At 38.0% G+C, this 280,000-nt stretch overlaps 2 protein-coding genes across 3 annotated transcripts; both read right to left on the minus strand.

The window, feature by feature from the left end:
* Nucleotides 1-3,248: 3,248 nt before the first annotated feature.
* lrrc38b (leucine rich repeat containing 38b) lies at nucleotides 3,249-21,283 on the minus strand (the record flags this gene model as incomplete). The annotated part of the gene is made up of 2 exons (XM_079242490.1): nucleotides 3,249-3,668; nucleotides 20,656-21,283. The coding sequence occupies 2 exons, from the start codon at nucleotides 21,281-21,283 to the stop codon at nucleotides 3,421-3,423; spliced, it is 876 nt and encodes a 291-aa protein (XP_079098616.1). The 3' UTR covers nucleotides 3,249-3,420.
* A 49,566-nt stretch (nucleotides 21,284-70,849) lies between these two features.
* ephb2b (eph receptor B2b) lies at nucleotides 70,850-185,772 on the minus strand (the record flags this gene model as incomplete). Of its 2 annotated transcripts, none has more annotated exons than XM_079242221.1 (16): nucleotides 70,850-70,958; nucleotides 72,013-72,168; nucleotides 73,004-73,197; nucleotides 75,542-75,691; nucleotides 76,115-76,330; nucleotides 79,437-79,684; nucleotides 79,830-79,952; nucleotides 81,595-81,662; nucleotides 82,539-82,647; nucleotides 83,931-84,093; nucleotides 85,242-85,366; nucleotides 100,204-100,539; nucleotides 103,377-103,532; nucleotides 128,662-129,346; nucleotides 137,236-137,300; nucleotides 185,721-185,772. In XM_079242221.1, 16 exons carry the CDS (start codon nucleotides 185,770-185,772, stop codon nucleotides 70,850-70,852), a joined length of 2,955 nt encoding a protein of 984 aa, XP_079098347.1. The 2 variants fall into 2 exon arrangements, with proteins under 2 accessions (XP_079098347.1, XP_079098346.1); XM_079242220.1 differs by having other exon boundaries at nucleotides 81,595-81,659; nucleotides 137,221-137,300.
* Between the last annotated feature and the right edge of the window lie 94,228 nt (nucleotides 185,773-280,000).

The following is a 280,000-nucleotide window of genomic DNA, read 5'->3' on the forward strand; positions in this document are numbered from 1 at the left end:
GGACCACATAGAATGATCTGAGTACTGACTCTTTCAGTAAAGCCCACCCTATTTTAGTCCGTGTTGTGGTTTTCATTCTGGTTTTGATCCTCTTAAACTGATATTTCAGTACTAGCCGATGGTTGTGCAACATATGTTTAGAGAAGCAGCAGCACTTGTGTACGGAGCTAATCGATCTTAATATCGCAGTAATATATCTAGATTTAAACTGTTGACTTCACATGTTGGATCCTTTCTGTAGAAAAGGACAAAGGTCAACAAAGATCAACAAAAAAAAGGACAGGAACTTAGACTGACTTCCAAATGGAAGGTCTGTGGTTTCCCCCACAGCTCATCAAGGTGGGAGGCAGAGAAACAGAGGGCTGCGTGTGCATGTGTGACTTTTAGAATAAGAAAAGGGAAACCTACAAAAAGAATAGATCCCTGTCTAGAATAGAAAAGATCAAGAACCTCCCTATGAAATATATTACTTTAAGCACAATGCTGTGTGAGGAAAAGAAAGAGCTTCATTTCTCACCATCTTGCAAATTACATAAGATGCGTTTTTTTTTGTGTATGTTACAGATTTATTACGAAACATACCTGTTTTATTTTAGCTGGTGTTGTGTAATGTCGTGTGAAACTGAGCTGCAAAAGTTTTTAAAACGTTTTCCGTAAAGATGGGATTGTTTCAAGAAAAGGGCATCCACACAAAATCACAAAAAATGCATATGTGAGGCCAGATAGTGGCACTGATATGCTGCCACAGAAATACACAGCAAAAAAAAACACATGCAGCATGCGTTTCACCTTGTGCTATGTAAACTAAAGAATGTGAATTCATCTGGCATATGCCGTTATCCATGTTCATATGTTGCTAACGTTGGTAGTAGCAGAGGCTTTTGGTGTGTAAGCTGCATCATGCTCAGTCACTTCTGCAGCAAGAACGTGACTGTAATCCATCGTTGTTGTAGCTGCTGAGGGGGATTAATGCATGTGGGTTAAGGGAGAGCTGGAGCTATGGCATTTATCTTTGCGTTCTAAACATGCAAAAGAGCTGGTAGTACTTTCAGAATTACTTCATCTGGGGACTTAGTTTAAAAAAATGTGCATTTTGGAACTCTCAACTTGCTGCTTCCAAGTGAACGAAAGTCCAAGCACCTAAACTCGTCTCTGTGTAGTCATGGCCTTGATCTACGAGACCCTTTGCTCCTAAAGAGAGGGTGTGATGGTTTTTTTTAACAGGGTTTGAACATGTAATACAACAAAATAATGAGGTCATGTTTGTAATTTTAGTTATTCATTACACAGTTATGCATGATTTGAGTGTGTTATAAGATGACACCACCTTCTAAACTAAAAATGTTGCAATGCCTGAAACCACGCTGGACAGTTTAAGAGAAGGGATTAGTGAAAGGTCAGCTTAAATACAATTTCCAGTGGGCACATGAGCACATCCTAGCAAATACACAACATCCATACATTTAACATGTTACACTGTTTCTATGGATGTGTCATTTTCAACACGTGACATCACACACAGATGAAAACATCCTCTGATAACACAAGCTGATAACAACACACAGTATGATGCGACACATCCTTTTAACAAGTGCACCAAGATCATTTCAGTTTCTCAGAAATTCGTTGTGCTTTAATTGGCACCTATACAAATCTGGGGGAGAACTAAACAAGAATGAATAAGGCCACATTTAGTCTGTTATTTCTGCAAAATGCGCTTCAGAATGCTGCACATTTAGGGGTCGTAACTCTTAAAGGAATAAAAGAATGTTGTGTCCATTTTTATTAAGAGGTACTGACCACAGAGAATAGATGACTCTCTTTGCTAATGGCTCATTTTAAATACACTGCCTTGTTTGCATTTAGAGGCTTGACATTCTTTCTGCTACATCTCAGTATTGTTGAATTTTTCATGCCTTACAAAAATGTGAAAAACAAAACAATACATTTCAGCTTTGGTGCATTTCAAATTCCAAGACCAAAATGCAAATAAAATAAGATATTTACTGCAAATAAATATCTTGTTCTGTTGTATTTTACTGCCACTCTTAATGAATGCAGAAGGTGTTGACATAGCTTTAAAAGGAGAATTCTCCAGTGTATCATATCAGCAGCTTAGTCTTTTATAAAAGGACAAACAGCTGACAGATATCGTAAAGACAACAGCAGACACTGATGCATTTGTTAAGAAACCAAGCTATTTCCTTCCACTGACTATAATCATTTCAGAACAATGTGTTTAAACAAAGTGCAGTTTGTTTCTAGTTTAGAGCTGCCCCCTATATCACTAAGTAGCACATCATCCACAAAACAGCCTCTTATTCAGTCCATCCTCTATCTTAAACCTAATCTTTGGCAAATGAAGACAATATCTGTGTACACGATGTAATTAGGGCCTTGCCAAAATTAGGTTCACCATTTAAAGTGCATTATTCAACACAGTAAACCTACATAGATTCTAATTTCGTACCATATTTGTATATATTTGTATATATTGTAAAATTTTCTTTCTACACAGTTCACAGTTATCAATCTAAGGAACATATAGTGTATTCTCTTTATTTCTATGTTTGACTATATGTTTTCCTTTGTACATAAATTTGTGGTTATATAATGGAAACACTGCTAAAAGTGTGAGTAGATCCACTTCGATGCATTCACGCCTGTAAAACCCTTATTGCTCGTGTTCCTGCCAATGTTTCATTCTGAACCATATTCACCTTGGACAGAGCTTGTGAACAACTTTTAATGTTAGTGAGTGAGGCTATCCAAAGGGGACACAGTAAGTGGGAGGATATGCCAGCATATCACATTACAGGCAGATAAATACTGAGGTTATTGGTCAGTATGACATCTTTTTTGTATGGGATCAATTGTGTCGCTTTCCCTACTCACACCAAGGCCCAAGGGAGTCATGAAGAATGTCACACTAACTTTGATGTCACTTTACAGGATTTGACAACTTAGAGCTGAATCTCCAGCATGAGTAAATATTAAGTTTTTGGTTTTTCTAAGACTATCATTACAGCACTCCAGCAACGCCTTTCTTATTTAATCTACTTCTTTTATGTCAGAAAGGCCTTTGCCTCAGAATATGCATGTATTCTTTTCAACATTGAGCCAGGACCTAGCTGATTTAAATGAGGACCAGAGGCTTTCACAGACAAAAATATGATCTCTATAATAGTGTTTTCCTTGTGGAGCAGCCCAGTCTCTGAAGTTTGATGCAATCATTCCTTGGAAATGTCTTTTATAACCACATTTCACATGTCTGTGTGCAAACGGCAACCATTCCTGGGCCCCAAGGCTGCCGTCCTGGATGTTCATCCAGTGAGAATCAACATGAGAAACACACCAGCTTCAGTGTCCTCAAATGTAGAACTTGGATGAATCAGACCCTTAAAAAAAACCAAATCCTTTTCATTCTTCGCTCTCCTCCTCATCCCCCTTGGTTCCTTTACTCCAGCGTTGGAAGCAATGAACAGTTGAAGCCAGGAAGAAGCTGGTCATGATGGCCACCACAGACACAGAGATGCCAGAAAAAATGATGATGAGCAGGTCTGTTAGAGTCAGCGTGGCCTGGCATTCACGAAAGCTGTCCTTCGAGAGCTGGGTCAGGGAAACACGCCTGTCGTCCATAGGGAGCGAGCACTCCATGCCTTCCACTCCTGGACAGGAACAGAAAATAGAATTAGACAAGCTGACTACATACATTACACTGTGGTGAATAAACCATCGTTTATGCCTTTCTATGTTGATTCACAAAGCAGTCTTTCAGAAATAATATCATATATGATATCAAGCATGTATATTTTCCAGTGAGCTCCATATCTTGAGCAATCCACATTTGCACACAGTACCAGAGATCATAAGAAAAAGACATATCTGTGATGTTTGAACAGAGCCCTTTAATTCTTACAGTTAAGTCTTATAAAATATCTCAACCCTACAGGGTGAGGCAGTTTCTTTATAAGACCAGGAGCTGATTTAATAACTAAGGTCGTTCAAAAGCTCTCACTTATGAGTTAAAGTTGCAGTGTGTATACAGCACATCCACCCACAGCTTGGCTGTGGGAACGCTCTTCGATTACAGTAGAAATACTGTGTAGGGAAAGATATAGATCTATGAATAAGCTTTATTCGTGTGGTAATGTGTTTGAAATGCAGCGTAAGTATCCTTGAATTTCAGAGTCTCTCATATCAAGACCAATGATAGTGCATTGCTTGTAAATTGTTTGGATATTAAATTAAACTGAACTCAAATTGAATCTATGCTGCTCGTACCACAATGGAGTCCGTAGGAATCCAAATGTGATTAAACACGGCGTAACCACTGGTAGATCCCAAGGGGCACCTTCACAAAACTCATCTCAAGATGAAGGCATGACAAATCAGTGCGTGTTGGTCTCTCTGTTGCAGTCACTTTCACATAGCTTGTTGTTCAGACATTATTTAATCAAAGGCTATTGGATTTCAAGGGTACAAGTCCTCCGCTGAGTCTTCTTTTCCAACCAATGATATATGAGATCACTGGATCTGTGGTTCAGTTTCATCACAGATTTGTTTACTGCCATCAGCGTGTGTGTTTTGTTTCACATGCTGATATGCTAAACAGACATTTACAAAAAGTGCTCCAAACCCTCATACTGTGTCTCATAATTGTCTTTCCAAAACACTGTTAGCACAATATTCTGCAGCACATAAACTGCTGTATTTTGGCCTTGTATCGGGCTGTTTGAAACACTAGACATATGTGGGTAGAGATGGAGCTTTGAGATGTGGGTGGCTAGCTCAGCAGTCAGCACAATTTGGAGCATGTTTGTTCTGATATAAGTGCAAGAGCTTCTGTAATGATTGCCTCCAGTTAAATTTATCCAACAAACTGCCAGGGTCTTAGCGTCAGATAACATGATAAGAGAAATGTTAGAAATTTGTCATGACATGGAATTGGCCTCGATGTTCCTCTGACTGATTTGCAACAGTATCAATTAGGTTCAGAAATGAACTCTCTAAAGAGCTTCTCACATCCCGTCCAAGATTTGCTTTGGAGCAAACACAAGCTAATACTCACCAAGAATTACAGGACAGAAGAAACAAGCTCATTGAAGCTTTTAATCACGCTTAAGATTTGATGCAAAACTCTACCAACATGTCGGATTTATTGTTCTGCTGAATGTCTGCGGTGGGAACCTTTGAAAAGATATTTCTGTGATGAGTGTGTAGGTCTTTATTTTTATCACCTATGTTGCATCCCCCTTTTTTAACATGTGGATGTAAAACCTTAAAAAGGTGTTTTGTTCCATTCAGTTTAGTCATAAAATGACACAGGTGACATTGAAAATTTGCCCTTTTTAGTTGTGCTTATAAAAACAGGTCAAATATAATAAAAAATATTTATTTCAAGTATTGTAAAGAAGGGGCAAATTGTTTATGTGTCTGTTGTTAATATAAACATTTATTAAGCATTCTTTTCTTAAATGATGGGAGCCAATGGAACAAAGTCTAGCAGTGATAAAAAAAATTATTGTTTTTCTCCTATTAAATTATATGTGGACAATATAGAATATAAAAGATATTAGCAGGGTTAAACTTTGAAATTTTATTGTTTCAACATTAAATTTATTGTATAAGCTCCCTGATGGCCATTTTTATTCATAGTCATAAAAGTGAACAACCTAAACGGTTGAGCATTGCAGTTATAAAGACCTTGAACTGGCTCCTGACAACCAACAAAGTATATTAAACATCCTCATCAGAAAGCCTAAGCAGCCTTGGATCCGTGAAGAAGCAGGCCCAACGTAGGGAACAGCATCTTTTTTTTTTTAATGTACAGTATATATTGCCCTGGAGTGACACACAATGAGAACACATTGAGAGAACCAGAAACGTTGCTTGATGTTTATGGATGTAAATATGGATGTGGGTGTATTTATTTGGAAGTACTTGCACACTCAGAACTGATAATATTATGCCCAGCTGATGAATGAAATAAGTGGACTGTGATAAAGGAGAGCATGAATCTTAACATTAGCCTTTTATGCAGAAGTGGCTGCTGCCGTATAGAGGTATGTGTACAGACATTGCAGCCAGATTTTTCTTAGAGGTTCTGTTCACACTGCAGCTTAGTTCTAATTTTTTTGCCTATTTTTGATTCGTGCTGGATTTTATCTGTAGATCAATGATCCAATTTTTTTAAAATCCACCCATACCACTTTTTTATGTGGTCCTCAATCAAATACATATCCAATCTGTGGTGAAGCGACCTCTGTCTGAACGGTCATTTTGCATTTTATCCAACTTTGATATCACAGAAGTGAGACAAGCGTTATAATTCTGCACCAGTGGAAGTGGAACTTGACAACTTGCAAATGGAAAAAAGTTTTGGACTTAATATTTGGGGTGACAATTCTGTCCAAACCCAACTTGAAGATTCCCACCCTATCAGGGCTTTGTTCAAGGGTATTTCAAAACAAGCCGAGTGAGAACACACTGTAAAAGGAGAATCCTGCTGCAAGTAAGTGAGCACTTCACTTAACCTGCCATTGTCACATTCATTTCTCCTGGAATATGATGGCATTGCCAAACGTGAAACTGAAGCTTTAAATGACAGTGAAAATCCAAAATATTGTCCTTTCCATTTGTGCAAGAGATGAATGAATGATTTTCATCTCACAATTACAGCATCTACATTACTATTACCACAGGGATTTTGGTGATTGGTAAATTTAAAACATTCTTGTCAAATTTAGCTTTTTCAAGATGATTATAACATCTGAGACTAAAATCATCCCGTTAGACACAGCAGGAGTTACAGCAGGGTCACATTCATTATTTATCAAAATAGTCAGGACACAGCACACATCCTATTTAAGGATACAACACCAATAATAATTTAAAAAAAAAAAAAAAGAAAAAAAGAAAAAAAAATGAACACATTTTTACTTTTCTATACTTTACAAATCTCCATGACACCTTGCAGTATCATGGAAATTCACAGGATTATTAAAGTCAGCATAATAGTGTAACAGGGGAGAAACACCTGATTTTCCATGTCTTTTGTACCCAAAGCACCTTGTAAAATTTGAAATATTAGAAAGTCATTACATTTAGGAAAACGTCATGGTTGCTCCAGATTACCCCAATCCCAATGTTTGTCACAAATCTACCCTGTCTGCTTTGCAGGGGGATCTGTCCCATCAGCAAAACACATAAAATGCTGCAGATTGTCAGCTCAAAAATAATGGTTTTTCTTTGATATAGATAAAAGTCTTCACACTTCTTCTTTCTTTTGTTTAAGAAAAAATTTAAAAATTTGTGGATACAACTTGAACCTCAAATACACAACATGTAAGTTTGTTGTAACTGTACAAAATAAAATATGCAGGATTTTTAAGGATATTTAGAAGCTCTCCAGAAGCTAAAACTACTGTTACACAATACATGACTCAGATTGGCATTGCTTGAAAGAGGGAATTACTGAACAGCTGTAGTATTTGATAAAAAAATTAAATTAAATTAAAAAAAAGGTCCCTGCTGGCGCAAACGCTAGAAATGACAGTTGTAAGCTGTTCATGGCAAAGGATGTCCAGTGTTTTAGTAAATGTAACTTCAGATTAGAGATGCAGGAAATTGAAACTTTAACTATTACAGAAAATGACAGACTGTGAGCCGCTCACTGGGTGAAACATCAGCATCTGGACAGGTGAAATCCCTGTTTATTTTTAGGAAGTTATGGATGAAGGTGCAGGTTTGTGTTAAATGTTATCTTGTCTCGGCTGTCAGAAGCAATCCCTGCTGTGAGAAGAGTTTATGCTCTTCACATCAGAACACTGTCAAATGGATTAAAAGCTTCTTTTTCCAGATGCTGCTAAACACATGAATGCCTTCATCAGGAACACCGTTTTCAGACTTTTTTTCACCACACTACATTTTAAATATGGTCTGTTTCTTACTTGACCAAATTAGATTATTTTCTACATTTAAATATTTAAGCAAAATAGACTCAAGCTTAGCTTGTTTACAAACTTAAATTTGCAAAGCTTAAAATGCATTAAACTCCATTTCTATTCATCTTATATATCTACAGTGCTAATGCTGCTCCTTCCATCTCACTAATACATGCAGCACTGCAATGGTGAAAATTTGCTACACTCAAAACCATTGTACGTTAATTAGTGTTCTGTAAGTTTTCTGTCCCACCTTTATGATTGGTATGTCATGATGGTAACACAACATGCATTTTGTATCTTCGTATTACATCACTGAGATGTGACAAAACAAAAACTGTCTCTGGTAGTGACTATAGAAAACAATAGATTGACAAGAACACAACTTTTTTCTTTGTTTTGCCAGTATTAGTTTTACTTAGATCCAGTGATTTTTGTATGTCTGTATGTGTCGTCCTACATTATCAGCTGACAACTAGTATTATTGTGTGGATTTCTCATGATGGCATCTGAAAAAGGAAATGCTGTTGCTTTGCCATGTAATCTACCACAATCTGTGGTAGATTACATGGCATATTAGATTAATGCTGGACTTTAACATTTTCTAAGTGCTTCAAAATGTATTTATTATCAAACTATTTTTTTTTTTCCTTTTCAGTCATTTAGAGATTTACTTTAAATTTTATGATAAGCACCCTGATGATTAAATAGCCTAATGAAGCCACTGGTCGTTGCACTATAACTTAAGAAAGAAGGAGACCTAAAAACCAAAAGAAAACTTAACTGTGACAATAAATATTTCTTCTTTTTCACAAGATAATCATGGTTGTCATACCGTTGGCTAGCCTACTACAACATACAGAGAAGCTTAGATTATAACACACACTCGAGAAGAAAGATTCTTCTCTCAGTGGTGAGAACACTTTGATTCTAATATACTTTTATTCTAATATACCCTCACATTCTGTATGTAGTGCTACATTAGAATTCAAAATATGTTGTATTCACTCTTTCAGTTTTAAGAACTTATTAAGAGTCTCTGAAATTTTTGCAGGAAAACATTCACAGACTTTTTTTTTCTTTTTGCACTTACACATCCTCTTTATGTCCCTTCATTATGGCCTTGATGTAGTTAACTTATCCATGTTTTTGTCATATGCAGCTCAGTGTAACACAGTGGGTATGGTTACATAATGTTTTTTAATTCGAAAATAATACAAAATTAAATCAATTAACAGTATTCTCCTACAAGTTTACATGGTAATAATAATTCCAAATGGAGGTTCACATGAAACATGTCCTTAGTTAATACCGCTTTAGAAGGGTTCTGATTGGACAGAGGGCACTTGTTACGTATTGACGTCTACCAGAAATAAACAGAGTTGACTCCGTGCTTCTTGTCTTTACGGTCGTAACTTGGGAAATACAAAATAAGTACCCATTTTGCAGCAATTTTGATAATAATTTTGAGAAAGAAAATAGACAACCGAAGACGGGAGGCCAAAGAACACGCAGAATTGGGACGAGACAATGTAACGAGAATGAGCAGAACGCCCCGAATTAATTTAGAGAGGAATTAAGGTTTACATGACAGAGGAATTAAACAGTTTGAAATTAATAACCAGCCGCTTACTTCAGAATTAAGTTTAATCCTGAACAGACTTTTGCATTAGGAATCAGGTGTTTACATGGTCATTTTTTGTCAGTTTAAAGCTAAATTAACTTTTATTTGGAATTAAAGACGAATTTAAACTCCCAAGTATCTTTGTTTCTGCTTTATTTTAATCCATCTATCCATTCATTTTCTTAACATCTTAGTCCAATTAAGGGTAGCTGAGAAGTGGGAGCCTATCCCAGGAATCACTGAGAGGCAGGGTACACCCATCGCAGGGAATGGCCTTGTCATCACTCTTAAAAATCACTCTTAATTATTACCTTATAGTCAGGTCCATATACATTTAGACACTGACAGAAGTTTTGTTATTTTAGCTGTTTGCCAAAAAATATTTAAGATACAGTTCTATAATCAACATGGCAAGATGTTCAGACTTTTAGCTTTAATTTAAAGGTATTCAGACCCAAACAGAAGGAAAGATTGGGGAATTATAACTCTTTGATACGTAGCAACTTTTTTAAGGAACCAAAGGTAATCAGACAGTTAACCTACACACTACCAGTCAAAGGTTTGGACACACTTTTCCATTAAATCCAACGGAAAAGTGTGTCCAAACTTTTGCCCAGTAGTGTATTTTATAGGCTTCATAGACAATTCCCTCATGCATCCATCAGCAGTCAAGCAAGTAAAAGGCATGGAGTCATTAAGAAGATGTGGTCTTTCTGTTTGTAATCTGATGCAGTGAACATACAACATGCAGTCAAAGGAGCTGTCAATGGATGTGGAAATGATCATCCTTTGTCTGAAAAAAAAAAGCAGAAATGCTAGGAGAGACTAAATGACCAATATGGTACATTACATTCTGGCAGAAAGTGAATGCACTGGTAAGCTTGGGAACCCAAAAAAGGTCTGGATGTTGTCAGCAGAGTCCAGAGGGGAATTCTCTTCAAGATCCTTTCAATAGTTGTGAAAAAAGTTTGACAGTTTGACCCAAGCCAAGAACTTTCCAAAAAGTAGGTGTATAAGTTTCTAATTTTACCATAAAGACAAGAGGACATGAGGACAAATACAATGGATTCACAAAAAAGTCTGAATAATTAATCTATCTCAACAATAAAAAGTCCAGGTTTGATTTTACAAAAAAAAAAAAAAAAAAGAACATCTAAAGAAGCCAGTTCTGTTGTGAAACAGCTTCCTTTGGGCAGACACACAAAAATCAACATGGAACTGAATTATAGGAAGGTGGTATGGAGAACAGCTTTTTTTCCAAATTCACCCTATCTTCTGTAAAAAAGCAGAGGCAGTTAGATGCCATAGACATGCATTGCCTCCAACGGTTCTGGGTCACTGGTGATTTTTGACGATGTGACAGCAAACAGAAGCAGGTGGATGAAATCTGAAGTTTAAGGGGTTTACTTTCTGCTCAGGTTGAGCAAAGGTGATTGGATGTCATGTCGCAGTACCGATGAACAATGACCCAAAACATACTGCGAAGATCAGATCTCAACCCGACTGATCATGAATTTCAGAGAGGGGGTACACGGAAAGACCCACACACAGGCAACAACTAAAGATGGCAGCAGTAAAGGTTGAGCAAAAGATCATGGAGGAGGAAATCCGGTGTTAAGTGACGTTCATGGGTTTCAGACTTCAAATGATTCTTAACAAAGTATTAAAAATAAACATTTGTTTAAAGTAATGTTGACTGGAATAAGGACATTGCATAAAATTAGTTGCAATTCCTAATTGTAAGATATTTTTGTTTGACCCCTGGAATTAAACCTGAAAGTCTGCACATCAACTTAATTTTAGTTTAGTTTATTTCAAATCCAAAAAATGTGGTGGCACACAGAACCAAATGTCAAAACCATGAAAATTGTGTTCCTGTCCAAATATTTCTGGGTCTTTTATTTTTTACTAACAAGTAAAGCGATTGTTTTCACTTGCATAAACTGCTTAGCAGCAGAAACTGTTTGATATTCATTACTAGCTATAAAAGGTCAAACTTTTAATGGGCATCACATATTTTATTGTTTACTTATCCAAATACTGTTTTATAGTTAAGGCCCACTATATATTAAATCAAGATAGAAGAATTGTGACCTTTAAATTAACAATATACATCTTTCAGGTGATTACAGTCAGACTTCTATTTTTATCTTAACAGATATTTTTGTTTAATGGAATCGGCCTTAACACCAAACCCTTCTCGGGAGCAGGCAATGGTCTGCCAGGCCAGGTTCCAGGGCAATGAGTTGCCTTTTTACTTTTCAAGAAAGCAGAAATATGCCCAATCTGTGTGATACGCACATATTTTACAAGCATGCAGCCAGTGTCTGAATGCTTTATTTCCTGGCTTAATGATTTACATTTAACATCAAACCAACAAGGAAAAGATAACAGCAGCAGAAGTGACCATAGCATGAAAATGTGACACAATTTACAAAAAAAAAAGGAAAAAAAAAAGTCAGTCTGATTGATTACTACACACTCTTTCAGATAAGGCCATGTATGCATGACTTTTTTCAGGATTAGACCTTTGTGTATTATACAAAATGTGTTTGTGCATATGCACAAAAGAATTAAAACAGAAGATTTGTACATTTGTCTACTTTATTGTCATTTTTCCCTCTTTCTATTTAATTCATTTAATTTTTTTAATTTGTTTTCTAGGCTTCCTGCACCGCAAGTTTTTTTTTGTTTGTTTTTGTTTTTTAAAGATGTTTTAGTGAAAGCAATTTAAAGTGTCATGTAAAAATAATTTTGCCTTGCCTATAGGGTGTTAAAAATGAACATATTTATCAAACACCGACATAATCATCTAGACTAAAATTCACAAGTAGCACTGACCAAGGACCAATCAGCCATATCGAAAATTAAAAGATCAAATGAGTTAAAAGAAAGTAATCAGAATGTTTTGGGAGCATCTCTTAGTATAAGGCACGAGTTAGATGCCGTCTAAACCGTTTGGCTTTTCCTGACATTCTACTTTACAGGAGAAGTATAATCTCAGCAGAGCAAACTTATGTAAAATAGTGATTAAAGCACTAAAGCTTCTACTTGTTGACTTATAAGATTTGCAAGCACGCAGTTTGACTTCAGATCTAATGTTTTTCTTTACTTTCTCCTTAGTCTGTGTAACATTACCACTTGTCACTTGAAAGAACAAAGCTAGCATCATCTTACATACCTCAAGAGAGCCACTAGATAATAAACTAACTAAACTGATAATACTATTTTTATAACAGATAAAAGCACACACTGTTTGAATTTTGGTAGGGCATTTACTTACATCTTTTAGCCTAGTTGTTGTTATTAGTGAAACCTGATGACAACACTATGAGTACCAGGAGTTCTGATCAGGTCTTGAGTGTGAAATGTTTGTTATGTAGGTGGAAGACATATGAACAGGATGCGCAAGATTTTTTTTTTCCTGTTAATAGTTTGGTTCATATTATACAGGTGTGCGCCACCACTTCCAACCAAGAAGGATATGAATGAGTGCACAAATCAGCACTTATCAGTTCTTTTATGTATGATCCACCAGAGCCTAGAGTACAGACAATGGGAAGGTGTCTTGGAAAATGAAAAGGACAGACAATACAAACTCCTTGTGCTTTTTCCGGCTTGCTTTTAGTAAGAGATGTATCATCTGAACAGAGTCCCCTTTCTAAAACAGAGGTTGATTAGGCCTTGAGTAAAGTTCAAAGCTTGTTCTTGTTGATCCTGTAAGTGTCTAAGTGAGCTTATTATTGCTTTGTGTTATGTTTCATGTTTGGTTTTTAACTGCCTGCAAGGCTACTTGACACTGCTGAGTTGCAGCTAGGAACACATTGAGGAACACATTCATCTAATATAACCCAAAACGACAATTATCAGACCTAGCTGTGTCTTCAAGATTGTACAGCTATACTGATAAACCTTTGTCTTATGCATTCAAACACAGCATGTCATTCTACCATTTTTGTCTACAGCACGATTGTTGTCACAAACACCTCTTGTAAGCAGTCCTATGGTTATATTTGGTTAATTAGTACACCTTATTTCATGACCATTATAGAACGGCATAATGGTGTTGTGTGTATTGGTTATAGTGAAGCCAGAAAATTAAAAGATGTCATGCTTGCTCAAGAACCTCCTATTTTCACCTTAGGTATGTTGGATGATCTCAATAGAACCAGATTATTATCAACTCACCACTTAGTGGTGTGCAATATTGAAAGATTTCATATTGATCCAATACTAAGTAAATAAATGGCTAGTCTTGGCAATACTAACATGATACCAATAATAAGGATGTCAAAATTATTGGATTATTGCAAAGCATTAAAGCTGAAAATGCAACGAATAAACAATGAAGTTATTACACATGTCTTAAAAGTTAGAATTTGGCACCCTCCCTGAGAGAGAAGCTGATGGCATGGGCAGGTTAGTAGTGACTAAGGTTAACCAAACCCATCACAAATCACTTTATCATCCTTATTTATGACATTTGGGAAAAGAGTTCTGAAATTAGATGTCCAGAAACAACATTATTACTTGAACCATTTTTAAAAATAAAACTCCAGCATTGTGATTGGAGAGCAGCTGATTATTGGCATTTAAAAAAAAAAGGAAAGGTATCACAACAGTGGAGCTAATCCATAAAAAACACTTTATCCACCTTATCATCACTATCATTCTGATAGTTTTCAAGAATTACAATAATATATCAATGTTATGATTGATCAATATCAACACCAATATTGGTATCAATATTTGGATCAATCCACCCACCACTACCTGTTATTTAATGATTTTAGAGTGCACAGAGAAAATACCAATCACAATACTTCAAAAAAAAAAAAAAAAAAAATTCATCTATCTGATGTCTTCGGCAAAGAGTCATAAAAAGATTAAATTTAACTTTTAACTTTAAATCCAAAGTTAGTCTATGTCACTTTTGAGCCCTGAGACTCTGTATTCCTGGCTTGTTGTGATACTATAGTGGCATAAATTATGTACATTTCCGAAGCCATTGCTGCCCAGAAGCATGCTGAGGATACAGGGAATGCATCACTGAGAAAATCTAAATACATTTTTAAATGAATATAAACATGTCAGTTTAAATAAGAAAAAAAAAACAAAAAAACACTCAGATAATGGGATTGCTGTTGAGTCTAATTACTCTTGCATGCATACCATGTACACATTGCAAAGGCTGTCCTAATCACAACAGAAAAGATGGAACTTATTTGTAAACAGTTGGTACCAATTGAGTACTGGCTAAATTATTCAATTTTGTTGTTTGATTGACATAACAGGTCAAATGGAAAAAAGTACATTTCCAAATAAATAAAGCATATTCTCATGTCACAATACCCGTTCCACATTGCAACCATGGCTCAGCAAAGCTACAATTTAGTCGAGTCATACCTGCACATTTACTGTTTGTAAAAAACACTTATTTGTTGCAATTTTTGCTGTTCATAAACTACTTTAAATACCTTTGCAATCACAAAAACTTGGGTTTTAGTGCAGTTTAAGGTCCAGAAATGCAACACGTCTTCACACTATCAGGTATGTCTGCCCACACAGATGTTACAGATGTAACTGGACAGACAGCTCAGATGGGTGATGGATTACATTTAGGATTACAGCTAGTCAACAGGATAGGCTGTCTCCTGTCTTAGCTGTGATTGATCTACCTTACAGTGGCAGGCTGATATCGGAGGCATGTTTCTCCTTCCTCCCTCAACACCACAGTGTTGGTCTAGATTGATCTCTGCACCACTCGCTTCCCCATCTGCAAACCCATGCAGGAATTGGAATTCATTTGGTCTTGAAACTCTGGTGTCCTGGCACTTTTGCGCATTACTACTTTAACTGTAATGATGATTTTCATTATTGTTCTATTCCTACATTATTAAACTATAAGTACATGCCACTCTAGTCCTATACACAATAGATATTAAATATAATAATGTAATCATTTGAATGTGTGAGAATGATTAACCAAAGTCTGAAAGAAAAATGGTGAGATCCATCCATGAGAAAGTGCGGTGATGAGAACAAATTTTGTGAAATGAATTAACAAAATAACAAGCATTGATGGGATACAGATGGTGAATGACTCAAAAGGAAATTCCGTTTTTGAAACAATCCACTAGCGTTGTATGAAACAGTATTTTCACTGCAAAGACTTAATTGTCAAACAATCTTGTTCGCAGATAAAAGAAATTATGGGTAACAAGCAGTAACTGGTTGACTGTTTATTTGTTTTCAGCTTGTGTTGTACCATTTATCATGCTACTGCAACCTAATAGACAGGTTTTTGTTATCGGTGTTTCAAATAAACCCAAAGAAGTATCTGTCAGGGATGATGCTGCACACTATCAGTATAATCATGCATTTGGCTTTTTGCCTTTTATTTCTGACACTGGCAGATTATCCCTCCCTGCTTGTGTATGTTGAGAAGCTGATGCTATCACTTTCTGTAATTCTGTCCACCTTTTCCCACTCCTCTCTCCCTTGCCAGTGCTATCTCTCTCACATCCCAACTTTAAATAAACGTCAAATTAGGCCAAGATAAAACAAGCTGTCAGCCTGTGTTAATGGAACAGATATTTTTTTCATCACATACCCATGTGTGGTAAAGATAGCAAGAGCAGTCATATGGAACAGTGTAGCATAGTATGCTTGCTAGGGAGGAGCCGGTCTGTGGAGTCATTTTTTTGGGGATGTTTTTGCAGTGTAATAACAGGTCACCAAGAAGCAACTCGATAGGCTGTGAAGGAAAATTCAGCCTTTGGCCAAGCTATCACATTAACTGCTACTATGTAGGAAAACTGTTCAGGTCATGACTAGTGTTGATACCAAAGCTACAGTGCGCCTCCCATCTCCCATGAGAAACTGGCCTGGCCTGCCCTGTAGGCAGCTCTAGCTCCAATTACCCTGGCCAATGTGCCGTAGAACTGTGTCAGTCTGAATTAAACATGGCCTTTGTTCATCCTTAACCCAAGAGCACTGGAGACAGCAGTGGATCATGTTTACAATCATCCTTGCATTGAAACATTTATGAACCTGATTGGTGACAACAAAAATGCCAAGAAATGGATATTAGTTTTCTGATGACTATATTTAAATGAAGAAAATCTCATTTGTAAAGTTTCCAAGCTGTACCTTAGACATTACTTCATTTGTCTACTATAAATGAAAAAACAGCCATCTCACCGCCTGGGACACACCACCATACCCCACACAACACACACAACTTAAAAATGTTGAATATCAAGTATCTTCCTATCACTTATCATTCTGACCTGCAGTAATCAAAGTAATGCAAACAGAAAAGTCTGCTCCACCATGAACTAAAAATCATGGGGGAAATCAAGACGTGAAAAATGAAAAGGGAATTGGATTTACAGCCTGGGCTTTGCAGCTGCTACATTATGCAGGCATCGAGAGAGGAGGCCATAAATATCTTGAGAAATCTTAAAACACCAGACTTATTTGTTTTACTTTAGTTCCTTTTTTTAAAACCAGTTTAAGATTCTTTGCCATTTTTACACTTGCATGTAATTTATATAATTTATTTCTTTTGTCTTTAAGGTACGACAGCTGAATAATTGTACGAGAATGCTTATAGAATAATTCTGCTTAGTCTTGATGAAAGTTTTGAAGGTGAATCCCAACATTTGAAGGAACAAGCATGTTTGTCATACTGTGTTCCAGTTCTTTTCTTCAAATTAGAGCCCTAAACATTTATGTAGTAATGAGGAGGGTTTAAATCTTTGTAATAGTTAGTGCTTCAGCTTTACAGCAGTCTCACAAATAGCAAGTTGTTGTCTTTCAATCTGCAGTTTCCCCCTCCCAATGTTTTAGTCTATCTATCAAAGTATCATTGGGTATTATATTAAACATTTCCACCAAAATGTTCCAAGCATGTGTTCAATGTGAAGGTAACCCCTTTTTCAGATTAGATAAAGTAAATCATGTTGACCTTTCCTGGAAATGTTTCTTTGCCCTACAGATTAACATAAAAATTCCACGTTAGATGCTTCTTCATACTAAACCAAATGTTATTTTGTTTAGTTTGAACAGGATATTGAAGATCTATGTTTGTCCTTATTTTGCCAGAGCACACTCATGAATGGTTATTAAATGTTAAATCTACATAGCTGGATTTAACCTAGTCAGATTAAGACATAGGAAAATGCATGCTTACACTCGGGAAAGTACAGATTGATACTTTTTTATATTTATTGGTCGTAAATTTTATCAAATGACAGTACTCAACACAAAACCAAAGCATGGAATTATGTTGCTGTCTCAGTTTTCTCCACATAGTTTCACAGCTCTTCAGCTGCAAACATTTACCATCAGTTCACTGTGCAGTCATTAGTTCAATCAAACTGGTTGCAAAATGCAACTTCATGTGCTTTCAGGAGCATTTGAGTTTTGACTTTAACATATTGCTATTTACAATACATAATGTGGAATTGTTAAATAGAAAACATATTTTAATTTCTATTGTGGTCTTGGCTCTAAGAAATGGATTTTTACCAGACTGAACCAAAATTTTATTGGATTTGTAGTTTGACCAAAGGAAATCAGAATGCAACACCCACACAGCTTTGTTAATTGATTTTTTTTATGAAGAGATTTTGCTAAAACACCCACACTGATGATGGTGGTTAGGGTTGATACATATTGGAAAGCTGATAAAGTCAAGCTCATTCACTAATGAGTGTCCATCTGTTATTGTGTAACCACTTCAAATACAGTATGCCAGAGAATAGGTCATAGCATTTTTGAGAGCAATTGAGAGCTCTGTCATTACATTAATTAGGTCTGGCAGAAAGATGGCTGCACGTGTGAACCAGCCCTGTTTGCAAATCCAACTCAGCATAAGCTGCTCTGCTCTTTTACCTTTCCCATTCTGTTACTGTGAAATATTTTTAAGTAACATTCATATTGGTCACATTTATATTTTGTAATCAGATTTAGGACTTGGCATGAACGTCTGCTGATACGGATAGATTCTCCTTAAAAGAATAAATCATGAACTGGGGATATATACAGTAGGCTAGTGACCCTTTGTAAATGTGCAGTGACAGAAAATCTAATTCTGCTCTGTAACGTTTATGCAGAGGGACAAATTGCATTAATCTTAGTTTTTAACTGTGTTCCCAATTTTCAGTGTCATTTGCACTGGAAGGCAGTTTCAAGGAAACCTTGTGCCCAAATAAAAAATAAAATAAGTGATAGACATGTGTTTAAAGTTTTACAAAATGTTAAACAATCTGTTCATCCTTTTTTTAATGAGCATGGCTCTGTACATGTTGATCCAAGCTGGCAGACGTGTGTAAGAGGCCATAAAGACAGCACACACTGATGGGGTAGTAAGAGACACATATGAGGTGAGATGGGCATTACTAACACAATTTGTTAGTGCATATACTCTGGGGCCTCTTAGCAGGCATGCCAGCAGCTTGGCCAGGCGTTTGCCTTCCCTTTTTGTTGTTGATGTCTGCCTTGCCAGAGCTGCTAATGCAATTCATTATCATTTGGAATGGACAACACTTCGAAGTTGTGATTAATGCATTTCCAACATCTAGCAGGAGGAAGTGAAAATTCCAGCCACTTTATTAGCGTTGCTTCTGCAAAGACCCAAACTTGTCTGCCTTGGGTTGGATGACAAAAGATGTGAGAGGAAAGCGAGGGCAGAATCGATGGTAGAGAACACTGTGGCCTGATTGTATAGAGAGTTTGCTCTTATGAGTTGTCAGCAGTTTGCAACAGTAAGTGTCCAGCCAGTTTTCAGTAGTAGCTGATTGATAGCTTCTGTAAGACAGACCCAATCAGGATTTTTTTTTTTTTTTTTTTTTTTTTTTATATTGTGTAAAATTGAAGCATTTGATACTCCAAAAATCCAACGGAATGGTATCAATGGTAGCAATTCTTCACTCAGAAAAAAGATGGCAAATTGAAATCAATTTTTTGGCAAGAATAAAATTTATAGTACATCTAAAATGTATATACTGATTTAAACATTATGAAAGCACGTGTTAAGAGTCATGTGTGACTGAACTGTCAGATCTATTTAGTTTTGCTTCTCTGCTCCAGTGTCCTAGTTTGCACTCATGAGACAACTGCTGTCTGTGTCCATTGCAAGGACACAAATAGTCTTTGACATATAGTTTACCTTAAGTTAAATGTTTGTGTAGACTATCCTACTAAACAAAACACAGTCATAAACTAGAGTTATCTAGAAATAAATTACTCCTAATGTGATAAAAGTGAAATAAACAATCATCTGAGTGATTTGAATGTGCTGATGTTTGGCAGGAAATCTCTTGCACCCTATTTTAAAATCCAACTAATTTTAACCGCGGTGTAATTAATGCAGCTGATGGAACATAGTGACTCTTCTTTGTCTTATTTTGTTCCACAAATAAGCATGCACGCAAATTGCTTTGTAGAACCACCAAAATATCCATCCTGTTATATAACACAACCCTCCTAGCTAGATCACAGTGGTAGATGGAGTGTGTGAGAATAAAAACCCACATGGATAAAGCAAGAAAACACACAAAACTGACAAAATGGTTATATTCTCATTGGTGCTAGAAGGATTTTGAAAGAAAGAAAAAAACAAAGGTCATTGCGTTGTCATGTTGCTGCTTCAATGCACCCAAAAAATGCTAAGTTTTAGATCAATATAATCCCCAAATTGATCAGTCTTGCCAATGTTCCACATAGAGATAAACGAGTTGCTTAATGTCTTTTTAGGTAATGAATGCTGTTGAATTTAGACTTAGTATCATATGAAAGTGATTTAATTTATTAATAAAGCATGCCTGTCACTTTCAAACAAGTGGTATTGTCTCAGATTACACACTCAGTCTCACACATTATGGGCTGTGGGGGTGGAGAAAGACACAGACCAAATTAGAACAAGGGAGAGGGAGGGGGTTTCCTCTCCAACAGGGAAAACACAAATAGACAAGAGAAATATTAAAGCAATGGATTTACCATGTTACTGCTGAATGTCGTAGTCAGATTTATTTGGGTCAAACACATAGAACAAATGGCTCAGCTGTCATTACTTACCATTTGGAAGCTTGTGACTGTTTTCCATAAGCCATTCAAACAGGCTGGCAAAGTTGCAATTGCATACCCAAGGGTTACCCTCCAGTCTCACCACCCGCAGTGAGGGCAACTGACTAAGTGCCCCCACCTTTAGGGTAGATAGTGCATTACGTTCCAGTTCAAGTTCTCGCAGAGAGGTGAGGCCCAGGAAAGCATCCTCACTCACCATGCTCAGGTAGGGGTTGTTTCCCAGTCGTAACTTGATCAAGCTCCTGGACTCCCCAAAAGTGCCCTTTGGGATTTCAGTTAGATTGTTGCTACCCAGGTCCAGAAAGACCAGCCTGGAGGAAGTGCTAAGGGTACCGGGTTCTATGTGGGACAGGGAGTTGTTCCGGAGATCCAAATAGACCAAGTCACTATACAGAACCAGAAAATCCGAGGGGATGCGGGGTATCCAGTTGTCAGCCAGCAAAAGCCTGCGGACATCCAGGGGAATTTCATCGGGTAGACGGGTCAACCCACGGCCACTGCAGTCCACAGTGTGAGGATCTGGGCACAGGCAGGTTGCTGGGCAGTTTTCCCCCCGGGTCCATAAGACAAAGGACAGCAAGATGAGGATAGGTTGAAGCCAGCAGACACATGGCAACATGGTCAAGAGGGTGAAAAGATGAAAGGGAGAAAAGGCTTAGGTTTAGGACAAAAGAGGGTAAGGTGGGGAGGGGATAACAAGAGGGTGAGGGTCAGAGGGCAGGAGATCGGGACAAGGGAGGGGAAGGGATGAGTGATGGGGGTGGAAAGGATCAATCCCCCTGAATGAACATCCTGACGTTATGGAGATGGATTTCTAGAAGAGCTCAGAAATTGTGAGATGACAGAGCAGCAGCGAAAACAGTTTTCCGAGAGATCATGTAGCAAGCTAATAAGGTAGAACAGCAGCGTGCCTGCTTTGAATGAGCAGAAAGAGGGAGATAGTAAGCAGGGAGAAACACCAAGTCGAACACAGAGGGGAGGGTGGATTATGAGAGGTAAATAGAAACGAGCGAGCTTGGAGTGAAGAGAATTGGGGGAAACAGAGAAGGGAGAGGGGGATTGTGGAAGAAGCTGTGTCCACCACACAACCCCACAGATGGTCTGGCGGCAGTGACAGACAAAGACAAAGAAGACTCTGAGACAAAATGATATATGAAGCTGTGATTCAAGCATGACAAGCAAAGAGTAACATCGTTACATTCCTCCATTAGTCCGAGGTCTCTGTGCAGAAAAGCCTGTCGGTCTGAAGAGAAAGAGTGTGATGCTCTCAGAGCATCGCTCAAGTGTGTAGTGATGTTGCCTCCCACCCCCTTAATTTCCCCTCACTATCTTCCAATGCCCTGCAACATGCTGTAAAAGCACAGCACGGCTCAGTGTTCCTCTGTCCAGCTCTGTTTCAAGGCTGCGTGACAGAAAATCCAAATGTCCAGGCAGGAGCCTCGTGGATGTAGGTTGCAGTGCTGAACTGCACACAGCCATGCCAATCCAATGTCTGCCTCTGAATCTACCACGGTTTATCTCATGCCCTCTCCCCTCTCCTTATTTTCAGGGAGGCGTGCCTGAACCACACTGTCAACATGTGATGTCACTTCCTACACAGAAAAAAAATTATTGGTTCTGCTTAAAGTTCTGCTTTAAAAAAAAAAAAAAAAAAAAAAAAAAAAAAAATAGTAGATTTATATTATGTATATGTGTATGTGTATTCATTGATTTTAAATTATTAAAACTTATGATTAAGTTTTATATTCTTTGAAAAAATAAAAATAAGTGATACCTTCCAGTTCTTTGGATTTATGTGTCAGAATACAAATCATGTGGTATAAACAAAGTGTTAAGGTAAATTTATTTTAATTAAAAACAATAGTGTGTAATGCACTTGCTTATTATTTATTTACAAAAACTAAGTTTAAAAAAAAGAGCAAAAGCAGGGAATAAAAATATTGAAGATATTCCATTATTTTAGATTAGAGATACCTTTTGTAGCCTTAACTTGAAGCGATAAATTTAAATAAATGCTAAATCATGGCATCAGTTTCTCAAATAATTTTTTATCCATTGTGTCACATTATTCTTCTTCAGTACATTGGGTTTGAAGGCATATTTTTAACTTTCTTCCCACTGCATTTATTTGACTTTCATATAGGGTGGGGGATATTTTCCTGGAGCATTTTCACCTATACCCCTCCCTGAGCTGTCATTTTATTGTGGTGGAGGGGTTTGTGTGTCCTGAAGATCCTAGCAGCTATTTTGTCTGGGGCTTTATGCCCTGGTAGGGTCACCCATGGCAAACAGGTGTTTAGGGGAGGGACCAGACCAAGCACGGCTCATCGACCCCTATGATGACCACAAACCTGGGCAGAAATGTTCCCTTGCCCGGATGCAGGTTACCGGGACCCCCCTCTGGAGCCAGGCCTGGGGGTGGGGTACGAGGTGGCCGGGCCTTTGCCTATGGGGCCCGGTCGGGCTCAGCCCGAAAGGGTTACATGGGCCCCACCTCCCGTGGGCTCACCATCTGCAGCAGGAGCCGTAGGGGTTGGGTGCAGTGTGAGTTGGGCAGCAGCAAGGAGCGGGGACCCTGGCGGTCCGATCCCCGGCTGCAGAAGCTGGCTCTAGGGACGTGGAACGTCACCTAACTGGTGGGGAAGGAGCCTGAGCTTGTGCGCGAGGTTGAACTAGATATAGTTGGACTCACCTTGACGCATAGCTTGGGCTCTGGAACCAGTACCCTCGAGAGGGGCTGGACTTTCTTCCACTCTGGAGTTGCTCATGGTGAGAGGCACTGAGCAGGTGTGCGCATTCTCATCAGCCCCCAGCTTGGTGGCTGCACGTTGGGGTTTACCCCGGTGGATGAAAGGGTAATTTCCCTCCGCCTTTGGGTGGGGGGACGGGTCCTGACTGTTGTCTGTGCTTATGCACCGAACAGCAGTTCAGAATACCCACTCTTTCTGGAGTCCTTGAAGAGAGTGCTGGAGGGTGCTCCTTCTGGGGACTCCATTGTTCTTCAATGCTCACACAGTTCAATGATCAATTTTGTAGTCATATCGTCGGACCTGCGGCCACATGCGTTGGACACTCGGATGACGGGGGGTTAGAGCTGTCAACTGATCACCACCTGGTGGTGAGTTGGCTCAGATGGTGGGGAAGGAAGCTGGTCAGAACTGGCAAGCCCAAATGTGTTGTGAGGGTCTGCTGGGACGTCTGGCAGAGTCCCCCATCAGAGCGAGCTTCAACTCCCACCCTCAGCAGAGCTTCAACCATGACCCGAGTGAGGCGGGGGACATTGAGTCAGAATGGGCTGTGTTCTGTGCCTCTATTGCTGTGGCTGTAAGGTCATCGGTGCCTGTCGTGGCGGTAATCCCAGGACTCGTTGGTGGACACCAGCAGTAAGGGATGCTGTCAAGCTGAAGAAGGAGTCCTATCGGGCCTTCTCTGGCGGACTCTGGAGGCAGCTCTGGGTACCGACAGGCTAAGCGGCATGCAGCTTCGGCTGTCGCCTAGGCAAAAACTGGTCATGGGAGGAGTTCGGCAAGGCCATGGAGAAAGACTTCCCGACGGCTTTGAGGCGATACTGGTCCACCATCCAATGGCTCAGGAGAGACCTCAACTCGGGAAAGTTGTAGGTCGGTGGAGGGAATACTTCGAAGACCTCCTCAATCCTACCAACACGTCTTCTGATGAGGAAGCAGAGCTGGGGGACTCGGGTGGACTCTCCTATCTCTGGGGTTGAAGTCAATGAGGTGGTCAAAAAGCTCCTTGGCGGTAAGGCCCCGGGGGTGGATGAGATCTGCCCAGAGTTCCTTAAGGCTCTGGATCCTGTGGGGCTGTCCTGGCTGACACGCCTATGCAGCATCGCATGGACATCGGGGAAAGTGCCGCAGGATTGGCAGACTGGGGTGGTGGTCCCGGAGGGTGTGTTCCAATTACAGGGGAATCACACTCCTCAGCTTCCTTGATAAGATCTATTCAGGGGTCCTGAAGAGGAGGGTCCGCCGGATAGTCGAATCTCAGATTGAGGAGGAGCAGTGTGGTTTTCATCCTGGTTGTGGAACAGTGGACCAGCTCTATACCCTCTTTGGGGTCCTGGAGGGGGCATGGAGTTTGCACAACCAGTCTACATGTGCTTTGTGGACCTGGAGAAGGCATTCGACCGTGTCCCCTGGGGGCTCCTGTGGGGGGTACTCCGGGAGTATGGGGTACTGGACCCCGTTGTACGAGCTGTCCGGTCCTGTACGACAGGTGTCAGAGCTTGGTTTGCATTGCTGGTAGTAAGTCGGATTCGTTTCTGGTGAGGGCTGGACTCCGCCAAGGCTGCCCTTTATCACCGATTCTGTTCATAACTTATAAGGACAGAATTTCTAGGCGCAGCTGAGATGTCGAGGGGATCTGGCTTGGTAGCCTCAGGATTGGGTCCCTGCTTTTTGTAGATGATGTGGTCCTGTTGGCTTCATCTGGTCATGGTCTCCAGCTCTCACTTGAGCAATCCACGGCCGAGTGTGAAGCGGCTGGGATGAGAATCAGCACCTCCAAATCTGAGACCATGGTCCTCAGCCGGAATAGGGTGGATTGCCCTCTCCGGGTCAGGAGTGAGGTCCTGCCTCAAGTGGAGGAGTTTAAATTTCTCGGGGTCTTGTTCACGAGTGAAGGAAAGATCGAGCACGAGATTGACAGGCGGATCGGTGCAGCATCTGCGGTAATGCGGAATCTGCGCCGGTCTGGCTTGGTGAAGAAGGTTTAGATCGATTTACCAGTTGATCTACGTTCCTACCCTCACCTATGGTCATGAGCTGTGGGTTGTGACCGAAAGAACGAGATCTTGTATACAGGCAGCTGAAATGAGTTTCCTCCGCAGGGTGGCCGGGCTCTCCCTTAGAGATAGGGTGAGGAGCTCGGTCATCCGGGAGGGGCTCATAGTAGAGCCGCTGCTCCTCTGCATTGAGAGGAACCAGTTGAGGTGGCTCAGGCATCTAGTCAGGCCTCCTTGATGCCTCCCTAGTGAGGTGTTCCAGGCACATCCCTCTGGGAGGACACCCTGGGGAATACCCAGGACACGCTGGAGGGATTATATCTCTCGGCTTGCCTGGGAACGCCTCGGGATCCCCCCCGCAGAGTTGGCAAATGTGGCTGGGGAGAGGGAAGTCTGGGCTTCCCTGCTTAGGCTGCTGCCCCCGCAACCCGACCCCAGATAAGTGGCATGAAGATGAAGATGAAGATTAAGATTTTCACCTATATTATTTAAAACCTTCTTCCCATGCAAATTGCAGTCAATTAATTAAAACTGACACAAAAAATAAAAGTAGGCTATTTAGTCACCTGTGGAAGGGGCAGGAATGACAAAACTCAACGGCCTTTTGTCCTTCCCCCTTCAACCCCTCAGCAACAAGCATTGTATGTTTTTGTGCTTTGGGGGTATGTCTTCGGGGGGGGTCTAGATATAGGGAAGATATGGGGGTCTGAAGAAAGGGGTTTGGAATTTTGAATAGTATATTTTCAAAATGTAGCTTCCTCGAGTCATTTTCCTATGATCTCTTACCTGACATGTTACCTAAAGTGTTGCAAGCCTGCCGGAGTCTGCTTGAAAGACAATCTGTTGCTAATGTGCAGTTGTAGTCAAAGTGCATTAAGACAAAGTCTCAAGTTACTAAAAGTTAGACATTTTTAAAGGAATTGGTTTTGAGTTTGGCTTTGAACTGAGGCAAAAAAAACAACAGCCCAGCAATGACCCAAGATGTTTTACAACCGGCTTGAAGTAGGGAGCTGTAGGATCTAGATTGGGTGGCTCACTGGAGACATTAAAAAAAAAAGAATAATTTTGTTTTATATTTTTTTAGGTGGAGGACATTTTGAGAGACCCAGGGTTTTATTTTCTTTAAACAACTTTGGAACTTAAACTTAGTGGAAAACAGAGTGACTGGCAGAGATATATTTGCAAGTCATCTGCATACAGATGAAAAGTTTACGGTGTCCAATGATTGGCCCTAAAACAGGGGTTTCAAACACCATTCCTTGAGGGCCAGTATCTGGCAGGTTTTTGTTGTTTCCCTTTACCAACACGGCTGATTCAAATCAAATGGATCCAGCAGTTTCTTGTCAACCTGTGTATTACAGTATTTCGGTCAGGGGTGTTAGAGCATGGACATAACAATAACCTGCAAGATACCGGCCCTCAAGGACTGGAGTTTGACACCTGTGTCCAAAAAATAATACAACTAACCTTTAAAATAACCTTTAGGGAATTTATAGTTCATCTTGACAGAATTCAGTGGAGGTGTTGACCAAGGTACAAGCTCAAGATAAAGGCAGATTGCAGGAATAATGGTTTTAATGACAAAACACTAAGTCACATAAAGGAAAATAAGAGTATGAACAGAAACGTGACCCGACAGATGGCCTGATGCTGAGTAATGAAACCAAGGATTATTTATACAAAGGAAAAGTAACAATGTGCAGGTGCAGTGAATGAATAAAGAAAACCAGGTGAGCTCATGAATAGAAAAAAACAGAATATAAAAACACAAGGGATATGAACTTCATATTAAAACAGGAAAGGGAAACCAAACTTACATGACTCAAATAAGACCAACCCTAACCCACAGACCATGACGTCATTAGTTTCAAACAAACTTTACAGTAGTTTGTGTAGTAGCACAAACTGCAATACAGTGTGTTACTACATGTTTAATGATAAACTAAATGATAGTTTATCATTCCTCAGGGGAAAAGGTAGAAGTGTTTTTCAGTCAGTTATTAACCAGGTAATCTGTCCAACTGGAATGATTGCATCCCTCCAACCTTTTCTGAGATGACCTGATGGTGTACTTTGCTCGGCACATGTGCTGTGAAGCCCAGGTTTAGATCATGTGCAAACAGATACAGACAACAGTGGGGAAAAGAAACAGAATGAAAACAGAAAATATTAAAGATGTGCACTGAAAGCTAAATGTCCTCAATTTCAGCATTAAACACATGGCTATAAATAATCACACAGTGAGGGTTGAGATCATATAAAAACACTTTGCATAGAAATGGGTGATTAATTATTTGGACTTGGACAGCAGCCTGCAGTCTGGTCCCATGAGCACATTAGGAGGCAGATCCTTATGGTGTAGTGGTGGAAAGAGGGAAACATACACTGTAAGATAGATTTTCATTTCACAAGTCTACTCTACCTTCTGTAGTTTGTAAATCAAATGACAGCATCATTTTAGGTTTGCAGTGCATCAATGGAGTGAGAGGTGCATCTGATGAAATTAAACTTCTAGGTGAGACGGTCAGACGGCAAGTATAACTTTAATTTCCTTAGAAACAATATAATAATTAAAGGACACAATTGAAATAAATTTGAATTTTTAAAAACTAAATTTGGTGGGTGCATCAGGAAGTCACATGTAATTTGGATATTTATGACATCACGTCTTGACTGTGATTTGTTCTTTAAAGCTGGGGTAGGTAATGTTGGGGAGCTAGCAAGTTTGAAAATGATGCCCTGTCTTGGCTCCTCCCCCTCTGGTTTTGTTCTGTGCATGATCCAAGGCTTTTTTATAAGAAATAAACAACTCCATTACAGTCCGAACATTTGGATTGGTCAGAGTTTTTACAGATTTACAGTAAACTGGGGGATCGAACTATATTTCTTGTTGTTCACGATTAAAAACTGTATAGACAACTATCAGGACAAGAAACCATTTTAACCAGAGTAAAAAGAATGTCTTTGAGCAAGATTACCTACTATAGCTTTAAACAAACTGTAATGAAGACATGTTTTGTGACGTGTAACTTTAGATCCAGTCTGGGAGAGAGAACAAGATGCGTTGGGTCCTTGCGCCCGCTCTTGTAACTACTTAAAACATGTAACATCTCTGTTACCATAGTCATTGTCTATAGTATTATTAGTATTATCAGTTTTATTAGTTGTAATTATTCTTTTAGCAAGTATGTTATTTTTTTGTTAGTTATGGTTATGTTTTTTTTATTGTCACTGCACATAACCAAAAAATCTTTACCTTTTATGGGCATTTTTTGGGTGTTAGTTGACCCATCTAAAATAGGGCCCGCTGGTCCATCCTTATAACTTACAACCGACTGACATTCACCAGTCTAAAAGAAAATCATAAATCTGAAAGAGGGTTTTGGTAGTAATAATAAAAAAAAAAAACACAGCACAACCTAAAAAGAAATTTAAGAAGATTTGTAAGAAGATATTGGTGAAAGAGACCCATTGTCTCGTTGCGTGACCCAGTTTTAACCAGGAGGGTAACGCTCACCCAGGTTTGGTGAGCCTGTGTGAATTGTAGTCACAATTTCCAGTTCTTTGTTCTAGTTCATCTGCTTCAAGTTACAACATGCTCTGTGTACAGAGATGGTAATCAGCATATCTTAGGTACCAGTGGTTTTCTGAGTTACTACAAGAGAGAGAGATTTCTATATTCTATATCGAGGTTATCTAGCACTAACAGCCATGCTACACAAGCATTCAAACCTCAAATGTTGTGTTTAGTTGCCACCATTTGTGTCTCCACATGCAGTTCTGACATCTTGTGAAATTAACACGTATTCATTGTGCCCACATGAAGTTTGATGTTTAACTTGCTAACAAACATCTGGAGAGTCTGATTTTGTTTTTTTGATTTTTTTTACTTTTTTTCAACATACTCTGGGGGGAAATTCATGGGACATCATCTCCTGAAAGCAAAAGTGATCTGTAAAATTGATCGATGTCAGTATAACATCTGTATTGTTGGGTGGTAAATTGTAAGAACCATGTGTCCACATGAAAACAAAGTTTATTCTAAAAACAGTTTATTTAGAAAGCGTATGAATTTCTAAAGTAGGGTATTCTTTAACCGGTAAGTACAATTAACTTAATGCCTTTTTGTTTTTGTTTTTTTATTTTGTTTTGCAGCAACACAGTGAAATAAACAATTAAGCAGGACATTTCCATTAAAGTATTATTGTCATGCTTAGTAATTATATGTTTACAGATAAGTAATGTATTCATATGAAAAGCTTCCTTATAGATTCACAAGCAAACACTCACGGGCAAAACTGAACCTGTACCTCATAGCAATCAGGCATCTGGCAAGAACAGCCGGCTCACTTCATCACAGCTAATCCAATTATACTAGTCAATGCTTAAGGTATTTCCTGAAGTCAGAAAAAATCGTTAGTATAACGATGTCCTTTCATCAGGAAATTTTATTTTGACAGGGGATAGTACATCAGTCATGGAAGACATTTTCAGATCTTTTAAAGCTACAAATTCAAGTTTGTCTTTGGTATCTAATAAAAAAATTTTTTTTCTTTATTGTTTTCTAATTATCAAGTACATATAATATCCTTCTATCATCCTATCACAAAATATGTATAATTTTCCTAAAATAATGCATTCACTTGTGCTAACATGAGGCCATACATCTACATGGAATATGTCATTTAATTTTTGTTTAAAATCAGTTTACAAAACATTTTTTTGTCAAGATGAAGAATTGTGTGTAGATTATCGAGGAAAACAATTAAATGGATCCTTTCATAGAACAGTCTGATACTTAAAACACTCCAAACTTTAACAGGTCTAAAAACTGTGAGCTGAAAATGACAAACACTAAAAGTTAAGTTGGCTGTTCATTTTACACATTTTACTTTTACACCTCTTTACATCTTTTTACATTTTCTTTTATGTGATTATTGTGTTGTGTATCCTGCCTATCAGCTGTAATTACAGTACTCTGTCTTAATTTCATATTCTCAACAGAAATAGATCCAAAACTGATACACATGTGCCGTCAACCTAATAGCACACTTGAATAATGCTCATTGTTTGTTGCTGTGCTCTGCTGCTTTGTTGACCTGTTGACACCTAGTCTATTTTTCCACTTCTGGTTATTAAAGTCATGTTTCAAAGAACTACTAATTCTCATTGAGTCTCTAACTGCAAATTACTAAAGCAAAACCAAAACCATTAAATGCCTTTATATAACAGTGTGGATAACTTTTTCATATTACTCCACTCGTGATGTCACATCATGCATACAGTTTCTGTCATCTGGTCCATTATATTGTTAGATTCATTTATTCATTTCTATTTGCCATTGTTGCTTCTGCAAGGTGAGTAATGCTTGTGCCTGCATTAGTCATTCACTTGTAGTAGCTATGTAGTAGACCTTTTGTCTTCACCATTGTAATATTACATCATAGTTACAAGGACACAAACACAGAGAAAAGATTTTCTTCCAAAATGGTACATTTTAAAACAGTGTAATAAACACAAACTAACTTCTTTATTTCAGTTTATTTTACTGTTGCTTTTTGTACACCTTTGAATGTATCTCATGAAGCTGAAGCTGAAAACAGAACATGATGAGTTGACAATTCTGTTTGATGTCAAGTAATATTTGCTTAGCTGAACAGGTCAAATCAGTGTAGACACATTTAGAATTCCACTACCTCGCACTGAATGTGACAAAAGCCCTGTCACTGATTGATACAATGGCTATTCGGTTGCAGAGGGTAGTCATGCAGATGCCAAATCTGCATGAGTGATCCCCAGAGTCACTCGAACAATTTGTCAGGACGGGAAGTGTTTGCTGAGTGAAAAAGACCTTACATTCTCCTTGCTGTCATCCTGTCACATTAGTGCTGCATTTAGAATTAGATCAGCTTCAGTTCATCTCCTATAATCTGCTATCATGCCGCTTCTTTGAATTAAGAACTAACTTTTCTGCATAAAAAAGTAGTAATTATTATGTAAAATGTGCAACGATGGATAGAGATCATTATTAATTCTTTCATTGCTTACAGATTTTTCTCAACTCTCATTATTGTGGAATCAGTTGATTAAGTTCTTTTTTCTTTCATAGTAATTTTTTTGCTTGTATTTCTTTTTCCAGTTAATATGTTTCCCATGCACTTCTTATATTCTAATAAATGTTAATGGTATGTTAAACAGCTTAAATAAAAATAATAATAATAATAATAATAATAATAATAATAATAATAATAATAATAATAATAATAAAATAAAGTGCTGTGAGCTTAGATTTTCCTTGGAATGTTTGAATGTTATGAATACATATTAAGAAAATGTGTATGTTTCCAAATGAAAAATGAAAAAATCCTTTGGCTCGAATTTGCAGCAGATGTTTAAGCAATAGAAAAAAATGGCAACATATCTGATGTGAACTTATGTAACAGTATTACATCAAAATAATGCCTGAAATGTATCAACAGATGTTCTCTCTGATCCTTTTGGAGGTCTTTATATCTTATACTATTTGTTTACAGAGTGACCAAATGTAGATTTCAAATGCAGCCATGATCCAACCATCAGGATGAAGACTGGACACAAAGATGATGGACAACTACACAAACAATAAATGCAGAAGAGGAACAGAAGATTTTCCTGTGAAAGTCATACCACGCTCAGTAGCTCCTGCAGCACAAATGCAATCCTGTAGCTGTTGATGCAGCTGTTGTCGGGGTGTGTGCATGAGTTAAGAGAAATAGGGCGATGGCTGCATTGGTTCAGGAAAGATGTGTAGCCTGTGGGTTTTAAACACAGAAATGACAGAGTGTTGTATTGGGATTTGTTTGCCTTTGAATAAGGCTGGTGTTATAAAAGATTGTGTTCCTGTGCAGATGCATATGTGGGCATGACCTTAAACTGAAAAAAATATATTTATGGATATCATACAAGATTTAGTGACATTAATTGAAACTCTTTCTAATACCTTTTATTGTCTTGTGGTTTTATACTGCTGTGAGCACTTTCTTTTTATTTATTTTATTTATTTATTTTTTTTAAGCTTTAAATGTTGGCAAGAATTTTCCAAACTTCTACAGTTACAGATAGTTTAAAGTGACTACCACTTCATTTTAAATGAAAATCTTTTTTCTTTTTTTCAACAAACCTTTCAGTGGATCACGGTATTCAAAAGCAATATGTATTAAACATTTTTTTTCTAATAAAACCAGGAAAGAATAAGACTGTGACATCCATTTCAGGACAGAAATGACATACTATGTCATAAGTCATCCAATATCACTTTATTGGTATTTATCAATCCATGTCCCATAAGCAATATGTAGCTCTCCAGCTCTCCATATGTTGACTCTGGAATTGCTGCAAACCCCTTGACATCTTTCCACCATGCACTCCTCCTCCTACCTTCAAAGCCTGAAGGGAACAATTTGATACCGGGTGTCCACATGAGGAATGTGCAGAGTGCTGCTTTTTCTACAGCTGCTTACACAAATTGATTTTCCATTCTTTCAAGCAAGGACTTACAAGGAAGGTGTTAAAAGTATGTACATGCAACATGAGGATGGAATAAGCCAGTGCTCAAAGGTTAAGTGACCTTACTAGTGGTGCAACATCAAGGTTTGTCTTCCTCACATGTCCTCAGGCTGTGATTGTGGTTTCCATCAGGATGTGGGATCTACAGCATTTTTTTTTTTTTTTTAAATTGGGAAAGTAGTCAACAGAAAAAGATCAATTGAGGGAAAAATGTGTTTAATTTGCAACCCTATGTTTAACGAAATATAGTTGGAAGATTTGTTTTTCTTTCAATTACATCCTCCCCTCAACTCTTGTCTCGATTTCTGACTGTTTAAGATGTTTAGTACGTATACCTGTTTTTTTTAACACGTTCGGGGAATTATGGCCAAATATTTCATATACGTCTTAATCCTATCAGAAGAGTTGCGTTCCTGTTGTGCAAGTTTAAGATTTACACCCTTGTGCAAATTAATCTGATCAAGAGAAAAAACAAAGAAAATCAGGAATTAATTAAAATTTACCTTTATTAGCTGAATTTCAAGTCCAGTTTCATATTACAATAGGAGGTATGTCCACCCTTGTTCTTTGACAGCTTTCCTGAAATTCTGGGTTTCGATACCAAACGTGAATTATGGCCTCAATTAGTTTTGTTTTTGTAAGGCAGTCTATTTTTTATTATAGCTGGGCCGCCTTCAATTGCTAAAGTTAGCATTTCTTGTGCAAATGAATTTCTTTCATTTTGGACAAATCACTGAAACACTCAACAAATGGTATTGCATTGTCATAGTGAAAAGCTTTGTGCATTCATTTTTGCATATTCAAATTAATAACAAAACAAAAAACAAACCGAATGTATTCTAAGAGGAGTCTGAAACACTTGAAAAAGTGGAAAAACTTTAAAAAGCCTGAAAACTCTTTGCCATTTCTACAAAAATGTAATATTCCTCCTACAGTCTCTATTTAATTTCAACTATGGATTTATCCAATAAAGACAGAAATTCCCTTAGACTGATGATCCAAACAAATGAAAAATCTGACTTCTATCACCAGATTTAATGTGCAGTTGGTTGTATAAAGCCCACAGTTTTTCCTTTTAGCTTTATGTATCTAGGTCAAATTTCACAGAGAGTTCAGTTCTCATTTGCAGGAACACACTGAGCCCACTCACAGTAACACATCCAGCATTCACACCTGGAAACTGCCTTCTACAAAACACAATTTGATCTGTTGCACAGTGAGCAGCTACCCTGCAATAGCTGTTGCTTGCTACTAAAATTAACCAACAGACAACTGCAGCTGCATATGAAGCCAAATTAATCCCATGTCAGTACAGATTACAATGAGATTGTCCTGTGTGACTGCCTGCAAATGAAAGAAAGAGTACTGTGGTGGAAGGATAAAGCACCTCAAGGATTAGTTTAGGTTTCCAAGGCAGGGTTCAGAAAACTAATCTTCTAAAGGCCTTGTGAAAAGTTCATTACAATTGCATAACATGCAAATACAGCTAAACAATGACTACCCGAACAAATTAAGCAATGCTATCAGTACCCAGTTTACAGTACCTAGGATTTTCCCAAATAGGCATCTCAGTAGTTAGATAGGCTTTACACATCTGTATATCCAGGTCAGAGCATTTCAGTTTCTCACATGCTACCCAAAGCTCCCTTTGACTTTTCTACCGTGGTTAATTATGTCATTTCTGCCCCCATACCCTCAAATGGTTTCAGCTCTGAGCAAGAATGGAAGAACTATAAACAGAGTGAAATGCTAGAAATTTTGAAGAAAATGAAAAGAAAAACAACCCTGTAGGTTATTTTTGTGGTTGCGTGTCACAACCATTATAAGTCAACAGTCATGCTCGCAGTGTGTGTGCCATCAGTTGGAGGGCCTTCCCTGTGGATTAGCCAGTGTGAGAGTAGAAAAGCTAAGCTCTATCCTGCTGCAATTAAAGAACGGTCCATCAATAAATGATGAATGTCAAACACAGCATGATGTTTGGCCTGGTAAGAAGACTAGTATCCTACAGAATGTTGATTCATGGTCACAGCAGGACAGGAAACAAGCAGTGGTTTGGTGGAACCAGAGGTAGGAGATGAGAGGATGCTAAGAAGGCCAAGCTGCAAATGTCACTTTGTCCATTTCAGCACTTCTCTGAATGTGGCAGTGGACATTGAAGAAGGAGCAGCAGCTGTCCATTTTTAAGCCATCCAGTGGCATTTGGGATTCTTGGCAGCTTACTTACTGCCATCACAGGAAGTAGGATGGGGACGGCGCGGCGGTGTTTTCTGTCATCTGACAGCTCAGTGGAAAAGGTGGCTCAGGACAATCAGTGGTCATCACTGCACCCCCAGGGTGTATTACTGTAATCTAATACAGTGCAACTTAATACGCCATCCTGTTCTTAAAACAGTTGCAGGAAAGAGCAGCTTAGCACAGTGATACCTGGCATTTCATGTCCTCAACGACATGGTTCCAGAGGTCACCAGCACAACTGTGTTTGTTTACAACTGTATCCAAAGTGTAAACCCAAGATAGTATGTAACTCAAAATACTGGCATTCTCATCGCAGTGGGAAGGGCTCCTTTTTTTGCCAATTTTATCACTGGAGGTGAGAGAGATGACTCAGACCTATTATTGTTTCAGCTCCTCTCAGCATGTAGTAAAAGTGCTCGGCGGTTAATACTCACTGGGTTAAGATTTTTCCTGCTCAATCCAGTTATAAAAATACTCTGTCCACTTAGAGCTCACAGTCACAGCAAAACGATGCTGCACATATAGTATCTGCTTATCTGGCAACCCAGGGGTTGCATCTAACTTTCTCATGTACTATTTCTGAATTAAACGACACTGAATTAAATTAAACTTTCCTGACAACCAAGGAGAAAATATACTACTGTAGAATAAATTATTGTGGAAAAATGACAAAGTGGATAACTAAAAACAAAAATCTGTTGGAAACTTAGAAATAAAAGAAAAGGTGTGGTAGTTTGGCAACAGTTTAACTAATATCTCATGCGGCACAAGCAAATAACACAGTTGAACTCTTTTAATAGAAAAAAATTAAATGTTACTTGGTACCAACAGCTCATTGGCATGGGAACAGAGGAGCTCCTTCTCAGTAACAAGTCCAGCATAAGAGCAACTACTGTAAACAAGCAGCGCAGTTCTGTCTCCTTCACTCTTAGCACACACCACATTCTGAAAAATGGTGTGGTATTCATTTGAACTTTTTAAAATTCAGTGTGATTCATGACTGGCAAACTGAATTTGTCCTTGAAAATCAGAGAAAACATCAGCAAACTACTTAAGACACATTGAAAATAAACAATTAATTTGTTAACCTTTTTTCTTTGAACAGAGGAATAACAATGTGCAAAAATACAGACTTCCACTATAAGATAGAATAAACTTCTCCCAAGCTGCTGCTTAATTGTATTCTGCAATGTCTCTGTGAACGGTATTCACACTATATCTGCTTTTCCCTCATCATCCCTTCAAGCTTTTCCATTTTTTTTACTTCCAAATCTCATTTTGTTCTACCCTAGATCTGTAACATCTTCTCTTCAAATCCTGTGTAAAGGTGTTATTCCAGGCATCGCTTTAGCTTTGGGAAGCACCATCAGCTACTCCTACTTGTAAACCATTTCCCTGTTGCCATGGTTACTCGGCATATAAAACTGATGTTAAATAGTGGCAAAAGTGCTAGAGAAATTATTCCAGATGCATAGCATCCAAATCAGAGTAGCTGTCTTTCGTACACATAAACAAATAAGCAAACAAACAAAAAACAATCAGCTTATTGCTTATTGCTAGAAGAATGTCATGAAACAAACATGTTGATTCCACTTGTCAGTCGCTGGTTGTTACACATTATTATTTATTATGTAATAGTCTGGTCACATCACATTCCATTTTATCCCAAAGTGGATCAACTCCCATATAAGAACTGCTCCAATGCAATGTGTTGCCTCTGATCAGTAAAAAAAAATCATAAAATCATAAAATCTAGAGTTACTAGTCATGCATAAAACATCACATTTTGTGTCACAACATGCTAGTATAGAATATTATGGAAATGCAGAGGGTTGTGCTAGGAAGAATATCTGGCGTAAAGCATGTACCAAAGTACAACCAGGTAAATAGGGCTCTTGTAGTTGGAAAACAAGGATTCACTGTGGTGACCCCTTCAGGGAAAAAGCTGAAAGGGAGACAACAACAAATATAGAATGTTATAACTATGAAATGTTTATTCTGTGTCTTACAAGGTCCCAGAATTAGATTTGATTATGAGAGAAATCTCTCCAAATTCATTTCCTGCAATTTCACCATTAAGCATTTGGTGGCTTTGTGTCATGAAGTTAAGCAATGTCATCAAGAAAGAAGAAAACCGATCAAAATGTGTAAGGTATATGTTTAAATAGTAGCTTTGCAGATTAAATATTACTCCAGGGAGCTGTGACTATCTAGCCGTGCCATGAGTAAATTACAAAGAATATCAACTGGTTTCTGCTGGCACTCGACAATGACTTCTGGTGAACTCTACATCAGAGCCAGTCATTTCAGTTCTGGCCTTTGGGTCTGTTCACAGGGATGTTATGGAAGGGCACAGGGAGATTTGTACTGTCACTGGGCATAGATTCTTTGTTCACTGTTCCATGCCAGATGTCTGTGGCGTCTGTGCATCACGAGAAACAAGAGCAGGGCTGAAGCCTCCGAAACTGAATGGCAAACTCACTGTATTTAAAAATAGCTGCAAATGTCCTGGAGCAACAAAAATTGGAATTTAACTTGCGTGCATGTGCTATATGCAGACTTACCTTGATTCATATCAGTAAGGTGTGGTGATTTGGATTCACATTTAAAATCTCCCAATCAATAGCATTTTATATCATAAATACCTGGTGTGAAATGTCAAAGCATTAAGAATGACATCATAAATGAAAACATGGGATCTAGCCCCGAAGGCACATGTGAAACCTCATTTCTTTCCATCAACACAGCAAAAATATCTTGATTCCTCACATTTGGCTGGGTAGCTATTTTATGGTAATGCTAACACTGCAAAAATCAAAATAGTGTGAGGAACACTGTAGCAACATCTTTTAGCCCCAAGGATGAGCTGTGATTAACCACGCTCTTCTAACTGTGTCACATCACAGCAGGATAAAAAGCAGGTGAGAAAATGAAAAAACAAGGCAGAAAGAAAGAGCCGGAGACAGAGAGAATACAAATCAGAAGAGCAGGTGTAGAATTATAGAGGAGAGAGAAGGAAAATGAAAGATAGAAGCCTAAATTCAGCTATAGCCCTGAAGACCGAAGAATACAACCAGAGATGCACAATTTTGTGACAGCTTCCGTTGCCTCCACTCACGTTGTTCGCCACTGGACTAGAAGTGTGCTCTGTCAAGCCACGACTCTGGCCTGACTTGTCAACCGCCATCACACACCTCCATAGCCTTGCCAACTGCCAGGGCAAATGAGATGGTTGGTTGATCTTGCAGAGGGTTTGAATTACCCTCCAGCAAATGAGAAGGTCCTTTCTCCGCTGTGCTATTCAGGGAAGTGTTTATGTCTCGATCAAGGTTTAACTGTGTCCTTTAGATACCAACATGTGTATAGTATACGGTTCCAGCCACTGGATTTAGCATTCATCTGTGGTGTCATTCAACCCAGTCTCATTCCCAGGGTGTCAAAACTTACAGCTTTGTCAGACACTCAAGTCTGTTAGATGTGCACAAGGTGCTTCATGCACCAGCCATGGTATCATTAAGTGCCAACAGTAGATTTAGTAGCCTATACGTCATTTACCAGTGTTAATTTAGGACAAGCAACAAAATCCCAGTGAGACTACTGCAGAAGACATGAAGGAACCTCACAAAATGCATAAACATTAGAAAAGTTCAAGATAATGACGCTGTAAAAGTACTTGGAAGTAATCCAAAAATTATATTGCAAAAAATCACCATTTTAAAGTATAATTTGCCATTTAAAAATTATGTTAAATTGATTAAATGTGACAGTATATACATATATAGTGACAGTATGCAACACATTTGAAACAGTGGTGATCTTTAACATTTATTTTACACATTTTCATAATTTAGTGTTGCTTTAGATGATGGGATTTTCCATTACAAAAAGATTAAGCATTCTATGTAACGGGACTAGGCTTTACATCAGAAAACGGGGTGAATGAAAGTTGCCACCATAGTTTAACCCATTGGTTTAACAATGTTTTTGAAGCCACAATGTTTTTTTGTTTTTTTTGTTTTTTTTTCTTCTTTTTCTTTTTCTCTGGTCCTTGCCAATACAAGTTCTTTTGGAGTCACTGCATTTGGACAAAAAGCTAAAAATGTTTACATTTTTGTTTGATTACCAGAAAAGTATTTTCTGAAGCATCACCGGCACAGTAGTCTGATGGAGAAGATTCATACAAGAGGAAACAAATGACCTGCAAACATAAACCTTGTTACATTATATGTACATGTTCATTCATCATTATTTCCCACATACTCTCCTCATGATTCCTTTATGTTAGTATAACTGTTAGGTAATACAGAGAGCAGTGTAGAGTTTAGCGTTCACTTTCGAGTCTGATGTCAGTTTTAGTCATGTGCAAGCATGGAGATCATGATAATGTTCTCAAAAAGAGCCATAAAAAGAAGCAGCTCAGCAGATAACAGGGCTCTTTGTAGCCATGAAATATGTTATGGCTTATTCTTTGTCTTTGTTCTTTTTGCTTCTCAAAAGCCATTTATTCTCTGAAATACTGTCCCCGCAGTCTCAAATTACAATTACATTCTATCCACATGAGGATGCGATGTATGAAAGGCTTAATATCTGTCTTAGTGTGTAGAGCATATATAGGCCTTTAATCATGAAAATGTCAAACACTGATTGTTGACAGAACCAAAGATATATTCACACCAGCTTGTCTTACTGGAGCCCTAGTTCATTTGCTTGGAATTTTAGTTTCATATAGACATGGATAAATATGTAACCCTAATCCATGCATCAAAGAACTCAACTTTAGTATGCCAACAAGAGTATGTCTAGATTCAGGTTATCTGATTCAGAAGCAGGAAGTGGATTGTAACTTATGGAACAGAAATGGAAGTTGTTCTGCACTGACACATTTTCTTGTTTGATGTTTGTCTGCAATTGTAATCTTCTTCAGCAATTTTTGATACAGCACCACCTCAGGTGAGGAAGGAAACATTCATTCATTCATTCATTCATTTTCCGAACCGCTTATTCCAATTCAGGGTCGCGGGGAAGCTGGAGCCTATCCCAGCTGGCTTTGGGCGACAGGCAGGGTACACCCTGGACAGCTCGCCAGTCCATCGCAGGAAGGAAACATGTTATTTAAAAATTTTGAGCCTTTCATTTAGTGTTTTGTAAAAGGAAACTTGCACCAACTGAGTATTGCAATCCCCATTAACGGGAGTCCCTATACTGAGGGACTGAGGGAGATCCTATACTATACCTCGTACGAGTCTAACTAACTATTAGATGTGAAAATTTTAGAACTTTTCCAAAGTATAACTTAATGTTAGAATTTGTGTTTATTTAGAGTTTGAGATGTTAGAAGTAACTTTTACATGTGTAAATGAGTCAAAAAAGCAAAAGTCTGTTTTATGCACAGAGATAAAGAAGTGCAACAATGTAATGAACATTTCATCAACTGTTCCAAACCATAGCGAGGGACTCCTTGAAGAACGACCTTAGTTCAAGGACCAAGTTCGTTAAGTTAAGCAAAAAGGTCTGCACTAAACTTGTTATACTAAACTTTAATGCTACTAAAAGTAGCATTAAACTTGTATAATCAATTGAGAACTCTAAAGAATAACATCTAAAATTAAATGTGTTGATGTCTATTTAAAACTGGTCAGTAAAGACCTAATAGTTCTGTGTAAAGAGAAAATAATTGTTCATTGATCTTTTAGCAGAAGATATTTAAACACATGCCACCTTTCTATACAGCCAAGGTCACACTGTAACACATTTGAGAGCGGAGAGAGTAAACAACAAATACTTTTACTACAATTTGACCTTTTTCTTTTACAAAGCTGCTAAAAAGATACCTGATATGAATCTTTATAACACTGCATATTACATCTGTGACAATCTGCATTTGGTAACCTTCTGCACACACACACACACACACACACACACGCATGGACACACAAGCTTCCCAGACTCACCTCATCTCTCGCTCTCCCTTCACTAATTTATTGCTGGTGCAAACTTTTGAGAGAACGATAAGAGGTCAAGTGTGACATCATCTGTAACATAATCAGTCATTCATCTCTGTCTACACACAATCTCATAGAAATACAAACACAAAAGATCTGCATACAAGCACAACCCAAGGTTAGCTTTTAACGTCCCACAGTCTTCAGGCTCGGCAGAACTGTGTGTGAGTGAACAGGGCAATGTGAACAGGGCAATGTGAACAGGGCAATGTGAACAGGGCAATGTGACTGGGTTTTGAAAGGAAGTCTCCATCTTTACCCTTGGTCTGGCTTCTGAGAGCGGGTTAGAGACTGTTCATGACTGCTGATCATGACAGCAGACAATACGGCAGGAAGCACAGCTGGACTGACCCGTGAGGCTAAGATTAACAGAACATCTGTTTGTCATGTAATGCTCAAGCTAGAGACAAAACAACTACTGCTTCATTATGACCTTACGTAAACAGTTTACAAGATTACTGTGATTTAGTAAGCACTTTATATATATCATATGTTACATGAAATTTTTATATATTTATACATTACATCAACTCAACAATCTCATAAGAAATGCATATAAGTTCTGAATGAAGTATTTTAGTCAAATGTCCCCTTCAGGAATTCCACTCACTGAACCAGTTCACAATAAGATGATACTTACAGTCACTGTCATACATCTACCCATGTTTACAGTCATGATGGTGTGCAAACATTGTGGACGTTATACATGTGACATAAACGTAAAGCATAAACTATAGGTTTTTTTCACTGCAATACTGACAGACGTTTCAAAGATAAACCACTAGTTTAAAGCCTAACACGTGTGTATGAGTCACAATCTTGCAGCATTTACATGGGTACATGGGTGTGGTTTAGCACAAGGTCCATCTCTTTTATCCCAGCTGAGGATCTGCTGAAAAAGTGGGTCTAAAATTCTCCATGGATTGGCCACAACACACTGCAGAGAGCCCATTGTGAAGATGTCACACATTCAGTGAGCTCAGTGACGGCAGTTGTCCCCAAGGTTCAGGCACATGCAAAAATAGATCTGCTTTGACGGACGGGCCAAAAACCAGCGGGGATTCTCATTGAGAGCTTTTACACATTCAAGTAAGAGGTTGTCCTGTAATGGGTGTGAATTTGAAGTCTCCAATTAAGTAAACTAAGCACAAATATTATATTTATATCAGTTAACAGGACATCTGATAGTGTCAAGTGTGGTTTCCACAGTTTATGAGGACATTTTAACCTGACTAATGAATTGTAATGTGCTGATGCATGTATGTGAAGGTCATGCAAAGCCTGACGACCTTGTCATTTGCCAGAGGGATGGGTTGATTGACAGGTTTTTTTTCTCCAACAGCTTTTACAGACTCCAGCAGCTGAAGCAAGATAATAGTGCTTCTGAAATGGAACAAGGCATGTTCCTGGCATATTTCATCATGAGGGCATCATAAGGAAGATTCTCGTGGATCAGTTGCCAGTCACCTCACAAAAAAAACGCCATCCTTTGTGTTTTGACAGGCCAAGTATATTACAGCTGTTATGTCAGCCAGAGGTCAGTCCCTCTTAATCAGACTGACTACATCTGAGGCCAGGGTTTCAGCGATGCTTTACCCCAACTCCACATCAGTTGTGTTTTGATGTCTGTTACTGGCAGCAAATCTTTCTGGTTAGAAAATCTTAGTCGTTTAACGTTTTTGTTTGTGTTGCAGGCCTGTCTGGGCAAATGAGTTCCCATCATACCAAATGTATTTTTAGACCAGATCAAATGTAAAGTATGATAGCTTCTCAGAAGACAATTTGCAGCACCTAAGCATTATGAAGAACCTCAACGTCAAGTTGTTTTGTTATGATCACCATAACGCACATACAAAATTTATAATGTGTCCACGGCACAAGCAGAGGGGGGTGAAGAGATGTAGTGGAAAAATGGCTTAAAATGGTTACATCATTAACTCAGTGCCAGTAGGCAACCTGATGGCTGGCAGAGGGCATTTGGGGTAGCACCGCATGGTAGAAAGACAAAAATAACAAGAATGTCCTCTTGTCAGTTGGGAACATATATGGTCTACATCAAGCACTTTACTACCACGTAGAGTCTGGCAGCGATCTCACCCTGAAATCCAAGGTTAACAGTGTGTGTGTTGGCAGCTGCATGAAATTTATGTTTCTGTTTCAAGTCTGTCCAGTAGAAGATGAAATTAGACAGGGCACCCTGCGTAGGGACACTCAGACAGAATACGTAATAACATTCAAAGACACGTTAACTTTGAGAAAGCTAATGAAAGAGATGGAAAGAGAAACAGAGGTTATTTTAATTGGTTTGAAACAGGGTGGAGATAGTTGCCACGGAGATAAGTCCTGCGAGTGTGAGGTGTGACACTTGTGCGTCACTGTGTTTTTTAATCTACAATTCCTCCCTCCTCTCATGATTATGTCAGTCCTTCCTTCCTGTGACCTCAGACATCATGTTCCAGCACCCACCATCACCAAGGAGACATGAAAAGGGGGTGGGGGTGGGGGGCTTTGCCTGTTTATCCTGTTTCCAAGATCACCGTCAAAGTCATGCTTCAACATGTGATGAGTGGAGGAAAATATTTCTGTCACATCTCCCGTTCCTTTTCACAACAAGTCAGCAAGTGTGAGGATGTTCTGTCAGCACATGCCAATCTAAATGCACGTAAACACACATACAACCACACATGCAAACACACTGGAGGAGAGAGATGACATTTGAGCCGGCCGCGGCATTTCACTATTCCTCTAAATCAGCAAAGCGGGCCACGTTTGGTGGTGATGAATAGATTCGGGGTGGCATTTAGAGGCGCTACCTCAGTTGATAAAGCATTACATGATTGCATACACACTAAGTTGTACTAAGCATACAAACACACAGAATGGCATGGATAAATAAATATAAGCATGTCATCCCCCACTGCTCTGTTCTGCCAGGTTATATAAGGCAGGACTTAAGCTTATTTGATTGTAGTTCTCATTAGAAACACAGTTACTAAAAGGTCAGTTACATTTACAGCAGATTTGCTTTCAAATCATGAAACCAAATCTTTCTAGGTCATAATCAAAACAGTTACAGTCCAGTTCTTTGTCAGATCTTATATTTACTATTGCTCTTGGAAAGTTTGTCGGATGCATCCACTTTTTTTGTTTAGAGTTTGGTGCTAGTCCCTTAACCCATTTCATCATTTGCACACACTCAGTCAGGGGTTCTGTACTGCAGCCATATATGGCTGTGGTGTGGACCCCAGCCTGTCCCGGCCTGGGCGTTACCTGTGGCAGCGTCTCTGTTGGTGACTCCTGGGGCAGCTCCTGACATGGACAGATTCACCAGATGTTTTTTTCCTCACAGCAGTGTCAAGCCAGATACAGATTACAAGGGTTGGGTTGTGTGTGTGTGTGTGTGTGTGTGTGTGTGTGTGTATTGGTAATGTGTGTGTGTGTGTGTTTTTTTTTTAAATGTGAAACTGTTTTAAATTTTTTAATGTTAAGCACTTTGATATGCTTTTGAATGAAAAGTATACAAATAAAGTTTGATTTGATTTGATTCTTCTCATCTTAGTGCCTTCCACCTGAGATATGAGCAGAGGGGGCAAAGGCATAGACACACCAGAAAATAAGAGGGAAGAGGAGCCAACACACTTGCTTCAGAACTGTCAGTTTGAATGGACGTCAGTGAAATGACATGACACAGCAGCATCATCTAGACACTGTGCTGTTGCAGCATACTCTTTAGCAGTGATGGCACGTCCTCCACCAAGTTTTCAGAGCATGTGTCATATAATACAGAAAGTATTTCCCCGAAGTACGTATCAGAGCTTGTATCATTTGATGATGTCCGAAGTCTTGCTGCTCAGGGAGGACGGCCATCTGCCTGGATGGGTTGGGGCAGGGTGGACAGGAAAGAGAGACGAATGGACACTGCAACTTTTTACCCAATAAGACCTACTGGGAGAGGAGAAATACATTAAGGGTAACAATTCTGTCATGTGTTTATACATGGAAGATGAAGAAGAGAGAGATGAAAAGGAAGTGCTCAGTGCATCATGGACGTCCCTCTACAGTGTAAGCCTATGACAGTATAGCTAAGAGATGGTGAGACAACCCCTAAATATGAAATTTATCAACAAGGAGGGTTTTAGGCCTGATATTAAAGGTCAAGAGGGTGTCTGCCTACCAAACCCAAAGTGGGACCTGGTTCCATAAGAGAGGGGCCTGATAGAAAAAGGCTCTTCCTGCCATGATACTCTTCAAGACCCTGACAAGTAAACCTCCAGTCTGAGAGCAAAGTGGTCAGATTTGAATATATGGAATGATGAGATCTTTGATATACAGTGGAGTTTGGTCATAGAGAGCTTTATATGAGAGGAGAAGAATTTTAAATTCCATTTAAGATTTAACAGGAAGCCAGCTGAAGAAATATGATCTCTCCTGCTCTTGGATCAGCTGGAGACTTTTTAGGGCATATTTGGGGCAGCCCATACATCCAGCGTAAAACATGCGCCAGTTTACCTGTGCAATGATTTCCTGTGGTGACCAATTCAGAGGGACCAGCCAAAAGGGAGAAGACAATATTTGGGACAGCCCAAATATAAGGAAATGCAGAAATCTAATCTTGAATTTCCAAAAGCGTGGACGAGTTCTTCTGCATCACTCTAAGACAGGATGTCTCTAGTTTTTGAAATATTGCATAGGTGGAAGAAAGCAGTTCTAGAAACCTGATTTAAATGTGAGCCAAAGGACAAATCCTGGTCAAAAATAACTCCATGGTCCCCACTGTAATAATAGAAGCTGAATAATTCTATCTAGATTAATTACATAGCTAGAAAATTTGGTTCTAAGTTTTTCAGGTTCAAAGACAACAACCTCAGTCTTGTCTGAATTCAAAGGAGAAAATTCACAGTAATTTGGGTTTTTATGTCTTTAAGACATCTTTGTAATCTAATATACTGTTTGGTTTCAACTGGCTTAATGGATAAGTAAATCTGAGTATCATCCACATAGCAATGAAAGTTTATACCATGTTTTTTAAAGATATTCCCCAAGGAAAGCATGTATACTCTGAAACACACTGGGTCCAAATAGAGGACCTTGAGGAATTCCATGACTTACTCTAGTATGTGAGGAAGACTTATCATGACCATGACATAATAATGATATCAGGTAATTATGATTTATATTTTCCTAATGTTGTCCCATTAATCCCAATTGCAAGTTCAAGCCTCTGTAACACAATGTTGTCGTCAGTGGTGTCAAAAGCAGCACTGAGCTGAATACACAATAAGCATAGACAGGAGTCATTTATCTGAGGGGAAAATAATTAATAACTTTCACAAGTGCTGTCTGTGTTATGATGAGCACTAAATACTGAAATTCTTCAGGTTGTTTCTGTTCAACTGGGCAAATAGCTGAGTTAAAACTCTTTTCTCAAGTATTTTAGACACAAAGGGGAGGTTGAATTTCCATCTATCATTAGCTAACACTCCTGGAATAGGAGTCGGTTTCAGTAAGGGTTTGATAACAGCAGTCTTAAAAGATTGAGGTACCCATCTTGTCAATAGAGATATAGTGATCAGACATTAAGTGCAACTCAGAGAGCTGTACAGGACAGAAAGTGTCTGAAGATAAATTGGGTTGGAAAGGATAGCAGAGATTTACTCTCTAATACAAACCATTTTGTTTTCGAAGAAAGTCAAGAAATTATCACAGCTTTGAGTTAAAGCTCCTTAGTCAAAGATAATGTATTTTTGAATAATCTACCACAGCTCTTTAGCTACAGTGCTGAAGAGAATCCTAGGTTTGTTTTTGTTTTCCACTATCAATGATGAATAATAATCTTTTTTTAGCCTCATGCAGGGCTTTCTTATATGATATAAAACTTTCTTTCCAGAGTAACTGAGACTTTTTTTTTCCCAGATGAACGCTATTTCCTTTGTAATAGCCTTTATGTCTGTTTTTAAGCTCAAAGCTGTGAATTAAACCAAGCAGTCAATTTTTTCTCACTTCCTCTGAATAAAATATCCCCTGAACTATAGATCATCGTACTGGTTTAAAGGAACATGTTCATCATCATCTGCCTTATAAAACCAATCCTTTTTTTTTCCAGAAATCATCCAGAACACGGTTAATCCTCATTCTCTTATCATATTGTATGAGACTATAAGGTCATACAATCTTTTCCAAATGATTGGTTTGCAGACATAAGATACTTAAAAGAAATCTCTGTTCATTATCTGTAAAATACATAAAAATATCCACCACTGTACATTGTATAGCTGAGATGATTGGAACATTGACTAGCAAGATGTGAGGTAGTGGATTCAAGTCCCGATGCTTTTTTTTTTTTTTTTTTTTCAAATTTCACATTGATTTTGGCATAAGTTTATCTCATGTTTATGATCCAATATTATTATGATATATGTTTACAAAATACAGCATACTGATGGTCACATTTTTTGTCAGATAGCCTTCACTGACACAATAATTAATCAAAATAACATTTATCATATAACATAATCAAAAATCACAATAATATCATAGACTACATGAACATGTACTGGTTTATACACACACACACACACACACACACACACACACACACACACACACACACACACACATATATATATATATATATATATATATATATATATACACATATACAATTTAACTTTTTTTTGTTAATGAGCCTCATGTCGCTACACTCTTTCTTTCACCACATGCATTTTAGGATCCGAGTCACTGTCACAATATTTTGCTGTAAAAAAAAAAAAAACGAGGTCACAAGCAGGAAGGCAGAAGAGAGAAGGAATCTTAAGTCAGTGCCCTGCCTCATCTTTTTTTGTCTCTAGATTGCAACATCACCACCTTTTCCCATTCATCCAACTGCATTCACTCACTTCATTACTCCTAGCACTACTTATTATCCTCTCCTTTGCATTTACATTATTACCAGCCAGTTCCTTGTCACTTTTCAGCTCTGTTTAACTTGTCCTGTTTTGGGGTATGTACTGTATTATTCCCTGTCTGAATCCCACAAACATCTACAACAAATGTCTTCATCACATTTTTAAACACTCAATTCTGGCAGATTGTTGAACAGAGGCTATGCTAAACAAATGATAAGTAATAATTTGTATGGTTTTGCATTTGTCTTCTTAAATTGCAGTGTCCCTAAATCACAAAGAAATACTCATTTGGATTGACCCAATAAACATAAATATAAAATAGTGAGCTGGATAGGCTTTCATGGAAACACTTTGGGGAAGTAAAATTGTTATTCTTTTACTTTATTGCTGTGCTAAGCAGGTTGGATTTAGATATGTCTGATATTATCCGCATGGCAATACTATTGGCCAATATAAAAAAAAAATGCAATATCTGAAATGATCGGTATTGGTTTTACACTATTTTAATGGCATGACTTTCACACAACATATACATCTTATATATCTAACTCTTTAATTAAGTCTCCCCTAACTCCAAATCAAAAATATAAGAGATGTCAGTTATATATTTCTAGATTTTTTGTTTGACAAAACACACTCCAAAAATATCTATATTAGTGTGGGAAATTAAGAGTTGGAAAAGTTAATAGTTTTTTCCAGCATACTTATTTTGCCACAGAAATCCCAAAACACCTCTGCTAATCGAATCCTTCGATTTAAATTGACATTTTAAACCCAACAGACTTATTTGTTCACTTGTAATTGTATCCATTTGATCACACAACAGTGCATTTGTGGCAGCGTAGATTTCCAGGAGACGTAATTGCCATCTCTCCACGGTTATTGTGAAAAGTGGACTTTCCCATCTGAGATTCATATCCTACAATAAACCTACTTTTTTTTTATCATTAATAATGCAGTCATACAAGGTGTGACAAAAAATGTCAGGGCAGTTTACAGCAACAACACTAGAAACAAAGGACACAAAAGAGGAAGGGACACAGTAGAGAGCCTCATTAAGAGATAAGTCACACAGCGGCTGAGACAGTGTAATATAACAGGACAAGAACTGTCTACCCCCTGCTGCTCCCTCTTCCAAAACTCCCTGTGATTTGAACTCCAATGAAGAAAAAAAACTCAGTTGTGAGAAAGAGAGACAAATGTCCCCATCAATTCTGTTCCAATCTAATGGATGTCTCACAGGGAGACACAACATGCAGTTTAGTAATCACTCATGCCTCTCTCCCTTATCATTCACAACACTCTCCTGCCTGGCAAATGTCAGTGTGTCATAGAGTACCCCAACTCTGCAGCACATGTGTGTGAAATGTGTGAGTGAGCAAGGGGCATGGAGATATCTGTGTGTGAGATGGATTGAAGCATTGATGCAGAGGCAGCAGGATAACAAAGTTGGAGCGGACAGGTTCCGTAAAACATCTCCCTTTGTCTGCATTAGTCAAAGCAGTTCAATCTATCATCCTTCTCTTCTCTCCTCACCCCTTCAGCTCAACTGTCATTCTCCCCCAAAGAGTGTGATGGATGGACTCTTATGGAAACACTTTGGAAAAGTAAAACAGTTGTTTGTTTTAACCTTTCTGCAGTGCCTGACAGGCAGAAAAATGTCCTTATGAAGCGACCACTTCTTTATATTTATATACAAAATAATGTAAAGATGGTCTAAACTAATATTCATATATTAAGGTTAAATACTGAATAAGCATAAGTCCAAATAGTGGTTTTCTGTCCCATCTTTTTAACTCCTGTTAGTGTCAAAATGAACTTTTCAAGTCTTGCAACATATTCATTGTGTTAAAGCAAAATGGGAAAATATTTTGCTCACAACAGTACATATGGAAATTAATTTTAAATAAATAATATCACTTCAAATATCCTCCAAGGTCAAAGTACCTTAAAATAATAAATCACAGTGTAGTCTTATTCTATTTCCTCATGCACACAGTTATTCATCTGTCTTAACTCATGCCACAATCACACCAGTACAAATTTAAGTACACGATATCCTGAAGCCTTCCGGGCATCCAGTAAATAATATCCTGCACATCATCACATGGTGTTATTCATCTGTAGTCACGAACAGATGGGATGGTGTGACTGCCATGCTAATAATGTCCTCCAATCAGTCATTTGTGGAACTGTAATGATAACTGCTCATATAATGGCACATGGGATGAGATTAAAGGTGAGCTATGACCTTCCCTGGATTACACGTTGAAAAAGCTGTTGAAACTGGGGGACACACTCTGCTGCATCTTAAGATATTCTGTCACTGTCTCCGCCTAACCAGGGAGACAGGGGAGGAGGTATTACCTCACTGCTGCTGACATTTATCACCACACTTTGACGATGTTCCCCTTTTTTTTTTGTTTCTCCTTGAAGAACAATTTCAGTGCCATTAAGCTTGCTGACAAATTTCATCAGCTTGGACAAAACAACATCGCAAATTTGTGTGCTTAAAGCATTCAAATGAAATGTTTGTATGCTCTCTGCTTGTTCTGACAAAACAGAATAAAACTGCAAGTCGTCTAGACAGACCAAGACCTTGATCCGTGGTTGTGGTGGGTTTCGCTCCAACGGGTTGCAAAAATTGTCAGTTGTCAAACACTGCCCTCATGTGGTAAAATATGGTAACAGCTCAGCTACCCATTGTTCCTTTCATCATACTTTTTTTAAATAGTTGTTTTGGTTTTTTTTAATAATGTTTTTTTCTTTTTTTTATTATTATTATTATCATTATTATTAGTAGTAGTAGTAGTCTGGTAGATAAAATATTTCAACCTAACATTGCTTATGAATGGATTTATCAAGTGGGAAAATTCTGGATGTTTCCTTGATCACTACACAATGAATCAAAATGCTGTTTAACATTTTTGACCAATTTTTAACTTTTTGACACCCACAGCAATTTTTTGGATTCACATTTTTGGGATGTGTGGCTGAGTAGCATTAATTTAAAAGAAGTGACAAACTTCTAAACCACAGCTTGTTTTGGATTTCAAGACCAACCATTTTTACTAATGTCAGGATGAATGTAAAAGAGCGGAGTTGATGCGATCTGCACATTTAACCAACAATATTAATAACCCTTTCCAGCCTGCTAGGAACCATGTGTTTGTTGTAAAAACTGTTGCAGTTGCAGCGGGTTGGCTTGTCTGAAAACAAGCTACATGGTCAGCCACAAGAGGGACTGACTCTCTCATGGTTTCTGCAAGGAATGTGAACAATGTCAGAAGTTGTTATGCAGAAGGCTACAATGCAGTTGAGAATCGTAAGCAAAAAGGAAAATAAAAAATGTCTTTTTTTTTCTTTCTTTCTCTTTTATTTGAATGAAGATGAGACAAAAAGTTATTGGGAACACAACCAGGCTGGTGGACTTCTATAAAGAAGTGTGTTAATTTAGTGAGGGGAATCCCCAGGACAGCTGGGAATTGTCATTCCAAACTCTGTCTATTAACTGGAAAATCACATTTGGCACTATTTAACTGCTTCCAGCCAAGAATGCAGCATCCTCTATTCTGAACACTTGATTAAACATACAAGGGGTCTTTTTTTGTTTGTTTGTTTTATTTTATTATTTATATTTAAAATAAGTATAAACGTAACTATTTGTTTCATTATTTGCTCAGTAGGCCTGCATGGTATGTCTAAGAACTGTTTTAATGAGTAGCTTCTTTTAGCAAAATATTCACCTTTTGTGAGTTTGTTCTTGTCTTTATGACGATATGAATCAATGGATTTTTACAAAACCAATTTGTTTGCAGTGTCTATTTTTCCACATCAGATGCAATACTTACAATCTAATAACAGTATCTTGGTCCAAACAACTGAGCTTTTCTTGCAGTTAGGCCCAGAAATATTTGTACAGTAAGACAATGCCATTGTGTCTGCATGTCACTACATTGGGTTTGAAAGGAAACCACTAAGATGTTGCAATGGAGACTGTAAGGTTTAATTCAAGTGGCTGAAAAAAAATCCAATAAAAGCATTTAAGGATTGCAACCATTATTATTACCAACCATTATGTGAAATCTCTTCAATACTTTGTTGGAAATTCTTTCTGATTCTGTGCTAGAACATTGCCAGAGCCCTGTTATTGCCTGTTTGTGGGTCTTTGTGCCTTAACTTTTGTTTTTTGTTTTTTTTTTTGCAAGTGAAATTAATGGTGGGCTGCACGGTGTCACAGTGGTTAGCACTGTGGCCTCACAGCAAGAAGGTCACTGGTTCAATCCTTGGTTTGGTCAGTGGCATTTCTGTGTGGAGTTTGCATGTTCTCCCCGTGTATGCGTGGGTTCTCTCCGGGTACTCCGGCTTCCTCCCACCATCCAAACACATGCATGATAGGTTAATTGGTCACTCTAAATTGCCCCTAGGAATGAGTGTGAGCGTGAGTGGTTGTTCGTCTCTCTGTGTGGCCCTGCGATGGACTGGCGAACTGTCCAGGGTGTACCCTGCCTGTCGCCCAAAGCCAGCTGGGATAGGCTCCAGCTTCCCCGCGACCCTGAATTGGATTAAGCGGTTTGGAAATGAATGAAATTAATGGTCAATCCTGTCGAGATGTTATGATTGACTCAGCCATTGCAGTGAGGCAGTTAGTGAGCTTCTTCAGATGGTTCTTGGTAATTAGGACTATTCTCTATTCTCAAGGCTGATTTTCATCATGTTGTCCCTGTATTTGTAATCAAGAAGTCTTTTTAGATACATATACACACCACTTTTCCAGCCAAGATTGGCTGGGGGTGTGTCTGTCAGTGCCAGAGAGGGCTAAGACCCTTTTCCCATACAAGGGGCTGGCACTTTGCAGGCAGTCATTCGAAACGCTGAGGCTCACCTCTACCCTTCTGCAAATAAAAAAGTAGGGTAGACTGGTGTGACCAGAAAACTAGGGCTTGGCATGTAACCTAAAGTTCCTTTTTCTTTATAGCATTTATTTCACATCTCACTATGGAAAAGTACTGACTTGTGTGTTGCAGAAGGCTATGAGTACCTGCTGTCATACAAAATCTGCATTCTTCCAGTGTAACTGGTTCCAGGTTGAGCATCAAATAGGAGAGTTGTGGCATCACAATATCAATCTTGTAAAACTGAGTAACAGTGTGAGGAAAGGTCCAACTTGCTGCTGCACAAATCTCCTGAATTGATACTCACCTAAACAGGGACCAAGTTGTAGTGAGGCTCCTTGCAGTGTGGGTACACAGGCCATTGGAGGGCCCTTTGAAGTTGTGGGGCATGGAGATGGAGTTACTCCAGTGAGACAGTAGCAGTTTAGACATGGGTTTCCTCAAATGACCTTTTACCAAAGATACAAAAAGTTGGTTAAAAAGGCAGGCAGACTGCTTTAGTCTTCTCATCTTCTTTGTCTAATGACATACATTACTGGGAAGCTGAAGTGCTCCCAAACAAGAAATTTTAATAATGGAAGAGGGACTTCAAGCTTTGGTTTATTCTTGAAACTGTGGCTAGCCATATCATACTCTAGCTTTCAGTTTTGTATTGCAACTGTTCATGCTGCAGAGACCTGCAAACTTTATGCATGGGCTCAGGCTCTTAGAGGGTATTCAGCATTAGATTGCCCTCATGTACAGGTGTCCCCAACAGAACCACCACTTCTGACACCATCACACCTTACAACCTCCGGCAGAGTCTGGATGAGACCACGTTTTCCCTGCAAAACAGTGCTAAGCAGTTGGGCAGAGTTACTTTGGCCTGAACTGAATCCAGACACAGATCTATGAAGGAAATGTTCTGAGATGGAAAGAACACTCTTCTGAAGTCTAGATCTACTGCAAATTAAGCAGTCATCTATGTACATGGCCACTCAGACACTCCCTGTCCTGAGAGGCATCATTGTGGCTTCCTTTTGTTTCACAAACACCCCTTAAAATTAAAGACGGGATGAATGGGAGCAAAAGATGTTTGTAGCATCTCACTTCAAATGCAAAGCTGAGGTATTTCTAGTACAGCGGATATATTGTGATATAAAAGTTATGTGTCCTTTAGGCTGATTGATCAATCATCTGAGCAAAAGAAATGCAAGAGCATCAGCATCCTGAAGTTATACTTCCTCAGATTCTTGTTTAGAGCCCGCATGGCTCCAATCGCCCCCATTCTGTGACTGCCTTTCTTTGCCAGAAGAAAATATCTTGAGTAGAAACCACTCTGACTATGCATGTTGGGGATTACATGTATTGCTCCATTCTCTAAAGGTGAGGAAATTGTCCTCCTGTAACAATCAAGCAACTTGCTCCTCAGTCTGTGATTGAATCACTCCTTGAAAATGTTGAGTGGATTCTTATTGTGCTCAGAGTCAACCATGAATCTGTGCAGTGTTTCTACGTCACTACTCTTAGTGCCAGCTGACAGGCCAGATTGTGATTTGTGGGGTCAGATTGTCCTCTTTTGGCAATGTATCACAAAACATATCCTTCTGTACAGTGCATGTGTGCCTTTGGTCCTTCACAGCACTGTGTGTGTAGAGAAGAGGTCTCATTCCCTTAGGAATATGAGAGACCGAATTCCCTTGTTCTGGCGATTTTGTTATATTTTGTAAAATTTTCCCTCATTACAATGCCTGGATGTGACAGTTCACAAATTATTAATATATTTTGTTGAACAAAAATGATTGTGTGACATGGTTAAGGGCCACTAAACGATTGCCTCCTTTAAGACCAATCTCTGGTTCTTTTCATGGCATACCATGCCAGCTCGAACATTCTGTTGTGCCGAACTTGGCTGACTCCATCTGGGAACTGAGCCATTGGGGAGAGCAGACCCAGAATGTGCCCTCCATCCAGACTGGCTTTCAGGCCAACCGTCTCCTCCTCCACACAGTCTGAGTGCAGTTTGGCAGGGCCTGATCAGGGCACATGCTTCCAGGCTTCCTCTGCCACTGGCTTTTGGCAATGTGGTGTTGTTGTGGTGCATGGGCAGCCAGCTGTATCTTTGTTAGCCTGGGAATCTTAAAAATTGAGGGCAAACACGTTACAATTGGGACAAAGGTTTGGCAAGGGGCGCCACCTGTTGATGCACAACTAAAGTGCTTTATTGTCTTATTTCTTAATGGGAGGATGGAGGAAGTCCTTTTTCTCTTTGGTCGAGAGCCTGGTGAGGTTAAGCAGCCATGCTCTCTCCTGCCGGACCATCAGCCCCACAGTTGTGCTCAATATTTGGATTGCCACCTTATGGAAATGAAGGCAGCTAGCGGTTGGTAATATTACACATTTCCTCCTACAACACAGCATTGGGAAGAGGCATTGAGTGTGCAAACTGTCAGCGCAGCTGCCTTGTGGAATTTCTCTGTCCAGCTGGATTGAAAGGAGTTCATGCTGGAGGATAGAATGAACCCCCAAATGACATTTAAGTCTTTGGGTAAAGGTACATTGTCATTGCAGGCTCAACTAGACTAATTTGATGGAGGTTGCATTTTTTTGTTACCTCACAGTCAAGCTCCCACTCACTGGGGGATTTTCACTATAGGGCTTTGCCAACTGAATTCAGTGGCAGTAGATCCACATTGTTAAATATTTTGCACAATTTGTTCCAGGTTCTGCATCAGGGGCCATTGTTATTGCGTGGTTCACTGGTTCTTGGCTACCAGCAGCAGAAACTATTATTGTGGCACCGCTGGACATGTGCAGCTGATGAGAGAACTGACAAAAGCTGCTATTTCAGACCAAGTAACTTCACACACAGCATGTAAGAATTCCTGCTTAGATTTTTTTTTCCACAGAAGCAGGTTTGCATATGTGGTTGTTCCTCTGATTCAACGGTTACATTGGTGGTATCCATTCTCTTAGTAGGACAGATTAGCTGTGGAGCTATGGTACGGCTAAACAGGCATATAAAGCCCAATGGCCAAACCCAGCCCACAAGAGGGTCCACGCTGGCCCAGGGGGATTTTGGTAAATGAGGAAATGACATGGAAGAAATGAGCTGCATGTTTTTTGAAAATGAAACCTATTGCATTTTTTTAAAGTTAAAATCCAAAACACGTTCAAGGCAGGGCATGACTTATGTCTGTTTGATTTGTTTTACTCAAGATTTGACCTCAGTTTGTATGAAATAACTCAGCTCGGATGGTCAGGACTATTCCACAGATGTGGAAATGAAGAAGTATGTACATTTAAAATAACTTGTACATCTTTACCCTTATCATAATGTGAACATCTATATTTATCCAATTTCACATCGGTTGTGATGTGTAGGCTAGATTTCAAATCAACGTTGTCTTTTGGGGAGCATTTTCATTTTCTAGTTATGATTATTCTTTAACATGAAATAGGATATGTAAAAGCCCTGATAAGGGAAGAATTTGTTATCAAATACACGGACACCAGCTTTCCTTGGCTCCTGCATGTATTTAACTGAAGCTCGGACATCACATAAGCTGCATACAACATTGGGGACAGGTAACACTAAATGTACAGCTTTGTTACCAACATTTGCAGATCAAATATTATACAGGAAAGAAAATTGAAATACTGCAGATGAGTTTGTTGCCAGAATTTTAAGGATTCTCTAACTTATTTGTTATTCCACAATCAACATCACTCCTGACAGTACATGAATTAAACACAAAACACTGAAAATTACAGAACAGCAAATTCCATGGTTCTTATCGTTACTCCAAGCTGATGTCCAGTGAACCAGTTAGCATAGGACACGACGGGCTTTAAGCTAATTATTTCAACTCGGCATATGGCTAACAGTTGCCACAGAACTTACTTTATTACATTTAAATGTTCAATTTCACAAAACAACAAGACCATATTTAACAATTGCTTAACCCACTTGGGAACTCAGGTTGCAATTAAAAAGGTACTCTTACTCAGGTAAGGGAAGAATTTGTTATAAAATACACGGACAACAGCTTTCCTTGGCTCCTGCATGTATTTAACTGAAGCTAGGAAGCGGTGTCTCGCTTTACAGCTCAACAGGCTCAAACTCCCCCTGCTGGCGTCCCCTGGTAACTGTTTTAATTTCCTTCTGTATTAATTCAGAACAAACAACACTTGGAAAAATCTTGAAAATAAAACTTCTGATAAACAGTTGAACTTAAAATGTGGCCTGATAAAGTAATTCAATGTCCAACTGATATGTTAAAAAATACAGTCCTTCACAGATAAACTGGATGACAAAATGAACAGACTTCTGGCCCAACAGAGAATTGGATTGGAATGTTATTTGGAGGACAAGTCACTCAAATGAATTATGGGATGGAAATTAAAGGTAACCTACACCTCCAGACTCTAGGCATTTGAGATACTTCTTTTTCAGACCTTGACATGACAATATGGGCTTTTGTACTGCAAAGAATTAGGTCTGATGCCATTTTTATGTTCAAATACTGACAGGTGAGCGATGTAATTGAAATTTTTTGAGAACATTTTCCCTGTGATAGACTGGCAAGCCTGTACTCTGCCTCTCATCCTGTGATCTGCGACCCAGAACTAGACTATGCGATTAAGAAAGAGGATGGGTTTTCTTGTGTTTTCTAAGTGAGAAGTCATCAAGCATTCCGATAAACTGAAAATTAAGCTGGAAAACGCATCCCACTTCCTTTCATCCAAACTTGATTAAATCAAACCTGTGCCTGAGCCTCTTTGTTGATTACACTTTTTCATTTTCTAAATCTCAGTACTCCGACCAATGTCAACACCTGGTCCCTCTTTCTAGAAGCTGATTTTGCATGCTCGTTTTCAGCCACAAATTAATGTGCAATCAGAGAAATCAGTGGTTTAGAGGACTGGATGGAACAAATGGTGATTAATTTCATTACCAATTTCTACATTTTGCAGTTAATTTACATCTTTCCTTCGTTCTCTGCATGTTTACAATATCTTTGGTGAAGTGCTTGATTGAACATTTTTCTAACACAAAAATAGCATTTTTAACATTTTTTATATTTTTTAGCTAAAGAAAAATAACCAGACTACATTAAAGCAATTTTAGTGCCATGTTGTTTTAATACTTGCATGGGGAGGTTTGGCATTGTCTTACTGAAGAAAATCATTGGCATTGTGTATTTATTACAGACATGGATACATATAAACCCTTTCTAAGCCAAAACATCCCTTTGTCTCTCTTATTACATCACATCACAATGATCAGTGATGGACTGAAGTGATGGACCTGAATTTTAACAGTCATATTGAGACTCTTGTGAAGTCTGTTCTTTATCACTTAAAGAACATATAGAAGATTAAAGGACTGATATCTCAGCAGGATTTAAAAAAAACTTGTCCATGACTAGACAACTGTAACACTGTCAGTACAGGTCTCCCTAAAAAGTCCATCTGACAGCTGGAGTTAGTCCAGAATCCTACTGCTTGAGTCCTCATTAAGTCCATGAAAGTGGATCCTATAACTCCAGTCCTCCGATCTTCACACTGGCTTCCTGTCTGTCAAAGAATTGACTTCATAATCCTGCTGTTATTTAATAAAACGCTGAATGGTTTCAGACCAAAATACATTCAGGATTTCCTGGTTTGTTATGATCCAAACAGATCCCTCAGGTCATTAGGTCAACTTTCTGTTCCCAGAGTAAAAAACAAACACAGAGAGGCAGCATTCAGTTTTTATGCTCCTCACTTGTGAAACAAACTCCCAGAAAACTTCAGGTCTGCTAAAACTCTCAGCCATTCTAAATCAACATTAAAACTTTTTTATTTGCTGCCTTTTATCAAAGTAACTGTTAATTCCTCCCACTGTCATTTTTATTTAATCACTTTGGGTTTTACACACTTCACTTGTTTGTTTGTTTGTTTTTAATGCACTCTGCATGTTGCTAAAATACTTTATTGTTTTTAATATTACTTTGAATATTCTTGTACTTGAAATGTGCTATACAAATAAACCTGCCTTGCCTAATATTATCCAAGCCTCCGTTTTACCACCTGTACAAATACTTGTTTGTATGGAACGCACTTGCAGAGGATAAATCATGCACTTATACGTGAGTAGTTGAGAGTAGGGGGAATGTTTGTCTAAATCCATGTATTTATCATTCAGAATCAGTAGTGCTAACACAGATGTGCAAGTGGACCACAGCATGTGCACTAAAGCTCTCATACTATCACAGATGCTGACATTTGAACTGTGCACTCATTAACACTGGTTGATCTGTCTCTTTTCTAGCCTTAAAGAGAAAGGACATGGGATTTCTGAAAGCATTCATTTTTCACAGCATACTAATAGATTGCACAGTATTAAACATATCCTATATTTAACGGAATATTATATTCGTACATTTTCGTTAGGGTTAAAAATAAGCTTAAAACCGCTCATTTTTTTTCAATGATTCTGAAAGCGATGGTAGAATGTGGTTCTGCATCTCTGTCACTAGATGGCGATCAAGCTCTATTTTAAAAGAAATGGAAAAAAACCGCAAGTTGAAATAAAATCGGGTCAAGTACTTTATTCATTATTGGGAAAGAAATTATTAAAAAAAATCTTTTAATATTTTATAATATATCTGAGTTCATGATTAAAACATAATATAATTATACATTATAAATATACTATGCATTATAAATATAGTAGTAACAGCTTCTGGGACTGCTCTTAGAATTTCACAAAATTGTTCAAAAAAACCTTTTAAATTAAATTATTTCAGAATTTTTAAGCATTATTATAATACTGCTACAATAAGAAAAAAGACAACATAAACAAAAATAATAAACAACATACTCCTCCCCCAGAAGTATGTTGTTTAGCTGTATTTCCAGAAAGGACAATCCACCACCTCATTCTGAGTCGTCCTCTTACCGAGTCATGGCTCCATATTTTACACCCTGCCAGTTCTCTGGCAGACATGAAGCTCAGCCCAGTGAGCTTTTTTTTGCAAGAGGGGAAAGATCTCCTTTTTGGGTCTTGCCGGTGATGTGATTCCTGCAAGTTGTGTAACTCTAGTGGAAGTGAATTAGCAAGAGAAGAAGTTGAGGGAGTCTAAAAGCAGTCACAAAGAGCGCACATGTCTCTCTGTGCTGCAACAGAAATATTACATCTCTACTTTGACATCGATGCTCTGCAGCCAAAGATGTGTCATTGTGTCATGACATATTTTATTCATTTACCTTCTCTTTGCACACAATCATTAGTCAACTTGCTTCACATTTAAAAAATCGGTTTCCTTGTTTGCTCTGTAGGCCTTTAAACATTTCTCAAATGCAGCGAGGGAACCACAAAATATTTTTTCTGACACTTGTGACATTAGAAAGTTTACTACTTCATATCAAATAAGGCTGTGACTGAAAGCTTCTGCTTAATTGTTGTTTCAGCGTCCCTGCCAAGCTAGAGCCATGTCCAATCTGATTCAAACAAAGCTTTATTTACAACCATTAGTCTTTAAAAGTCCCACAATAACTTCTAAATCATATTTAACGTACCTGCTGGGCTGTATTAATCAGATCCAGAGTCCAGTTTGAGCTGGACGTATTTCTCTGCAGCCCAAACCCAGATGTTCACATTTCTTCGACACGATTATTCATCACTTCAGTCAAAAGCTCTTTTAGCAGTATGTGATGCATTAGCCACTGTCTCGTAACTCTCCTTAAATCTGGTTCCTGGGCTCAGATATTTTGAGCTTCACTTACCAATTAATGGCAGTTGTGTGGTAAACAGATCCATGCCCCCTGTGCCTGCAGGAACCACTATGTCTTATTTCATTCTGATTCCACCCTCCATCATGTGTTGGGAGTGCGACATGATGGAAACGACCCATGACAGTTCTGACCCATTTGAAGGTCTTCCCACATAACATGACTTTGTGAACTCTTCCTCACTCATGTTGGCCTGAATGTCCTTGTTGGGCACATACAGTTTTCATCTCACCACCACTATTACAGAAAATTTGCCACAACCCCCACCCCTCCCATCTCTGAAACTGTCGAGGTGATGGGGACATTTGCTGCATTACTGACAGTTTAGTCTGCGCTACTGTGAATATCTGGAAAATCCGTAAAACAGTCCTACATTTTATAAAAACTATTTAGTTTTTATAACATCTATCATCTTAATTTTAAAGTCTTTGTATAGATTATGTTTTAAGTTGTGTGCGTGTCTTAGCTTTAAATGCCTCTTGGTGTCTGACTGAATATTTAGATTTATTTTTTTGCTTGTTTGCTTCTTAAGAGGTTATAGCAGTAAATAACAATTTATCTGATTTCACTAATGTCACATGAGCTGCATAATCTAATTCAGTTGGATCTTCACCTGAAGGTCCACACCCCTTAAAGGGGGTTGCAAAATCATTTCTCAAGGTTGCTAGATTGATGTGTTGGAAAATAAGATGTCTGTATCATCAACTCTGGCAGCAAAGTTCTACATGTAAATAACACATTTGATCAAATATGGGATAGGTTACTTCAAGTTACTTCATCTGAACTGAAAATACTATCTACATTTCAATAATTTCTGTTTGTTCATATTTATTTTACCATCAAAATGCTTTGGTATGCATTAGTGTGTCATATCAAGGGCACTTTAGTAAATAGTTTATTTTTTAATTTGTATCACATTGTTTAAGAACTACCACTGCATCTGAAGCATCAGTTGTTAGCTTTGTGTGTACATTAAACAGTTAATACAAGTCATTCAGTTCTTTGAATTGTGACAGAAAAAATATCCAAATGAACATTTCAGACAGCAAAATCAGGTCACTGCTGAAAGTAACACTGCTGCACCGCAGAATACATTTATGAAAAGACTTTTTTTTAAAATGACTATCAGAATGAGTTTCTTTTGATTATGTTGCCAAATAAACATTAGCCTTTACAGCCTGTGCTTTGAAAAATGCCAAAAAAAAAAAAAGAAAAAAAAAAACATCCATAGCGTGTTTTACATGCTGACGCTTTTTATAGCCTGCCAAAGAAAGTGAACCACTGATCTGCTTTTGATGTGCAATAGAATACGATCACACGTTTTGAGGCACTTCTGATTGAACTGCGGCGATGACAGCCATGGCCAACGGCATCTTTTTTTCTGATTATCTATCCATCCATCTGTCCCATATCATAGAGGCGCCGTGAGAGAATTTCCTCAGCTCTGGCGCCAAATGCACGCTTAGAAATAAATTAATTAGATTTCCAGGGTCAAAGGTTAAGGTTGTTGTAGGCAAACAATACATTGCTATGGCCGTAACTTACGAATTCAGACAACCGTTAAGACGGGATTGAACAGATGTTGAATTAAATAAGGAACTGATGGCAAATAATATGCATAAGGTCAAAGGTCAACATCATCATAGTATTCTGAAAAATGAATGAATAACTTTTTTCATCCATATTTAAACCGATGTCTGCTCATGTAGCCGTTGCTTTAGAATCTGTAAAAAAAAAAAATGGTTTAATCTGGCAATATCTCTCATCTGTGGACAGAACAAAAAGCACTTGTTTAATCAAGTAATGCCTGATCAGTTTTATTGTCTTATCCATTGACCTTCCAACCAGATGCAGATAAGAAACAATCCTGACAAATGTGCAAAATGAAAATATGGATGCAAACTTAGTCTTAACTGAATGGTGGCCGTAAACATGGATATTTTGCATGTAATTCTTTATAACTTACTAGAAGCAAAAGGTAAGACTGAATGAGTTGCTCACAGGGGCGTAGCAACAAATTATAAGCCCCATGAAAAGTAGAAGGCTGCAGGCACCTCCACAAATTTTCCATATCCCCCTCAATCATCATTAACTTCACAGAAAACATGGTCAGTTTTCTGCCTACCACTCAAACACCCATTTCACTGTCCTAAATTGAGGAATGAGTTGTGTTCTGTCTGCTAGCTGCATATACACACCACCGCCAGTCGCATAACACTCTGTAATCTCCCTCTCACCCGTTTTTGCTACCCCAGATAGACATTCTTATCCTCTAAGCTTAGATTAAAAACCTCTCGGTTTGAACAATTGTCTGCTGTTCTGGGGCGGAGTCATCCAGGTGTAGGATTTATGGGTGATAGAAAGGTAGCGGGAGGCAGGGTTTGGGGTAGTATCGGGGTCCCCTGTTCACTGAACTCCTGAACCCCCTCGTCTCCTGCTTATAGAGTAAACCTCTTAACACGCGCCATTCTCCGCCAGGTCAGACCGAGGTCTCTAGCCTTTCACGCGTTGGCCGCTAATGAGGTTTCAAAATCTCCAAGCAGGGTAAAGAGAGTCTGACCTACACTGAGCCACAGAGAGATGGCAGCTCTCTTGGCCAAATCACTTCTGACATAAACCCACAGAACAATGTGCAGTAGGCCAGCTCGAGGACAACACTGAGAGAAGTGACGGTAACTCCAGCGTTTAATTTGACCTCAAAAATTATATCCGGATTTTCTGCCTTTCGATAAGTCCCGTGCAACATTACATTTGCGTACTAATAATCATTTTCTAACTTTGCACCCATGTATTTATACCTGATTGGTATAGATAAGAGTCCAGATTTAACTGCAGGACAGGAGTTTGGATGGAAGGTGACATTTTTACAATCCTGCATATGAGCTAAATGAATTACACTGCATGACATAGTTGTAACGCTGGAAACCAATCACTTTTAATCACATAGGCTTGAGGACGAATATTTAAAATCACTGAAATGAACTAGCTTATAAAATCTTGCTGTTTAGAGGTAACATTACTGTTAAGTACAAAAAGTGTCACATTAGTTAATGTTAGCCAATAGCCATTTAGGGCAACGCTTGCATATTTAAAAAAAAACATTACCGTATGTCTTAAAATATGCAGCTAGCTTGTTGTTCTAGCTAGCTGCTCTAGCTTGTCGGTAAAAAAAAATTGGTAAAAAAAAAAGGGTATTATTCTAAACATAATAAAATTTTGTTTAGAATTTTGTTTAGGTTCTCCATTCAGCAAGACACCAAATATTTCACGTGTTTGAAGTTCAAAAATCTGTTGGGATGCTGCGACAAATTCAGAATTCTGTTGCTAGACACCGCTTTGATTATAATGTCCCTCCACATCTAAGCTGCGATCGTCTGCTTATGTTTGACTCCCCACTGCCTTACATCCTCTCCGGCTTACGTCCCCGCACAGGCCCCTCACATGATCCAGATCTTGCACTGCTGGCTTTCTGCTCATAGTGAAAAACTGGAAGTCCAGTTTAATCAATTATGGAAGAGACTGCAAATTGTTGTAGTTATAAAATGTCTTAACATAAGTTTTGGTTCATCTTTTTTCATTCAGCACCTTCTGTTAAAGTTTTTTTAAAAACAAATTTGGATATTGTTTGTTAATTTTTATATTTTTCTATTTTCATGTAGGAGTAAAAGTGTCACTTTTGTAACAGTTTATTTTATATTGTAACTCTTGCCTTTGTTCTGTAATTTTCTGGTGCATTTTCATTCAATTTGTATTAGTTTCTTTATTTTTATTCTATTAACATACATACACATATGTGTATAAACACACACACACACACACATATATATATATATATATATATATATATATATATATATATAATTATATGTATATATATATATATATATATATATATATATATATATATATATATATATATATATACAGTCACAGAGGTCATAGTAGAAATAATTTAACTGTTTATTAACAGATTTCGAAAAGAACAAAAAGTTTGCTTCGTTATATGGCACATATATTTTACAAGTTCCAGGAACAAAAAAAAAAGAAACTACAATTTTAGGTTAAAAAAAAAGACCAGATTTGTGTATTAAGGGTCAATGTTTTATCATCATACAGAATGATAAAAGACATAAGTTTTGGTTCATCTTTTTTCATTCAGCACCTTCTGTTAAAGTTTTTCTTAAAACAAATTTGGATATTGTTTGTTAATTTTTTTATTTTTATATTTTCATGTAGGAGTAAAAGTGTCACTTTTGTAACAGTTTATTTTATATTGTAACTCTTGCCTTTGTTCTGTAATTTTCTGGTGCATTTTCATTCAATTTGTATTAGTTTCTTTATTTTTATTCTATTAACATACATACACATATGTGTATAAACACACACACACACACACACACACACACATATATATATATATATATATATATATATATATATATATATATATATATATATATATATATAATTATATGTATATATATATATGTATATATATATATATATATATATATATATATATATATATATATATATATATATATATATATATATATATATATATATATATATATATATATATATATATATATATATATACAGTCACAGAGGTCATAGTAGAAATAATTTAACTGTTTATTAACAGATTTCGAAAAGAACAAAAAGTTTGCTTCATTATATGGCACATATATTTTACAAGTTCCAGGAACAAAAAAAAAAAGAAACTACAATTTTAGGTTAAAAAAAAAGACCAGATTTGTGTATTAAGGGTCAATGTTTTATCATCATACAGAATGATAAAAGATAAAAGTGAAGTTCATCAAAAATTATACAAATTTCTTTAAATTTCAGCTTTATGTATGCATTCATCCTCTGCAGGCTGATGCCTCTCTGTTCGCTGTAGTGATTTTTAATCCTTGTTTACCAGGTCAGAGAACGATCAGCTCCAGCTTTCAGCTCTCGTTTGCTTTATTGCAAAAATGAATTTTGTTCGTGAGAATTTATTTTTAAATTTTAAAAGCAATTTTTTTTCAATCTAAAAATATTCCACAGCCCTTTATAAATATCAGCTGTAATATAGAAATGTTTTGGGTAATTTACATTCCTCATATAAGCACAAGTTGTTTGTTTTGGATAAAGATAACCCTTTTTTACTAGTTTAATATCTCACAATTATTTCCACCAAAATTCATACTTTGATTAAAAAAAACAAAACAAAAAAAAACCAAACAAACACCATTTTAAATTAGTAAAGGAACTATTCATCACTTCTTTGTTTTTATAACAGATCTTATTTTTTATTGAGGAGAGTCAAGTTGGGCTTTCCATTTTAGAAAATAAACCAATGACAATATTACAAATAATGAAATTGTTACATCATTCACAGGGTTACAGTCAATATACATTTATACAGAAATACAGGGTCTCCCACATCAGTCACAGTGGTCTGAACCGGCACTGGTCTATCATGTGGGCTTTAACAGACCAGGGGAACACACACACCCCAGAGCCAGAGCCAGAGTGGTACTGGTGGAGTGGGTGGGTGTGTGGGAGTGGGTATAGAAGCGGGGGGGGGGGGCAACAGAATGGAACATAGGGTTGTACTGGAGAACAGAAGTGCCAGGATGCTGTCGCAGTATGAATGCTTTTTTTTTTTCCAACAGAGGGAAAAACCAAGGCCTGTTCTGAGCAGCAGCCGGTGTTTGTCCATCAGCAGCATGCTGAACAACCCAAAACACTGGACACTTGCCTGCTGCAGCCTTTACACACTCACAGACAGCATTCCTAAGCAAAAACCTCGCTCCAACAAGCTACATGTGAACATCACATCAGAAGAGGGAGCTCCTGTGCTTCAAGCTGCACGCTGTTCAATAGGAGCCATTTTCTTTTCGCCACAATAGGAGGCAGACTTCTTGCTCTGACCCTGATGTAGTTAAGTGGTGTTCAGATGAAGCCCAGTGGGTACAGCGTGGCAAAGCTCATGTTTATGCACACTATCATGTAACCTTAACTCTGACACATAAGGGTTTTCCTCCGTCCTTCAAAAAAATTGGCACACGGTGAGGGGGAGGGCTGGTTTTATTCTGCATCTCAGATGTAAAAAAGGGGAAAAAAAATAACACATTGTTTTTGCTGAAAAAATACAGCTGGCAAATGTTTAAAAGCAGAACTAGTGTGGCAAATGCACTGCATCAGAGAAAAACTGTAAAATCCTTTTTAACAAGAGAAGGTGAAGCCTGTTCATGAAGTTTTCTTTTATAATTTTACTAAAGAAACATCTTGTAAGTTAAATAATACAGTGTCTGTGGATAGTCAGCATACTGCCGCTTTGAGGGGATACTGAATCAAACAACGTGAACGAGTAACTCTCTTAATATACAAACCATCAACTTTCTTAGTGATCAAATCAGCTTTTTAAATGCACCTGAATGTCTAGTCCAATAACAATGAAAAATCCTGAATAAAATATTTAGTCTATTTTCAGATGAAATAATAGAAATTACAGTGAGTAAAAATTATCTTTAAAAAATTGTCTACCATGAAAAAGTGTAGCATTTTTCAGCACTAAATGCTGAATACTTTAAAGTTAAACACGAGAATCCAAGTCTCATTGCTCAGCCTGAACTGCAGCAAAACACCTTTCTAATGTGTGGTGAGAATCAGAAGATAAATACGCCCTACGATGTTTGCAAATTTAAATAAAATTTTTAAAAAAAGCCTGGACAAAAAAAGTACCCTTTGCAACAAGAAAATACAAACAGTACACAACATAAAATCCATTTTAGCACTGCTCTGCCTTTGCAATGTCTGCCCACATTGCTTTTTAAAGCAGTTCCTTGAAGCAAATGTCAAGGATAATCGCTTGATTAATAACTCAGAGTCTTAGCAGCGTTCATGGACAAGCATCTGAATGAGCTACAATGGGGCTGGAGCAAAAAAAAAAAAAAAAAAAAAAAAAAAATCCTCACCAGCCTCCTGCATACTTCAGAGTAATTTCTTGCGCATTAAGTGCTTTTCCTGACAACGGACTGTTTGCCGTACCGTGAGAAGACATCCTGCCTCACTCAAACTGATGAGCTGTTAAGTACTGAGAAATGGAAAAAGAAGAGAAGTTAAAGGTCAGTAAAAACAAAAAAACATTGGTGGCATTTAGGTCACAGCATCGCCTCTCACTTGTTCCTCGGCTATGAATTAACAGCTCATGATTCTCCTCCTCCGGTTTCATACAGTATGTTATGAAAAGCTTCCAGGGAAATATTTGCCCTGATGTGTCATACTGCAGATGAAAATAACCAAGCAGCGGATTGTGGAACAGAAAAAGAATGAAAAAAAAAATCAATCCCTCCACTCTTGGCCTTAAATTCTCTGGACAGCTGGTGATAATGAAAGGTAGGATTATAGTAGTCCAGTAACTGAGGTTTCTCACTTTATTTTACCTTGGCTTTGGTGCTAAAGCTGTCTATATAGTGGCAACCATGAAACTCAGGTCAGCAATCTGAGGATTTGGTACGAGCACGCATGGAAGCGTTGTCCAGTCTGGAGGAATCTCAGCGGTATGCAGCATCGGGACGAGACACGACACGACCGCCCCGCTGTCGAGCGTCCATACGTCTGCTGCTGTTGGTGCTTTTAAACACGCCGAGACAAAAACAGACAACTGGCGAAAGCCGACCACGACAAGATCAGAGGAAGCTGCAGACAGGTGGCCGACGGGCATGTGTGTGATCAGGAGGACAGAGACGGAATCGGTTCCTGGACAGAATGGCTGTGATCGGGGTGCAGCCGCCCCGCTGTGACCAGACACATCTGAACGATGGCTCACAGCTGGACATCCATGTCTGGCTGTCAGGTCTCAGAACGGAGACCAATGGGGGGGCTGTGCACTGCTGATATCTCTTATTGGCTGCCTGATTCACCATCTCGGGAGGGGTGGATCTTCATATTGCCACAAACTCCTTGTATCCCGTCACAACTCCTAAAACAGGTTATGTGCAAGAAGACAGACATTGATTGACAGCATTTGCACCCATGAGACAGCATTGCTCGCAAGAAACCAGACAACAAATGCAAACACATCGTCTATGAAATGAAACTAAAACCTGTTACAAAGTAATGCTGTTGGTCTACATGGTTTTGTGCACCAGCATGATTTATCTTTCAAACATAAATGCAAAGCATTGATGGAAGATCTGGAGTGTTTGCTGGAGTCAGACAATAGACTCAGCGTAAAAAAAAAATAAATAAATAAAAAAAAAAATATATATATATATATATATATTATATATATATATATATATATATATATATATATATATATATATATATATATATATATATATATTTTAAAAAATAATAACAATTCAACAACACCCATACAGAAATTGCAATTATATAACACACAATTTAATTTTTTTTTTTCAACAGATGTCTGACTGTAAGTTCTACTCGTGAGTCTGTGTGGAAGGGATAAAACAACTCTGTGTGGTATCAAAACACTTTTAACCATAAAATATCTTTTCAAAAGGAAAAACTGGAAGAATACTTAATGTAACGCAAGTATGTCACATCCAAGCTATTACCAAATAGAGTTCTAAGAATTGCAGCAAATCAAAGCGCTGGGAAATTAAGCACTCACTCAGCATGCTATCAAACACAAAATCGGACACTTCGGGAGCAACTGCTTGTTTCTGCAAGTGAAGTGTGTGTGTGTGTGTGTGTGTGTGTGCAACCAGTGCATATGTGCACAGACGGCGCTGGAGATTAACAACATGGAGGAGGATGCTGTATGTATGACGGCTCTGATGAAAAGAGCAGACTGTTCTGAGAATCTCTGTTGGAAGTAAGTTTGCTGTTTGTTTTAACATAAGCTTTTTTTTTTTTTTTTTTTTTCTCTTTTCTTCATTTCAAAAAGCAGCTAATGGTGACAACAACTCAAATCCTCCCTGTATTCAGTTCTTCTGCCATGAACTGAACAACTTGAAAACGTTCTCTGAGTCATCATGTTAACGGCAGGTCAAGTGCATCTGATATGTACAGTACAGGATCAAGACGACAGTGTGAAAGGGAAGAGTTTTATTTGGCAGGCTGTGAATATTTCATAGTGAAAGAAAAAAAAATAGTCTTTTGTGAGGGGAAGCATAGTGAGAGGGACTCTTTGTCACAAAATGTCCCACAATATAGAAAATCCTTTGCAGTGAGAATTTTTTTTTTTTTTTTTTTTTTTTTTAACTTTTCTTTAAGGTTGATTTCACTGCATGAATTTTCAGTCTGATTGAACGTGGTTTTGACATCAGTCTTTGCCACAAGTTGTCCATTTCATGGATTTTTGTTTCCTTATGTTACTGGTGGAATCAGTTGGACGTGTGTGTCGGGTTCCCCTCGGTTTCTTCCACGGTTTGCCTTGCAGGAGGCCACAGAGAGCTCCGTTTCCACATGATGTCCCAAGTCAAAAAGCAAAGACAGTGTCCACACCTTGTTGAGGGCGTTCTCCCCAACTCTTCCTTCTTTCCTTTTTTTCTTTTTGCCCTTTTAAAGGGTAGCTTTCCTACTCAGTTCATCTAGTGTACAACCTTATATCATCTATAAATTTAGATAAACTCCATTTGCTTACCAGTTTTTTCTTTTTTTTTTTCCTTTAAAAAAAATCTTTACAAAATTATCAGAACAAACAAACCGAAAAAAAAAAAAAAAAAAAAAAAGTAAATGTTCAACATCAAATGAAAATTGGTGGAAGATTGACAAAATTAGTTGCTGGTCACTTCTAGCCTCCCATGTTTCTGGCTCAAAAGGTGGGCTTGGGTGTGGGCTGCCTGGATCTTCATCATGTGGACTTCTGTTGTCAGAGCTCCCTACAGCAGATCCCAAGCTTGGAGGGAGAGTCAGGTTAAAGGGAGAAGAGGAAGAAAGGGGGAAGTGGAGATGGGAATGGGAGCTTGATGGTAGCCTGGCGAGAAGACCAGACACAATGTCACGCAAAAAAATAAAAAATAAATGAGAGAGAGAGAGAGAGAGAGAGAGGAGGAAAAATCCGTTCCTTCCTCCGTGCCCGCAACCCAGCACCCCAAACTGCCTTTAATTCATCTCTGCTCCACTCAGAAGGGGTCAAACCTCCACCGACTGGATCTGGTTCATCTGCGCCCGCATCATCTGGACACTGTTGAGGATCTTCTTCTGATGTCCTGCTAATGTCACACCAACCCTCAGGATGTCACTGTGAAGCACAGAAACAGATGTCAGTCTAAAGTTACCACAATAAACAGGCTTTCATAAGTCATCTGGACGTGTGCATTCCCATCTGATTGTGTGTATTTGTATAAAAGCCAGCCTGGTGAGTCTCAAACAGGAACGGCAGGTAATAAAACACTTCAGTCAAACTGTGATATGATGACATTAGACATGACTGTGTGACAGAGAAAAGACATTTTAAAAAAGTGGGAGCATGGTAACACAGCAATCCAATTCGTTCAGACAACTTGTGTGTTCATGCATTTTTGAGGCCAGGATGTTTTCATAATTCAAACACACATAAAAAACTTTGAAAGTCAGTTGTTCTGCGTCTGAAACTTCTTGGCCCGATGTGGTTAACCCCACCCATCCTACGCAAATTAAGCAAAAATACACAAAGCGAAAGCTTGCAACATCTCTTGAGCTAAAGACATAGACACAACGTTTGTCGCAGAGGTGACATGTTGGTAGTATAAACAGTTCAACACTGTGTCAAGGCGTGTGGCAACAGCAGAAAGTATTTACTCTCTGCTAAGCCGTTACTTATCCATGACACGAAGAATTTCCTTTCCCCTCATGCTGAATCTCAGCAGTAATCACATTTGTTTAAATTATACATCTGCTTTGTTCAGAGAACTAAAGCTAAACATCTCTGTAGGATCATTGCTGGCTTGTAGGGTTGTTATCCACCGAAAGGAAGTGATTTTTATCCGTTTCTCTATGAGCAAGACAATTTTTCACCAACTTTTTCCACTTGGCAATCCCTTTTACTGGTGTTTCCGCTCAATCTTTGAACTGAGGTTAAAGAGAGGCCTGCTAAACACATGGCAGAGAATAAAGGGCATTGCTGCGCTTCTAGCTATTGTGCCCACTGTTCAGGCTTGCAACTACAATATTACGATCTGATAATTACATCCAGAGCTTGCATCATTTACAACAGACCACAGGCAGAGCTTGGCTCCCTGCTCTGGTTTTATACTCAGACTCTGAAAACCCACTTAGAATTATCACAGCAAGTACAAGGAATCACCAGCACTTACTCCATAGTCATCTGAGACACCACATCAAATGTAGAAAAGTCAGAATTGGCAAAGTTGTCTTTGTACTGGCCCATCTTGATGGCATCCAGCCACTCATCCACAGTGCTGAAGGTGGAGAAGTCTGGGATGCTGCGGTCCAAGAGCGGGAGATGAACACTGAGAAGGATGAGGAGGGGACACACAAGCAGGAGCCATTAGGAATAATGACGATACAAACTAGTGGGTCTAAAGTCATAGTCCAGACCACCTGTGTGTAATTCAAACATGAATAATAAGGTTACAGTTTCTAAATACTACATGGAAGTTAGAGAATCCCACAGGGATAATCCATGAAACAATATTTTCCAAACTGCTTCCTCTTAAAGGGTATTTTCCAAATGAAGTGACAGGCTTCAGGGAGCCAATGTATCCACTTGGTGTCTGTGGAAAATCTGGCCCGTCGTTCTGCCTTCCACCACAAATTAAAGCAGAGACTCAGATGAGGGAAATCAGCAAACCCTGGCTCTTAGAGGGAAACTAACACCCAAAGCACAAATGCTTGAAAATGTTTTGTTTTGAAAACTGCACAACTCCTACAACCCGGGATTCGCCTAAAGCATTCGTGGGAAGGATCGGATCTATCAAACCAAAAGGCTTTAATTTACATAACCGCTCGGCGCCAGGAGAAACAAGAGACACTGTGTTTGGTAAATGTGAAATGTGCCATGGATGACAGTGAAGTAAGAGCCTGAATTTCCTGTTCGGAACGAAAGCTTTCATATTGATGGAATTTCAGATGTGCCGTATGGTTTGAGATTCTATTCATATCAGTGTGAAATGATGCTACAACAAAAGGCCTGTCTTGTGGGATGCCTATGGAAAGGAGATAAAACACATATGCAAATACCACACGAAGACTGAAGACGGCAGGACAGAAAAAAAACCAAATAAAAAAACCACAGAACAACATGGGAAGCAGCAGTAAATCACATGATACAAATATATCACTCACCCTGAAGATAGCGGGGTCATGGCCTTCAAGGTGTTGGGATTGCGGATCATCTTATCAAGATTGTTAACAATCTGGCTGAACTTGGGCCGGTTGTTGCGGTCCTTCTGCCAGCAGTCCAACATAAGCTGGTGCAGCGCGCTGGGACAGTCCATGGGTGGGGGCAGTCGATAGTCCTGTTCTATAGCATTGATGACCTGCGGGGGAAGACACAGATGTCTAAGGGTCGCTATGAGGCTCTACAAAGAGGAGATCAATTGATGGAGAGGAGAGAATGTAAAATCCAGTTTTGGAGGAAGTTCTGACATCTTTTCCTTCAGCCAAATATCAAAGTGTACAATACTAAGTTAAAGTAATTACAAGCCCTGCATAGAACATTTTTCAAAACGGATGCTTTAGTTTATTTGAAGTGAAGTTGTGTGAGACGCTTATGTGTCTTACATGCAGCAGATGGCTGTCAGTGTGCTCTGTTTGTAAAATCAGGAAGGATTTATAGGGCTGAAGCTTAACTAATAGCAAAGTTCTGAGGTCACTGATATTTACTTTTAAGCATTTCCAATTCTCTTTTATTTACTTATTTATTTTTTTCTTTAACCTCTCATTAAGTTTAGAGCAGCACCGCTGAACTTTGGCAGAAATTCCCACTTTCTATCCCCCTAGCGGCAGCTATTTCAGCATCCATATTGCATCCCGTCTTTTCTCTGAGTTCTCTCCAGCAAGTCTGAAGTTAGTGTGATGGTGACTCTTTCCTTATTTCTTGCTCCGTCACTTTCTCTCTTTGTTTTCCTTGTTTCCTCTGATAGTGTAATTTTTGTGTGTCTTTGCTGAATCAGCCATGGTGCACGTTCAAAGCAGCCAGAGTGTTGATACACAGTTGCTGGCTACTAGGACTGTGACGATTTTCTTTTGTCCCGATTCAATTTACATTGTGATTCTCACAATTCTTCGATATTGATGATTTTTGTAGATTAAAAACCAAAAAAAAAAAAAAAAAAAAAATGTAGAAACTTTTCTTTCCTCGTCGTTTTGCTTTAATTTAATTAGGAAAAGACAACACAGTAGCTAGACCATCATTCTGCTGCTATAATGCCCAAGAAGACAAGTTAAAAGATTAATGAAAATAATAAAAATGACAAAAATTTTATAATGGATTATTTTTATTTATACGAAAAAAATCTATTTTTTTCTTTAACAAAAAAATCTATTTTAAAATTGTGAAGCAAAAAAAATCCCATTTTTCAATTTTTTTAATTGGATGTTCCCACCCCTACTGGCTACTGACTTTACGCCACTGCAACACAGCCGTTACATAATGCCATAAAATGGAAGAATAAGTTGGAAAATGCATTTCTGAATCCTTGCGATGCTGCAAGGCAATAAAGGCTCCAGGAATGCAAATAACGAATGTCAGGGTGTGAAGATGAATCAGTGGCCCAGAGTTTTATAGTTGAAAATGTATCCAGTAATGGTGGTCATGGTGGGTTTTCTATAATTCAGGGAGTGCCAATGACAATTTACTCTGTTTTAATTTTTTAAAATCCTCTCAAGAATTCATATTCTTTATTTAATTATTATTTTTAAGATAAAAATAAATGGCCCTGCGATGGACTGGACTACTCCGCCTCTCGCCCAAAGACTGCTGGGATAGGCTCCAGCTTCCCTGCAACCCTTAATCAGACTAAGCAGTTATGATAATTGATGAAGTTAAATTTAAATAATTATTGGAAATAGTCATGTCTGCTCTGAAAAACTCTAGACAAGAGTATTAGCTAATCTTTTTACGTAAATAAAATAACACCCATTTTCTCTTTTCTGCATGTCATTTCTGTTCATTATATCTTAATACATAATAATGACTAAATATATTTATTTGTATTGAAATCGTCATATTAGTTATCACAATAATCCTTGTAAGAAGCTGTAAAACATCATTCATTTTGAACTCTGCCAGAAGTGACTTTATCTCTGGCCACTTGTGAGCAGAATGCGCAACCTCCTGCTTATTATCAGGGTCATTAAAGAAGCTCCATTCAGACCCAGATTAATCTCATTCACAAGACCACCAAACGGGTACCCCGATGGAGCAGAAACACTATCAGGAGCTGCTAATATGATAACCGTTGAGGTCCTCTCTCCCTCTCAACACATTAGTGTTCTCACTTTCAATTTGAAACTATTTTCATTATCTCTCTTCCCATAATTTGCTCTCTCCTCCACTACCCAGAGGGAGATAGAAAATGGAGGCTCCAGTCAAGAGCAGAAATTGTCCACTGAGCACTGCTGTGCATTTCAAATGATCTGATTATGTCTCTGTGGTGAGTGTGGGGGAATTTTCATAAGAAACCCATGTGTTTAGCTAAAGGAAAGCAGATACCAATGACAAAATGCTTCTCAGAGGAATTTGAGGCTGTAATGAAACTCAGAAAGCCAAAAGTGTATTCGTGAGGTGAAGCCGTGCATAAAAAAGGTTTGAGGGGGCATTCAGCCTTGAAAGTTAGCAGCACATAAAAGAAAATGACAATAAGCATGTTAAATACATACATCTTGATTGGTCATGTCCCAGTAAGGCCGTTCTCCATAGGACATGACCTCCCACATGACAATCCCGTAGCTCCACACATCACTAGCAGAGGTGAACTTCCTGTACTGGATAGCTTCGGGCGCAGTCCATCGGATAGGAATCTTCCCTCCCTGTGAACACAAAGGCCACAACCTAAGCATGAGAGGCGAGACCGAAATCTGACCGTCACAGTGTCCTGGCTCTGGAGACAGACACTGTTCACAGTAACAATACTGATGGTAATCCAAACTGGGAAGTGGATATAACAAAACCCCTGGGAGGAAAGTGTGGCACATGAAGTACTGCGGAAGAAGGAAGCAGAAAACAGGTGAGGGATGATGTTAGTCTTGATAGGGGGAGCTGAGTGAGCGTGAGTCTGCTGTGTGTACATTAAGCTTCAGTTTAACCCTTAAAATTCCTCCCAAAGTTCAAATAAACTGGATTCTCTGAGTGGCAAGTATGTTTTCGCTGTCACAATCAAAATGATCTAAAAAGATTAACTGTTTCAACTTCAGCAAAAGTGTGTCTGAAGGTAAGATTTAAATATTACATACCAGAGCACTAGTGTAAGTGGGGTCTGATGTATCATCTTCCAGGAAGCGAGAGAGGCCAAAGTCTGACACTTTGCACACAAGGTTACTGTTGACCAGGATGTTTCGGGCAGCAAGGTCGCGGTGCACATAATTCATGTCTGCAAGGTACTTCATGCCTGAAGCAATGCCACGTAGCATACCAACAAGCTGGATCACGGTGAACTGGCCATCGTTTTGCTGTGAAACAGAGACATAGCAACATTATATGGCATGCTTTGGTTCAAAACTACAGAAACCATTTTTTTGGGCATTATTTTGTTTCCTATAAGATAATGAAGTTAACATATGTATTATCTTCTGCTTTAAAAAGGAAATAATCCATAAAAAAATAGTCTCTACAATAGCTTAGATGTAACTCTACACATTTGCTTTATTTAACATGTGCAGCTCAACGTGTTAATTAGACTTACTTCTATCCCCACTGTTTGCTTGACCCCCATCTGCACACATTACAGTTCACTACAACATTAAAAAGCTATAAATGTTTTGCTAAAATTTAATGAAGCAGCTCTAACAAGTCGGACAGAGCTAGCTGAAGGGATTAGCTCTTTGGGTTAGTGATGTATAAAGCTCTGCCTGTTTGAATCAGACTTTGTGAGACTGTGATTGGTACATTACTGTTCTGAAGAAGAAATGTCCAGTCATGGTATTGAGGGCTTATTCTACTGAGAATATGCATTGTAGCATATAAAAAAAACACCATATGGATATGTTAACCAGGCCAAAGGCTTGATTTTCACCCAAGGCAGTCTTTAGCTAGCTAATTACCTGCCATATGTCAAGTTTATTTTAAATTATTAGATTTTTTTTTTCCTTCTTGCTTTGGAAAATTATCACTATTCCTTGACCAACAACCTTGACTGAGATTCAAAAAGTATTAGTTTCCATGAAGCAACCCTGCAAAATGTAATGGTTTGGTAATAGCTGAGCCGACCTCTGCAAGGCTAGGCAAGCCTAAGCTGGGTCTGGCTGTCTGTCTACAGCTGTTACCCTCCCTGGTTTGGTGACGGCTTTACCCCATGCATGGGGAGTGTCTGGAGTAGTAGTGCAGCTGTGCCTCCAACTGTGCACACCTGCACTCTCCCCACCACCCACCACGACTCCGGGCAAACACATGATTCCAGAGAATGGCTCACAGGAGCATGAGGCTAAGTGCGTACAGACAGAAAGGCTAAGAGAGGAAAGCAGGAGAACAGGCGAGGAAAACCCTGAGTACAGCCAAATTCCTTTAACCTATTTCTCTTTCAAACGCTTTGCTGCTCATTAACCGAGTGGATGCCTCTCCTCACGTCAAGCTGCTCCTCCTTGTGCAACACAGTAATTAACCAGAATGTATTATTCATGAAACCTTTCTCACAAATACACATTGCCATCTAATCTGACTGCTATGTTTGTATATATTGTAATTGGAAAGATTCCTCCAAGTCTTTCCGGTCAGGTTAGCTGGGAGGTATAAGCATTAACAGTGGAAGTAAAAATCTAATGCAAATTATATGAATATTTTTGACAATTAAGTGTAATTTTCAACCCTGTTGCTCTCTGAGCTTCAAGTTAGCTTCAAGTACCATAGCCAAATAGATCAGTATCAACTACGGTGACCGTTATAAGCTACCAACCACCGATCCCCCCCCTAAAGACACAAACCATAATAAAAGGCTTTGACACTGTCAGCATCCGTTGTCAAACTGTCACCGATAGGTGCTACAAAAATTCCCTGCTGTTTTCAACACAATGGGCTGTCAAATCATTTTAGCAAACAACTTTATATGCACAAACAGCTTTCACCACAAGATCAAATTCTTAAAAGAGCTGATGCTTTGCATCTCAGAGGTCTGAGGCAGTATGCAAATAACAGCTCTGGAGAAAGCCTGAGCAGTGTGATGACAGGAGCGTGTATGTCAGCTTCCTGAGGATGTTTTTGATGTAGTCTTGGAGGAGGGAGCTGACACTGAAAGCCAAGGAGAGTAGTGAATAGTAGGGAATTAATTAAAGGGAGAGGCTGTTTTCTGGCACCTGAAATGTGATATTCCATAATTTTTTAGATAAGGAGTTGATCAAATTAAATCCTTTCACATAGTTGTTTATTGTGCATCCAAAAATTCCTCATGCGACCACAAGGTACAAAGAATACTTTTTTGTTAACCCACTAAGTGACATAGCTGTGGTACAAAAGTTTGTATGCGAGTTACTGCTGGAGAGTCTGTGTCATGACCTGTTACTCTCTCAAACTGGTTTAGTCAAAGTTTTCTCTTTGATTTTGTTTTCAAGGTGAGCCGCAGAGCAGACAAGACGCGCATCACATCCAGCTACATGGTAAATCTCTTCTGAGTAATCCTGATCAGAACAGCAGGTTTCACTGCCTTAGTGGGGAAGCCTCTAAATTGGAGGAGACTGCTGCTGTCTCTCACACCTGCTCAACATGCTCAAAGGTTGCTGATTAAAATAAATCATCTTGGAAAACTATCCTCTCTGCTTTAAAACCTGTCTTACTTTTTCTGCTCATAAGTGTAACCTGTGACTATTATTTGTTGATCATAGTTTGTTTTGTCCTTTTACAGAGTCAGCAGTGAGTGGATAAAGATATTTTCTTTTAAAAAAAAGAGAAAATATGTTTAGCCAGATTTGGTCTAGTCATACCGGGAGAAGACATAATATATGTCCATTTATTTGGATTGTGCCATATTTCTGAAAAAATATATATACCAAAAGATGTGTTTTTGTGTCAGTGTCACATTGTGATGACTTGTCTGGCATGTCTTCCCATAGCAAGTCTCATTTTTAGACGTTTGGCATCCCATTTTCAGTCTCGCAAGGTATCTGAATTATTTATACGGGTCATAAATGAGAGAGTATGGACAGTCATCTGCAATATCCTTTGCTGGCAAAATTATGAAAATTAAACATCCAGCCATCTTGTGAGCACTGCATTATTTCTTGTCAGACAGTGGAGAAGTGCCGCATCGCAGAACTGATGACCTCTGGCTATTCTGTGGCAAATTGTTAGCTTGTAGCTCAGCGATCGTCTGGTGAAGCAGACACCGTTAGAGAGAGTCATCACGAACTCTTTATACCAAAATCTTCAGAACAATTTTAGGCGCTGAATAGATATCTTCACATTTCAAAGAAAGTTCTCTGCCAGTCTGTGAAGCTAACTTTATTGTTTCTACAAAGAAATACAGGATTAAGTTTGCAGCTAATTCCTTTGACAACAAACCGTACTGGCATGTCACATCTGAGAGTTAGTTAAACTATTAAAAAAAAAAAAAAAAAAAAAAAAACTCACTCTGAGGAAGGTGTCAAGAGACCCATTCTCCATGAACTCAGTGATGATCATGACAGGACTGCTCTTAGTGACCACACCTTCCAGATGAATGACGTTAGGATGGTCAAACTGACCCATGATGCTCGCTTCGCTCAGGAAGTCCCGCCTTTGTTTCTCTGTGTAGCCTGACTTGAGGGTCTTTATGGCCACAAACATTTCCCTTTTACCTGGGAGCTTGAGGTTGCCACTGCACACTTCCCCAAACTCTCCTGCAGAAAAAAAATCAATTAACCTCAGTGTAGTATGTACAACTGAAAGTAAGCAGCTTTCCTTTGTCTAATTCTATTTAGGAGTCAGCTTTAAACATTTCAAAATTCAACCATGTTTCAAAGTGTTTTTTTTTTTTTAACCTACCTGCACCAATGACCTGTTCAATCTTCACACAGGATATATCAATCTCCTTGGCAAACTCCCTCACAGCCTCATTGGGGTCCTCATATGTGAATGGATCAATGTAGATCTTCATTCCTGGAGTCACTTGTAAGACATGAAAGAGTCACTACAATATTCGCTCCTTGTGGTGAAGCATTACATTCATATTGGCTAGAAGATCAAATGCAGCCAGGCACGGGAACAATCCATTCACCTTGCATTCTCACGTTCTTGTGCCATTATGAGATATTTTCTTCTGACATTTAGTTAATGAAGGTTGGAAGATGAAAGAGGTGGTGTGATTAGAAGCGTCTGTTACAACCAGCAACCTCATGGCTGCTATGTATGTTCAGTCAGGAAGGACACATCATTTCTAAACCTCCCAGCTGTGTCATGGTGCGCAAAGTTACACATACATTTATATGTATATGTATATCATCTCCAGTCAGCCATAGTTCCATTAACACTCAGGAGAGAAACCTGGGTCCTACATCAGCATCGCTCAGCTCCACTCCTGGAAATAAATTGCCTGCCCTAAGCCCTGTTGCCAGGTAAATTGGCTTAAGGTGGCCTTTAAGTGTTCGGGGACTTAAGTGTCCTGAGTTTTAAATCCGATTATTCTGCTCATACCTCTACATCAGACCTGAGGCTATTTGAATGGATACTGAACTCACGCCCAGACTGCAGCAGTGTTAGTGGAGCATGCACACTGCCTCAAAACCTGGCACACTATGCTGCGAAAACATGCTGCAGAGAAGAACAGATGGAAAGGATCTTACTAGGCAACCCCCCAAACCTCCCCCCGTTACTAAACCTTACAATCTCCTCTCAAGCTCAAGCACTGTTGAACAGACCACCTTCCTGTAATGGCAAGGACCACCAAAAACAGGGGCAGAAGCCTGAACTGTGACTGGTGTGAGGACAGGATGCACACAAGACACATTGGCTCCTGAAAATAGCTGTGAAATGCCAAAAGCGCTTTCCTGGCACTCTTTACTGATGCACAAACTGGACGTGTATGCACAATGGAACTGGATTCTATTAAGAAAGATGTTACCTTTTGAGTGGATACTTTTTTAAGATGAAAAGAAGTGATAACTACACAATAAAAATAAATAAATAAATATGGGGCCACAAACTTAGGAAGGTAATAGAACCATGCTTTTCTAAACCAGGGAGGAGGACAGATTAGTTTTAATATCTTACACGGAGTCACACTGGAATAACTTCTCAGCTATTTCTCACAGATTAATCTCTGGTATTATTGCCATTTCAACTCTCTGCTGCTGCACTGCATGAGGACAGAAAATCATTGAGTAATCCCATTCATTCACCAATTCTTTAGAAAATTTTGACAATGGAAAATGACTTGAGCATTAGCATTCTAATGGCCTCAACGCAACTGAAGACTGACCTATTTCTACTACAATGGCTTTAGTTAACTATGAAATGTGATGCATGGAACACACACTTGAATGCTGGTTTTGACGCGGTTAAATCCAGGCTCTGAGTGAGCGCCATCAAACAATGGGGTGCAGGGAAAGGGAAACGGTGCTGTATTGGGCTGTAGCCAAGGACAACAGAAAGCAAGGTGGTAGCCATGGAGACAGGTGTGTAAGGCAGCAGAGTACTGAATGATTGCCATGGGGATGACTATGTGACATTGTAGTCATGGAGACAGATGTTTCTAGTACTGCGGGAGAAGCCGAGGGTGAATGTGAGGAGAGACGAGCGCTGGTCTACTCACTGTGGCCGCTGGTGTAGTGCTGCAGTTTGTCTGTGTATTCTGAATCGCCCCTGTCAAAGCCACGCCTGCTGGGAAAAGACAAAGAACTCAAGCTCTGGCTCAAAGAGAAGGGAAAGGGGAGGGGAGACGTGTATCAAACACCCCCAGGTCTGCCTAAACTGAACATACATCAGCTAAGACACGACTTAGAAGGCTGGGAAGTGTTTAGTTTTTAGGCTGCGCTGAAAAAGGCATGTTGGTATGCATGTCCCACCAGCTTTGTAATTGTTTAATATTGATGGTTTATCTAATAAATTGTGCATTTCAAGACAAAGTCTACATGGTTATTCAGAATATCTTTATTACAGACTGAAAATGAACAAACTTCGAATATAAGAAGCCAGAGTACATAGGTGGATCTAACTTTGTTGGCTTATTTACCATAGCAGTACAAGTACTTCTATTATTCCTTAATTTGTTTATCTATTTACTGCAGTGGCTTAGTTTAATTTCTCAAGTAATTTTACCAAATCTTTGCCAAAATATTACATTTTCTATCTGGCTAACAATGCAGTACACAATCTGCTGTGTGTCACAATGGCAGAATAACCCAGGACTAAGGTGTAGTGTAAACAAAAAGGCCTGGGGGGAAATCCCCTGAAATAATGGCGGTATGCTCAGAAATTCATCTTCAATATCCTCCTTCGAGTTGAAATACAGCACCGTGCAGACCTACATCTTTAATATTTAGTGGCCTTAGTGGAATGTGAAATATTAACCTTGGGTTATACACTTTTGCAACTTGTTAACCTGTAGTGTCTAGCGAGTTTTCATTTTTAAAGATGGTAACTATAGAAACTGAGGTCAAGTTTACTTCCACCAGATATTTCTGATCTTATTCAAGAGAAAAAAAAAAACAAAAACTGAGAAATGTAAGAAAAAAAACTGTAACAAGAGTGACTCACCGGTTGCAGACGATAATGATGACAACCACAGCAATGAGGAAGACCAACCCTGCAGCTGCTGATCCAATAATGAGAGGCAGTTTCTCCTGGATGCTCGTGTTGTATTCCTCTGCAAACACAAAATGCACATAGATAAATATAATGCTATGCACATTCACAAATGCACACACAGTCATGCAGAGGCACGGGCTGAAACATATGGGGAAGCATCTGAGCCCCTGCATATGGAGGGTGCAATGGGTGACAGACAAGCATACGGCTGGGTGAACCAATAAGCAACTTGGCATCTTGACTGTCTGCATGGACCATTTTACAAACCGTGCTGAATGTGATCAGATGCCACAGATATGGACAAATAATCTGGCAGAAAGCGTGTGAGGAGAGGAGTGAAAGCATGTCTGGGTGAGACTCAAACGGATCAGACAGCCAAGAATGAGAAACCAGCTACTGAATGGGCATAGAGACAGAGTGACAGAGAGGGTGCCCAGTACTTCTTTTTTTTTTTTGGAACACAAAAAATAAGACACAACTGGGTACTTTTGGTAAGACACACTAGTGAATTTTGTCCACTAAGCATAAATACTGAGTTCAATACAGCAGATGGCACTGAGTACATAGTTTATAATGCATTTCTTTTGGAGCTGTAACCACATATTTAGAATGTAAATGATTTAGAAAGAATTTTATCTTGTATTACTGGAACAATGAATGAACGATTTAGTCAGTTTTCATGGCCTTTTGATTTTATTTACTATTTGCACCGTTTCATTTTTGTCCTTGTTTATCCTTTTACTTTTAAATCTCTGCAGCATTTACATTATTGTGCTGGGATCTGTGTGTGTGGCAGCATCAAGGATGTTCATATCAGAGTTCAGGTTAATGATGGCCCTGGGCACGGCAGGATGAAGGAAATGAGATGTTTATAGGGAAAAACCCAGGCAAAGCTCTAAAATTAACCTGTTTGACTTTTGTTTACTGCATATTCTCTCTTTTCCCCAGTTGGGTTATAATATACATGATCATTTTAAATTGGTCCTTGACTTCAAGGCTAGCAGCGTAAAATCATGGAATCTTCATTATAGAAATGCTTTGCATGAAATTTTTCTTTAAGGACTTTTTATGAAACACCTAAAAGAAACAAAAAATGAAAGCTGTATTTGAATAATTTAACATTTAACATTGAAAGTGCAACAATAACAGAAAAAAAAAACCCAGGCAGTGAGCCATATTTGTCTGGTTTTCAAGTACTTAAACTGTTTACTACATTACATGCCTCCGTGTCATGCCTGCAGCTGTCTGAGTCCATACTGCACAATGTGGTGTGTTGAAAAGCCATGCATGAAAGATGATAAGAAGCCTGCGTGCTCTGGTGAGCACTGGCTGAGTTCTCACCCTCCGTCATGGTCTGGAAGTACAGCTTGCCACTGTAGCGTCCAAACCCGGCCACAGTGCGGGCCCGGACCTGGAACACGTAAATGTTTCCTGGCTTGAGTCCACGGATGACCACTGTGTTGGTCTGGCTCCTGATGGTGGAGGAGTTATACTCTGATTGGTCCTGGGAACAGAAAGACAGCACATTGAGTTTGGGTAGCTCCGTAATTGGAGTGCAATTGCAAAGTGGAACAACTACGAAATGCCACATAAATAGCATTTTATGCCAGATCTGCACTCAGGAGGCAATATCATATTACATAATGTAAAAATACTTGAAATAACTTGAGCTGAAATATTACATAAAAGGAGCTGTGAGGTGCAAGAGACATCTCTATATTTAGTTAGGTTTTTTTTTTTCCAAGATAACCTGAGATGAACTGATGTGAAAATCGTTTGATGAAGTAGACTGGAAAAGGCAAACATTCAGCAGCTGCTTTAAAGACAGCAGAGGTGGTGGCAGTTTCAGGTCAGGCAGCTCCTCTGAGTCATGCTCCTTGACGATCACAGCTCTATTTCACTGCCATACTTTCCTCCTTTCCAAAACCCTGACAGGTTTGAAAACAGAGTGGGGCTTTTTTTTTTTTTTTTTTTTTTAGCTGTTTCCTTCAAATAAATTTCTTATCACACACTTCTGGCCATAGACGGGATCAGAGCACTAGTTTTTACAGCTTTTCTCTAACACTATCAGAAAAGGGAATTATATGAAAACCAAATGTAAATGCTCAGCACATAGACAGAAACTCGAGAAATGCTGTATATTTATGCCTCCGCACAGGGGAACAAACACATGCATATGTTGTTACATCTGTAAATGTATGCATGCATTTAATCAATTTGCTTGACTCTACTCACATTTGTGACAGTAAGTGTTCTTGTGAGAAAATATTCTGATTTGGAGAAGCAAAGACTATTTTTACATCAGTCAGCTTACAATTGTTTCAACCACAAGTCTCAGTGCATCAATCCCCAGTGGTCCGACTGCAGGGCTGAATGTGGTTTCCTTTCCCAGTGACTGACCATGATTGTAATTGGAGGAGAATGAGCAGAGGTTCTAAGTGATGTACAGAAGCTACGTGCCTCCAAGGATCTGCTGCTATGCAAGCAACTGTGAGGAGAATCTGAATTTAAATGCACAGCTGTAGAAAGGACTTAGATCTTATCATGAGAGTTTGCGTTACCATTATGGGAAGAAAAGGAACTAAACGTGTGTGTGTGAGTAATGAGAATATTGAATAAATAATGTGATAAAAAAATGTGTATATATTATACCTTTTCATAATACTGTAGTTCATAGTCCAGGATGATGCCATTTGGCTGGTCTGGCTGAGACCAGGAGAGGGTGATGCTGTCCACGGTACGACTGACCTGATGCATTATTGATACAGTAGATGGAGCTGTGAAGAGACAAAATCAGCAATGTTAAGGATAAAGCAGATCCATCATCATCTACTTTGCAGTCATGCTCTAAGAGTTTTACAGAATCTTTCATCTTACAGTCTTTCACCAGCTTCTGCAAAAGTGTAAAGCTGTAAAATCTACAGAATATACTCTTCTGTAGTCTCCTGTTTGGAACATTATGGCTAGACATGCAGGGCAAATTGGCAAGTCGCAACACTCACTAAATCACATAAGCAGCCTCATGGGACTTCCCAACATCAACTGTGACTTTGATGAGATTAATTTACACTTGTCATGCTTGTGATAACAGACCACCTTCTGCAAATAAATCATTTTAAAATCACAAGACCACCATGTAAAACATGCATAACAGTACACCTTGTCACCCATATAAGCCAAACGGCTTAAATCACAAGAGATTCCACACAAAACACTGTTTGTACTGTTTTTTTAATCCACTGTGTCTTATATTTACCCTCAGTAGATAAAAATATTCTTCTAAATTATCTTTACTGAAAATCAATTCAGCTTTTATAATGTGTTTAATGATCGTGAAAAATATGCTTTGATTAAAAGTTAATATGAAAAGCACAGTGTTACTAAATATTAGGACTGTGACGATATGCTTTTGTCCCGGTTCGATTCTATTCAGATTTTATTTGGGTGCCAATTTGATTTAGAATGTGATTCTCATGATTTTTTTTAATATTTCTGATTTTTGCAGATGAAAAAAAAAAAAAAAAAAAAAAAAAAGTGTACAAGGAAGTCATTTTCCTTGATTTCAATTAGAAACAGAACAACATAGTAGCCAGACATTTTGCTGCTATAATGCCCGAGAATAAGGAGTAAAAAAATTAATAAAAAAAATAAAAATGACAAAAAATTTTATAATGGATGGTTGTTAGTTATTAAAAAAAAAAAAAAAAAATCAATTTTAAAATGGTGAAGCAAAAATTCCCTATTTTTTTATTTGATTTCCCACCCCTGATAAATATATACTATCTGAAAAAGCTGCTTAACCACTTTATCATCATTAAAAATAGCAGGCGATGACTTTTGATTGTTTTTAACTGTTGCAGCTTTGAATTTGCTGAAATGGTAAGGTGAAAAACTCTTGATTCATTCCTTGTTGTTATACACAGCGGAGAAAACAGGAAATAATTGCAGATTTTTTGAACCATGGAATCATAAACAGAACGGAGAAATGTTAAACAAAAACAAAGTCTGTACAACAGTAACAGCTCTGATGTCAGTGTAGTAAAATCATTCTTTACCACAGCCTAAATCCTCTAAGATGAACTAGAAGTAGTTTTTATGAATATTTTGGGGTTTTTTTCCAAGGACATTCCAAAGCTTTTATTTTGATATTAGCTAGTTTTTATTACGTTCTCGGTCACAATGTTCTCACACCACTTGAGTAACAGAGAGATCTGAACCCTGAGGAGGATTCATTACTCCATAAGACAACAAAAAACCTTTCAGAAAACTGAGTGTAAGTGGAAAATGTTTTTATAGCTGATAAATAATATAAACAATAACTGTTATATTTTATGTATCATTTTCTTTCTGGAAAAAAGTAAATAAAACTTCTGTCAAATTTATTCAAACTTTTTTAAAACACAAGACTCGGTGGTAATCTCAATAACTTGTTACGTCATGGGTGGTCTACTTTAGTCCTTCCTAGCCAAGTGACCTTAAATGTTGTCAGGTCAAAGTGGGGTGTGTGATCACCTCAAGTCGTCCAGCAACCATTATGATTAGTTCAGGGTGCTGTGGGTCAGCGTAAAGCTAAGAGAAGCTGAGGATAAAAAGCTCTGTCTGGGAAACTTGGCAAGGCCTGCAGGCCTCAATGTCTGAGCCTCTGTGTGTGAAAGGGTAGGGTGGGTTGAGGTGTCAGAGAAGGAGGGGTGCTGGGCAAGATTTATGTACACCATGCCCCACGCTCATCCGTTTTAGCCCCATGCTGCACACACACACACACACACACACACACACACACACACACACACACACACACACACACACACACACACACACAGCTCTCAGCCAGCAACACAGTGGCTCCCCTGAGTCCCAGCTATAAAGTCAGAAGTCTCTCCCTCGGCACGCGTTCTCTGTGGAAAATCCATTGACTGGAAAACTACAACTGCCACGCCTCTATGATCTAAGTCTAACGTTGCAAGCATGTGTTTTTTTTACATGTTATATATAAATTATTTATCTCCTGTCCATATAACAAACTGGTTATATTCAGGTATCAGGTAGACACAGTTCTGCAAGCAGTAAAGAAAATACAGTGATGTAGGTGAACAATGAACACAGTTACTCAGAGACAATGGTACAGTTTAAACTCTAACTAGCAAAGCCTTTCTGTCTTTTCTTGCCAAAGGGAAAAAAAAAAAGAAAAAAAAAGACATCCGTCTGAAGCAAATTATGATGTCTCACATAAAACGTGGCAGTCAAAGTACTGAGTTTGTCATTATGTGCTGCTGTCGGAAGATAATAAATTGAACTTCTGCATTTCATCTCCAAGCAAAGCCCTGTCACTGTGATGCCCTGTGACTTTTCACTGTATGCACATCAGGCTGCTGTCCTGAAGCCAGAGGTACAATCATGTGTACAATATCCAGCCAGGACACCGGCCTCAGGAATCTCCTCCATCCCAAAGTACTCCTTAGTTTGTTTGGAGTCATAAGACGACAGCCTAATAAGGCAAACAGTTATAAGGGGAACTCACGAGTATCTCATTACGGATGTACATATATTCAAGACTGCCACATGGCCTTTTCCTGCATAGCATTTCCATTAAACGCATGGAGCAGCCATGCCTGGAAACCAGATACAGGGCTGGAGAAACAAAGGCGGCTCATGTATTCATGTACAGAGGATGGACACATGCCAACATTAAAAGCAGTTGGAGGAGCACACGGTGGTTTCCTTTTGTTAAAGGACAACTTCCAGACAGCCAGAGTGGCAGTCGCCACGGCTAGCCTCAAGAAATCGATAAGGGGTGGTTTAACTGAAAACAAACTGAGATTAAATTAGTCCGAGACATAACTGTTTGGGAAAAATACTACATAAAAATATGAAGTGTTGAAACATTATGCTGGTAGAAAAAAAATATAGAGATGGTTTGAATGTAGATCCAGCTGTGCAGAGTATTTTAAGTCATTCCACTACATGCATTTCTAACTAAAATGACGTTTCACCAATTTACTGTGGAATGTGGTGGTATGCCAAGTCAGTGTTTCAATGCAATAATCCCTACAGCACCGATCCACATATGAAAACCATTTGAAACATCTAATTTATGCACTCCAAATCCAAAAGTCTCCACTTCACTTCAAATCTTCCAGTCTACCTAGATTTTTTTTTCCACAACTTAATCTATAATTTAAAGGGTTGAGTAAATACTTGGTTTTCATTGTGTCAACATAAGCCATTGAGTTATGCCACTAAATACATGCTTCAGTTGTTTTAAGCCGTTTTCTTTGTTGTTACAATAATTATGTCTAAATCCTGTGGATTGTACACCATTTAAGACAATTAGAAATTAAAAACAAGGACATGAGAAAACGTCTCTGTTATTTACACAAAGCGAGCGAGTTTTATGTCAAACATGAGCAAGTTCTTCAAAGTGGGAGAAGCCCATCTTCTCTGGATGGTGAACTCACAGTTCTTTTTTTTTTTTTTTTTCAATGAATGCTGTATTTATGCTCTCGAAACTATTGGAACCAGTAGACTGACAAGGTCAGCAATTGTAAAGCAATTTTATTAAATTAGATGGTTGAATTGGGGAAAAAAAACTGGTGGGCTATTTCATGAGTTGTACCAAGAAATGAGAAAGAAGCACTAGTGTTTTATTTTTTTCTTCCAATTAATAATTGAGTGACAAGAATGTATCTTTTATCCAAACAAGTCTGGATACTTGAAAAGTATCAGTGTTATGAACAGTAACTGCTTGGAGTACATTTTACTCAATTCTAGCCGTGAACAGATTGTGTTTACCTCACATATACCAAAACTTCTACAAAGCTTAGAGATAATCAGTGACAGTAAAATCAAATAATGAATACAGTGAGGCATGAGGGGGGTATCATGTTGCTTAATTGAGAGGGGGACAGGCAGCCCCAGCTGTTGTCAGAGAATTAGGTTTCAAACCCCACATTATTAGTCCGCCTTGGATCTGATAGAAAAGACTTTGGAGTTTATTCTTGCATGACGTCCTGGAGTTGGACCAACAAAGGAGAACACATAGGCTCTGTTTTGTTCAGCATCTCTAATACATTTTATATGGCTATGTCTGAACACCTAATGACTTCCCTAATCAATTATAAATTAAGTTTACAAGGATATTTTCACTCATTAAAATTCAAGACAATTTCATGGGACGTCACTACACTAACACACACACACAGTAAAGCTTTTATCCATCCAATTAATGTATGCCCCTGTAATCTTAAATTACACTTTTGGTAAGTTTTTCCACTCTCTGTTTGAAGATCTCCAAGACTTCAACTGTTTGGCCTGTAATAAGCACTACCATGAACATGATGGGCGTCTTCATTAGGCAAAGTTGATGAAGTGAGACTACTATGGAGGGTGACTGGCAGAAAAGAAAGCTCTGACAAAAGCTTTCAAGATTAAAAAAAAAAAAAGGGGGGGGGGCAAAAAAACCCTCACTCTGGACATAGTTCTAGGAAGGGACTAGGTTGAAGGTGTTCCAGTATATGAGTTTAGTTTTACAGAGTCTTATTAGATAAGGCATTGGAGGCATGGGAGTAAAAATCACTATATTCAAAATAATGGCCACAGCTGACCCTGATGAGTTAACACTTTAAAAACAAAACAGGATAGGAAAGATGGTTGAAAATCTCCTCCATTAGCTAGCGCATGAATCATCTGTTTCTCAGAAGCATATTTAAAGCCTTTTATCTGCATCTTTCTTACAACCCACTATGTCTGCAACCATGTGGCTCTGATTTGATTAGACGTTCTGGTACAGAGAGCATAGCTATGATTTGGGGAAGATGGGGGAGGTAGTGAGAACAGGTCAGGGCTCGTAAATCCCTTTTCCTTTTCATTGTAAAAAATCGGTTTCCCCGCAGAGCAGTCTCTCCCGGAGGGTTCAAACCAGCTGGCCCTCTACCAGGCAGTCTCCCAAACTGGCTGCCACAGCTCCACTCTGTCCAACTGCCGTCCATTTATGAGCTGCAGATCGAAATGTCTTAAAGGGAGAGGCCCATATTTGCATGTACTTTTAGCATGCTGGCAGAGTGCCCTGTTTCCCCAGCTGCAAAGGATTGTGGGTTTTACATCTATAAAGATTTTCCAATGCAGTAAAGCTACAAAAGTGAGATTTCAGTTCATCAAGCTTTAAACCAGCTGCATTGGATGTGGCCAAAGACTATAATACACATATATACACATCATAAGCTAATTTTAAAATAGGCACTTTAAGAGTTTGAAGAGTTTTTAGCTTCCAGGACAAATAATTTATATCAAACTTGCAAATCAGCAGATAGGGAAAATTTGTATGAATAGGAGGAGAGTATGTAACAAGCAGTTTTTGGGTAGTTACTCAAAGTTATCAGTTATTCATTACTTATGCAATTGTAATGTCATTACTTTACCAATTATTGCTCTTGTTAATACCAGTTATTATTCTTGTGTATTGGCAAGAATGTGGCAATTTGGAATGTATGACAACACAAGGGCAACAATATGATGTGTTGTAATATATTGCAATACTATAAGCACAACAATATACAAATAGGACTTAATAGTAAAAAAAGCTATCACAGTATAGTAAGCACTTCAGGCTTTCACATGCTTTTTGTATTTTTGTATTCTTTAGCTAGCATATTTTTCTGATGATAATTTATATTCTACTGAGTCTGTCTGGTCACATTAACAGACAAAGAAAAACTGTGGCCATGAGTTACTAATGCATCAACAACTTGCCTTTGTTTTAATTCAAACTGTGCTTCTTTAACTACAGATTTAAGTGTCTTTTACTGATGTGTTCCGTTGTAATAAATCATGTTTTCATCTTTGATAAATCACAACTAATTACAGGATGTCATATACCTTTTAGGTTTATATTTGGGGTGTGTATTGGCAAGAATATGATAATATGATATATGTATTACAATATAAGGGCGATGATACAATATATTGCAATACTATAAGCAAGATGATATATTGCAATTTTTCTTTACTAGAACTGACTGGTAAGAAAACTACCACAGCACTCAAATTAAGCACTCAAAGGTGCTACATGATTGAAACTTGCTGAATAAGAACAGCGGGATCTACATTTTAGTAAAAAATAAATAGAAACAGTCTTTATATGCAAGATTATTTAAGAATTTAAAATCTACCTCATTAGTAAAAATTCCTCATGAAAAATACTGTTGTTTTGAATATTGAAATATCATTATAAAAATATTGTAAAGTTTTAATATATTGATATTTTCTTCCAACCCGAGTTACTACTTTTAAAAATCAACGTCACTACTTTTTACTTGACTTCCCTGTTTCTTAATTTACCATGTGGCAACATGAGGCACACACACCATGTAGTCACGTGCTGTCTGCAGGAACAAATATGCCTCACTGTAAAATCCACCATTAACTGGATAAAGAAAGAAGGTATGAATAGGTCATGTTGTGCTGATACTGATGTGCTAAAATTTATGTAAAGTCGCCTGCAGATCAACATTTCATCAACTAAGCATTCTCATTTAAATTACGAGTAGATCTATTTACGCTTTCTTGGAAGATCAGCAGCCCCCTTCAGATCTAACTGAATAACATGAAAGGTGCGCCTGCAGCCATGGCCAACATGTCACCTGGTGCAGAGTGTTCCCTCTGAGGACCACCGGAAAATATGCCAAAATAAAAAAAAAAAAAAAAAGATAAAGTACATGAAGATAATAAAATTGTAAAGACTTTAAAAAAAAAGAGAAAAAAAAGCTGTAAAATCAATTATAAAATGTAACTCATTTTAAAACAAATTAAAATTAAATGTTCCTAAAAGGAACCGGGCTTAAACGAATAAATAAAAATAAATAAAATATTAAGACAGTAAATATTAAGTAAAGGCCAAATTAAGAAGGTGAGTTTTAAGCCTGTTTTTAAAAACATGAATGTTTTCTGCAGCCCTGAGTTCCTCTGGAAGGATGTTTCAGAGGCGGGGGCCGTATTACATTATAAGTCTAACGCATTACTCTACTGCATTACACAAAAAGGTTATATCATTGCTGTAACACGTTCCATCCAACACTTACAGAGACAATATTAATCAGGAAGCTTGACGTTATAAAAATAAGCCAATTTGATGATAATTTTTAAAGGATCTCATGAGAATATAAAGAACAACTGTCTCAGTCTGGAGTGTGATCGAAAAGGGAAAAAGAAGTAAGAGGAGCTTCACATTAACTTTGTGGTTTCATTATCAACAAAATTGAACAAGTATTTTACAAATATGTTGTTGAAAAAACAAATATTATTTGAAACAGGGCCACACCACAGTATTTCTTAAAAAGGGTTCTTATGATTTTGAAAAAGAACAGTAATTTTGCTATAAGAGGCACTTAAATCATAACAAAGATCTCAGATACGCCAATTCAAAATCTACAGATTGGCTGAAGTCCTTTCAGCTCTCTGGGCTGATTACGGCAGAACAGATCATATTTAAGTTCTGCACCACAGCCAAGCAGAATAAAGACTCGGATGAGCACAACTCTTGTTCACACCTGTTTAATAATCAAGTATAATCATCTGTAAGGAGAAAAGCTCTCCACATAACATGGTGCATGTCGATATTTGTCCCTATTTAAAAGCTCATCCTGAATTTGATGGCAGAAACATGTAAGTAACAAAATGCTTGGAATTGCAACTGGTAATATAAAGAAAGGAAAATATTACCACTAAATGGATCATTTAGCAAAAGATCAAGAGCATGACTGATGTTTCAGAAATGAAGATGTGCAGAAAAAAAAACTTGAATTATGCTAAAGAAGATAACATTATGAAAAGATTTCAACTGTCTGGAAGCACTCCGGTGTGCAAGGCATGTGACTGAACATCAATAGAGGATGACTACGATCTTCAAACTCTCAAGCAGCGCTGCACTAAAAGCAGGCATAATTCTGTCATGGAAATCACTGCACGAGCTCAGGAAAACATCCAAAAATACTTCTCTGTCCCAATTATTTTTAGACATATTGCTGCCATTTAGTTCAAGAGGAACTAATATCTTTCATGAAATGATAAAATGTCTCCCTTTCAGCATTAGACTTGCTTTTTATACTCTGTTGTGTGTAACTTAGTGGTTTAGAGCAGGGATCCCCAATCCCGATCCTCAAGGACCGATGTCCTGCCGGTTTTCCGAGAGTCCCCGCTGCACCACACCTGATTCAAATCAATATGTATTCAGCAGACATGTTCAGAGCTTGTCTGAGTCTGAGTCAGGTGTGTTCCAGCAGGAACACTTGGAAAACCTGCACTACACCTTGAGGACCAGGGTTGGGGATCCCTGGTTTAGAGTACTGGCAAATCATTCTATACTGTTTTCATGTACACTCTACAAAGCATCCAAACTTCTTTTTGGTATTAGGTTTATATTTGGAAAAAAAACAAATATTGTTCTGCAGAATCATCCATCAAATGTAGCATTAATCCAATCTGCTCACGCCCATTGCCACTGATGCAGTCCCTTCAAACAGAATGATGCTAGATGTAATCTGCATGATTCGTGTGAGCAAATGTGAGCAACATTGATTACAAGAGGTTTTAGTAAATTGTGAGTAGGAGCAAGAGGAAACAGCTTGTCATGTTCAAAGGAGAAACTTCAGACAGTGGAAAGACAGTAACTGAGACAATGACAGCTCTGTTTTGCAGCCACCTTCAAAAGGAATGCTTAATGCATATGTCAACTGGAATTTGAGTGTGCTTGGCAAACAGAAAGGGAGAGAAAGAGCAGTCATCCCTGGTGAGAGCCAAGAGGGGAAGTGCTGTTGGGTTTATCACGAAGCCATTTGCTTAATTGATTAAGTTAACTCCATAAAGTTTATAGAAAAAATAATAAATTTAAAAAAAAAAAAAAAAACAACAAAAAAAAAAACTGTGTGTTGTGACCCCTTTTTGCTTCATAACCTAATTTTAAATGTCATCATCATCATGCCTTTTGGAATTAAGAGTAAATAAATTACTGGGTTGCATCAGTCAATTATTTATACATTTCACTATAAAGCCAATCCACTTAACGATAATTAATTGTGCATTTACATTACATTTCCTCAGGCAGTGCGCTGGGCCAAAACATCCTGGCCTTTTAACCTACATGTAAGAGCAGGTGATGTTCATTTTCTTTTGCGCTCCTTTGCAAACCCTCAGATCTCAGTCTAATCTAATAAATCGAGAGAAGAAAAAAAAAAAATCACACAGCTACTAAATCATTTATGAAGAAGATCAATTAGTTAACTAATTTTGACATTCCATTTGTGAATTCTCTTCTGGGGAGCCATAATTAAATTCATATCCCAAGCACAAGTTATTTAAAACCATCTGATGAACCTCACTGTGAAACCTGCAGACTTCTTGCCATACGGTTTATTATAAAGGAATTCTTACTTCCTGTCTGTTAGTGTTTTTCCCAGTCTGTCTTTGTAAACCCGTTGTTCTGTATCTGTAGTGCTTCGAATGTGGTATATGTGTGGCTGGCTCTCTGACTCTAAAGGGTCTGTCAGTGCTGAGCTCTTGGTGCCTGCTGAGGCCTCCTGTCTGTCTGCCTGGCTGACCTATACTGGCACCCACCATATGCACCCTTCTTAACACCTTCTGTCCCTCATACTGCAGAAAATGTATATTTGTGGTCCCTGTCTGATACTCAAATGATTCTCTTCATCTTTCTGCCTGTATCTCTGGTGCTGTCATGTATTTAGAACATTTTCATAATTGCTTGTAATTGCTTTAAAATAATGACAGGCTAATTTAAATTTAATGGCTGCTTTAAATTAAAAAGAAAAAAAAAGGATCTTTTTTATCTATGAGTATTCATGTTTTGCAGGAGGAATGACTTCAACCTGGATTTATCAGAACTATGGTGATTAAAGATTGTTTTAAAGCTTTGTATGACAATGTTGCACAAAAAAAAAACAAAAAAAACAAAAAACGTTTTACTAAAATGTACAAAATGGACCTAATATAATGAATCAGACCTTTTCATTAACTCTTGTTGCTGTCAAAAAGAATTTTGTGGTAATGTCTGGCTATGTTGTGGACATTCTGCCAGTCCTACCTGGCTCTGCACCAGTGCTTTTTGCACCATTGCCCAGTGGAGCAGCAAAGTCCCCAGTAGTCTGGTTACATTGAAAATGAGCCATTTGGATAATAATTAAGTCATAAATCTTCTGTAGACCATATGAGAAGGCTGCCACCAATCAAACCCTACTGTAATGTGGTGCGCTTCCACAATCAGCTAGTTCACTTGATAAAAATCCAATTCAGGCCCTCTGCTTCTCTATAGCGCTAGTAGCACCTCACCTTGAGTTGATGAAACGACTAAACAAATATGTCCTCTGGAATACAATATATAAACCCACAATAGAAGGCAAAACTGCAAAACTCTGCATGTGCACAGATCAGATTTATCTGCAGTTTATTCATAGTTTACTGATATTTTTCACCGACACAGGACACAATTTCTTCTCAGTAAAAGTCAGTCATTTTTTTTTAACCCAAAACAAATCAGAAAACAACAAAACCAAATCAAACAAAAACCAATTGAAAAGTAAAGCATGTTTTAAACAATGTCTGGACACACATGACATCTTAGAGAACATGGCGTACAGTGATGGCTTCTTTTTCCACCCCTGCTGTGCTTCAACAGAGCTATGCCTTTTAACCATTACTGACAGCTGAAGACACCCTGGATGATTTGACATTGTATCAAACACTTGCTTGCATGTGTGAGCAATATGTGGATTGCGTTACCAACCTGTCTATCCAACCATGTGGCTTAGACTGTGTGAAGACAAAACACTAGATTAGGGCTGTGAGGACTATTGGGAGGAAAATCGCCAACTGCCTCTAAGCTGTCAGATATGCTTGAGCATGTTGGCAATAATGTGGTTGACATGGTGACAATGAAGAGGGAAAATAAAAGGGCAGAACAAAGACCTATCTAAAATATTAGATATTGAACACCTCATTGTTCAAAACTTAACCTATGTGAACCATTACGTCATTGTTACAAGATCAACCAACAGATAGTTTTTATTCTAATTAATATATAAACACAATTATATTTTCATATAAATTAAAACAGATGGTATAAAATATGCAACAAAAACATAACATGTTTAAAACATTTTAAACATAAAATATTTATAACCTATCCCTGAAGCATTAATATAAAACAGTGGCTGACTTTTACTTTTAGTGACAATTTATCCTGGGTCAGCCTTTTGTTGGGCAATGTGGTGAGTATGCATGCCTGATTCCTTTTTACATAACTGAGTATCAGATAATAGCGCTGTCTAAACAAATAAATACACAGATACTAATCCAAAAAAGTACCTAATTAGCTAGTCATACAGCACTGCGGCAGACAAGCATAAACAACCCATATCCACACTCCAGCTGAACACGTGAATGCAGAGCCGCCTTCTGTAACCAGTAAAAAACTAGCTCAACTTTGTTTTCATCATTCCAAGAGACTCAGACTACAACCACAAAATCTTTTTGGAGACAGCGGGGCAACGTTTTACATATCGGTGTACCAGTGCGACCTTAAAGTATGCACTTAAGTTTATTTCATTAAGTTTTTTTCCCTTTCTTTACCAGTCATCGCATATTTCATAAAACACAAGAAGGAGCAATAATTTGTGCTCCTGTGGGTTACTCTGCATGCGTGTCTTGATGATAAAACCTGTGTGGTTCATCATCTCCCTGGACCCATTTAATAAGCTGTTGTCTCTCTTCCTTTGCTCAAACCCTTTTGAACTATGTTTTTCTGTGCCCTGCTGCGCCTACTTTTATTAGACGGAGTGGAAAAAGATAGTCTGGAAGGCATAAAATGCTTTTCAAAAACATATTATGCCTTTTCATTATTCACTTTTTGCTTTGCTTTAAGACATGTATCAAGTATCAATTTCCTGGTTATACTTTCAAGTTTTAAATTTCAGCTTTGTGATGACCCTACAATGTGGTAGTAATAATATAACACATATGGTCCCTGTCTGTGTCTATTATCTAATAACCTAAATGGCTTAGCAATACAATAGACTCAAACAAAAACATAAGGAGCCTCCTCAAAAGTAGCTATACAAATATATGACCAACCTGTCAGTTGTAAACAGCAAAAGGGTACGTATTTATTTAAGTACAGCCATTTAAGATCCTTTAAGGTCCTTTTGCAGTTGATTATATGTGTTTATATATATATATATATATATATATATATATATATATATATATATATATATATATATATATATATTCTGCTGTTTTGTCCCCTCGAGTTACACACTATGCATTCTGCTCTGTATGAAAGGCTGCTCTCATATCACCTCGCTCATCTGTCAGAAACATTATAAATCACTCTAATACTTCCAAAGATGACATTGAGGTTTTTACCCTTGTCTGTGCCATAAAGCATCAGATTTGCAACTCTGTCACATCCCAAGCTCATGATGTCACACAAGACTAGCATTTTCTATACTGAGCAGGACAAAAATAAATTGCTTTAGTGTGACTGATGCTTAATAAGTAAGTTGATAAAAGTTTTGCAGAATGAGTCATATGCTTATAAAATAAGCTTAAAGGTTGTACTGCCAAGTAATTTGTGTGACGCTGCAGTGTGTAATCAAGTACCACACTTTCCAGAGCGATCGCCTTCTTTATCACATAAGAACTGTCACCTACCACCAACATAGAGGAGGGTTAAGCCTGTGAGTAACAGGGTGTGCTGAGACCTTGATTGGGTAAAGAGACTGAGAGTTTTTGCTTCCACACACACCCTCCTGCCATCCTTCACACCAACAGGTCATAGCTGAGGAGGCAGCCATCCAAATGAGATATGAAACATGCTTTCACGCTGCTCACTTTGAATTACAGAATTATTTGTTGCTGTGATCCAGCACTCCAGCCTGTGGCCAAAAGATGCCTGCAAAAGTAACTGATTACACCAATGCATATATACAAATTTTCATAGACTGTAATTTTTGTTTTTCTCCATGTCACGCTCTCATTCTCACTGAAAGAGCGAGGCTTGGAACTGCCTCAGATAATTTGGGATGACATGATGTTTATGTAACCTCCAAGCCTCGCAAACCAGATGCAATTATTGGTTCCCCGTCCCTGTGACCCCAGCCCTCTAGCGTTTTGCACAGTAAAACTCCAATGTGGTGTCACAAGACTGTGCAAAAGACAGGGTGATGGGGGAAGGTGGGAACATTGAGTGGGGGCGAGCAAGAGTTGAGTTCTTTTAACAGCTCCCTCTGACGGGAGCTCTTGCCTCCTAATCCAAAGTGACGGGCACTTCAGTAGAGAGGGCGCAGAGCCCCCCAATTTCCGCCAGGACCCCTCAGCAGGAGCAGCAGAGAAGCCAAGGGTTGGGGTGGCAGCCTTATTGTGGCCCAGTGAGTCGGAGTGGGGCAGGGTCCTCATTACAACGCTTAACTGCACTCACAGGCCCTCATTAACCCACCACACCAGTGACTCAAATCAAAACAGACAATAAAAAGAGGTCAGCGTGTGAATAAAAGCTTCCATTTCAGTCTCAGCATTGTAACTGCGTGCTTTTAAACAAACAGGTCTCAGTGAACATTGAAATTCACAACAATGGCTCCGTTTAAGTGAGGAAATTTCCTCTCTTAAGTGTGTTCACTCAACTTGGGTTCAGTTCCTGACCAATTTAATGTATGCTTATGGGCATATGTGAATGTTGCCATCCAAAGTCCAGTTAAACCCCAGAAAAGCTAACAAAATGCTTCTGTTAGCACAGTTGCACAGTGACCTCAGTGCAGGGAAATGGATGATGGGTAATAGTAGGCCCTTATGTATGATGCTGTTGGGATGTAAACCCAGAGCAAAGGTGAAGCCCAGCCTGAATGTGAATGCATATCATTGGCTGCAGAAACAAATGCTGTCACAGGGAAATGGTGCATTTCATAGAGATAGTTATGCAATTAAAGGTATAAGATCAGCTAAATTTTAAAATTTAAAACAATTTTATAGAACTGAAACTAAACATAAATTTGTGGACCACAACTATACCATACCTGAGGTATATCTGTCTGAATTGTACAGTTCCAAAAGACCTTTACTGCTGTGAAATACTAACTTCTGGTCCATCTTTGAAAAGGTGATCGCATATATAGCGATAAAATATGCACACATGTATGAATACATTTTGCCAAGTCTTATTCCACAACTCGGTGGGTGGATAATATGATGCTGTAATCACTGAAGAGGATGAAGTGGGGAGACAGCAGCTAGCTGGCTCTCAGCTCCCCAGACTGAAATACATGGTGATGAGGTCACACTATGAAGACCAACAGGCCATCACATTTTGTCTGTCACATCATCATTGGTGTTCTGCTTCCCATTTTAGAGCCCTCAATCTGCATACATCACCATACAGGAGAGGCAAGTAACAGACTTAGTGGAGGCCTATACGCTGTGCATTACGTGCTTATAGAGGAATGAGTGTGATGAAAAGGGCTCTGAACAGGGCATGAGAGACAGATGAACAATACAGGAAGAGAGGAGAAAAACATGTGGGGAATAGAAAGTGCAGAAAAAGACAGATGGGCCCACTTACCAGCCTGGTTAGTGGTAATGTTGACGGAGGAGTACTGAGGGGAGTAGGGGCTCTGATCTGACACCCCGTTGACAGCCTGCACCTCAAACGTGTATTGCGTGTGGGCCAACAGGTCACTAATGTAGACCCGGGTTTCTGTCAAGCCCAACTGTCGGGGTAAAAACTGTACGTTGTCCCCACACCGGGTGCAGCCTCCTCGCCCTCCACCACAGCTCTTGCAGATGATGTTGAAGACCACATCCTCGCGGCCTCCTGAATCCCGAGGAGGCATCCACTCCAGCATCACAGACGTTTCGTTGACACTGGAGATGACTCCCTGTGGGGCTGAGGGGACAGCTGGAAAACAGGACAGATTGTGTACGTACATCATTTGATAATGCGAACAAACGCATTTTACAACTCTTTGATCAAAAAAGTATTCAGGAAAACTGTTGTACTGGTTCCTATTTATCTTGGTTGTATTTACTCCTTTCCCTGAACAGGATGCAGGACTATTAAAAATAGAGGAGTCAAAATGAAAGAAAAACTTCCAACTAATTTAAAAATGCATATTAACAAACAGGGTATTTAAGGGAAGATACTTGCTCAAAAAAGAGAAATAACATAGATTATACTCCAGAACTTGGAGCTGTAAGGTCATGCTATTAAATCCAGGTCTGCAACATATTACAATATTTCTCTATTTTTCCCTTGTGCTTATGTTTGTAACATACACTAGCAAAAAAAAAAAAAAAAAAAAGGCATCATACAAAAAGGAAGCTAAAAATTGTGAATGTAACTGACAGTGTTGCAGATACGCAATATAGTAATTCTGCTATAGTAAGAACCAGTACAGAAAACTCCACTATAGCAAGTGTTATAGCTTATCAGTGTTATGATGATTATTGAATCAAATTGTTTCAGTGATTTAAGCAGGTTTTATGAAACGGGTTATATTTACATTCAAGTGACAACATGAGCAGAATATTCAGCAGGGAAAAGTCTACACACAGGTAAAGCATCTGTGGATCGACAAAACATCTGATTTTACGGTAAAACTGTTGGTTGTTATCGCTACCTGAGCATGAAAAGTATTCTGTGGTATCATTATGTACTCGAACTTGTACAATACATATTATGTGCATTCTCTACATTAAGTATACAGCAAATACAATATTTTTTTCTATTGTTATTATTTTGGAAGGTGAATGGTGTCATCTTTCAAATGTAACGCCCATCAAACAAAAAGATGCTTGTAAAATAGGTAAATGTCAATAACAACAATTTAACAAAAGAAAACATCTGAGGCTATTAGTCAAAAAATAATATATATTTCTTGAGTAGTGCTATATACTAAATATCTACAACACTGTGTCATAATAGTTTAACTGAAATGATGAAACTGAGTTAGTTCACCGTCAACTGGGAGTAATTGGTTTTAGACTGGAACAGTGTATTTGTCTTTATGAACACTAAGCGCTGGCTCGTATGAACTTAGCTGGTTTTGGCTAACAAGGAGGATAAAATAATCAGTAATGTGATGTGGAAAAAAAAAAGTGGTTGTCACTCACATAAGCCAGAACTTCAAGGACAGCCAAGGATGTCAATTTAGGATAGAAGTTGTGTTGTGCCCTTGATGGTGTGTGAAGGGCATAATAACTATCTCTGCTTACACAACCCCTTCACAGGAGGGGAGAAAATCCACAAGCTTGCGAAGATCCTATAGCCTCTGTGAGCTGACTGCATTCCAAGCTGGCTGTGCCTCTTCCCTCGGGATGCCCATTTACACTCTCTCATTTTCAATGCTGGTGTCCACTTTGTCAAGTGTTTTCTTTACATCTATTCTTGACAATTTTCTCATGGAGGGTCGTATAGAGTTACTGCTGCTGAGAGAGACCCACTGTTTCTCCTATTGAGACATTCTTAGGAGCCAGGCATTACGGGGTGGAAAATTTCCACATGGTGCAGCGTGTTGAGTGACAAGGCCAAACAAACAAACAGTAAGAACTGTTTATCTTTTACAGACATGTGCACCTAATTATGGCAGACATATCCTCCAGGACTAATGAGATAAACAATTCCACTCCACCCACAACATCCTAAATGTGAATCGATCAATTCTTATTCAGCTCCCTTTTAATTTGCAGCAATTAACAGATCCTCGTCTCTGAAAAAAAAAAAAAAAAAAAAAAAAAAAAAAAAAGCCCTTTGGAGTGCCCTTCTTGGTGTCTCACGGAAACATAACTCCTCCTTGGCATCTCCTTCCTGGGGAGGAGGACTAATATCCCTCCCATTAGCTGGCGGGCCTCTCTGATGGCCCTGTTCTCTTGCTTTAATCAGACCGGGCCCCGCTGCGCCTAATACGGGTGACGTGACGCTGCTGCTTTCTCATTCACAACAGCTGCTCAACTCCCAGAGCCAGGCTTATGCAAATCTCCTTTGTTGAAGACCATCAAATTTCTTCCCTCCTCTCACCCTTTCAACAGGCAGAAAGGGGGAAAAAGGAGAAAAAAAACACAACTGCAACTTTGAAAGGGGCTTTTTTTTTCCCCCACTAACCCTCATTTTGTTTTATTTATACCACACTATATGCACCAATTCTCTCTCTTTCTCACATGTGCACACCGCTTATCCCTATCCCCCGAAATTCTTCTCCATTTCTTCTCTGTCTCTCTTTACATCACCCCTCCCTCGCTCACTTTTTACTTTGCCTTATCCATCCATCTGTCTTCTTTCCACCCAACCTCTGTGTCAGTCTTAAATTCAAATTCAAATTCAACCAGCTTCATTGGCATCACAAGAGAGAGTCTCGCCTCGGCTCATTCTCTGAGATTGACCCCTCACAAAGCTACGCGCCCTGGCCCACTAACCTCCGGTCTGGTTTGGAGTACAGACTGTGTGATGTTGCGGAAGGGCAGCCGAGCCTTGTGTGCTGGGTCAGATCTATGGACAGCCACACTTTGAGCATGTCAGCATTATGTTTGTGTGAGGAACAGCTCTGACAGGGTTGCTCTGTCCAGAGTTGCACAGACTAACACTATCCTTTGATCTTGAGGCTCTTCTGCTTGTGGGTGTGAAACGTATTTTTTGTCAAAGAGTTCATATCCGTAACCAAAGAGCAACTGTTCATGTCTGTGAACAAAGTGTGTGTGATTTGAAAGTTCACTTTCGGTGCCTCCTTATACAATACGTACTTGTGCATGGCATCTGGAGGGGATCAGAATCGGTGCGGTAGTAACCATTGCGGCAAACACAGTTAATGGCGCCTTCATTGGTGGTACGGCTGTTAATGGGACACTGCATACAGGTCTCATCTCCTTGAGTTGGCTTGAAAAATCCTGATGGGCAGGCTAAAAGACAGGAGAGTAAAAAAAAAAAAAAAAAGACAGTTTTTAAAAAAGCAAAATATATAATAATCAATTTCTCTACCTGAAATTCAATATATTGTTTTGCTTTATTTTGTTGACAGAGAATGCACCTGAGCTCATCTTGTCAGTATAAATATATCTTTTTATCATTTTACATCAAATACAGACTGTCAACAATACAACTGGCTGCAGGTTTAACATGGTAGTTTGTATTCATTGGTTCTGCATTTCAAAGAAGTTTGATCTCTACTTACATCGTTTTATACAAGAGAAGCCAGCAAGTGAGCAGAATTTAAAACATCCAAAAAATACACAAACCATGAGCTCAAGATAAAGGACAAGCAGATATATGCATACACAGCAGGGGAGCTTTGCATGTGAGGAAACCCTCAGCAGACATAGTGACATGTTCTAAGTTTGCTGTGAATAATTCACCTCGCAGTCTGCAGTGGTCTGCTTTCCAGTTAAAAACCCTTCTAAGTGTCTTTTTATGGAAACCTGTGAGGTAAATACAATCCTCACAGACCTGGTGTGGCACATATACGATGCATCAGCTATTAATTTTCAACTGTTCCTCTCCAGTCACTTTTTGTGTAAATACTCACTGCTAAAAACAACAACAACAAAGAAAATGTTTTGTTTTTTTTTGTTTGTTTTTTTCTAGCATTTGCACCTGCACCATATAAAGAGCTCTGGTTTTGCTTCTGGTAATCCAGCTCCCACGTGACCCTGCACACAGAATAGAAATCCAGAGGTGTTGGAAGTACAGTAACCTGAAAAATCCACACATGAGACATGTTGTTTCTCTCAAGTTAAAGCCCCCCAGGTCTTTTAGTATATTGCTTATCTTTAGTAGGAGTATGAGAGTAAGAGTAATACATTCTGTCAAATGAAAGAACACAAAGAACATTTTCCATTACATGTGCTTCCTTTTGAAAATATTTTATTATTTTGAGTTAAGTATTTTAGGCTAAAGGCAGTACTTTTTAAATTGAACTATCAAAGCTGATTTACATATGTGAATTTGAAAATTTTTCTTTAACATAAGTAAATTCCTGACAAAAAAAAAAAAAAAAATTAAATTAAAAAAATCCATTAAAGAAAACTTAAACACTTCTTTTAAAAAACAGCCATTATTTAATTCTGGAGCTTGAAGCTCAGCAATAACATCTGGAACATGAAAACTCTTGCAGCTGTGGTTCCTGTTAAATAGGGTCAAATCACAAAACAGAATTAGTCCAGGTCCAGTCCAATGTTTATGCTAGAAAAACACATCAATGTACTCTGAGACTGTTCAGACCTCTGATTTAATGCTGTTTCCCCCCATTTGTAAAACAAATGCAACAATCACAGCCGTCACCTTTACAAGCTTAATTCTCTATTTGTGGGAGATGAAGACATCTTAGAAAAGACTCAGCATAAGACAAATGTGCTCTAAAAATGTTTTTTTTTTTTTTTTAAAAAAAAAAAAAAAAAAAAAGCTGTAATATTTTTAATAAACACATCAGTACCTCAACAATTTTTTTACACAAAATCAGAGAACATTTAAGCAACTGCATGCTTTGAAACACAATAAGACATTTTATTTATATTCAAGAAAAACAGGCTGTGCCTCGTAAAGCATGTATGCCACATACTGTATGTTACAGATTACCCTAAACACCAGAAATCACCCAAATAAATCCAAAGTAATCTTAAAGATCTCTTCACAAAGAATTAGCCTTGACATGTTTTTCTTCTTCCATGATTGATGGAGGTAAAGGTTTTGGGCACCAAGCGAAACATGAGGCCTGGACATTCACACTGCCAGTCAACAGGGTCTGTGAATGAGGCCCAGGCAACAGCTATGTGGGGAATTGGGATTGGACCTCGGAGGCACAGTGAGGACTATGAGAGTGCGGGTCTCTGAGGATCACCGCCATATGAAACAGTATAAAGATGTAGTGGGGGTGGGAGTATAAAGGTAGAAACAAAGAAACGAGGGGAGAGAATGGCTGTGTGTGTGAGTTATTTTCAATCCAAAGAATTTTGTAAGTTAGTGTCCACTTTAAACGTAAACGTGTGTGACATTCTGAGAAATGGCTTTAAAAGCTTCAAAAGGGAAAGTGAATTAAAATAACTGACTCACACTCACAAAGCCACATGATGCCAAGCTTCCACAGTGGTTGGACCTAAATATTCTGTGGTTGCTGATGAATAACCCTCTAGTGGGTTATTTAAATTGTTTCCACTGAACACCAAACCATCAGACATTATCCTCTGCTTATTTTATAGTCATTAAAACAGTATCGAAATTACATGAAAAAGATCATACTATAGTAACCCTACTTCCAGCAGGACTGTGAGATTCTATTGCGTTTGTAAAGCCTGTTGCTACAGCTGTACTTGTAAGGAACATTTTAAAAAGTGGAAAAGTGCCTTAGAATAATGTGATAAGTCTTTAGTTCCTTGTGGAAACCACAAAAAAAAACAAACAAAAAAAACCCATAATCCCTTTCATTTATAGATAAATCTTTCATGTATTGTTATATATTTAAAAGAAGCAGATGATTCTGACTAACAGGTTTTAGATAAAAACAGGCGACTCATTAGAAAAGAAAACAACCCACACAACATTCAGTGACAGATATTTACCTGCAGAAAACTAGTCCCAGTGATAACTATGATTTATGGTAAAAGAGACTTGAACCAAATCTAGAAAAAATATTTGCAAAATCCATCCCATTCAGTTGAAGATGTAAGAGTAATATGTCTTTGCATTCCTCTGTGCTTTGCCATGGCCGTTATTTTAGGGAAATATTTGGGGAATTTCCACTTTATACTCAGATGACAGATTTTAAGAGTTGCACAGTTGGCTGGTGTCAGATGTAGAGCAGCAGAGACATGGAGAGCAGTGATTAAAAATCAGATCAGGGCTTTAATTCCCAACCTCCCCACCTGCCAGATAGCTGCTGTTGAGCGGTTTGATCATCATGCTGGCAGTGGTGCTAAACACATGAGAACTAAAGGCTACTTTTTTTTTTCATGTTCGCTCTAACTTCTGAGATCCTCCTGGCAAGAAGCGATAATTACTGTAAGAATATTCATTGACAACAGCTCTGCTGTTGCTTGTTTCGTCTCTACACAAAGTTATTAATATCATCAAAAGCATCGAGCAAACACACCACGTTTTGCTCTTTTATCTGGGGACTGCAAACATGGCTCTTAGAAATGGGACTGACAATGAAACGTGGCAAGAAGTCAAGAACAAAAGCCATGGCGAAAAGCATTAAGGGAATTCATAAACACTACAGCCTCCATTTTAATGGGACCTGTGTCAAAAGGCCCAGATCACCTTAAACTGCTTCCAGGCACACAGAAGGCAGCCATCCATTTAAAACTTAAATGCAAATAAATAAAACTTCTGCTAGTAGAGGAAAATAGTTTTGTTGCCTGATCATTTAAACACCAAGTTTTATGTTACTTTAATCCGAAGCTACATCTTAAAACATCTTCTGAATGTTCAAACACACACACACACACCGAACCCCCAGCTGCTTTCGTCTGCCTATGTTTATGACTGCTAATAATATATGGCGACATAAAAGCTTTAATTAGGGGTTTTTGCAAGACTCACAGAATAAAAATAGTACAGAAGGAGCTGTGAGGCAAGGTAAGTCAGAGCACTAGGGTGCTGCTTAGTTTTTATAGCAGGTAATTTGCTGGTTGTTTCAAAGTTTTCCTGACTGTTACAGACACAGTGATTTATAGCACATTAAAGAAGAGACCTGCAGCAAAAAAAAACAAAAAAAAAACATCTAAATGCTACAAAGTGTGTCAATATGTGTGTGTGTGCGTGTGGGGAGTTGGTTGGTTGGGGGAAGGGGCATAAAAAACAAGCCAATATTTATGTGAACAGCCATGCTGGCCTTTTAGGCATTTGTATGTTGCTTGTATGTTGGTTAGTGACACAACGCTTACAGAGACTTAGCAAAAGCTGAGGTTTTAAACATGTCCAGCGGGTTGGCAGGTGAACTTATGGATAATCATCGAGTTGTTTCAAAACAGTCCAAAACCGAACCTATTCTTAAGAAAAAAAAACAACAAAAAAAACAAAAACATACTGCAACAACTTTCCAGTCTCCTTCATCCACCATGTTTGATCTACGACTGAAAACAGGAAAACTCTTTGTCCAGAAGTCTGCAGCATCACAGCAACCATAGCACACCCCCTCCGGGCATCTCCACCCCATTTTCCTTTTTCTCTCTTTTCAAGACCCAACAGACCCTCCAGAAAACTGCTTTATTTAACGAACACACCCTTAAAGAAGAGACAAGGGATACAAAGACGGACAAGGGTTGTGCATGTGTGTGTGGTGTTGAAGGTGTGAGAGACAAAAGCCTGCAGGGGTAAAAGAAAAAAAACAAAAAAAAAAACAGAAGAGGTGCGTTTTGTGAGCACAGCAGGAAAAAGTGCTGAAAGCAGTGAAAATGGCTAGCATCAGAGGGATTGTGTGTGTGTGTGTGTGTGTGTGTGTGTGTGTGTGTGTATGGTAGGTGTTTCCCCGTATTCCATTTTGACCAAAGAGGACCGGGCCCGAGAGCTGAGTACATCTATAGTCCTTTACTGGCTTTGAAGCAGCTTGTAAAAATGCTATGAATCATAGTGGTGACAGATTAGAGGATATCAAGATACAGCGCTGTTCCACCAGAGGAGAAATTAGATCAAGACAACTTGTTACCTTGTACAATAGCTGTGCTGTTGCATCTACAATCCTGACATCACAAATACAGTAAACCATCAAGTAGAGTGTGACTGTAAAACGCCAGTCGTGGCCAGACATAGAGCCGAGAACGCCAGCTACAAGTTGTGTGTCTATAGCTGGGAACGAGACTGAGCCAGTACCCCCTGCCCCCACCACAAACCCTCCCCCTGCTTAAGCACTTCCACGGGGAACACAAGCTAGCACTGTTTGGAACACAGACTCTCATGATTAAATTAGGAACGCGGTCCTCCTGGCCATCTAATTCAATCAGGCTTGTGTGAAAGCTATTAGACAACTGGCATTCACTTCACCCCAAACATACACAAATGATATATTCATTTCTCCCTGTAGGTTTCCATGTCTTGTGCAATTAACAGGTCTGGGACTCTGTGTGGTCTTTTACATTGTGAGCCAGGACAACTCCAGTGTTTTAAGGTAACCACAGGTGACCTACAAGGTGTAGATCAGGGTGTACAAACTTAGGGAATAGATGGGGTCAAATAAATGGGTTATTTTTCAAAGAAACCCACCTCATGTTCAACATTTAGAGCTTAACTTTCAGAGTGGCTGGAGAGTAACTGAAGGACGTCACAGTCACTAACACTGCATTTAGCACTTGAAATATCAGATTGGTGTAAAATTTCATATCAAAATGAAGATAAATGTCATGATAATTACTACTAATTACTACTGGCCACTTTTAGGTTTTCTTTTTGAATTTTGCAGATATGCAGTCTGTGTTTAAGTGGTATTAACACATTATTTGGATGCTTGCTGATCCAGTCATCTTGTATGAATGAATAATGTAAACCTGTGCATAACTGTGTTATTATCTGTTTTTGTACGGTATGTGATTCTTGTGTCATGCGATATGGGAAGGCAGAAGGATGACTAGAAAGTGACTTTTCTCCTCAGCATTTTGCCTTAAGCTGCATCATCTCAGCAGTTGTCATAGAGCACAGATCCCCAATCCTCCTCCTTCCAGCAGACTCCTTTGGGACAGATTAGAAGCCAAAGTGAGCGGCAGATTAGCTAGAAATGTGGGACACCTGGGAAATAAGCTCTGAGGGTACCTCAGCAAGGCTTGGACTTAAGCTACACACATAAACAGGACATACAATATATGTACACCCTTCCAAGAAACATACAACGCAGGATACTGCCTCACATGAACACATCCAGATCTCATTTAATTTAATCTTCCTCTGACACATATACATCAAAACATGAAAAAATACAGACCATAAAGCAGTGAGCTAATAATAAACTCAATATGGCCACTGTCCAGAAGACAAATTCAGCTTGCACTGCAAGGGTTTAACCTCATATATGTGGCACATACACAGGGCTCACTATCACAAGGTATATTTACAAGGACAAAAAGAAGTGTGAAGTGCTGTTCAGAATGTCCGTGGAGGCTAAAAATACTTTGTTATGGTAATACTGGTCATGTAACAACAAGTGTAAATTAATTTACCACTCAGTGACTGGATTTCTCATTAATTCCTTGACTTTGTCCAAAAATAATACTCAATTATATATATATATATATATATATATATATATATATATATATATACATATATATATATATATATACACATATTGCTCATTTCACAACTATTTGTATAGAGTTCAAGAATCTAAAGATGTTTTTTGTTGTTGTTTTTTTCTAATTTCCAGTCTCAAGTGTTTAATTGGTTAACATGGTGATGCTTCAGTAATCAGTTGCCTTGGTTACCTGACCTCTTAAAACATTAAATCTTTAGAAAGAATCATGCCCATGTGATAAATATTAGTGTTTTTTTTCCCATTCAAACAAGCAGAGTGACATTATGTTTTAGACCATGATGATCATCAAGTCATAAATACCAAAGGGGGTTTAAAAAAAAAAAAAAAAGTATTGAAAACTATCTTTTCCGCAATATTTCCATACTGTCTGATAACTACCATCTGTCAATAAAGGAAGAAAGAGAGATGAAAGGAGAGCATCAGTGGAGCCATACATGCAGCGGCAGCACAGTAATAATGTCTGGAATTTTCAAAGCACTCTTTTTTTCTTCTCTACCGATTTTTTTCCCCCTGAAAAATAAAATGGGGAAAAAGAGGCACAAATCTGGAATGGTGAAATTACAGGCGACTGAGCCGACATGTATCTGTGCAGGGCAGGAATATGAACAGGGGTAGAGGGTGGGCAGTTATGTGGAATAAAGTGGAAAGGGTCATTTCATGCAGACAGATCGCTTGACAGCTTGCTCTCCAGAGGATGTAGGGTTCCAATCAGGCTGATAAACCCCTTTGGTACAGCAAACTGTAGATGTATGGGGTGTGTCAAGAGGAAGTCCCTACTGCTGGCATCAATCTTTATTTAAGTGGGCTTGTAAAACCTTCACTTGCCAAACTGAAATCATCGACATTGTATTCCATTATATAAAATTACATATTATTAAAGAGAGTGAAAGCATGTTTGGTAATGCAAATAATGGTATATAATTTAAAACTGCTGCATGGTCCCCCAAGTGGCTGTGCAGACAACTGCACAGATGCGTTAATTCATTTTGTAGTTTAATCCATTAGGATGGGATTAACCTGTATGTATGGTGTTCAGTTGTTCGCAAACAGTTTAATTTATTCTGTTCAATGAATTTCCTTATCCATTATTAAAGAATGGCTTTGAAACCACAACGAAGGCCTTAATAAATCATATCACATCCCAGTGTTATAAAAAATGTATATCTCATTCCCTATTACAGTTGGTTTAACCTGCTGTTGGACTTTATACAGCTGCACAAAGTCCCATAAAATAGTATAAGACAAAGCAGCAGTGACTTCATGACCATCAGACACGGCTGGAAGGATACAACAGGTCAGTAATGTTATAGATCCATTTCCGTGGGCTCTCTGGATTTGCAGATTGGTGTTAAAATTGACCAATACTAAGGGACTGATTCTGACTTTAATAATGAGAGAGTCTGTGTCCACTCCAAATGCGTCTTTGGTTTTGACGTAACAGATGTTACTGTTTAGCCAAGGTAGGAACTTTTTCTCTGATTTTTTTTTTTTTTTCCTTGTTTTAATTTTGGAACCTTCTAATTATTTCTTGAATAGTTGTTATAATTTCCCAAATGCCTTTCACTTTCAGGTGGTCTTGCCTGATTTGATGTTTGATTAAGAGGACAAACAAGGCTCTTTTTAGATTTTTTTTTAGAAAGAACACCAGAATGGGGGTCAGATAAACAAGTCACCATACTGAACAGTTTTTGTATTTTGTTGCTGAAAACCAGGGCAATACATGTTTCTGATTATCATCTTATTGCGGGTCTTAGGGCCAGTTGTGAAGATCATGACTACTTGTTGATGTTTTAAGTTGTTAACAAACTGATTTGTCAAGCATTACCTTGGTCCATGACAGTTGATGGTTTGGTGTGGATCAGAAAAATGAACTAAATTGGAAGGTTATCAAGGTTTAGTGTGATGAAGGGCTGAGAATGTAATACTCTGTTCAAGAGCCACATTCATATAGCTGGTTAGTAGGGCATGTGTCCACTATAACTCCTTGAAAAGTCTACGGATATCTTACAGATTATCAGTATTTATCTTGTTAGCTTTCTGAAACTCTTCAGTATCTCCAGGGGACAAGCTGAAGTTCATGGGTGGAGTCATTAGCTGGCTCGGTTTGGCTAACAGCTGACCTGTGTCATTAAAAAGTCCTTGATAAGGACCCAGTCCACGAGTTATTGAAACAAAAAAAGAAAAAGGAAACTTCAAATTATTCCAAACAAAGCCAATTCCGAGTTCAATAAGACTTTAAAACGAGTAAAAGCGTTAAGGAGTCTGCAGTTTCCTACCATTAAAACAGTGAAACCATTGTGGAGTTCTCATGTTTGAGGAAAACAAAAGAATGTGGTCTGCCTAAATTAAATCTCGCCTTTGCCTTCGTGAGAGCAAATTGCACACTGCACCACAGAATGAAGGGCATCCCTTGAAACATCCGCCCATCACTTTCTGAAGACTGTACAGCAAGTTTGAAATGAGTTGCATTGGAAATCCTTTTATTCCCCCAACCCATGAACAGTAGCTCACATAACACTGTACATAGTCCATACCACAGCCCATACCACAGCTCTCAGCATACAATTCACACATTTTTAAGGCATTTGCAGAGGACGGTTTTTACAAAAGCACTCTCTGAAACAAGCAGATTGATTTGCCTGAAGTCTTTATGAGTTTTGATAGGGGCTGCCATTGCCTTAGCCTCCAATACCCCCAAATGTGCCCTTTTCTCAAGGACATACAGTTGCTAGGGCAACAGGAGCCATTGCTATGTAAGGCAGCTTCCCCGCACTGTTATGCAGGCTGCACCTAGACCTTACAACCCTGATCGTAGTCACAGACTGCTGATGACAGTGGGAGTAGGTGGAGGAAGAGAGTGGAGGAAAAAGGATGGGAAAGGTAGAAGAAGGAGAGCAGTGGAACGAATTGATGATAAATAATCTCAACGACCTGCTGAAGACATACAGCAAGTCAGTGCACAATTCATATATATGTCTTGGTAGAGATAAGAAGCAATTTTGGCTGAATTATGTTGCCCAGTCCATGAAAAAAAGAACCTGTTAATGTTGTCTTACTGTTTCAAGAGCTACTCACAACACGAGGAACATAATCAGAATCATGTTGACATCAATCTTTCTTATCTCGTTAAGCAGCCAGCATCTATTCTCTGCCCAACACTGGCTGGCATTCCTGCCACCACAGGTGAGAAGCAAGCTGAGAGATGGGTAGTGGTGCTGGAGTCCTTTGTGCCTGGAGGCAGATATAGGAAATGGCTGACAGAAGCAATCACTTGTCTGTATGTGTCTTTTTGTGTCTGTGTTTGTAAAGAGCAGCACAGAGAGCAAAAGAGAGCTGAGAAAGAGAAGAGAGAGGTGGGGGGGGGGGGGGGGGGGGGGGGGGGGGGGGTGCTTTACCAGAGTCCAAACAAAGGCAGCAAGCGGCAGTTCCAAGCTCAGCAACAGAGGCTCCCTAAGGTGCAGTCTCGCTGATGGACAGGTGGCATAAAGGGGCTGCATGTTGTCCAGTCAGTGGGGACAAGGGGTGGGGAAGACGAAGCAGAGAGAAAGGGGGACAGGATGAAGGAATAGGGGTGGGGGGGCAAGGAGCAGCTGGTGCTGGATCCTGTCACTGTCCCACTCCAATACATAAAAACTCACACATACAGCACAGAAGACAAACAGTTCCCTAAGATGGAGTATGAGTATAGAGTACAGAAGCTGGGTTTTATTTCTTCAGCTATCTCTCTCTGGAGTGTATTTATTACAGATTATATCAATTCTTCCGACCATGAGCATTTAATGAGGCAGTACATAATCTGAACAAATTCTATCATCTGTCTGATCTACTACAGAAAACAAAACAGAAAGAAAAAAAAGCATACCTTTTTATACGCATTCATGTATCGAAGTATAAACTCACACTTAACACACATGAAAAAACTCAAATGTGCAATACGGTTTCTATCAGCAGAGCACAAGAACAAATATTAGTACTTTCCCCTGGAAACTGTTTAAACATTTTATAAAAGGAAAAAAGAAATCTAACTGATATTTTTTTCACCTTCACCTAGGTTTCAAAATACTCTTTCTAAAAAATTTGACAACTGAACTTGTGATAAATGGTTAAATCTGATCACTTAAAGCTGGCTTCGTAGATGAATAATACGTCCATGGAAATTCAGCTCATAACAGTCAGAGCAGCAAAAGAAGATTTTACCTCAAAATTTTCACATTCACAAAGGTTCAAAAACACACAAAGCACCCCCACAATATATTCCACACACCATTAAAACTGCACCTGAACAGGTTTCAGGGGTATTTTGCAAGTGTATATATATATATTATATATATATATATATATATACATATATATATATTTATATGTGTGTGTATGCGGAGCAACCGACGGAGCAGCTCTTTGGCAGGGTTCGGTGCAGCTGAACCTTACCGAACTGGCAACTTTGACAGGGTCAGTTAGGGCCGTTAGGACAGCAAAGTTTTTGTAAGCAGCCCGCACCTCTTGTTTGTGGAGAGGATTATTATGATTTGTTTAGATAGCATTTCAGAAAGCCAGCGGCTGCTTCACAAGTCGACAAGTCAAGAGTAAGTGAGCCGCATGTGGCTCGCAAGCCGTGCAATGAGGAACTCTGGTTTAGAAAGTCGTTTTATTTTTTTAGAACACATTAGAAATTTTGTTAACATTAGTTAATGATAAGTCTGATATCTTATTTGGGGTTTGTTTTGTCATGTTCATTTTTTCAGATGTAACCTTTATACATCAGCACATCATATTATTTTAGCAGAGTCCACTGGCTTACAGACAGATTTCTCTTTGGTGTGACACATTCCAGTACTGCCTATTCAACACATCCATACAGGTCAACACATATCATCTCTGACATTAATGCTGAGGTGCTAAAGATGTCACAGAAAAACCATAATGATTAAGTAGACACATCCACTATCTGGTGGGTAGCTGTTCTTACTCATGAACCGACAGTAATGTGAATCATCAAAACATATTTTTGTGCCGATGTAGACTAGTTATTTTCTGCAGTTGAGAGGAGATAAAAATCAATTCAATTCTCATATACATGCCTGAGCTGAAAAGCCACACAAAGCTGGTTTAAAATCTAGTTTTGCGAATATGATGATCTCTGAAAAGTTGAGTCAGCCTCAAATGAGTGATGGCCTGCAACAGAGACAATGGCAGATTAGTTTTGGGGTCCTGAAGGCAGTAAGATTATCCCAGAAAGGCTAGCAGGGGTCATGCCAGTTACACTAAGACTAAAATCCCCACCAACGGCACACATATGAAGGTCATACACTCTTTACACACCTTAGCCTTGCAGAAACACTCAGTCTGTCAGCTTTCCAACAAAATGTCCAAAATATCAAAAGCATATTTCCATCACACGTGTTTTTGTAGTTCAGGTTTCTCAAATGCTGATCCTTCTTAAAAACTACTTTTTGTGTCCAGTTTGTCCAGCAGTTCTGGTACAAAGAAGAGGGGAGGAATGAAGAATTCCATCACTTTGTTTTGCAGTTAGATGGGGATACGGGAAGAAATTATTTACTGCCAAGAAGACGTTTTTTTTTTGTTTTTGTTTTTTTTTAATTATTTAAACTTTTTTAACGGACACAATTCCCTCCCTTACTTTTCATATATTTGGTAATAAAAGAACTTCTAAGAAAAATTATAGACATTGGTGGGATTTTTGTATTCTCCTTTTTGCCTACTTTTCCAAACAGGAAATAATAAATTAATTAATAAAATGTAAAATAAAATGTCCCAAAAGACATTAACAGCAGCCTCCAAGGACGTCATATACCTTCTTATCAGCACACCAACAGGTTCTAGTCCGACAAGCTCAATTAGCTAGCGCTTAGTGTGGTGCATGAGAAGTCCACGCTCTCAGCACGAGGCCCACATCAACAGAACCAGAGAGATGACAGACAAGCCGGGCCCACAAAGACCTGATTGTGACAGTCCCTGGAAAGTCTGTGAATGGGTAAAGCAGGAGGAAGGACTTATGTTCTCAGGGGTTTTGTGATTTGCCTGATAACAATCTCCTGGTTGAATGAAAATGCCAGTGGAGAAAGTCCTTCGGATGAATTACTTCCATTGAGGGCAAAATCCTGAAATGAGCATAACAGAAAATAGGAATAGTGCTGACAAATTAGTTTTAAATGAAAGATTGTTCTCCCAAATATGACAGCACACTGTAGCTAATACGTTGTTTCCTTTTGCATAGTCTCAAATTACTTGACAAAGCCTGACAGTTTGCGGCCTAATCTTGACTGAGATGTTTCGTTTGAAAGAACAAACACATAAATAGTGAGGTATTTAGGCATGACATTAAAATGTTTTCATAAAACAATGATTGTGTATCTGGATCTCAGCTGTTTTGAATAGCATACCAGTGATCTTGTTGTTGCCCATCCCTTTGGCAGGACAATACTGTCAGACACCTCAGAGCTGCGATTTCAATCGCAGTTCGCCATTAAGTAATGGGAAGTATGCCTGCTGGCATGGTGCATTCACAGATGGAATTTAAGACATCTTTTGGCAAGGTTTTGCTGGCCCCTATTCCCCATTGCCACACTTTAATAGCAGTGAGGTACAATACTGTGAATGATCTGTAGTTAATCATGCTGCTTGTAAGCACAATTGATTCTCGTACTGTAATGCAACTTTGCATCACAGTGAAGTAAAGCATCTGCTGATGTCTCAAAGAGCATACAAATACTGACGTGATAATCAAAACTTGATAAAACTGAAGCTTTGACATGCAATTGCACAGGCTGACTGCACAGATTATGTATACAATACAACCAGGCCATGCTTATGTTGATCTCCATTTAGCAGGTCTGTCTTCTCTCCTCAGACTCCTCGTGAAGGATGCATCAAAAGCAAGGAAAAAGATAATCTACAAAAAAATCTGTTGAAATAGGTCATTATCGCGGAGGCATGCTGTGAATGTACTGTGTCCCCAAATCAATACATGAATTGCTATATTTAGTAAGAAGGTCGCTAGGAGGAGTTAACAAGGCTCCGCGAGGAATGAAAGACATCAATATATCAGTGCTGGTCTTGAGAGGAGCCTGCTCATTTTAGATGTAAATGCCTTCGGATTGTCTTCTTCAGTGAGAAATACTCTCTACAGATTGCTGAGATATCCCATATGGTGGCTGAAAATGTCAGGCTCTGCTCAGTGATATTAACCTTCACGGTACTTCAATGACAGATTCAGTGTTTTACTTCATTGAGCGATTTCAAAACTGCACAGACAAACTTAAATGGAAGAGTGGAACTGCTTTTCATGAACTGGTTTTAAATGAGTTTATAATGTTTTAACATTAAGTTTCCTGTGGGTTTTTTTGTATTTAACTGTTGTGCCTCCAAGCCAGGTTCCCCTTTGGATATTTTTTTTTCTTTTTTTCTCATGGTAAAATAAAAGGTTAAATAAGAATGAAAGAATAAAAATGAAACAATATGAATAAACTACATCCTATTTTCCTTGTAATTATTATTATTATTATTATTAATCAATTATTATTTGATTAATATTTGATTTTTTTTTTCAAACTAAGCTCTACTTATTTTTTTTCACAATTATTTAAAAGAACTACATACAGATAAAGTGTTTCAATTTTTTAAAAATAATAATCTAATTACCTTTGTACTTTGGATTGATTTTCTTTCTACATGAACAAGAAAGCAACATACAACTAAGACTTGGGTTTGCAAGAAAATAAAAACACCAACCAAATTCATGTCAATGTTTTTTTTACACTACAATCGGTGGTTTGTAGTATAAAAGTACCATACCAAAAATGCTGAGTAGCTGATTTTGCCGAATATATGCTTTGGAAAGCCAAGAATGTCTGAAATTAAGATCAAAAACCACCACATTGTGTTAAACTGAAAAACATTCTCGTCAGAAGTCAGTTGTAGACATGTTTGTTAGAAATACGACCTGTGACCAAAAATAAACTACAAAACACTATCACAACTGATACAGCCATTTTTGTTTGTTTGTAAAATGGGGGAAAAATGTTGCCTGTGTCTTGCTACTTCACTGCTCAGTTTTAATGTCTGTCTCCCTGAGAGACAACAAGTTGTCGAAGTTGCTTTCTGGAGAATGTATTTCCAAAATTCTCACCCGCATCATGACAAGCACATTTGGGGAAAAAAAGGCTAAAATGGCAAAGAGAAGAGCAGAATCAAAGAAGCTTCATTAATAGCTATGACTAATATAATCCAGACAGTCTTGTAAGCCTGTTACTTCACAGAGAGGAGATACCAAAACTGCAAGGAGAGTAAAAGGTGGCCCTGGTGTGTTGAGATGCTGGCATACAAAGTATGTTGGCGGGGTGTAATGAAAACACCCTGCACATAAAAACACATTCATACCCCCTCCCCTACCACCCACCTACCCAAAAAGCGCGCATAACTCTGCTGAGACCACACAGCCTTAAGATGACCACAATAAACCAGAACACTGGTCCCAGCACGAAGTGAGCATTTCCCAGGCATTAATACGCGCGAGGCCAATCCGGGCTTTGTAGTAAACACCGGTGGGTGGTTAATGTCGAACCGGAGGAGTAGGGTACGTGATTCTTCTGTTTTGACTGTTTTCTGTGTCCCTGTTTTAGTGCTTGTTATTTTCCAATCGGTCTCTCTTTGAGTCATAAAGTTATCCAGCTGAGGCATTTTGCAAAGCAACGACACACTGTTTTTTAGTCAGTTGGAAACAAAATATGAGCCCTTATGTAACTGTATATTTCTTAATGTATTTTAAGTTGATAATACAATCCCAACTCTCCTTCTGGCAGTAAGGGACTCTCAAAGAATTAAATCAGGACTTTAACAAACATGTGGATAAAGGATTTTACATCAACAATGGTATCAATTTATTCCTCAAGTTCAATGAGTTAGCCAAGACTACCATCATGGTATCCGAATTTGTATTGCCTTGTTTTACTATGCAAATAAATCTTAAGCTTATGAGCTACCCATTTATATTTGACTTCAGAAGCTTCAGTTAAAAGTATTCAGTTCTGCTTGTTTTAAAAGAAGTTAAAGAAAAAAGTAAATTACAATGTGATATTCAAACAACATAGGGACATGCAAACTCTCAGGACTACACTGAAAGGAGGCTATTCGAGTTTTCCACACAAAGCAATACAGAGCAGCCCTCTTATTAGCTTAACCTGGTTATTAGTATTACCTTCTTCTTCTCTATGAAATTTAGCATAAACACTGAGTCCCTAAAGGCCTTACAATAAAAACAGTGAGAAAATAGGATTTCTAACAAAGCCAGGACCAAAGAGGTGTTGAAAAGCCGTAATGAAGGGGGTGGGGAGATTATTCTAACCCGTGAAGCACTGATAGAAAAGGATGTGCTGCTAGGAATATTCAAACTGACTAGATAAGGATTAGCCTGGCAGCTTGTGTTACGCCTTTCATCTTCTAAGGCATGGCTGGAAAAAAAAAAAAAAAAAAAATCTGTAGCCTTTGGATGAACCCAGTCCTTTACAAGAGTTTTAGGAATGTCAAAAATTGTGTCCAACTGTACCTTTTAGCCAAAAGCATGGGAATTCCACAAGAAAGCGAAACAGCTCATTATACTGAGTAATTTATTTGCTTAGCAGCTGCCCAGAGGGATGTAAAAAGTTTGAACATCCAAAAAATTCTGTAAGTAGCGCATTTGCAAAGCCGAGCTGTCCCTCGCAGCAATGACAACCCATCCCCCTCAACTAGGCTTCCACAATTATACCAGGACAAGATTGTTTTCTTGCCAGCATCAAGTAGGCTCATTCTGAACAATTACAGAGTTAATTGAGTACTGCATAAAACAAATTTAAAAAAAAAAAAAAAAAGGTAAGGAAAGGATTGGGAATAATGAACACAATGATAGGAATAAAAAGGAAAGACCAACACCTCATGAATATCACATGGAGGAGAGAATCAAGAAGCAACTTAAGACATGTTATCATTGCTATCTCAGTCTTTATTAAACACCTTTATCACATAATTCATTTATTATTTGTGGTTTATGACCAAATGCTAACAGCATTTGAATCCTCTGCAGCTTATTGTTGCATGTGTGTAGCGTGCAAACAGTAAGGCAGCGAATTTAGATAGCTTAACTGTTTGACAACACTAAGTGTAATCACTATGAGTAGATAAATAAGTGCAAAAAGGGCTGCAGAAACTTGTTTTTGTAGAGGTTTTATTGTTTTATCTTGAGCCATGTAGATGAACCTGCAGTTTAAAACTCTGCCATCAATATCCCAGGGGCCTTGACATTTTATAGTCATTTTAGAGTGCATGACTTGAGCAATATGTCTGTTGAGCAAATCCTTATTCACCTGGATTCTCCAATGGATCAGAAACAAAGAGGTTGTAAGTTAAAAGAAAAAAAGCACAATCATGTGGTCAATGAAAGGGGAGAACTTAAGTTTGCACCAGCCGGGCTTCGGAGGCATGTGTTCAATTTCAAATTTAAAACCACTCAGAAACCCTCCTGGGGAGGCTGATGACAGAAAACTTTGCTACACCACTCCTACTCTAGAGTTGACATTAGCCTGTGGATTTCTAAACACGACGGAATTAAATCCCAAAATAAAATAAATGCAAATATAAACTGCTGGAATTGGTTGTTGACTTTGCTCAAACGCTGCCGAGACCCCTGTGGCTACATAAAGCTGATGTGGACATCACAGGGATTCACTGAGGTTAACAGAAATGTCGGTCTTGAATCCAAGGATACGCTCAGTTTGTTAGTTCTTCTGATTTGGTCTCTGGAAGTGAAATTAGCTCTTAATTGAACTCAGATTTTTATTTATTTATTTTTTTTAATTTTTGTTTTCCTTTGAGAACAGCAGGTTGTGCTCTCTGAATCTAAACCGTTTTGATAGCCAAGAAAATGAACTGCACTGGAGCTATAATGACACGGCAGAGATATACTGCACTCAGGTGCAATCCACTCAGGTGGACTCAGGTGAAAAAAGAAGGGGAAAGTGTTTTTGAATGACAAATTTATGTGGTTCATTGAAAAACCAACAGCACTGTCGCTTCAAAGTAAGAAGGTTGCTGCTTTGAGCCTTGGCTTGGGGGAGGTTCAAACAGCGGCCTTACTGTGTAGAGTTTGTATTTTCTCCCAGAGTATGCATGGGTTCTCTCCGGCTTCTTCCCACCATCCAAAGACATGCATGTTAGGTTAATTGGTTACTCTAAATTGTCCCTAGGAGCGAGTGTAAGTGTGAATACTAGTCTGTCGCTGTTGGCCCTACCATGGACTGGTGACCTGTCCAGGTGAATCCTATCGTTTGCTAATTGCTGGGAAGGCTTCCAACTTCCCCCCCAACCATGAATTGGACTAAGCGGTTTGGAAAATTAATAAATGAATAAATGAAAAAACAACTATTTCTGGCATTATTCACATAGTAGCCCAAAAACAAAAATTAAAACATCTCAGTTTAAAATGGTGATTTTCTGGTTAACACACAAACCTGGTAATCCCTAAAAATACTCAAACTTTTATCTATCTTATTTCAAACTAGTGATTTAAAACGTTTTCAATGAACATTTTCTCTAGTTTAGATTGCAACAATTGAACAATAAATACATCTCAAATTTTTATTTTCCAGAAAATCATGCCCATTAAGCAGCTTTTCTACATTTGTTTAACATTGTAAAAAGTGCTTTAAAAAAATCATGTCAGGAAATCTAAGTGATCCCTAATTCCTAATTTGAAATCAAAACATCTGAAACCCAGAATACCAGTGTGGATGTTCAACATTCACAATATTTATATTGGTAATACTTCCATTCTCTTATTAAGGTTGAAAAAAAAGATGGTCTCTCCTGTTACCTTTTACAGGTTGACAGGTGGTTAAGCATGCAACACTGATAGGAGGGGAGGAGGAAACTGCTGCTCTCTATGTGTCCGTATTAATATAACCCATGCATTGCCCAACCCCCACGTCCCTGTGCTCTTTCCATACTAATATCCTCTCTCCCAGTTCTTGGCCACACCAGTGAAGCCATTTAATCTTTAATCACCTTTACTTTAACAAAAGAGACATCTCTTGTCTGTGGCTGATATTACTTATTGTAGAACCTGTTCTCTTTCTGAAAGCATCTCTTTTATACTGAAGTACAATCAGGTTATATTGTAGGTACATACGTATGATCCTATATTCCAGTCAAGCAAACTGACAAAAAAGATATGACAAACTTTTTTTTTTTTTTTCATACATACAATTAACATCTGCTGTTGCCAGTTCTACCCAGTATGAGGTACCAAAATTGCAAAAACATGTCATCATGGAGCATCTGTTATGGTGTATGATACCGCATTACCATCTTTAATAAAGCAGACTAGAGGGTCAACACTTTTAGCTTCTTAATGAGGGATCAGTTGTAAATAGTGTGCTCTTTTCTTCAATACTTTGGAGACAATACACATACTTAACCACTGTTAGGAATGGATATGCTCTCTCTCTCTCTCTCTCTTTCTGTGATTTCACTTTTAGAATATCTCTAATCTAGGTCAAACGCGTACAACATAAGATACCATGATTTTCACTCGTGTTGACCGAGTTCTTTGGAAAACAAGGTCACTCATCCTCGAGAGGGATTCCTGTCTTTAAACAGTGTCCCTGATTGTTTTTTCATCTTTTATCCAGGCAGATGCTTGATTCATCAGTCTCCCTTTTCTGAGAGGGCGACATGATTCCACAGACAGGACAAAAGTCGAGGACATCCGGGAGAGTAAACCAGAATGTTTTGACAACGCTCCGACCTTGTCCCTGGTGAGAAAAATGGGGCCTGAGAGGACCTGTGTACTGTATAGCTCTCAATTCCATCACAATCTGTTTGACCAGAGCCATAAATTCTCAGCGTTGTCAACCCGCTGTTCTTTCGCTGAGGAACACCAGAAAACCGTCTGCACTATCTTGGGTTCAGAGCGCAAGCATAAAGCATAGGTGTTGCGAGAGGGAACCAGGCCTACAGGAAGATGAGATGACCAATGAGGTGAAAGGAGGTACTGGGATTATGAGAGGTCAAACTGTCAGAATTTGAGATGCAAAAGATGGTGTGGGATAATGAGGAGTGTGACAAGGGGGCATGTGGAGCAGAGCCCGACATGTGCAAAAACATGTGGAAAACGTTTACAGGCTTAAAGGCCGTGATCTCTGAGTTCAGGGCGATTCGAAGGGATCACAGGTCAGATTATCACTTCAGATGATAAATGTGCTGTGAAAATAAAAGCAATAGAATTTATACGCATAAGCGTACAGCAGACCAACTATGCTTGTGATGTAACAAAATGATTTCAGCTAAAGGGAGTCACAAGTGTTTCTACAGTTCTATTATGTGATTTCTGCTCAAATCAGTCTGCTGTCCATGCAGACCACCACATATTCACATAATAGTTATTTATTGCTGTGTTGGTAAAACGTAACTCATCCATCTGACATAGATCTTAAGTGTGACTGAGTTGCACATGTAAACACTGTTTCTGGCAGACCTTTTTATGGTTACTGTGCACATTCGCATAGTGACAACAGTGAGAAACAGTGCTAACATATAGGACAAGGCTATGTGTCTGTTTTTTTCTCTTTTATTTTTTTCCTCTTTTCTATCGTTATCAGAAGTAAAATTGTTAAAATATGAACCCTTTCATGCACAGTGGTCATGTACTTGACACCTAATTACAAGCTCTTTCTTGCATATTCATGAATGAGGATAGTAGTTTTGTAAATAAACCACTTCAGTGAATGTTTGTGAGTTAGCTAATACGTTTCCACTAACTGCAGAATAAACCAATATGTGATATAACTGAACATAATGTAATTACGCAAGTATGCCTTTGCAATAAATAGGCAAAGAAAAATGATAAAGCTATATTTTATGCAAGCTTTACATGATATAATTATGATATTTTATAAATATGTTATAAAATGCATTAAAATAAATAATAAATCATGACTAACTTAAAAAAAATTGCATTTTTTAAAATTAATTTATGCATGAAGGGGTTAACACAAAAAACACCAAATTATTAGTTGAAATTTCAACTATCCACTAAAGCAAACAAATAAAAAAATCTAGTATTTGCAGCTAAAAATTATGTGAAATTAAAAAAAAAGAAGCTCACACAGGAACTATACAAGTAAATCTCAAAAAACAGTTAAATGTTTCCATCACTGAACAACACTCCCCCCTTGGTCTCGCTGTTTCTTGGAACAGATACAGAAACAGAAGACTGCAGAGAAATAGAGAAATGGAAAAAAGAAGTGTCTGACCATCTTGCAATCTTATCACAGTGGGGAAGATAGAATAAAAGCCCCTGAATGCCCCCTGAGGCCTCTGCAGTGACATGTCTTAGAGCTTGCCTGTTCGCCTCATGCTGTTCCAACATCCTACACTGTGTACATACCAAAGAGGCCGTCTGTATCAAACACACTTGACGAGCTCTCCACTGGATCTAAATGAAAAGATTAGTAAAGATTATCAAAGGATGTTGCCTGTGATGCAGATATTAAGTCATGTTGGCTGTGATGCCATTTAGCAGGCAAATGTTGCAGTAATGAACATCTGCTCAGTGAGTAATTTGTATTCCTTATGCTTAACTAACAGCTCCTCACAGCAGTCAAAGCAGCCATCAATCAAAAAGAGTAAGTGTGGCTTTTACTCTAACATAATATTGTCTGGATGCCTATTGTGCACAGAAAGTGATTACATTTTTGTTTTCCCTTGTTCACTTGCTTATGGAAATACTGCAATCTAGCTCAAACCTTTCTTCATTCTTGTTTGTCCAATACACAAGGCAGCAAAAGCCTTGGGGTGTGTGTGTTTGTTTTTGTTTTGCTTTGAGTCTTGTTCCAGCACCGTGGACAGTCATCCAGTCATCAGCAGGGCTATTCCTTACTTGCACTGTTAGTCAATTAGAGCTGCCATTAAAGACAGCGGTGGCGAGGGAAATAAAAGCGACGGTGTGGATTTTGTCTGTGCTACACTGATTTCCATCCTTAAACCCTCTCCAGACGAAGAGACTGAAATAATTGGGATTCTGACAGTAGGTTATGGGGACTCATTTCCTGCTTTCAACCCCCACCGCCACCCCTTCCATCCACTCCCACACACACACACACACACACACACACACCCTTTCCTCCTCCCTTATGGTTTTTCATGCAATCATGTCTATCCAATCATGTTTCCTGGCACCTACCTTTGCACTCGATCCCCCCTACTCTCTTTATCCACAGCCACATTTAGCTGAAGAATTACTGAAGCCTTTCCTCCTTAATCTAATTGCTCCAATGCAACAACAGGAACCTTACTTCTAAGTACTTACAACCACTGATGCATACCTCACCACGAGACTGTCACTAGAGGACCTTGTGTTGTTTCATATTCTCCACACTTTGAGCCAAAAATGCTTATCATACATGTGACTTGCAGACCACTGAGAAGCTTATTGTGAAGCATCTGTTTGAATTAGCTATGTCTGTCACTGAAATATTTAAATTCAGAGTGGCTGTTGAATGTAGAAACAAGAACAAGAGATATGTCAGGTATAAAACTGGCGTGATACCGTAAGCGTAAGGAAGAAAGTAGAAATGCATGACACTTTAATGAAAAAATTATGTTAATGCAATTTAACACTTCTCTTATTTTTTCTGTCTATGCTCAAGAATTCTAAGGTTTGGAATTTCTCACCTAATTTAATTGGTTATACTTTCAAAGTCCTTTTCATGCCTTTTCCTCCCTTTTCTAATATCATGGGGTGTAGACTATATAACAGCACTGTTTATCTACAGTAGTGGCATGCAACATTATCTCTTCTTCTCGCATCAAATCTGAGGCCACAAGGCCAGAGAAACTACGCCCCGTGTTTTATGATGCATTCCATTTTTCTTCCTAAACATAAGGCACCATTACGAAAACATAACCAAGAAATGAATCAAGTTGTTGTTATCGCTCTGACAGATTGTCTCCATCCAACTTTTCACTGCTCAATAACACGAGCCACGCTCCCACAGTCGAGACCCTTGAACCCACAATAGCATGGGGTTAGATGATCAGATTACACTGAAAGACACACATGGGCATTGTTAAGAGAGTTTGCAATTCCACCCATGAACATGGCTCTCTTTGTGCCCCAATGGAGAGAATGCTTTTCATTCTGGAGAGAACAGCAAGGGCAAACAGGACCTTATGTGTCTCTGTGGTGCACCATCTCCTCAAGGCTCTGAGGGGAAATCAGATCTCTCTTTTCAGGACCATCTCCGCTGAAAGGCCCTCATATGCTTCTTTCACTTACAGCACTTCTTGGAGAGGTAACTTAATCTCCCTTGCAAGACAACTGCAGGGAAAAAAAGACCTCAACAATTTGATGTTAAGCACCCCCCTTCTGCTGTCAATATTTTGACATATTTCATGACAGCACAATTATTTGTCAGGATGCCTGCCAAGGGTTTAATTGTTACATGCATAATTACACGTTTAGTTTAGAGGAAATGTTAGAACATTGCATTGGCTGTGTTATTAATATTACAGTACAAATAGTGTCTTTCCTTCAGGCTGCTTTGTGGTGACTGTGTGGCACCGTAATCCAGCCATGAAAGAAGATATCTCAGTAACTCTTTGATAGCACTTCTCACAAATCAATTCATTACCCCATTATATCGACACGCAAAGGCACATCTTTCACAGATCAATTCATTATCCAACCTCTAGCAGTTGAAAGACGGTGGTTGACCACAGCTTCAAGCACTGATATCAGCTTTCAGTGTTTAAGATTATGACTAGAAAGAAAAAAGACGGAAAAAAACTGGTTGCAGCCTTTAAAAAAAACCCACCAACAAAGGGTATTAAAACAGTGGGGAGAATAAAATAATATTTGAACTATAACAGGTTTATTTTCTTCGTTGGTAAAAGTCCAACATTTCTTTCTTTCTTTTGATAGAGCTTTAAAATTAAATCCCTATCTTTATCCTCTGATAAAGGAAGACTGAATGATACAAAACCATCAAACGTATGTGAATTTAAGTTTGTTCAAATCAGTATGCTGCAGCAATCTAATGTACAACTTTCACCGCTGATGTGGTGATGCTGAAGAAAAGCACACAATGAAGGAATGTCTAGTTTATACTGAACAATAAACCCAGTGTACAGCAAGTATGGAGATATAAAAAGCTGTATTTAAATTGTGATGATAAATATAAGATGAGAAACTTTCTTTTTTTTTTTTTGTTAAATTCTTAAGACCAGCTGTGAGGATAAGAATTGGATCATCATGCTTTTCCAGAGCAAACATCATCGAATAGTATAATCCCATTTAGCTAAAAAAAATATACTATGACAGAAGGCACCCATGAGATCTTTAAATCCAACACATGCTGTAAAATACATGTGGGTGAGAAAACAAACAAGTGTTATGAAAGGATGTGGATTTTGCATTGACAGCTGCACCAGAGTAACTACTGAATCATCATATGCCTCGTATGGGCCTGTATTCCTGAAGCTAGGTTTTGTTTGTCCTCATTAGTAGTCACCGAACAGGCCAGGCAGTATTAGTGAGGCAGCGCCCATCACGTATCCCCTCCCAGCACAGAAACACCGGGGGGATGTGCTGTAATTACAGCAAGAGAGGCAGCAGCAAACTGATCTAAAATGCGACTGGATGGTTTCTGGTGCTGAGTTGGATCAGCACGACTCCGGTCTGCAGCTTCCACGCTGTCAGGCTGCGTGATAGAGATCGAGATCTCTAATCACATTGACCAAATACCACCTGCCAGAGTGTGGCATGGCACAGGTAAATGCTCGGTATATTGACGTTGTCAAAAAGCTCGATCAATGTGTATGTGAGATTCTAATCAACATTACAATGCTGGCAAAGAATAAATAAATAGATAAACAACAAGGCTTTGTCCAGTTAGATAGAAGGGGGTCTTTACAGACAAAAGATTATACAATTTTTTTAAAGCATAAAAATTCTTATTTTCTACAGGTTCTACAATATTCTTATTTTCTGTACATTTCTGTTTTATGTTTGGTTCTTGCACTGTTTGGGAAGAAAGACCGACATATTTTAAATCAATTAACAATCAAAGAAATTAATTTAAAAAAAAAAACAATGTTATATACCTGAACAAAGCCACCTACTAACTGTGCAATACAGGATTTGCATAAGGCCAGGTTAAGGGATTTGTTTATAGTGACAGTAAGTTCAACTGTGTACAATCATCAACAGGATCTGGGGAGGAGTTAAGGCAAGTGGTTTGTTCAACTTGGTGTAGCTGAAAAGAACTCAACTAAACATGTCATATAAACACATCTTGCGAAGACAGCTGTGTGCAGATAAAACCATGGTAGGAATGTCATATTTTTCAGTGTATTTAAATTGAACAGCAGGGGATTATGGTATTTGAATAATCTTTGCACATATTTGATACTCTCAATCGCATTTTCGACACTTGACCTGGAATAAACCTTGAATGTGATTGAATGGATTGAAGGAAGAGTTGTTGCACTAACAGATATAAACATCGGACAGAGTCTTCCAGTGTTTGGATATTCTTTTATGGCAGCAGAGCAGACAGGATTCATTGGGTTTACAGTACAGTCAAATAAACAGACGCTGAGAATATTTTTAGACCACCCTTGTTTTAGCATAATTTCATGTTCATTTTTAATGTCTAGTACAACTAAAGTTACATTTGTTTGGAAAACAAAGGTGGTCTAAAATTTTTCCTAATAATAAAAAACCTAATAAGACAACAACTTACCTCGACAAATGGTTCCATTTTCCACAGCTTCATGCCCAGCTTTGCACATACAGCGCCCAATTGGCACCATCCATTCTCCATCCCCATTGCAGTACAGCTTTATGGGCACATCCACCTCTTCTGCATTCGGAATGCAAACACCCCTTGCGGCAACCAAGGAGGTGCTTTCTGCTCCTGATAGCGTCTCCTGGAACAATGCCCCGTTAGTGATGATCCGAGGACACTTTCGGTAGAAGACCCGAACAGCAATGAGCGACATGCAGCCGCCATAGTCCTGAAAGGCCAAGTAGAAGCCATTTCGTGACACAGGGCCAAAGCTTCGAATTTCTGTGTTGATCTTCATTACTCTGCCCCCGAGGTCCACCTGGGAGAAGCTCTCATCTGCTGCTATGGTGTCAACCTTGATCCAGGGGTTCTCCATCCATGCGGGAGAATTTCTGTTGGCCGTGTCGGCATCTGACTCATAGTAATATAGATTAAAAGTCTCTTTACAGGAGCCTGGCACATTGGGGATGCTACTGCAGTCCCTCACTGAGAATTTCATCTCCACATGGATCCGTTGCGCCCCACGTCGCCGGATGTATTTTGTCCGTACCCAGTTGTTCTGGTTGCTGTCAAAAACATTGCAGACTTGGTACGTCCTGATGGTGTTCATGTTTTCATCATAACCGCTCACCTCCTCCCACTGTAGAAAAAGGATACATAAAATTAGTGAATTAACATTCTTTAATGGTAATTCAAATAGATGTCTAACTTTCATACAGCCCTTTTGAAAGGAAAAAAAAAAAAGCACATGGTAGTTGAGGCACATTGTTGAAATGATTCATCCAATTAAGTGCAATCGAGCTGTAAAGCAGTAAATGGGCCGCGTGTTTCTTATTAATGTAAACTGTCATAACGTTCCCAATGATACCTCTTTTGTAGCAATAACACATATGTTTTCATGGGCACTTTTATAATGACTTTGATTGCTGGAAATGATCTGCTTGAGGCAAAATTTTGATTAAATTGATGACATGGTGAGAAAAAACATAATATCTCTAATAGCTTCCCTTGAAAGGTTGCATTAGGTTTGTCTAAAGGAAAAAAAAGAGAAGTAGCCCTTCCAGCAAGCCCTCCCATTTATCAAGATAATACTCATGTTAACAAGAATAACAAGGAATATTTCTAAACTTTATGAATGAAACTGAGTAAATGGCATTCTCAAAGCAGCTTTCCAGAATGTTTTATTTATATATTTATTTATAGCACCAATGAAAAACAACCCTTTACTTTTTGACAATTTGGGGCTAAATTTTTGTAACTCTTATTTGGCTTTCTGATTCAATTTGAAAAATGTATTTTGAGTTATGAATGAAAATAGTTCTGATCCTTTTCTTCTTTTTACCACCAAAAAACAACCGGCATATTTTTTTTTTTTTTTTTTTTTTAAAGAAACTGGAAACATGACATGAAATCACATGAACATTGTATGAAGGCTCTGGTTTATATTATGTGAGTCCTACTTTTCATTGTTTCTTAATAGGTCACACTTCTAGCACAAGATCATTGTTACAGTTGAGCACTGAGGAAACATGACATGGATTTTCCTTGAACACAGTCAGATTAAGCTGGCATAATCATATTATACACGTAATCATGTAAAAATAATCAAGGAGCAAATTTCACTCCAGGTTTACTGGGTATGGTGTTTCACTTCAAAGTCCAAGTATTGCACACTAATTTGAGTTCTCGCTGTGACTCTACAGAGTCTGGATGAAACTTCTGTGGTTTTGCCTGCCCCTTTGGCTAGGGATCAAACCAGTTTTATACACTGTGCTTTCCAACCACCATGCAGGTCATGACCTCGACCTCAGCATCTCAGCCAGAAAAAAAAAAATCCCATTCTCACCCTCTGAACAACTTTGCATCTGGTGCACTCTCTACTGCCTTCCCCCTTCACTCTTCACTTCACAGCTGATATAATTTCTCAAATTAGTGCCCACTTAGTGAGGATTTTGACAGATTTTGACATGTAGGGAGAAGAAAGTCACCCCTCGTGTTACAAAGCATATTCTGTCAAACACTTTGACTAATTAGAACAGCTTTAGTTCTGAAATCCCATGCCCCAATTAATCACAGCTAGTGTGATGCTTGGCTTGACCCAAACCATCATAAAAGCCTAAACAGAAGAGTCTGATGTGTGGCCAGAAATAATAGTAATAATGAGAGAAAAAGAATGCTGGGTGAATAAAAAAACTGTTTACTTGGCTCTTAACAGTGTTTTCTCTCAAATGTGGGATCCTGAGAAAATATATTTCAACTATCATGTGTAAAAATTTGTCATTCATTTTCTGTTCAGACAAAAACATAACTGAGGGTAAAAACAAATGATTGATTTGTTTTAAATGTATGATTATTCGTGAATCCTGGAAGTCAACAGTGGTATGGTTAGAAGCTAAATCTGTCCTTTGCCCAGTACTGACAGGCATCATCATCCTGGGTTATGAGCAGCCATTAACCTTCCCACTTGTAGAGGCACAGTGGGGAAGCTGTGGGGCAATTAAAGAAGAGTGAACAGTCTGTTCTGGTGAGGACAGAGTGTTGGACATTCACAGTTTAATAAAATGAATGTGGAGACAGGTTGCTGGTAATGAGGGATGCAGATTTGGGGGAAACTTGTGGAAAAAAGTGTTGGTGGTGGAGTAGTGGTGGGGGGTAGGTTGAGTCTGACAAAAAAAAAAAAGACCCCAAACAAAATGTGTTTTGATGAAGGGCCTCTTTTTGTCCTGTCATAGCCTCTTTGCCCTCCTTTCATCAGAGCCAGTGGAGGGAAGCAAATGGGGCATAATAAGAGCCTAACGATCAAGCACAGAGTGTGAAATTAGAAGAAACGTCTTCATTTTCACAGCTTTTTCCCCTTGCTCTTATCGAGAGTGCTCTAAAAGGGTGGTCATGTGTTTTAAGTACAGCAGGTAGAAGTAACACTGGTGGTGGGTGTCAAGTCAGATTAGCTGGAGGGAATGAACTTCTCTCAGATGACGAAGAAACAAAAAACGCATCTTATTGTAGTGAAATTACTTTCAGCAACATTCTTTTTTTTCTGTTTTTCTTTGTGAAGTCAGGAGGTTCAGGTGATGTTAAAGTTATGCTAAGGAGGGACATTGTCAGATATTCACAAGACATGTCAACTTATGGCAGGGTTTGTCTTTATTTTTAATCTAGGCACAAAACTACTTCAGGGTTTATTAACAAAGCAACTCTGGTTTCTTTGTAAACTCGCTTTCTTCAGCAGAGGACTTTTATGATGAGAAGTCAGTGGTGTGAAAGAGGACACATGACTGGCTACAAACAAAAGCAAACTGTTTTCTGTTTAAATTGCTCTAGTTGGAGTTCAGAGTCTAACAATGCTGGACTGAATGGTTCATAAAACTGAGCTTTTCCATGTGTTCCTACTATTCTAATCTTGACTAATCCAGGTAGATATCAATACTAAGCAATCAAGTAGGAGTTATAAAGAATTTAAAATTAGAGAATTACATCAAGTATACTTAGGTTGTATTCAAACCAGGACGTGTCTAGCAGGGGGATTCAGTTAGAGTGCACTGGGAACGTCAAGAATTCCTGCCTACCTTTGGTTTGGTTTGCATTCTCACTGCACTGCACAAATCATGCACCAATACCACGTTTATACAGTTTCTGGGTTTCAGTTTCTGGTCTGTTTGCTTTCACACTGAGAGCAAATTGAACTAGGGATCACTTGCAAGTGAATCAAGACGCCAAGTGATCAAGTGAAACAGAGTTTGCTTCTTTGCTCTGCAAATAAGCATTCACACTGCTCCAAATGAACAGTGCCATCCTTAAAAGGGGACCAGGGTTGGCATAAAGAAGGCTAATCTGTGCTAGTGTGAGGCTAAAAGTATTTTGACATTTATGGTACGGCTCAAATGTCTTGTCCATTGCTTTAGGGTTATCTATACTATGTTACAAAGCCTATTAGAGGTTTGCTGGCTAATTTAATATAAAGCCAGTAATTTATTTGTGTTTAGAGTGCCAATACTGTAAAACAATTACCGCACATAGAACAACAGACTAAAGGGAATATTGATTATGATGTTTGGGGTATGATAGGAGTGATAGAGGCTATAATACTGTATTTAAGCTACTACTCTCCTCTTCTGGAGTTATATAGAGTGCTGCAGCGCAGTAATGCTCACTAAGAATAAGGTTCAGAATCAATATCACTTGTTCCACTCCAGGAGAAAGTTCAGCTGACCTGCAATCCATACGTGTCAATGACAACAGGGCTCTGTTTTATCTGTAAAGCCACGTGGAGCGTACTGACAAAGCTGAATTATAGACTGGAGCTGCCCTTATAGCTAAGACAATTCACCAAAGACAGCTTCATTTACAAGATGAAACAACTCAGTAACCCCATGGCCCCAGATGTCTTTAGATTTCACTGTAGCAACTAATCACCAAACTCCATTCTAAGTAGGTATCATGGAGCAGATAAAGCACACAAATCGTAATCTATATTTGCAATCTTGGTCATGTAATGTAGACAAAGAGCAAACAGAATGGTTCAGTGTAGTGCTCAAGGACATAGAGTATGTGTTGGGTATTTGTCAGATTTAAAGGGATTACAATTTACACAAAAGCAACTGTATCATAAATGAAAACAATGCTGAAGCTTCAAATGTTTATATCCGCTTTCAAGGACAGTCCGATGAAAAGATATCTGCAGAAAAATTCATGGCTTTTACAGTCCATGGACAGTATCTGTTAGCACTACAGCTCTTGAAAAGCTTTCAAGCAGCAAAAAAAAAACACAATTAAGTTGTCAAAAATCTCCATTTTTCTGCACATCTGTGCAGCCAGGAAAACCAACATGCACGCTGTCAGAATGTTTATTGGCTGCAGACAACTGACCACAAATCCACTCTTCTTCGTCTCTTTGTTCAGCAGCTACTCAGATTTCTGATAAACACTTATAGTTCTGCCTGGCGAACACATGTTGAAGACTTGGTGTCTACCATTTCAACTGCTCACAGGTTTGTGAAAAACTGTAAAACATCTTTGAAATACTTGATAGATTGACCTAAAATCAACAAGTTGTATTGGTCATCAGTGTCCACTCTAATTTAACATGTTATTAAGCATTTCATTTTAGAGCTTATTACCGCCATCAGTTTACTGCAGACAACAGCAATGCACTGTGTTAAAAGGAAAGCTTTAAAGCTCAAAGGCAGAAGGAAAAAGCTTGATTGATAACCAACAAGTCTGACACATGAGTCAAGCACGATATGAACACACTGTCAAGGCAATCAAACATTGAACGTTTTCATCGCGTTTACATAGCATCAAACTCCTATTTATCACATCTTGTCATTGCAATGTTTGAATTAACCTGAACTAGCCTCACGGTCCTGAGCCACACTACATATCATCGCTCTATCACTGACAGAAGTAAATAAATTATTCACACAAATGCAGAGAAAGAAACCCAGTGGAAAACTCCTGGGGCGCAGTCGCCCCATTTGCAGTTGTGGGAAATCTGTCAGACCAAGAGTCCCTTCCCTAGAGGGACAGAGGACAAATGACACCCACTGTCTGCATTCAATTACTACATGAGAGGCCATGGGAGCCAAATCCTGAAGGAGACTGGGCCTCACAGAGAGGAGAGACTCACCCACTCGCAGCCTTAAGTAGAACTGTCTGCTGTAGTCAGCCTCAATTACCACTGTCCACTACTAATACATAACATATGAATAGGAAGAATGTTATTTTACTCCTGGTCTGCAAAATTGTATGCGCATTATATTTGAATATTTCTTTGCATACTTTTAAAAGCATAAAAATAAACTTCTGTGATCAACAAATTAGTGGTGAAGGAGAAGAAAAAGGTATTAGATAAAACTGTCTTGGTGGTTTGCTGCACATGTCCACAATCATGTGTAATCAACCACAATCATATTCCAAAAGAATTTTAATACAATAAGTGGTACTTGTTACAAATAAAAATTGCTTTGTTTAACAAACATTTTTCCAGCATGCACTGCATATTGCCTTTCTGCTAAAGTCAGTGTCCCTAAATGACACTAGATATGTGCTGGTACAGGACCACATTATAATACATCCATAATGAAAACCTAAGCCACACACACACACACACACACACACACACACAATGGGAATGGATGTCCACAAGTTGGATCTGACTAAGAACATAAATATGTCCATCCCACAAACAATGCACAATTTCAAGTCTTAATACAATTTAAAGCATGTGATTGACAGAGCAAATAAAGACCTTTGGCCATTTTTTTCGTTTGTTTATTTTACCAGGCTGTAGTTCTGCTTATTTAAGCAGCAAATTTGGGCTTTCTAATAGTGATGTTCTCCCTCAAGTGGTTTCTTGCAGTTATAGAAAGCACATTTGATTGTCATTTTACTTGATTAAATTGAAAAATTAGATTGCTCTATAAACTTTGTTTACACATGGTGACACATGTTACCGTCCACTGAAAATCTTACCCTGTAGGATGAATTTTAAATCATTTCTTAGAGTAATGATTTGACAGACCTTATTCATATAACCTGTAAAACCACAGTGGTAAAACAACAACTGCCAATACTTCAGATATGATATCTTGCTGTTCCTTGTTTGCATTTCCTTTGTGTTGCAATGTGTTGCATGCCACATTAGGATATATTTCATCCAGCTATAGAGCGCAGTGAAAGCCAACTGGTGGTTCAGTGGTCTGCTGGATGTTACTGATCCACTAGCTAAGCCCATGAAGCCATGCATTGCAGCACGAGTGTAAGACAATAGCTTCTGTAAAGTACCTCTTGCTGTTATACTGAGAGGGAGAGCAAGCTCTGGTTCTACACCTGTTGCGCTGGGACATAAGGGACAAACTATCTCCATCCAGCTCCATTCTTCGCTCTTTGGTGGACTGGGCTCTTGACAAGCTTGACTTCAGATTGTAAAACTTTTGTGCCGACGCTGATAAAGCTGACCAATACCTGACTAAATCCAGGGGCTTAATGACTTTGCATATCATTATACACTAGATCAGGATGTATCATTGCTGCATTTGGATTTTTTTTTTTTGTTTGTTTGTTTTTTTTGTTTTTGTTATAAGAAGCACATTATAATCTGGTGTGAAAGGTAGAAAAAAACAGCACTTATTAAAATCCTCATGGATGAGCTGTTGAGTTTCACTAAATGTGAAAGATCGAATGACAGAACTGGTACCAAAATGATCACTGAAGAGCTTGAATGTCCTCACTTTGGTGCAAGGGAAGCACCTTCATTTACCAAAAAAAGAGTCAGAGGCAGTGACCTTTTTCTGTCTCTGTGTGTGCTGCTTTATATTTAATTCTTCAAGTTTCGACTTTCCACTTAGCATTAAAGCATTAAATCAGATTCTGAAAAATGGTCATCGGTGAATATTCTGCTTAATCTAACATTTTTATAGATGAAAGGAAGATGTGATGGAAATGGTCTCTGGTCAGACTGTGTGCAGACTGGATCCAGAGCTGGCAAGAGAAAAGGAAACCAGACATCTTCAGTACTTTGGTTTTGACTAAAGAAAGGAGAAAATCTTCCCTCAGGTTTGGAGTGATGGAGTTCTTCCTCTGCTTGACAGCTTTGAAGTTTTATCATGGAGCTGTTGATGGGCATCTTTATTTGGTTTTATTTTTGTCCCTTTTGTGAAAAAAAGCCACAGCCAAACAGTATGATTCAAACCATGTTTAATACCAACCACAGAAGCATAAATAACTGAATAAAATCCGATTTTTTTTTTTCTTCTTTTTGTTAAATGCACCACTAAATAAGTTTACAATGTTTTGGGGTTTTTTTTTGCCTTTAAAATCCATTCTAAAAACTCTAAGTGTTGTGGTGGAGAAAAAAAAGTGGAGCCTGAGACACTGGTTTTGGCTGCTTTAGGTGGGCTGGGCTTGCATGTGACAAAACTGTTGCCCTGGCAAGCCATGTGGAAATACTGTGCATCAAACACCAATAAGGTCGATAATACATATTTCTTCCTGTCTGGCATAACAACAAACATACTGAGCTTAAGTGTTTAAGTTGAACCAAAAAAAAACAAAAAGATTTCAAATGTGTATTTTTCAACTTGAACTTCTATGAAAAAAACAGGAATTAGCAAATATGCAAATTAAGGGATTAAAATGTGTTTTTCTTCAAATATCAACAACTGAATGGCATTTTAAAGACAAAAGATTTTTCTTTTATTCAAGTCATTTCAAATTAGATTAAAGAGAAACAAAATGTCCCAGCCAGGGGGGTGCAAGCTGGCTCACTGACTGATCTTTTGACCTTAGAGTGAGAAACCAAAACACTGACTACCAAAAGAAATTAAGTTTTCACGGAGGATTGAGCAAGTTTACACATTAACTGTGTACATAATAAACGGATGATCACCACACACCTTATCTTTGTCATCATTAAAAAGACCTAACATGACATGCAAACATATCATTGCTTACAAAATAATTACATTAAAATGTCATTCTTCTAAACAGAATGTAGAGAAGGAGGCGGTTACTCACGCTGTTGTCACTTGACCCCGAGACAGGGTAGACCGTCCAGCCGAGCTCTGCCGTGGCTGTGGTGGAATCCATGAGTGTCTCTGTGGAGATGAAGAGAAGGCGATGGTCACACAATTGGCTGTTACTTTGGGACACACAATTCAAGTTCTCACATTATTAAACATTATGTGTTAGGTTCACTTACACATCTGAATATCTTTTAAAAGTCGTATTTTATAATACATTGCGAAGGTTTGCACGTTAGGTTTCAACAGAACTAGCAAATTTAAAGGTTTTTACTCATAGAGGAATTGAAACGAATTTGGAGTTTTTAACACAGTTCAGAGGAATCCATGTCAACAGACCCATATGTTACAGTGGGGAAAACAACAGGCTAGAAAAGTTCATCTCAGTGGTTCAGAGGAGATCCAATGTGCCATGGATTAACTGGTGGAAAGAAACACCTCTGGTAATTGGGGTCAAAGAGAATGTGCCTCCTGTGTCATGACACTCTCTGTTGCATACATTCCACCAGCCTGGCCCAACCGTCTGTCATATGCTTACAGAGCCATTCACACGATCGCCTCCGTTGCCTTTTTTTTTTCTATTTAATCCCTGTACCCATGTCCTTATGCCTGCTTTTCCATCCAAAATTCCTCTCAGTTCTGCTGCGCGCTGTGTGTGACAGGGGGAAGGTCTAATGAATTTCTACTGCTGATTAGCCCTGTGTCAGTCTTGCTCTACAGTGCTGAGCTACAGCAGATGGAGAGAGCATTCATCAGGTTCAAGGCGTCAGCTGCAACTCCAAAATGCCACAGAGGGATTTAAAAGCCCCCTTGACAAACACGGCCACTAATCTTAACATAAGTCACAGCCAGTGACGGTAAGACAGGTCTGCGAGACAACTTCATGCTGCGGCTTGTTATTAAAATGAGGATATGGACAGACTGAACTGGTGCTCATAACGTGGGTTAACTGATAGCAGATCTTGGTGGAGAAGTAAAATCTAGATAAAATATAAACTTTTTTGATACAGGTAATAAGTTAGAGGAAAAAGAGACATGATTAATAGGATAGTGGTTGTTTTTGTGTACTTAGTTCTGTACCGGCTTGCATAATATTTTAGAGATTTCCAGTTGCTTCACAACCTTGGAGTTCCTCTGATTCATATTCCTGAGAAAGCCACAGCTTTTAATTAACAGCCTCAGCACGTATTTTTTTCCCTTTTTTTTTTTGCTTTTTGAGGACCTTCTGCTGACTTGCAGCATCTCAGTAGTACTCACAAGACATAATACTAGATTCCACATCCCATTCAGTTATCACAAAGCCCAAATCTTATAATTAGGCAGATGAGACTGCAATTGAGCAGCTATTGATAACCTTCTGTGTGACTCAGAGCTGAGCAGTCTACATGGGTGTTAGGCAGTGAAATGGTAATTATCCCCCCATAATGATAACGATAATTAGTAGGGGGAGTAAAGTGAGAATAATGAACCCCCTCTGTGGTGGTGAGAGAGTGTTGAGGGGGAACAGGGAGCAAATTTCCACAGGAATGTTAAGGATGGCAGGGTGACACGTAATCCTCTTCCCGCAAACCTTCTTTGTCTTCTTTTTTCAGTAGCCACACATTCTATCCGTTCCTTTTACTCCTCTCAACCACCACTTTCTCTTCATTGCTCCTCCATAGTGCTCCCCTCGTACTTTCTGCTGTTTTGGTCTCTCATGTTTTTTTCTCTCCCATTTTTTGCGAAGGCCTCTGCTCCCTGCCTTGTCCTTGTTCATGCTCTGTCTCTCTCCTGCTATCCGTGGCTCACATTCTAGGCAAGTAGTACCTCACCACGAAAGACTGATCACTTTTCTTCCTCCTGCTGTCTACACTTGAGTCTTGGCAGCCATACAGATTCATGACCTCCCATGAGGCAGAGCAGCACATAGCTTACCACTGTCAGCCACAGCTTCCCTCTCAGTCTGAACACCCAGCCGTGGCAGAGCACGGATGCTCAAGACAAGCTGAGTATTGCTCGGAAGAATGACATGACACAGAGGTTCAAGCATCAACACATAAATCATGCATTTTTGGTTTTAGGGACTTGTTTAAAGCATGATCATTTCAATTTAGCAACTCATGGGAATTGGCTTCAGACTGTGTTTACATCATGTTACTACTAACCCAACCAGAAAACCTCTACTGTCTTTGTGAACTTTGATGGATGAAAGCCTTTTTTGTTTCTTGGAGGAAAATAGCATAATGTCATTTTGAAGGTGGACTCATTACAAAAAAGAAATTACATTGTTTCTTTTGTCCTTTAAAAATAAAAATTAAAAAAACCATTACATGATTTAATTTATTCATAACGATACAGAAAACAAATTAAACACAGTAAAATAAAAACCAAAAAGAAAAAAATAAAATAAAATAAATTACAATTAAAATATTAAATACATTAAAAAGTAACACACACATGGAAAGAAATAAAATATAAATACTACTAGGATAAATTTGTATAATAGTAAATGCACCTATATAAATATTTTTTTTTTAAATCAAGAAAATATAAAGGGACAAAACAATAAAGACCAGTATACATTTATTGCAAATTTGTGATTTGTAATGTATTGACAAATTAACACCTTATTTCTATGTTCTAGCTTTGACTCTTGTAAAATAAAAAATATGCATTAGAAGCAGTTATTATTTGCCACTTTTTTTTTAATTAAGGTCCAATTTAATAAAAAAAAAACATGTGAAATGTTTAAAAAAAAAAAAACATTGGACTTACTTGGTGTACAAAAATAATTTATCTGTTTTCTGTTATTTGTTTTCCCCATTTATTTATTTTATTATTTTATTTATAAGCAGATACCTTGGTATTATGCTATAAATCTCACGTGATTGAAAACTGGCTTCCATGAAAAACTGTAGTGCTAAATGGGCTCTAACTCAGAAACAACATGACTGTATGATGCTAGTTGTGTATTTGTGTCGTGTATTTGTATTTGTGGATTTGTTCAACCCCAGAATGTGGTGTTTAGTAGGACCACAAGCACAAATGCATCACTCTAACATCTGATGACAAATTGCAGCCTCTCAATTTCCCACGTCCAGCAGTAAGTGTCTTTGCATTATTTGTAGTGTAGTTAAGTGAGGCATAAAAGTGTTTTAACTGTTTGAGCTCATGGGAAAACGCTGTCTATGTTAGCAGTAAAAGACAACAGCAATACTTTACTGACTACAAAGGAAAGGCTTTTAAATATGAAACATTAATGTACAAAGCCACACTGTCCCTAAAAATATTGAGAATATTAACAATAGGGTGGTAAATAATTAAAAATCTTTGTTCCTTTTTTTTTAACCTGATACTCTTTACTGTGGAGGTTGCTATGAATATGCAACGAGGCCTAAGAGTCTAAGAAAAGCCTACTATAAAGAGAGTGCTTCCTGCAACACTTCCTGAGAGTAAGGAGAGAGTTTAGTGCGGATCTTAGAGCTCTCAAGTGAGAGGCTGTCTGAAGTGACAGGCGAGGGGAGTGGAAAGGGGTGCTGTGGTACTATAACAACACTCTTCTCTCTGAGAGGGGTCAACGCTGCATCTCAGCTTTCTAAAGAAAGCAGCAGTATATTCAATGCGGGACGCAGACTGGAGGTGTTCACAGAAAAGATGTTTCCACACACAAACAACCACACAGCAAGTTAGAAAATATACAGCAAATGCATCAAGACAACATTTAAGCCAAAGGTTTAGCTGTAGCGCTAAGCAGCATTACACCAGTCATATTAACATGCTGTTTAAGCTGCATTGCAGATAATGTATTGTGCATAATATTTTTTCCCGTTTTCTTTTTTGGAAGGCTGTTTTTCCTTGCAGCTCGATTATTTTGTTTTCCTGTCATCCTGTTCCTCGAAATTTGCACTTGGTTTATAACAGACTGTCATTTCATGATTTGGCCAAAGGGCAAACATCAGTGTTTGACAGCTGGATGACCAATTAGGTGGAAGAGATAGACAGATTTCTGGAGTATAAATGATGGATGTCTATACTGCCATAAGTAATAACAGAACAAAAACCATGTATGTCTTCCAAAGGGAGGCAGCACAATCAGTGTATTTTACAACAAAAGGAGAATTTTTTTGAGCTTTTAGTCACAAGTTTCCACATGTACATGCAGAACAAGGTGATACGACATATCGAGTTAATTTCCTTGGTGTCTTTTTCTTAGCATGAGTAACCTTATTTAAAAAATGGCTTTGCATGCTATTGCATCACAGCAAAAACCTTGCATGCAAATAATTCTGACATGGTAGCTCGACAGGAATCAAAGAGACTGAACCAATTTTCAAACACACTCCCCCACATCTTGGTCCTACGGTTTAACAAGGGTATTTTGAGAGAGCAATTGACCTCCAAAAGAGCATGAAACGGCTTGGAGGCAAAACTCCCTTTTTTTTCTTGCCAGCAGAACTGTAACTTCAATGCAGTACAGAGAAATTCCCTCACCATTTAATCTAGAATGGGCATAAACCACATATGGTGCTATGGTGCCATTGCTGTGATAATGTCATCTTCCAGAGCTAGACAGTAGCGAAACAATTCTGCCCATAAAATCCAGATTGAATAAAGTTCTGTTAAACCACAACTGAAGGACAAATATACATCTACTTATATGTGACTGAACACATGAACACTCTTTATTTGGTAGTAAAATTGGAAATACTGTAGTGAGAACTCACGCTTCAGAGAAACATGAACAAGCTGATCATTGTGCGAAATCTAGAATCTTATAGTGGACGAAGCAAGAAAATCTCCCCAGATTAAATGGAAAGGGAATGATACACCCGAGAAGGAGCTAGAGATTTGATTTATAGCTATATTGATAGACGAGGCTACTGTATGGTCTGTTGGATATAATAACAGTCTGTTTCATTTAGAGGGAGGTGGATGGAGCCGGTGGTTCTGAGAAGCTCAGCTCAACTTATCTGTCAGCACAAGCCACGCTCATTAAGGTACACTAATGTTCCCACCACTGTACAAAAACTTATTCTTTTTTATGAAATACATTCTTCATGTCATTTTTCAATGAAATAGCCTTCGATGACATTGAGGTATTGGCCAACTCCACAAAGAAAGTTTTTTGTCTTTTCAAGTGTCAAAAGTGGGTTGTCACGAGATCCTTATACATTACATCTTAAAAAAAAAGTTGTTTTTGAGTTAGAAGGATAATGATGTAGATGTTTGGGGGGTCGGTGAAGTATGGCTCAAAGTTCAGCTTCACCTCATTAAGGCTGTAGTGTGGTGAGTTTTCCAAAGCAAAGAAAGAGGAGAGAGGAAGCTGGTCAGTTCAATTTGGCAGAGGATAGTGAGTGTGAAATATAGTACTACACACACAAACACACAGAGTGGAGCACGGGCTGTTGACAGAATGATACAGTATGGCAATCCCAAGGGCCTCAAGCAGGATGTACGACAGTAATCCTAACACGGCCGAGCTGTGCTATCAGTCAGTATGACTGAATTTGTCAGCTACACCAATAGTCAATAGCCAGAAACAAAAGTAAGAGATGCAAAAACTGTGATGTATGTCTGAAACACTACATTTACTTGATTATTAATATTTAATCTATTCCATTCAAATCAATCTGATCAGATTCCAGCTCACATATTTACATGAATGCTAGATAAAGTGATGCAATCAGTTGTGTGTTTACAACTGATTTATTACCCTGGTAATGCTTTTGCCATTCAGAAGAGGTTTATTTTTGTTTGTTTGTTATTTCGATCCGTTTGATCATTGAAATGTTCTGCTATTCTTAAGTCTTTCAGCTTCTAACAAAAGCATATCCCTTACAACGTCCTGTTATGTTTTGCTTTTGCCTTTTTCCAATTTTTCTTTGAAACTCTTTACATCGCCTAGCCCCTACATGGTTCAATCTTACCAAAAAACAACAAAAGCCACAGAAACTACCAGAATAACTGTACACATGGTTGTTTTTTTTTGTTTGTTTGTTTGTTTTTCTGCGGATCCCATCTTGGAAAGGTTCGAACCATCCCTCTCGATTGGAGTGAAAAGCACTTCTAATTGAGGTATGTGGGATAATTTGAGGTGTTTGAGGCATTTTATTCATATTGGAAGTTCGATTACATCAGAAGTGCTACATGTAAACACAGCTACTGTTAGATCCACCAACAGGCCAATAACTGCTTTTGACTGGTATCAGATTTAACAGTCAAAGGCAGTTCCCTTTCTTTTTTCTTATTTTTATTATGGTGGAATTAACTCTAACTAACTGAAAGTATCACAATAAATTTTCAAACAAAACCAGTAAGGAGTGGGAAAATAATCAATCCTCGATAGCATGAAAGGTTTACATGTTTTAATCAGTCATCTTAGTCCCCTGCTTTGTCGTGCCAATTCAATTAAAAAATAGCTCTTTTCTAACATGCATTTTGATTGAGGTAAGTTTTGATATTGGTAATATCTATGGATGTGTCATTAGTGGACACTCATAATTAAAACAGTTAAGGACTAAGTGACACCATATTTCATGGCAGAGAGACATCAGTCACTGCAATAAATCGTGAGCTGGAATAGTCACCTGGCCAGTCTTTCGCCTTGTGAAAGAAACCTGGCTACAAACACAGACTTGAGAATTTACAAGTACACTTTCCATATTTCCAAAATCCCTGACAACCGAAAAAGGCCTGTTTAACAGATCAGTACATTTTAAATTTTGCAGTGGAAAATTCTGTAAAACTGAGTCCCACATTTTTATAAGCAGCAGCTGAAGAGATTGGGAGCATGACTCAAAAAAAGGAGGCTGAACAAGTGACATTCATCTATCCAGTCATTTTTATGAGTACTGGGATGTGAAACTACTGTATGAGTGCAGTCGAAGTACCTGCAGCAAAGTTATACAGGGATACACAAATGACTTTTCATCAAAATGACAGCTTCTCAGATACCCCTACTAATTGACTTGATGGAAATCACAAGCCTCCCACGCCTTGGTTACAGGCCATTAGTAGAAAGTGGATAATTTAAAAAAAACGCAGATAGCTCAAGAACATAAAGAAATCTTTTACATGGCTTTACGTCATGACATGTTTTTCTTTCTTTTCTCTCTCACTTCCTCTCTCTCTCTTCTTATCCACATTCAGTAATGTAAAGGTCTTAAGAACCATAATATAGCATACTTGTCTTATTGGAAACAATAAAATATATCCTCCAGCTTTAAATGTGCTCAGCTAAAAGTGTGGATGCAAAACGACAAATTTTTCCCTCTAAATTGTCCAATGTGAGATGTTGTCAGTGGTAGTCAAGGGAGCAGCTATCTCCATGTCAACCCACTTGACTGGCAGCTTAGACTGTAGTAGCGATGAAGTGTGATGGGTATAATGGAAATGAGAGGCTGAAGATGCATGACACATTTCACAAGTTACACTTCCGGTCAACAGTGCCGGTATGTGTGTGCATGCATTCGTTTGTTAAACTTGTGTGAATGATAGGTACTTCTTTTTATTGGAAGCACCTGTCCTTGTTTAGCTGATAAAAGGATTCTACCACATATTATGAGCTAAGTCCAGTCATTAAAGTCTGACAAACAAATCTAGTTTATGACCTATTTTACATCCTTTAAAAGACCCTTTCATCCTCTGAAAGATGCTTTAAAAGCTGTTGTAAATTCCTTTGCAGAGGCTCTGGGTCCTTATCCTTGGAAGTGTGGTGATAAGGTTCAGCCTTTAAGGTTCTGAACCACACTTTTGACAGAAACAAATAAACTTCACTCAGCATTACACCTATCAGTAAAAGTATGGCAGTGACACTTGTAAAGCAAGTCCCTAAAATACAATGGTGCGGGTGGTTCTCTTATTTGGGGGAATTGTGATTTTACATGAACTATAAATGTTGGAGCGCTCAATAGGAAAGATGTGCAACCCTCTTACATATAAAGCCTCTAAAACAGTAAACAAGCCTTTCTATTCTTTAAATCACTACTCTAAATTACTTTAGCTCACTAGATTTACAAATTCAGCTATACTGTATTCCACTACTAAAAGCTTGAATTGAGAAACATAGTATACATAGTATCACAACTGTTCCAAGGTTTACCAGAACCCAACCACCCACCAAATGATAACAGACCACAGCAGCGTGAGACAAATTAGTTTTTCAAGTCATCATATATCAAACAAATTTGTTACAAAACCACCTCCCATCCCATGCTGTCCCTTTTTTGGTGCACATGTGGTTTCTGGGCTAAGTACTAGGGGGAAGGGGTAAAGAGATAATGAGACTAACTCTTGTTTAATGATAAATTTGACACATCTTGGGCTGTAAATATTTCATGAATGTTTAAATAATTGAGTAGCTTCTACTTGTTACAAAGCTGTTTGCATTTGTTCCAGGCTAATCTGAGCTAATATACAAGAAAATAAAAAAGATAAATTTTTGCTTGTGAAAATAAATAGTGAAAACAAACATAATCACACCATAATAAGTTATAAAATAACATTAACACTTATACTATATACCATACACTAATGAATGTGTATGTGTATATATATGTGTGTATATTTTATATATATATATATATATATATATATATATATATATATATATATATATATATATATATATATATATATATATATATATATATATATACACATCACACATACATACCTCTGAGTTAAGTAATTTTATGTCTGTTGTCAGTTCCATGCCAGGCTTTTTATATTCAAACTGCATCCATGCGACAAAAATTCCCCCTCTTTTATGAACAAACTCATCAGTTTTGGTTGGCTGGTCATCTTTTAATGAATTATCCTGCTCTAAAACACATCTGCAACAATCTTTCTCCATGTTTGTTTATATATTGCAGTGTGCATGCTGTAAAGTGCATCTTGACATAAAATACTGCAGTGAAGCACCTTATTGTGGCATAAACAATAGAGCCTCATATAAAACGATAGACATTTTCTATCGTCCAAACGTTATATATCATCATATCACCCAGCCCTACTTGGATACACTCAGTATCAACATATTGCTCCATTAATTTTGTAGGATTTTCTGATATTGCAATGCCCTGGGTTTCTGTCGTTTAACATCCTTTTGACAGCTCATGTGATACAAGCTGGTGAAAGAACAATGACACTGACTGCTTGATGAAGAAATTACTTTGGTCTGATTCTCAAAATACTCACACACACGTATCACAAAACCACTAAGCCCCCCACCACCCAATAAAATATTTTCATCCCCATGCCCAAGTGAAGATCCAACCAGGTTTGAACAGAGTCTGTTAGCTATTTTGGTAACATTTACCATTATGTAATCAGAGGGAATCATGCAGTATATCCCAACATTCAACTTAGAGAGAAGTCATCTCATGCTGCATGCATAAACCTTCCCCTTCCACACATATATATGTTCCAGAGTCAGTAAAAATCTTCACCCTAGAGGGTATTTTTTCAAAATTTCTGTTTCAGTGCCTAAAACTGCAGTGGTCCTGTGAATGAAAGACAGCAAATCACTGGAAGACCTTCCAAAAATGTTTCAAAAAGACATGTTCATGTTTTATCTTTTCATTTTTTTTGTCAAACCACAGCAAAGTGGCACTCTGAAAAACATTTATTCACAGTAACTACTCTTCGTATAAACAACTTACAATTAACATATAAATCAAATGAAGTAAGATAAGAAACTAACATATTTCATAACATTTGCCAATCAACCCTGTCTCTCTCTAAGCCACTTTTTTTCCCCCTTGATGACAAGTTATCTTTTATGCTTCCAGGTACAACATTTCATGGCTGTGTGTCATGAGGAGGAATTTGAACAGTATTATTGATGTGTGAGAGGTCAGGTTGGGGAGTTGATCTCTTGCCAGTCAATACAACCTGTCTGCCAACAAAGTCATCAGCTCAGAGTTGTTTCTCTGTCTGGGCAGATACTGCAGCCTCCCACCTTTACTCTTCCAGATAAACACACACACACACACACACACATCATCCACCTCCCAGACCTCAAGGTAGTTAATCAATAGCGGGGTATGCCTAACCAATAAATTGTCTAACGCATTTTTACTTTATGTGTTAGGGAGAATGATACTTCTGAAAAGAGGTCTTAAATACTTGTATGCTTTTAAAAAATGGTGAGCCAAGAGGAGAAGACTCTGCATGCGGTTGTGCAACTCAAAATGAAATAGTGTTGTTGAGGCTCATATCATTTACCTACCATCTGAAAAGGGAGTCTAGATGAAAGGGGGTAATAATATGTGTTAAAGGATGTCTTTACTTGTGTTTTACAATGTCTGCAGCCATGCAGGAAAGGTAAAAGAGGAGTAATGATTTATTCTCATTTAGCACCACATCATAGACACATTGTCTGGACTCCTGCTCACCACTGTCCTCATCATCTCCTTCCCAATACAGGCACCTTCTCTGACCTCCCTAATCTGTCTCAGCTCCACTAGAGGTCTTAGGTATTGTTTCATCCATGCCACCATCTGATGTCTCCCTATTCAATCCACAACATGAACTTCATTTTCATTTCATAAATAACTAAATACCAAATTTCTTATTCCTCTTATGCTGCGTTCCAAAGTGACTACCCATGTACCTCCAAACCACTGTGACTGTTTAACCATCACCACTCCATCTGCTTTTCCTGATGGGGACCACACATTTCACGGAAGAGAGAAGTCAAAAAGATCACACGGGAGGTAAGGCATCTTGGTGGATTCCAGGCCTGTGAGCTAGCCCGTATCCCACTCTGGCTTCAGAAGAGTTATGGTAGGGTCACGACCCTCTGGAGGTCTATAAAGAAGTGAATGGGAGGCAGTAGAGACCAGTACCTCAGCCATATGCATCCACGCCTGCCTGCTTCACTTCTGGGACCATTACTGCATCCAATCACACAAACACGCAGCCACTACATGCCTCGGAATAACCCAAATATCACTTTCTGTACAGGCACCCTAAATCCCCTGCAATCAACATCCTCTTAATCAACAACTGCACAGCAGAACTGAAATTGTGTTGGCCTACCATTAAGGCACTTTAAAGTCTTAGGACTAGCCAAACTAACATACACTGGGAGATATTTGATACCGGTGGCGCACAAACAGAGAGCTAATGGTTTCATGGTAGTCAGATGTGAACTAGACAGTAAGCAAGCAACAGTAGGGTACAGAAATACAGACATGAGGAAACTAAAGAGTAGTCATACATCACTAATTTTATGAATGGCAGTTGCATTTTTGTTTTTTTTTTGTTTTTTTACAGAAGTCAAGTTTGAATGAATTAGAAATGTATTTGAAAGTCCACTTCCAAAACACTCTGAACTCTGAACTCCAGCTCAAAGGAACAAACTATTTTGTGTGAGATGTTAAATTAATCTAGAGTGCTCTGACACTTCCACTCCTTAGTTCAAAGGATATAATTGTCAAGTTCCCATGTGTCTGAAATGCACGGCTGTCATTTAGGCATGAATTGCTTGCAGTGGCAATCCATCTGTACTGAAAGCAAGCGTCTTATCCTTTACGATCGACCTAACATTTTACCATGTGTTGCTGGTTGACTTTGTATGATGAGATCAAGGTGGAATGTGAAGCTTCGTATTTGGGTTCCATTGTATACTTAAGGCTCTGCAACCCCCCCCTAACAAAACAGATGAACTGTATATCTTTGCATATAGGTTTTGCTTTCTTAGCATGATGGCACTTTTACAAGCATTGCTTAAGGGCTCAGTTGTAGCTGGTTGTGCCAAATAACAGGCAGTCCGGCAACACTCAAGACCTAATGATTACTAACGTAAATGAGGTGTCTCCTCTGTCTCATTTGGGTGGCAACCAATAAGGTGAGTGAGGAAAGTTGCTGCTGAAGAGTAAGACAGCTGATTTCTCCAAAGTTACAGGACTTACCTTGGTTCACTGTTACATCTTTTACAAAAAATAAAGTAAAATAAAAAACTACCAAACTCAACATCCTAATTTACTTGGTCACAAAATTGTCATTTTATAATCAATTGGTTCACTAGTTTCTGCCATTTTTTTCTTTTTTCGATTTAGCAAACATGATACTAGCTTGCTTTACTAAGAAGTAAAAAGGATATGCATTTGGTAACACTGATAACAAAGCATTCTCTGCCAGATTACAAAGAAAATGAATTGTTGGATCCACTTATCTATAAAATGGTCTGCGACACTTACAGGCTATATATATATATATATATATATATATATATATATATATATATATATATATATATATATATATATATATATATATATATATACATATATATATATTTTTATTTTTTTTTTTTTTTTTTAAAGAAGATGGTAGTGATGTTAACCTAAAATGGTCTGAAACTATTAAGAAAAAGTGACAAAGTGCCCTTTCACACAGACAGAACACCTAGTTCATTATTAAAAAGGTATTCATTTAAAAATAGATTTTTGCAGCACCTAGCCAAACAAGTTAACTTAGTCTCTCTGTCATGTGATATTATATCAAGAACAGTAAAGTGTAGATCAGACTAAGCCTTCTGCCAGATAAATTGGATAAATGTTTGTATTACGACCTGCAAAGTAAACAAATAAAATCTGGCCCAAGTAATGCCCGGAGATGCTTCGGGGGCTCTCTGAGGAATGCAGTCTTTCTTTGCTCCAAAGAAGCAAGTCCTCATTCTGTTTGTTTTGTAGCCATTACAACCACTTAGACTGACAGTGCACTTTGTTTCCCTTATCTCCAGAAAAGCTGAAATGCATAAGTGTTTTAAGCGTCTGTTCAACCTCGGGTTTAACTCCTATTGCCATGTTTACTTGTGACAGGGATCAAAGATAGATTGCGTTTGAGGGAGCAGTTGTAAAAAGGGCTGCAAACTTCTGTCTATGAGGGACTTTATGGTTTCATTCCAACAGGAAAAAGACAAAAGGCATATGTCAGCGCAAAGGGCTGCCTCTGACAGGTGAGCACATGGGAGAGGCATCCAAACAAAGCATGTGGAGAGTGATGGCAACAGATAATGTCTCCAGGAGGAGGGAGAGGAATATATGCCATGGCTCCAAGTCAAGAGGCAAAAGCCATGTCAACACAGCCAAGCAACTGTTGTTGCTATGGCAACAGGTGAGCAATGTACTGCAGTGTGACGAGCGGGATGTCGTTAACAATAAAAAAGGACTTCCTTCGATTTAGCTAATATAACTGACCTGTAGGCACAAAAGAGAAGTGATAAAGTAAAATAGATAATACAGGCGAGACAAACTTGTTGAAATACCTGATAGTCTTGCAAGTATTCAACTCTCTTTAATGTAACTAAATTTATTCTTATGTTCATCAACATTTGTACGCATAGTGTGTTACTCAGTATTAAAACTATTACACAGTAATTATAAGAAATGGGTTTTAATTTAACTTTACAAGGAAAAAATTTAATTGTGTTTATGACTTTGATTCAAAACAGATTGATTATTTTGAGTCTTTAACAAACCAAACAAAAAATGTATAACATAATGTGTGCGTGCACATCTAACTTTTTGAAAAAGGTCAGAAACATTTTTTTTTTCACAGAAAAAGAACAACAGGTGGCAAAAAGTAATAACAAAATGAAACAATAAGACTGCCAGGAGGAGCTAGACAAAGATTAGGCACAGACACGGGAATCGTGAGAGACAAAATGATATAGATCAACCATAAAGTGAAGGACTCTGCCAGCTGAAGCACAGAGGGACTGATTCACAAGCCTGGTGAGCGGTTGGCATGCAAATCAAGCCAGTATGGGGTTATGGGCAGGGTGAGAAGCGGGTGTGTGAAGAGGCTTCTAAAGCAGTCATTTGCCAGCATTCAGCTTCCATCAATATCAGGACCGATTAATGAGGGGCTGGGAGGGGGGAACAGGGAGAGGGAGGAGGGCAATGGCCAGGTGTCGGAGGAGACACAGAATGGGAATAAAGGGGATGAAGGCAGTGATCCGCAAAAAATTCCAGCCGAGCGGCAACAGGAGTGGTGGGGGGTGGCTGGTAGTTGTGCGCTGCAAAAAATGATTGCTAAAAAAGCTGCTAATTTCTGCATACAACTGCACTCACCCCAATGTTCCAATTCATAAAAGGCAACTGTAACAAAAACTTTTGCACTTGTGTAAAAAGCACACAGTGGGGTTTGACTGCTCATTGCCTTACCCGATGTATCCGTTTAGTAAAAGCGATCACAGACATGCCAAGTTGGTAAAAGTATCATTCAATGACTTCATGTTACATGATATCTGGGTTTTGAACATCAAGTACTTTAACATTTCTCAGAATGACAAAGATTAAACACATCCAGCTTAACCTCTTCTAAGAAAAAGAGAATAGCAGTGAAAATTGGGATTACAGATACAATTTTACACTTGGTCGGGAACAAAAAGTCGGAGCCAGTAGGAGGGACTTGTTTAAGTTTTTGGCAGTATGGAAGAAAGATATGACAAAGATAAAAGAAAGGGAAATTAAAGTTAATCCGTGTGAATGAGTGTCTGTGAAGGGCCTTTTAGGAAAGAGTTTAAAGGTCATAATCATGTTTCAGCCTTGGATTGTGTCCTCTCCCATCAGGAATGGCCACAGTATGGATGACAAAGGGTTGTGTTCCTTGAAGCATCTGTAAGCCTAAAGTTATGTTTTATTGTCTGTTGTGCCTGTTGGATGTGGGTGGCCATGCATGTACGTGTGCACTTGTTTTATGGGGGGAGTGTGTACATGCTTACATACACTTCTAAGCATATGCATGACTGCACCTGTATGTAGCTTTACCATATGTGTCTGTGTGTTGGGTGGATATTTGTGTGCCTGAGTAGACTTGCATGTGTGCTGGCAAAACACAAAGGCATTAGCGCAGAGTGGTTTAGCGTGTGTGTATGCGAAAGAGAGAGAGAGAACTATGGGCCCAGGGGAGTAGGGATTTTGGGGTGACCACTCAGTTGTGTAGCGGGGATGCCCCCCCACCCTACCCTCGCTTCATCTATGACTGGCCGGGTCATGTGACCACTGCTTCTCACAGTGGCACTGAGCAGTCCGAAACAAGGGAGCAGCGTGTTATGGCCGCATGCCTGTTTCATTGTTTGTGCAGAGTGCCTCACTGCTGAATGCGACAAATCAATCCTGAAACATCAGCATCAACCCACAAGCTCAAACTGAACTAGTCGAGGCAGGACACAGTCAGCACTGTGCCGACTCTTTCTCTGGGAACTGATTCAACAGTTGAGGAGTATTACCTCCTTTATCTGTCTGTGTGCCTCTTTTGCCTCTGGCTCTTCATTTTTTTCTCATGTCTGTTGCTAATGGCAGGGAGAAAAAGGAAAATATGTCACCCTTCTTCTCAAAGCTGAGTAGCAGCACATCAACAGACGTACAGTGTTGCTATCAAAACAGCTCTTTTCCTTTTATGTAACTTCTGCTACACCATAACATACTGTAGCTCAGCATGGCTAATTTGTTACAGCACAAAACTCAAGCAGATCCCTAATTATCTTATTTCTCAACTGACACTTGTCAGTCTATATACACAAGCTGATTATACTAACAAAAGATATGAATTTAATAAAAGATATTTACAGAGGATTTAGTTAAAGTTCACTTTCCCCGAAAGCTTCACCAATTTTCTCCATAACTGATGTAGACTAATGCAACTTTTAAGTCTGTTTTTCTGTTTAAACCCTGAGCTGTGGCACCTCACATTACTTTATGACTCCTGTTTGGCTGATCAGCTTCACCTTCCTTCCTCGATAGCATCAACGTTCATAAGACTTTATTATTGTAGTGGAATAAAAGTCTGCATTCACGGTATGTTGTACAGCATGTAAAAATGCCAAATAGGTTGTAGGAATATAATACCTTTTTCTTTATTCTGACTGGCAGCAGCTGAAACATCTTCTGGGACAAAATGAAATAAAGCAAGAGTGCCGTTTGGAAATGCACAGCAAGGTGTCAAAAAAATGCTTTTGGTCAGTGAGTGCTTACCAAGCGGGAAACTGGGGAATAAAAAAACAAGCAGAAGAGCAGCTTGGATGTGGAAGCATAAGCCTCAAAGCATGAGAGTCAGCTCTACATGGCAATGAGGCAGCAATCTGAGAGCCATCGTAAGGGAACCAAACTAGAGATGCAGCAATCTCAAACCAAACTGACTCGCTGATGAAACATGTATTTTGTGGCTTTTACTAAATTTTCAGATGCCATAGAATAATTTTAAAGCTTTTGCCCTGAGACCCATTCAACCATACAAACCAATGACAGTAAAGAGTTTTCATAAAGATGTGACAGATCCTTTTAGATAGCCTCTGTGAATCCCCAACCACGGCTTCTGGTTTCTTCAGAGTTTCCAGGTTGTGTTGGTGGTTATCACAAGGTCAGCTTCAAACATTGGTTGGATAAGCAAAACAATACAAAACAAAAAAAAAAAAAAAAGGATTTGGCACTGGAGCTGTGAGAAAACCACAAACACAAAGGTTGCTTTGATTTCCAGACAGCTCAATGATTGCCAAGGGTGGGGTCTGGGCCTAGCGAGGACAGTGTGTGTTGAGGGAGGGTGTTGGAGGGGGTAGTAAGAGACTAACTGTGTGTTTCTGACAACTCCTATGTGGCACTGGGTGCCTCTCCCTGATGACCTGATAGAGTGTTTGGGCCTTTGCTGAATAACTGGCCCCATCCGCCACATTCAGACAAGGGCTAAAAGGTTAATTGAACCTCTGTGCTGTGCCTTCCTCTGTGTAATTTACTGTGATTAATGCTTGGAGGTTATTGTCAGACTCATTTACTAATTGTCCAAAGTGTTATGTAATTAACCACATCTGTAAAAATGTTTCTGGAACTGTACAGGCTGCACAGGGCAGGATCCAGACAATTATGTCCCACTTACTCGAAAAACAACAGCTTCAAAAACAAAAGCTCTCCTCACACTGTCAGTCTGTCTGTAAAGACAAGTCTTTAAAATGAGTAGATTTAGAATTTAAGCAGTCAGAGCTTTAAAAAATAACCAAGATAGCTCCATTTCCAAAGTTTCATTTTGAAAATACCAATTGGGCTGACATGAAAGATAGACCTTGAAATCAAAGGGACTCAGTGTTCAGTCAAAAGTGGTAATGAGGTATCCAGGATAATTTTCACATTTATTTATTTATTTATTAACTTCTGGATATTCCTTTTTACAAAAAAAAAAAGCTCTTACATGCAGAATTGGAAACTCTCATTATCATTGGCTTAATCCCTTTTATGTTGTGTTTGTTTTCCAAAAAGCATCGGCTTTTCATGAACTCAAAAACTTACAGGGAACATTTCTTTCAAGTCTCATCTGTGAAATTCTGACATTCTGCATGAATACTAGAAATTATAAAAAAATAATGGCAGCTGTTGAAGAGCTTAAATTTTCAATGAAGCCCATTTATATTCTTTTTTTTTTTTTTCTTTCTTATATGGATGGGCGAACTCCCTGACGACGTGCTGCTGCAGCTTATCTCCGGCAAAGTGTGTGTGTGTGTGTGCATTCATGATTGTGTATTCTATTTGTTGGGATGTGTGCCTGCATACATTGAGCACATTCTGCCAGCCTAGTGCTGAGACCTAGTGTTTCGGCCTGTGTTTCTGCATGTGCACTTAAAGCTCTGGGTGTCTTGCGTATCCTCTTGCTCTTTCTTGATAATGGGTGTGTATACGTTTTAATCTTGGATTACTTGGCCGACTCACACGAGAGCTTTCTGTTCGCCTGGTGCAAACAGACAATTATTACAATGTCTTCGAGCTGAGTGGGAAAATCATCACAGAATACTTTCTCCTATTACATTATAGACAGAACAGAGATATATTTTCATTCAAATTCACTGCGGTATATCCCATCTGTCCACAAATATTTGATAAGTTATCAATTTGTGTGATGGACATGCTGGGTTCTGATTTTGGAGAAATCCCTAAACTGACAATGGCGATGTTTACTGCAGCTAAAAACAGTATAACCTTAAGTTTAAGTAATATTCACAATGTTATTTAACCAGCCATTTTTTATTGTATCTTTTGGAGCTAATTACTGCAAAGTCAAACTTGCGTGCTAAATTGTTATTTATGAGCTTGAATTAATTTCCACTAAGTTGTGGGCTACTTTCAAATGTACTCTGACCTTGGCAACAGGACACAACACAGTAATGCATTCACACTGTTCGCAGATTTTATGCAAATAAATGGAAAACTGAATATTTGATCATGTTTTTGCTCACCAAGGTTACATGGCTAGAGGTTTTCCTATTAAATCAGTGAATCTGAGTGCTTTGTAGATGTCCCTGTCCTACAACCATCACTATCAACCTATAGCACACAAGTCACTGTGTTGAGCTCCAGAGGAAAGGCTGAGGGAATTGAGGGATTGAGGGATGTAATTAATTTACTGCTAGGTTACACTGGATAATGCCCGTATCATTACAAAATTAGGCTGACGTGGTCTTGGCGTGGACAGTAAGGGGCATATGTCAATACACAAAAGAAAGCGCAACTGTGTGTTTGTGGAGTATATTAAGGCACTTGAGATATTGCTAAGAGGGAAATGGTGGTTAATGTCATAAATGTAGACACATGCAAACTAAAAACAGGCCACAACAGACTCTAAAACTAAACAGCTTGATAAAGATGCTGCCTTCCTAGAGGGCTTGTGATTCATGGGCTCAGAACAAGAAGTTTAGAAGAAAGCAGCTCAGCTCTAATAGCACCAAAACAAATCTAATGAAGTACTTAGAGTTATGCCCAATTATTTAAAATATTTATAAAAGTACTTTTTATTTTGGATTAATCATTCTCTTTGTAAATTTGAATGACATACAGAAATCTGTGTTTGTGTTCATTAAAGGTCAATTTTGTTCAAATATTGATGAATAAACCACTTTAAAAAACCCTTTTGTGCATGTTGTGCTTAATGCATATCATAAGGTGAGATATTCATAAGTTGTTTTTTTTCTGATTTAAGTCTTACAAAACTCTTTAGCAGAACTTCTATTCCTCAAACTGCAAAGAATGACTTGTCTTTTTCGTATGTGACATTTTGAAGACTTTCTTCTGTTTGGAATCACAATGGAAGAATTTATTTAAAAAGCGGTTCTCAAACTTTTTAAACAACGACCCCAAGATAACATAGATTGGTGTTTGTGACCCCCATGACCGTTTCACAACTGAGTGATTAATTATGTGATATATTAAATGGGACATCTTGCAGCCATTCTCTAAATGCAAGACAGGAAGTCTGTCAGAATCTTCATAAATAAGGAGGATAAAATGTTTTTTGGTTGATTTGGTTCGCTGCTCTGACAAAGCACCTACATACCCATAATCAGCATCTCCCACAAAAATTGTGCTCAATTCAGATTTTTAATGCGACATGAGTATTTTGTTGTTTATGCGTTGATGTGTTAAAAAATTAAGGTACTACTTTCACAGATTTATCTCTGCATCTATTGCTAATGTAGGCTAAATATTTTTACAATTATATGTTGGCCCCTTGAAATTATCACGCCCCCCCCAGTGGGAGAGCCAGTGCTCTAAAAGATCCAAAACACATTAGATAGTCTAAAACTTTGTTCAACTGCTGCCTTAAAACAAAACAAAAAAAAGACTGTAAAAGATGCCTCAAGAAAAATGATTCTGTTGTTCTGTTTTTTGTCTCACTCTTTTTCTATTTTTTTGCACTTTTACAAAGGAATTAAAAATGGAAAAATGTCCACAGGCGTTCTCTCGCCACATAAACTTCTCCTTTGCCCCTTTGTGTGATTAATACCTTTATGTCTTTCAGTCTTTGCTTACCCCTACCACTACCCCACATCGCTATCCTAGACGAGCTTTAGTCCCCATTATACACAGCTTCCACTCTAGTTCCCAAGATTAGGCAAATGAGCAGTCTATAGACAGCAACTCAGACCCTACTCTCTTTCAAAATCAATTCTCATGCTTAAAACTTAAAAGCACTTCATAATATTCTTGTATTTCATATATATATATATATATATATATATATATATATATATATATATATATATATATATATATATATATATATATATATATATATATATATATGTATATATATATGTGTGTGTGTGTGTGTATATATATATATATATATATATATATATATATATATATATATGTGTGTGTGTGTGTGTATATATATATATATAATATATATATATATATATATATACACACACACACACACACATCTCTCTCTCTCTCTCTCTCTATATATATATATATATATATATATATATATATATATATATATATATATATATATATATATATATATATATATATATATATAGATAGATATACACACATACATACATACATATATATATATATATATATATATACATATATATATATATATATATATATATATATATATATATATATACATACGTACTTATTACAATTAATGAATTACATATATATATATATATATATATATATATATATATATATATATATATACATATATATATATATATATATATATATATATATATATATATATATACATATATATATATATATATATATATATATATATATATATATATATACATATATATATATATATATATATATATATATATATATATATATATATATATATATATATATATATATATATATAGTATATTCAACGTACTTATTACAATTAATGAATTACAGAAACATTAACATATTAAAAAATAACGCATTTAATGGTGGAACCTTTCTCACAGCACAATTTCCTGGTATGCCGATTACGGTTATACACACTACTTCTGCGACTAACTTAGCCACATTGGTGCTATATTTAGCAATGTTTCAAACTCTTCAGTGAGTTTATTTAAAGACAAAATGAGCATCAATGAGTCTAGCATCTTTTTCTGGTGGCATCAGGGACTCTTTGTGAATAAGAATGAAACATGGTGTTTTCTCTTCTCCAATAGCAGCAGCTGTGAACTTTAGGTCTGTTCAGTTTTAGCTGAGGATGTGTTCTATTTCTATTTCTTTTTTACTGTTTCAAAGTTAAATCCATTTATCCAGACATTAATAGAGTTTGAGTTAGTTTATTTTAATGTCTTTTACTATTATTCAATTTAATAATCGCTTAAAGTCTATTTAAAGGAAAAAAATTAAATAATAAAAATTAAAATGTGAATAATTGGGATTTATTAATTGCAAAGCTCGTAATCAATTAGATAAACTTTTTTTATTCGATTCCCACCCTTAAAGGTGGAGTATGTAAGATTTTCAATATTTTAAAAAAAAATTAACTAAAAAAATAACTACAATCATAATGAGATAGTTTGTTGAACATGTAGGTTCCAGTCTGTCCATATTTGATGTATCATTAAATTACAAGTTTAATTAATTAATTAATTAATTAAACTTGTAATTTAATAACATCAAATTTGGACAGACTGGAACCTACATGTTTAAAAAAAAATGTAACTATGATTGTAGTCATTTTTTAGTTATTTCATTTTGAAAATATTGAAAATCTTACATACTCCACCTTTAATATATGTGTATGTGTACATACATATATAAAATAGAAGCATCATTGTTTCTCTTTTCTATTTCATTCATACCATGATAGATTGAGAATGAGCATTCCTATAAATAACAATACCACATTCTTCAGGCGTGGAGCGAATCCCGTCAAAGAGCACAATTGAAAGCCCTTGAACAACACATTACATGTAAGGCAAACATAATTCAGTATCAACTAAATCACTTCTTGTCATTTATAGCAGCAGGCAGCAATACATTACTGCTCACTTATTCTTCAATGAACTCCTGCACTTACTGTGTGAAAATGCTTTAGTTTGTAAGAAGATTAAAGAGAGACAGGAAAAGGTTTTTCACTGTTGGCCAATTAACAATTTCATGCTCAGGACTAGCCTGTTCTTTGTGTAATTCATGCATAACCAGAAAAGCACTCAGAGTCCAGACCTCCACCAAGCAGCTCATTTCCCTCATATTGTAAGGAAGCCTTTAAAATACAATCATGTGTTCACAACTCCCTTTGGATCAATCAAAAAATTAGTTAGTTAGACCAAGACACATTCTCAAAAAAAAAAACAAAAAAAAAAAAAAACAGTCGGCATATATAACAACATGAATGTGAGCAAAAACAAGAGTGGTTTTTGTTTTGTTTGTTAAATTTTTTTTTTTTTTTTTTTTTTTTACCTATAATCTTATTTTATTTAATTAAAACTAGAAAAGACGGCTGTAGATGACAGCTGCTGCCTGTGGCAGTCACAAGGAACAAATTATGAATAGACGGGCTATGTGGCAAGTAGCCATTTGATTTGTATTGGTAAGTTGTAAGCATTCCATTTCCAGTCTTCCTAAGCATAATAAACACATTTGCTGGGAGAGTACAATCTCCCCTTATCAGTTAATCAAATCTCATATTTGTGAGTCTCATATCCCAGTTTGGACCATATCCAAGCTATGTGCATTGCACTCTAACAACAACACAACACATTCATACAAAGACACAGTATGGTACCATGCCTTAAAGAAATGCGTGACTCATAATAGAAATCCACCTCTTGTAGCTCCCTGGGTCACTGAATTGTCTTGTCCCTCTCACAGTTTCATTTCCACCTTCCATGACAAGAAGACTGGTCAGTTTACAGTGAGCTTAAAATCAGCAACAACAAAAACTAGAGTTGGGAATAACTGGGACCGTGTATATTCATAATTCATACACATTGCATCTCACTAATGAAGTTTGATAAACATTAGACAAATCCATTTGTTCAGGAAACTCATCTTACCCAATAAGTGATCAATATACAGATACAAGACATCACACCACTCTCTAAAAGACCGAGTCCAGAATTTTAAACACAGGAGCGAGTACCTAAAAATGTAGTCTTACAGTTAATGAAATAACTCTTTCAATGCCTTGGCATTAACCTTAGTGTAAATCCCTTTCTCATCTCTTACTCATGAGAGGAACAAGATAAAAAAAAAATGTTGTTAACCCAGACAGTACTCACTCCTTGACACTTGCTCTCAATTTATTCTACTGGTGTGTAACCACTTCATGAGCAGAATTATTTTATTATCAGTATTCAAAAGGCACTCAAAAGAAAAATACAGAAAAGAGACTTGAGAAAGAAGGGATGGGATGTGCAAAAGCTGTCCAATAAATCCCCAGCTGTGGCTGCATTTGTTTGGTCTATATTTGTCTGGTTCATCCGTGTAGAGTATGACATGACATATAGCTGGGAGGTAAATCCGCTTCACTGCTGATTAATGCAGGAAGATGTTGCAGCCCTTTCAAACTTAAAGAGAAGTGTGAATCCTACAGCAAGCGGCCAAGATAATAACAATTACTCATAAATAGCTTTTGGTTCGATCCTAGCTGGAAGACGGCCAAAACAGCACTTTCAAAAGAGCAAAGACACCTTTGCCTTTTAAAGCAGCCATAAATCCCATTGATTGGAGTTAAATGCTTTCATTTTGTGGGTACTGGCTATTACACCAAGCAACACGCAAAAGGGGGAGAGATCATTCAGAAAAAGCAAAGTACTTAACTAATGTCCATTTTAGATGAAGTCAATATTGGACTAAATGAGTTGAATAATGCTGTGGGTCTGGGGTTTTACAAATCTCTAGAAACATGACTATGCATACTTTCAGCAAGCTGTAAGTACCTTAAGGAGACAAGACAATACAAATACAAGTCTCCACCTTTGTTCTCAGTGAAATACCATTATTGTTTGTCAATCAACTCAACATATAAACTGTCATACAGAAAAAGCCCTAAACCTAACTGGCAGGTTGTATTATCTTTACAGTATAAAGTGCAAATAAAAGTGCATGGAGAATACTACCATGTAGCAACATCAGTTCAAGCTATCTTCCAACTGCTATCTTCCCTCTGTTTCTAAATAGAGAAAGGATGAACAAAGAAAGAGACAATACAAGTTTCTCTCACAGCAGGGAAACAGTATATTGGTTATTTTTAGGGCATTTTTATTGCAATACTACACAACAGCTTAAAATCCCCTTTACATTATCATTTAAAGACTTTAGATTTATAAATTCTTTGATTGTGATTGCATTTGTGACCAAAAATATATAAAACACTGATAATAATTTGCCTGACAACAGTATAGTGCTGAGTCATTTAATGGGGTCCATTAAATGAAGAAAATGGTTTCCTACCAACTGGAAACAAAATTTCAGTTTGAAACCCTTCAACTGTAAAAGTGAAAACAAAATGTAGTGGAATTAATGATATGATGCAGAAGGCTAGAATGTGTGAGCCACAGTCAAGATAAGAGAAAGCAGGGCCTGAAATTCTCTGCAGGATTGTGGGATTCACGCATAATCGATTCCAGCATATCTAGCTCCTATAATGCGTAAAAGTTCCACAATTACAGTACAGTGTAGCCATTCTGCTACTGGCAAAACAAAGGTTGCCACCAGATTTCCGACCAGTGACATGATCCGTTCACATACTACTGGTTAAAATGTACATGTGACCAGACATCATCTCAAGAGAAATACACCAGAATTAAAAAAAAAAAAAAGCAGTAGTAAGAGTGGTGATGTTACTGATGTTGGTAATGACCCAGATCCTCTGGTAGTGCCGGGTAGGTAACATTAGCAACCAGCTCAAAGAAAAGTATCCGGCTGACTGACCCTCATCCAACCTCTGCAGCTAAAATAGTACATTTTCATTTTCAAAGAGTAAGCACCAGAAATTTACAAGTACCCTATATATCATTAGCCCTTTATCAAACACAAAATCATGTTGTTTTTTTTGTTGTTTTTGTTGTTGTTGCTTGTTCCCTAATATCTGAAATGCCAATGATCAAGGATGGGTTCAGTTGCAAACCAGGTATTAAGTAAAGCCAAATTAGATGAAAGCAAGTCTGTGCACATGTTTATTTTTATTTATAGATTTGCAGGTATTTTTGTTCACAATCACACTGGATTGAGATCAGTTCTCCACTTTGCATCAGTTTCCATTACAAGTATTTAAATCAACGACTATGGATTTGGCAATCAATGAAGCAAGGTTGTGGGGGGGGTTAAAAAAATCATTTTAACTTTTATATGGAAAACATCACAATTTATATTAATATCCAATGTTTATCTTCTGTAGACTTTACCTCATTAGACTGACAGTAATCTAAGTAACTATGTATTATCATAGTAAACATTTCCACAATTTGGTTTGCCACACTTAACTTTGCTACAATGTCAAATAAATAATCAAACCAAGTAATCAATCATCTATCGATCAACACCTCATTAACTCAAACAAGTCCTTCTTCTTCCATTTAGTGGACATCTAGTAAATTAGGCAAGGTTAGTAAAAAAATTAAATAAATATTTTTTTTTTTTTTTAAAACAGTCTGCTTCTGTTGAATTAAGCTAAAAATTGTGTTGAATTAACCGCAGCCCCATCTGATTTTATCATTATACACATGATGTAAATTTAAACAACAGCTCGTCTGTGATTATGTCTGGATTCTGTGATCACTCATCACATCAGTGATCACTTAAGGAAAATAGGAAGCAGCAACATGTCTATCATGTGTTACCTCTTGCAAAATGAACAGATATCCATCTACCAGAAGTGTCAACCCACAAGAATAACACTGCATTTAAAACCATCTTATTTAACAGTGCAGCTGCTCACTTGTCTACCACTGAGAAATGGATGAACAAAGAGGTGTACTTGCAACAAGGGAGCACATACTTACTTTTGAAAGACATTGCAACTCGTGTTTGTCCAAAAATACCTACATTCATTACTACTTCTTGCAAAGATTAGAAATCCACCAAACATCCTAATCTTACAACTTAACTAAAAAACAAGGATCTAAGTTGTTAAAACTTGTCATGCAGCACATTAATGATAGTATATGGATGGGTGTATAGAAGCTACTTGCCTTGTTTATTTGATACTTTGGACAACTGTGGCCTCTAATTCATCTCTCTCCCACACAACTTTGCTCTCAACCGTCATTTACAGATCAAATATGTGTAGTAATCTGGAGCTCTTTTGTAGAGAGTCATAAACATGTCAGTCTGTTGCTATCTTTTCCAAGAAGTGCATAATGTGATACACTGATTGAACAAAGCTAGCAAATCCCCCTGCCAATCTGTTTGTAGTTGAGGGGAGAGCAGTTCTGATCTTCAAAACATGGGCATTTTTCCTTGTATTAACCAAAAGGATATGCCAACTAAATGTCCATCTATCTATCTATCTATGTTGGAATGATAAGTAGGGCAATCAAAAGCAATTATTGTACATAACATCTTACAAGCCAGATAGTCCTTAGGGCTCTAAACTGACTAAGCTACCTTCATTTCTTTGTTTCCCCTCCCCCTACTTCAGTGATTGCTAATGCATATGTTTGGGATCTGAGATATTAAGCATTGAAATGGACTGAATCCTTAATCGTGGTCAGCTGTGCCGTGCATGTAAATGCTCTTCTTACTTCTAAAATAATTCCAGTGAGAAGCAGATGATGTACTGATCATGACAAAGTGTCCTCACCCAAATCTATGGATGTGAAATAGCCCAACAGCCTGACCCATCAAAGCACATCTCATGATGCTGACAACCATCATATGGTACAAAAAGCATTTGGATGGAGGCAGAAATTTTATGCTGACTTCCACAACTTTAATGAGGAGATTAGGTATCATTTCTTCCTTCCTACAGCACTTGTATCAAACTTCATCAGGTCTACATAATATATTACTCTGACGACATCCCACCAAGCCTGGCTTCAATAAATATATGACTGCTGACAAGGAGAAGGTAGTTGGTTATAGTCAATTCAAGACGCAGCCAACAAAAATTAGATTTTTGTTTGTAGTAAGTCCCTCAGCGGTCCCAGACCTCGGTCAAGTATGTGCAATCAGCTTGAGTCTACTGGCCAGGGAGCTAAAAAGCAACTAATGACTCATAATCTGCTGATGGTTCTGCAGTGCATATATGTGAGAGTATGCATTTCTCTTACGGATGGCAGGAGTGGCTTTGAGTCTTAAACCCTCACATCTTGATGGCATTGAGCAAGATGGAGGATGACAGGAAGGGCGCCCTGACAAGTTAATTCACTGAAAGAACAACCATGCTTACCATCCCTATTACCTCTATATACTGAGGCATATGCCACTTGCATGAGCAGAAGATTTTCTGTGCAGATGGCATTCTTTGAAAATCACAGCCAGCTACTACTCAGCCATGTAAACTCCTGTTGGCACTGGGAGGGGGCTTTAAGCTATGCATAAATAAATGTCAGTCTGAAGCAGCATCTTCACTGCTGTTTGCATTGATCAAATTTTGAAAATTCAGTTTTAGTTTTCACAAAAACCCAAAAGAGATGACATAATGCCATCAAAGTGTGCTTAGAACCAGTCTGGATTTGCATGTTCTGCCATGTCAACTCTCCTTACAAGCAGCAGTTAATTCAGCTCTGCTGCTGGGTAAGACTGTAGGCCCATTTATGCTTGATGCAGAAAACAGATACTCAGATAGATGGACTGTTTCAAGGGTCTCCTGCATCAGGTATGCATGTAATTTGGCCCATTTTCAAGGGACGTAGCTATCCGTCACTTGGTGGAGAAAACAGGGCGAAACCATCACAAATTACTGGACTAGTGTTGAATTGTATAGCTGGCACACAACCAGCAAAAGAAAGAAATTAGAAAAGAAAAGGAGGAACACAAAAAACATGACACACCCAAAGAAAATGCAGAAGAAGAACTTGAGGACAACATCAACAACTGTTGACAGAAACATGTGGAGAGAGAGACTGTAAGTGTTTATGTAGCTACTAGGGGTGGTGAGAAAAAAAATCAATTCGCATAAAGTCATGATTTTTTTGTTTTACAATTTTTAAATAATTTTTTTTTGGTCAATAATCTTTTGTTCCAATTTTAAATGTTTATATGTTTAGATGCCAGATAGAGAAGAAGTTACCTCTTTTCTCCAGCAGAGGACAAAACGTTTCTCTTCAACCGTCTAGGAACATCATGTTATATTTGTTTTAGAAAACACTTAAACACAAGACGGAGAATGTCAGGCAACTTGCAAAAATGTGGTGAGATAAATCCTCCACCGTCACATTTTAAGTGTGGACAAATTTTGGATTTTTTTGCTTTTTAAGGGAAAAGCGAAGCTGGACATGTCGAAAGATTTTTGTAAACTCTATAATGTAAATGTTGCGTAAGACACCATCATGAGGTAAATGCAAAGCTAATAGCCAAACGTACCACAGCAGCAAGCCAATAAGCACTCAAACCAGCACTTTTTTTATGCAGTTGAAGATTTTGAAACAAGAGTATAAGTTCAAACAGCAGGTTCAAATATATTGTTGCTGAATAAGTCTTAAAAACTGACAAACAGTTTATTTCTTTTTAGTTGGGAAATCTGGCTCGTGATATAGTTAGCAAACTTGGTCATCATGCAACTCTTTTACATGGTTTGGTGTTTAAAAAGCAAAACAAAATTGGAAGTACTGAGGAATCACAATTTAAATCAAATTGGTACCCAAAAAAATCATTAAAAATTTAATTGAGAGAAAAGCTTATCGTCCCAGCCGTATAACTGCCAACTGGAGTCAAAATGTAGAATTGAACTCTAAACTAAGCAAAGCCTGCTGGTGGGTGTATTAACTAAACTACCATGGCAACATACAAGACGCATGGAAGTATGATGATGGTGAGGTATGACAATGAATGATGAAGTATGACAATGTTAGAAACAGGCATCCCGATTTTATTATGCACAATAGTTTAAATGGGTGAGTCTTTTGCCTTATGCACTACATCTTATAATTAATTTTAAATTTAGATTGTTCTTTTCAACATCAACCAATGATTGACGTTGGAAATTAATGGAGTCATTCAGGTTTTGCTTCTAAAAACTCACTTTCTTTGCGATTTTAAAACTAACTCAAAGCCATCTTAGAGTAAAGTACTTAAGTTAGACTAATCATGTAGACACTGCTTGCACACAACAAATTTCCCTGTAGGTCTCCACATCAAGACTGGACATGGTTGCAGGGAAATATGCAATCCAGCTGCAAAGTCCAAATTTAATGGATGTCTATTCACTCACCCTGACCACACTTTACCTCTGACACAGCCTTGCACCTTCTCTAACATATATCCCAAAGGAGCAATTCACTGTGTCAGAGATGTTTAATACAACCAATCTACGAACCCACCTGTTTTACATCTCCCTAGCCACTCCTACATTCACATACCTACAAGCAAACAAGTAAGGAGCTGCTAGATAGCTAGAAAAACCAGTCAGCTTAAATGAACAAAGATTGCTTTCTGTGTTGTTTCCACTGAGATGCCTTTCAGCAAGACAAGGATACCAAATCACGCCAGTACGAGCTGCTAAAAGGTTTCTACTGAAACAGCTTGTGCAAAATGTTTCAGCGCATGCACAGTACATCGGCCTTCCTCTCATCAAGCATGCTTTTTGCTGGAACTGAGAGCTGAGCAGGGATCTTGGCTGTGGCTGCAATGGGATGAACACAAACATATCTGGGAACTAGTTTACTGCTGGGACTATAGCCAGACAAACTGGACAGGGAAGAGAGAGGGATGTGGTTGGGCGAGGCCGAAATCAACCAAGGCTGTGAAAACAATCAAAGTATTCTTATCCATATATTTTTTTTGTTTGTTTGTTTGTTTGATTGTTTGTTCTTATTAAAGTAACTTCATTTTCAAACTTATTTTTTAAGCATCTGTTTTATAACAGTCTCTAAAAGAAAAAAACATAAATATAGAAATGGATAAATCCATTCCCTTTCCTGGATTAAAACTAATTTACATTAGAAGTAAACAAAGTAAATTATATTATTGCCAGTTTAATATGTAAAAAATGGGAAACTAAAACACACATTTTGGTAATGTAGAGCGTAACACAAAATGATACATGAGAGCAAGACAAACCAAATTTCACACTCTTCCACAAATTATGCATATATGTTCAAAAAGACTCTAGCATAATATACAACTGTTATTTACAAATGAAAACTCTCTTATCTTGGTCAATGGCTTGTCTTTGTGTAATAGCTGCTTAATCGGATTCAATTCAGTGATGATGAGCGTCTCCATGTGTAATTTCGGGCAGGATGATGGTTTCAGACAGCCCATTAAGCGCTTCAATTAAACCTGCTGGTTCTCACCTCCTCCTCACTCCCTGTGAAATGGACTTAACTCTTCCTCAACGCAGCTGCACACAGTGTCAGACACACGCTTATGGAAAGAAAAAAAAAAAAGAAAAAAACACCATTCACGGCACACACCTGGTGCTGATTGCTTGACACCTTAAAAAAAGGAGAAGGAAAAAAAAATAGCACATATGTTTCTTTATACCCACAGGCACAATCATGTCTCTCTTGACAACCTACCAAAGGGTCCTTAAATCATTTGGCAGCAGAGAAGTCCTAATCCAGAGAAAGGGTGACAGGTAATGTATTTCTACAAAGCCCTGTGTTTCTATTCAGGTTCCTGTTAATGTTTCACATTAGCATTGGGATGACAGGTGGCGACTGGTCAGAGAAAGGGTAGTAAGGGGATTTTTTTTTTTTTTTTTTAAGGGTACAGGCCTAGAGCAGGACAAATAGGAGATAAAGATGGCTGCAAATTAGGTGTTTTGAAATCAAGCTTTAAGAGTGAGCTGTTGAGAGGTGCCCTCTACCTACCTAACAAGAGTCCAAGTGTGTAAGGAGTGTAAGGAATTTAACAGACTTCTTTTGTCAGTTGAGGGATTAAGGGTAGTGAATTCTTAGTGCTGCTGCCTTGCTGCAATTGAAAGACATAGTCTTTGGAAGTACCATTTTCCCTTTGTTGACGCAGATGCTTTCCAAAACATATGATGTGGTTTAAACATAAATAAGTGACCATTTGGTGAAGAATGGCTTGATTACTTCTTGTAAAGTCACAGTAAATAGATAGTCGAGACTGAATTCGACTCAATGCGTATTTGTAAAGAGCCATACATCATGAGTGTTGTGTTTGGAAGCTGTTCCAAGGTTAAAACACTTGATCTCTTTAGACAATAGAGTTTCATTAACATACAAGTCTCCTTGTAACTCAAACATCATTTGTCCCTGCGTAATCTCTGAGTATTTTTAACATACAACATGGAGCTTTTATGTTTTTGGCTGTCAGATTAATTGTACAAACATTGTCAATATGTGCTTATTTTTTGCTCTTGCTATTGATGAAGACCTGGAAATCTCCCTCTTATTGGCTCTTTTGTATGTTTAGTATCAAAAAGTTTTTCTTGGATGATTTTAAATGTCAATGCACTAACTTGGAAGGGCTTATTCCAACCTTCTAGCTATTTACTCACAACTTAAGCCCTGTCAAACTAGTTTTTGCTGACTTACAAAATTCATTACCGGGGCAGTAGCATAGAACCACCTTAGTATGGCTTAAATGCAATAGCTTTTAATTCATACATTATTTAAGAATGGCAATTTAAGTCACCTCTGAAGTCCAGTAATAAGGGCAATTTAAAGTACTCCATTTTGTCATCATGAATTAAATGAAAAATATTTTACCTTTCAGAGGGGAATTGTAAAATGGGCGTAAATGCATGGTTTTGTGAAGTCTATAAGCATTTATTGTTCAGTGGGCAAAATGAAAAAGTGGTCAAAGAGATAGGGTGACCTGCAGCAAACTGGCCCAGGCTGGAATTTAAACCTGGGCCAGCAGCATGAAGGAGTTGTAGTTCTCTTTGTGGCAGCTGCCATAAGTCAATTGCAACATTTCTGTGATGGCTCAGTGAGTCCTCATTGTGCTGGTACAACTAAACTAGCTCCAATCCGACATAAAGTGCATTTAATTTTGTTGTCCAGTTGAGTGAAACACTGCTGTGCCACTTTGGTCCGTTGCTTTTACTGTAGGTGCACACTTCTTCCACAGGGCTCTTGCACATGTGACCAGAAAACTTTTTTTCTTCAGTGCACTGGTGTATCTGACATTTCACAGGTCTCAGTGAAGGAAAGCAGATATAGAACTCGGCTTGTAAACTAGAGGAGCTGGAGCATTTATTCCTAAAAGCTTGTAGCAATAACTGAACATTTTCCACTAAACAAGTAGTTTCTTACAGCAAACTTCTTTCTGCTCTGATGGAATGTCTCGCTCCTACAGAGCTGTTTCTCTCTCGCTCTTGCTGTCATTCCACCTTGTCAGCGCTTACTTTTAAAGGGCCATTCTAGTGACACAGCACCATAAAGAATTGTTCTAAATCTCTGTAGTGATACATAACTCTCCTACAAAAATAGGTGACACAGTATAGTATTAGACAACTTTGTGCTTCATCCCAACTAATAAATGAATCATGCACAGCCCTAAAGAAAATGCCTTCAAAGTTTAAACTAACTCAGTCATTTACCAGGTGAAATATCAATTCCTGCACTTTTGCTGAGATGCTGTAAGCATTTTATTAATTTGATAACTTGATTCCGTCTATACTAAACATTTCAGTATCTATTATTGTTCCACTCAAATTCAGAACATCATAAACGAACATAATACTTTATTTTTTCTCTTGTTAACGCCACAACAAAATAAATATCTCCTATTATAAGTTGTGTTCTACCACTGGTGATGGAAAAGAGAGTGCAAAGAAACATCTGCACAGCAGAAAAATACCTTATCATATAATGGAAAAGCACTATTAGTTGTCTTAAGAGAAGAAAATTAAATCTTTGTGGACCCCAGCTCCCATCTATGAGCAGTGACTCTTGGACTGTGGCAACAGATCATGTGACAGGCTTAACAGTCGCAACCACATTGGCCAGATGTCAAAAAGGCACATGTTCAGCATACAACCAAAAATGTATTCACAAAGATTATTTCCCAAATTGTTTCCAAATATACAACATGTTATCCCACTGACGTAAACACTAAGCAATGGTATATTTATTGCGTCTGTGTTTTCACCTCGTGCCAAAAAGCAGAGATTGTTCGTAGAAAAGCATTAAAGTCCAAGCCTTTTTTTTTTTTTTTACTCCAATCAAAGTATTGCCAGTAAAATCAAAGACTGCATTCTTCAGAGAAACAATACTCTTCTCAACCCCTTCAAGTTGAGTCTGAGTCTAAAATTTGCATCTGAAGGAATATCTTATCATAGAAGAAAAGAAAGATACAAATATCAAAACAAAAAAAAGATTTATTCTTTTTTATTACCACACATTCTATGTACATGGTTACCTAGAAAAGAAAAAGAAAAGAAAATTTGAGGTGAAAGATCATCTTTGCCCTAACCTTATGTTCACACTTCTCATGGCTAATTCAGCATCAAGCCTCTCAAAGTTAATGCCATTAAAACATTTTTTAAAAAAGCTAAACGTTCAACACTCCAGGTGAAATGGTGTGGCCAGAAGTATTTATACATTTGTGTGCATGTGTCGTACACATAAAGAAAAGGAGACACAAAATAGGCATGTCAGCATCTGTGAAACAGAGATTAGGCCATGCCCATGCCTAAAATCTCCCTGTAAGGAGGAAACAATACGGGTCTCAGTTGTATGTTTCTCAGAAATGGAACATATTACTTTAGGCGCTGAGATCAAAGGAAATAATTTTGGCATAATGTGCTGTTTTACTGGCTATTACAAAAGAAAGAAAAGTTAGGTCACATGCTAAAATGACACAAAGCCTTTCTATTATGCTCAGTGAGGCAAGTTAAAGCCGCAAGTCAAAACAATTGCCACTGTGATAAAACTGGTGAATGCAGGATGCTCAGAGGGCATATGGCACAGGTATTTCAATGTTTTCTTTTAATGAATTTCTCTTATTTGGTAGCAAAAACACATGATATACCTGTCTTTGATATTACATGTCACATAGGGAAGTCTTTTCAGCTGGTCTGTATGGGCATTTCTGACTGCAAAAGGTTGTACTTAAGCAGAGAGAACAAAGTGAAGTCATCCTACTCTATCAGTCCAAACCACGCCAGAAAGCCGTGCATGCCCTGGGTCCACGCCTCTGCCAGTGTCCCACAAATAAGAACCGACGACTAATCCCAAACATGTCTTTTAAATAATTGAAAGCAACAGGATCCTTACGAGTATCCCCCTTCAACCCCTACAGGCACTACAGGGATGCACTATGCCTGCCTGACCACTACAAAGTGCGAAACCATTTTTAAAGGAAAGCAGCTTTAAAATGCTCTGATGAGGTGTAACCAGGCTGGGGCGTTACCACAGCATGTAAGTAACTGAACCCTTTTTGGGGTTTCTTTCTTGCTGAGGCCACCCATACCACATTTTGTTTTGTGGTTCTTTTATTATATTATAAGGCAAGCTGGACAAAATACTCCGTAAAATGCTATACTTTGTGACAGTTCTTTGTTTTCTGTGAAGGTTTTGCTTAGTTAAATAGCTAATATTTTACATAACCAAAAATTGACTAATGGTGTAGAGCTTCATAGACTTTACCATAAAATTTATTTTATATGCAGCCTTAAAAGTACATCAAGTAATAAGGAAATCGTAGGCTTTTTCTACAGACCAGGATCATCTGCATGTGAAACCCCTGTGAAGGCACACTTTCACAGCCTCACAGCGGGAGGTAGCCATGTTAAAACACTTTTTCCTACTTTTAGCCATGTTAATGGCTTGGTTTTGTCAGAGTATGCTGCAATCTGTTGCAATTCAAATTACAAAGGCACATTAACGTACCTCTATTGATGCTTTAACTTGCTTGTATTATTTGTGCAAGTAAAGTCTATTCTGACTATGATAATAATGTTCTGGATGTTTAACCCTTTTATATAACATACATTTTGTTTGATAGTCTCAGGATGTTTGTATTGATTTCACAGGGCCCAGCTGGTCTCTAGAGATTCTATGGATTTACTATGCGTTTTCCAGCTGCCCTCCCAAATGATCCATTATTATTCTTACCTGAAAAGGCCTCTGCCAAGGAAAAGCATGGAAAACATCTTTCCCTAACTTCTCTTATATATCTCACTTCTGTTCAGTCATCCACATTAGCTTAGTCCCTTTTTGTGATTCCTGTTTTACAGTTTTACTTGTTTTACTTAGCCCAAAGGGCATTCTTCTTTGATTCTTAAAACAGAACCATAGGCATGGGCTTTAAAGAATTTCCTGTTGAATCTTTTTCAAAGGTTTAAAATTAGGAGTAAAATAACAATGAACCGTCGGCTGAAATAAGATGGGAGCGAGATGTCATAATAACACAAGCTCTTATAGGTGATTGACAGATACCACTGATTGCTTCCTCCATTCCCAGTCAAGTGATTATGTAAATACAGGAAAGCTTTCGCCACACAAACTGTACATTTATCATCAGCTTTGCTGAATACGAAATGACTTCGATAACGTGTCAACCGATAGAGCTTCATAAACTCAATCATGGGATCCTAATCTTTGCTGAGTCCAGGTTATTGATTTTGGAGCTGTTTTCCAAGGCTAAATGATGGCAGTAGAATCAAGTCAAGGAAGAAGAGAAAGATGCCACCATCTTGGTGTCTTTCCCCATTTTGAATGAAATATAGGATTTAGTTTTGATACAGACTTGATGAAAATGTAAGATAACAGTGATTCTGAAAAATAACACCTATTATTTGTTTATTTTGTTTATTTTGTTTATTATTTATTTATTTATTTATTTTGCTTTGGTTTATTTTAGTTTCCCCTACAAGCATTTTTCTGCCAGGAATATTGTTTGGATTTTGCAACTTCTCATATGTGATTTAAGATTCTTTTGTTGTCATTGCATCAGCAAGATAAAAAGCCATCCCAGAAAATAGCTACAGTATGTTAACCAGCTCCAATTACTGTACTGAACTAATTCAGCTTTCATAATTCCAAGAAACTGCATAGCCTGCTACAGGCAGATGCTCACACTGAGGATAAATCACAGAAGAAAGTCGACATTCCGGCAAATTCTCTGTGCATATTTCTATCTTTCCATCTTTTCAGTGTAAATTTATGAGTCTAATATTATGAAATGAGCTCAGAATTTTACATTTGAAATACAAAGCAAGCTGTGGGGAGACTTTGCTGCCTTTGGGACTACCAGAATCTCAATCTGATCTTTTACTGACCTGGATTCACAATTCCCTGCTCTTGGCAAAGGGTTGTGATCCCCTTGGAATTTTGAACAATTATCATTAATCATTTTAGGCAAAAGGTAAAATCAACTGAGCTGTCATCTCTATTTGAGGGTTTGACTCTGCCAAGCAAACTGGGTTAAATGCTGCGTTTGCCCCCTGGTTGTGCTCCACCTCTGGGATGACATTGCACAGAAACTACTTGGGAGAGGAACAGTAATTATACTGTGTGTGTGTTACAAAACATGAAGAATGAAGAATGAAAATAACAATCTAAACACAACAATAAAAACACTAATTTGGTGTTTTAAATTAATTATTGAGGTTTTACATTCCTCTATAATTAGACTACAAGAAGGTAGGCACTAAAAGTGTGATTACCCGGCTGTTGTTTTGACTTAGGTCTCAGAGGTTCATCACCTCTTAACATTTAATCCTGAACTCTTCGTCATTACAACAATTTCATCACACTTAACCTAATTGTTCTACAACTGTTTCCTTAATAATAAAACTGTTTAATCATTCAAGTAACTGAACTGCATCAAGTTCCAGGGTCTTGTATTTTAGGGTTTACAAGTTTTTGCAATTGTGGAAGCAATTTCCAAATTAATTTAGGAAAATGCAGGATGAGCGCCAACCCTCTACTAGAAAAAGCCAGAGCCAAAGGCCAAATCAGTTAATTGCCTTGTGTTAATTCCCTATTCTCTAAGCTAATGCAATTACTTGTGAATGGAAACTATCACACTTGAGGACACAAAAAGTCATTCTCTCCGCTTACTATGCCTCCTTCTGTTTTTTAAATGTCACACCCTGTTCAACTTCTTAAATTTATTCATAAAGCTTTTAATCTGCCACGAAAATTGATACTTTTCATGCAGTAACGATGAAATGCAGGACAGCATATTTAACAATAATAATTATTATGAACATATATAAATAGACATTAAAAGATAATCCAGAGGCTGTTTTGTGTTGCAGTTGTAGGTATAAACTACGTCATCAGTACATAACAGTCATCAGAAAAACCATATCTAGTTGCTGCAAGTATTTTAGCTGGAGTGTTCACGCTGTCTGTGTCTGATAGACCTGTTAGGGTCAGTCAGTGAGAGGCTGGATTTTTGTCTGAAGTACGCTGGCAACATCTAACAAGCTGCACCCAAAGGGGGGAAAAGGAAATTTTATTGGCTTTGGGTAGTGAGACTAGATGCTGCACACTCTACTAAATATATAACTACAAACAAACCCAAACAGTAGCAGTCCTCTTACAGAAGATGCTGGTTTCTTCTGAGAAGAGATGGGGGAGGGGTTTTGCTGGTGGACAGACGGTGTGGGCCAGAGAGGAAGAATAAAAGAGGGGGAGACAGAGATGGATGAAAAACACAAGGCAGACGTCACGTGGGTCCAGAGTTGCTGATAGATATGATGCATAGCTCGGCACACAGGCAGTGGTTCAGGTAGAAAAGGCTTCCTTTTGTGATGCAGATGACAACACAATCAGCCCCGCTTTGTCTCGGACGATGGGCTCTGCTCCCGGGGACATTGAAAGATAGACACTAATCCGGTGGGTTTGTGTTCTCCAGGCACACTCATAAAGGCAGTGTCACAGTACCTGGGGTGTGTGTGGATGTGGGTCTCTGAAACGAGGTCTGACCTCTCTCAGGGAACACTCTCCCTCCTCCTCTTCCTTCTGTCTCCTTTTCTCTGTGCATCCTAGCCCTGAATGGTGACTGAATATTAGAAACGCCATGTTGTTAATGTGCACTCACATTTGTGCCGAGGGTGTGACATGAATGAGGCTCAAACTGTAAGGATCAGCTCGGCGCTGAATTTCAAAAAGAGGCAGTTATCATTTTGACAGTAAGAAACTAAACGTCTGAGAAAAAATTAAGCTATACACAGAGTCCACAAAAAAAAGAGTTGCCTGTGAAAACAAGAACGCTGCACAGAGTATTCAGACTAAAAATTAGGTTTAGATCTAGAAGAGCCATTTTGATAGGGAGCTCTTGCACATTTTGTGCCATGAACAATGCCTGGAAATACATTTCACTGTCCCCTAATGACTTTCAGTCCCAACGGGTTTGGATGAATCAGGCTCTCCATAATAAATACGACTTACCCAGAGACTGTGCAATGCCAATTAAGATGTGCTAATTAAGATAACAGGATATAAGAAAATCCTTGATCTAGATTCCTGTGTGAGATATTATAAAGGTTACAGAGAGGTAAAGGCAAGAGACAAGCTTCCACCACAGCTATCTCTGCTTTTCTCTTCTAGCATCTGCAAGGAGAGCAAATGCATTTCATTTGAAAGCAAGTCAGGTATTCCAGTTTAAATGAGAAGTTCAACAACACAAGAAAAGAAGAAGTGGTTACAAATGATCTGCCTGGCATTAATAACATAGTTCTGTCTGCACTTCATTGCCAAAACACAGACACATCTATTTTTCCACTACAGCTCGCATTGTATTTGCTTAGGGGAATGCGTTCGAAACCAGTGGTTGTGAAGTGGGACTGAACATACACATCTACAAAAACCAAAGGCTTCGTTCACAGAGCAGCTAGATTGTGATTTTTATTGACAGTCTGAAGAGCACAGATCAGATAGTTTTTTGTTTCGTTTTGTTTTTTTATCCAACTCATGCCACTTTCATACATGCTCCTAAATTAAAAACACATCCGATGTATGTCAAAGTGACCTGCGTCATTGTGCATTCCATCCGACTTTGACGTCACAGAGGTGAGACAAACATCACAATTCTGTGCCAGTTGAGAATAGGATATTAATTCCTTCTTTCTTTCTTTCATTTTTTGTAAACATGACAAGTGTTTTATTTATCCGGCACAGGGGTCACCTTAATTGTGAAGCCTTGTGTAAGTATTTCAAACCTTGCTCCTATTGCAAAAAATATTCTCGCCATCTCAGTGTCCAGCCCGGCCAGTGACGGAGATTTTACACTGCTGGTTATGAAATTATATTTTGTTGGAAAATTAATTGTGCATAATCTTGATTTGGTTTATGCACAGCAGTCTCTTAATCAAATTAATAAAGCCCCTTAGTGGCTAAATAACAGAGACTAGAAGTTACTCTAATTGTTCAGTGCAATATGAAGGTTGAATGTTTAGAGCAAGTTCTTCTTAAAATGAGCCTATAAATATTCATGTACTCTTTTCTTTTCCTTTGTTTTATTGTAAATAAAAATGACGACAACATAACAGCATCACATTAAAGTTGGGGTAGGTAATTTTGCTCAGATACATTTTTTTTACTATTGTCCTGATAGTAGTCTATACATTTTGTAATCATGAACAATAAGAAATGTAGTTAGATCCCTCAGTTTACAGTAAACCTGTAAAAACTCTGACCAATCCAAACATTCGGACTGAAATGGAGTAGTTCATTTCTAATATTTTGTAATCTTCTTCTTCCCCCCCTCCTCCTCCTCCCGCAGCACATGCCTGACAGCCACATCCTGCATATAAAAAGCGTGTTAGGATGAAAATACAAAGTAGTGAAGAAGAAACTCGAAAGGCACACATGGCTGAGAAAATGCATGAAGGATTTCCCCGATCCGGCTCGGTTTATTTGCCTCCTCCAGCTAAAAAGCCGAGAAAGAGAAAATTGTTGGGGGAAAAACCTGCGAGTAAAAAAGCCTTGAATCACACAAGGAGCTAAACCAGGGGGGGAGGATCCAACACAGGGTGCCACTTTCAAATCTTCCTCACTCCCCAACATTACCTACCCCAGCTTTAAGTAATGGAACATTTAATACAATTAAGGGAAGGACAGGGTGTATTTACAATTACTTGATGTGGGTCACATCACCATGCTGGGTCAGGTCGGGTTGGGTCCAGATTTCACTGGGAGATAAATGCGGGTAACCATTCGGGTTTGGTAATCATCTTAATGGACTCGGGTGGGTGTATGTTGGTAAAACTGGACCCATGCAGGAGTCTACACTGAGGAAATGGCTGCAGTGTCTGTACATTGCATGCTGTAGCTACTACTGCTGCAAAGGCCACTGTTAACATTTGTGCTCTGCATTTTCTGTGTCATTTTTACCTAAGCCAAGGAGGTTGTGTTTTCCTCCCAGTTTGTTTGTCTGTTAGCAACATTACTCAAAGGATTATGGATGGATTTTGATGAAATCTTCAGGATATGTTGGGGGTGTCACAAGGAACAAATTATGAAATTTTGGTGGAGATCCGGAAGAGATCCTGGATTCTGTTTTTTAAATAAAAAGTACAAAGCAGACGCCGCACCACTGACTACCATGTAATCATATGCAGCGGGCATGTGCATAATGCGCGTAACTTTGACTACGATTGGCCGATTGGTATGACCAACCCCTCTTTCTAATTGTGTAATACGGTAGAATCCCGCTGATGTCATCATGTTTACATAAATGTGATCAATGTCACTTCAGGGTCATGTGTCGTTCACACTTCAGCAAGATGGATATCGCACTGAAAAGATAATGTGAATGACCATGCAAAAAGTCAGATCTCAGAAGAAAAAAAAAAAAAAAAATCTGATCAACGCATTAAGACCTGCAGTGTAACCCTAGCCTAAGAATAGCATTTTAATGAGACACGTCAGCAGTTAGGTTTGGTTGTGTAGTAAATGATAAGGGGCATAAAAGGCTCTCATGCCAAAACAATTTGTGTGCATAATACAAGCAGGCAGTTCAATATTGTGCCTCGGGACAATCTTCACAACCGACTGCTTTTTCTCACAAGATTATATTCAGCGGCCTGTCAGACTTTTAGCTATTTGGTTTTTGTTCAGTTTATTTTACTTTTTTTCTTCTTTTTTTTACTTCTTTGCTGTGTCTGTGTGTTTTAAGCACCCAACAGCAAATCAAACCAACCCTATTCAGTAATTGACAGACAGGCAAAAATCAATTACTGTAATTACTGCTGTGGACTGTGAATTATTGCATGTTTGTATGTATGTTTGTATGTATGTATGTATTTATTCATTTGACTTTAAATGGGCCGTGGTTTGTCTGCAGTAAAATAATGTATTATGTCCTGTGATGAAACTCAATGTCCTAGAAAAAGTGGTACAATCTTTTCAAAGTATTTTTATTAAGAAGGACTTTGTCTAAGACTTACTTGTCAGACTTTTTTCTTCCAACAACCACTTAAACTACAATATTCATTTATTTCTTTGTGTGGTCAAATTCACCAGTCAATTTAGAATCATAATCAGAATGCATTTTATTATAGTTGATATAGCTTATATGGATTGTTTTAATAAAACTGCTGATCAATGTGGTGAAAAAGAACAAACATTTTTATATAGAGAGTATAAATGCACCAGATGAAAAGGATTTTTTTTTTTCTTGTTCATGCGGCCTTAAGAGCGAAAATAAAGTTTTGCTTCTCGACGAGTATGCAACCAGTTTAATCTGCCACTTCTTCAAAGAAAATTAACCTTTGTCTTGGTTGCAGATATATCTATGAAAAAAACAGACCTTTAGAGCTTGGATCAGTAGACATAGTTTGTTTTTCCTGGCCAGGAAGATAGATTTGATAGCTACAATAACCATTTTAGTCAAGTCAAGGGAAACGTAGGTTTGTCGGGAGACTGAAACTTAAAGTTAAGACAGGCCCAACACTAAAACAGTATATGAATATTAAACAGTAAGTAAGTGTTTCAAATATCAAATGAAAATATCAATTTGTAACTTCTTCAGCAACTCCTAATTAGGGTTGCACAATTATGACCAACATAATAATCACGATTGTTTTTATCAATATTGTAATCATGATAATCAATCACAATCATTTATTGTTTCTGGAGAAACCTGCATTTTTATTGCACTGCTTGTAATCAACCTACTTTCAACCTACAAAACTTTCCATTTTATCTGCAACAGGGAAAATGCGGAATCGCCATCTTACAGTTTCATGTTTCTCCACGTTAACCACACCCACCTCAAATGTCCAACCAATCCAACGATACTTAACTGACTGCTGGTAAAAGGTGTGTGCGCTTGGTATTTAGGCAGTTTAATGAAGCCTTAACCACAAGTTTGTCCCCTGGTGGTTGGCAGACTACCGGTTGAGAACATGAGTGATCAGAGGCGCACGCAGCAGAGCTTGCGTTTTGAATGAAAATATTGTTGACAATCAGGTTTAATTATGGACACTAAAATCGTGATCACAATCAAATTCCGAATATTGTGCAGCCCTACTCCTAATTAGAGTTACTCACATGAGTTGTCATAGCTTAAATTTACCAACACCCTTCACATATTGAAGGGTAATGATTGGCTACAGGTAAATTTGGGCAGCATGTGGGCTTTTTTATCTTTCTACATGTCAGTAACGGATAGTTTCTGTCTTGGTTTGTGTTTTACAACACTGCGCACATGAACACAGGAGTATACAGAAAAATATATACAAGTTGAGAAACAGAAAGACCTAATCTGTGGAAAAACATCACAATTGCAGGTAATGAGTGTATTATCAAAGCATAGAAGTCTTGGTGTGTTGTTTGTTGCATTGCTCTGTCTTGCTGTTCAGCTTTACTGGACCTGATTTCAAGCTGGATTTTAGGTGATGTAATGCTTAAAACCATCTGGCATTTTGTCAAAAGTATTTCTTTGTAGTAACTTCCAGACTGGTTTTGCATGTTTTACTGTCATCGCATCAGCCCCTTTTAAAATCCCTCAGCAAGTCTTCAAGTCTTCAGATAAGTCTCCCAAGTCCTCTCGTCTTCCCCAGCAGAAAGATCTCCCCATTCTTAATTATAACTTTATTTGAGTTATGATGGGTGCAAAACTAATCTAGGAGTACCGCAAAAGTAAATAGCTCATGCCAGGTCAACTTTAAAATATGTAATGCGGTAACAAAGGCACAGCGTATTAACTTTTAAATGAATGTGTAGTTGTCATTGGCCAGCCTTGCCTCAGATGCTTTCAGACACATATTGAAAGATCTGAAACACCTGTTGAGTCTGAAAATATTTTCCATTTCAGATAACATCAAGAAGCAGCCATACCTGACCATCTGGTCTTTGTGAACTAATCAGGCCTGATTATAAACCCAAACGACACCTGTTCTTTTTTTTAATAGATAAAAAAAAGCACCCTTAACTGCAGCAGACCCAAAGAATATGAAGAATTTTGATATAGAGCAAGTGAAAGATTTATTGCAGCTCTGCCTTTTCTGTAGAGAACTTCAAGCACACCATACACTTGTCTGTATCATGCACTAAACCCTTGTGTGCTAGCGGTTCTGTCATGTGACACAGTTGGCTGCTGATACTCTAATTTAGAAGCTTAAATTATGTTCATAATGTACAATCTAGCGTTGCCATGTGTGTTAGTCATATTCAGATGACAGACAAGCTCATCTGTAGATGTTGCATCACCTTCTTCTGCATTGTTTCAACAGTTAAACATAAGCAAACATGACCCAAGTATGATCTAGAATAAAAGCTTATGGTCAATAGAATTTGCACCACAAAGCATAGTTTAAATGTGTCCATTTTCAAGGTGTTCTTTGGGATTGTAACAACATCTAATATCAACCTGTTGTTTTAGTCTGGGTAGCCCCATCTGAAAGCCACCTATGAGATTGCCAAGAAGAAAGAGCAACTCTCTCAAGAATGGAGTACCAAGATGGTAAGCACATTGATTTCAAAAGTCTTTTCAGGTCCAAACATGTGACAACCTGAAGCTGTATAAACACCACCGGTACTTCAACACTAATTTACTCTACTTTTGCATTTCTTCAACTTCAGCCCTTTTGTCAAATATGTTCCACAAACTAAAATACCACTTTAACACAGCAAATGACGGGAACTCTTGACAGCAGGAGAGAAGGGAGAGTTGCCTCATGAAAGTAACCTAAAGCACTCGGTATTGAACAGCTGAAAGCACAGAAAGTGTGCTTAAACTTAAGTTAAATTGCTTCAACAGGCTGACGCCAGGAGCAACGAAAGCAGCTATTTTCCTTGCAGAGCCGATTCGGTCCAAAACCTGTAACAAAAAATTGTGAATTTTTTTGTCAAAGTTGAGCTACAAGACCCACCTGGATTATGTTTTTTTCATCAACATACTTTTTAAATAATAAAATTTGAACATGAATTTCAGTGTAGCGTCCATGATATAGCAAGCCTGGAAGTATGTGCAATGCAAGGAGTAAAAAATTTTCTTTAGCTAATCAGGGATACTTGTGTCTTAATCTCACCCTAGAGGTAGCCATACATGTCTAAGAAATGTGACACCCCCTTCAAGTAAAACAACTGGTACCAGCACTAATTGAAATTTTGCATGCAAAGTGACAATGCCTGGGCCCTCGGCAGCATGGATTAAGGCTTGAATAGAGACAGATTCTTTGTGAAAGCCTACTGTGGCGGTTGGCGTGCAGGCCAGCTCCCTGCATCTGCTCATTGGGTGGACTGAGAAAACACTGGATTGTATACAGTCACTCATTTTACCTTTTTCTAATCCTATTTTCAAAATCTGCCTCTATCTGTTGTCTTCGTCTTTTTTTTTTTTTACCTTCCATGTCACATTCATGTATGTATTTCTTCCAAAGCAATTCCGGTCAGAAGCAGCCACCGCATTTACATATGAAAGCCGCTTTACACAACTTGGGTGGACATAATTATGCAGTGTTAAAGCTGTCATGCTATCCTCTGAAAAAAATTATAATAAATTTGTAATCACGTTCAAAAGTAATTCATAGTTATATTACAGTATGGAATTCCCTATAATGTGAAAAATAAACTTGCTCTGTTTTTGCCAGCGTTCAACTGAGTTGGCTCCAGTTCTCAATACAGAACTGAAGGAATGCAGCGCATACTGAAATGCAATCAAATCTGCAAGACATTTTTTAAAGACTCCATGCTGTGATCTCATTCTACCCCACTTCACCATCCTCTACTGTGGTTGCTGTCCTATTATGTATCCTTCAAAGGAAAGGAGAAAAAAAGAGGCTGTATCAAAGTGATCTATCATCCTACTGACCCCAACGACTCGCATACAAGTCTACAAGAGATTGTTGTTGCATCATAGCAACACCAACCCTTCCAGAAAATGTTTGGACACTACAAACTCAAGCATCGCTACAGAAAAAAAAGAAAAGAAAAAAAAAAAAAAAGGGGGGGGGGGGGGGGGGGGGGGGGGCAAAGCAGAAAAGCCAAAAGATCCGTCTTGTAAATCTCATCTCCTTGTAACAATACAGGCTACAACAACTTTATGGCCACGGATGAAACTGAGAATTTCCACTCAACAGAATTATATGAGCTCTGCTGTTGTTAGGCGGGATGTCAACTTAGCACTGATGACAATGAATGGGTTAGCTTAATGAAAGGATAAATCCACTGTGTGTTTTCATAGACATGTTTGACTGAGCTAGGCTAATTTCCTTGGCAGCATAACATCCATTAATTTACAAAAAGAGTCTGTTACTGTTAACTAAACCAATAAGTCATGGTATCAGCTTACATTAACACTAGTCAACAAATTAAAGTTGTTTCCCATTTTACAGAGTTAATGCTTTCTAAAATATAGTTCATTGCCTTTAATAAATTAACTTTTTTTACGAACAGGAATCGTTGAACAATTGTAGTCTGAATAAAAACACGATGTGGCAAGAAACATTCACATGCTACATGATAACACAGACGCTTACAGTATAGTATGTTTAACATCTATTGACCAACTATTTGTGAAATGGACACCTGGCACGCATCAAGGATTTTGTTAAGTCCAGCCACGGTTTTAATCCTGTAATCTTCTCTGGCATGGACCCTGGCTGATTCATTGATTATTTCTATGACAAGACGCTGTTTCACGTTTGCTCCCGAGTAATTTAGTCTTTTATGAACACCACTACCGCGGCTTTGGTACACTTCACACACACTTTTTATAAGCTGATGGTTTTTAAACAAACTTTTCAAAGAGTATTGTAGCATTTTGCCAGAATGGGGTGGTACAATAAAACAGTCCGTGAGTACCGATTAAGTAACTATTAAATATCATAAGTATGCGTACATGTCGTACTGGACCAGGAACGACAATGGAATAAATGTCGTCTTCCTTCACTGAATGTATCAAAACGATCCACCGGAGGGCTCTTTTCCATTGCATGCTGGGATGGGGGTTATTTTTTTCAGATTAAAGCTGCAGTGACCTCTTTCTCAACTCTTTTTTCTTTCCTACGTAAGCGATCTTCGCAACTTCATTGGACAGTCGAATAGGGTGAGTCACAGGGTAGAAAAGAGATGCGGGGGGGGGGGGGGGGGGGGGGCACAGTATTCAGTTGGCGGCGGGATTAGCTGATTTCCGAATCCTAAAATTAAGCACAAACAGCTCAAAACAGCTTTATTCTTACAAAGGACTTGCATTAATATACTGAAATGGCTATCTGAGGAAAGTGTCGACTTCTGTTTCAGGCGATGTATGATCAAAGCCAGCACTGAAGACTGTATTTTACAGGCAGAAGCGAGAGTTGAAGAGGCCTTGTTTATGTTTTAAAGAGACAAAGAAAACAAAGGAAAGTGGAACACAGTAAAGCGAGAAATTGTTGTTATTGTTGGCAGTTCTCATTTCCTGTGCTTCTCTTGCACTCGATCAGAACAGCAGGGATAAATTATTATTAAAAAAAAAAAAATAAATAACTGTTGTAGCACTCAAGTAATGATAATTTTGCTTATTAAATGACAACAAACTCTTAATATTATTCACATCTTCATGGGATAATTTTACACAATAACCTTATATTACTTCATATCTCCCTCACTTTATTTTCCATTTATATTTATTTTAAAGTCAACTTTAAACTTAAAAACTATACGGTAGAAAGAAATATTTGATTTCGATTATTTAAATATAAACCACTTTGTACAATTTTATAGCATTTGTAAACTGATTTTAAAAAAATCACTTTACATTATAATTAGTAATTTAGAAAAGACAATTTATGGATTTCAATAAGTTATGTTGTACATAACTGCCTGTATCAATGAGCGATTTAAAAGGAAAATGTGCACAATATAATATGCCAAAATAATGAGGCTGCCGCAAACCTGCTTAAATAAATAAAAATGTGAAACTTTCAAGGACATTATAAATGCCAAATTATAATATATCTGCTGGTAGGAATATTCCCTTTAGTTTCAGACCTGGAACTAAACTGAAGGTATAAAGTGAAGCAGTCTCCATTCATAATATTATCAATTATAATGTTCATAAAAGATAGATCCTGTTGATACAAATCTGTATATGTACAAAGGGTTTGACTGTAAACAACAGTGGCATTTTTTTCCTTCCTGTTTTCTTTTGTTTTTGCTTTATCCCACACTTACATTTGGTTTAGTTTTATATAGTTTCCTCACCCCACCTGTAATTATGAGGTTTAGTTAAACTGACCAGAGGAAGAACACACATTTGTTTTCTGAACACACCCTCAAAAATAGACTGAATAAATGACAAGGTTGACACTTTTGACTCTTTAGTGTGGTGTCTCCGGACATATCAAAGGGCAATCTCAGTCCAGCTACACAAAATTCCCTCTACATTTAAATATTTTATTGTAGTTTTAATGGATTAAAACATATAATAATAATTAAATATTTAATATTAAAGATCATTTGGTTTCCTGGATTTTTTTTTTTTTTTCTTTTTACAAGAACAAAAATCTCACACGAAAAAAAAACTTCTTTTTTTTAACATAAGAATAAATATGTGTTAAGAGCCATGCTGCAGGGTTACTTCACACATATACCCTACTCCTGCAAACATGTGAGCAAATGATGTTTTTGCAATTCAACCTGTTTCATTGTGCGTTGAGCCACGCTGACTGATGCCTTTTACTGCTTCCCAAAGCTCCGCGCACAATTGTCTGCTTGCAGCTCTGAAAGAGCCTTTTGTGAGTTAAACTACGAGATGTTCTGTTTGTTTACTCGCAAATTTAATCACAAGAAAAAGGGGGTAATAAACAAAAACGTTCAACGAGACCTCCTCGACTGATTTTATGACGCTTGTATCACAAACTGTTTGACAACTGAGAGCGACACACCTCCACAGGGACGCGTTTGTCATCGTCCACGTTTTTGTCTTAATACAGTTTAAACGCGCAACACAAAAAGCCGGCCAGCATTTTAATGTCATAATTGACGCTATTAACGGTTAATAGCGTCCTCTGAGCCTATTGCGAAATGCAAGAGCATATGTTATTGTTCCTCACTATCAAGCCCAGTCACATAGGACTCTGTGTTGCATTTTAAAGATAAACGTCACGTGAGAAAATCTCAAAATTCAGTAATTGTGCAGGAGAGTCGTTTTTATTAAATTAAAAAACACATCCATACAAGCGCTTTGTCTCAAACTCAAGCCGGCATGAGGATGTGTCTTCACCGATGGGATGGGAATACTAGCTTACCTTCAACAGCTATTACGGCCGGTATGGTCCATAATATCCAGAGAATATCCATTATTGGTCACTTATGAAGCCCAGACATTCAAATAAAATAAGTCCCGAAAGCCATTGACAGGAAAAGCAGAGAGGGGACTGACGGTCCTTCTCCTCCAATAGAGCGATCCCAGATAGCAGAGCAAACGAACTCAAATCTGAACCAAGTTTGGGCGAAACCAAAGGAACCGCAGACAGAGGGGCGCATTGAGAAACACGGGCGCGCAGCTCCGCAGTTTACTGCCGCATTAAATCGCTCCGTTTCAAACCATAAAGCACAAAGAAGTAGCCTACCATATGTACGTTACTGACAATACATTCATACATTTTTAATGATTGTTATAATCGATTTAGACTCTGGTGAGGAGAGTCGTCCATCCCCTATATATCAATTGCAATTTACCCCGCTGTCAATCATCGACACACCGACGCTGCCAGCCTTACCTAGCGATATTAAGTGTTAAGGGACCTTGTATAAAAGAAGGAGCAACTTAGTCTCACCGTTTCAAATAGGAAGTACAGGTTGTGGTGTGTGTCAGACAAAGCTCAAATGCTCCATGTGAGTTCACTGCAGGTCCGTCGGCACCGCAGCGCTGGCTGTAACAGGTGAACGAGCAGAGAAAAACTCATGTAAGTTTAACATTTACTTTCCGTTTTCGCTCTCTGTGGCAAAAGTTTTAGGTTGCACTTCAGGTTTGACTCTTAATGACGTTCCAAGGTAAATGACCATTTGTTGAAGGTAATATTGATGTCTTTTGATTTTGTTTTTATTTTATTTGCTCATTTTCACAGTCTGTACGATGTGGTATTATAGGCTACGTTGGTTTATTATGATCTAGTTAAATATTACACGGTGATCTCTGTGGTGTTTAGCTTTCCGATCAGTCAAATTTGGATTTTTTATTTATTTATTTTTTTTTTTATCTTAATATATTTATTTTTTTATATTTTTAGATAGATAGATGGTCAACTTAGTCTAATGTCCCCGCAAAGGTATAAAAACATTACATGGTCCCTCGTAACAAGTCCCATAAAAATGTGTAGTCTTACTTATAACTGGGGATTTAAAAAAAAAAAAAAAAAAAAAAAAAAAAAAAAAAAAAAAAGAAAAGTAAAAAAAGGTGGGAAAGGGTTCAATATTATAGTAGTTGTCTTATCGGTGGATATCGGCTGCATTGGTAATTTGTATAAGTAAAACGATTGAACTCGGTTTATTTAAGCTCTGTTAGCAGATATTCATTTAGCATACGATTTTGCAGCTAAACTCAAACTATATGTCTTGTGTAGAATAAAAAGAATCACGTGACCGAGCATCAAATTACAGATCTAAACAGCACATATTTAGGTTTGCACATTGCAGTTTAGCAGCACTACTACTGGCGATTGTTTCTCAACGATCCATCAAAATGCTTTATGCATATTGATATAAGATCATTACTAGTAATAATACGTTAGACGCTGATTGTTTGTTGAGCCTTGTGCAAGCCTTAGACTTTTATGCAGTAGTCTTATTTATTTGTTTATTTACTTTTTAACAATTCTGGTTTTCGATTATTGCACAAAAATGTCATTGCTACTTGTAAGAAAGTGACAGCTATGGCTGAAAAACTGTTATACATTTGCCTGTGAGAATTTACTGTGTTGAAGCAAACTTAAGATAGATAGAGATAAAGAGAAATGCTTTATGCATATGGAATCATTGTAGCTGGCTTCGAAACAAGAAATCAGAATAAGTACTTTGTTGTCAAACATTGCCTTCTTATTAGGAGCTATGGCTTATACTTATGCAGCAGGACTCTCATGGGTTAAATGAGCCAGGCTGATTTATTTGTCTCCACTGGGCTGGACTGTATTGATTCCAGGTCACTTGACTGGCTGGCTTCAGATCATGTTCAGGTGACTTCAAAACAGATGGAACAAAACGGCAAGGCACTGAGAAAGCAGCTTTTCCTCACTATAATGAGTTCCATACAAGCTCAATATTGACTTGGGCCAGAAGTGCAGTGAAAGATGTCGAAGAAATTATATTAATGCTCCTCTAATATTGCCCAGAGAGTTTTCTCTGCTACAGTATCTTATAATGGATACAATGTCTGGCTGTAATGAAAAATTTAATGCAAAGCAGAGAAGTCTGAATGTGGCAGAAATCATCCCACGTTCGTCTGCGAGTCTCTAATCCGGAAAACACAAAACATACAGCACTAACATTCTTTAAGACACCAGCACTGAAATGGCAGTTTACGCGAACACTGGCTGCAACGGTAAACACAAAACATACCATGCAGCAAATTAGCAACAAATTATATCATGATAATGCTTTCAAGGTGCACAGAAAATTGATTTTCAACAACAGACTTAAACAAGCTTACTAGTATAATCACTGTAGGTGATGTGAGCACGCACCATTTGACCAACTGCACTGTGTAACGTAAAGCCATCCAGAGCCACATGTTCATACAAAATACGAAATAATTCTCATACGCTTTGGTAATTTTATTGTTTCTGGTTAGAACTTAAAAGATACTGTCAATTTTTTCAATTATATTTTCTGCACTGAAACTTTTGTATTGAAAAGATTGAAAGTGCATGCTTTCATTCGTGCTTCAGAAAAAAGTGTGAAAGAAATACATATATTTATATTGGTGGGGGTTTTTTTTGTTGTTTGTTTTGTTTTTGGTTTTTTTTTCAATAGTAATTTCCTCTTTCAGCTATGTTGGAAATGTTTACATATATTATCATGTATTGATGTTTAAATTGATCAGAAAATGGGTTTTTGTAAGTTCTCAAAATGAAATCAAATTCCCTTTTTGAATGTAAAACATTTTCCTATTAAATGTATATTTAAGTTAGTATGTTTATTTATGATACGATGGATGATGCGGATGCTCGGGCCTGGAAACATGACATGTGGTTATTCCCTAATTCGGAGCCTGCTTTAACATGGCCTTCCGTGCTAAAGTTAGTAAAAAGAATTAAAATATCAAAAAGTCACAATGTAACAGCATTCATCATATGCAGAATACATACAGGAGGAGAAATGTATTTAGCATTTGCAGTAGATTTACTGTTCAGAGCCATGTGCAACGTGGTTGCATCAACACTGCCATCCAGAGTCTAAAGGCTGAACATTCACAGAAATATTGTTATTTTCAAACGTTGGTCATTTAAAGTCTCAGACTACTAATGGTTAAACTTTTTTCTTGCCTTTAAACAAACCTTTCCTGTTAAATTGGTGTGGTTTCCTCTGGAGAAATCTACTGTAAAGGGAGAGTTAGAAATATATTTAAAAAAAAAAAAATTCATATTCTTGGAAAAAATATTCATTACTAATTTAATAATATCATCAAACTTAAGGATGCTTAAATGGTGAATTTTTTTGTAATTTTTATATGTGTTTACTTGAAGGTTTTTGCACTTTTGAATACTTAAATAATTCATTTGTATTTGTCAAATGAAGCCTTTGATGGTTATCTACCCCGATGAATCCCAGCAGATGAACGAAAGGAGTTTGACCTTCATCTCAGTGCACATTGCACTGTTGCCTCGAGTTAAACACATGCACATTATTCATCAGCAACACTAACATAAAGTTGATGAGTGAGAATATGTTCCTCGAGTTTAAAAGCTGTTCTTTTCTCTTTTTTTTTTTTTTGTACATGTAGCTTTTACCCAAGCACACTAGAAAAAACAGCCGTCCTAGATAGAAATCAATTCCACCTTGAGTGTTTAAGTCCTTCTGATGAAGTGTTGGATCCAGTTGGCATCAACAACAGGATCAAGGGCCAGAAAATAAAATGGCCTATTATCCATAACTGATGGTGCTGCTGACCCCTGACCCTGTGCTGGGAAAAAGCCACTGACTCCTCTAATCTCGAAAGACCTTTTGCATTTGGATTAACCTGAGATCACGTCTTCACAGGAAAGGGACTAGGATTGTCTGGATTGCACTCAGTCCAACAGAGGATTTATACCTCACTTGGATAATCCTGGTTTTTCATTGTTCGTATGTATTAGCGTTCACAGAGGAGGGAAACTTTACTGCTATATGCCTTCTCCTTTGCAAAGACAACACAAAGACGTTTATTAAAAGAAAAAAAACAGATTTACAAAGTCGGGCTGGAATAACGCTGGGCTTGTTGCTTATCTTCCATGAATAGCCTTCCTCACCCCAGTGCAACTCCACTCACCCACCACCACCACCTTCCCGTCGTATTGGTTTACCCCTGCCAAAAATTTAATTCAATCCTACTAAGTTGCTCGAGCTTTAATTAAATAGACCAAGAAGCTTGGCAGGATTTCATTTACTTTCTCGTTAAGCGAACTTTAAAGACACTTCAGAACTTTCATTAGGAAACTTCTGGGAACCAAAAACAAATAATACTCACAGCCCTTCACTTCTTTAAAAAGAACTGACTTAGTTTTCAAGCTCAAAACTGTTTTTTTTTCCAATAAATTGGGATGATATGAAGCTGTTGTCTTTGGTTTATAGTGGGACAGTTAAGTGGAAATGTGTTGAATGGCATCGGCCTCTGCGAGGGCAGACCAACCTTTTTATCATCACAATAAATCTAAGCACTTTTGCTATAAAAGAGAAGCCCAGTAAAAAGTCATTCAGCTGACAGTCATGACTAAATGAATGCTTTGATTAAATGGCAGTCATCAATCATGGTCCTTTTCTTTACTTTTTCTTTTTTTTCGCAGCCATCCTTTTAAGCTTTCCTCTAATTGATATGAACTGCTTACATAAATCTGCTACAGTGTGTTGATGTATTACGCTGCTGACATTGTGGTTTGCATCTCTAAACCAAAGATAATCTTTTTTCTGCAACACAAACCATGTCATTGCCTACACGTGTTATAGTCATTATTTTATAATATGTGTAGTTTGCTTTTGTAGTCAAAGCTGTTGCATTAAAAAAAAATGTGTGGGTTTCTTGTGTCTTTTTTAACTTGTATTTAAACAGGAAAAAAAGCAAGTTTAAAAATGCTGAGTGCACACAGTTCTTATCAGACCTTTTCTTTTAGCAATAGCGTGTGAACTCGTGTGCTAAATTTGTGTGACAAGACAAAAATGCTGTTAAACTTGGCTTCATTCGCGCAGTGCAATGACACATCACTTATTCCAGTGCCTCTTAATAGGAATAAGAAAAGCATCATCAGCGCATAGATGTCTTTCTCGTGTCTACTGCTGACAGTTTGCAGTGGCCCAAACAGCGTATGCATATTGCAGAGCTTGTAGAGAAAGACAAAGGAATCAGTCAGAAGTCTGCTTGCTTTATTTCTCTGCAAAGACATTTAGTCATTCTGTCTGTCAGCCGGCAGAATAAAGCTCAACAGACCAATACAAATTTCATGATGGCAGTGAAGAAGTAGAGCACGGCCAAAGGAAGAACTTTTTAAATTATGGTGTGGATCTGCATCACTCATTCAAACTGCAAGAATAACAGTGGATCTGGCAGCGGATGCGGTCTTCACAGGGCCCTCCAGTTTTTTATTTTTTATTCTCGTGAAATGCCTCCATTTTCTTTTATTCCTCCGTCCTGCAGTACTCTGATCTGCACATTGGTTCTGAGCAAAGCGATCGCTTGTTAAAATATTTTTTTTGTTTTGTTTTTTACTTATTTTAAAAAAAAAAAAAAAAAAAGAAGAGTTTGAATATAATAGGCCCTGGAAATTTGTTTAAAGCACATTTCACACTTACTGATAAAATCTGCTTCTTTACTGTATATTATGAAAATAAGCTTTAGTGTGATCATAGTAAGAAAAAAAATATACTAGGAGTGAAAATATTTGTTTTTGGTAATATTATCATATATTATCTAATTAATGTATTTAAAAGAAGTATGCATCATTAGATGAAGTACACGCAGCATTTAGAGTTTAAATTGTAACCAGATCTGAACTGATTAAAGCCAGACTGCTGAATATGGCTTGTCTCCTTATCTTTTTCCCTTCTCTCTCCATCTAGACTGTCGGCCATCACAGAGCAACAGATGGAGGTGCACAACAGGATATTACCACTAAGAGGATTCCTGTTTCTTTGCCTGTCACTCTGGACTTTTTTGCGGGGACAAAGTCTTTCATCGTGACCCAGCTCAACTGGTTTACTGGATCTGATGTAGAGTTGTTGTTTAAGCCCTGTGAAGCCCACCACTACACAGGTTGACCTGCTTGGCAAGTAGACATCCCCGATCAGGTTCACTGTGAATTACATTAAATTAACCAGGTGGGATTAGAGAGTCCTGGTCGTATCATGAGTCTTTGAACTCTACACTTTCACTCAGAATTTGTAGGTATGTGCCAGCTCTCTGTCTGTGAATGAACCAGTGTCGAGTTTACACAGCTGTCCATTACAACGGTAATACCATTACAGAGCCAGCACATGCTCCCTAATAACAGGAAAACTGATCCTTTTTTTTTTTTTCTTTGTGTTTGCGGTGATTAAGTTATAGAGAATTCAGTGAAATCAGTGTAAATAGATCAGGGTTTGTTCTGTCTGTGACCATTGTTCGCTTCACAACAAAGTAAGCGTCTTTTCCCCAACTCATTTTAAAGCACAAAGGATCATGGATTATCCAGCGTGTGCTGAGAACAGTCAGTTGTTTACAGCCTCAGTAACACATCAATGTCTGTGGTAAATATTTAGTAAGACAAAAAAAAATAAAAATCGTGCTACTCTCAAACAATATGAGCATTTATGGGAAATCATCTTAAACATGTAGCCATTCATGTTTTTGTAGTTGCAACTATTCAAATACAATAAAGTTGGACTGCTGTTGGGAATACAGTTGAAATAAAAGTCAAAACTATTCAAAATGGAAACCTGATTCCTTCTATAAAAAATTTATAGTGCCAACATAGTTTAGAGTAGTGGCCCCAGTCATGTAATGGCACACAAAGCCTGATAACATGTTGACCCTGCCATTCAAAAAGCAGAGCTCTTTTTCTCCCTTTTAACGCATCTACCCAGCAAACTGTAAATGATTGAGTGGGTTTAAGATGTTCATGCTTTGTGAAGTTTAAAATGTTTCGACATATTTTTGTTCCCCACCTTAAAATCTGGTTGCATGTTGCAGAATTACGCAGCTTGAAGCTTTGTGGGTTTATGTCTCTTTTGAACATATTTTACCATTAGATTATCTAAGTCCCTGTTTGCAGTTTGAGGATTTTGTATGTCCACATTAGAGGCATTTTAAATAGCTGAACACAGTGTGGCAGTTTTGCCAGTTCTTTCCTTTGTTGTTTGTGTATTATCACATTTTGCGCTCGCTAAATTGACTTTACTAGCATACCTTTAAAGCGGCACTTCTAAATATATATCACAGTAGCCATTTCACACAAGGACAGGCGATTATAGTTAAAGGTATATCAAGCCTATCGACTTCAATGAAGATCTAATAAAAGTCCCAAAGTCATTTAATGACTTTATGGGATGTCGAAACTATTGGAGAGCATAAAAATGGTTCATTTAACCTGGTTGCTGCTCTGAGGGATTTTACCTCTTTACTGTGTTTCCTTTGTATTTAACCTCAACCTTATAAGGAAGCAGGGAAAGTAGCCGGGAATCTCTAGGGGGACCAATTATATTTTCTCCAGTATTCCCAGTCATGTAAAGACCGTGCAACATGATCTTTTTCTGCTCTTCAAGATTTTTTTTCTTCTTCTTTTTCTTCACAGTAGACTTAAGAAAACAGGTTTATTTTTCAGAGGGACCCTTTAGCTGACCTCTACATTTCCTATCCTGGTGGAAATCTCACACACTTTTAACCCAATGAATAATATAACATGGTAGAAAGTGCTTTCCTGTATATGTTGTAACGGCTAAATATTTAAATTAAATCATATAATTTTACAAGCTGTTAGACACATCATGCCATAAGCATGTGATCGCTGTCTGAGGGTTACACAGGCAGCTTGACATGCATTGACAAATATTTACCCTGCTGAATTCAGATATGAAGTTTTGTGAATTCACTCGAAAAATTTCAGCCTGAAACATCCACTCTGAACAGCTCATGGCATTTTTTTTTTTTTTTTATCTGTGTTCAGAACTTGTGTGATGGCTTCGAAACAGAGATGTGCAGAGATTACATGCCAAGCAAGTAGAGGATGATATTTTATCTTCATAAAGTATTCAAGATGGTGTGCAAAGATAGAGGCAACATTCAAGCTAAACATTTGTTGGACTAAAAACTGATTTAGCAATCAGCTAACCCATAAACCAGGCCGTCCTGGTTTAATCAGAATAACTTAGCATATAGTGACGCGTGTTTGTGTGTAGATGGCATGACTGCATTGCGTGTCGGTGTCCATGAATATATCGGCATACATGCAATTGCTTTGCATGTAAAGCTGTCTGTGAGGAGAAGGAACAGAGGGAGCTAAAACTGGGGGACAGAGTGGGGAAATAGAGCAGAAGAATACACGCCTGACATAAAGAAATCTTGAATAATTCTGCCTTAAGATGTGTGAGGGCTGCAAAGAGCATCCAGAGGTCGTTCCCATGGCAACCTTTGCCCAGGGAGATCACTGACCCTCCCGCCATGTACAACAAGCAGGGCACAGATTGTAGGTCACATATGGCACCAGCGATCCAATCAAGCCTAATCTGCCTTGACTTGTGGTTTATAAATTATACTGGAAAGCTGGTTTACACTGTGGCTTAGCTCATCAGCAGGCTCAACTGTATAATAACGTCTATATTAATGGCAATGTTATAAAATGACCCATTAAATCTGTATGTTGAGAAATGTTTTTGTGTTTTTGTTTTGTTTATGATCTTTTTGGATTGTTTGGAAAAACAGACCTCAGGAGTCGAGCTGCTGAGATCTAAACAGTCATTAAAATGTCCTATTTATATGCATTTACATCTGTTATGTAGTGGCGCTACATGTACAATACAGGCAGGGAATTTTCACGTGCAGCCCTTGGCTTTCCCCTGCTTCCATTCCTCCGCGAAACAAACAAGTCACAAATCACTAGCAGGCTTTAACATCCTCTCTTGTTGTGTTTTGTTATATCTTGGTGTGATTTTTGACTCTTCAGCATTAAGTAACCAAAGCAAATTCACTCAGTTGTTAAAGCTGGCTATCAAAGTTGTTTTAAAGTAATTATATTCAACTATAATATTCTACAAGGTTTTATATTTTTCACATGAATGATAAATATATTAAACATAGAACAGAAGTAAATTGCATGTGAATTGAAAAGTAAGGTAAAAATTTTATCACAAATAAAAAATAAAAAAAACCTTTATCTGTGTTCATGTTATAATAAAAGAACATATTAATCTTCACAACTTAGAAATAATACATCCTATATATTTCTTTTTACGGTCTATTTAACTTTTGAGCTCCTTTAAGTGTTAAACTATTATTTGAAAATCAATCTTCTAATATTTTCGGCCACTTTCATAACACAAAGAAATTGTTCCTTTTTGGTTTTGTTTGTTTATTTTAATCCAAAAAATAACATTCCATTGTTATTGGACTCTGACTTGCAACTCAAAACTTGAGAATTGTGTGAAACAAAATCTAAAACAACAGAAAAATGTCAGAGGGATGGAGAAAAATATAGAAGATACCTCATTTTAGCAGCAAGGCCATTTTCCATATAAGAAAGAGGTATTGTGTCATTTTGTCACTATTTGGCATGTCATTACTTGAACAAGTTTTAACAGTTCAATTACCAACATATAAAGGACAGGAGCTTTATATGTTGGTAAAAAAAAAACAAAAAAAAACCAAAAACAATATTTTAAACTTTTCTTTTTGTCAAATAAATTATTCTAACAACTTCTTTCTTTTTTAACATCTCTGTACACACATGTTACTCATACTGCCCAACTCATGCCAAGTCATCAGTGCGAGACATTCTGTGGAAACCCCCTGTGATGGTGTGAAGCCGCAGAGCAGAAACACAAATATGAATGATTTATACATTGTGCGGCTGGGATATTGGTATTGTGTTGCTGAGTGACCTTAAAATGGACCTTATGGTTTTATTTGTCTTTTATAACTGATTTCAAAACCTGCACACATATAAGAATGTTATTGCAGAAGACTCACTTTCATTTTCACACTTTAAAATTGCAGTTAATGCCAGATTATTCTTATTCTTCTGTGCACTGTAGACACCTGCAGTGCACATAGAAAATGACTCAGACTGATTAGGTTACCATTAACAGACCAATAGACAAAAACTAAATATCTTTAAAATTGAGTAAAAATATATTTTTATCAAAAGAAATGTCTGTTATCTGGAGGTTTTAAGGCAGTGAAGCGGTGTGAGGAGGCAAACTCAGTCTAATAGAAAACCGCTCCCTGATCGCTAACTGTCTCTCCTCGCTCTGTCACTGCCCCGTGGTTCCAGATTTCATGAGTGAGCTGGTAATAATCACGGGTGACTGGATTTTCACCTTTTTTGCTGTGATCTATAAGTGAGGGCACATATGGGAATACTTGGGGTCTGAAGTCAGGGGATTCTTTGCATATGCTTCTCATTCCTTTACCTGCTTCTTATACGCTTCCAAATTGAGGAAATAACATATTACAGAAGGAAGAATTGCTGCAATTACTCTAAAATAGTAAATTCAACTTATTACTGTACAAAGGTAGTTTCCACCTCCGGTAGCTTTGGTTTAATTATTTATTTATTTTTTAGAAACATTTATAAAAAATAATCATTTTAATGTTGATACTCCACATGCAGATGTGATTTTACTAATCTTGAAATGTTAAAGATTATTTCAAAGTTTTCAAACTATAGATTACTCTACATGCTCAGGAAACAAAATATTTAATCACCATGTTTTATTCAAGCTGTAAAACACAGGTTTCATTATTTGAAAATATTTAATAAATAATGAGAAAAAATGTGTCTTCCCATTCGAAGTACTTCTAGAAGATTCCGTCTGTGGTCTAGATTTCTGCCTATAAAAATGACATTTCAAATCTCTGTCAGAACGGGAGGAAAAAGAATACATAAAAAAAGACTATATTAAGCCACACATCTGTCAGATGCTTCTAATTTCACTAAATGGCATCAAGAAACATTGAATGATACTGAATGAAATCAAAGCAAATGCTCTGATTAAAGAGATTTTCAGCTTCACTGGGTTGAACTCGTGTTTATTTGTACAGTTTTTTTAAGCAGCTTCATTTAGAACAACACAAGATTTTAAAAAAGTTTAAATATTTTTAAACAATATGTTAACTAATTTACACGAAATACAGTAAAAGCACTTCAGTTATACTTAATTGAATCATTAAAATTTATATAAAATCTATATTAAAAAAATCTATATCTAACATATTAATATAAACTGTGAAACAAAAGTAATAAGTGAAAATGGTGTCCTGCGTTAAAGGAGCTTTTTTTTTGGAGAGACAAACCTGAAAATAAAAAGCTCTGCCACTCATTCTGTTGTCGGGAGAGAGAAACAGAGGGTGTGTGTGTGTGTGTGTGGGGGGGGGGGGGGCTCATACTTAGACTGAAGTGTTGTCATGCGTTGACATGGAACAATAGGATCTCTCAGACAGGCCAGGTTGAGAAGTATTCTAGGCTCTGTTTTAAAGTTTAACACGAAGCTGATGTACAGAGGCGAGCACAAGCAGTATGTCCCTCGACGATACTAGTGAGCACTCTGGATGAAGTTGAATATTTTCAGGGAATTATTCTGAAAAGATTAAACAGAAATAGAAGTATATTTTTAATTGAATTTATCCATTAGTTCAGTCAATTTCAAAAGTTATATATATATATATATATATATATATATATATATATATATATATATATATATATATATATATATATATATATATATATATATATATATATATATATATATATATGTATATGTCTTTGTTTCACTGAAATTTTTATTTCATAGTTGTAAACTGTGCAAGACATTTTGTTCCCAAACTGGGGTTTGATCACATGATAAACTTGCAAACTGGTTTACACTAAATTAACCATTTAGCATTAGGTTTGGTTTTAATCTTCTTTATAATATTAAGAATTTATACTAAATTCTTAATTTCAAACTAACTTGTAGACATTATTATCACTTTAATAATACTTCAATAATTTCTTTACATATTATTCAGAGCAGTTATTTCATATAAATCACAGTAAATAATGTGGGTAAATCCCATAAAATTATGTAAAATTGCATAAAGAGAAATCTCAGAACTGAGCGAGGAGTGAAGATTTTTCTCTTTTCCTAAAATCAGTAATGTTTCTTGTTGCCTAATCCCATAATCAACATCTGAGACGCTAGATAAAGTGTCAAGTTGCTGCTGACCAGATTGTAAATAAATAGAACATTTTAATTGCTTTTTAAATGCAAGCTGAATGGATTCAAAGGTGGACTATGTAGCATTGAAAACCTTCTGACCAGCAGCCATCAGGTTCAGTCACGTCATGTCAGCCCAGACAGCTTCTAATCTCATGCTGTCCTTCTGAAATCTGCAGCTGTATCTTTAAAAAGTCCTCAAGGTTCACTGAGCTTGATGGAACTTTCTGGTACAGTAAAGTGCACCCAGCGTGAGTGATCGGGCCTTTTCTTGTTACTGAATCATGCAGCGTTCTACCTCTCATATGGCTTGTTTAAGGAAAACAGGCTAGTTGTCTGAACAAAAGAAAGAGAGGTACGACCGGTGAAAGGAGGAAGAGGTGACAAGAGCAGAACTGTGACACTAATGCAATTTGAAATCATCTCTAATGCCTTGTTTTTAAATTGGAAAAATTGACCTTCCTCCCAGAGGTGACACAAGTCTGCACTTTGAGTTGTTTCGCTGGCTAAGTGGAGGTTTGCAAGCAAGCTGCAGTTGAGCCTGAAGGCCGGGCAAATATTTCATGAGTAATTTAATATCTGGAACAGAGTGCGCTGCACTCAGGATGTTGGCCTGCATATATGCAGTGATCTGGGAGCAGGGTGGGGGCGTGGAAAAGAGTCAAAAGGCCAGACCAATGAGTAGTTAACGCTGCTTTTCGACTTCCATCCTCATCTGCTCAAGAAATGAAGAGTTGCCATTAACCTAAAAAAACATTTGTGTCAATGACATATCTGAACTGGGACATGCATAATTTTTTCCACGTGGCACAATCTGGTTTTTACTTCCTGAGTGTGTGCTTCACTGTACATGCTACCATTTTTTCTGATTAATTACTAATTTGAATAATTTAGTAAAAATGAAAAAAATCCATTGAAAAAGTTGTTTTCTTTCACATTAGCATGCATAAAAGCTTGCAAAGAGTGGAACATCTCCACTTAGAAGGAAAATACCATTTGCATAAATAGTGCATGAATCCTACTTTTCCTGTCGCTATGCATGTATTTTCTTTAAGTGTTCAATGCTTATCGTACCTGATTCTATGTGGGATTTGTTAATAACGGTAACCTATATGTCACTGAACTTGTATGTGTGTATAGTCTGCAAAGACGGGAGTTACAGCTCAGCTGTAAAATTAACATCTCATAAGTGCTGGAAAGCCATCAGGACTGCACCCACAAGATTTTAGTCATTCAGGTGTGAGGAAATTGTTTTAGTGCAAAACATTGAAAATTCACAGGAATGGAGGGGAAAAACATCCAGCAAACTAAGGCTTTAGTATCTTAGGCAGCATCACATTATCCGACGAAGGGCTTCAAAACAACGTGTGTGTGTGTGTGTGTATTTGAGGGGGGTGGGGGGGTCATATAACCAATATTTTTACTTGTTTAATGTGCTTAAAGCTGCCACTACTGTTTGGTTTTAAATAGCCTCAGGTTACAGTGATAGTTGCCATAAAAGTAATATGATCAATTTAACAGCATGTGCTTCAAGTCATATTTACTGTTTGTATATCAATTGTTTACTTGAGCTTATGTATCTTAAAGTACCCAATATTTGGGTCTTATTTTTTCCATGATTTACAGTTTTACTCAGCATTAAATTTTCTGGAGGAAACTATAACATATTAGTTGTGTTTGGATAGTTTTTTGAACCAGAGCATATTGAACCTGTATGATAGCAGACACAGCCACTATGAAAAATCCTTTGGCATCATTATTTAATGCTGACTAAAAATCACACACACACACACAAACACACAGTCCCATATCAGAGTGAGGAAATATGTCAATGCCATGTTATGAGCAAAAATGTGCATAAGCAAACGCACTGGTCATTCAGCTGGACATAACACAAGATCTTTACTATAGATTTTGAATTAATACAGTTGTGACAGCCAAATGTTAAGTCCCTTGTCTCTCTTTTTCAGATTTGATCATATATGTATGTGATCATGTACTAGATAGCATTTTTCTATCAATTACAATTGGAAAAGACACAAAAAAAAGAAATTTGATTCATCTTATAGCTTTGTTTGTCTGATTTTTTTTTTTTTAATGTAATTTATTAAATAAATTATGCTTGACCTACATTGACCTACATGACTTACTCTCTCCAACTTTGAGGTTGCTAAGAGACGTGGATTAATACATAGGTAAACCATCGGGCAGAGGTGGCCAGCTCCGGTCTTGAGCTGCAGTCCTACAAGTGGCAGGAGTTTCCCTGCTGCAACACACCTGACTCAAAATAATGGGTACTTAGCAGGCTTGTGCAGAGCTTGACATCTGCACAAGTCTGCTAATTAAATCTGGCCTAAGTCAGGTGTGTTGCAGCAGGAGGTGGAGCAACCAAAATGATACATCAAACAAGCTAACAAATATGCAGTATTTACACACCAGTTAGAACAAAGCCTTGATGGAAATAGTGGCAAAGTCCAAGAGGCAGAAGAACTTGGGGTAGTTTGCAAGATGCAAGGTCAACACTAAAAATAAAAAAATGTAGTTTCATAATTCCATAATGTCACAAGTGTTTTTCCTGGGTGATGAGTCTGGGCTGCAAGTTTAGCACTCAGACTGTTTACAAAAACTTACACTGCTGTATTGCATACAGAACTTGATGAGGTATTTTTTCTTTATTGACAAGGTCTTTCTTGACACATCTGGAAACATGCATCACCTGTACACATTACTCAGCATTCAAGCTGCTTTCACAGATGTGCAAGTTATCCATGCTATGTTCACTGATTCACTTCCATATCACAGATGCTGGCTTTGAACCGTGCTGTTGTAACAGACCAGATGGTCCCTCTCCACTTGAGCCTTGGAGAAAAAAAAGCATACTCAATTAAAAAAAATAATTTAAAGTTTTTAGATATGACAACTTAAGACTGCTTTGTAGCTTGGAACCAAAGAATGTTTAAGTGTTTATGGATCTTTTTTATTATATCATTTGTGTAAGGTAAGGTTTTTACCTTGGATAAACATCACTTTTTTTTTGTTTGTTTATTCTGTTTTGCTATTATTATTATAAACTGAACATGAAATTAAATGAACAAAAAATAAATAAAAAAAACTTCTTAAATAACTTTTATTTTGTAAATGCCCCTTTGCAAAAGCACTGCATATCACTGCAGAACCATAACTTTTAATGTAATGTTGCCCAGAGATGCGAAAATTTAAAGATCACAGCCATGCAGTACTTTTAAATGACATTTCTTTAATTTCTCTGAATGGATTAAAAATGTCATGTTCAGTTTTTTAGCCCTTTTACCCAGACAAACCTTACCATTTATTTTTGTTTTCATAGCATTATTAAGCATAGCATTATTATCATAAGCATTCTGATGCTTCTCGTTTTAGCATTAATAAGATTTTAATATTCATATGGAGTTAGAATACTTTGTAAACTATTGCATTCTGATTTCCCAAAACTATTTATTTTACTAAAATGATATTTAAAAAGTGAATAATAAGTGAATTGAAATTGTGTAGTGTTTTAAATATAACGCTATATTTTTTCGAGAAATACTGATCCTTGTAACTTAGACATTGCTTATATTTCTTGTTATACATTATATGTTATACATGTTAACAAGACATGAAGTCATGTTAACCCTATTTCACACATTTTGCATGCTTTTTGCATGTTTAAAGTAATGCAGTTGTGCATTGTGGCCCAAGGCTTCCCTATTTGGAGGGAGATGTTGAAGTAATTGGCATGGCTGGTGCTTCACCTGCTCATACACGTGAAGATGTCTTCTGCGATGACCCACTGACATAACAAGATACGTGTCAGCTTGTGATCTCCAAGAGCTCTTCGCTCGTCTCTCAAGTGGCTCATGATGGTGTGAAACTGCTGACATTAGAATCAATAGCTGTCAACACGCTGTCATTTCTGATACCACAAGGGACATTTACAGCTGCAGTCGGTGGGAAGACCTGCACACATCTGTGATGAGGATGGGGAATGGTGAGGAGATTGAAGGAGAATTTGCAGGTTTCCCCACACTTCCATGTGCCTGTCACTTTTCAGTCTCCTGTGACTTTGTTTCAACCTCCTGGAAACAGTTGGATTCTAGACTAGTGTTTAAAGAATTGAATTAAGTTCCACAGAATGAGTGAATAACATGTAACTTTTCTAAAAGTAATATTTAACCTACATTATATGGCCTTATGCATGTGGTGAAAATCATTATTTGTTCATATATTCCATAAAGGTGTCATGTAATTTATCACAGATAATGCAAAATTAGACCAATACACGGATTAAAATGTAATTTATTGTTTTTTAAAGTCAATGTTAAAAAGAATCACCTAACTGTTGACTCATGTTAATAAAATTAAATATTATTTATTATTTATCCCCTTTCTGTATCTTTCTTTCTTTCTTTATTTTCCGAACCGCTTATTCCAATTCAGGGTCGCGGGGAAGCTGAAGCCTATCCCAGCAATTTACAGGCGAGGGGTAGGGTACAACCTGTACAGGTCACCAGTCCATCGCAGCATTGAAACAAATATAAATTATTTATTTATTTGTTCGACTCGTTTGCAAATTTGGATAATGTGCAACGGTGAGTTCTGAATGCCTTGTGTGTTTTGCAGTTGTTGGACATGCTGACAGCAGCCTTGTGCTTCCACAGCATCGAACCTTAACATAAGCCACGGCTGGCTGGATTCCGAGCATCACCCAGGGGTCATGAAGAGTTTGGCCCTCTGAACTCTCCAATGTCAGCTGAAGCATGAAGGCATCAATGCCCACAACCCCTCGAGGCGCTGCTGCCCACAAAATCAGTGTCAGACTACATGAACCCAATGCATTTCCCCCCGCAGTGCAAAATCATGAACGACATCAGTTATTTGCTTCTGTAGGCTGAGGCTGATCAATGGACCACCCACACTCATTAATCTGGGTAAATGACAATTGACAGTCTTGTACCATGAGTGTAAAATTGAAGTGTGTGTATGGGATGGAGCCCACGCAAACACATACATTGAATGACCTCTTTTTGATGTTTGATTTGACCCTAAAACTTCAGTTGTTCTCATATCTGATATGAAAGCCAATGACACCATATTTTAAACAATATATAGTTTTGTCACTTCATCTTTAAATCAATTCATGTTTTAAATATCTCATTTAATAGCAAGTTTATTTTTGTTCTTATTTGACAGTTTTTACCCTCATTCAAGGAGCTGGTATGTTCTGTATAGAATAAAATTTAAAACCGGAAGGAGTTGTATGTTTAGTATGAGCAATGCTATCTGAAATGATCACTTGGCTTGGAGGATGAATCATAGAATATAAAAAGCATGTACAAAGAATGGTTTATTTTAAAGTTTTTCCTGGCTGGTTGTGGAATATAAAATTTGGTTGTTTGGTCAAATCAATTACGACATGTAGACAAACACAATTGTCCCAAGGCAGTAAAATAGCTTTGGCCCAAATTCTTCTCGTGGAATGATGGAACTTCAGATGTCTGCTCCTATTTGCCGCTCATACAGACCACAAGAAAGAAAAGAGGGAGCTTGCTGCACAACATCCAGACACACAGCTTGAGAGTGTGTCATGAGGACTGCTGCAAATCTGGGACACAGCTCGTTTTGCCGTGCGCTGGCCAAAGTACAGCAAATAAAGATGCCAATTAGACATGGCTTCATTTCAAGGTGCCACAAGCAAATATGTTTACAAAATTCAACCAGAAAGCTTTCAAACTACCACAATAAATGGCAAAATAAAAGAGCACAGAGCCTGATTCACACATCAGGGGAAAAAAAAAGATTATACTTGAATGATTAAACTTGGATGTTTCACAAGCGGTAAGAAAAATTGGTAACACATGAAATATAGCTTGCTCTTAGAATGTGAAGCTTTCTAACATGAGCCATTTGTGATCTCCTTTTGGTCTGTTGTGTTTTTGGGGGGTTTTTCTCTGCCCCCTAGAGGTCAACAACATCTAAGAATTAAGTCAGAACTTCCGCTTATTAAGATAAGAAAAAAATGTTTAATCTTACAGGCATTCTAGCATTATAAATAGAATTGCTTTAAGGGGATCGAATGAAACAAAGCCCTAATTTGCATGAACGTCTTGTAATGCATGTCAACAACAAATGCAAACCACATGAATGACTAAACAAGCATGAAGCATGAAGAAGCATTGGCAACAGATGGATTTTTCCCTCACTGCAGGGACATTCCATGAAATGCACATCAACCCCGCAATTAGGTGTACTTCTCCACCACACACAAACAAACACCCACGCATGCACACACACGTCAACTGTCATGCATTCTCGATCTGTTTCTGCTTTGCAAGTGACACAGAGGGCCATTCACTGACCTATATATTAGAGCAGTCCTTGAGTCACTCTGAGGGGGAACACTTTGTTCAGATGTCCTTATCTTTGCTCCGGAGTGACAATGCAGTAGGTCAAAGGTCAGGAGAAAACCACTGAATGACCAGCGGTCATTCCCATAGGCATGATAGGGAAGAACAGAATGCTTTGGCTTCTTGTTTATGTCATGCTTGCTGTAGGCTTGGCTTGTCAGTGGGGCTCAGAGATAACACCACTTGCAAGAAGCTCCAGATCCAGCTAGAGGGTCACAGTGCCGTTGTTCTAACAGCTAAAGTCACAGGTTCGGCATACCGTGCAATTCGTCATTTACAAGTAATCCAGTGGTTCAACACTGAGCGGTGTTTTAAGGTATTATGATCGACCCAGTACAGCACATTATGCTGTGGTGCTGGTGGTGAAGTAAATCACTGAAACAAGACTCAGGTCACATGTAAAGACTGACTGCCTGAGGCCATCTTTTTAACTGCACCACCGACAGTACCATGTGTCACATTCACCTTCCATTTCTACCCTTACTCTCAATGAAAAATTTACGCTCCATAAGCTCCTTTCAAAAGTTTCTGCAGCAGCAGAGAAAAAAGGTAGCATATGCAAGATGCACAGCCCACTATGCAAAAACTAAGATCACTGTGCAACAGCCCTGGCTGCACCAGATGCAGAAATATGATAAATAAGGATCTAAATAATTTACGGCTTTACGCTGTGTCAGTGACCAAGTATATTTTTACTGACATGGTGTTAAAAGGATAAGCAAACTAGCAGCTTTCAGACACATTGTGCCTTTATAATAATAATCTCAAAGCACATTTACATTTATACTTTGATAAAATCACATGAATTTGATGGTTTTATCGTAACATGAGAACATGGTCCCAAACATGACAACTTGAATATAACCCCTGGTGAAGATGATGGAATTACCCATTTTGGAGGATGCTCAATCAGTTTTATTTAACTTTATGTATAGTCTATGTAATTATAAACAAAAAGGAAAAAATGCAGAATAAAAAAAAACAAAACAAGTCAAATCCCTGTCAGGTGTAGCTGTCTTGTATATTTGACAGATCTGCTTTCCAGAATGGAGGCTTAACATGTCTTTTTATCCACCATTACTCTGAGATCAGTACTCTTTGCCGGTCATGTCATTGAGTTGAAATGTTTTTGTCGTGAAAATAAGTTTCACTGCTCTTTGCTAACTGAAAAATGACTTCACTATCACCAAATTCACTTTTTTGATTGATGAGATGAAAAAAGTGTCCACATGAATTTAACATGAAGGTAATTAGTTCCATCTCTCCTAGTGTTTTATCTGACATTACCCACATGTTTTCAGTCATGTTTTCTGCAGCCACTCATCCTTATTTGTTGGACCCCTCACAAAAAAGTTCTGTCATCATCCTCTTGTCAAATGCATTATTCCCAGATTATCAATCATTTAACTGTCCACAGTCCATGACTGTTTCTATTTACTCCACTGTGATCTTTATTTCCTCTATGTAGATTAAAAGGATGGTTTATGTTTTACTTTTCTAGATTTTCCCAGTTTCTTCAGACAGTTTTTCCAGCTACATCACAGATATTTTCTCCACATTTGTCTTAAATTTCTTATAATGTGCTTTCTCAATTTTCAAGCATCTTGCTTTGAGTTTTCTGTCCCAGTACTTTGACATTTACCTTAGTTGACCTGTATGTTTCCTTTTCCTCTTTTGTTGTAGCCTACTTAATGCAAAACTTTACACAGAGCTGACTAAAAAGGGCTGACATATTTTTCACCACTCTTTGTTGAATTACCTTCACAAAGTAGTTAAAAAATGCTTGCTACTGTTTCAACTGTCACTGTGTAATTGCAATCCAAATGCAACAACTGCCTGAGCTTTGCAAGCTCTTTAAATGACATTCTCATTTGTGTATTTGGACTCATGCAGGTTTTTCTTTTGTTTAAAATTCAAGTTTCATGTTGATTCTTGGATTGTTTTATATCCTGGGCGAACACCCCACCTTTGTGTCCTAGGTTTCCCTAAACTACATCACAAACTAGAAACAGTTATTATTGAAATAATAGGAAATGTGAATGCCCATTTATTGAACTATGTTGAATGGTTGAAATGAAATTGCATGAGTATAAGAAATTGAAAAAAAAAGCACAACTGACATATTTCTAATTGCCCCACATCAGGATTTGAACTCCTGTATTGAAGTACACTGAGTTACTCACTACACCACTTGTACTCTTAGGTGCACCTCAGAAAAAGCATTGAAATTTTTTCCAATTGGGACGGGAACGCCTTTTTTTTTTTCCACTTCCAGCCGGGTGTAATCAGCGGGATTGCAAAAACACGTGCAAGGTTCAACTAAACTCCACTGAAGATGTGAAAGACTTTGTTCAATGTGAAAAAACTTTGTTTAATGTGTTTAAGATTTATCAAAGTGTTGAAATGTTGCAGGGAGCATTGTTGTACAAAATCCTTCATATTTAACTGTTACATTTGCAAATAAATTCTTTTGCACCTTAAAGTGCACATCTAATAGTTCACATAGAGCAGCCTGCAGAAGTGCACATCATCACACAAGCAACAGCTGAAAAACAACAATGGTACTATATGTTAAATGCTGCATTTGAACCCGTGCCTTGCATGTGTACCTGTGTACCGGTGCACAAAATGGACCAATCACTGAGCTTGAGCTTTGTCCAATCACTGGAGAGGATTTTAACATTTGGCAAAAATGTGAATAACTTCAGAAGTTTACATGTTAGAAAGACCAAAAGTCATAGAACATTTCTCCTGAATGAGCTCAACAGTTTGATATTTGAATGGTTGAAGTGAGGCAAAAGGTGTAGCGTGCCAAACATTTTGCAGGAAAGACAATGGGGACGGGAACTTGACGAACTGGACACTGCAAACTGGTGCAGAGCTCCGAAACCCTGTTGAAGCAGTTTTCAGCTTATTATGCAAAAACAGACCAATCGCAGAGCTGAATTTTTGCAACGTCCAATGCACAGTGGGTTTGAAAGGACTTTCATCGAATCACAAAAATGCTAAATATCCAAATAATACAAAGATTTGAAACGACAAAAGTCATAGCACACATCTCCCGAAGGAGCTGCAGGGTTTGAGATGTGAACGATTGAAGTGACCTGAACGCTGCAGGAGGAGTAGCACGGCATGGCCCGCATGGGTATTCACATTAATTAGCTTACAAAATGTAAATGTAGCTTAGACGTTAACTTATAAACAAGTAGAGACAAGGCTATCTTTTTTAGTCATTAAAAAGTTTTAATGTAAAGAGCTGGTTCATATTGGAAGTAATACACTAAAGCCAATAGCATGTGATTTGGCCATACACTGACTAATTAAGGCTTAACAAATAAATTAATGTATGAATAGTAACAACATTGCTAATGTTGCTACTTTTGGTTGATGTTAGCAAGAGGCTAATTATTCATATTAGGCTGTGGCTATCTGTTTCATCGCATGCATAACACTGAGAGAAATGACATGATAGCATAGTGCACACTTGTATTGTTTGTGTCCTCCATTTCTTTTTATAATTTTTTTCCTTGTTTTTTTCTGATGGACTTTTTTTAAAATATGTTTTTAAAAACTTTTTATTTTCTATCCCTTGGCATTTGATGTAACTAATGAGAACCCAGTCACTGACAAAATCCTCATCTGTCTTCTGCTTCTGCATAAATGTGTTGTATGTTTCACATATTGTTGTCATGAGAAAAACCATAACAGTTGAATTTGTATATTTATCGCTGTCAGCATAATAAACATAGCGTAAGTATAGTTGGATAAAACAAAAACTTGTATTGAAATACAATTTGGAATTACTGTATAACGTAACTACTAAGCGTATAGTGGCCTGCCGCCTGACACCCCTCACAATCTTCACTCCTCTCCTTTTCCCAGCACACACACGGCTGACATATTTAGCTGCCAACTACCCCCCCCCCCCCCCCCCCCCCTCCCCCTTTGGTTCCCAAAGTTAAGATGTCTAGCTGTGAAGTGAAATAGTTTTGAGTCATATCTATGATTTGTTCTTTGTATGACTAAATAAATCCTTTGACTGAAGATTTTCCAAGCAATTCCACAATTTTTGCCAGGAATGTACATTTCAGAAGCAGTGGAGGGCTGCAAAAACATGCAAACAATAGTTTCACAATGATTTCAGAAATAAGAAGTATGGTGCTGGAATTTTTATTAAAAATGAAAAAGGATAAAAGAATAGCGTGTTATTGCTGTCACTGACTTTGTACTGTTTCCTGAATAACTTAAAGGAGAGTATCTGTATTTCTTGTAGCAGCAAACCGTAATGTAAAAGTCTATATTTGTTATATGAACATACCAACTGCAAATTAAGGCAAATGCAAAGAAAAACTGTTCCAGTTTATGTAGGGACACTGTTATATCTCAGCAGAACTTGGCTTCAGTCATTTACTGCCTGTAGTTTGTTTTAAAATATTTCCCACTTCTTATTGATAGCATAAAAAATCATGACAAAACTGAAGGAGGTGAAAGGTGTCTGTAAAAGTGCCTTTGCATTCTGTTCAGAGGCTGCTGCTGCTTGGAAAATTGGTTATCTGCAGTTTCTGAATAATTGATTCCTTTATGTATGATTGTTTGTCCAAAAATCTTGCTTAGAAATAAAATCCTTGATCCTTGAAACAGAGGATTTATTTAGAAGAAGATTTCCAGTGCTTTAAGGTAAACATCACTGTCATAGCTGACCTCGAGTGTGGTGTGGGGGGATTGTGTACATGATTTGCTGGGTCTTGAAAAAGTAATGAAGAAAACACAGAGAAGATTTGTGAGATATGGTAATTGAGTGTCACATGTTAGTGTATTTGCTGGAACGCATTTCTCACGCAAATATGTCTTCCCTATTGCTCCCATGTGTTTCAGTCTTGTGAGCATTCTGGCAATTGGCAGCAGTTAATTTTCCACTTTTCCCACTTTAATGCTTTTGGCTTGACATCCTGGCAGGGAGCACAGTTTTTCTTTTTTCTTTCCTTTCCATTCTTTTCCTTTTGTATTTATTTATTTATTTTTATTTTTTTTGCCATCCACATCAATAAGCAAGATACTGCTTCCCAAATTTTCCCCAGCGAATTGCTTTCAATGCCATTTTGTATCTAGGATGGAAAATCTTGTGGGTTTTGCTTTGGTGGCAACTGTTGGCAAGACAGCACAGACTTGGCACAAAAATGAAAAAAAAAAACAGGAAAGATAGAAGCCAGAAGTGTTACTTACTTTGGTTTTTATTTGTTTTTTTTTTCTTTTTTCTTTTGCTGCTGCTGATGAACAGACAACAGTTCACGACTTGCAGAGGGGGATTATCAACATTGTTTCAACATATTGTCGTGACAATTCATTACTCAAGTTTGAATTTACCTAGTTTTACATTTACCAAAGCTCTCTTAAAAAATGCTTTGTGAGCAGGTCTAAGGTGTAGTTGCTTGAAATTCTTCACATCAAACTAATTTTTCCCTTGTAGGACTCAGTTAACGCTGCTGCATTCAAGGACCCCTGACTAATACATGAGATTATGACGTAGAGCATTTCTGCCATCTAGTGTCAAAAGCTTGTTACTACAGCTCAGGATTTACAGACACTGCTTTTAAAATTAAACACAACTGTGTAATATCAGTCATTAATTTTTCTTCTAATTAATCTTTCTTTTCTTCATTGTTAACTACTTTATCAAGTTTTTGATCCAGCAAATAAAAAACCTGTAAAAGGCAACAGATACTGAACAACAGCTGGTTGCTGCTGAGACTCAATATAACTTCTTTAACTGTAAATGTCAACATTTTTTATCACTTGTCTAATTGGCATTTACATTTTAGTAATATTAAAGCTGATATCTCTACATAGATTTTGTTGTTGTGAAGGAGTCTTATATAGAACAGCAAAGTATATGTCAATGGACATCGGCATAAAAAAGCCGCTTACAGGTTTTTGTTTAAAAGTTTCTATTTATTGACGTTCAGCAACTAACATAACGTGTCTATTCATAGTCACAGTTAGTTTCAGCCTAAACGTCCCTGTGTGTAGTATAAAGTTAACCAGTTTATTTCAAGATGAAACAAATAAGTCCCACAAGTAATTCACATCCACTTCTTTTGTCTCCATCCTGTAAATGTCAATTATGATGTCGATCAACATTTCAGTTATAAAAGTTATTTTAGCATGAAAGCCAACAATAAAATACAGAACAAATATGTATTACTCTTTGGCCATCATTTTGACTTGAGTCTAAAATATAATTTTTTTCTTCCCAGAGGTATATTCCAAATATTTCTTGTGTCTCATTATGTGTTTGCATAATGTATTCCCTCTAAGTGGAGTTTAATAATATGACAGTCCCTAGAAACATGATAGTGATTTGTGTCTGCATTTTTATAACTTCCCCAGCAGGTCAGGGAATGACCTTATAGTGAGATGGTGAGATATTATATTAATATCCTATTGGACCTTCCCAGCCAGTTTCCCTTCCATCCTGTTAGCTGCAACATTTCCACGGACATGCTCCTAATGTTATCCACTACTAAACTATTCTATTATTTCTTCCTTTCCCCTTGTTTGTTTGATTCTGCTAGTCGTTTTACCTTATCACTGAAAAAAGCTTTCATCTTGGGCTAAATCTTTAAGTAACATAAAAAAGAAAAGTGCTCATAGTGATTGAAGTAATATACCCAAAACATTGTCTCACAAGTGCTGTCATTTATGTACATGTCCAGCCTTTCTATTTTTTTTTTCTAAATTTCAATGTGATCACACCGGTTTTCAACTACTTCGTTTTATTAACATTTACACTTATATAGATATATATATATAATATATATCTATATAATATATATATATATATATATATATATATATATATATATATATATATATATATATATATATATATATATATATATATATATATATATATATATATATATATATAGGCTTGAGCCTGCCTGAATCTATGAGCATGTTCTAAGGAAAATTGCTGCAAATGCCACAACTTGCTCTACCAAATGTTTGAAGTTATGCATGTTGGTATTAGCAAGCCCATATCATATGCCCTTTGTCATGTACTGTGTGCGTCTGTTAACCTGCATGTTTATATGACATGTTATATGACATGCATATGTATATGACATTATATGACATGTTTATCTCCTGAAATTCATATGTGTGCCTGTTATCTATAATACATCAATAAAGATGGTGTATTGTAAGAATTGTGCTAAACAAGTGAAGAGAGGCAGTTTCTCACATTAACAACATATATTTTATCTCCCAAAACCTGTGGTTAAAACATGGCAGCCCAAAGTGTTACCAAATGAGAAGCAACGTGTTGTAAGCAACAGTGCCCTTACAACACTTGAAGTTGATATAGAATGTATCTATCATGGGAAATAAACAATATGTCGGCCCTGTAATAGACTGATGAGCTGTCCAGGATATACCTGCCTCTTCCATGCTGATTACTGAGATGGGCTCCAGCCCCCCACGACCCTGAATTGAACTAAGCAGTACTGAAAATGAATGAATGATTGAATGACTAGAAAAATGCTCAATTACTGTATGGGTCATATTTTTCCTAGAGTCCACTTGTACAGAATGAATGCATGTTACTGTAAACCCAAATGCATCCTCTTTTACCCTCATATATTCATTTTCATAGATAAATCTTAGATAAATAGATAAATCTACATTCAAGCTGAGAAGGCTTACTTATGCTGCTTCCCAAACCACCTAAATGTTTCTACTTCCTTCTTATTTCCGTGTTGCACAGGAAGCAACAATTCACCAATTAATGGATTGTCAAGCTTCACCCTTTAGGATTAGATTGGAACCACAACAGAGGGCCCTTCTTTCCTGTTGTGTATGTATATGTTGTGTACCAACATGCATGGAACTGTTGGAACATGAGCTTACGTGAGTGTTTGTGTGTGTGTGTCATAGACTGTATAAAAAGAGATGGACGGAGTGTCATGTCACCCATAGGTTTCTGAAGAGCTGAATTAAAACTCGGTAGGCGGTTCCCACGTCGCTATCTTGGTAGCGTCACTTGTGTCGTTATTCCCGGAAAATCCAAATATGGATGAAGAGGTGGCGCTGAGAGGCTCTGTGACAGCGGGGCTGGATGATTGACACTCATCAAACTCCTCGCTGCCTGAAGCTAATAGTTAACAGAGCTAATCTGGAGCTAACGGGAGCTAGCCAGCTAATGGGTCTAGGCCATAGACCGTATATGAAAGATGGACGAGGCCTTTGGCGGTTAAAAATGAAGCCTATGCGGAGGTGCATAAAACTGCATATTGTTAGTGTAAATGGTGCCATTGGTGCGCATCCTCACATTAGACATGACAGTCCAGGGCTATTTTTAGCAGACAAAGTTGATTTCACAAATAGGGGAAAAGATTTATTTTTAACAACTATAGCAAATTTTCCTAAAGACCACCTTCAAAAGCAGTGAAAGTCTCACAGTTGGGAGTGTCACTGCTTTTAAATTGGATCTTTATTCCTTTTTTAGCAACAGCAAGAATAAACCTAGCCCTGACTGTTATGGCTAATGTGTAGTTGATGTAAACTGTTTTACATCTTGAGCCATAACAGTGTTGACAACTCTGTTCTTCCTCCCCTAATAATAAACAGAAGGTAGAAGCTCCCATGGTCTAGATTTACTTCCGGAGAGGTGAAAGAACAAATGCAGTTGTAAATAAATAAACTGGGAAAGACCTGGCCCTGTGCCGGCCAAAACTGTCCATGCACAAAAACTGCTAGAAAAACCATTGAACATAAATATTTATCTGACTTTTGTTTCCATGAAACTCTAGAACATCTTAAACATGCCTGAACTTCCAATTATTATAGGATTTTAAGCCTTTAAAAGCCAGTTTGAGGGTTTGAATTGTTTGCATTATTACAAATAAAAAAACAATGACTAAATCTTTTTTTAATATATATTACACATAAAGGAATAGGTCTTTGGTGGTGACTAGTCTTGGATATGCCAAAGGTTTACAATACAACTGCTTGTGATTTATTGATTGATTGTACTAACTTATTTCATGTAGATAATCAGTATCACATGGAGATCAAAGCAACAAAATTTACATACACAAAAAAGAAATGAAGTTCAATTCAATTCAATTCAATTAAACTTTATTTATGTAGCGTCAAGTCATGGCAATGCCATCTCAAGACACTTTAAAAAACATAATGAAAGCCAATTCAAAATAGCCTATATAAGGAAACCAACAGATTGAGTTGGAGGTTCCAACTCAATCTCCCATCCTGAGCAAGCACACTGGCAACAGTGGGAAGGAAAAAACTCCCTTTTAACAGGAAGAAAACCTCCGGCAGAACCCGGCTCAAGGACAGGCAGCCATCTGCCTCTGCTGTGTGGGGAGAAGAGGACAGAAAGACAACAGACAACAGGAACTGCTCCTCCCGGCCAAGGAGACCTGTTGAGAGAGGAGACATACATGTTAATGATGCAGCACTGTTATTCGGGGGAGGGGGGTAAGAGAGAGAGATAAAGAGAGAGAGAAAGAAGCTCAGTGTATCAGGCAATGTCCCTCAACAGTCTAAACCTATAGCAGCATAACTAAGGGAAGCTAACCATCCCTAGCTATAGGACTTATCAAAAAGAGAAGTCTTCAGCCTCGTCTTAAAGGTGAGGAGGGTGTCTGCTTCCCTAACACTAACTGGAAACTTATTCCATAAGAGAGGGGCCTGATAGCCAAAGGCTCTGCCTCCTGCTCAGCTCTTTGAGACTCTAGGAACCACAAGTAAGCCTGCAGTCTGGGAACGAAGTACTCTGCTTGGTATATAAGGAACTATGAGGTCTTTGATATATAGTGGTGCTTGGTTGTGGAGAGCTTTATATGTAAGCAGAAGGATTTTAAATTATATTCTAGATTCAACAGGCAGCCAATGAAGAGAGGCTAAAACTGGAGAAATATGATCTCTCCTGCTGGTTCTGGTGAGGACTCTGGCTGCAGAATTCTAGATCAGCTGAAGGCTTTCAGGGCATATTTAGGACAGCCCAGTAATAGAGAGTTACAGTAATCTAGTCTTGAAGTAACAAAAGCATGAAAAAGTTTTTCTGCATCACTCTGAATAAGAATGTCACTAATTTTGGCTATATTACGTAAATGAAAGAAGGCTGTTTTAGTAACCTGCTTAATATGTGGGCCAAAGGACTGGTCAGAGTCAAACATAACTCCAAGGTTTCTCACTGTAGCACTGGAAGCTAAAGTAATGCCATCCAGGTTCATTACAAAACTGGAAAATTTAGCTCTGTGTTTTTCATATCCAAAGAGAATTACTAAAAGAAAGAACTAGAAACACAGTGAAAGAAAATGAAAGAAATTTCTAGACACCCAAGTCTTTATGTTTTTTAAACATAAAGACTTTTATGTTTATGAAACAATTTAATGGTCTGTCGGTCTGATTTGTTTCATCTGGTATAAAGGATAAGTATATCTGAGTATCATCTGCATAATAATGAAAGTTTATTCCATGTTGTCTAATAATTTTGCCTAAAGGGAGCATATATAGTGTGAAGAGTATTGGTCCACGTACAGAACCTTGAGGAACTCCATGACTTACTGTAGTTTGTAAGGACCTGTCATTTACATGAACAAACTGAAGTCTATCAGATAAATATGATTAAAACCAGCTTAATGCTGTACCTGTAATTCCAACCCCCGGTTCTAGTCTCTGCAACAGAATGTTATAATCGACTGTATCAAATGCAGCACTAAGATCAAGCAAGATAAGTACGGACAGAAGTCCTTTGTATGAGGCCATAAGAAGGTCATTAGTAACTTTCACCAATGCCATGTCAGTGTGTGAGGACTAAAAATTTATATTGACAAACTAAACTCTATCAAATAGATATGAATGAAAACAGCCTAATACATGGCCAAATACATTTTTAATCCCAATAAAATGTTCCAGACTCTGTCGTAGAATGTTGTGATCAATGCTGTCGAATGCAGTACGGAGATCTCACGAGATACAGACTGCAGTCCTGTATCTGAGACCATGTGAAGATCATCAGTAACTTTCACCAGTGCTGAATCTGTGCTATAATAAATGCTGACTGAAATTCTTCAGATTGTTTCTGTTTAGATGGGTTCATGGCTGAGTTAAAACCATTTTCTCAAGAATTATAGAATTATAGACAAGAAGAGGAGGTTGGATATTGGTTTATAATTGGTTAACACTTCTGGATCGAGAGTTGTATTTTAAAGTCAATGTTTGATTACAGCTGTCTAAAAAGACTGAGGTACATGCCCTACTTATAGACATACTGATCAGATCCAGTACAGATGTGTTGACTAAGAAACATGCTTCCTTGAATAATCTGGTTGGGATTAGGTCTAAAATACCAGTTGAAGGTTCAGATGAAGCTATTATTTTGGTTGGCTCAATGACAAAAACACTCCAAACGAAAATGAGGTTCTAAAGACGTCTCTAAAGCTCAGGACCTATCATTTTTAGAACAAAATTACCAAAAAAGTCCAATTGTTATGTAACTTATACAAATTTGAGACTGATAATTGATCCAAATAAATCTGTTTCCACCATGCCAAACTGATCTGCTGTTACTATTTTTAATTATTCATGCAATACCGTATTCATTATCATTCATTATGGTCATGTTATTGATACGTCAATACAGCTAAATAAAAGAAAAAACTCAGCATAAACGTAGATCATATTTTCTATAATCAGATTCGGAACATTTGGAGGACGGGACAGGGCCTACAAAACTTCTCAGTCCAGGGGTGAGACAGTAGGTAAAGGTGGCCCTGTACATGGAACCTCTACTACTAACTTAGCAACAATGGCATTATATTTAGGAATGTTTCAGACCCCTCAGTGGGTCATTTAAAGAATAAGTGAGCATCAACAAGTCTAGCATTTTTTTTCTTGAGGTATGGAGGACTTTTGGTGATTAAGGTTAGAAGAACATATGGTTTTCTCTTTTCCATTAGCAACACCTCCTTCTCCTTCTACGCTTGAATATGAAATAACTGGAGCTGTAGTTGTTAAAGTATTTGAAATGACACTTCAGCTTTGTTTCTGTTTGGTTTTGACCAAGGATGTTTTCTATTTCTTTTTTCCAGTTTCTTGAAAGTTAAATGCATTTTCCCAAACATTAATAGAGTTTAAGTTTACAATGTTAATCTCTTTTTCTGTTATTCTAATTGGTCTTCCTTTAAAAACTTTCAAATGAATAAAATTTTGATCTTTTGGGCAAATTTTATTGTGTTATTAAAATGTGATTAGTCAAGATTAATTATTTTACAAAGCTTGTAATATTTAGATTAAATTGAAAATTATAATTAATTACAGGTTTTGTAATTAATAAATCTCGATTATTCACATTTTAATCACATCATGACGTTTTACCCAAAAAGCTACGAACGAGGAAATTTTGCTCTGACAAAGGACCGCAATTCTTTTCATCAAATCCTTTTTTTAAGATTAGACTGGAATTTAAATGTTAAAATTCTAAAAATGACTATGTTTTGTGGTTTTGAGCAGATCTGAAATTCTTTAAGAAATGTATGAAAAAATGTATGATAGAGTGGTTTTTCTGGTGGATGCATATCCAAATATCTTTTGGAAATTTTGTGTTGTTTTTTTTTTTTTATTTGTTTCTTTTTGATTTTTCATAAACATAAATTCTTGAAGAGGGCTGAATGTTTGGTAGTTTGGAGTGGTTTGGAGTTGTTCAAGTCAATCCATCATCTCATTCTTCTCTAAAAACAACAACCCATCCTTCCACCCGAAGGGGTAAGGAGGCGACCCTGTCATCCACCAGGGTAAATTCCAATGTACGGTCACCACACTGCTGAGTCTCTCACTGTGTCAAAATTATAATTATGTTTATTGACCATAAAGCTAGCTTCTTCAGTCGAGGATCAGTCTGTATAGTTTTGCCTGTTTTTTTGTCATAAATCAATCATTATAGAAACATATTGATGTAAAATTATTTTTAGCAGTTGTGTGTGCGTTTGTGTGTGTGTGTGTGTGTGTGTGTGTGTGTGTGTGTGTGTGTGTGTGTGTGTGTGTGTGTGTGGACACTTTTGGTGAGATGGGTGCAAAATGCATTAATGATTCTCAATTTGTATTCTTGTAATTTGTATAATTGCCCACAAAAAACTTATGTATATATTCTTTTAAAATCTGAACCAATCGAGGTGTGAGTCACCGAAGGTGCTGCAGGACATTTCTGACTCTAAAACGGCAACAAAACAGGCAGAAGATGTACAAAAATATGCCTATCCTCGACAATATGACTGGATGAACTATGGTTCACTTCAAAAGCTTTTTTCTCTAACACTATTTTTGCTTGTTTTTGTGTGTTTTGTTTTTAACCTTTTCTTTAGCATTAAATCATTTTAAATTAAAATTGTATTGTATCATTGATGTGATTAAAAAGATCAGTCCCAGCTAAATTTCCTAATAAGGTCATCAAATAAACATCTTCAGAAATTTTTGCTTGATCGAATAGACATTGTTATACGGTCGTTTAGCTGACGCTTTCCTTTAATGGCCACGGTTACATGATGTTTTTTAATTTGAAATTAATAATTCGCAATTAACATGTTCTCAGCCACTAAACCAGCCACTTACATCGGAATAAAGCTTAATTTCAAATAGAAATTTACATCAGGAATGAAGTGTTTACATGGCCATTTTTCACGAGTTTAAAGCAGAATTAACTTTTAAACTTTAACCGCCGGAGGTTGCCGCTTCAGTTCGGCACATTTTCAGGAAAAGCATTGAATTTCGAACATTTAACTTACGATGATAAAAACAACTATGGAAAGGTTGCTCATCATTCCCAGTGGACCTTCAATAAATTAAATCATTTTTGAAGAGGGATAAAGGTTTCTTTTTTAATGCAAGAATTCTCAGGTCTCACAAATTTGCTGCTAATGTGGTTGCTATGGACACAACTACATACATGGATCATTCCGATTCCGTTATGGCCTGTCTGCTGACACTGGCCTGTGCTCCATTTCAAATTACTGTCGGCCAGCGTAGTTCTAGGCTTTGTCTATTTTTTTGTAAATTTCAGTGATGTACAGGAGCTTTTTCCTCCTTTTTTTCTCACTATAGTTATGGGGCTGCATCTTTGGATTTCTTCTGGATGTCTTACTTGTGCTGTGTAAATGGCAAATTAAAAAACATGACCATTTAAAAAGCACTACCAAGTGATTGTGCAATCAGCAATTTCTGGCACCAGCGTTTTCTGGTAGGTAATGTATATGTATTTTTTAATCATTGTATCCAATGTGCTGTGTTTTTCACCAAAGTGTAAAGATGAGTGTTGTTGTCAATGTAAAAAATAACTGTTTCTGAGAAAAAAGTCAGAATTCAGTTTTTATTCACAGAATTCTGACTTTAATCTCAGATTTATGACTATGATCTATAGAATTCTGACTCAAATCTCGGAATTATGACTTTAATCTTAGAATTGTGATTCTTTTTCTCAGAATTCTGACTTTGACCTGATTTTGATCCCAGAATTCTGACTTTAAGCTCAGAATTCTGACTTTCATCTCAGAAATGACTATTTTTCTTAGAATTCTGACTTGAATCATTTATGAATAATGTTGTAAATTGTTGGAGACGGGGATTAGGGTTATAACTTAAACTGAATTGTTGGAAAGCACAGTACAAGGTTGTTATTGGAAGGGAAAAGTACCATGGCTGGGATTTGAAATTTGAGATGTGGTTTTTGAAATTTTAATTTGTTTTGCACTTCCCAGCCACGGTAGAAGCCTTATATGCAAGACAATAAGGAAGGGAAAAGTGAAGTTTGACTGAGAACGGAACAAGTATTTTGATATGTTGATAGTAGGAACCAAATGAGTGAACAGGATGGAAGGTGAAAATTGAGAGTAATGAGAAGTGTGCTGGGATACTGTTACGTCTTCTTCAAGATCTTGCTCAGAGGAATTCTGTGTTTATCTGGAACAAGCCTGTTCCACAGGTTCATGAATTCATCCTGACAGGAGAGTCCTTGGAGCATCGTCAGCCCATGTTGCCTGACATTTGGGGCAGCATCCAGAGCCATCTTACTGACAGCGGGGAGGAAACGCTCCACAAAAGTCTTCCCTGCTTTCAGGATCTCGTCTTCTCCAATGATGTTTCCCAACTGGTGGAGATGTTGCGCTGTGCTCCCTCTTACTGCATTAGAAAGATGACTGTAAAAAGACAACAATGGAAAATGGTTAGAGACATTTTTCAAGCCCTAGACATTATTTACTTTAGAGATACTGATTCTACATTTGCTAAACAAATTTTTTGTTGTTGTTTTTACTTACTCTAAGCCAGCGTTGAGTAGAGTACTAATAACTCTAGCAGGGCTGCAGCCTTCCACCAGTGCATCCAGGGCGAGGTTAGCCCGCTCGAGCATGAATGCGTTTGTGGTCTGGGCAAACTTCAGCAGCAGAGCCCGGCCTGTCCCTTCGGCCTCAGGGTCCATGGCCTTCCCCAGGTGAAAGTGGAGATCTGCTATGGTGTCAATTGCAGCACAGGCCACAGTAGAGCGCAGGTTTTTAACCTTGAGGAGAAAAAACAATGTTAGTCAATACTAATATTATTAACTGAGATAAATCAAACGCATGTACAAGAAGACAACTAATAAATTACAACACAAACAAATGTTTACATACCTCTTCTGCAAGGAGAATACAAACATCATGCAGATTGGTCTTCAGCTTGTCCGGATCGTTCTGTGCCAGAGCACGAATGCATTTCATGCCTTGTATTTTCTTCTGCCTGTGTTTGACAATAAACAGAATATTGGTTAGATTGCTTTTATTGGTTTTGGGATTAAAGCACTTCTGTTTCCTTCATACTATAAAATATAGGTTGTCTTTCTCTAAATGAGTGTGTAGCTACATACCAGTCACATGATCTGAGCTGCTGGTAGCAAATAGAAAGGCTGTTTTCTTTCAAGGACTTTGGTTGATGCTCTTTCTTCACCATTGTATTGTCAGCCTTAGCAGGTCGGGTGGTTGTCCCACGACGGGGTGCCCCTTTTGTTGATGGGGCAGGTTTACATGGAGGTGCAGGCTTGAGATCCATCTTTCTAGGAGGAGTAGGAACTCTCGGTGGTGAAGGCTGAATGGGCATTCGTCGCTCTAATTCTGTCATAATCTGAGCCAATTTGGCTGAAGGTGAGTGGGGTGGGCATTCTGCAATTTTCTTGTTTGGTCCTGTAAAAAACAAAAATATTCAGGTTAGAGAAAGTTCAATGCAAATGTTACAGTTAATCTGCTTCCATAAGTAAGAAAATTTTAACAAAACCAGGGAAGGAAATATGAAGGATTATAAACTGTAAACTTACCTGCTCCAAAGGCTCGAACTGGGATACGAGATGTTCTTCTTTTTAAAACTGGAGGAACAGGAGGAGGAACAGGGTTTAAAGCAATACAAGCTGTGCTTTTCAGCTCAGCGGTGTGCACAGAGCAAGTGGAGGGATCCGGTATAGGTCTTCTGGGATTGTGGGAGTCCACATTGCAAATGGAGGGATCCGGCATAGGTCTTCTGGGATTGTGGGAGCCCACAGAGCAAATAGAGGGGTTTGGCATAGGTCTTCTGGGACTGTAGGAGTCCACAGAGCAAATGAAGGGGACCTGGTAAACTTTTCTGTTTCGCTGTTGTAATCCATGCAGGGTCTCTGCCAGTGACTCAATCTTTTTTGCCAGCTGCAGTTTCAGGCCAAAGAATGGGTCTTCGTTATCCAACTCACACTGCATGCGATAACCACTCTTTTGCCTCTCATCCATGTTTAAAGGAGCTCCATACATCTTGCGCCTGATCCTTGCTGGTCTTTCAGAGGATTTATGGCTTGGTGATGGAGATGAAGGGGGCCGAGGTGTTGGGATGGTTTCCTTTTGGATGCAAATGCCCAGTCTTCGCAAAACGGTTTGCTCGCGTGCTGTTTGTGCAGCACATATCCTCTCAACCTCTTGATTTTTTGCAGCCCAATAAGCCTGCTCTTCTTTCTCAAATTCCAGCATTCTGGACTTCAAGTTTGAGACTATTGTTCTGCTCCTAGTCTCCGGTTCCTGTAAAACAAATTATGTTAGTTCAGCTTGTTGGAAATACATGCATATGTTATACTATTGTTACCAGTTAACTGAATGCAATATCAGAGTTTTATAGGCATTTACACAGTAACATCTAATGAAGTCAGTTCAGACGTGGAAGACCAGTGGTGCTCAGCACCAGTCTTCGAGGGCTACAATCCTGCCGCTTTTCTAAGTATCTTTATTCCAACACACCTGACTCAAACTAATCACTCATTGTGCAAAACTTCATTGGCTGTTGGATCCATTTAATGGACGCCAGGTGTGCTCCAACCTGCCCTTGAAGACCAAGTTTGAGCACTCCCTAGTCAAATGTAAAAATAGCTAAAATTGCAAAAACAGCACTAAGATTCACGTTTTCCAGTTTCTTACTTTAACTTTATCTCAAAAATATTGTTAGAATCATAACTGTCCTTAGTTCTGTCCAACTTTCTTTTATTCCTAATTTTTAGACCAAACTGTCTGTTGCTGATGGACAAACAGTTTGGTCCACGTATAATTAGTTCCATTTCACAAAGTTTAGCTATCCATCAGTTGACACAAAACAGAGCAATACCACTGGAAATTGCAAAGGCAGTTTTGAATTGATTAGCTGACATGCAAGTGGTAAAAAGGAAAAGAAAAAAAAGTAATAGAAAGAAGATGACGCAGAAACCACCAAATAAAAAGTAGCAAAAAAGACTCAGAAGAAGTTGACAAAAGCCCCCCCAAAAAAACATAGTTTTCTTCTTTTACATCTTTTGATGGTTTTGGATGGTTGTTTACTACATAGTAGCAGTAAATTACTGCTACTGACCGGTCTCTAAATGTGGATACTACATATTCAAGTAGTGAATGAACAAATTTACGTCAACAGCTATCGTAACATACAAGTATCCATGGAAGACTACAGTTACATACAGTTATGTATGTAAGGGAGAATAAATGGGCCATAATATCTGCATACAGAACATTTGAAACTTGTCTAATATTTTTCAAACTAAATCAAGTCTATTAGCATTTTCCTCATTTTTGGTCTGAACAAATTGAAAAACAAATAACCGTCTTTTGGTTTGGTTTCGGAAAATTATGGGGAACAAAGGAAAGAGTTTTTCTGTGTTTTCATTTAGTTTCAATGAAAAAGTGAAGTGTATAAAAGCATACCAACCCCTATAGGTGTTGACTATACTTTGCTTGCAATATGTTTTTCTCTACAGTAGGAGGAAAAATGAGGGGTTTACGTACGTTGTTATCGAAAACCGGGTGATTCTTCATTCTCTGCTGATGAAGGGGCGTGTCTTTCCTTTCAAAACAATCCATGGTTGTCAATGTTGTCCAAAATTGTCAAAAAAAAGCTCTCGGAAACAAAATGGGTGCTTTCTCTCCAAAGGTCTGACTGTAATGGAATTCTGAGCCACATAAAAGACTTTACATCTTTTTGGAATGTTCTGTCACCAAGGAGAATCGTGATGTCATTTAGATATGCAAATTAGATAACCCCTTTGATATTATTTGAAAAAAAGAAGAAGAAATTGTTGCTATTCAAATTAAGATTTAATTTTCAGACTTTTTTTAAATTTAAAATAAATGTAACACCAGGTACTTTACAAGTGCAAATTTAGGAAAAATATATAAGTATTAAAGAGATTGTTAAATATATTCTGAATTAAACGAAGACGCACTTAAAAATTTAATCAAATTAATGACAGGCTATGTAAATAATTCCTCTCTATTAACAGCATTTTATTTGCAAAACAATATTAAAACCTATGTTATATATGTTTAAATATATTTTAAACATTTACCAATCAGCCACTGCTAACAGGAAAACAAATGTTCTTTTAACCTTATTCTTCAAAAGTCTTCAATACCATCAGAAAAGTCACTTAACTTGTTCATAGTCTCTAGGAGCTTGTATAAGCATAAAAAATTGCTTGTCTAACTGTGTTGGCCCTGCGATGGACTGGGGACTGTCCAGGTTGTACCCTGCCTCTTGCCTGCTAATTGCTGGATAGGCTCCAGCTTCCCCGTGACCCCCCTTAATTGGATTAAGCGGTTTAGAAATTTAATGAATGAGCATATACAGGCATTTTTACAGGATATGGGTCTGCATGAGATGTTTAAACAAACACTTGTTGTGTACTACCCAATAATAAAATTGGTTTGGCTCTTTTCTTACTCTGAAACACTGATTTTACATCAAGATAAAGCAAAAATTTGTTCACTGTTTATTCTAAGTTCTAAATGTTCTGCAAAAATTAAGAGGAAGATAAGCGTTACAATGTGTTTGATTTGAAATAAATTATAAAATTGTACTGTTTAGCCGAAATCCAATGTGTTTGATGTTTACAGTTTATGTAATACATACATATATATATATATATATATATATATATATATATATATTACATAAACTGTAAACATCAAACACGTTGGATTTCTGCTACGTTGGATTTCTACAGTTTATGTAATATATATATATATATATATATATATATATATATATATATATATATATATATATATATATATATATATATATATATATATATATATATTACATAAACTGTAAACATCAAACACGTTGGATTTCTGCTACGTTGGATTTCTACAGTTTATGTAATATATATATATATATATATATATATATATATATATATATATATAAATTTGGTTAGATTTCAGTAAGGTGATGATTCCTGACTGATTTCTTACAAGTTCATGCACCTTTTAATGAGAAATGGCTTCCATTTGGACTTAAAGGCCTGACTGTTGTTCATACATTCATTCATACATTCATTCATTCATTCATTCATTCATAGTGGCATGCACACAAATGCCCAGCATATAGGCTTATGTGACACTTTGAACATTTCAAGGAAGAACCATTTCAAGGACCATTTCATTATACATGTTTAACACAAGTCAGGTAAATGGTTCACTCTCTACTCCCAAACAGAGGAATACAGGTATCCTGCAGGGCTGCGTTAGCTCTCCAGTTCCTTTTACACTCCACACAAATGAGTCCATGAGCACCCACCCCTGCAGTCATAAAATGAAATTCTCTGATTAAACTACCATTCTCTTCCTGTTAGACCATGGTATGTGTGTGATGCCTATTGTTACTATATGATATGATATAATATATGATTGCTGATCTGCTTATTAGTTGACTGGCCTTGTGTCATTTTACATCTGATTATTTCATTAAATGGTGTTTGAAGCAGGTGTTCAAACAATGTTCAGTTCAAATGTGTGAGAGGGGTCTTGCTGCAGCTACGCTGTGGGGACAGTTCTGGTGCAGGGTCCACTCTCAGGAAGAAATTAACTTTCCTGCATCCACCCCTCCTTCACCCAATACCACCTGGGAGGCGGTTATAATAAAAAGGTTTGCAAATTGCCAATAAAAATTTTTTTGTCAGTGCATTTTATTTAGAAAAATTTCTATATTAATTTGGTTCAAGACTGTCTGGCTGCAGAGCTGCACTGTCATGACAGTTCCAGAGCTCTGCAGCCAGACAGTCTTGAACCAAATTAATTGAAATTTGTCAAAATGGGTTCAGAAGAGGTAAAATTATTCAAATTTGACTGGAAGTGTTGCTCAGCCCACAGTTATGCTGGCAATGCTTAGGATTGCAATGCTACTTAGCTTTGTGTTGTTGATGTGAGGGGAACATTCAAGCTGAGTATTTCTGCAGCATCACAGAGCTGAGAGAGCTCAGCCTCTGACAGACTGGGTAATGTGCATCATTACTCTCATAAATTAGGCACCAATTATTCTTTCAAGGTAAAATGTTGTCAAGATACACTTGTGTTTGAGGAACTTGAAATGCAAGCCAGTCAATACTCATCCTCTCTGAGCACATCTTGAGACGGTTAGAAAGTAAGTCTTAAATGTTTATAGAAAACCAAACTATTTTCCCAGCAGCCCTTTGAGAGGCCAACTGCACATACACACACATCTGTTAAAAGAGTGGACCAATCCCTGTTAGATATGGAGTAAAAATAGGAAGAAAACCATTCATCTATTCATTTTATAAACCGCTTAATCCAATTCAGGGTCGCGGGGCAGCTGGAGCCTATTCCAGATGTCTTTTGGGCGAAGGCAGATTACACCCCGGACAGCTGGTCAGTCCATTGCAGAGAAAACCAAGAAAAGTTTATTTATGAAACAACAACAAAAAAAAGCACTCATTTTGTATTGTGATTGATGGTTTTTGGACTAGTTTATTCTTGGTCTATTATGCTTATTTAGATTAACCTATTTAAAAACATCTTTTTTCTTTCTTCCCTTCAGCTTAAAAATTTTCACTTGCTCTTTGTTGACAATTAAATCACCTGTTTCTACTAACCCAGTCATCCTTAACTTCAGCTTTGTGCTATTTAATTTTGTAATTATACAGTCAGCTCAGTTTTTTTCTTTATATTTTTACCTTTTAACCTCTTTTTTTTACATTTCTGAAATATTGTCTCAGTAGTTTAGTGTCCTCTTTTTACATTTCTAAGTACTAAAGATTTTCTTTTCTTACAAGTTAATTCCTATTTCATGCATTTTCATGCATTTCAGTTGCATTTCAGACCTGGTCTTAAACTGTCTACAGAAGAAGCATGCACAAAGTTCCAGGTAATCCATCTTGTTCTTAATCCAAACTCATCACATACGCACACTTGGTCAAGACTCTTGGGTGTCACATCTTAATGTTCAGGGAATCCCTAAAGTTTATGTGTGTGTGTGTGTGTGTGTGTGTGTGTGTGTGCGTGTGTGTGTGTGTGTGTGTGTGTGCAGAGGTGCACAATAAAGGACATCAGAAAATTGGGTCTATCTGCTGTCTTTTTAGTGGTGAACTGATGTCTTGCTGTTTTGGCCATCCATATCTGGAGATAAATTCATGCAAAAATATATCTTAAGATTGCTAGTCTCATAAGTTACTACAGTGGTTCACAAACTAGGGGCCCAGAGTACTCACAGGGGGGGCGCGGCAAGGCAAAATAAAACTTGAGAGTTTTTACACTGGATACATTTGTAAAAATATCATTGTAAACGATGATAAATCAACAAAAGAGACTTCAAGAAATAAAAAAAAGCAAACTATGATGGAGTATATCTGTCCCAGCTTGACCAGTAATGACAATAACCAATGGTGGGTAATAATGAGACCATAGTCTTTTGCATGGACCAAAATAGCATCATTTAATATCATGAAGTACGAAGCCAAACAAGTTACACCACCACTTGTGGACTTTTCATCCTGAACACAAAGAAAAGCCTGCAGGTTACTTTAGAAATCAAGTATCCAACTATCATATTTAGCAAAGTTGTTTTACTAAAGCAGCATTGTCTCATAGAAAACTCCCCTCATCTAAAGTAGTAGTAGTGTTTGACACTAAAGCAGAAGAATGGACAATAATACTGACATGGTTTTAATTATAGTTACTTACAATACAAACACTAAAACTAAAGACACACTTCTTAGTATGTTTCCTTGGTTTATGTGACGGGAGGAGGGGGGGGCTCGACATTATCGTCATCGATGACAAGGGGGCCCTGCAGAAAAAGTTTGGAAACCACTGAGTTGCTAGAACCTTTATCCATTTTCACAGTCTTCATGAAAGGCAAAACTTCAAAATTTTTAACTCACCAAAGATGTGGTGAAGGTTTTTTCTGGCATTTATTTGTCTGTTTGCAGCTTTACACAAAAAATTATGTTTTTAAGATTTTTTATTCTAAGTCTTGTTCTGACTTAGATTCAATTAAATTTCGGAAGTGATCTGGATCACCATCTGGATCCAAGTATTTTTGTGGTATTCTTTGTCACTGCAAGGTTTCAGTGGGTTTCAGTATACATACATACATACATATAAAATACACACACACACATATATATATATATATATATATATATATATATATATATATATATATATATACATATATACATACATATATATATGTATTTTAAAGAAAAAGTCCAGATCAATTGGTCTAAGCAAAGCATGAGGAATTTCAAACAGATAATTCTTCACTAAGTTTGACATTTGCTTTGAAGTTCATCAAAGTCCTACCAGGGCCCAGGGTCACTGAAGCTTTCTCACCAAAGTAAGGTAATTAAAGTAAATCCACATACCTTATTGCCATTTACAGTCCTATTTCATGCATAAGTATGTTAAACAAATATAACTTCTCCATGATTTATGGATTGTTATTGAAATATCAAAACGGAAAGGTTGTAGTGTGCAATTTGTCCACAAGAGATCAGTGTAACTTCTTTAAAACAGAGGAGAAACTCATGTTAATGGATGAGTTAGGATGATACTGTAGCCTGCTTTCTATCTGTCTTTCTTTTTCTTTGTTTCTTTTTGTTAAAGATACTAAAAATACTGTTGAAAAATACAAGGAATTATTGTAGTGATTTGAAATTTTTTTGAAAATTATTAGCTAAATAAACCTCTGTGACAAATTACATTACATGATATGTATTCATTCATTCATTTTCTGAACCGCTTAATGCAATTCATGGTCGCGGGGAAGCTGGAACCTATCCCAGCTGGCTTTGGGCGACAGGCAGGGTACACCCTGGACAGCTCGCCAGTCCATCGCAGGGCATGATATGTATTATTATTATTGATGATGATGATAATAATAATAATAATAATAATAATAATAATAATAATAATAATAATAATAATAATAATAATAATAATGTTAATAAAATGATTATTTAAAATAAATCCTAAATGAAAAGCATAAACAAACATCTTGTGAAATTAATTTATACATATCAGAACTTGTTGCTTCTCCCTCTGAAGGGCTCACAGTGAATCATTGCTTGGGTGATTTGGCACTTTTTATGCCTTCCTGATGCAACCCTCTTCATTTGGAAAAAAAAAAAAAAAAAAAAAAAGATAAAATACACTTGTTGGGGTGGGGGGGTTCTTTCACTACATTACAATGTAAGTGACTGAAACAAATGAATGAAACTTTAAACTTCAAACTTTGGACTTTGGGAAGGGAAATCAATTTGGAAATCCACTTTACTTATTCACAAAAATATTCAATAAAAAGAATACACAGCTCACTTCAATTCAGTGATTCCCAAGTTTCATTATTCTATTGTCAAATAGAACTTTCCACCATATCTGTAATACTTTGCATTTGCTTTTGAAGCTTCCACAATTTTAGTTTGATCAATAACTGTCTGGATTTTTTTTTTCAAGTAACCAAAATTACTGTCTCCTCATAAAGACTTGCCTACCTTTGATGAAATGAGAACTCTACTTAATTTTCCCTCCTATCATTCCAGCAGTTCTCCCAAGAGCTTAGTGATGCCTACAGACAGCTTCACATTGCTTCAGAACATAGTTAACTAGCTTTTAGCACAGAGAACCAGTGATTTGATTATATAATAAAATCTTTGAAAATTGATCACAGTTTCAGCTTATTTTAATAGATATACTGATTGTTCTTTTCTTCTTCCATTGTTTTCTTCTATACACCCCTGTGGTTTTGCAGCCATGTGCTCCCAAAGCTTTGTGCCCCATGTAGTTGACATGGCATTCGCTTACTAATTCATCTCCTGTGGTGAACTGCATATCTGACTGTGTAAAAATGAGATAGTGAACATTTCAGGCACCTGGCATACAGTGCGTCGTCTTTACACCTATTTGTGCTTGAGCCTGCTTGAGCCTGCCTGCGTGTGTGTCATAGACTGTATAAAAAGAGATGGACGGAGTCTCCGTCACCTATAGGTTTATGAAGAGCTGAATTAAAACTCGGTAGGCGGTTCCCACGTCGCTATCTTGGTAGCGTCACTCGTGTCGTTATTCCCAGAAAATCCAAATATGGATGAAGAGGTGGCGCTGAGAGGGGCTCTGTGACAGTGGGGCTGGATGATTGACACTCATCAAACTCCTCACTGCCTGAAGCTAACGTTAGTTAACGGAGCTAATCCGGAGCTAACGGGAGCTAGCCAGCTAACAGGTCTAGGCCATAGACCGTATATGAAAGATGGACGAGGCCTTTGGCGGTTAAAAGTGGAGCCTATGCGGAGGTGCATAAAACTGCATATTGTTAGTGTAAATGGTGTCATTGTTGCGCATCCTCACATTAGACATTACAGTCCAGGGCTATTTTTAGCAGACAAAGTTCATTTCACAAATAGGGGAAATGATTTATTTTCAACAACTATAGCAAATTTTCTTAAAGACCACCTTCAAAAGCAGTGAAAGTCTCACTTTTCCAACAGCAAGTATAAATCTAGCCCTTACTGTTATGGCTAATGTGTAGTTGATGTAAATTGTTTTACATCTTGAGCCATAACAGTGTTGACAACTCTGTTCTTCCTCCCCTAATAATAAACAGAAGGTAGAAGCTCCCATGGTCTAGATTTACTTCCGGAGAGGTGAAAGAACAAATGCAGTTGTAAATAAATAAACTGGGAAAGACCTGGCCCTGTGCCAGCCAAAACTGTCCATGCACAAAAACTACTAGAAAAACCATTGAACATAAATATTTATCTGATTTTTGAATCTCGAAAACATCTTAAACATCCCTGAACCTCCAATTATTTAATCATTTTTAGGATTTTAAGCCTTTAAAAGCCAGTTTGAGGGTTTGAAATGTTTGCATTATTTTATTACAAAGAAAAACAATGACTAAATCTTTTTTTAATATATATTACACATAAAGGAATAGGTCTTTGGTGGTGACTAGTCTTGGATATGCCAAAGGTTTACAATACAACTGCTTGTGATTTATTGATTGATTGTACTTACTTATTTCATGTAGATAATCAGTATCACATGGAGATCAAAGCAACAAAATTTACATACACAAAAAAGAAATTAAGTTCAATTCAATTCAATTCAGCTTTATTTATATAGCATCAAATCATGGCAATGCCATCTCAAGACGCTTTAAAAAACATAATGAAAGCCAATTCATAATAGCCTATATAAGGAAACCAACAGATTGAGTTGGAGGTTCCAACTCAATCTCCCATCCTGAGCAAGCACACTGGCAACAGTGGGAAGGAAAAAACTCCCTTTTAACAGGAAGAAAACCTCCGGCAGAACCCGGCTCAAGGACAGGCAGCCATCTGCCTCTGCTGTGTGGGGAGAAGAGGACAGAAAGACAACAGACCACAGGAACTGCTCCTCCCGGCCAAGGAGATCTGTTGAGACAGGGGACATACATGTTAATGATGCAGCACTGTTATTCGGGGCAGGGGGGTAAGAGAGAGAGATAGAGAGAGAAAGAAGCTCAGTGTATCAGGAAATGTCCCTCAGCAGTCTAAACCTATAGCAGCATAACTAAGGGACGCTAACCATCCCTAGCTATAGGACTTATCAAAAAGAGAAGTCTTCAGCTTAGTCTTAAAGTCTTAAACTTATTCCATAGGAGAGGGGCCTGATAGCCGAAGGCTCTGCCTCCTGCTCGGCTCTGCCTCCTGCTCGGCTCTTTGAGACTCTGGGAACCACAAGTAAGCCTGCAGTCTGGGAACGAAGTACTCTGCTTGGTATATAAGGAACTATGAGGTCTTTGATATATAGTGGTGCTTGGTTGTGGAGAGCTTTATATGTAAGGAGAAGGATTTTAAATTATATTCTAGATTCAACAGGCAGCCTATGAAGAGAGGCTAAAACTGGAGAAGTATGATCTCTCCTGCTGGTTCTGGTGAGGACTCTGACTGCAGAATTCTGGATCAGCTGAAGGTTTTTCAGGGCATATTTAGGACAGCCCAGTAATAGAGAGTTACAGTAATCTAGTCTTGAAGTAACAAAAGCATGAAAAAGTTTTTCTGCATCACTCTGAGACAGAATGTCCCTAATTTTGGCTATATTATATGAATGAAAGAAGGCTGTTTTAGCAACCTGCTTAATATGTGGGCCAAAGGACAGGTCAGAGTCAAATATAACTCCAAGGTTTCTCACTGTAGCACTGGAAGCTAAAGTAATGCCGTCCAGGTTCATTACAAAACTGGAAAATTTAGCTCTGTGTTTTTCATATCCAAAGAGAATTACTAGTGAAATAAATTTCTAGACATCCAAGCCTTGATGTGTATGAAACAATTTTGTAGTCTATCGGGCTGATTTGTTTCATTTGGTTTAAAGGATGAGTATATCTGAGTATCATCTGCATAACAATGAAAGTTTATTCATTGTTTCCTAATAATTTTGCCTAAAGGGAGCATATATAGTGTGAAGAGAATTGGTCCAAGTACAGAACCTTGAGGAACTCCATGACTTACTGTAGTTTGTGAGGACTTGTCATTTGCATGAACAAACTGAAGTCTATCGGATAAATGTAATTTAAACCAGCTTAATGCTCTACCTGTAAATCCAACAACCTGTTCTAGTCTCTGTAACAGAATGTTATGATCGACTGTATCAAATCCAGCACAAAGATCAAGCAAGATAAGTACGGACAGAAGTCCGTTTTATGAGGCCATAAGAAGATCATTAGTAACTTTCACCAATGCCGAGAGAGATGTACCGCAGCTCTTACCCAGGATGACCTTTAGAAAAATCAGAAATATTTTAATGATGTCAATACTGTCATACAATTTATACATCGAGAAAAAGTAAGAAATGAAAAAGAAGTGCTCAGTGCATCATGGGATGACCCCATGGCTGCATAACTAATGGATGGCTAGACTACTTCTAGGTATAAAGTTGTTAAATAAGAAGGACTTAAGCTTGATCTTAAAGGTAGAGACAATTTTTGCCTCCCAACCCCACACTGGGAGATGGTTCAATAAGAGAGGGGTCTGATAGCATAAGGTTCTTCCTCCCATCATACTTTTAGTGGCTGGAAATCACAAGAAAGAGAGTAAAGTTCTCTATTTCGAATATATAGAACCACAACTTCTTTGATATACGACAGAGCTTGGTCATGGAAAGCATTATTCACAAGTATAAGAGTTTTCTACAACCTTAAATTTTTCAGGGAGCTAATAAAGAGAAGCTAAAACTGGAGAAAGATGATCCCTCCCACGAGTTCTCATTTGAACCCTCATTGCAGCATTTTGGATCAGCTGCATTTATAATGTATAAAGTATTGGTCCAAGTATGGAACTCTGAGGAACTCCATGACTTACTCTGGTGTGTGAGGAAGACTAATAATTTACATTGAGAAGCTAAAATCTATCAGATAGATATGAATGAAAACAACCTAATACATGACCTAATACATTTTTAATCCCAATAAAATGTTCCAGACTCTGTAGTCGAATGTTGTGATCAATGGTGTCGAATGCAGCACGGAGATCTAACGAGATACAGACAGGAGTCCTGTATCTGAGACCATGTGAAGATCATCAGTAACTTTCACCAGTGCTGAATCTGTGCTATAATAAATGCTGACTGTAATTCTTCAGATTGTTTCTGTTTAGATGGGTTCATGGCTGAGTTAAAACCATTTTCTCAAGAATTATAGAATTATAGACAAGAAGAGGAGGTTGGATATTGGTTTATAATTGGTTAACACTTCTGGATCGAGAGTTGTATTTTTAATTCAATGTTTGATTACAGCTGTCTAAAAAGATTGAGGTACATGCCCCACTTATAAAGACATATTGATCAGATCCAGTACGGATGTGTTGACTAAGAAACATGCTTCCTTGAATAATCTGGTTGGGAGTAGCTCTAAAATACCAGTTGAAGGTTCAGATAAAGCTATTATTTTGGTTGGCTCAGAGAGCGGTACATGACAAAAACACTCCAAATTAAAATCAGGTTCTAAAGATGTCTCTAAAGCAGCAGCAAATGAAACAGGGTTTTCTCTCTTATAGAAAAAGTTTGTGTAAGAAGAAACTCATGGTGATTACAGCTGAGTTAGACAAATATATGGCTCAACAGCACTTTTAAGGCTTTGAAGGGCTTTACACACCTACCCCAAATATTTCGTCCAAATAATTTGCATGGTAACATTTTTTATTGAATCAATGCAGCAGCGTTTCCAGCCTTTGAGGACACCCTCGGCTTAGCCCGGACCACATGTAAATTTATAAATTAATTGAGTCATATATAAAGTGGGGATGGGACTTTAACTATATTATTATAATTGTGATATAATTAAATACAGAAAAATTAACTTGTGAAAAAAAAAAAGCATTTTATTCACTGAACCTTTGTCACAACGCAATTTCCAAGTATGCCGATTAGACTGATCCACATGGTCAAGTCCACCCTAATGCACAGGCTTACCCTGTCTGAAGCCCATGGAGTTTAAGGGTCTATCATTTTTAGAACAAAATTACCCAAAAGGTCTAATTGTTATGTAACTTGTAAATTCTCCTGTAAATCCGCGACTGATACAAATTGGAGACTCCTAATTGATCCAAATAAACCTGTTTCCACCATGCCAAACTGATCTGTTGTTATAATAATTACTTATTCATGCAATACTGTGTACCATTATTGTTCATTAGGGTCATGTTATTGATACGTAAATACAGCGAAATAAAAGAAAAAACTCAGCATAAACGTAGATAATATTTTCTATAATCAGACTCGGAACATTTGGAGGGCGGGACAGGGCCTACAAAACTTCTCAGTCCAGGGGTGAAACAGTAGGTAAAGGTGGCCCTGTACATGGAACCTCTGTTACTAACTTAGCAACATTGGCACTATATTTAGCAATGTTTCAGACCCTTCAGTGGGTCATTTAAAAAATAAGTGAGCATCAACAAGTCTAGCATTTTTTTCTTGTGGTATGGAGGACTTTTGGTGATTAAGGTTAGAAGAACGTATGGTTTTCTCTTTTTCATTAGCAACACCTCCTTCTCCTTCTACTCTTGAATATGAAATAACTGGAGTTGTAGTTGTTAAAGTATTTGAAATGACACTTCAGCTTTGTTTCTGTTTGGTTTTGACCAAGGATGTTTTCTATTTCTTTTTTCCAGTTTCTTGAAAGTTAAATGCATTTTCCCAGACATTAATAGAGTTTAAGTTTACAATATTAATCTCTTTTTCTGTTATTCAAATTGGTCATCCTTTAAAAACTTTCAAATGAATAAAATTTTGATCTTTTGGGCAAATTTTATTGTGTTATTAAAATGTGATTAGTCAAGATTAATTATTTTACAAAGCTTGTAATATTTAGATTAAATTGAAAATTATAATTAATTACAGGTTTTGTAATTAATAAATCTCGATTATTCGCATTTTAATCACATCATGACGTTTTACCCAAAAAGCTACGAACGAGGAAATTTTGCTCTGACAAAGGACCGCAATTCTTTTCATCAAATCCTTTTTTTAAGATTAGACTGGAATTTAAATGTTAAAATTCTAAAAATGACTATGTTTTGTGGTTTTGAGCAGATCTGAAATTCTTTAAGAAATGTATGAAAAAATGTACAGAGTAGTTTTTCTGGTGGATGCATATCCAAATATCTTTTGGAAATTTTGTGTTGTTTTTTTTTTTTTTATTTGTTTCTTTTTGATTTTTCATAAACATAAATTCTTGAAGAGGGCTGAATGTTTGGTAGTTTGGAGTGGTTTGGAGTTGTTCAAGTCAATCCATCATCTCATTCTTCTCTAAAAACAACAACCCATCCTTCCACCCGAAGGGGTAAGGAGGCGACCCTGTCATCCACCAGGGTAAATTCCAATGTATGGTCACAAAAGTGCTGAGTCTCTCACTGTGTCAAATTTATATTTATGTTTATTGACCATAAACCTAGCTTCTTCTGTCGAGGATCAGACTGTAAAGTTTTGTCTGTTTTTTTTTGTCATAAATCAATCATTATAGATGACATATTGATGTAAAACATACATATTTTACATATTGATGTGAAATTATTTTTAGCAGTTGTGTGTGTGTGTGTGTGTGTGTGTGTGTGTGTGTGTGTGTGTGTGTGTGTGTGGACACTTTTGGTGAACTGGATGCAAAATGCATTAATGATTCTCAAAAATAATTTGTATAATTGCCCACAAAAAACTTATGTACATATTCTTTTAAAATCTGAGCCAATCGAGGTTCAAGTCACTGAAGGTGCTGCAGGACATTTCTGGCTCTGAAACGGCAACAAAAAAGGCAGAAGATGAACAAAAATATGCCTATCTTCGATAATATGACTGGATTAACTGTGGTACACTTCAAAAGCTTTTTTCTCTAACACTATTTTTGCTTGTTGCTGTGTGTTTTGTTTTTAACCTTTATTTTTTTTACATTAAATCATTTTAAATTAAACTTGTATTGTATCATTAATATGATTAAAAACATCACTACGTGATGTTTTTTAATTTGAAATTAATCATTCGGAATTAACGTGTTCTCATACGAGTTCACATGAAAATAATAATGAATAATAATCTGAATGAACGTTGACATGTAACACGTCCTCACTTAATTTCTCTCTAGAGCAGCAGGTGGGGAAGGGTTCTGATTGGACAAAGGGTGCACGAGATGTATGACGTATACCGGAAATAAACAAAGTTGGCTCCCTGCTTCTCGTCTTTTCAGTCATAACTTGTAAAAACTAAATAATAAGAATCAGTTTCGCTACTATTGTTATTATAATTTTGAAGTACCAGCTCAATATGAGCATACTACTGCACTTTTTGAAAGCAACTGAGAAGGAAAAGAAAGATAGACCACCGAACATGGGAGGCAAAACAATTGGGACAGGACAAGGTAACGAGCATGCGCAGAAGATCCGGAGTTAACTTAGAGCAGAATTAGGTTTACATGACAGAGGAAGTAAAAAGTTCGGACTTAAAACTCGAATAAACCAGCCACTTACATTGGAATAAAGCTTAATTTCAAATAGAAATTTACATCAGGAATGAAGTGTTTACATGGCCATTTTTCACGAGTTTAAAGCAGAATTAACTTTTAAACTTTAACCACCGGAGGTTGCCGCTTCAGTACGGCACATTTTCAGGAAAAGCATTGAATTTTGAACATTTAACTTATGATGATAAAAACAACTACGGAAAGGTTGCTCATCATTCCCAGTGGACATTCAATAAATTAAATCATTTTTGAAGAGGAATAAAGGTTTCTTTTTTTATGCAAGAATTCTCAGGTCTCACAAATTTGCTGCTAATGTGGTTGCTATGGACACAACTACATACATGGATCATTCCGATTCCGTTATGGCCTGTCTGCTGACACTGGCCTGTGCTCCATTTCAAATTACTGTCGGCCAGCGTAGTTCTAGGCTTTGTCTATTTTTTTGTAAATTTCAGTGATGTACAGGAGCTTTTTCCTCCTTTTTTTCTCACTATAGTTATGGGGCTGCGTCTTTGGATTTCTTCTGGATGTCTTACTTGTGCTGTGTAAATGGCAAATTAAAAAACATGACCATTTAAAAAGCACTACCAAGTGATTGTGCAATCAGCAATTTCTGGCACCAGCGTTTTCTGGTAGGTAATGTATATGTATTTTTTAATCATTGTATCCAATGTGCTGTGTTTTTCACCAAAGTGTAAAGATGAGTGTTGTTGTCAATGTAAAAAATAACTGTTTCTGAGAAAAAAGTCAGAATTCAGTTTTTATTCACAGAATTCTGACTTTAATCTCAGATTTATGACTATGATCTATAGAATTCTGACTCAAATCTCGGAATTATGACTTTAATCTTAGAATTGTGATTCTTTTTCTCAGAATTCTGACTTTGACCTGATTTTGATCCCAGAATTCTGACTTTAAGCTCAGAATTCTGACTTTCATCTCAGAAATGACTATTTTTCTTAGAATTCTGACTTGAATCATTTATGAATAATGTTGTAAATTGTTGGAGACGGGGATTAGGGTTATAACTTAAACTGAATTGTTGGAAAGCACAGTACAAGGTTGTTATTGGAAGGGAAAAGTACCATGGCTGGGATTTGAAATTTGAGATGTGGTTTTTGAAATTTTAATTTGTTTTGCACTTCCCAGCCACGGTAGAAGCCTTATATGCAAGACAATAAGGAAGGGAAAAGTGAAGTTTGACTGAGAACGGAACAAGTATTTTGATATGTTGATAGTAGGAACCAAATGAGTGAACAGGATGGAAGGTGAAAATTGAGAGTAATGAGAAGTGTGCTGGGATACTGTTACGTCTTCTTCAAGATCTTGCTCAGAGGAATTCTGTGTTTATCTGGAACAAGCCTGTTCCACAGGTTCATGAATTCATCCTGACAGGAGAGTCCTTGGAGCATCGTCAGCCCATGTTGCCTGACATTTGGGGCAGCATCCAGAGCCATCTTACTGACAGCGGGGAGGAAACGCTCCACAAAAGTCTTCCCTGCTTTCAGGATCTCGTCTTCTCCAATGATGTTTCCCAACTGGTGGAGATGTTGCGCTGTGCTCCCTCTTACTGCATTAGAAAGATGACTGTAAAAAGACAACAATGGAAAATGGTTAGAGACATTTTTCAAGCCCTAGACATTATTTACTTTAGAGATACTGATTCTACATTTGCTAAACAAATTTTTTGTTGTTGTTTTTACTTACTCTAAGCCAGCGTTGAGTAGAGTACTAATAACTCTAGCAGGGCTGCAGCCTTCCACCAGTGCATCCAGGGCGAGGTTAGCCTGCTCGAGCATGAATGCGTTTGTGGTCTGGGCAAACTTCAGCAGCAGAGCCCGGCCTGTCCCTTCGGCCTCAGGGTCCATGGCCTTCCCCAGGTGAAAGTGGAGATCTGCTATGGTGTCAATTGCAGCACAGGCCACAGTAGAGCGCAGGTTTTTAACCTTGAGGAGAAAAAACAATGTTAGTCAATACTAATATTATTAACTGAGATAAATCAAACGCATGTACAAGAAGACAACTAATAAATTACAACACAAACAAATGTTTACATACCTCTTCTGCAAGGAGAATACAAACATCATGCAGATTGGTCTTCAGCTTGTCCGGATCGTTCTGTGCCAGAGCACGAATGCATTTCATGCCTTGTATTTTCTTCTGCCTGTGTTTGACAATAAACAGAATATTGGTTAGATTGCTTTTATTGGTTTTGGGATTAAAGCACTTCTGTTTCCTTCATACTATAAAATATAGGTTGTCTTTCTCTAAATGAGTGTGTAGCTACATACCAGTCACATGATCTGAGCTGCTGGTAGCAAATAGAAAGGCTGTTTTCTTTCAAGGACTTTGGTTGATGCTCTTTCTTCACCATTGTATTGTCAGCCTTAGCAGGTCGGGTGGTTGTCCCACGACGGGGTGCCCCTTTTGTTGATGGGGCAGGTTTACATGGAGGTGCAGGCTTGAGATCCATCTTTCTAGGAGGAGTAGGAACTCTCGGTGGTGAAGGCTGAATGGGCATTCGTCGCTCTAATTCTGTCATAATCTGAGCCAATTTGGCTGAAGGTGAGTGGGGTGGGCATTCTGCAATTTTCTTGTTTGGTCCTGTAAAAAACAAAAATATTCAGGTTAGAGAAAGTTCAATGCAAATGTTACAGTTAATCTGCTTCCATAAGTAAGAAAATTTTAACAAAACCAGGGAAGGAAATATGAAGGATTATAAACTGTAAACTTACCTGCTCCAAAGGCTCGAACTGGGATACGAGATGTTCTTCTTTTTAAAACTGGAGGAACAGGAGGAGGAACAGGGTTTAAAGCAATACAAGCTGTGCTTTTCAGCTCAGCGGTGTGCACAGAGCAAGTGGAGGGATCCGGTATAGGTCTTCTGGGATTGTGGGAGTCCACATTGCAAATGGAGGGATCCGGCATAGGTCTTCTGGGATTGTGGGAGCCCACAGAGCAAATAGAGGGGTTTGGCATAGGTCTTCTGGGATTGTGGGAGCCCACAGAGCAAATAGAGGGGTTTGGCATAGGTCTTCTGGGACTGTAGGAGTCCACAGAGCAAATGAAGGGGACCTGGTAAACGTTTCTGTTTCGCTGTTGTAATCCATGCAGGGTCTCTGCCAGTGACTCAATCTTTTTTGCCAGCTGCAGTTTCAGGCCAAAGAATGGGTCTTCGTTATCCAACTCACACTGCATGCGATAACCACTCTTTTGCCTCTCATCCATGTTTAAAGGAGCTCCATACATCTTGCGCCTGATCCTTGCTGGTCTTTCAGAGGATTTATGGCTTGGTGATGGAGATGAAGGGGGCCGAGGTGTTGGGATGGTTTCCTTTTGGATGCAAATGCCCAGTCTTCGCAAAACGGTTTGCTCGCGTGCTGTTTGTGCAGCACATATCCTCTCAACCTCTTGATTTTTTGCAGCCCAATAAGCCTGCTCTTCTTTCTCAAATTCCAGCATTCTGGACTTCAAGTTTGAGACTATTGTTCTGCTCCTAGTCTCCGGTTCCTGTAAAACAAATTATGTTAGTTCAGCTTGTTGGAAATACATGCATATGTTATACTATTGTTACCAGTTAACTGAATGCAATATCAGAGTTTTATAGGCATTTACACAGTAACATCTAATGAAGTCAGTTCAGACGTGGAAGGTCTAAACCAGTGGTGCTCAGCACCAGTCTTCGAGGGCTACAATCCTGCCGCTTTTCTAAGTATCTTTATTCCAACACACCTGACTCAAACTAATCACTCATTGTGCAAAACTTCATTGGCTGTTGGATCCATTTAATGGACGCCAGGTGTGCTCCAACCTGCCCTTGAAGACCAAGTTTGAGCACTCCCTAGTCAAATGGAAAAAATTGCAAAAACAGCACTAAGATTCACGTTTTCCAGTTTCTTACTTTAACTTTATCTCAAAAATATTGTTAGAATCATAACTGTCCTTAGTTCTGTCCAACTTTCTTTTATTCCTAATTTTTAGACCAAACTGTCTGTTGCTGATGGACAAACAGTTTGGTCCACGTATAATTAGTTCCATTTCACAAAGTTTAGCTATCCATCAGTTGACACAAAACAGAGCAATACCACTGGAAATTGCAAAGGCAGTTTTGAATTGATTAGCTGACATGCAAGTGGTAAAAAGGAAAAGAAAAAAAAGTAATAGAAAGAAGATGACGCAGAAACCACCAAATAAAAAGTAGCAAAAAAGACTCAGAAGAAGTTGACAAAAGCCCCCCCAAAAAAACATAGTTTTCTTCTTTTACATCTTTTGATGGTTTTGGATGGTTGTTTACTACATAGTAGCAGTAAATTACTGCTACTGACCGGTCTCTAAATGTGGATACTACATATTCAAGTAGTGAATGAACAAATTTACGTCAACAGCTATCGTAACATACAAGTATCCATGGAAGACTACAGTTACATACAGTTATGTATGTAAGGGAGAATAAATGGGCCATAATATCTGCATACAGAACATTTGAAACTTGTCTAATATTTTTCAAACTAAATCAAGTCTATTAGCATTTTCCTCATTTTTGGTCTGAACAAATTGAAAAACAAATAACCGTCTTTTGGTTTGGTTTCGGAAAATTATGGGGAACAAAGGAAAGAGTTTTTCTGTGTTTTCATTTAGTTTCAATGAAAAAGTGAAGTGTATAAAAGCATACCAACCCCTATAGGTGTTGACTATACTTTGCTTGCAATATGTTTTTCTCTACAGTAGGAGGAAAAATGAGGGGTTTACGTACGTTGTTATCGAAAACCGGGTGATTCTTCATTCTCTGCTGATGCAGGGGCGTGTCTTTCCTTTCAAAACAATCCATGGTTGTCAATGTTGTCCAAAATTGTCAAAAAAAACTCTCTGAAACAAAATGGGTGCTTTCTCTCCAAAGGTCTGACTGTAATGGAATTCTGAGCCACATAAAAGACTTTACATCTTTTTGGAATGTTCTGTCACCAAGGAGAATCGTGATGTCATTTAGATATGCAAATTAGATAACCCCTTTGATATTATTTGAAAAAAAGAAGAAGAAATTGTTGCTATTCAAATTAAGATTTAATTTTCAGACTTTTTTTAAATTTAAAATAAATGTAACACCAGGTACTTTACAAGTGCAAATTTAGGAAAAATATATAAGTATTAAAGAGATTGTTAAATATATTCTGAATTAAACGAAGACGCACTTAAAAATTTAATCAAATTAATGACAGGCTATGTAAATAATTCCTCTCTATTAACAGCATTTTATTTGCAAAACAATATTAAAACCTATGTTATATATGTTTAAATATATTTTAAACATTTACCAATCAGCCACTGCTAACAGGAAAACAAATGTTCTTTTAACCTTATTCTTCAAAAGTCTTCAATACCATCAGAAAAGTCACTTAACTTGTTCATAGTCTCTAGGAGCTTGTATAAGCATAAAAAATTGCTTGTCTAACTGTGTTGGCCCTGCGATGGACTGGGGACTGTCCAGGTTGTACCCTGCCTCTTGCCTGCTAATTGCTGGATAGGCTCCAGCTTCCCCGTGACCCCCCTTAATTGGATTAAGCGGTTTAGAAATTTAATGAATGAGCATATACAGGCATTTTTACAGGATATGGGTCTGCATGAGATGTTTAAACAAACACTTGTTGTGTACTACCCAATAATAAAATTGGTTTGGCTCTTTTCTTACTCTGAAACACTGATTTTACATCAAGATAAAGCAAAAATTTGTTCACTGTTTATTCTAAGTTCTAAATGTTCTGCAAAAATTAAGAGGAAGATAAGCGTTACAATGTGTTTGATTTGAAATAAATTATAAAATTGTACTGTTTAGCCGAAATCCAATGTGTTTGATGTTTACAGTTTATGTAATACATACATATATATATATATATATATATATATATATATATATATATATATATATATATATATATATATATATATATATATATATTACATAAACTGTAAACATCAAACACGTTGGATTTCTGCTACGTTGGATTTCTACAGTTTATGTAATATATATATATATATATATATATATATATATATATATTACATAAACTGTAAACATCAAACACGTTGGATTTCTGCTACGTTGGATTTCTACAGTTTATGTAATATATATATATATATATATATATATATATATATATATATATATATATATATATATATATATATATATGTAACAGAGTTAAAATGATTTAGGATAAAATCCTGCTAAATGGGGCAATGGCGCCACCTCTTGGTCTGTGGACGTGCCTGCGTTGCTGTTAAGTATGGCAAAGGATTGTGGGTAATCCTCACTGCAACGGAGGATTCACCACGAGGTAACAGCTATGTGGACAAACGTGTGAAATTATGTTTAAACACGGTAAAAGTAAAGTTGGTCTGGTTAGATTATTTACATGTTAGTAAACTTTGTAATATTTTTATAAGTTATTTTCTGTTTGATATGTTCTGTTACTGTTGTAGAACTGTGTAGCTTAGCCAGCTAACAGAAACATGTAACCATCTCTCTAGACAGAAACTACTGTGTCCACATTAGATGAAGATCATCACTGTTGCCTCTCATGTCCTCGCATGTCATAAATGCAGGTATGTTCTGAAATGCAGTATGTTGATGTGGTGGTCATCTTTGTTAAAATGTTGTACCTATTTTAATAAATCTTAGTGTTCTCTCTAAAGAAAAACTTAAAAGGTAACAGTCTATTTCAGATAAGGTTTTACATAAGTATTTTATATATTCAGCTCTTAACCCTGTGATTTAAGCTGAAAATTATATTTTTATTTTTGTTTATTTGTAATAGCTTAATTGTAATCCACTATACGATCACAACAAAATTTGACATGTTTATCCAATTATTAAATATTGTAAAGGATTGTGGGTAATCCTCACTGCAACGGAGGATTCACCACGAGACAGAAACTACTGTGTCCACATTAGATGAAGATCATCACTGTTGCCTCTCATGTCCTCGCATGTCATAAATGCAGGTCCAGATGCTACCTACGTGCTGGAAATAAAGGACTGTTAATACCATCCAGAACAGCTTCGGGTGTTTGTCAGCGAGAGAAACACATCAACAGTTACATTGGTGCCGTGACCCGTTGATGACAGCGCTGGATCGGGTCGGTGTCATCTCGCCGCCGCATTGTTCTGGATCTGCGTCCTCTTCATGGACTGTCTGATCTTATTGGTTTTGCTTGGACTTTCAACAATACTGCCAGGTGACCACCTTTGAGACCTGAGACCTGTTGTAACTGTGGGAATTATGAGCTTTAGACGGTTTGATGATTCCAACATGACTCCTCTGTACCTTGGTCGGGGTAGAGGTTTACACAGCACACCTGTCCCATTCTCCCTCAGTGGCCATCAGGTGGGGAGTGGGAGGGCTCTCAGTGGGGAAGCTATGCAAGCTCCCCTGGATTCAGGGATCGGAGGGCCAACTCATGACCCTGTGGGTGACTTAGATCTCCCATGTGACACAAACACTGAAATTCCAGATGCATCACATGATGTAAGACTGGCTGACCAGATGAGCAATATTGTGCAGCAGATAGGGCAACAACTAGCTGATAGTATTATGTCCCACCTAAATGCATCTCGTCCTGACACTAATGTATTCCCAAGTCCTAATGTGACTAAAGGAAAACCAGACTCTTCACCCAGCTACGCAGTGGATCTCTCCCAGCTGCACCTGGTCACTCATAGGCAAGTCAAAGAGCCACCTGTGTTTAGAGGGGAACATTCTGACACGCTGTCTCTTGATGAATGGGAGGAATTGATGACAGATTATATCAAGAAAAGTGGAGTTGAACTGGAACACCAGTCTGAGGAAATTCTCATACACCTGAGGGGGAGAGCAAAGGATGTTGTAAAATTTGGAATACGGAATGGTGGACTTAATGTTAAACAAAGTCCACAATCAATCTTTGGACTTTTACGTAAACATTTTAGTGCTAGCCATTGTTCCTCAGTCCCCTTAGCTGATTTCTACTCCACCTTGCCAATAGAACGTGAAGATCCATATGAATACTGGCTCAGACTGAACAGGGCTGCTGATGTTGCTGCTCAGTGTCTTGAAGAACAGGGGAAGTGTTTTGACAACCCAAGTGTTGAAATCACACGCATGTTTATACGTCACTGTCCCAGTAGAGATCTAGCCCTCACATTTAGGTCCAAAACAGCTGACAAATGGTCAGCTCGAGAAGTTCAGGAAGTTTTGGATGAGTACCAATATGAAAAAGGTTCAAAATCAGAGATGAGTCGAGTCAGCATGAACAAGGCCAGTGTTGGCTCTTCCTTTCCTTTAGTCCCTGATAAGTGTGAACTGGGGCAGACGGTAGGTCAGGACTCCTCCACATTAGAGAAGCTGATAGGGATGCTAGAGAAGGTTCTACTTCAGAACACGGGACCTGCTCAAGCCAACAGAAAGCAGTCCACCAAGTATCGGCCACCAAAAACTGCAGGCCTGGACGTGATGCCATGCTCCCTGTGTGGGACTGACTCACATTCGGCCCTCACACACTGCAAGGAGAACAAACTTTGCTTCCTGTGTTACTCTCCTGGCCACAGGAGACAAAACTGCCCGGGTGGTAGCCGCTTACCCACCAATAGTCAGCAGGGAAACTGACTGATCTGCGTGTAGGGGAGGACAACGCAGATCATTCTAGTGAACCTCCCACCCTTGATCTGACGGATACTGTTGATTTAGAGGCGGTCTTTCACAATTGCAAGGACATTGTGCCACCTGACAGGACATTGATTGTTCAAAGACTCCAAAAGTTGCCTAAGACTGACAGCTTGTTCTACACTGACGTGACCATTGAAGGTGGACACATTCTCAGGGCTCTTGTGGACAGTGGTTCAATGGCATGTACCATAAGTGAAACAGCTGATGCACAGGTGTCTTTATGCAATCCCACTATTGAAAAGAAATCAGCTGAGGGTTTTGTGATTGTTGGTTGTGGTGGCCACCTTGTTACACCTTCTGCCATGTATGACTTAACTGTGTTGGTTTACGGCTTTAAGGTTATTGTTCCTGTCTTAGTGGTACCTGGCCAAACTGATGAGATGATTCTGGGCAGCAATGTCATAAACTGGTTAATTTCACAGACAAAGGCTTCTTTTAGTGGGGAGTCCAGTAAGCCTGAACTTAACCATGTTAACAGTGACGACCTGTCTCCAGTAATGTCCCTGCTGTGTGCTTCAGATAAGAGAGGAGTTAATGCAGAAACTACCAAAATTGGCACAGCTAAGCTCAAGAGATGTGTCACGCTGCAACCCTTGACTGAACATTTAGTATGGGCTAAATTGCCTGCCCCTGTTATGACTGCGGTGGGAAGTACAGTTGTGGTGGAACCCACACAGTCAAGAGCAAGACCTGGACAGATTCTGGTTGGGAGAGTTGTTACTTCATTATGGGGAGATGGCTGTGTTCCAGTTAAGATAGTGAATCCCAATAGTAAGCCACTTACCATCAGGAAGAATGCAAAGATCGCTGATGTGTCCCCCTGCCTTTCTGTCCAGGACTTACCTGAATATGTTCATGTGAAATCCAATATGCAGCACGTCCAGACCTCTTCATCTACTGTGAGAACGGAGGAGGAGATGTCGAGCATCCTGACCAGCATGGGTCTGGAGGAATTGGACCTCACAGCTTGCGAAGTGTCACTGGAGTGCAAAGAAAGATTGCTGCATCTGATTGAACAGTATGAATCCATATTTTCCAGACATAAAATGGACTGTGGTGAGGCTAAAGATTTTGTGCACAGAATCCGCTTGATAGATGACAGGCCCTTCAGACTGCCATTCCGGCGAGTCCCGCCATGTCACTATGACAAGCTCAGAACTGCCCTGAATGAAATGGAGGAATTGGGAATCATTCGCAAGTCTCAAAGTGAGTATTCCTCTCCCCTTGTCCTTGTCGTTAAGCCGAATGGTGACCTTCGGATCTGCAATGACTTCAGATGGTTGAATGCTAGGACAGTGAAAGACGCACATCCCTTGCCTCACCAAACTGATGCCCTTGCTGCGCTTGGCGGGAATGTGTTCTTCTCCACCATGGATCTTACATCTGGGTTTTATAATGTTCGACTCCATGAAGATGATCGGAAATACACAGCATTCTCCTCCCCATTTGGTCTCCACGAATACAACAGGATGCCTCAAGGTCTGACAAACAGTCCTGCAACTTTCATGCGGATGATGACATCCATCTTTGGTGATGAAAACTACACAAGCCTGCTGTGTTATTTGGATGACCTGATGGTCTTTGCCCCTTCTGAGGACGTAGCCCTTGAGAGACTTCAGATGGTTTTTTCACGCCTGGCTGCAAATAATCTTAAACTCTCACCTAAGAAATGCCACTTTCTGCGCCGATCTGTGAAGTTCTTGGGGCACATCATTTGTGAGGATGGCGTGCAGACAGACCCTAGTAAAGTGGCGGCTATACGGAATGTGCAAGAGACCGACTTGATGGAGTCTGATGGAGTAACACCATCTGCCAAGAAAATCAGGTCTTTCTTAGGCATGGTCCTGTATTACCATCATTTTATTGAGCGATGTTCTGTTAAAGCTAAGCCACTGTTTGATCTTGTGGCTGAGCCTGCTACACTGCGGAAGAGAGGGAAAGGCCACAGATCAAAGATCAGGAGAGGTCATGTGAAATTGTCCTCCACTGACTGGACGAGTGAGTGTATGGAAGCGTTCAGGATTCTAAAGGATGAACTTGTGAACAGCGTCACATTGGCCCACCCAGATTTTAATTCACCTTTTATCCTAGCAGTTGATGCTTCCTTTGATGGTCTTGGTGCTGTTCTCTCCCAGTTACCTCCAGATGGAAAAATTGCGAGACCAGTGGCGTATGCCAGCAAAACATTGTCTCTTTCCCAGCTGAATTATCCTGCACACCGTTTGGAGTTTCTTGCTCTTAAATGGGCGGTCTGTGACAAGTTTAACCACTGGCTAAAAGGACACCATTTTACAGTCTGGACGGACAACAATCCACTGACATACATCCTAACCAAACCCAGGTTGGATGCATGTGAACAACGATGGGTTTCGAGACTTGCGGCATATAGTTTTGATCTGAAATACGTCCCTGGCACGAAGAATGTTGTTGCTGATGCATTGAGCAGAGAACCATTCGTACGGTCATGCATAAGTAGCCGTCTCATGTCTGAACCTTATGTGTCATTACTGCACCAAGTGAATGGTGTCATTGACAAAACTGTGCATGACACATTTAAGTGCACCACAAACTGTCAGTTAGTGACTGATGATGCTGAGGAGTTGGCTGTTGCTCCCCTAACCCCTGAGCAGCCATTTCTATCTTCACAAGACATCTCAGCCGTGTTGGAGGCACACAGTTCTGGGGGTGTTGGTCGGGTGAGTGGCATAGATCCAGTCATTCCTCAGTTCTCTGGTGAGGACCACCCTGACCCTTTATCAGTCAGTGAGCTTGCTAACCTCCAAGAACAGGATGCTGTTTTGAACAGAGCTCTGGTCTACATTCGGCGTCACAGAAAACCTACTAGACGTGAGAGCGCTAGTGAGCCTCGTGTAGTGATGAAGTTGCTCAGACACTGGCCTAAGCTCACACTCAGCGATGGTGTGTTATATAGGACAAAGAAGGACAAAAACATGAACATGAAACTTCATCAGTTTGTTGTTCCTGATTCCTTGAAGACTAAGGTCCTTTGTGGTCTTCATGATGCAGCTGGTCATCAGGGGCAGGCTCGTACACTGTCTCTCGCCAGGCAGAGATTCTTTTGGACTGGAATGGAACGGGACATCACTAACCATGTTAAAAACTGCCTTCGCTGTGTGGTTGGAAAGACTCCCGAGCCTAATGGTCGGGCTCCTCTTGAAAGCATCTGCACCTCTGAGCCAATGGAGTTGGTCTGTATTGACTTTTGGACGGCAGAGCAGACTGATAAGAGGTGTGTTGATGTTTTAGTAGTCACAGACCACTTTACCAAGATGGCACATGCCTTCCCCTGCAAAAATCAGTCAGCAAAGCAGGTTGCTCGGCGCCTATGGAATGACTTCTTTTGTGTGTATGGATTTCCCAAACGTATCCATTCTGACCAGGGAGCCAACTTTGAGAGTCAACTCATTAGAGAGCTACTGGAACTGGCTGGTGTCCAAAAATCCCACACTACTCCGTACCACCCAATGGGGAATGGGATTGCCGAACGATTTAATAGGACTCTTGGGAACATGATAAGAGCACTGCCTCCCAGCTCCAAAGCCAAATGGCCTCAGATGCTCCAACTGCTAACATTTTGTTACAACTGCACAGAGCATGAGACAACAGGGTTTGCCCCATTTTTCCTCATGTTTGGCAGAATACCACGCCTGCCCATCGATGTAGTCTTCCAGCATGTTCTCAGCAGCAATGCTGTTGTTAATCACAATGACTTTGTGTCGCAGCTGAGACGTGACTTGTCCGAGGCTTCTCGCATTGCCTGTGAGAACAGCCGGACAGAACAGGCACGTCAGGCGCAGAACTACAACCGCAAAGCAAAGGGGTCACCACTTGTTGTTGGTAGCAGAGTTCTAGTCGCAAATCGTGGGGAAAAAGGGAAGAGGAAGGTTGCAGACAGGTGGGACTCCACGGTTTATGAAGTCGTGTCTATTAAGCATGGAATCAATGTGTATCGCATCAAAGATCCAGTGACATTGAAGGAAAAAGTCATTCACAGAAACCTCCTTCTCCCTGTGAGTTTTCTCCCTGCAGCAGGAGTCTGCGACTTGGAGTCAAGTTGTTCATCACTTGATGGAGATGGACAGTGTGAACCAGACATTTCTGTCGATGTCCAAGACAGCGAGACAAAGACAGGTGACTGGCTGGCACGACTGGATGAGGTATTTGACAAGGACTCTGAAGCCGGCCTAGTTGAATACTCTCCTAGTGCAGCACTGGATTTCCCTCCTCCAGGAAGTGTGGTGCATTATGACTCTGAGGAGGATGGACGCCCGAGTACCCCTGGTCTTCCAGTCTTGCCTTCCCCCGAACTCTCCCTTGACTGCCGTGTGTCACAGGATGCTCAGTGCCCCTCCTCCACAGACAAAGCTATTGATGTCACTTTACCCAGCCTTGCCATTAGCACTAGCTTGGACACACTTGCTCAGACTGATGTTGTTTGTGTACAGCCTCCTCCTGTGTGTACAAGGTTTGGGAGACCTGTGAAACCCCCAGTCAGACTCATATGCGAAATGAATGATCAAAAACTGGATCCTGAGTCAGTGGCTGACTCCCTGTTTTCTTTTGTGGGGAAAATATTTTCTGCTTAAAACATTAACTGTGTTGAAATTTTTTTTTAATCACGACTGTTAAGAGTCGTATTCTGGCTTTGCCTGCGGGTCCATGATTTATGAATGGGAGGTGTATAGGGCATCTTCTGAGTCTGAGTTAGTGAGAGCATTGGCCACGCTCTTTCTAGTCTTATTCCAATAGGAAGGTTTCTTAACTGACTTAATCCGGGTTACGCCTTGCATTCCTTGATTTTGTCTTTTGGTGTTCTATTGTTCTTGTTCAATTACCCCAGTGGAGCAGGATTTTAGAGGGGTGTATGTAACAGAGTTAAAATGATTTAGGATAAAATCCTGCTAAATGGGGCAATGGCGCCACCTCTTGGTCTGTGGACGTGCCTGCGTTGCTGTTAAGTATGGCAAAGGATTGTGGGTAATCCTCACTGCAACGGAGGATTCACCACGAGGTAACAGCTATGTGGACAAACGTGTGAAATTATGTTTAAACACGGTAAAAGTAAAGTTGGTCTGGTTAGATTATTTACATGTTAGTAAACTTTGTAATATTTTTATAAGTTATTTTCTGTTTGATATGTTCTGTTACTGTTGTAGAACTGTGTAGCTTAGCCAGCTAACAGAAACATGTAACCATCTCTCTAGACAGAAACTACTGTGTCCACATTAGATGAAGATCATCACTGTTGCCTCTCATGTCCTCGCATGTCATAAATGCAGGTATGTTCTGAAATGCAGTATGTTGATGTGGTGGTCATCTTTGTTAAAATGTTGTACCTATTTTAATAAATCTTAGTGTTCTCTCTAAAGAAAAACTTAAAAGGTAACAGTCTATTTCAGATAAGGTTTTACATAAGTATTTTATATATTCAGCTCTTAACCCTGTGATTTAAGCTGAAAATTATATTTTTATTTTTGTTTATTTGTAATAGCTTAATTGTAATCCACTATACGATCACAACAAAATTTGACATGTTTATCCAATTATTAAATATTGTAAAGGATTGTGGGTAATCCTCACTGCAACGGAGGATTCACCACGAGACAGAAACTACTGTGTCCACATTAGATGAAGATCATCACTGTTGCCTCTCATGTCCTCGCATGTCATAAATGCAGGTCCAGATGCTACCTACGTGCTGGAAATAAAGGACTGTTAATACCATCCAGAACAGCTTCGGGTGTTTGTCAGCGAGAGAAACACATCAACAGTTACATATATATATATATATATATGTATATATAAATTTGGTTAGATTTCAGTAAGGTAATGATTCCTGACTGATTTCTTACAAGTTCATGCACCTTTTAATGAGAAATGGCTTCCATTTGGACTTAAAGGCCTGACTGTTGTTCATACATTCATTCATACATTCATTCATTCATTCATTCATTCATAGTGGCATGCACACAAATGCCCAGCATATAGGCTTATGTGACACTTTGAACATTTCAAGGAAGAACCATTTCAAGGACCATTTCATTATACATGTTTAACACAAGTCAGGTAAATGGTTCACTCTCTACTCCCAAACAGAGGAATACAGGTATCCTGCAGGGCTGCGTTAGCTCTCCAGTTCCTTTTACACTCCACACAAATGAGTCCATGAGCACCCACCCCTGCAGTCATAAAATGAAATTCTCTGATTAAACTACCATTCTCTTCCTGTTAGACCATGGTATGTGTGTGATGCCTATTGTTACTATATGATATGATATAATATATGATTGCTGATCTGCTTATTAGTTGACTGGCCTTGTGTCATTTTACATCTGATTATTTCATTAAATTGTGTTTGAAGCAGGTGTTCAAACAATGTTCAGCTCAAATGTGTGAGAGGGGTCTTGCTGCAGCTACGCTGTGGGGACAGTTCTGGTGCAGGGTCCACTCTCAGGAAGAAATTAACTTTCCTGCATCCACCCCTCCTTCACCCAATACCACCTGGGAGGCGGTTATAATAAAAAGGTTTGCAAATTGCCAATAAAAATTTTTTTGTCAGTGCATTTTATTTAGAAAAATTTCTATATTAATTTGGTTCAAGACTGTCTGGCTGCAGAGCTGCACTGTCATGACAGTTCCAGAGCTCTGCAGCCAGACAGTCTTGAACCAAATTAATTGAAATTTGTCAAAATGGGTTCAGAAGAGGTAAAATTATTCAAATTTGACTGGAAGTGTTGCTCAGCCCACAGTTATGCTGGCAATGCTTAGGATTGCAATGCTACTTAGCTTTGTGTTGTTGATGTGAGGGGAACATTCAAGCTGAGTATTTCTGCAGCATCACAGAGCTGAGAGAGCTCAGCCTCTGACAGACTGGGTAATGTGCATCATTACTCTCATAAATTAGGCACCAATTATTCTTTCAAGGTAAAATGTTGTCAAGATACACTTGTGTTTGAGGAACTTGAAATGCAAGCCAGTCAATACTCATCCTCTCTGAGCACATCTTGAGACGGTTAGAAAGTAAGTCTTAAATGTTTATAGAAAACCAAACTATTTTCCCAGCAGCCCTTTGAGAGGCCAACTGCACATACACACACATCTGTTAAAAGAGTGGACCAATCCCTGTTAGATATGGAGTAAAAATAGGAAGAAAACCATTCATCTATTCATTTTATAAACCGCTTAATCCAATTCAGGGTCGCGGGGAAGCTGGAGCCTATTCCAGATGTCTTTTGGGCGAAGGCAGATTACACCCCGGACAGCTGGTCAGTCCATTGCAGAGAAAACCAAGAAAAGTTTATTTATGAAACAACAACAAAAAAAAGCACTCATTTTGTATTGTGATTGATGGTTTTTGGACTAGTTTATTCTTGGTCTATTATGCTTATTTAGATTAACCTATTTAAAGACATCTTTTTTCTTTCTTCCCTTCAGCTTAAAAATTTTCACTTGCTCTTTGTTGACAATTAAATCACCTGTTTCTACTAACCCAGTCATCCTTAACTTCAGCTTTGTGCTATTTAATTTTGTAATTATACAGTCAGCTCAGTTTTTTTCTTTATATTTTTACCTTTTAACCTCTTTTTTTTACATTTCTGAAATATTGTCTCAGTAGTTTAGTGTCCTCTTTTTACATTTCTAAGTACTAAAGATTTTCTTTTCTTACAAGTTAATTCCTATTTCATGCATTTTCATGCATTTCAGTTGCATTTCAGACCTGGTCTTAAACTGTCTACAGAAGAAGCATGCACAAAGTTCCAGGTAATCCATCTTGTTCTTAATCCAAACTCATCACATACGCACACTTGGTCAAGACTCTTGGGTGTCACATCTTAATGTTCAGGGAATCCCTAAAGTTTATGTGTGTGTGTGTGTGTGTGTGTGTGTGTGTGCGTGTGTGTGTGTGTGTGTGTGTGTGCAGAGGTGCACAATAAAGGACATCAGAAAATTGGGTCTATCTGCTGTCTTTTTAGTGGTGAACTGATGTCTTGCTGTTTTGGCCATCCATATCTGGAGATAAATTCATGCAAAAATATATCTTAAGATTGCTAGTCTCATAAGTTACTACAGTGGTTCACAAACTAGGGGCCCAGAGTACTCACAGGGGGGGCGCGGCAAGGCAAAATAAAACTTGAGAGTTTTTACACTGGATACATTTGTAAAAATATCATTGTAAACGATGATAAATCAACAAAAGAGACTTCAAGAAATAAAAAAAAGCAAACTATGATGGAGTATATCTGTCCCAGCTTGACCAGTAATGACAATAACCAATGGTGGGTAATAATGAGACCATAGTCTTTTGCATGGACCAAAATAGCATCATTTAATATCATGAAGTACGAAGCCAAACAAGTTACACCACCACTTGTGGACTTTTCATCCTGAACACAAAGAAAAGCCTGCAGGTTACTTTAGAAATCAAGTATCCAACTATCATATTTAGCAAAGTTGTTTTACTAAAGCAGCATTGTCTCATAGAAAACTCCCCTCATCTAAAGTAGTAGTAGTGTTTGACACTAAAGCAGAAGAATGGACAATAATACTGACATGGTTTTAATTATAGTTACTTACAATACAAACACTAAAACTAAAGACACACTTCTTAGTATGTTTCCTTGGTTTATGTGACGGGAGGAGGGGGGGGCTCGACATTATCGTCATCGATGACAAGGGGGCCCTGCAGAAAAAGTTTGGAAACCACTGAGTTGCTAGAACCTTTATCCATTTTCACAGTCTTCATGAAAGGCAAAACTTCAAAATTTTTAACTCACCAAAGATGTGGTGAAGGTTTTTTCTGGCATTTATTTGTCTGTTTGCAGCTTTACACAAAAAATTATGTTTTAAAGATTTTTTATTCTAAGTCTTGTTCTGACTTAGATTCAATTAAATTTCGGAAGTGATCTGGATCACCATCTGGATCCAAGTATTTTTGTGGTATTCTTTGTCACTGCAAGGTTTCAGTGGGTTTCAGTATACATACATACATACATATAAAATACACACACATATATATATATATATATATATATATATATATATATATATATATATATATATATATATATACATACATATATATGTATTTTAAAGAAAAAGTCCAGATCAATTGGTCTAAGCAAAGCATGAGGAATTTCAAACAGATAATTCTTCACTAAGTTTGACATTTGCTTTGAAGTTCATCAAAGTCCTACCAGGGCCCAGGGTCACTGAAGCTTTCTCACCAAAGTAAGGTAATTAAAGTAAATCCACATACCTTATTGCCATTTACAGTCCTATTTCATGCATAAGTATGTTAAACAAATATAACTTCTCCATGATTTATGGATTGTTATTGAAATATCAAAACGGAAAGGTTGTAGTGTGCAATTTGTCCACAAGAGATCAGTGTAACTTCTTTAAAACAGAGGAGAAACTCATGTTAATGGATGAGTTAGGATGATACTGTAGCCTGCTTTCTATCTGTCTTTCTTTTTCTTTGTTTCTTTTTGTTAAAGATACTAAAAATACTGTTGAAAAATACGAGGAATTAATGTAGTGATTTGAAATTTTTTTGAAAATTATTAGCTAAATAAACCTCTGTGACAAATTACATTACATGATATGTATTCATTCATTCATTTTCTGAACCGCTTAATGCAATTCATGGTCGCGGGGAAGCTGGAACCTATCCCAGCTGGCTTTGGGCGACAGGCAGGGTACACCCTGGACAGCTCGCCAGTCCATCGCAGGGCATGATATGTATTATTATTATTGATGATGATGATGATAATAATAATAATAATAATAATAATAATAATAATAATAATAATAATAATAATAATAATAATAATAATAATGTTAATAAAATGATTATTTAAAATAAATCCTAAATGAAAAGCATAAACAAACATCTTGTGAAATTAATTTATACATATCAGAACTTGTTGCTTCTCCCTCTGAAGGGCTCACAGTGAATCATTGCTTGGGTGATTTGGCACCTTTTATGCCTTCCTGATGCAACCCTCTTCATTTGGAAAAAAAAAAAAAAAGATAAAATACACTTGTTGGGGGGGGTCTTTCACTACATTGCCTTATTATGTTTGATGAAATGTAAGTGACTGAAACAAATGAATGAAACTTTAAACTTCAAACTTTGGACTTTGGGAAGGGAAATCAATTTGGAAATCCACTTTACTTATTCACAAAAATATTCAATAAAAAGAATACACAGCTCACTTCAATTCAGTGATTCCCAAGTTTCATTATTCTATTGTCAAATAGAACTTTCCACCATATCTGTAATACTTTGCATTTGCTTTTGAAGCTTCCACAATTTTAGTTTGATCAATAACTGTCTGGATTTTTTTTTCAAGTAACCAAAATTACTGTCTCCTCATAAAGACTTGCCTACCTTTGATGAAATGAGAACTCTACTTAATTTTCCCTCCTATCATTCCAGCAGTTTTACCAAGAGCTTAGTGATGCCTACAGACAGCTTCACATTGCTTCAGAAGATAGTTAACTAGCTTTTAGCACAGAGAACCAGTGATTTGATTATATAATAAAATCTTTGAAAATTGATCACAGTTTCACCTTATTTTAATAGATATACTGATTGTTCTTTTCTTCTTCCATTGTTTTCTTCTATACACCCCTGTGGTTTTGCAGCCATGTGCTCCCAAAGCTTTGTGCCCCATGTAGTTGACATGGCATTCGCTTACTAATTCATCTCCTGTGGTGAACTGCATATCTGACTGTGTAAAAATGAGATAGTGAACATTTCAGGCACCTGGCATACAGTGCGTCGTCTTTACACCTATTTGTGCTTGAGCCTGCTTGAGCCTGCCTGCGTGTGTGTCATAGACTGTATAAAAAGAGATGGACGGAGTCTCCGTCACCTATAGGTTTATGAAGAGCTGAATTAAAACTCGGTAGGCGGTTCCCACGTCGCTATCTTGGTAGCGTCACTCGTGTCGTTATTCCCAGAAAATCCAAATATGGATGAAGAGGTGGCGCTGAGAGGGGCTCTGTGACAGTGGGGCTGGATGATTGACACTCATCAAACTCCTCACTGCCTGAAGCTAACGTTAGTTAACGGAGCTAATCCGGAGCTAACGGGAGCTAGCCAGCTAACAGGTCTAGGCCATAGACCGTATATGAAAGATGGACGAGGCCTTTGGCGGTTAAAAGTGGAGCCTATGCGGAGGTGCATAAAACTGCATATTGTTAGTGTAAATGGTGTCATTGTTGCGCATCCTCACATTAGACATTACAGTCCAGGGCTATTTTTAGCAGACAAAGTTCATTTCACAAATAGGGGAAATGATTTATTTTCAACAACTATAGCAAATTTTCTTAAAGACCACCTTCAAAAGCAGTGAAAGTCTCACTTTTCCAACAGCAAGTATAAATCTAGCCCTGACTGTTATGGCTAATGTGTAGTTGATGTAAATTGTTTTACATCTTTAGCCATAACAGTGTTGACAACTCTGTTCTTCCTCCCCTAATAATAAACAGAAGGTAGAAGCTCCCATGGTCTAGATTTACTTCCGGAGAGGTGAAAGAACAAATGCAGTTGTAAATAAATAAACTGGGAAAGACCTGGCCCTGTGCCGGCCAAAACTGTCCATGCACAAAAACTGCTAGAAAAACCATTGAACATAAATATTTATCTGATTTTTGAATCTCGAAAACATCTTAAACATCCCTGAACCTCCAATTATTTAATCATTTTTAGGATTTTAAGCCTTTAAAAGCCAGTTTGAGGGTTTGAAATGTTTGCATTATTTTATTACAAAGAAAAACAATGACTAAATCTTTTTTTAATATATATTACACATAAAGGAATAGGTCTTTGGTGGTGACTAGTCTTGGATATGCCAAAGGTTTACAATACAACTGCTTGTGATTTATTGATTGATTGTACTTACTTATTTCATGTAGATAATCAGTATCACATGGAGATCAAAGCAACAAAATTTACATACACAAAAAAGAAATTAAGTTCAATTCAATTCAATTCAGCTTTATTTATATAGCATCAAATCATGGCAATGCCATCTCAAGACGCTTTAAAAAACATAATGAAAGCCAATTCATAATAGCCTATATAAGGAAACCAACAGATTGAGTTGGAGGTTCCAACTCAATCTCCCATCCTGAGCAAGCACACTGGCAACAGTGGGAAGGAAAAAACTCCCTTTTAACAGGAAGAAAACCTCCGGCAGAACCCGGCTCAAGGACAGGCAGCCATCTGCCTCTGCTGTGTGGGGAGAAGAGGACAGAAAGACAACAGACCACAGGAACTGCTCCTCCCGGCCAAGGAGACCTGTTGAGACAGGGGACATACATGTTAATGATGCAGCACTGTTATTCGGGGGAGGGGGGTAAGAGAGAGAGATAGAGAAAGAAGCTCAGTGTATCAGGAAATGTCCCTCAGCAGTCTAAACCTATAGCAGCATAACTAAGGGACGCTAACCATCCCTAGCTATAGGACTTATCAAAAAGAGAAGTCTTCAGCTTAGTCTTAAAGTCTTAAACTTATTCCATAGGAGAGGGGCCTGATAGCCGAAGGCTCTGCCTCCTGCTCGGCTCTGCCTCCTGCTCGGCTCTTTGAGACTCTGGGAACCACAAGTAAGCCTGCAGTCTGGGAACGAAGTACTCTGCTTGGTATATAAGGAACTATGAGGTCTTTGATATATAGTGGTGCTTGGTTGTGGAGAGCTTTATATGTAAGGAGAAGGATTTTAAATTATATTCTAGATTCAACAGGCAGCCTATGAAGAGAGGCTAAAACTGGAGAAGTATGATCTCTCCTGCTGGTTCTGGTGAGGACTCTGACTGCAGAATTCTGGATCAGCTGAAGGTTTTTCAGGGCATATTTAGGACAGCCCAGTAATAGAGAGTTACAGTAATCTAGTCTTGAAGTAACAAAAGCATGAAAAAGTTTTTCTGCATCACTCTGAGACAGAATGTCCCTAATTTTGGCTATATTATATGAATGAAAGAAGGCTGTTTTAGCAACCTGCTTAATATGTGGGCCAAAGGACAGGTCAGAGTCAAATATAACTCCAAGGTTTCTCACTGTAGCACTGGAAGCTAAAGTAATGCCGTCCAGGTTCATTACAAAACTGGAAAATTTAGCTCTGTGTTTTTCATATCCAAAGAGAATTACTAGTGAAATAAATTTCTAGACATCCAAGCCTTGATGTGTATGAAACAATTTTGTAGTCTATCGGGCTGATTTGTTTCATTTGGTTTAAAGGATGAGTATATCTGAGTATCATCTGCATAACAATGAAAGTTTATTCATTGTTTCCTAATAATTTTGCCTAAAGGGAGCATATATAGTGTGAAGAGAATTGGTCCAAGTACAGAACCTTGAGGAACTCCATGACTTACTGTAGTTTGTGAGGACTTGTCATTTGCATGAACAAACTGAAGTCTATCGGATAAATGTAATTTAAACCAGCTTAATGCTCTACCTGTAAATCCAACAACCTGTTCTAGTCTCTGTAACAGAATGTTATGATCGACTGTATCAAATCCAGCACAAAGATCAAGCAAGATAAGTACGGACAGAAGTCCGTTTTATGAGGCCATAAGAAGATCATTAGTAACTTTCACCAATGCCGAGAGAGATGTACCGCAGCTCTTACCCAGGATGACCTTTAGAAAAATCAGAAATATTTTAATGATGTCAATACTGTCATACAATTTATACATCGAGAAAAAGTAAGAAATGAAAAAGAAGTGCTCAGTGCATCATGGGATGACCCCATGGCTGCATAACTAATGGATGGCTAGACTACTTCTAGGTATAAAGTTGTTAAATAAGAAGGACTTAAGCTTGATCTTAAAGGTAGAGACAATTTTTGCCTCCCAACCCCACACTGGGAGATGGTTCAATAAGAGAGGGGTCTGATAGCATAAGGTTCTTCCTCCCATCATACTTTTAGTGGCTGGAAATCACAAGAAAGAGAGTAAAGTTCTCTATTTCGAATATATAGAACCACAACTTCTTTGATATACGACAGAGCTTGGTCATGGAAAGCATTATTCACAAGTATAAGAGTTTTCTACAACCTTAAATTTTTCAGGGAGCTAATAAAGAGAAGCTAAAACTGGAGAAAGATGATCCCTCCCACGAGTTCTCATTTGAACCCTCATTGCAGCATTTTGGATCAGCTGCATTTATAATGTATAAAGTATTGGTCCAAGTATGGAACTCTGAGGAACTCCATGACTTACTCTGGTGTGTGAGGAAGACTAATAATTTACATTGAGAAGCTAAAATCTATCAGATAGATATGAATGAAAACAACCTAATACATGACCTAATACATTTTTAATCCCAATGAAATGTTCCAGACTCTGTAGTCGAATGTTGTGATCAATGGTGTCGAATGCAGCACGGAGATCTAACGAGATACAGACAGGAGTCCTGTATCTGAGACCATGTGAAGATCATCAGTAACTTTCACCAGTGCAGACTCTGTGCGATAATAAATCCTGACTGAAATTCTTCAGATTGTTTCTGTTTAGATAGGTTCATGGCTAAGTTCCAACTATTTTCTCAAGAATTATAGACAAGAAGAGGAGGTTGGATATTGGTTTATAATTAGTTAACACTTCTGGATCGAGAGTTGTATTTTTAATTCAATGTTTGATTACAGCTGTCTAAAAAGATTGAGGTACATGCCCCACTTATAAAGACATATTGATCAGATCCAGTACGGATGTGTTGACTAAGAAACATGCTTCCTTGAATAATCTGGTTGGGAGTAGCTCTAAAATACCAGTTGAAGGTTCAGATAAAGCTATTATTTTGGTTGGCTCAGAGAGCGGTACATGACAAAAACACTCCAATTTAAAATCAGGTTCTAAAGATGTCTCTAAAGCAGCAGCAAATGAAACAGGGTTTTCTCTCTTATAGAAAAAGTTTGTGTAAGAAGAAACTCATGGTGATTACAGCTGAGTTAGACAAATATATGGCTCAACAGCACTTTTAAGGCTTTGAAGGGCTTTACACACCTACCCCAAATATTTCGTCCAAATAATTTGCATGGTAACATTTTTTATTGAATCAATGCAGCAGCGTTTCCAGCCTTTGAGGACACCCTCGGCTTAGCCCGGACCACATGTAAATTTATAAATTAATTGAGTCATATATAAAGTGGGGATGGGACTTTAACTATATTATTATAATTGTGATATAATTAAATACAGAAAAATTAACTTGTGAAAAAAAAAAAGCATTTTATTCACTGAACCTTTGTCACAACGCAATTTCCAAGTATGCCGATTAGACTGATCCACATGGTCAAGTCCACCCTAATGCACAGGCTTACCCTGTCTGAAGCCCATGGAGTTTAAGGGTCTATCATTTTTAGAACAAAATTACCCAAAAGGTCTAATTGTTATGTAACTTGTAAATTCTCCTGTAAATCCGCGACTGATACAAATTGGAGACACCTAATTGATCCAAATAAACCTGTTTCCACCATGCCAAACTGATCTGTTGTTATAATAATTACTTATTCATGCAATACTGTGTACCATTATTGTTCATTAGGGTCATGTTATTGATACGTAAATACAGCGAAATAAAAGAAAAAACTCAGCATAAACGTAGATAATATTTTCTATAATCAGACTCGGAACATTTGGAGGGCGGGACAGGGCCTACAAAACTTCTCAGTCCAGGGGTGAAACAGTAGGTAAAGGTGGCCCTGTACATGGAACCTCTGTTACTAACTTAGCAACATTGGCACTATATTTAGCAATGTTTCAGACCCTTCAGTGGGTCATTTAAAAAATAAGTGAGCATCAACAAGTCTAGCATTTTTTTCTTGTGGTATGGAGGACTTTTGGTGATTAAGGTTAGAAGAACGTATGGTTTTCTGTTTTCCATTAGCAACACCTCCTTCTCCTTCTACTCTTGAATATGAAATAACTGGAGCTGTAGTTGTTAAAGTATTTGAAATGACACTTCAGCTTTGTTTCTGTTTGGTTTTGACCAAGGATGTTTTCTATTTCTTTTTTCCAGTTTCTTGAAAGTTAAATGCATTTTCCCAGACATTAATAGAGTTTAAGTTTACAATATTAATCTCTTTTTCTGTTATTCAAATTGGTCATCCTTTAAAAACTTTCAAATGAATAAAATTTTGATCTTTTGGGCAAATTTTATTGTGTTATTAAAATGTGATTAGTCAAGATTAATTATTTTACAAAGCTTGTAATATTTAGATTAAATTGAAAATTATAATTAATTACAGGTTTTGTAATTAATAAATCGCGATTATTCGCATTTTAATCACATCATGACGTTTTACCCAAAAAGCTACGAACGAGGAAATTTTGCTCTGACAAAGGACCGCAATTCTTTTCATCAAATCCTTTTTTTAAGATTAGACTGGAATTTAAATGTTAAAATTCTAAAAATGACTATGTTTTGTGGTTTTGAGTAGATCTGAAATTCTTTAAGAAATGTATGAAAAAATGTATGATAGAGTAGTTTTTCTGGTGGATGCATATCCAAATATCTTTTGGAAATTTTGTGTTGTTTTTTTTTTTTTTTATTTGTTTCTTTTTGATTTTTCATAAACATAAATTCTTGAAGAGGGCTGAATGTTTGGTAGTTTTGAGTGGTTTGGAGTTGTTCAAGTCAATCCATCATCTCATTCTTCTCTAAAAACAACAACCCATCCTTCCACCCGAAGGGGGAAGGAGGCGACCCTGTCATCCACCAGGGTAAATTCCAATGTATGGTCACAAAAGTGCTGAGTCTCTCACTGTGTCAAATTTATATTTATGTTTATTGACCATAAACCTAGCTTCTTCTGTCGAGGATCAGACTGTAAAGTTTTGTCTGTTTTTTTTTGTCATAAATCAATCATTATAGATGACATATTGATGTAAAACATACATATTTTACATATTGATGTGAAATTATTTTTAGCAGTTGTGTGTGTGTGTGTGTGTGTGTGTGTGTGTGTGTGTGTGTGTGTGGACACTTTTGGTGAACTGGATGCAAAATGCATTAATGATTCTCAAAAATAATTTGTATAATTGCCCACAAAAAACTTATGTACATATTCTTTTAAAATCTGAGCCAATCGAGGTTCAAGTCACTGAAGGTGCTGCAGGACATTTCTGGCTCTGAAACGGCAACAAAAAAGGCAGAAGATGAACAAAAATATGCCTATCTTCGATAATATGACTGGATTAACTGTGGTACACTTCAAAAGCTTTTTTCTCTAACACTATTTTTGCTTGTTGCTGTGTGTTTTGTTTTTAACCTTTATTTTTTTTACATTAAATCATTTTAAATTAAACTTGTATTGTATCATTAATATGATTAAAAACATCACTCCCAGCTAAATTTCCTAATAAGGTCATCAAATAAACATCTTCAGAAATTTTCGCTTGATCGAATAGACATTTGTTATATGGTCGTTTAGCTGAAGCTTTCCTTCAATGGCTACGGTTACGTGATGTTTTTTAATTTGAAATTAATCATTCGGAATTAACGTGTTCTCATACGAGTTCACATGAAAATAATAATGAATAATAATCTGAATGAACGTTGACATGTAACACGTCCTCACTTAATTTCTCTCTAGAGCAGCAGGTGGGGAAGGGTTCTGATTGGACAAAGGGTGCACGAGATGTATGACGTATACCGGAAATAAACAAAGTTGGCTCCCTGCTTCTCGTCTTTTCAGTCATAACTTGTAAAAACTAAATAATAAGAATCAGTTTTGCCACTATTGTTATTATAATTTTGAAGTACCAGCTCAATACGAGCATACTACTGCACTTTTTGAAAGCAACTGAGAAGGAAAAGAAAGATAGACCACCGAACATGGGAGGCAAAACAATTGGGACAGGACAAGGTAACGAGCATGCGCAGAAGATCCGGAGTTAACTTAGAGCAGAATTAGGTTTACATGACAGAGGAAGTAAAAAGTTCGGACTTAAAACTCGAATAAACCAGCCACTTACATCGGAATAAAGCTTAATTTCAAATAGAAATTTACATCAGGAATGAAGTGTTTACATGGCCATTTTTCACGAGTTTAAAGCAGAATTAACTTTTAAACTTTAACCGCCGGAGGTTGCCGCTTCAGTTCGGCACATTTTCAGGAAAAGCATTGAATTTCGAACATTTAACTTACGATGATAAAAACAACTATGGAAAGGTTGCTCATCATTCCCAGTGGACCTTCAATAAATTAAATCATTTTTGAAGAGGGATAAAGGTGCTGCAGGACATTTCTGACTCTAAAACGGCAACAAAACAGGCAGAAGATGTACAAAAATATGCCTATCCTCGACAATATGACTGGATGAACTATGGTTCACTTCAAAAGCTTTTTTCTCTAACACTATTTTTGCTCTTTTTTGTGTGTTTTGTTTTTAACCTTTTCTTTAGCATTAAATCATTTTAAATTAAACTTGTATTGTATCATTGATGTGATTAAAAAGATCAGTCCCAGCTAAATTTCCTAATAAGGTAATCAAATAAACATCTTCAGAAATTTTTGCTTGATCGAATAGACATTGTTATACGGTCGTTTAGCTGACGCTTTCCTTTAATGGCCACGGTTACATGATGTTTTTTAATTTGAAATTAATAATTCGCAATTAACATGTTCTCAGCCACTAAACCAGCCACTTACATCGGAATAAAGCTTAATTTCAAATAGAAATTTACATCAGGAATGAAGTGTTTACATGGTCATTTTTCACGAGTTTAAAGCAGAATTAACTTTTAAACTTTAACCGCCGGAGGTTGCCGCTTCAGTTCGGCACATTTTCAGGAAAAGCATTGAATTTCGAACATTTAACTTACGATGATAAAAACAACTATGGAAAGGTTGCTCATCATTCCCAGTGGACCTTCAATAAATTAAATTATTTTTGAAGAGGGATAAAGGTTTCTTTTTTAATGCAAGAATTCTCAGGTCTCACAAATTTGCTGCTGATGTGGTTGCTATGGACACAACTACATACATGGATCATTCCGATTCCGTTATGGCCTGTCTGCTGACACTGGCCTGTGCTCCATTTCAAATTACTGTCGGCCAGCGTAGTTCTAGGCTTTGTCTATTTTTTTGTAAATTTCAGTGATGTACAGGAGCTTTTTCCTCCTTTTTTTCTCACTATAGTTATGGGGCTGCATCTTTGGATTTCTTCTGGATGTCTCACTTGTGCTGTGTAAATGGCAAATTAAAAAACATGACCATTTAAAAAGCACTACCAAGTGATTGTGCAATCAGCAATTTCTGGCACCAGCGTTTTCTGGTAGGTAATGTATATGTATTTTTTAATCATTGTATCCAATGTGCTGTGTTTTTCACCAAAGTGTAAAGATGAGTGTTGTTGTCAATGTAAAAAATAACTGTTTCTGAGAAAAAAGTCAGAATTCAGTTTTTATTCACAGAATTCTGACTTTAATCTCAGATTTATGACTATGATCTATAGAATTCTGACTCAAATCTCGGAATTATGACTTTAATCTTAGAATTGTGATTCTTTTTCTCAGAATTCTGACTTTGACCTGATTTTGATCCCAGAATTCTGACTTTAAGCTCAGAATTCTGACTTTCATCTCAGAAATGACTATTTTTCTTAGAATTCTGACTTGAATCATTTATGAATAATGTTGTAAATTGTTGGAGACGGGGATTAGGGTTATAACTTAAACTGAATTGTTGGAAAGCACAGTACAAGGTTGTTATTGGAAGGGAAAAGTACCATGGCTGGGATTTGAAATTTGAGATGTGGTTTTTGAAATTTTAATTTGTTTTGCACTTCCCAGCCACGGTAGAAGCCTTATATGCAAGACAATAAGGAAGGGAAAAGTGAAGTTTGACTGAGAACGGAACAAGTATTTTGATATGTTGATAGTAGGAACCAAATGAGTGAACAGGATGGAAGGTGAAAATTGAGAGTAATGAGAAGTGTGCTGGGATACTGTTACGTCTTCTTCAAGATCTTGCTCAGAGGAATTCTGTGTTTATCTGGAACAAGCCTGTTCCACAGGTTCATGAATTCATCCTGACAGGAGAGTCCTTGGAGCATCGTCAGCCCATGTTGCCTGACATTTGGGGCAGCATCCAGAGCCATCTTACTGACAGCGGGGAGGAAACGCTCCACAAAAGTCTTCCCTGCTTTCAGGATCTCGTCTTCTCCAATGATGTTTCCCAACTGGTGGAGATGTTGCGCTGTGCTCCCTCTTACTGCATTAGAAAGATGACTGTAAAAAGACAACAATGGAAAATGGTTAGAGACATTTTTCAAGCCCTAGACATTATTTACTTTAGAGATACTGATTCTACATTTGCTAAACAAATTTTTTGTTGTTGTTTTTACTTACTCTAAGCCAGCGTTGAGTAGAGTACTAATAACTCTAGCAGGGCTGCAGCCTTCCACCAGTGCATCCAGGGCGAGGTTAGCCCGCTCGAGCATGAATGCGTTTGTGGTCTGGGCAAACTTCAGCAGCAGAGCCCGGCCTGTCCCTTCGGCCTCAGGGTCCATGGCCTTCCCCAGGTGAAAGTGGAGATCTGCTATGGTGTCAATTGCAGCACAGGCCACAGTAGAGCGCAGGTTTTTAACCTTGAGGAGAAAAAACAATGTTAGTCAATACTAATATTATTAACTGAGATAAATCAAACGCATGTACAAGAAGACAACTAATAAATTACAACACAAACAAATGTTTACATACCTCTTCTGCAAGGAGAATACAAACATCATGCAGATTGGTCTTCAGCTTGTCCGGATCGTTCTGTGCCAGAGCACGAATGCATTTCATGCCTTGTATTTTCTTCTGCCTGTGTTTGACAATAAACAGAATATTGGTTAGATTGCTTTTATTGGTTTTGGGATTAAAGCACTTCTGTTTCCTTCATACTATAAAATATAGGTTGTCTTTCTCTAAATGAGTGTGTAGCTACTTACCAGTCACATGATCTGAGCTGCTGGTAGCAAATAGAAAGGCTGTTTTCTTTCAAGGACTTTGGTTGATGCTCTTTCTTCACCATTGTATTGTCAGCCTTAGCAGGTCGGATGGTTGTCCCACGTCGAGGTGCCCCTTTTGTTGATGGGGCAGGTTTACATGGAGGTCCAGGCTTGAGATCCATCTTTCTAGGAGTAGGAACTCTCGGTGGTGAAGGCTGAATGGGCATTCGTCGCTCTAATTCTGTCATAATCTGAGCCAATTTGGCTGAAGGTGAGTGGGGTGGGCATTCTGCAATTTTCTTGTTTGGTCCTGTAAAAAAACAAAAATATTCAGGTTAGAGAAAGTTCAATGCAAATGTTACAGTTAAACTCCTTCCATAAGTAAGAAAATTTCAAGAAAACCAGGTAAGGAAATTTGAAGGATTATAAACTGTAAACTTACCTGCTCCAAAGGCTCGAACTGGGATACGAGATATTCTTCTTTTCAAAACTGGAGGAACAGGAGGAGGAACAGGGTTTAAAGCAATACAAGCTGTGCTTTTCAGCTCAGTGGTGTGCACAGAGCAAGTGGAGGGATCCGGTATAGGTCTTCTGGGATTGTGGGAGTCCACAGAGCAAATGATGGGGTCCTGGTAAGTTTTTCTATTTTGGTGTTGTAATCCATGCAGGGTCTCTGCCAGTGACTCAATCTTTTTTGCCAGATGCAGCTTCAGGCCAAAGAATTGGTCTTCGTCATCCAACTCACACTGCATGCGATAACCACTCTGTTGCTTCTCATCCATGTTTAAAGGAGCTACATACATCTTGCGCCTGATCCTTGCTGGTCTTTCAGAGGATTTATGGCTTGGTGATGGAGATGAAGGGGGCCGAGGTGTTGGGATGGTTTCCTCTTGGATGCAAATGCCCAGTCTTCGCAAAACGGTTTGCTCGCGTGCTGTTTGTGCAGCACATATCCTCTCAACCTCTTGATTTTTTGCAGCCCAATAAGCCTGCTCTTCTTTCTCAAATTCCAGCATTCTGGACTTCAAGTTTGAGACTATTGTTCTGCTCCTAGTCTCCGGTTCCTGTAAAACAAATTATGTTAGTTCAGCTTGTTGGAAATACATGCATATGTTATACTATTGTTACCAGTTAACTGAATGCAATATCAGAGTTTTATAGGCATTTACACAGTAACATCTAATGAAGTCAGTTCAGACGTGGAAGACCAGTGGTGCTCAGCACCAGTCTTCGAGGGCTACAATCCTGCCGCTTTTCTAAGTATCTTTATTCCAACACACCTGACTCAAACTAATCACTCATTGTGCAAAACTTCATTGGCTGTTGGATCCATTTAATGGACGCCAGGTGTGCTCAAACCTGCCCTTGAAGACCAAGTTTGAGCACTCCCTAGTCAAATGTAAAAATAGCTAAAATTGCAAAAACAGCACTAAGATTCATGTTTTCCAGTTTCTTACTTTAACTTTATCTCAAAAATATTGTTAGAATCATAACTGTCCTTAGTTCTGTCCAACTTTCTTTTCTTACTAATTTTTAGACCAAACTGTCTGTTGCTGACGGACAAACAGTTTGGTCCACGTATAATTAGTTCCATTTCACAAAGTTTAGCTATCCATCAGTTGACACAAAACAGAGCAATACCACTGGAAATTGCAAAGGCAGTTTTGAATTAATTAGCTGACATGCAAGTGGTAAAAAGGAAAAGAAAAAAAAGTAATAGAAAGAAGATGACGCAGAAACCACCAAATAAAAAGTAGCAAAAAAGACTCAGAAGAAATTGAAAAAAGCCCCCCAAAAAACCATAGTTTTTTTCTTTTACATCTTTTGATGTTTTTGGATGGTTGTTTACAACATAGTAGCAGTAAATTACTGCTACTGACCGGTCTCAAAATGTGGAAATGAACTCAACATATTCAAGTAGTGAATGAACAAATTTACGTCAACAGCTATCGTAACATACAAGTATCCATGGAAGACTACAGTTACATACAGTTACGTATGTAAGGGAGAATAAATGGGCCATAATATCTGCATACAGAACATTTGAAACTTGTCTAATATTTTTCAAACTAAATCAAGTCTATTAGCATTTTCCTCATTTTTGGTCTGAACAAATTGAAAAACAAATAACCGTCTTTTGGTTTGGTTTCGGAAAATTATGGGGAACAAAGGAAAGAGTTTTTCTGTGTTTTCATTTAGTTTCAACGAAAAAGTGAAGTGTATAAAAGCATACCAACCCCTGTAGGTGTTGATTATACTTTGCTTGCAATATGTTTTTCTCTACAGTAGGAGGAAAAATGAGGAGTTAACTTACGTTGTTATCGAAAACCGGGTGATTCTTCATTCTCTGCTGATGCAGGGGCGTGTCTTTCCTTTCAAAACAATCCATGGTTGTCAATGTTGTCCAAAATTGTCAAAAAAAAGCTCTCGGAAACAAAATGGGTGCTTTCTCTCCAAAGGTCTGACTGTAATGGAATTCTGAGCCACATAAAAGACTTTACATCTTTTTGGAATTTTCTGTCACCAAGGAGAATCGTGATGTCATTTAGATATGCAAATTAGATAACCCCTTTGATATTATGAAAAAAAGAAGAAGAAATTGTTGCTATTCAAATTAAGATTTAATTTTCAGACTTTTTTTTTTTTTTTAAATAAATGTAACACCAGTTTAGGAAAAATGTGTAAGTATTAAAGAGATTGTTAAAAAATATTCTGTACTAAACTAATACGCACTTAAAAAATTAATCAAATTAATGACAGGCTATGTAGATAATTCCTCTCTATTAACAGCATTTTATTTGCAAAACAATATTTGGCTCAAAAACCTATGTTATATAAGTTTAAATATACACTATTCACAAAAAGTTAGGGATATTTAGCTTTTGGGTGAAATTTCACAACAAGCCTAAAATGCATTCAAACCTGTACAGGTGAACTTAATGTGATCTTCTCTAAGCTTTTAAATGCACATGTCTGACTGTTAAATGTTTTAATAAATTTTGCACAAGTTGCTGTTCTCTAACAAGGAGCTTAACGGCAAAAATCACGGCAGGTGTGTGATCCTTGAATTGACCAATAAATGTCCTGGTTCAATTAGAGCTGGTGTTTAAACAGTTGTCCTCATCATGCTGTTCACATTTTGACATCATGAGACCAAGACGACACCTAACAATGGAACAACAGTCCCTTTCCATTGCGATGCTTCAAACAGGACGTTCTCAGACAGAAGTGGCCACTGAGCTTGGAGTGTCACAGAGTGTCATCAGCAGGTTGCAACAGAGATATCGAGAGCCTGGAAGAGTCACAGAAAGGCCTAGAAGTGGACGTCCTTTGGCCACATCCCGTGCTGATGACCGCTACATTGTGAACACTGCCCTGAGAAACCGGATGATGAATGCCACTCAACTCCAGGCACGTTTAAGAGAGGTGAGAGGCACCCAAGTGTCACGTCAGACCATTCGAAACCGTTTACATCAGCGTGGTCTGCGTGCTAGACGACCTGCACGGGTACCTGACCACACCACCAGGTACAGGCATCATCGTCTTGCATGGGCCAGGGAGCATTTACGCTGGACGAGGAACCAGTGGGCCTCAGTGCTGTTCTCTGATGAAAGTCGATTCACACTGAGCAGAAATGATGGCCGGCAACGATGTTGGAGACGTCAGGGAGAGCGCTATGCATCAGCCACTGTTGTCACCAGGCGAGCTTTTGGTGGTGGCGGTATTACAGTGTGGGCAGGGGTGTCCACTTGGTACAGAACTGCCCTACACTTTGTGAATGGTACAGTGACAAGCCCATACTACCTGAATAACATCATTAATCCAGTGATTGTGCCCCTACATGAACAGCACAGGCCTAATTTCATCTTCATGGACGACAATGCTCCTGCTCATCGAGGCCGCATCATCAGGAAACGGCTGTTGGAGACTGGTGTACCTCAAATGGAATGGCCTGCACTCTCTCCAGACCTGAATCCCATTGAAAACCTGTGGGATCAGCTGAGCCGTCATGTAGAGGCTCGAAACCCTGCACCCCAGAACCTCAATGACCTGAGGGCTGCCCTTCAAGAAGAGTGGGATGCCATGCCTCAGCAGGCAATAAGTTGCCTTGTGAACAGCATGAGACGTCGTTGTCAAGCTGTAATTGATGCTCAAGGGCACATGACGAGATATTGAGACGTTCAAATTTTTTGTTGTGGTGTAACTACCATTGTTGTTACCTTTTGTGTTGAATGAATTTTTTGAGATGAGGAAATCAGTAGTGCATCCTTCTACTTAAATGTCTTACTTTTATGATATTATATCACTGTCGCATGAACATATTGCATTTTCCATAAATTTCACCTGAAAGCCAAATATCCCTAACTTTTTGTGAGTAGTGTATTTTAAACATTTACCAATCAGCCACTGCTAACAGGAAAACACATGTTCTTTTAACCTTACTCACCAAACGACTTCAATACCATCAGAAAAGTCACTAACTTGTTCATAGTCTCTAGGAGTTTGTAGAAGCATAAACAGTTGCTTGTCTCTCTGTGTTGGCCCTGCGATGGACTGGGGACTTCCCAGGTTGTACCCTGCCTCTTGCCTGCTAATTGCTGGATAGGCTCCAGCTTCCCCGTGACCCCCCTTAATTGGACTAAGCGGTTTAGAAATTTAATGAATGAGCATATACAGGCATTTTTACAGGATATGGGTCTGCAAAATTTTTTTTACTGTTTATTCCAAGTTCTAAATGTTCTGCAAAAATGAAGAGGAAGTTACAATGTGTTTAAATGATAAAATTGAGCTTTTTAGCAGAAATCCAATATGTTTGATGTTTACAATTTATGTAATATATATCTATATATATATATATATATATATATATATATATATATATATATATATATATATATATATATATATATATAGATATATAGATATATATATGTGTGTATATATATATATATGTATATATATATATATATATATATATATATATATATATATATATATATGTATATATATATATATATATATATATATATATATATATATATATATATATATATGTATATATATATATATATATGTATATATATATATATATATATATATATATATATATATACATATATATATATATATATATATATATATATATATATATATATATATATACATACATATATATATATATATATATATATATAAATCAGTTTGTATATATATATATATATACATATGTATATATATACATATACATATGTATATATATATGTATATGTATATGTATAAGAAGGTCGCTGGTTCGATCCTTGGCTGGTTTGGTTAGTGGCCTTTCTGTGTGGAGTTTGCATGTTCTCCCTGTGTATGCATGGGTTCTCTCCAGGTACTCTGGCTTCCTCCCACCATCCAAAGACATGCGTGATAGGTTAATTGGTCACTCCAAATTGCCCCTAGGAGTGAGTGTGAGTGTGAGCGTGAGTGTGGTTGTTCATCTCTCTGTGTGGCCCTGCGATGGACTGGCAAGCTGTCCAGGGTGTACCCTGCCTGTCGCCCAAAGCCAGCTGGGATCGCTTCCCCGCGACCCTGAATTGGAATAAGCGGTTCGGAAAATGAATGAATGAATGAAGTCTGTTAAATGCAGTGGTGTGCAGTCAGGGAAGGCAGGGAAGGTAGTGCCTAACCAAGACAAAAGGGATCAAATGAAATAATTTAACCGTAGTGATTCGATTTATTTTATTATTTTTTTTAAAGCTTTTATTTTATAATTGCTGATCTTTAATATACGTTTTCTAATTAGAATTTCTGAATGCCTGTAATTCTTGAAAGTGCTGGCATTTAATGCTTCTCATAGTTCAATAAAAATAAAAACCTCAACAGCGCCTCCTCCTGGCCATGAAATGAAGCTGCGTAAGTGACTCATCATTGCACGCTAATATGATCAGGCCACGCCTTCTATTGAAGGCACAGCGCTTCTCTGCCTTTACCTCCCATATTATCGCAGCCATACGTATATATGATGTCTATGTACGCAGCGGGGTGTGTTCGCGCATGCGCAGTTAGTTTCTAATATGAAGATTATGTACGTAAAAAGGCAGATCTCTACGCTGCCTTTTTACGTTAGGCAGCGTCGTGATCTGTCATTTTACGTTACTGTACTATGGAAATGATTTATGTACGTTAAGAGAGAATATGTGAATTGATCCTCTGGTCTGGAGTTTGCTGGCGGGCTCACCGGCAAAAGGACTTCTCTTGAGAGGCTGAAACAGTTTTCACGTCTTTCTTATGAGGAAAAACGTAAATTTTTGAATGATCGGAGACCAACGCCTGAGCTACCTGATCTTCAGCAAAGGAAGGGTCAGAAAATTGTCCGTACTTTTCAGAGTGGATGGTACAAAAGGAAGGATTGGCTGTGTGGATGTCCTAAGTTGAACCGGCTGTTCTGTTTTCCATGTTTGCTTTTTGGCGGCACCTCTGAAAATGTCTGGACTAATGCCGGATATTGTGATTTGAACAACTTGCCCTGTGCCATAGCCAAACATGAAAAATCGGTGGTCCACATTCAGAGCCAGATTGCTCTGAAAACATTTGGTCACAGCAGAATTGACCTGGCTTTGGGTGAGCAAAGGCGGCTGGGCATTAGTATGCATAATGAAACAGTGAGGAAGAACAGAGAAATCCTCAAAAGTTTAATAGATGTTGTGTGTTTCCTCGGAAAACAAGAGCTAGCTTTCCGTGGGAACGATGAAACTGGAAACTCCTTGAACCGGGGAAATTACATTGAGCTGCTGCACCTGCTAGCTAGCAAGGATGCTAGTCTCAACGCCCACTTGGCTTCATCCACGGTGTTTTCTGGCACTTCAAACAGGATTCAGAATGACCTGATTGAGGTGATCGCAGATGTTCTGAGGGACAACATAACAGAAGGAGTGGGTGTGGCACCGTTTGTTCCTGTGGAGGTAGACGAAACCACGGACATCACAAATAAGGCACAACTCTCGATTATTTTAAGATACGTGTCTGGCAGTGAAGTGAAGGAGGCTTTTCTGGGCTTTGATGATGTCAGTGAAGACAGGAGAGCGACAGCAATCGCCAACTATATCATGGGTGTCCTGGACAAGCTGGACTGTGCACACAAGTTCGTCGCACAAACATATGATGGCGCATCAGTTCTGGCATCGCAGCTAAACGGAGTGCAGGCAAAGATCAGAGAAAAAGTACCCGAGGCATTGTTTACTCACTGTTACGGGCACAAACTGAACCTCGTCCTCTCGTAGTCTGCACAGGTGATCCCTGAATGTAAAGTCTTTTTCAAGACTCTGGAAGGCCTTGCTGCTTATTTCAGCAAGTCCACAAAATGCAGCAATCTGCTGGATGAAGTGGTCAGAAGACACATTCCACGCGCAGCAGCGACCCGGTGGACCTCCAGGCTTGTTCAGACCGTATTGTTCCACTATGCAGAACTTCTGGAGGTGTTCAGGCTCATTCAGGAAAACCTTGATGACTGGGATGGACCAGTTCTGACTATGGCCTCTGGTTTCAGCATCTGGCTCTCCAAAGCGTCGACCTGCTTCCTCCTCATGGTGTACAGCGTGATTTTCACAGAGACAGGCGCATTGTTCCATGTTCTTCAGGCCAAGGTGATGGACATAGGATTCTGCTCTCTACGGGTCAGAGACACAATGAAAGCCTTGATGAACCAGCGCGATTCCTTTGACTCATTTTATGAGCAGTTTCAGCAGCGGTGCAAAGTGCTGAACTTGGTGCACAGCGAAACGCGCAGCCAGCGGCTGCCCGCAGATGAGCGACGTCAGCTGTTTTACCGCATCCTGGATAACATCAACTTGCACATGGAGGCCAGATTCAAGAACTTGGGAGAGTTGGATTTTCTGACTTTAATCAATCATCGAAATTTTGATGAATTATCAGCCAAATTTGATGATGCAAAACTGCACAGCCTTGCTAAGTATGGGAAGCATTTTGATTTTGTGAGACTAAAGGCCGACCTTATTGGAATGTACAGCTCACAGATGACCAGAAAGAAGTCACCTCATGAACTGCTTGCTTTCGTGGTTGAACACGACCAAGAACACACTGTTCCAGAGGCTGCAAAACTCTTGAAGTTGGCGTTGACCATTCCAGCCACCACAGCATCAGTGGAGAGGTCTTTTTCAACCTTAAAACGGATCAAAACCTACAGCCGCAACAGGACAGAGCAAGGGAGACTTTCATCTCTCGCTCTGATATCGATAGAAAAGGAGAGGCTCATCAAACTGAAGGCAAACACAGAAGAGTTTTACAACGGTGTGATCAGCAACTTTGTCCAGAAGGACATGCGCATGGACTTCATCTTCAAATAAAGTAAGGTTAAACTCTTTATCTCCCTCCCTCTCTGTTGTTATGGCAGTGTTCACGTGTAAGCCACGTGGTTATTATGGTCCAACATCACGTTGTTGTTTTATGGATTTAAAATGATTTAATACTGACATGATTTTTTTTTTTTTTTTTTTTTTTTTTTTAAGTTTTATTCTTAAACCTTAATAACTGTGTAAATTGCATAACAAAGGCACAAGGAGCTGCACATGGGTGCAGTAGAGCATTCTTGGTTTTGGTGTTGCGCTCAGGTATTTTTACATTAAATATCTATCTGGGGTGTGGACTTGAGATACCGACGTTTCAGCACCGCAGACAGCTCCGCATCCTAGTTGTCAGTCTCTCCACTTATTGCATTTGAGCAACGTATTCTCATTACTGCTTCGTATAATATCTACGAAAAACTATGCTCAAAGTTACATAGGATTTGCTACGTATTTCTAGCTATTTTTTAATTTTTTATTTTTTATTTTCTCCCAGATTTGGAAAACTGGCCCCATAAGACAGCCGTGATTGGACTGCAGTGGTCATGTGGTGCGGACATTAGTGTACTTTATACGTTCATATCAAGTTGTGCTGTTAAACAATACTTTACAGTTTGTTTTATTTTAAACATCTACCAATGCAGCCGATACCGAAGCGCTTAAAAGCTTTACAATTATAATCAACGAGACACGATGCATTTTACTCAGACTTCAACGTGTTTAATGTTCCTTGTGGGGACAGAACCATAGACTGAAACATCACGTGATGAAAGCGCCTACTCAGGATTACGTTGGAAATGTACGAATGTCTGTGTGTTACTTTTCGTATGAGATTTTACGAATGATTTGTGAGAGCAGCCTGATTTGGGATACAATCAGGCTGAGCTGTCATCAGTTGTGTAAACGAGGACGGTCCATACGGCTCAGTTGAATTTGCTGAGCATTAAGTTCGTAAGATTCTCTGTTATGACTTACGGGAATTTGGGGGATGTAGCAACTTGTAACTTGTATGTTGGAAAATTAAGCACTTCTGCTCTGTATTCTGTGTCCAGGTTGATTAAATTAGATTTCCCTTAGATGGCTGTATAGAGGAAATGTTTTAATAAATTGGGAATTTTTCAGTTGCTGTCAAGTGCTGTTATATTACAAGCAATGACACGAAGCTTTGGCTGCTGCACTTGGTGCGGAAAGGCTGGTTTGCTGGATGGGTATATTCATTCATTCATTTTCTGAACCGCTTGATCCAATTCTGGGCCGCGGGGAAGCTGGAGCCTATCCCAGCTGGCTTTGGGCGACAGGCAGGGTACCCCCTGGAAAAGCTCGCCAGTCCACACAGAGTCCACCCACCCCTGCAGTCATAAAATGAAATTCTCTGATGAAACCACCATTCTCTTCCTGTTAGACCATGGTGTGTGTGTGATGCCTATTGTTAAGATATGATTCCCCTTATTAAAGTCTTGAGTTTTGGCCACTCCTGGCTACTCCATCAACTCGAGTTCTGCTACTGCTATGGGCGCCTTACCATTCAACATCCTTTGTGTTTGCAACCCATCTTTACACGTAGCAGTCCATAAAATTCTCATCAGAAAATGTCACATCTCGCCTTTTCCATCTTTTGATGGTTTACATTCATTTGCTGATCTGCTTATTAGTTGACTGGCCTTGTGTCATTTTACAGCTGATTATTTCATTAAATGGGTTTGAAGCAGGTGTTCAAACAATGTTCAGTTCAAATGTGTGAGAGGGGTCTTGCTGCGGAGCTACGCTGTGGGGACAGTTCTAGTGCAGGCTCCACTCTCAGGAAGAAATTAACTTTCCTGCATCCACCCCTCCTTCACCCAATACCACCTGGGAGGCGGTTATAATAAAAAGGTTTGCAAATAGCCAATAAAAACTTTTTGGCAGTGCATGTCATTTAGAAAAAATTCTATATTAATTTGGTTCAAGACTGTCTGGCTGCAGAGCTCTGGAACGAGCTCTGCAGCCAGACAGTCTTGGAATTTGTCAAAATGGGTTCAGAAGAGGTAAAATTATTCAAATTTGACTGGAAGTGTTGCTCAGCCCACAGTTATGCTGGCATTGCTTAGGAAAAGGTGGTGAACTACTTAGCTTTGTGTTGTTGATGTGAGGGGAACATTCAAGCGGAGTATTTCTGCAGCATCACAGAGCTGAGAGAGCTCAGCCTCTGACAGACTGGGTAATGTGCATCATTACTCTCATAAATTAGGCACCAATTATTCTTTCAAGGTAAAATGTTGTCAAGATACACTTGTGTTTGAGGAACTTGATATGCAAGCCAGTCAGTACTCATCCTCTCTGAGCACATCTCGAGACGGTTAGAAAGTAAGTCTTAAATGTTTATAGAAAACCAAACTATTTTTCCAGCAGACCTTTGAGAGGCCAACTGCACATACACATGTCCTTTATTGTGCAGAGGTGCACAATAAACATCAGAAAAATGGGGCTATCTTCTGTCTTTTTAGTGGTGAACTGATGTCTTGCTGTTTTGGCTATCCATATCTGGAGATATATTCACGCAAAAATATATCTTAAGATTGCTAGTCTCATAAGTTACTAGAACCTTTATCCATTTTCACAGACTTCATGAAAGACAAAACTTCAAATAAAGTTAGGGATTTTTAACTCACCAAAGATGTGGTAAAGGTTTTTTCTGGCATTTATTTGTCTGTTTGCAGCTTTACACAAAAAATGATTTTTTTAAGATTCTTTATTCTAAACCTACTGGGTCTTGTTCTGACTTAGATTCAATTAAATTTCGGAAGTGATCCGGATCACGCCCTGCGATGGACTGGCGAGCTGTCCAGGGTGTACCCTGCCTGTCGCCCAAAGCCGGCTGGGATAGGCTCCAGCTTCCCCGCGACCCTGAATTGGAATAAGCGGTTCGGAAAATGAATGAATGAATGAATGAATGAAAAGGATCCGGATCACCATCTGGATCCAAGTATTTTTGTGGTATTCTTTGTCACTTGTCAAGGTTTCAGTGGGTTTCAGTATACATACATACATACATCTAAAATACATACATACATATATATACATACATATATATATATATATATATACATACATATATATATATATATATATACATATATATATATATATATATATATATATATATATATATATATATATATATATATATATATATATATATATATATATATATATATATATACACATACATATATATGTATTTTAAAGAAAAAGTCCAGATCAATTGGTCTAAGCAAAGCATGAGGAATTTCAAACAGATAATCCTTCACTAGTTTGACATTTGCTTTGAAGTTCATCAAAGTCCTACCAGGGCCCAGGGTCACTGAAGCTTTCTCACCAAAGTAAGATAATTAAAGTAAATCCACATACCTTATTGCCATTTACAGTCCTATTTCATGCACAAGTATGGTAAACAAATATAACTAATATAACAAATATAAGATTGTAGTGTGCAATTTGGCCACAAGAGATCAGTGTAACTTCTTTAAAACAGAGGAGAAACTCATGTTAATGGATGAGTTAGGATGATACTGTAGCCTGCTTTCTTTCTGTCTTTCTTTTTCTTTGTTTCTTTTTGTTAAAAAAAAAACTATAAATACTGTTGAAAAATACAAGGAATTAATGTAGTGATTTGAAAATTTTTAAAAAATGATTAGTTAAATGAACCTCTGTGACGAATTATATTATTATTATTATTATTATTATTATTATTATTATCAGTAATAATATTATTAATAATAATAATAATAATAATAATAATAATAATAATAATAATAAAAAAATAATAATAATAGTAATAATGTTATTAAAATGATTATTTAAAATAAATCCTAAATGAAAAGCATAAACAAACATCTTGAGGAATTAATTTATAAATATCAGAAGTTGTTGCTTGTCCCTCTGAAGGTTTCACAGTGAATCATTGCTTGGGTGATTTGGCACTTTTCATGCCTTCCTGATGCAACCCTCTTCATTTGGAACCGGCCCTCAGAGAACAATCCTCCTCAGGGCTGCAGCAGTGTAAGGGAGCAGGACTTGAACCCACTGCCACCCGAGCTCCTGCCAACCCCTTATAAATAACAGAACCAAAAGTTACAATATAAGAAACTGACAAATAAATTTATGGCAGGAACAAATTAAAGTGTATCATATTACCAAAAATATTACAATGTGCCTAATAGATGCTTTATTGAAAAAAAAACATTTTTGACCGATGTAATACATGCTATATTACAAAGTTAAAGTACATTAATGGCATTAAAAGAAAGATTATGGAGTTCTTGAATGTCTCATTGGGTATTAAAAGAATACACAGCTCACTTCAATTCAGTGATTCTCTAGTTTCATTATTTTATCGTCAAATAGAATTCTCCACCATATCTGTAATACTTTGCATTTGCTTTTGAACCTTCCACAATTTTAGTTTGATCAATAACTGCCTGGATTCTTTTTTTCAAGTAACCAAAATTACTGTCTCCTCATAAAGACTTGCCTACCTTTGATGAAATGAGAACTCTACTTAATTTTCCCTGCTATCATTCCAGCAGTTCTCCCAAGAGCTTAGTGATGCCTACAGACAGCTTCACATTGCTTCAGAACATAGTTAACTAGCTTTTAGCACAGAGAACCAGTGATTTGATTATATAATAAAATCTTTGAAAATTGATCACAGTTTCACCTTATTTTAATAGATATACTGATTGTTCTTTTCTTCTTCCATTGTTTTCTTCTATACACCCCTGTGGTTTTGCAGCCATGTGCTCCCAAAGCTTTGTGCCCCATGTAGTTGACATGGCATTCGCTTACTAATTCATCTCCTGTGGTGAACTGCATATCTGACTGTGTATATTTGAGATAGTAAACATTTCAGGCACCTGGCATACAGTGCTTCGTCTTTACACCCCTTTGCGCTTGAGCCTGCTTGAGCCTGCCTGAATCTATGAGCATGTTAGCAAGGATATACCTGCCTCTTCCATGCTGATTACTGAGATGGGCTCCAGCCTCCCATGATCCTGAATTGAACTAAGCAGTACTGAAAATGAATGAATGATTGAATGACTAGAAAAATGCTCAATTCCTGTATGGGTCATATTTTTCCTTAAGTCCACTTATACAGAATTAACCCATGTTACTGTAAAACCAAATGCATCCTCTTTCACCCACATACATTCATTTTCATAGATAAATCTTAGACAAATAGATAAATCTACATTCAAACCAAGAAGGATTATTTATGCTGCTTCCAAAAACACCTAAACGTTTCTACTTCCTTCTTATTTCCGTGTCGCACTGGAAGCAACAATTCACCAATTAATGGACTGTCAAGCTTCACCCTTTAGGATTAGTCTGGAACCACAATAGAGGGCCCTCAAAAAAATTGTGTTGGCTTGATATTTTGGCACATCTTTCCTGGTTTTCCATTTCAAAAGAGAAAAAAATATGTTGTGTACCAACATGCATGGAACTGTTTGTGTAAAATGAGCTTATGTGAGTGTTTGTGTGTGTTTGTGTGTGTGTGTGTGTGTGTGTGTATGTGTGTGTGTGTGTCATAGACTGTTAAAAAGAGATGGACGGAGTCTCCGTGACGTCACCTATAGGTTTCTGAAGAACTGTATCAAAACTCGGTAGGCGGTTCCCACGTCGCTATCTTGGTAGCGTCACTCGTGTCGTT

Source organism: Telmatherina bonti (assembly GCF_933228915.1).
Source record: "Telmatherina bonti genome assembly, chromosome: 6".
Lineage (NCBI taxonomy): Eukaryota > Metazoa > Chordata > Actinopteri > Atheriniformes > Telmatherinidae > Telmatherina > Telmatherina bonti.